General features: G+C 38.1%; 2 protein-coding genes and 2 pseudogenes across 3 annotated transcripts; 3 read left to right on the plus strand and 1 right to left on the minus strand.

Annotated features, from left to right (window-relative positions):
• The first annotated feature begins 9,451 nt into the window (after positions 1-9,451).
• GSK3B (glycogen synthase kinase 3 beta) lies at positions 9,452-215,600 on the plus strand. Of its 2 annotated transcripts, XM_059064749.2 has the most exons (12): positions 9,452-9,607; positions 82,362-82,555; positions 116,129-116,212; positions 138,371-138,481; positions 140,277-140,407; positions 147,588-147,694; positions 150,486-150,583; positions 175,234-175,329; positions 183,983-184,021; positions 186,800-186,986; positions 200,761-200,859; positions 215,424-215,600. In XM_059064749.2, exons 1-12 carry the CDS (start codon positions 9,520-9,522, stop codon positions 215,489-215,491), a joined length of 1,302 nt encoding a protein of 433 aa, XP_058920732.1. In that variant the 5' UTR covers positions 9,452-9,519; the 3' UTR covers positions 215,492-215,600. The 2 variants fall into 2 exon arrangements, with proteins under 2 accessions (XP_058920732.1, XP_058920733.1); XM_059064750.2 differs by lacking the exon at positions 183,983-184,021.
• Positions 30,605-31,245, plus strand: LOC131757369 (nuclear cap-binding protein subunit 2-like; annotated as a pseudogene).
• LOC131757367 (hypoxanthine-guanine phosphoribosyltransferase pseudogene) lies at positions 122,258-122,971 on the plus strand (annotated as a pseudogene).
• Positions 215,601-224,142: 8,542 nt separating the features above from the next.
• On the minus strand, positions 224,143-231,322 carry NR1I2 (nuclear receptor subfamily 1 group I member 2). The gene is given in 9 exon segments (XM_067035354.1): positions 224,143-224,287; positions 225,471-225,576; positions 225,936-226,069; positions 226,259-226,396; positions 228,411-228,421; positions 228,423-228,652; positions 228,655-228,685; positions 229,531-229,718; positions 231,196-231,322. Coding segments are annotated over 9 exon segments (1,110 nt in total).
• Positions 231,323-275,266: the final 43,944 nt, after the last annotated feature.

Consider the following 275,266-nt stretch of genomic DNA (forward strand, 5'->3'; position numbering starts at 1 on the left):
TTAATTTAATACATTTAATGCACATAAAACAAGGCTGAATCACCTAGAATGTTGTAAAGAAGTATACTTAAGTCAAAGTATTCAATCAATACACACTTATTGTTTTCAATTCATGTGAATTCACTTATTCAGTTCAATGTGGAAATATTTACTCTTGTCTAAAGAAGCCCTTTTTTTTTTTTTTTTTTTTTTGCGGTACGCGGGCCTCCCACTGTTGTGGCCTCTCCCGTTGCGGAGCGCAGACTCAGCGGCTATGGCTCATGGGCCCAGCCGCTCCGCGGCATGTGGGATCCTCCCAGACCGGGCCATGAACCTGCGTCCCCTGCATTGGCAGGCCGACTCTCAACCACTGCGCCACCAGGGAAGCCCAAGAAGCCCTTTCTTAAAATTGTGAATAGAAATGGAGTAAAAGAAATAAAATTGAAACAGCTCAAAATAATCTAATCAGTTATAATGTATTAACTGCATGATTATACCCTCTTTGGAGCAAAAATATGACAAGCATAAAAAACTAAAAGGATTCACCGAGTGTTTGCTTTCTTTTTATTTTAGATAGTATACTCCTTTAGATGTTAGAGAGTATTTATATGATCAAAGGCTTGATATGAAACTTTTAATATAACCAGAGTCTACTTCATAGTGGCAATGCAATGTTTCAAACACTGTCCCTCTTCTTTTGGGGTAGTCATCCATTGTTTTCCCATTTGAGCACACCTCGTAGGTTATAAGAAGCATGATCAAATATGCTGTCTTGTTACCCTGGGCACATTTTCAGCAACGGCAAAAACCACACAGTATGTTACCCCAGAGGCTCTACTGCAGTGACAATGTCTTACACCTGCTACCTCCCATAATTCTCCACTGTCTACAAGATTTCTTGGTGTAACATTCAAAGCTTTTTCAAATCGGGCCCCAAACTACCTTTTAAGCTTTATCTTCCATTAGTCTTCTCTATCGGCTTTCTATTCTAGCCAAACTGGTTTTCCTACAGTCAAATGGACAGACTCACACTGTCCTTAATTGCTCTGACAGCTGGATCCACCTAAGTTTACTAAGAAGGGGGTTTGTCTGATGGGTTGGAAATGAAGTGGAAGAAAATAGTTAACTTCTTCTTTCCTTTCTTCATCTCCAAATCCTACTACCCATCCTTTAAGATTCACTTTAGAATGAAGTGTCCTCCATTTACCTATTTTAAATAGGACAGCATGACCAATTCACTTGAGCATGAGTAACAACCATATTAGCAAATTATGTTCTGCCTTACAACTTGTTTATGGATTCAAATATGATCTTAAATAATTACTTATTTAGCTCTTCATGAGGTTGTTTCCCCAGAGGATAAGTTCACCGAGGACACAGAGCCACTCAGGTGGCTCATGTACTTCTTTATATCAGGTGCCTAGCAGATGTCTTGCATGTAACAAATGTTGGCTAGTTTTATTAATACAGTATGTAATTTATATTACAAAGGATTATCAGTAGAAATGTTAGCATTGGAAAGCTTTGCTGAGAATTTGGAGTTTTTGTTAAGAATTCCATGTAATGAGAGACATTCTGAGGAATATGTGAATCACACTGAAGAAAAGAAGGGAGCCAATTCCCTTTTAAAACCCAACAAACATTAATTTATTGTAAAAATATGACATGAAAACAGTTAAAGTGAATATTTTCATCTATAATATGCCAATATATTAACAAAATTATTCTAATTTCTGTCTTCCTTTTCAATCTTGATCCAAATGTTCATATTTTGAAGAATTGGAAATATGGTAATATACAATCAAGTTCTATATTTTATTGAGTTGCTATTAGTCTTTGTATTTATTCTTTTTTCTGTTTACATAATATGGACTTAGTAGAACACAATTTACTTAACTACACCTTTATTATCTGATAGTTTCCTTCTTTTCTCTAGGCCCAGATCTTACATGCTACATAATTTCAACCTCCAGTTCTCTGAATACCCTGTAACATATATTTCAGCCATTGCATAACTTTTTGCCTAGAATGTTCTTCCCTTCCATCATCTAAAAACTAATCTTTGTTTAAAACAGTGGTCTACAAGATGAATGGATAAAGAAGATGTGGCACATATAAAAAATGGAGTATTACTTAGCCATAAAAAGAAGCAAAATAGAGTTATTTGTAGTGAGGTGGATGGACCTAGAGTCTGTCATACAGAGTGAAGTAAGTCAGAAAGAGAAAAACAAATACTGTATGCTAATGCATATATATGGAATCTAAAAAAAAAAATGGTACTGATGAACCTAGTTGCAGGGCAGGAATAAAGAGGTAGACAGAGAATGGACTTGATGACATGGGGTGGGAGGGCGAAGCTGGGGCAAAGTGAGAGTAGCATCAACATACATATACTACTGAATGTAAAATAGTTGGCTGGTGGGAAGCAGCAGCATAGCATAGGGAGATTGGCTCACTGCTTTGCGATGACCTAGAGGGGTGGGGTAGGGAGGATGGGAGGGAGGCTCAAGAGGGAGAGGATATGGGGACATGTGTATGCATATGGCTGATTCACTTTGCTGTACAACAGAAACTAACATGGTATCATGAAGCAATTATACTCCAATAAAGATCTATTAAAAAAAACAAAAAAAACCCCAACAAAAACCTAGTGGTCTACAAATTTTTTTGTTCTTATACTGTACTACTAAAAAATTTTAATATGAACCCCAAAATATTCTACATATTTATAAAACATATATTCTTGAGCTAACCCCCAAATATTCTGCATATTTATAAAACATATACTCTTGAGCTAATATGATATGTATATATAAGACATATACTGGAATAAAAAAGGATAACAGGCAAAATAAACAATATTTTAAAACAACATTTAAGGCCCAATACTTTTTTTAAAAATTAATTAATTAATTTTTGGCTGCGTTGGGTCTTTGTTGCTGCGCGCAGGCTTTCTCTAGTTGTGGTGAGCGGGGGCTACTCTTTGTTGCAGTGCGTGGGCTTCTCATTGCTGTGGCCTCTCGTTGTGGAGCACAGGCTCTAGGTGCGTGGGCTTCAGTAGTTGTGGCACACGGGCTTAGCTGCTCTTTGGCACGTAGGAATCTTCCTGGTCCATGGTTCAAACCCGTGTCCCTTGCATTGGCAGGCGGATTCTTAACCACTGCACCACCAGGGAAGTACCCCCAATACTTTTTTATTCTCACCGCTAACCCCCCACCCCCCAAATTATTAACTGTCCCAGATGCATAGTCTTTAATTGTTTTGATAATTGTGAAGACTTCACACTGGCATTAGCTATATGTCATACTTAACCTTAGGGTAAACTTTGACTAAAAAATAGTGGATGGTTCACATTTCAAAATTTCTTGGGCTTGCCTGGTGGCGCAGTGGTTGAGAATCCGCCTGCGGATGCAGGGGACACGGATTCGTGCCCCGGTCTGGGAAGATCCCACATGCCGTGGAGTGACTGGGCCCGTGAGCCATGGCCGCTGAGCCTGAGCGTCTGGAGCCTGTGCTCCACAAAGGGAGAGGCCACAGCAGTGAGAGGTCCGCGTACCACCAAACAAACAAACAAACAAACAAATTCTTGAGAATTCCAAAAATTTCAGGCCTACTTCTTGTCAAATTTGATTAGCTCATTATTGTTTTTAACCTACTGATGTGACTGATGAAGAGTTCCTACTAAGAGTAGAATGTGAGCTTTGCCATTTTGTTTGTTCTTTTATCTACACTTTATTTGCAGAAATCATTTTCAATCTATGAGGGTCAAGTTAGTTAAAAATCAAATATGACTGCAAATCCATTAATTAAGCACAAGTAAAGTGTCGTATGTTGCTGAAATTTTTAAAAAGCAGGAGGGTACAGTATATTCACAATCCCTTCTAGGCTGTGGATTCATACCCTTCCTTTAGGAAAACTGTATGGTGGACCATGTGACCCCTTCCTTTGACATAGGGACTGAGGAGGGCACCACTGTCTACCAGTAAATTAACCACTGGAAAGGTAATTTCTTACATTTTAAGATAAAAATAAGATTTAGTAGTTCTAGCATTCCAAAGGATCATCCCATACAACCTCTGGGTATATACACGCAACTTTGGAGACGGGTAGTTTAAATACAACTTGGAAAATGATCTCTGGGCCACTTTTCTTCCATAGCTGCCCAGATGACATTGTAGTGTTGTCTGTTTACACGTCTCCACTCTACAAGAGCTCCCCCTATGACTGCAGCAAGACAGTCACCTCTGAATGACTTTTATTCATCTTCGCACTCCTGTATTCCTAAGACTTGGCACAGTGTCCTATAAATCAAATTGATTTAATCAAATTGAGCAATTTCACACTGCTACTTCTTTTCTTTGGTTCTTCTGCAGTCTTACCTTTGTTTTCTCTTTTTAAGTATTTTGTTTCTTATGTAAAGGTGGAAAGTGAAGACAATACTGGAAATCATGAATACGGTAAGTATCATCCAAAATGCCACCAAAATGAATATTTCTAGACTCTTACGTGTGGGTGTGCAAGCACACACACATATGCAATTTTACATAAATGGGATAAACAATATTATTTTTTGATGGAGAGCAGAGTAATCTAGTATAAAGAAGCTGGATCAAATATACTCGTCTGTAGATTCCATCCCAGCTCTGCCATTTTCTAATTGTGTGGCCTTGATCAATGTACTGATTGCTTATCCCCCCTCCCCAATCTATTAACGAAAGAGTTAATAATGGCTGTCTCTTGAGGTTTAGGGAAGGACTGAACAGGTACTCAGTAAATGCAAAATTTTTTCCATCCTCTTAATCTTCACATTGACCTTGTTATTGGAGGGTTTTCCTAGGGTTCATTACTAAAAAACTCTTTTCCATCTTATAGTATCTGACTGCAAATATCTGCAAATATCTTATTAAATTTTGAAGGCCAGCACCCAACAACATTTAGGTGTTTAATATATGTTGGCTAACTAAATGAGGCCCTAGGAAGAGTTTGCTTGTGAACTTCTGTTTGTACTGACTGACCCTGGGTTCATTTAAATAAACAGCATCTTATATTCTATTTGCTATCTTCATTATTAAACCTGCGTATATTTTCTTCTAGTTTCAATTAAAAATGCAGCTAAGTGATTCTGAGCAACTCACTTACTCTACTGTGTAGTTTCCTCATTTGTAAAAACATAATAATAGTTCCCTAACAGTACTTCGTAAACTTCATTAACGTAACAGTACTTCCCAAGTGCAAAGTGCTATACAAATACATGTAATTACTAAAGAAGCCAGTTAATTGTGCATTTTAATTTATAACTGTTACCTTGTGGACAGGCTCACCAACCTCTTTTCTTTTTCCCGTCTGCTACACTACTTACCTGTTCTGTATCACCCAGCTTTCCTATATTCATCTTTTTCTATTCCTCTGGTTGGTTACTGTGGTTCAGAATCACTGATTTTTGCAATGGACCACCTGATAAGCCCTAAAGGAAACCAAACCATTAGAAACCAAACTAGGGGATGTATTCACAACCAGGCACACACAGTTGAAGACATAAGGCTTAGAGTTTAAGATAAAGCAAGACCAGGAGAGGTGGGGACTATGTTTGAGAGAGAAGTACAAGAGATCTGAATCCTGGTTCTGCTTTAGCTCTGTGGACCTTAGGTAAGTCAGTACACCTTTCTGACCTTCAGTTTCCTCATATTTTAAGTGGAGGTGATAAAAGTACTTACATCATACAATGATAATTTGAGATAGCATGTGTGAAGCACTTAAGAACAGTTGTCTGCCACATTATAAACACTCAAGAAGCATTAACTATTAAAATTATTAACAACTGATAAATGGTTGACACCAGGCTGGAAGGTAGAGGAAGAATTTGAAAGGTCAGAGAAACAATCATGGAATATTAATTTCAGTTGTTCTATATTTTCTCCTAAACTTCTCCCTCCTTATGTCCTAATTCTAGATTGAACTACTTTCTTTTTTCTCATAAAATTTTCCTCTTCTTGGTCAGATTTTTTAATTTTAAACAGCATCAGTTCAAAATATTTGCAGGCAGCAACAGTAAAGCTACTAATCATAACCTTAAGGTAGACTATTTTTGTACTTTATTATATACAAAAGAAGAGCCGTGTTTCCAATTTGTATAACCTAAACATTTGTTATTCACTTCCCTGCTGGTATAACTGGGAATAGGGATGGGGAGTAAAGTGGAAGGCAGGATTTCGAGCTTTGCCTCAGTGTTTCAGGGACTAGTGGCAAAGGTCTTTCATAATAGTTTGCAGGGAGAGGCAACAATCATTTGACAAAATTGCCATGCTCTGAGTTTGCTTTTAACAGTTTTTACCCTTCTCCATGACATCCAGTGGCCTCATGTTCTCTCTTCATTGCAAAGAACAAGAGCTGCTACCACTCCTGGGCTATATAAAAAAACCTAAGTCCAGGTTTGAGATTACAAATTGATTGCATGTTGGCCACGTCTACCCTGGGATGTTTTCAATTCGGCCTGTAGGGTTTGGAAATATTGGTGTAAAAATCGAGGGATTTCATACAAAAATCCTGCTTTACGGTTTCTCTTGGGGGAAAAGAACAGAATACCTCAGAACACTGGATCCACATTCTTCAGGGCAACAATCTGCTACAGCCGAACAGCTGCTCCTTTCAGTTACAGCACGGACACTCCAATTTGCCACGTTGCTTATCATTCCCTATTGTTTTACACCAGGCCAGTTTCACTCATTTGCTTTGCTTTTCTGGCCCCTGTAGACATCTGAGTTTGCAAACACTATCTAGACCTTTCCGTTCTCCCATCAAAGCTTACTTTGTTCTGTCCCAAGTTCCTCATCAGTTTTCCAAAGCAACAGCTAGTTAACCTGACCAAGTATGTGTATTTTTATATGTGCTCCCAGAGATAGTATCTTAACAGAAAGGTATGACTCTGCAGGTGGAAATTACAGACACCACGGGATTGATGGCAACTGTCCTTTCTACTTTTTCTGTAGCCATACCTCACTGTCCTTAGGCAAACCACAGGAATCTGACCACTGGCCTACATGCGAAACCAACTTATATAGTACTTTTATAGATCACCCTAGTTGCAAAGAACCAAAAACTACTAAGGGCTATTCTGACTCCCCGCTTCCTCAGAGTCTTCGGGATATCCGACCTGACGGCACTTCCCCTCACCTGCTTTTGGGGCCCGTTCTGCGCTGGGCAGTTGCGCCCGAGGAGCGCGCGCAGCCAGCATGAGCTCATTTCTCAGGGGCGTTTCTGGAAGGCCGGGCTTGGCCTGGCTTGGCCTGGCGCACGAGGCGCAGTCGCCCTCACTCTTATCAATGGCCTCCGCGACTGGGCGGGGCACGGCCGCCGAGGGGCGCTGCGTCTCTGGAAGCTTTGTTCTCAGTTTAGCGCCCGAGAACTCGCACCCAGCCGGGGAGGCGCCCTGGATCCGTCTGGCCCTTCCCGGGAAGACGCCGGTGCTCGGGACGCGCTCTCCTGGGCGGAGGGGAGCCTCGGGCGCGCAGAATTAGCCCCGCCCCGCCGAGAGCCTCCAGTGGGTGGGGAGAGACCCCTCAACCCTCGGTTCGCTCGAGCGCTCCGAGCCCAGCGCCGCCGACCGCAGCAGTTTCACACCGGCTCGCAAAGGGCTCGCGCTCCCTATGAGCGGTTTCCACATAAGTTGCAAGTAGCCGCAGGCGAGCCCGTCTAACCATCCGCCACGACCCCAGTCGCGCTTCTCCCAGCTCCTGGGACCGCCACCGGAGGCCGAAGGCCAATCACACTGCAGCTAGGTCTTGCGATTGGACGGCAGCGAGGGCCGATTGGCTGCCGCTACGGGTTTCGACCTCCCTCCTTTTCCCCTTTGCCCCGACTCCGGCTCCAGAGCTTCAGGCCAATGAGAAGGTGCTTTATAGATGCCCTCCCTTCGCTCTCAACTTCTCCCCACCTCGTCGAGGGAGGAGACGTCCTGACTGGCCAGACTGTCCTCGGAAGCCCCATTCCTTCACCAATCATCGAGGGAGGTGCACTCCCAGCGGAGTTTCGGCCAATTACAAAGCGGCCACGGCGCCCAGCCGTGCGGTTTCACCAGCGACTCCGGGCTTCACCGTCCTTAACTCTTCAAGCATTTTTCTGAGGGCCGGGGACTCTGATTGGTCACTGTTGCCATTGTCGAATTTCTCCTCCAGCCAGCCACAAGACAAGGCGAACCCACCTTCTTCTCGGTCGGCTATCTTCGGCATTTTCCGTCCTTGGGCGTGAATTTCCAGCGACACTTTCTAATTGGCTCCTCAGGTCGATCGGCTTTTTCCGGGAGGATCCGCAAACAAACGACATCCGTGATTGGTTCCGCTCGGGCTTCGGCTCCCCGGACGAAGGGGGAGGACACTCGGCTCGGCCGGCGATTCCCAGACGCCTGTTACGCGGACGCGGGGGCGCTGGGCGGTGTAAGGCTGGGTGGGGGAGGAAGGAGGCGGAGGACGAGTAGGAGGGGGGAGGGGGAGTGGGGAAAAGCTAGGCGGCTGCGCAGACGGCACTCCTCACACAGAGCTGCCCCCGACCCGGGCGAATGCAGGCTTGTGCTGCCGCTGCCGCTGCCGCCGCCGCCGCCGCCGCCCGGGCCGAGTGACAAAGGAAGGAAGGAAGCGAGGAGGAGCCGGCCCCGCAGTCACTGACAGGGCCCGGGCTGGGGGCAAAGCGCGGACACTTCCTGAGCGGGACCGTGCAGAAGCGAGGGGCGGGAGGGCGGTCGCGCTGGTGCCTTGGACGGGGGCGGGGGCCCCGAGGGACGGAAGCGGTTGCTGGGTTCCCATGTCCCCGGCGTATGGGGAGCAGTCGAGGAACCACTGCCTGGGGTCTGAAGGGAGCTGCCTCCGCCACCGCCGCCGCCATGGCCGCTGGATCCAGCCGCCGAGTGCAGCTGCTCCTGGCGCAATGAGGAGAGGAGCCGCCGCCACCGCCACCGCCCGCCTCTGACTGACTCGCGATTCCGCCGCCTGCCAGTTCGCCGGGCCCCTGCCGTCAGGCCGCCGGATCCCGCCGCTGTCGGAGCCGCAGCGTTTCCCGACGCATCTCCGAGCCACCCCCTCCCTCTCCCTCCCTCCTTCCCATCCCCCTTTCTTTTCAAGCGTGAGACTCGTGATCCTTCCGCCGCTTCCCTTCTTCATTGACTCGGAAAAAAAATCCCCGAGGAAAATATAATATTCAGAGTACTTATTTTCAATCAAGTATCTGACCCCGTTTCACGTGATATATATTTTTTAGGACCTCCCAACCATTTCTCCCCTCTAAGGAAAGGGAGGGGAAAGAATTGTATTTTTTTCCCAGCTCCCGATCATCTATATGTTAAATATCCGTACTGATCTGTCTTCAAGGAGAAATACATCGCTTGCTTTTTTAAATAGCTGTACAAACGGAGTGAAAAGCCAAGAGGACGAAGTCTTTTTCTTGTGGGAGAACTTAATGCTGCATTTATCATTAACCTAACACCCCAACATAAAACAAAAGGAAGAAAAGGAGGAAGGAAGGAAAAGAAGGTGATTCGGAAAGAGAGTGATCATGTCAGGGCGGCCCAGAACCACCTCCTTTGCGGAGAGCTGCAAGCCAGTGCAGCAGCCTTCAGCTTTTGGCAGTATGAAAGTTAGCAGTGAGTATTGATTTTATTTTACACCCCTTTCCCACCTCACCCTTTAAATAAGAGACTTTAAAATATCAGGATCTTAAAATATGAGACCTTCTGATATAATAGTCGGAGGTAATGGAAAAGGGCAAAAACCTGTCTTCAGTCAAGGATGAGGCAGCTCCCTCTTTTCTCCTCCCATATCCCCTCCCCCGGTCTTATTAACCTTGAATTGAGGGAATATGATTTTTATTTGGATGATTCGATCTGAAACTTAGTTCTTTTCATATAGTTTTCTTGCAGTTGATAGCTTTATCAAGCGGTTGAGTTTTTCCATCTTAGAATAGCGATGGAAGTGTTTACTTGCTCATCCTTTTGAATAAAGCGAAGGACAAGACTCATAAACCATTATGTGCCTTTGCAGAGTGTGTCTTTTGGAATGAGGGGTAGTTTAGTTAGCTCAGGTCTGAGGGGTTATCATAGTTTTGTATACTTAATAGAGGAGCTAAATGTCACTGTCTCGTAACATTTCTTTCTTGCCTATGTGACTATACAAAGTATGTGTTCATAATCCAGAGATGAACTTGCTCGTAACCACATTCCGGTTTGGAGGCAAGCTTTGATTCTTCCCTTTAGAAGGGACCGGTGGGGCTGGTTGATATGCAGTAGCAGTAGTATCTCAACATGCATTGTTCTAAATTGGATAAGTGGTATAATATGTTATCTCTTAACCTTCCCATTTTGACATGACCAATCTACTACTATAGAATTAACGTTTAATCAAAAGGTAATTTGGAAGTACGTCCAAGTTTTGATTGAGACTTGTATTGTCATGTTGCCAAATGCTAAGTTGAATGTTAATTGTCACTGACTCATTAAAGTTCAGTGTTAGTGTGCCATTGCACTCAGTACTTGCTAAATGATCTGGAGTTCAGGGGTTCCTTCTTAAGACTATTTAAAATACTCTTGCATTTGTTTCCTGTTGAATTTAGATTAAGACCATGGAGTTAGAAGAATATGGATTTAGACCTTTCCATCATAGGTTTTGCAGAAGGCTGTGGTCCTGCATATAATAGGAATACTTGGGCTGTGTTCAAGGTTGTTACTAGACTGTACCGTCTTCCCTGATTTGTGCAGAAAAGTCTATGTTGAGTGTCCAAGTCTATACTAAGTGTCCAGTGTTCTCATGTTCTCTGTATGTGGATATGTTTATGTGGTAGTTAATGACAGTTTATTTAAACAGTGTTACAGAATTTGACAAAAATATCTATATTGTTTCCTTATTCCTCCAGAAAGGGGCATGATGAGGGCAAAGAAAAACTGTTTCGCTGCCTAGAAGGAGAGAATTGAACTGAGAGTTTTAAAAAGTATATGCTGTTATATGAAATTGTTTATATCCTTAAGCAACATAAAATGATCACTCTTATTTGAACTCAGGATTTCTATTCATTTTGGCTTTTGAAACTTGCCTGAAACAGGGTAGTCTAAGGTAATAACTGAATGGGAGATTATTTTTGAGAGTTAAGTTTTTTTTTTTTTTTTTTTGGTGACTAGCTAGTTCAGAATGCAGGGTATGTGAAGAGGGAAGCTGATGATGCATCTTTCAGGGAATGGTCAAGCTTTCTAAGCACTTCATGGGGTCATTTGAGAGGAATATTTAAAAATTCTGGGGTAATTTTCTGCTATGATGAAGCAAATCTTATAATAGCTACTTAAGAGCCTCTTGTGGTACTGGAGTGTTAGGATGTTTTTCATCTTGGTTTAAAAACCACTCGAAATCAATTTTAGGTAATTAATGTATTAGACCTATTTCAGAGAGCAAAATGGGATAGCTTATAATATTAAATTTGGGGACTTTTCATTTAGTTTCCAGGATTCTCTTTGAATCCTGTGTGGATGTTGCCTGAGGATGGAGTAACTCTTGCAAAGTGTGCAGGTTAAAATGTTGACTTTTCTGTTACCATATAGGTCAACCTAACATTTTAAAAGTTGGAGATCAGTGCTAATTATGTGTTTTTGACAACCCTGACTTTAAGGACATTTTGGAAGAAAGAGGAGTAATTAAGCATTTGTTAGAGTGCTAGTGTTCTAAAGGACCCCTGTTCAAATGAGAGATACATAAGAAATTATAGTCCTTGGCCTGAAAAGCTTGTCAGTTGTTGAGACAGGTTATAGGTCAAATGTGAAAACAATATCATGATGGCTGGAAGATTATAAATGCAAACAGAATGCTTCGTTATGAGGGACAAGAAATGAAGGGATGAGGTAGAGGTCCAGAGAGAGAAGACTTCTGTAGAGGTGTGTTTTAAGACAGGTGTTAAAGGAGGCAGTAACTTGAATGGACAGAGAAGCATAGAGGATTCTAGATGGAAGGAATGGACAGACACACAGAGGTAGTGATTTCTGTATTTATAAAGCAGGTTAGTAAATCTGAATGAAAGGGGCCTAAATAGGAAAATAAGAAGAGGTGGAATTTGAGAAACGTGTTAACTGATGGAGGGCAAAGGGGACCTGTAAGAGTTTGGTTGAGATTCAAGAGAGATTGGTATTTACTGTAGGTTGCTGAACGAAATATTTGAAGACGATCTGGGCAGCTGAGTTGATGGGTTAGAAACAAGACATATCAGAGCCATTTTAGGGAGTAGTAGGGTATGTCATGAAGAATGAGGGAATATAAAGTGTGAAAATGAGATGAAAGCACATTTGTGAGACAGTGTGAATGAAGAACTGGCAGGGCTTTGGATTGGATTGAAGGGGAAATATTTGGGAAGGAGTCAGGAGTTAAAAATAAATTCTGATGTTACTGGTCTGGAAGATTTGACCACCAACTTATATTGTTGATTGTAATGGGAAAGTTGAGAAAGTGCTGAGATGAGAGGGTAGTTGAGTTCACTTTTAAAAAATTTAATATACAATAGGTTTTCTTGAAATTCAGAGGCATCAGTTGGTTACTGGCAATGATATTTAACTTTACAGTCTTGAACTGTTTCTAATTTTTCTGAACCCCAGACTGTCAGATTTATTTTCAGGAGTAGTAAACTAAAGGTTTTTATTTATATGCATTCCATTTAAAGTCCTAAAAAAGAAAATAATTTTTTATGTAGATTCAAAAACCTCACACTTGAAACCTAGTTATAATAACCCGATGGTAATTTATTTGAAAACAATGAAAATATTTTTTGGGCTAAACTGTGACATAAAAATTTTAGACATTTTATACAGCCTTTAATTTAATCTTTGGTACATGCTTAAAACTAGTTTTTCATAAATAATGGTTATTCTTAAGTAAACCTTGTGTTTAAAATAATGGTAATATGCAGACTCCAGCAGAAATTAAAAGTTGATTTTATAACAAGTATTTTTTGCCTTTTTTGTTGAGCTAAGTTTAAAACAGTATATTTGAAAAATTTTTTTGTCTTCATTGGGTCTTCGTTGCTGCGCGTGGGCTTTGTCTAGTTGCGGTGCACGGGCTTCTCATTGCGGAGGCTTCTCTTGTTGCAGAGCTCGGGCTCTAGGTGCTCGGGCTTCAGTAATTCTGGCGTGTGGGCTCAGTAGTTGTAGCTCGTGGGCTCTAGAGCACAGGCCCAGTAGTTGTGGCGCACGGGCTTAGTTGCTCCGCAGAATGGGGAATCTTCCCAGACCAGGGCTCGAATCCGTGTCCCCTGCATACGCGGGCCTCGCTGCAGCCTCTCCCGCAGCGGAGCACAGGCTCCCGACGCGCAGGCCCAGCGGCCACGGCCCACGGGCCCAGCCGCCCCGCGGCATGCGGGATCCTCCCGGACCGCGGCACGAACCCGCGTGCCCTGCATGGGCAGGCGGGCTCTCAACCACTGCGCCTCCAGGGAAGCCCCGGCAAGCAGATTCTTAACCACTGTGCCACCAAGGAAGTCCCTGAATTTTTTTTTTTTTTTAACTCGCTATGGTGAACCCATTTTTTTGTCCTCATACATATTCAAGTGTTATTAAATAAATGTAAATAGTTATGAAGTTCTCTGTAGAATCACATGATATTTTACTCAAAATAGAGAAAGTAAGGGACTGTCTATGGTGATTTTTGGTTAAAATATTAGTAATAAATCATTTTGATAAACTATTAGTGAAAATTTAGCTAGTTGTCTAGCTAAGTCAAGGAGAAGTTATTTCCTCATATAAAACTTTTTTAGATCAATTTTTTTTTAGTGAAGTGAATAATTAATAGTAGTTGCATATTACTGTGCAGTATTTAGTTGTATGGCGACTGAAACCAAAGAGCAGGTGGCAACTTAGAGTTTCTCTATTCCCAAGGAAATTTAATCTCTTTGTGACATATAAATAAGGTTATTCGAATTTAACCAATTTCTAGATTATCCATTGTGGAAGAGAGCTCATGTGTGAAACTGAAAACCAGACTTTTATTTTCATTGTTTTCATTCCTTTCCCAACCAGACCTTTCCAGAGTTGTTAAAAAAAAACTAGACCTTCATATAAAAATTGCATGCTCTCTCGTTACATGCACCTCTAGAATGCTAATTGTGAAATGACTTTAAGCCACAGGTACTAAGAAAAAACTTCAAGGGAACCCAGAGGTTCACAGATCAATTTATGACTGATTGGGAATTGCATTTAGAAAATGAGGCGACGTCTTCTCATTTCACTTGCATAGTTCAGCTGAAAATCAGTATATACTTGTATCCTGTGCTGTCTGCCCCTTGTTTTGGACTTAGGTTGCTGGTGTGAGATACTGTTTTGGAGAAACAGCAAGATTGGGGAAGCCAGAGTTTCTTAAGTGTCAGCAGCAGATTCTGAGACCAAGGGAGCTCTGTTTTTGTGTGTGCATTATGTGTAGAGAAGGCTGTGAAACGTGCATGTGCCGCAGTTCCATACATTTAATAACTCTCACGGGATTGTGGGACAGGGATGGGATTGGGCAGGCTGTGGGATTGTGGTGTCTCTTGTGATGCTCCACCCTGCAATAGGAGAATGGAGGGGCAGAGCACGTGGGTGTGATGGGATTATATGCTGGTACTAACAGAACCAACCTGATTTCCCAGATATTGTTCTCCTAAGAACGTAATCACCATGAGTAAATGAATTTATTGGAATGTTTAGCATCATTTTCTAGCCTATTTTTGGGGTGGAGGGTTGGAGGGGATAGTATGGAGGGGGAACCTTGCATGATTGCAAGGATAGAAGCATTTTCATGGTTCACTGGTTTTAAAGTAGAGGTTGCAATCTTTGCTTCTATCTTGGGTTGTACAAATCATCTTTGGTTATATAAATTGTCTTTGACCTTGGTTGAGTGTGATGTAGAAATGTATATTTATATGGAGACCTGTGTGAATAAAATAGCAAGGAAAAACTGACAGAGTTAAAGGAGAACAATTTGTTTTTCCAAGTTTCCTACCATTAAATTGATAAAATAAAGGGATATTTATTCTATTTATTACTGAGTTTTTATTCTAGTTTTTTTAAAAAAATGAGTTAATATGAGTTTAAAAATGAGTTAATTCATCACGTGATGGACATTCAGTAAATTATTTCAGTTTATGTTCATGTCTGTAATATACTTGGTCTGAAACAAGATACAAAGACACACTTTGTAGATTTGGATTCTTAGTTTATGATCTCCTTTCAGACTTTTGCTTATGTTTTGGGGAGAAAAGTGTACTTTCAAAGTGTGTGCAAGTTGAAATTCTGTAAATGGTTGAATCTTATATTTTTGTATTGAATAGTTTTCTTAGAAGCATTTTAGTGTGATCATATTGAGGCAATGATGTTTTGGTTATTTTGAAACTAATTTTGCCAAACCAGGTTTTCCTTTTGTCTTCAGGATACCATGGCCAACTATGGCATGAATATGAACCTTTAATGTGTTCCTTTATTAATATAGTTTGGAGTTGTTAATTTCTTGATTGTCCTTTCAAATCAATTTAATAATTAAAAGTTAACATTCCTGATGAACGAGGCACTATTTTCCTAGAAACTTGTATTTTTAAAATTTTAAACATTTTTTTGGCTGCACCACATGGCTTGTGGTATCTGAGTTCTCGGACCAGGGATTGAACCCGGGCCACAGTAGTGAAAGCCCAGAATCCTAACCATCAGGCCACTAGCAAACTCCCATAGAAACTTGTGTTTTAGATGGTGGTGTAATTTAAATGAACTTACAGTCCTAGGAGTGAATAAGCATGCCCTAACGCCAAAGAGATGGTAGGTAGGCAGGCAAAAATATTGGTTACATTGGTGCAAAGCAGTAACATTAATACTCCATTTTTTCGTTACCATTAATTGTATCATGTTGAATTCCTTGGCTTAGGAAGCCAAAAATAAGTAGGTTGCTTTAATAGAAAGGGGCTGTGAATAATAACGTGATTGACTTGTGATATGTCTATTGAATGTTTATTAAATGCTGATAAGCAATCTGCCAAATTCTTTACATGCAACAGCTCATTTTAATCATTACAACTCTACAAAGTAGCTAATACTATTATCCCCACCTTATAGATAGGTAAATGACATTTAGAGAAGTGAAGCAACTTGTCCAAGATTACCTGACTAGAAGATTACTCTGCTGGAATTCAAATACAGGCATTCTGATTCTAGAGTTCTTGCTCTTTATTGTATATTTTATAGAGAATGGATTGCTGTTGCTTTAACACTTGGATTCCAGAGATAAGCTAAAGTGCCTTTTCTTTTAGGATAGTCTTTCATTGATAATTTAGCAGTGACTGTGTAAGACTTTCATGATTAGTACTGCTTTTGAAATTAGTTTCAGACATGCCTGTTAGCAAATATAGTATTTAATTACTTATAGTTACATGGGAAAAAATTCTCAATTCTTTTAAGATTTCAGGGAAAACTTGTTAAGACAAACGTTGAAAATGAAAATGTTAGGGCTTATGTCAGCACAAAAAGAAAAATAAGTAGTATATGGTTATCTTTTTGTTTAATGTTCAGTTGGAGCACTGGTTTTTATTGAAACGTACTGATTGATCGTAAGTAAATCTGGTGTATTTATATTTCCAGGTAATATTAGAATGTGATTCTCCAAATTAGCCATTATTATGGATTATTTCTATCTCTTCCTATAGGTTGTGAAGTATTTGAAGTGTTCTACTCTTTCTTTTAATATTTGACAACAAACTTCATGAAATTTTATTATATGTACACAACCAATTAGTCAAGTATCTATCCGACACTTGTTATGTCTGGAACTGTGAGCCTTCAGGTTGTTTTTGTACTTGTTGTTAAAGAATAACAGCTATGCATCAATGTGCAGTTGGGTTATTTGGAACATCACCTTTTTGGAATTCGTTGGTATTTGACAATCAGGAAGTGAACCAAAAAGGCTCCTGCATAGCTAAAATCCCCACACAAATGGTGAATGCTCTTTCCTCATAGGTTATTTTTTGGCTTTTATTTAGAGATCTTTTTTTATTCTATAACACATAGTTCTAAGTCATTCACTTGTCTTTTTTTTTTTTTTTTTGACTGCAAGTGAGAAGGGAGTGAATTACACTGATATTAAGCATTACACCTTCTAAAAAGTATAGACAGACAGTTCAGGAAAACAAGCATATTGGGATTACTTAGTGTAGCCTCACACAACCCCAGGGGAAACACTGATAATTGTTCAAAATTTTAGTCTAGAGAAGGTTAAATTATACTAACTTCACTCTCTCAAAAGGACAGGAAGCAGGAAGGTCTCTTCTGGGTAGCTGGGGTTCTCAACTTCTCACTGCATTAAACAGTCTCTAATTTCTTGGTTACCTGAAGTGATGAGGAAGAGAACTGGGTCATCTCTGTCTGGTTGACCAATTCCAGTTGGCTTTCAGTGATACGGATGAAGGTACTAAAGTCTTCAGTATGCTAGCCCAGAGTATCGTTTCCAACTCTTCTTCCATTGCCCATCTATGTATATTACTCAGCAAAAGCACTTTATCTGATTTAAGATTTGTTGTCTTATTTTTTCTTCTGTGGTATATATGGAGTTGCTGTTTGGATTTTGACATGCCCATACCTTTGTGGAATGCTTAGAAGGCACTGCATGGAGACATTTAAGCTTTCTTATGAATTATGATTAGCTGTTAGAGAGTCACTTTACCAAATACACTTACGGCCTCTATAATGAGAATTGAAAAGGTGGGTATCTTAATTGTTGACCTGAAGAAAAAGGACAGTCATAACAAAGTACTTCTTTCTCTTTTGGAGGTCTAAGAAATTTTTAGGGGCTTAATTGACTAATATAAGTGAGAAGATGTTTCAGATTTCTTTCTAAGGAAGGCTAACCTATCTTTTAAAAATGTGACTCCCTCTACTTCCCCTTATTCCATAAAATCAGTTAATTCTTTTTAACTGATTAACTACTTTCTTCATGATCTGTGTGGAAGATATTGAGTTAAGTCGAGTTGCTAATCCTAGACTTTTGAATTCATAAAGGCAGCACCTGGAGAATTGGAGTGCTGGAGTTATGCCTGGCATCAGACTGACGGTATTGTAGGTGCATTTGCTATCTTACTAGAATTTCAGAGCTTTTGCACTTTACACATTATTTAAACTCTGAAGGGAAGAGAGAAGCTTTGAGTTGGTAGGGTTTCAATAATAATAATAAATTATATGTATATATGTGACAATTCCATGTTTGTCTTATTTATATATTTTGCTTTTAAAAATGGAATTTATTCACATGATTCAAAATTTAAAAGTATTCAGTGATGTCTTCCTCCTCCTCCTGCTCTGTAACTACCAGTCCTCTTTCCTGGAGACAGTCAGCATTCCAATTTCTTAAGTATTCTTCCATAGATATTCAGAATCTTTACAGGTTATTTCTGCTATAAAATTACATTTTGTGTATACAGACCTAAATTAACACTGGCTTTAGCATAAGAGTGTTAGAATTAAAACAAAATTTAAATCAGTTATTCTAGAAAATTGCTATTGTTTTTCATCCTAGTAGATTACTAAACCCTTATTTTTTGAATATGAGTTGGATGGGGAGTAAATACAAAGATGAGAGTGCTTCTCTTGGTAATAAGAGGTAAAATGATAATAGGCATAACCAATGAACGCTTAGTGACACATTTAAAATATTTGTCACTCTGTGTATTTGAGAAATGATCTATAAGGTCAAGTAGATATTATGTGTGTTCTTGCTGAAGTAGCTGTTTATTTCATTGTAAAGAAAAAGATAAAAGATAATTGATATTTTCCTTTAACTTTGCATTTTTTGAACATCTTAGATGAGAAAACCTGTTCTCTTGAGAGATCAGAGGCGCAGAGTGCGTCAATGTCAATGAAGCCTGTGCCTTTTACCTCTTTAAGAGCGCATGGTTTCATTCCGCTCCTAAACCAAGCATTCCTTAGTCTTAAAAAATTTAAAAAAAATTTTAATTAAGTAATACACTCTATCATATGATTTAAAGAAATCAAATAGTGCAGAAAGTCTCAATAGAAGCATAACTCCTCTCCCTCATTTCTGTTTCTCAGAGGCAACCTTAACTATGACAGCTATTTCCTGTAGTAGTTTTATCATAATTTTAATTGGTGTACTATTTGTCTATGTCTTAAAATTATTTTTAAATATTATTGTCATCACCATCTCCCTTTTACTATCTTACTAATGTAATTATACCACCATATTTAGTTAAATAATTATTTATTTAAATTATTATTCAGATCATCAGTACTCAATATCTAGACATTAAGGTGAATAGTGTACAGTGATTACATTTCCTTTTAAAAACTGCATTATTGAGATATAGTTCACATACCATAAAATTCATTAATTTAAGGTGTACAGTTCAGTGGTTTCCAGTACTCACAGAGTGTTGCAACCATCACCACAATCTAATTTTAGAACATTTTTAATCATCCCCAAAAGAAACCCTGTATCCATTAGTAGTCATTCCTCATATTTCCCTTCATTCCAGCTCCAGGCAACCACTAATCTACTGTCTGTCTCTATGGATTTGCCTATGCTTGACATTTCATATAAATGGAATCATAAAATATGTGGCCTTTTGTGACTGGCTTCTTTTACTTCATATAATGTCTTCTAGGTTCATCCATGTTGTAGCATTTATCAGTACTTCATTACTTTTTATTGCTGAATAATATTCCATTGTATGGAAATGCCACCATTTGTTTACATGTTCATCAGTCAGTGGACATTTGGATAGTTTCTACTTTTTGGCTGAAGTGACGATCACGTTTCCTTTACTTTCAACTTTTTTTTACACTTTTTTGTTGCCATTTTCTTTTTCTTGCACAGCTTTCAATGGTCACAGTCTTCATTTTTTTCCCCTCAAATTTTATTAAGCATTCTCTAGATTCGGCCCTACCCTCCATTCTTTTCCTGGAGTGCTGTCCTTCTGGGATCTGGCCTGGTTGTTCTCCAGGCCTCTGCTGTATAGCTGTCATTCTCTAACTTCTTTCATTGCTCTTTAGAGTCCACTGTCCTATTTCCTGGATCCCGTCTCTTTGCATCCCTGAGTAGTTCTTATCTAACATAGTCTCATGACATCAGCTAGCAGTGCCTGGAGTATTAACTGTTTGGTAAGTGTATCTGAAAAGTTTTTAGTTGGTTGTTTTTCCACATTTGCTCCAAAAGGGTAGTTAAGAAGCTGACACACTTTTTTGGTAGGTGTCTCACCTTTTCACTATCTAGACACTGAGGCAAGATGTTTGGAAGGTTACTTAGTATCATTGTGATCAAGTGATTACCATGCCAACATGAAGCAACAACATGAAGCAAGTACAGAAATCTGAACAATATAAATGTTAAGTAGTTGTTTAAACCAAACCTATTCAATAGAAATAAATGGAAGCCACAAATGTGAGTCACATATGTAATTTAAAATATTCTAGGAGCCACATTAAAAAGAGTAAAAAGACAGGTGAAATTACTCTTAAGAATATATTTTATTTAAAGCAGTGTATCCAAAATATTATGTCAACATGTAATGAATATAAAATTTACTAATGATAAATTTTGCCACCTTTTTTGAGTACTGAGTCTTCACAACCTAGTGGGTATTTTACTCTTAATAGCACATACTGATTTGTGGTAGCCACATTTTAAGCACTTAATAGCCACATGTTGAGCAGTATAGGTTTAGAATTTTCCAGGAATTACGTTATGTGTAATTGTTGTCAATCTGCCTAATCATATATATATATATATATATATATATATATATTTATTTATTTATTTATTCTAAAGGAACAGATAAGGTATATGTAGTTTAAAAACACTTCATTGATTTGTCTCATTGCTTTGTTTAGTTTTTAGTCATGTCTTCCGTTTATTTTGAAATTTACACCACATTAAAGGAGGTTGAGAGGCTTATGTTCTTCAGAAAGGTCCTTGGTATAGGAGGTAATGATTTTTTTCCCCATATTTTAGCACACTTAAAAAGTATATTAGGGCTTCCCTGGTGGCACAGTGATTGAGAGTCTGCCTGCCGATGCAGGGGACACGGGTTTGGACCCCGGTCCGGGAAGATCCCACATGCCTCGGGCCCGTGAGCCATAGCCGTTGAGCCTGCGCGTCCGGACCGTGTGCTCCGCAGCGGGAGAGGCCACAACAGTGAGAGGCCCGCGTACCAAAAAAAAAAAAAAAAAGTATATTAAAATTCTTATTGGTATACTTGTTAGATGCTGTTATTGCCATGATTGTCCTGGTCCCAGTGAGATCTTATTAGTCTAAATATTCTTTGTCATAAATTCTCTCCCCTTGCTGTTTCAAAGACCCACCCAGCGCTTTCAGAGTCTCATAAGCCACCTCAACTACTTAGTCTTCCTCGCCCTTTACTCCAAGGCATGAAATGCACTTGCATGTAACTCCTATAGCACAGTCACTCTTCTTATGTGCTGCCTTGTATTCTAGTTAACTTGTTTTGTGTCTTTCTAGGTGATTATAAATTCGAATATGTCAAAAACGGTATTTTATTCACCTTTGTATTTCCTGTAGTGTGGAGCACAGTGCTTTCTATAGTGGGTTACTTAATACATATTTGAGTTGAAAGCAATTTATCATGGTAGTTACATGTATACTATCCATGATAGTATTAGAGTTTCCAGGTCATCAAACTGTCACTGATGTTTCTAGAAACATTTAAGTTTTGATACAAGAAATTAATTTATAAAGTTAAACCTGGGTTTTTGTTTAAACACAAAGGAACAGTAGTAGGGAAAGGAAAGAGACACAGAGATACAGACACTTATGTTATACTGTGTGCTTAGCACAGAGGGGTGTGAACTCTGGATGGATAGCTGAATGAAAGAACTCAGGTGCTAGGTTGCACTGGTTGGTAAGCACAATACCTTTGAAACATTGAGCCTGTCCAGCTAGTACAATACCCCCAAGCCTTCCAGGAGTTTATTTGGAGAGGGTGAGGGTAGAAGAGAGATTTAGAATAGTAAAAAGCGATAAATCAGTTTCCTTATTTTTACCAGGTAGCTTATTCTGCAAGAGACAAAGTAAACAGACTATTTAAATATGAACAGGCCCTTTCACCATGGATGTACTTAGACATATAATTGTATTGTGGAGATTTATGAAAACTTTAATTTTTACGGGGCCTCTTTTTGTGTCTCTCAGATAGCGTTTGTCTGATACACTAGTGTATATTAGTATATCAATTGAAGAGCTTTCCCAGAGAAAGTAAGAAATATTAATAAGCAATAAGGGTTCTCTTCACTAAATAATCCAACTTCTTAAATAGCTGTAAAATTAGGCTGCCTGTATTGGGTTTCGAGAAATCATGATGTCAGGATAATAATTTGGTTTTTACTGATCAACATTGTATCTGCTTCTTTGACTAATTGCATACATTGTGAGATGTTTGGCTGACCTAGGGCATGATTCTTAGAAGAGATTTATTTTCTCTGTAAGTAGCAAATGCTTGCTGTGCCATTGAAACGTAAGAGGAGTTACTAAAGAACAAAGCATAATTCTATTTAAATTCAGTTGAACATCAGAGATAACCTTTATTGAGAGAGTTTTGAGACTTTACAGTATATATTTACTTCCTGTCAATTTATAGAAAGTTAAAGAATGGCTGTGCACTTTCAAAGGATAGAGGAAATGTTTTTTATTTTAGTAAAAACATCTAGTATTTTATTTCTGCTATAGTGGAGAATGAGTACTTAGTAAGAAACAAAATATCTGTGTGTCATGACTTCTAAAGTAGGAGCAGGTAGGCCAGTTCCTGGGGTCCTTAGAAAAGAAAGATCCCCAGAGGCAGAAGATTCTCTGACTCCACTGTCTTGTATATGGCATCAATATAAATTGTATAGCTTGTCAACTATCATTATTAATTTAAGAGTAAGATATTGTGTAAAAATGTAGCTTACTTTATGTCCCAATTAACAACAACAACGTATTTTTTTTTCTTATATATACCTGGGAAAGTCTATGTACTTTCTAAAGTTTAGGGAAGAGGTAAGAAATGCTGCTGTTGCCTATAGGAGTGAGGGTTGGGGAAAAAGTTAATTAGAAAAAAGATTGTGGTTATGATGAGTATTGAGTTTCCCTAGATGCTATGATGGTAGCCCATATCTTAGAACTAGATTAATTCAGATGTAGCTACTGTTTGAGTGTTTACTGTGTGCCAAGGACTGATATTTCATATAACTTTCATGATGCTTTGAGGCAATATTCTCATTTAATGGATAATGGAATTAAAAATATTTTAATTTATATATTTAGGATCTCACAACTAGTAGGGAATAGGCCCAGCATGTTGAACTCAGGCCGCCAGACTTTAAATAAAAGACAAAAGGTTTTTCAGTACTTACTATGTCATTGCACTATACTAAGCAATTTATTTCTGTCTTATTTAATCTTTACCACAATCTGGTAAGGCAAATACAATTTACAAATGAGGAAACTGAGGCTTAGAGGGCCTTACACAGCCAGCAAATTTTGTAGCCATACTTTGAATTTGTTCTTTTAACTGCTGCACTATGTGGCCTTTATAATTTGGAAAGAAAATAGGAAGATTCTGGGAAGTTGGTTGAACTAAGGTTTCTTAGGGTAGGGCTTTGGAACTTTTACTTTTTATTAATGTTGCTTACCAAGAAGAAAGTAAATTGTCAGCCATATACAAGTAAAGTTAAATTGTTTTATCCTTTTGAAGTAAAAATTTTAAGAGCAAATACCTTGCTTTAAAATTAATGCAGCCTGTCTATGAAATAGTGGCTATAAGAGATGGGTAACAAATATAGTTGAAATCCATATTGCAAAGTCAGTTATGAGCCAGATCCCATTATCATTGAGGAAATTGAGGCTTAGAGAGGTTAGGTAACTTTTGCCAAGGTTTCAGAACCAGCAGATGGCAGAGCTTGGATTCCAACCAAGGTAATTTAATCTAGAGCTCTTTTCTTAACTACTTTACTGTCCTAAGAGAATGTGAATGATGTGCAAAAATGGTGCCTTGCTGCCTCTGGTAACTTGAAGACACCGATTTTGAGTTTGACACATCATAGCTTGACTCAAGGCAAGTGTTAGACTTCACCCACCTGCTTCCATCCTTATTGTTTCCTGAGGTAACTTGTCTCCATTAAAAAAAAATTAATTAATTAACTTATTTATTTGGCTGCATCAGGTCTTAGTTGTGGCATGTGAACTCTTAGTTGCGGCATGTGGCATCTAGTTCCCTGACCAGGGATTGAACCCAGGCCCCCTGCATTGGGAGGGTGGAGTCTTAGCCACTGGACCACCTAGGAAGTCCCTCAATAATTTTTGTTGTTGCTTTGCATTATTGTTGTACATGAAGATCCTCTTTATCTAGTTGATGCTTAATAAATGTTGAATGTTGAAAAATAAATCAGAAATTTAAAGCAGTGAATCTTGAGCATAGAGACCAAATTTTAATACATCAGTTCATAATCATGTTTTTCTCTCTAAGCAGTATTTTTGTAGCTTTTGAGGTTAGTTAAATATTAATTTAAAAGGTTGATTTGTAGTTTTCATGACTTGGAGTAAATTTTCTGTGCTTCTGAGGAACTTTTCTTAGTTGATAAGTGTTTTAAGTATCAGATTACAATAAAATCCTGTGATGATACAAAATTCAGATGCAGTATAATTGGCTCCCATTCTCTGTACTGCCTTTTTCTCTACAGGTGAGGCCAGATACACATTATGTTTGTAGTAATTTAGTTTATGTCCTACAGTTCTGGTAAATGAAAACTGATATGTGAACTTTTTATTCCCTGTTTCCTCTACTCTGTAACTGGAAGACTAGTGGAAAAATACTGTTTTCTGTTAACATTGCAGTAACAAGCCCTGTTAGATTTTTCAGACCATACTTATAAGAGGACATCTGGGTTTTAATGTATAATAGTTTATAAATGGAGTATTCATATATCCACAAGGCACTTACTTGCCAGCTCAGCTATCCAGAATGCAGGCAGGAACTAGATAGTGGATAAAAATGAACACTGAGAGCCAAAAGAGCTATCATCTGAAGCAAAGTGTCATTTTGTTTTTTAACCTGTGTAAAATCCTTTGGTCAGCATTTCCTACACTAGTTACTTTAAGCAATGTTATGCTGTAATAAATATTCTGTGGCTAAAGAAGTTTAGGAAAATGCTGCTTACAGGATCCCTCTAAGGGTTGGTGTTCGTTGGATCACACTTTGGAGTCCTTGCCTTAGGTATTTGGGTCTTGCTTTTATTTTAGAAGAGAAGGGAGGGGAACCAACATTTAAAGAGCATTACTGTACAGGACCTAGGTGACATCTCCATTTTACAGACAAGGAACCTGAGGCCCTTCTGGAGGATAAAGAACACAAAACTAGCAACAAGGCAAAACTGGGAATGGATCCCTAATCTCTCTGATTCCTAAATCTTTGCTCTTTTGACTGTACTGTGCTACTATATAATTGTAATGAACTGCCCATTTGGGTTTTACACTTTAGAAACAGCAATTTAGCAATAATACTAGGAAAGAGTCTAAGCTGCCCTACTTAGGGAAGAAGGAAAGGATAAATTTACTTACCTGACACATGGCCTGTGTCCTTTGCTTTGCATGGATGAATTACATGCTCCAGAGGGGAAGGTTTCAGAGAATACTGTGTAAATTAAAGTGTTTTTAGAGTGAGATTTGATAGTATGTTTAGTTATGTATAGCTTTATGTCCATTTTTGACATTACAAGGCCAGAGCCCCCTCTTTGATCAGGTATAGTGGGCTTAGACAAGTTACAAACTTTTTATAGCTTCATTTTCCTCATCTGGATGTGGTGATAATAATACCTACTTTTCTGGGTGATTGTGGTGCTTAAAGGAGGTAATTATGCATGTAAGGTGTCTGGCACAGAGTAACCTTAGCTGCTGTTATTAGTAGTAGTAATAAAAGTAATTAAGGCTTAGGTGTAGATTGTTACCTCTCTGTATCCTGTTTTTTTGTTTTTTGTTTGTTTTTTAATGGGCATGTGTAGGGCGGTCATAAGGAAAGCCTCCAAATCTTTTTTTAAACTTACTTGAGGAAAAATCATCACCATTTGCCTTACTAAATTACAGTCATACCTCATTTTACTGTGCTTCACTTTATTGAACTTTGCAGATACCACATTTTTTACAGACTGAAGGTTTGTGGCAACCGTGTGTTGTCAGATGATGGTTAGCATTTTTAGCAATAAAGTATTTTTTAGTTAAGGTGCATACATTGTTTTTTTGTAGATATAATGCTATTGCATACTTAATAGACTACAGTGTAGTGTAAACATAAGTTTTATGTGTGCTGGGAAACAAAAAAACTTGTGTGGCTCACTTTTTTGTGATACTCATTTTATTGCGATGGTCTGGAACCAAACCTGCAGTATCTCCGAGGTATGCCTAGAATATGAAAGTCCTATCTTGGGTATTTTTTATTTATTTATTTATTTTGTTGGGTTTTTTGTTTGTTTGTTTGTTTGTGGTTTTTTTGGTATATTTTAGAGGGCATTAAGAAAGTTAGAGTTGCTGTTAGGCATCTGGCGCTTTTTCAGTGACTATTATTTGTAATCAGCAGATGTTAGCCTAGTGCCCATAAATTTCTTGTTTGTTTTTAATGTGAGATGCGTATTTTGAGTAGATCTAATGTCTGTGTAGTCAGTCTTATTAAAAAATTTTTATTTATTTTTGGCTGCATTGGGTCTTCGCTGCATGCGGGCTTTTCTCTAGTTGTGGTGAGCGGGGGCTACTCTTGGTTGCGGTGTGTGGGCTTCTCATTGTCATGGCTTCTCTTGTTGTGCAGCACAGGCTCTAGGCGCCCAGGCTTCAGTAGTTGTGGCACATGGGCTCAGTAGTTGTGGCTCTTGGACTCTAGAGCACAGGCTCAGTAGCTGTGGCACACGGGCTTAGTTGCTCCGTGGCATGTAGGATTTTCCTGGACCAGGGCTCAAACTCGTGTCCCTTGCATTGGTAGGCAGATTCTTAACCACTGCGCCACCAGGGAAGTCCCTAGTCAGTCTTTTTATACTGCATATTTTTCTCCTGAAAACTGTTTTCAGGCTAGTCTGTATGCAGTGACAGTTTGGTTTGTATTTGACCATTAGTTACTAAATATTTAACTATGGTGGGCAAACCAGATTACTATGGAATGTGAAGATTTTTTTCTCCCAACTTGGATGTCGTAGTCTTGCTCAATAGAGTTAAATAGTCTGAGGTGCCCTCTGAAAATTTGGAAAACTGTTTAGAGCCTTTCCAAACCACTAAGACTATTAACTGTGGATTGAGTTAAGAAGAGTATGGTATTTTTCTTCCTTCAGTTTTTATTCGTCTTCATTCTGAGGAAGTGGGGGAGAGAGCCTCCCCACCCACCCACCCCAATTTTTTTTCTTTTCCTAAATTTTTATTTCCTGCTTTGAAATAGCCAAAATCTTTGGGGGCTCCAAGAACACCAGTTTTCACAGCTTGAGGCAGAGTGATTTTCATGGGAACCTTTTCTTATAAAATAAAATACTCTTTGTCCTTGTCGGGACATTTTTAAAGGAACAGCTAGTAGCAGCACCTCACTACCTTGTCACTAACTAGGGTGAAGGAAGAGAAGAATGAGTCACAGTTTCATTCTTTCTCCTATTCTGCTTCTCTTCTCCCTTTCCCTTTCCCCTTAGCTCTTTATTGGCACTGAAAAAGTTTGCCAACCCTGATCTAGATCACTCTATCTAATGGTGGTGATATTTTTTTATTCCTTCTGTTTTATTTTTTTTTGCGGTACGCGGGCCTGTCACTGCTGTGGCCTCTCCCGTTGCGGAGCACAAGCTCTGGACGCGCAGGCCCACCGGCCACGGCCCACGGGCCCAGCCACTTCGCGGCATGTGGGATCTTCCCGGACCGGGGCACGAACCCGCATCCCCTGTATCGGCAGGCGGACTCCCAACCACTGCGCCACCAGGGAAGCCCCCAGGGAAGCCCCCTTCTGTTTTATTTGCTGGAGCTCTTCTATAAAAAAGAACTTCTTTACTTCAATCAATTGTATGATTATTCTGAGGAACAGTAGAATAAATGACTGATTCTTTTCCTAGTATTTGATAAAGGTGGCCAGTGAGGTTTTTGTTTGTTTGGTTCGTTTTCTTTAGGAATCAATGTGAACCCCAGGTTTTGGATATGTTTGTTATAATCCATTGTAGTTATTCTTTTTAATTCTCAAATTGTCTCATCTTTAACTAGTGGGAGCCCCTTCATGTTAGCTCCTGTATTCCTCGAGAAAACCTAAATAATCTTTGGTAACCCTGTTTTCCAGTATAAAAAGATGTTCCAGGCTCATCTTGTACATCACCTGTCTCGGATCTAGAACCAGTTATCTCTCTAAGGGGTTTTGATTCCTTTTAGTGTGAGATTATATTTAAAGACCATCATCTGAGTCTTTGTTGCTATGGTTGTGTTGTTTGTATGCCCTTTTATTGGACAGAGCTAGGGGATGTGGTTTGTGTATGTGTGTGGGTTTTTTTTGTGGTAAAATAAACAATGTAAAATTGACCATTTCTATTTTAAAGTGTACAATTCAGTGACATTAAGTACTTCACAGTATTGTTTATCGATCACCACTATCTAGTTCCTGAACTTTTTCATACTCCAAAAGGAAACCCTGTATTCATTAAGTGGTCACTCTGCATTCCTACCTCTCCCCAGACCCTGGCACTAATCTGCTTTCTGACTATGGATTTGCTTGTTCTGGACGGTTCATAAGTAGAATCATACAGCATGTGGTTTTTGTGTCTGGCCTCTTTCACTCAGCATAGGTGTTTTCAAGGTTCATCCATGTTGTAGCACGTATCAGTACTTCATTCTTTCTTATGGCTGAATAACATTCCATTGTATGGATATACCACATTTTGTTTATTCAGTTGATGGATGTTTGGGTTGTTTCCAGATTTTGGCTATTGTGAATAGCGCTGTGGTGAATGTGTACAAATTTTTTTTGACCACTTGTCAGTTTTCTTGGGTGTTTACTGAGGAACTGCCAGTTTTCCACAGTTGGTGCCTCATTTTATATTTCCACCAGCAGTGTATGAGGGTTCTAATTTTTCCACATCTTCTCCAACACTTGTTATTTTCCATGTTTTGATATTGGCCATCTCATTGTGATTTTGATTTGCATTTCCCTAATGACTAATGATGTTGAGTATCTTTTGATGGGCTTGTTGGCCATATGTATATCTTCTTTGGAGAAATGTCTATTCAACTCCTTTTCCCATTTTTTATTTTTGTTGTTGGGTTGTAAGGCTTCTTTATATATTCTGGATACTAGACCCTTACCAGATACACGATTTGAAAATACATTCTGCCGTTGTGTGGGTAATATTTTCACTCTCTTGACAGTGTACTTAGATGCACAGAAGTTTTAAACTTTGATGAAGTTGAATGTACCTGCTTCTTTCCTTCTCATGCTTTTGGTCTCATATCTGTAAAAGTATTCCCAAATCCAAAATCATGGAGATTTACCCATGTGTTTTCTTCTAAGGATTTTATATTTTATTTCTTATATTTAGGTCCCTGAACCATTTTTGAGTTAATCTTTATATATGGTGTGAAGTAAGGGTCCAGTTGTCCAAGTTCTATGTGTTGAAGAGCCTGTTGTTTTCCCATTGAAGTGTCTTGGCACCCTTGTTGATTATCAGTTGACTGTATAGGTGCATGGGTTTATTTGTGGGCTCTCAGTTCTGTTCCATTGATCTGTATTTCTGTCTTTATGTCAATACTACACTGTCTTGATTACTCTAGCTTTGTATTAAGTTTTGATACTGGGAAGTTTAGGTAGTCTTAGTTTTTTAAAAAGATTATTTTGGCTATTCAGAATCCTTTTCAATTTCATTTGAATTTTAGAATCTTCTGTAGATTGCTTTGGGTAGTATTGATATTTTAATATTAAGTCTTCTGATCTATGAACATGGCATGTCTTTCTATTTATTTAAGTATTCTTTAATTTCTTTCAGTAACTTTTGTAGTTTTCAAGTCTTGTTACCTCCTTGGTTAAATTTTTTCGTAAGTGGTATTTTATGCTATTAAATTGAAATTTTTAATGCTGTTGTAAACTGAACTGTTTCTTAATATTCTTTTCAGAGTGTTCATTTGCTTAGTGTATAAAAATATGAATGATTTTTGTGTTGATCTTATATTCTGCAACTTTGCTTAGTCTGTTGTATGATTACTTAAATGCGAAAAGACACTAACACAACACTGTAAAGCAGCTATACTCCAATAAAAATTTTAAAAATAAATAAAAAATTTAAAAAGTAAAAAAAAAGAAAAGAAAATACACCATGAGTTCATACTAATATTTCTAAGTCTGATTTTGTTTCCAGTTTAAGGGTTTAGGATTATAAGATTTTCCCTTTAACTTTTTAAAGATTTATATTTATAGCTCTTCTTTTACACTGAAAGTCTTGGAGAGTGATGAATTACTTGCCATGTTACTTATATATACATATGTGTATTAGTATTATTATTTTGAGCTTATTTTAGAAAATGGTTGCTGAAAACATTTGCCAGTTCCACCACCACTGGGGTGGCTTCGTTATTCTCAACAGTGGCGGAGTCCTTGGCCACTTCTCTGCACTATGTCAGGTGGCCTCCTGAAGGCGCTGCGCAGCGACTCCTACGTCGAGCTGAGCCAGTACGGGCCAGCACTTCTGGGTCTCATTACTTTAGAAAGTTTCACATCATAACCATCATGAATTTCAAGCATCCTGCAAGATTCAAACAGTGAACGGATTCAACTTTTGCTGTTGTTTATCTCTGCAGTCTAAAGCCTATAGCTTCATTTAGGTAGTAGTAAGATACTGTCTTATAGAATTTCTACAGTGTTTCCTGAATGGGTGACAATGAAGAACAGGAAAAATTACTGAAGAAAAGCTGTGCATTGTATGTTGGAAATCTTTCCTCTTATACAACTGAAGAACAAATCTATGAACTCTTAAGCAAAAGTGGTGGCATAAAATCATCATGGGTCTGGATAAAAATGAAGAAAACAGGGTTCTGCTTTGTGGAATACTATTCAAGACCAGATGCAGAAAATGCCATGCGGTACATAAATGGAACTTGTCCAGATGACTGGATCATTCGCACAGACTGGGACGCAGGCTTTAAGCAGGGCAGGCAGTACGGCCGTGGGTGTTCTGGGGGCCAGGTACGAGATGAGTATTGTCAGGACTATGATGCTGGGAGAGGAGGCTATGGAAAACTGGCCCCAAACCAGTGAGTGGTGAGAGTCCCATCATGAAAAACTCACTCCTTTGGCCTGTTGAATTTGACTTGCGTTACCCAAGGTCTGCGAACCTGCCCATTTTTACCAAGCTTTAATCAATGTCTCTACTGAGCTGGAAGCCTCCTCATGGTTTTCCACTTAAAAATTATTAAAGGACATAATCCAAAAGAATGCCTTTAATTCTATAGTCTTAGCATCTTGGTCGTGTGTCAGATTACCAGAATGATTTGAGTTACCGGGTCAAAAATTGTGTTCCTTAGCAACAGACGTATAATGTTGATCTATCAGCCAAAACATACTTCTTTTAGGAAGACTGGAAAAAAAATTTTAAGTGTTTACCATATTTGCATCTAAGTAGGTTCATGGTCTACCTTGGGGCCTGGAATTACTATTTTTAAAATTTTAAGTTTGCATGAGATAAAGTTTACTAAGTGGAGTTTTGCTATGTAATGTAGCTTTACTCTAAATTAGGAATAGATGTTTGATAACTGAATTTTTTTCTGTGTTGAATTTTAACCTCTAAAGGCAAACTTAAGAGTGAAGGGAACTTCCTAAATAGTTGGTAAGCCTTAGAGAGTTGCAGGGGACACCACCTCTTATGTGCTTTATATATCAGGAAATTAGCTCAGGACTTGAACGGTATTTTTACTAAACACATTTTTCAAAATATGTGTTTTAGCTAACGCTAAAAAAAATAAAGGGTCTGTATTACAGGGAACCTCAACTTCTGTAAGGGCAAAGGCGGACGCTATCAGTAGGAAATGGGGAGGAAATATCAGGAGATGTGAGTTAAACCAGTGACTTGACATGATGAAGGGTGCTGTGAGAGCCAGCATATCTATTTTTTTCATTTTCAAACTGATCTTGGGAATTGAGTGGGGTTTGTTTTTTTTTTTTTCTTTAAATGAGCTTAAAGATCAAGAGAATGCTTAACAAAAACAAAATCAGAAATGCTTCCCTCAGGAAATGTTTTGGCTCATTCTCATACTGAAGTCTGTCTTGTTTTTTCCCTAACTGTGCTAAGTTTCAGAGCCTGGGTGGTGAGCTGGTGGTCTCTACAGAGAAGGGAGTCTGGAGGATTTATTTTGCATTTGTAAGGCAAGAGAGAATTTCTCTAATATTATGTGAACTATTGCTCATTTTCACCTGGTAGTCTAGTATAATTTTCCCTGACGTAAGTGATATTTTTTCATCTAGCAACAGAGTATCTCCTAATTTCCAGTAGTTTGTGAAGTTGAGGCTGAAGTATCTCAATGTGAACATCTTTCATGTTACAGTAAGTATGCTTTCTCAAATTTAAACTGGCTATTTGAACTTTAAAAGATATCTCTAAATTAGTTATAAGTACTTAGGAAAACATTTGCAAATATCTAATTTAATGAGGACGTACAATTCATTATTAAAATCTTTTACGCTGTAGCTTGAATTAATGTATTTTATATTTTGTAGTAAAACGTAACAGATTTCTATAGGCCTTAAAACCACAGACAGTGGTTCCTATTTGAATTGTCTTCTGTAACAGATTTCAATAAAATTGGACCAACTTTAAAAAAAAAGAATTCTTACAAATTCTACTAGGGATTTATAGTCAAACTACTGTTTTAAAATCATTTGAAATGATTGCTCTCTAAGCCACCCATTTGATATATAGTTTGGTTTATCATTTTGCTGTCAGTTTTTGGGAATAATCTGTTTTCATTTTGACTTACTTTTGATTACTTTTATAATTATGTAAAACATTTTCATGGTTCCAGAACCAAAACTACAATATGTAGTCAGGAAAATCTAGCCTTTATCCTCTCCTTCCCCCATAAGTGACCATTTTTATTAGTTTTTCGTTGTTTACAAAAAGTGTATATATACTTAGTCATATTTCTCTTTCTTTCTTAGATAAAACTTACACTTTATTTAGCACCTTGTATTTTTTTCTACTTAGCAGAAATCCTGGAAATCACTCATAGTATAGGGAGCTCTTCCTTACTGCTTTTTAAACCTGTCCAACACTGATTTTTTAATTCAAGCAGTTCCATATTGATTACATTAATGTATTACATAGAGAAATTTTGATGGGACCAAGCTCCTGGTTCTTTTGGCACTGAAACTTCAAAGTATTTTATTTTTTATTTATATAATAAAGATATTATTTTACCACAAATACTCAAACAGTATAGAAGTGCATACGATAAAATTTGTAAAGTTGTCTCTGATTCCCATATGCTCAGTTTCCCTTTATTCCTATCTCCAGAAATTACTACTAGTAAGTTACTTCAAGATATTTTTCTACGAGTGTATAGTATTTAATATACTACAAATAGTTTTTAAACAAAATGGGGATCGTATCATGAATATTCTGTAACTTGATTTCTTCAATGTAATATTATCAATTGAGCTTTAAATTTGGATAATGAAAAAGATTCGTGAGTATAGCTAAGACTTAAAAAATGATTTTGAGACTCTTTCTTCTCTTTCATTAACACTAGTCAATAATATTTTTTTATGTGTGTGTATATAACTTACTAAATTTTCTGTATTGTAATTTTGGCTCTAAAATCCAGAAAGTAGTGTGTGTAGCTATATCCCTCTTTACTTTCTTCTTAGACTCAAACTTACATTTGGAAAGAAATTGAAAAAAATTTTATTGTATTCTGTTGTGACTTAACACTAAAAGGAAATCTAAATAAAGTCAGTATACCTGTTAACCACCAGTGAGCTCCATAAAAACAGGAAAAAACCTGCCTATCTTGTTTATCACTGGGTCCCTAGCACCTAGGACAGCGACTGGTTCCCTATTCTTCTTACTCTGTATTTGTTTTATTTTCACCATAAATTATAAATGGATCATGTTCTGTATCCTTTTTTCATTTGTTAATATATCATGGAAACTTTCCTTGTCAATACTTAAGTATCTGCTTCATTCTTTTAAATGAATTTATTAATGGAGATACTATATATTACATAATTAGGTGGTTTTAAAGACTTTAATTTGAACCCTCCTCACCACCCCCAGACTTTGGTACTAGTGTTCTGTTTTTAAAATGTTAGTGGAAGATACTAAGTTGAGGATTATATTGGAATGAACTTGTATAACTCCCTTCCTTAAAGTGTATAACATAAGCAAATGTTTATGTAGAATGGCAGTGTGCATTAATGTGCTTTAAACAAATCTAATATATGAGTATTCTGATGATGAATATTAGAGTCATTCACTTTAAAATATTTTGATAAGCAATTCACATAATTAGAAATAAAAATAGTTAACATGTGAAAAAAGTGTTCAATTTAGTATAATTGGTGAAATACAAAAATAGAATGAGGCAAAATTGTACCCCTTCCTCCCCAGTGAAATTGGCAAAGATTAGAAAGATCATATTTAGTTGGTGACAAGAGTTTTGGGAGTTGTGTTGCAGAAGGAAAGTAAATATATGTATTCTTTTTGGAGGGCAGTTTGGAGAGTTTCAGAAGTTCTAATTCTGGGACTTTAAGGAAAAAAATTAAGGCTATGCTCATAAATTTAGTTTTACATGAATGTTTATGAAAAATTTAATCCTGGGATTAATAACAGTAATACTACTTAAATCGTGCTTCATCCATGCCATTTATTTAATCCTTCCTACAATCCTATAGTATTTATACAGTAGGATTAAAAATGATGATGTATAAGAATATTTAACATAGAAATAAGTTCATGATAATAATGAGTGAAAACAGCACATTGCAAAGGAGTATGTGCAGTGTGATTGTATTAACTGCAACAAAATAGAGAAAACTGAGAATATTCTCCAAATATTTATACTTATAACCCTTTATTGTACTTACAATACAGTTACAATCCTGTTGTTCAAATATGTTACTTTTATTCTTTTTATTTTTCTTAAATTCTTCCTTTTTTTTTTTTTTTTTTTTTTTGCGGTACATGGGCCTCTCACTGTTGTGGCCTCTCCCATTGCGGAGCACAGGCTCCGGACGCGCAGGCTCAGCGGCCATGGCTCACGGGCCCAGCCGCCCCGCAGCATGTGGGATCTTCCCGGACTGGGGCACGAACCCGTGTCCCCTGCATCGGCAGGCGGACTCTCAACCACTGCACCACCAGGGAAGCTCTTAAATTATTCTTAATTTTTCTAAGATTTTCTACAGTGAACATGTATTGTCTAACAAGAAACCTGTTTTTTTTAAAAAATGTTCTTTGATTTTGCAAAAGGCTTTGCTTCAGGATTCCTGAACAGTAAATTCTCGAAGTACCTTTAAGGTAGAAATCCATTAGTAACTAACTTTTGGTGAACACATAAAATAGAGATTAAAATGAAGTGTAGTCTTTGATTTCTGTTAATTTGATGGTGTTTTCTAGGGATTAGAAATGGAAAGAGTAGGGCTTCCCTGGTGGCGCAGTGGTTGAGAACCCGCCTGCCGATGCAGGGGACACGGGTTCTTGCCCCGGTCCGGGAAGATCCCACATGCCGCGGAGTGGCTGGGCCCGTGAGCCATTGCCGCTGAGCCTGTGCGCCCGGAGCCTGTGCCCCGCAACGGGAGAGGCCACAACAGTGAGAGGCCCGCGTATCGCAAAAAAAAAAAAGAAATGGAAAGAGTAGAAAGTTAACTGAGGCACATAAAGTTTGAAGCCTGACAATGGCAAAATGACAAAGTCTTTTAGGTGTTAGTTTTGTGGTTGCTGGCAGTGAAGCTTTATCATAAATAACAGAAAGAAAGAAAGAAGGGGGAAGGGGAGAAGGAAGGAAGGAAATAGAAAGGGACTTGATCTATTTTTGCTTGCTATATTTTCATGATATTATAATAAGGTATTTTCTCTTTTCCAGTAGGAATTTAATAATTCTTTTCTATTATTTTATTTTTTTTACCGGTATGCGGGCCTCTCACTGTTGTGGCCTCTCCCGTTGCGGAGCACAGGCTCCGGAAGCGCAGGCTCAGCGGCCATGGTTCACGGGCCTAGCCGCTCCGCGGCATGTGGGATCTTCCTGGATCGGGGCACGAACCCGTGTCCCCTGCATCGGCAGGCGGATTCTCAACCACTGCGCCACCAGGGAAGCCCAATAGTTCTTTTTTAAAAAATTTTATTTCATTATATCTTTCATTTTATTATTTATTTATTTAATTTTGGCTGCATTGGGTCTTTGTTGTTCCACGCAGGCTTTCTCTAGTTGCAGCGGGCAGCGAACGGGGGCTGCTCTTCATTGTGATGCACGGGCTTCTTATAGCAGTGGCTTCTCTTGTTGCGGAGCACTGGCTCTAAGGTTGCAGGCTTCAGTAGTTGTGGCAAGTGGGCTCAGTAGTTGTGGCTTGCGGGCTCTAGAGCGCAGGCTCAGTAGTTGTGGCCCACGGACTTAGTTGCTCCACAGCATGTGGGATCTTCCCGGCCCAGGGCTTGAACCCGTGTCCCCTGCACTGGCAGGCGGATTCTTAACCACTGCGCCACCAGGGAAGTCCAGTAATTCTTATAATTATTTTTTCTCCTCCTTAAGAATTGGTTTCTTTCAAATCTACCGAGTTATAGTTTCAGTCTTGTTCCCACTCTTTTCAGGAATTAAGAAAATAAGTTCACCAGGTTGCTGCTTATGAATCTGATCTATGTAGGACTAGAACTTGTGTTAGTTTTGCTTAGCTTCATCTTTAAGACCTTGTTAAAATGTTTTTCTTAGTCAGGCCTTCTTTACCACTTATTTTAAAAATTGTAGCTGCTCCCTAATTCTGGACTTTCCATTCCCCTCCTCTGCACTATTTAAAAAAACATTTATCACCTTGTTATATATAATTTATTTTGTTTGTGTCTGCTCTTCCCTCCTCCCCTGTTTAAAATGAAAGTTACAGGGAGTGGGCAGATTTTTGTTTCTTTAGTGCCTTGTGTATTTCCAGAGTGCAAAGCAATGCCTGGATAATAGGATTTCAGTAAGTATTTTTTGAACAATGAATAGAGGGTACTCAGTATTTGTGGAATGATTGGATGTTCTATTTAGTTGATGGAGGTGAAATTCTAAGTGTTTACAGTTTAGGATTCCATAGTTGTTTTGTACTGTGGTGTTTCATTGTCAGTCTAGTAATAGAATTAAATTTATTGACAAGTTGAAATTTCTGAATTTATTTCTGAATAATTCCAGAACAGGGATTATTCTTTATTAATTTAACTTTTATGATATTGTTTATTAATTTTTGCTAAGTGAATACTGAAAAGACTAATAAGATGAGTAGGGGAAAAACCTTTTAGCTTGCTGTGAGAGTCTGGCCTTTTCAAAGGTCCTTGTGAGGGAGCTGGACTAAGGTTTAAGAGCTTTCTTGCTCTCTCTGACTTTGAGATTCATCCCAGGTATTTTGTGTTTTTAGTTATATTTCTTTGGAAATAACAATCTGTGAGGAAATGAGTTTGATGAAACTGCTGCATGATTGCTTTTTTGAAATCAAAACTGTTGTTGAATGTTAATTAGCACCACAGCTTTGTGTGAAGGCTTTTAGACTTGAGTGATAATGAATCTCATTATTATAGAGTGTAAGATGTTCCAAGGTCTCCACATTTATTCATCCAACACTTAAGGCCAACTATATGCTAGGCACTCTGCTAGATAAAAGTCAGTGGGAGGGATTCAGTAAAGAGGAGATAGTAAAAATGTTTGTTTCACAGGTGCTTCTCCTAGATGTGAGATTTCCCAAAAGCAGGAGAATTTCTTTTCTTGGGTATTTTTGGTTTTGATTTATTTTAAATTGAAATAGAAAATGAGCCACTAACTAGTATTGAGATGTATGATCACAGCATAATTTTAATATCAATTTGCTATTGAGCTAGAGTTTGTATGAAGGTATATGTCTTTTTGAAGGTATTAACGTTTATTGTCTTATACTTTTTACCTGCTTTATTCTTTTAACGTAGTCCTTATAACAACCCTGAGAGATAGGAGTTATTGTCAGTATTTTACAAATAAGAAAAGTGAGTTTCAGAGAGCTTAAGTCATTTGCTTACGGTTCATAGCTTATAAGTCGTGGATTTTAAACCAGGCCTATTGATGCTGAAGTCCATAAACTTTTTATAACACTTCCCCAGAGGAATCTGGTTTTCTTTTTTTGGCAGGGTTGGTGGCATGTGGGTAATGTTAAATAACAAGATGTACTGAATTTGTAGGCTGTTCTGCAAATTTTGAGCCAGAGTATTTCAAAATAAAAATTCTCTTTTTTTCTTAATAAAAAATAAAATATATTCATTATGGCAAGAAATACAAGATTAGGGAGAAGAGAAAAGAAGAAAGGTAGCTGGGATGGGGAGAGCCATAGTCCTGTTGATCCATTGTTAACCTTTTGGTATACGGGTGATATTTAACGTAATATATTTATAGTTTGGATTCCAGAGTTTCTGAGACCTGGAGTCAAATCTGGGTTCTGCCATCTTAATAGTTTTGTGATTTGAGACTTTCATGGTTTTGGGGCAAATTATTTATTTAAATTTTGCAAAGGAAAGAACTGAGGTTTGGAGAGGGCAGCCTACGTCATAAAGTTTTTTGTTCTTTTTAAAAATAAATTTATTTATTTTTGGCTGTGTTGGGTCTTCATTGCTGCGCACGGGCTTTCTGTAGTTGCAGTGAGCAGGGGCTGCTCTTCATTGCAATGCACGGGCTTCCCATTGCAGTGGCTTCTCTTGTTGCAGAGCACAGGCTCTAGGCACGTAGGCTTCAGTAGTTGTGGTGCATGGGCTCAGTAGCTGTGGCACATGGGCTTAGTTGCTCCGTGGCATGTGGGATCTTCTTGGACCAGGGTTTAAACCCATGTCCCCTGCATTGGCAGGTGGATTCTTAACCACTGCACCACCAGCGAAGTCCCTAACAACATTTTTAATAAAAATAATTATATTTTCCCAAATAAAAATATTGAGAAATTTTACATTTTTGCAGAGAGGATGAGTGGAAGAGGCATTGTTATGTTATGTGAAATATTATTGTTATGAAAATAGTTTTGGCCTTATGGGCCTCCGGAAAGGATCCAGGGATCTAGACTACACTTTGAGAACTGCTGACATAAATATTCAATTATATTTTCTTCTTGTGTTTTTATGACCGAATTTAAATCTGGAATGAATTTGATTACTACCCTCCTACCACTCATTAGCCAGCATCTTTTGAAAGTCCCATTTTCTTGTAAATCATTGACTGACTGCCTAGAATGAAGCTATAAACTTTCCACCTTGCTCAGTTGTTACTGCATGAGCTTAACTGTTGATTGAAAGCCCTAGTCTTAGCAATCTTTGCTTAATGTTGTATCTCTATTTTGGTGTATTTTCTTAGGTTCCTGATGCATTCCCTCAACCCCAACTTTCAGTTTCACATACATTGTCCTAAAACTTAAAGATTTTTTATTTCTGTTGATGATTGTGGCATATTGCTCTGAAAAATAGTTTGCTCACCAATTATGAAAATGATGTATAATCACTGTAGGAAATCTAAAATGTGCATAGAAGCATAAATGAGAAAAGAATATTTTGTCACTATGAATATGCAGAGTGCTGCAGACATGGTATTATTGCTGTCCTTTGATGGAGGTTACTTCAGTATTGAAAAATGCTAGCAAGTTGAACTATACCTAAATTCCTGCTCCACTCTTAATAAATTGTACATCTTTTGATGTGCTGCTTAGCTTCTTGGGATCCCTTGCTCACCAGATGTATGTTTATTACTTTTTGTGTGTTCCTAGGTACTTTGGATAAAAAGAACAAGACTTTGTTTCCCTTGTCACTAATTTTGCAGGTTAATGAAGAAATAATAAACATGTTATGTGATAAGTATTATTATAGCCGTAAGCAATTCTGAATATTATGGGAGAGCCTAAGCAAGCTATTGTTGAAAAATGATGAGGGAATGAAGAGTAGGGAGTGGTCTTGAAAAAATTAAGGTTGTATAATCTTCCTTTAGTATTTGATGATTTGTTTGGTTGTCTGGGTCAAGAGAAGGTAGGAGTCAAGAATGACTCCCAGCTTTTTGGCTTGAAAGACAGGGTGGATAATGAAGTTTACTAAAATAGAGAATATATTCTGCTCCTAACAAAATAAAACCCCCTGCACACCTACACTTTCCAAGGCTCTGTTCTTTTGCTTTCCAAGATGCGTTCAGTTGTGGCCATGTTGAGTTTGATGGGCCTGGAAATATTCAGGTGGAGATGTGTAGGAGGCATTGGAAAGCTGTTAGGAGAGAGTGTGGGCTAGAGAGTTAGCAGTGTGGCGTAAGTGGCTGAATGAAGATTAAGATCATCCTTTGAGAATTCTTTTTTTTTTTTTTTTTTTTTTTTTTGCGGTATGCGGGCCTCTCACTGCCGTGGCCTCCCCCGCCGCGGAGCACAGGCTCCGGACGCGCAGGCTCAGCGGCCATGGCCCACGGGCCCAGCCGCCCCGCGGCACGTGGGATCCTCCCGGACCGGGGCACGAACCCGCGTCCCCTGCATCGGCAGGCGGACCCCCAACCACTGCGCCACCAGGGAAGCCCGAGAATTCTTAACAGGAGAAGAGAAGAAGGATAGGGACCCTCCAACATTTGAGAGACAGGCAGAGGAAAATAAATCCAGCAAAAAGTAGTCAGAAGAGGGGAAGATGGAAGAGTGGTGGTGTAGAATGCAACTGACCAGAATTTGAAGAAGGATGAGGGTAGCGGAGAAAGGGATTTGAAATGTTAAATCCAGCTTAAAAGGACAAATAAGCCTGAAAATCGTTCATTAGATTTAAGAATAAGGAGGCATTGTTGACTAAAGCAAAAACTGCTTAACTGGGGGGCTGGGTACTGAAGTTATAGCAAAGAGGTTAAAGGTGAAGAAGTGGAAGATGGCATTGGCTACTCTTTGAGAAGCTTGCCTATGAAGCTAGGGGAGTGTGAATTAGCAGTGGACAAAAACATAGGGATTTGAGAGTGTTTATGTTCTAAGGAAGAAGAGAGGAGAGAATAAGAGATTGAACTAAGAGTTGGGGAAATACAGTCATCTTGGACTTTCTAGAGAAATGATTTCAAACTTTTTTGCTCTTTTTGTAAAAATTTTTCTAAAATGTATATTTTAGATAATACTGACTGGTTTTTGATACCTTTTTATGATATTTCAGTTGTCACAAACAGGAGTTACTCTACTGTTGTTCTACTGAAGAGCCCCATTCTAAAATGGACTATTTAATATAATCATGTCGCTTTTTGATGGTCAGTTTCATCTTTCCTTGCACATGTGTGTGTCCCTCCAACTCATTAATGTGGTTGATGCTAGCAGTAATACCATCTGTTCCTACAAACGTACTGCCTAAGTAACTGAACTGGGAAATCTGTTAATCAGTTGTTAGACTTGTGCTCTGAATGAGATTACTGATATTAATTAGTAAATTGTAAGGAAGATCTGGGGGATGGCTGCTTCCATAAAGCTTAGTCTGTGATCTATCTATATATGTATCTGTCGGTGGTTTTCTGCTGCTGTTTCACTTAAAGGATGTAGAGCTCATAGTTAGATTGCTTTAGAATGCCAACTCCAACACTTACTAACTCTGAACTTGACAAACTTTCAAAACTTGACTTTCTTTATTTTTAAAATGATGATAATAGTACTTACCTCACAGGACCATTACGGAGGATAAATGATGTAACCCATTAAAAACACAGCTTGGTACAGAGCAGGTAGATTAACAATTGTTAGCTGTTACTGTCTCCAGGGTTTTGATTTTCTAGGCTTGATGTTCCTGGATGTTTTCTTGATGAGAGAAGTGTTACTATATTTGAAAAGGGACTAGATTAAAATAGAGCATAGTGTAGATTTTATGTGTCTGGGAGGGCAGTGAGAATTTGCAGCATATATAAAGAAGGAGATTTATTTCCTGAGATAGGTTGGTTGGTTGTTATACCTGTTGAGGGCAGGTTTTTCTTAGAGGGATTTGAAATGCTGTATACCTCTAAATTGGTTCTGTAATCCCTTTATTTTTGAATCGAATACATAAAGTATTTTAAAATGAGAGGGGGGTAAAAATGACCTAGAATTATGTTATGGGATGGGGTATTTTAGTTGAGAGAGAGAGAGAGAGAGAGAGAGAGAGAGAGAGAGAGTGTGTGTGTGTGTGTGTGTGTGTGTGTGTGTGTGTGTGTGTAGGAGAACAGGGGTTGCTGTAGACTGCTATTTTAGGACAGGAAATTAATGTAACCTGGTGAGGCTCATGAATATTGCAGGCTTAGTATCAAAACCACTGGGTAACCTGTAATTTAATCCAGGGCAGTACTTGGAGGGCAGGAAGTTAAGAGTCTGTACCTTGGTCTGAGAAAGCCTATAGTCACCTTTTTTTATGAGAGACTTGAGCTCTTGAAACAGAGAATGAAATTATCTAGTATTTGATAACCATCCATTTAGTCATTCTTTTCTTCCTTCTATCAAATAAATTGTATTAGTGTTTTAAACAATTTAGAGTTCTGTTGAGAATCTAGACCTTTTTTGGTATAAGTCAAACACTAATGGATGGAAAATCCTGTTTTGTAGCTTTGTGAATGTACAAGTACATATGTAAGCCTCGCCATTGAACTTCTGTAACACCCACAGATCCCCTTTATAAAGGAGAGGTGCATTTAATATGTTTAAAAATAGTAAACTAAATTGTTTCCTTCTGAGAATTTCTCTGGATGTGTTAATGGAGTTGAAAATTTATAAAGCTGCTAAACCCACACGGGAATTTTCACTTGTTTTAAATGCCATAAAAACAGGTTTTACTTTTATTGATAACTGGCTTAGTAAAAAGACTGTGTTAAATTCAGAATGATTTAAGAGAACAGTAAAGGTTTCATTGCTTTTTTTTAAAAAGAAGTACTTCCTGTATGCAAGTCTCTCCGTATCTGCAGTCATACCAAATGAAACACGAGTGCCTTGGTTCTTGCCTTGCTACAAAATCACCCTCTCAGCAGTAGGTAGAACTTGTTGGCACTGGCAGTGTTAGGTCAGTGACCTGACTATTAAAGCAGTGCTAGCTTTTCACTGAAGGGGGGGATGAGATCTCTGTCCTCTGTTGAAATATGTTAGGTGCTTGCCAGTTGAGAAAACTATTGTACCATTTTGTGGGAGGTGTTGGATTAATAAGGTTTTAGTATTTTTGACTAGTCAAAGTAAGATTTAATTGTATTAAAATTGTATTAAAAAGTTGCTCTCGTGATACAGTTCTTCTGGAAAATTTAGAAACTCCTGGAGAATTCCCTTACTTAAGCAAAAGGAAAAAATCCTAAAAACTCCAATTTTAGTTAACCATATAAATACCTCCCCTCTAAGTACAGTCAGTGGCCATTATGTGATAGTTGTTTTTCCAAAGAAATGTCATGTTCTCAAAAATTGCATTTATGTTATTAATGGTTTTAAGTTGCTAAAATTTTAGAAAAAAGGGTGGTGGTGGCTTAGTAGATTGGTTTTCAGATTCCTAATCACAAAGTAATTGTACAAATTTAATAGGTAGGTTTTCTTTTTCTCTTTAAGATATAGTTTGTATATCTACAGAACCTAAACCACACTGAACAAGTGAGTATTTGATGACATAAAGCTAGCTTTTGCACCAGATTAATGGCCTTTACCTGTCATCACTGGTATCATTAGTGTGTGTTAGCTATTGACATATAACAAACCACTGAAAACATGGTTTAAAACAACCACCATTTGTTATTGGCCATGAGTCTTTGGATCAGCTTGGTAGTTCTGCTGATCTGGGCCAGGCTTACGTATCTTACATGGGTTTGCTCATATTTCTCGTGGATTTAGTCAGTAGATTGTCTAAGACTAATGTGTCTAGCATGGTCTCACTCATGATTTTCTGGTTGGCTGCATGTCAGCTGGGGTACCAGGGTGACTGGGCCACAAGTCTTTAGATATCCTGCAGGCTGACTTAGGCTTGTTCCACTGTGGCAGAGCATATTTTCAAGAGAGAGATATAGGGCTTCCCTGGTGGCGCAGTGGTTGAGAATCCGCCTGCCGATGCGGGGGACATGGGTTCGTGCCCCGGTTCGGGAAGATCCCACATGCCGCGGAGCGGCTGGGCCCGTGAGCCATGGCCACTGAGCCTGTGCGTCCGGAGCCTGTGCTCCGCAAGGGGGGAGGATGCGACAGTAAAAGGCCCGCGTACCGCAAACAAAAAAAAAAGAGAGAGATGTGGAAGCGTGCAGGAGTTCTTGAGGCTTAGGCTTAAAACTGGCAAACTGTCATTTTTACTGCCTTCTATTGGCCAAAGCATGTCATCAGTCCAATTCAAATTCAAGAGGTGGGGAAAGACTACAGAGTCACACTGTGAAGCGTGTAAATATAGGGAGACCTGAAAAATTGGGGGAACTTTTACAGTCAGTCTCCCACGTTTAATGGACTATACTCCAAGTAAAAAAAAAAACTCCCACATTTAGTATAGTGATTTTTTTCAATTACCCAATCATATACTTTTAAACCTTTATTAGTGATAAAGCACATACCTACTCCCCTGAGTAGCTGTGCTATACCTACAAACAGCTTTTGTCTTATTTCCTTCACAGATACACTTTCCTACATAATGCACATTGGGTTCCTTAACTAAACAGTTGAATTATGTCCTATTTAGTTAAGAAAACTGGAAGAGATGTTTAAAATTGTCCTCTGTTGCCTATTTTAATCTGATTAATTTTCCTGCCTTTCTTTGAAGTCTTTTTTAATGATCTGCTTTCTCATAGTCTATTCAGTTTTATTTCCCAGAGTTCTGTTCACTGGCTTGCCCAGTGACTTTCTCCCTGTCATTTTTTTTTTTGAGATAAAGTTGACACAACAAAAAAATCAAACACTTTAAAGTGTACATTCACAGTATGTAGCCACCACCTTTATCAAGTTCCAAAACATTTTTATCACCTTGAAAGAAAAATCTGTGTCCATTAACAGTCACCTACTCAAGTCTTCCTATAAACCCCTGGCAACCACCTATATGCTTTCTGTCCCTGTGGATTTACTTATTCTGGGCTGTCATTTGTTTTTATCCTCTGTGCATCCGGTTTTGTTCTTTCTGCCCAGAGTATCCAGAATCCTATTAGACCTCTTCAGTATTTGGCCCACTTATTTCTTCCTCCTCACAGAGATTGTATCCTGTAGTTTAATTTAGCTGCAGTGAACATTAGCACTGCACTTCACTGGAACTGCTTTTTCGTTTCTCAGGTTGTTTCCTCTGAGTCTTTCCTGCAGGGTGCTTCCTTTGCAGGAAAGGAGGGAGAGGGCCCTCCCGCTACTGTTTGTATTTTGACCTCAGACCTTTGTTCTTACTCTTTCCACCTTCCTTCTCCCTGGGTGATCTTAACTACTTCTGTGGCCAAATTGAGATCTCTAACCCAGATATCATCAGAATTCCAGACCTGCTGGAATTACCACCTGGATGTTTCACAGCTACTTTAAATGGAACATGTTAAAATTGAAATCCTTTTCTCTCCTTACCCCCTCTCCTTCCTTAAATGAAATGAAACCTTAGTATCACTCTTCCTTCTATTCTCTCTCTTGGTAAATGGCACCATTATCCATGGAGATCCCTGGGTTTGTTCCCAGGAGTCAGAGTTGTTTCCTGTTTATATGAGTACCTAATTCTCTACCTCTAGTCATTCTTCAAGTCTACTCCACCCCTTAAATATCTCTGGAATCTCTTCCTTTTCATTTCTATAGACCTCACTTTAGTTTAGGACTTTTTGCCTAGAAAGGGGTTCACAAACTGTAGTCCAAAGACCAGTTATGGCCAGCTGTCAGTAGTTTTTGTAGAATCAAGTTTTATGGGAATACAGCTTTGCTCATTAGTTTTAGGTGTTCATCGTCTGTGGCTGGTTTTATGCTGAGTTGTATAGTTGTAACAGAGACCACATGGTCTGCAAAGCCTAAAATATTTACTGTCAGACCCTTTATAGAAAAGATTTGCCTACTCTTGGATTTTCTGTCTTTACCGTGTCTACCACTCCAGGTGAATATTCAGAAGTCTGACCATATATCCCATTGCATGAATTTTTTATTTACTATTCATTCCCTATTGAATAAAGTTTGAGACTCTTACCATGCATAAAGCCCTTGCTTACCTCTCTTGGCTTATTTTCTCATTCAGAAGGCATCTTAGTCTCTCTGGTATGTGCCTGAAATGTTCTCTTTTCTCTTTCTGGTAAATTTATATGTCTTTCAAAATCTAGCACAGATGTTATTTTCCTAAGAAATCTTCTGATATTCTAGATTATTTCCTCTTCCTTGCTTCCTTCATACCTTCTACAACTTTTGTTGTACTTAACATACCCATCATTCAATCTTATCCATTTAATGGTATTCCCCTAGTAGACTTTAAAACCAACCCTGAGCCAGGCCTGGAGCCAGGTATTGAATTACTCCTTCAAGAAGTGTTTGTTGACTGAGTGAATTGATTGCTTTTGTGTTAAACTTTTCCTAACTAGTCTGTCATGGCAGGAATTATATCTTAAACAACTTTTACTTCCTCTGATTGTATCTAGGGAAATGCTATATCCATAGTAGGTACAGTTATTGGTTAAATTCTTGGTTTGAATTGTCATCTAGATAAAGGAAGCAAAAGATTCCTTTTGGGGAGAATGGACGTTTATCAAAGAGAGGCTGTCTGGCTAAGCCCATTAAAAGGGGACTTGATTTGTTTTAATTACTAACTTTCCCCCCTTGTCATATATAGGCACCTTTTATTCTCTTTCGTACTGGGCAATTTAATTGATTTTAATTTAATATTTTGTGCCATTAATTAGGTATCATATGACCTGTTCTGCATAGTGCAGATATAAGGAACAAGATAGATGGAAATGTGCTAAGTTGATGCATTCATACAGGACAAAGTCATTCTAAAAGTACTGAGTTAGTCTTGGTGTAAATGGGAACAGAAATGGAATGTGTTACTATTGCCATTAGCTGTTAGCTATCTATACTTTTTCTTTACTAGATTAATATACCTGTTTGTGGGACCTAGGTGCTGGTCCTCATAAGATTTCCTACCAATAGAAGTAGCAGAAGGAGGAGGAGTAGTCGTCATCGTCATTGTCATTGTTGACACCTGTCTAGTGCTTTTTATGTGCCAGCGACTGTTCTAAGCACAGTAGTACATAAATTAACTCATTTATAACCTATGAGGTAGATTCTGTTATCCTTATTTTACAGATGAGGGGCCTGAGGCACAGGGAAGTGACATAAATAAACTTGGCTAAGATAATACAGCTAATAAATGGTGGAGCCAGAATTTAACCCCAGCTGTCTGGCCCCAGACTAGGTGCTCTTGGTCAGTACAATGGACTTTTCCTTCATGGATCATGGAGTGATTTGAGTGCACAGTTCTTGTGTTCATTGCCTTCCTCTTTAAAACAAAACTCTGGGATTTGGGGCTAATGGGGAAAGAAGGAAGTACTAAATGGTTAAAGATAGTTTTCTTAAAAAAGACATGTATATCCCATTTTATATTTTTTGAGATTAGTGATAGAATTCCTTTTATCTTTTACTGCAAATTGAGGCAAGAGTTTGGTTTTCTTTTGGCTTAACTTGTATGTATACAGTAAGTGCTTACTAAATGGTTGGCTTTAAGCAAAGAACTGTGGGGCAATAGAGGCAAGTGTATTACAGTTGAAAGTTAAATATATATATAATGAAACAAATTCATGTATGTAGCTGTAGAAGGTATAATTTTATTTAGCTGTGAGTATATATAGTCCCTAAACCTGGAAATACATTAATAACTGTGGTAATCAAGAAGAAATCATCATTGGGGCTTCTAGGTGTTGCTTTTAGCCAGCTTAAAAAAACACCTGGGGATACACTGTACAGCTCAGTGAATACACTACCACAGAGATCAAGAGAAGTGTTCAGCATTTTCATCATCATTCCAGAAGGCTCTCTTGTGGCCCCTCCCAGTCAGTAAATGCCCCATCCCTTATCTTGCTTTATTTTCAAAAACTGCAATTATTACAGCTTGGCATATATTAGTTTGTCTTTTCTACTTAAAGTATAAACTTCATGAGGACAGAGACTTGGTTTTGCTCACTGTTCTTTTCCATTGCTCAGCATAGTGTCTGATATATAGTAAATGGTTAACAATTATTTGCTAACTAAAAATACTTAATTATTCCCTATATACATATTACATGGTACACAGGTGCTGCTTAATGTACTAGGTGCTGAGGGTAGATGGTAAATTTTAGTTTTTTAGGGTGAGACTTTTGACATTCAGCATGATACTTAGACCAATTTTTAAACAAGGAAATTGAACTGTACTGGCATTGAGTTTAGTGTGTGCTGGTCTTTGCTCTTGTGAATGTTAGGAAATATGGGAGATTTGCTACCAGTGAAAAATAATAGCAGTCTGTCTATTAGATTGCTTTCTTGAGAGTATCTGATTTCTTAGTTATCTCAGATTCTTAACTTACACTCTAAATGATCTTTTTGAATACCCCAAACAGTTGCAGAAGACTAAATGCTCTTGTTCTTGTGGGAAGAGAACTGTGATAGAAAAAACATTGGTTTATTTGATCAGGTTAGACAGTTTAGGTGTAGTTTATAGGTCTTTTGTATCACTTCAGTTAAAACAATAAAAATTGTCTCTCTTGATTAAAATAAGTAAAGGAGTACGTGGTTTAGAAATCATTCTAGTTCAAACATATTCATGTAGAGAAGGAAATTTTGAGCCCGAAGTGACGCTAGTATTGTGGTTCATGTTCTTGTTTGTCAAGTTTAATCCTCTTATTTTATATTTGAGGAAATAGGGGTGCAAAGAAGTTATGTTACATGCTAGTTCAGTACAAATCAGTAGTCAACTAGTCTGTTTAACTCAAAAGTTCCTGGCTCTTTTGCATCATATTGACAGTAGAATCACTTGGGGAATTTTATAAACTTAAACATGTTAGGGTCCTACTCCCAAAGGCTTTTATTTTTTTTATTAGATTTGGGATGGGGATCAACAGTGGAAGTTCCTATTGCTCTACATCCTCACCAGCCTTTGGTGTTGTCAGTGTTTTGGATTTTAGCCTTCCTAATAGGTTTGCAGTAGTATTTTATTTTAATCTTGCAGTTCCCTAATGACATACAGTGTTGAGCATCTTTTCATACTTTATTTGCCATCTGTATATCTTCTTTGGTGAGACGTCTGTTCAAGTCTTTTGCCTGTTTTTAATTGGGTTGTTTTCTTATTGTTGAGTTTTAAGAACTCTTCATATATTTTGGATACAAGTCCTTTATTAGATATGTGTTTTGCAAATATTTTCTCCCAGCTTGTGGCTTTTCATTCTCTTAACAGTGTCTTTTGCTAAGCAGAAGTGCAACTAATCAGTTTTTCTTTCATGGAATTTGATTTTGGTGTTGTATCTAAAAAGTCATCACCAAACCCCTGGGCAGCTAGATTTTCTCCTGTGTTATCTTTTAGAAGTTTTGTAGTTTTGCATTTTACTTTAGATCTGTGATCCATTTTAAGTTAATATTTGTAAAAGGTGTAAGCTCAGTTTATATTCAAATTTTTTTTTTCAAGTAGATATCTAGTTGATCTACCACAATTTTTTTTGAAAACCTGTCATGCTTTTTTGATGTCCTCTTTCAATGGAGCTGTGCTCAAGTGTGAATTATGATTATTAAAATAAAATAAGGAACTTTAGATTATCATCACTGTTTTGATTTATAGAGTTTAATTTTTTTTTTTTTTGGCTGTGTTGGGTCTTTTTTCTTTTGTGGTATGCGGACCTCTCACTGCTGTGGCCTCTCCCGTTGTGGAGCGCAGGCTCAGCAGCCATGGCTCACGGGCCTAGCTGCTCTGTGGCATGTGGGATCTTCCCAGACTGAGGCACGAACCTGTGTTCCCTGCATCGGCAGGCAGACTCTCAACCACTGCGCCACCAGGAAAGCCTTGTGTTGGGTCTTCATTGCTATGCACAGGCTTCCTCTAGTTGCGGTGAGTGGGGGCTACTGTTCCTTGTGGTGCGTGGGCTTCCCATTGCGGTGGCTTCTCTTGTTGCGGAGCACGGGCTCTAGGTGCATCGGCTTCAGTAGTTGGGGCACGCAGGCTCAGTAGTTGTGGCTCACGGGCTCTAGAGCGCAGGCTCTGTAGTTGTGGCGCTTGGGCTTAGTTGCTCCATGGCATGTGGGATCTTCCTGGACCAGATCTCGAACCTGTGTCCCCTGCATTGGCAGGCGGATTCTTAACCACTGCGCCACCAGGGGAGCCCTGATTTATAGAGTTTAAGAGTAGTTTAGGAGGTAGTAGCATATTGAGTAAGGGCTTGGGCTCTAGGACAAGTCAGTTCTTTTATTCAGATTCTGAATTTGCCATTTACTAACTGTGACCTTGGACAAGTTACTTAACTGTGCCTCAGTCTCCTCGTGTGTAAAAACTATTCTTATGCTAAGTGAAAAATATGTAATATAAAGTGGTACAGTATTTTGCCTATCATATGGCTGATTCTCTTTGTTGTGCAACAGAAACTAACACAGTATTATGAAGCAATTATACTCCAATAAAGATCTGTTAAAAAAAATAAGGAACCCCCAAATGCTTTATATACTTTTAATTTTCTAATCTGTTACTTTATTCCCTACAGTGTGTTCTAGAGAAATAATAATGGTATTAATCTAAACAAGAATAAACATTACACTTGGACTGTTTCTGTTGTTATTGATGTCTTTCTGGCAGAAGCAGATTTACATAAGGAAGTTTAATGACTAACCTAGTATAATCATCATTTAAAGTGAGTAAAGTATAAAAAACTGAGTGCTTACTTCATTCTACAAGCTCATTTTCTAAACTCAAATATCTAATAGCTCAAGAGTAATAGTTATATGTAAAAGGTGATGGTGAAAGAAGAGCTGTAGTGTCTATGAAAACATATTTCACTTCTTTGTGTATGATGAATTACACACTATCTGCTTGCTTATGTATCTAGAATAATTTATTTTAGATTTTGTTTGAGTTAATCTTTCCAAAAAGAATATGAGTTTTTAAGGTAATGTGTCTTCAATTCTTCAGTGTTGCAGAACTTCTGGATAGAGAAGTATGTGTTTCTTAATTGCTATAGATAAGCTAAGATCAGGAGCAAGATAAGAATGTCCACTCCTGCCACTTCTATTCAACATTGTATTGGAAGTCCTAGCTAGGGCATTTTGGCAAGAAAAAGAAATCAAAGGCATCCAAATTGGTGAGGAGGAAGTAAAACTGTCTCTGTGTATAGATCAGATGTGTATATAGAAAGTCCAAGAAATCCACTATTAATCCACTATTACAGCTAATCAGTGAGTTTATTAGCATGACAGAGAATCACTGTATAAAAGTAAGTTGTACTTCAGGAGATTGGGATTGACATATATACACTAATATGTATAAAATGGATAATTAATAAGAACCTGCTGTATAAAAAAATAAATAAAATTCAAAAACAACATATTTCTCTGCAGTAGAAATGAGCAAACTGAAAATGAAATTAAGAAAACAATTCTATTTACAATAACATCAAAAGAAATAGAATACTTATAAATTTAACAAATCTAATAAATTGTTTAATAAAATAACAAAGGAAATACAAAACTTACACTGGAAATTACAAAACATTGTTGAAAGAAATTAAAGAAGACCTAAAGACTTAATATTGTTTAGATAGCAGTACTCCTAATTGATTTACAGATTCAATGCAATCTCTATCAAAACTGCTTTTTTGCAGAAATTGATGAGCTGGTCCTGAAATTCATGTGGAAATACAAGGGATCTTGTATTAGTTTTCTAGGGCCTCCATAACAAAGTACCAAAAGCAAGGTGGCTTAAAACAACAGAAATTTATTGTCTCACTGTTCCAGAAGCTAGAAGTCCAAAATCAAGATGTTGGCTAGGCCATGCTCTCTGATAGCTCTAAGGAAGAATCCTCCCTTGCCTCTTCAGGTTTCTGGTGTTTGCTGATAGTCCTCTGCATTCCTTGGGTTGTAGATGCATCACTCCATTCACCTGGATGTCTTCTCCATGTGTGTCTTCACATTGTCTGCCCTCTATGTGTTTGTGTTTCCAGAATACCCTTTTTTATAAGGACACCAGTCATTGGATTAGGGGCCACCAGAATAACCTCATTTTAATGTGATTACTTCTGTAAAAACCCCATTTCTAAATAAGGTCACATTCTGAGGTACTGAGGGTTAGAATTTGCATATGTCTTTTGGGGGGGACCCAATTCAATCCATAGCAGCCTCTGAATGGCCAAAAATAGCTTGAAAAGAAAAAGAACAAAGTTGGAGGACTCAACAATTTCAAAACTTACTACAAAGCTACAGTAATCAAGACAGTGTGGTACTGGGATAAGGATTGACATATAGATCAATGGAATAGATTTGAGAGTTTAGAAATAAGCCCCTGCATTTATGGTCAGTTGGTTTTGAAAAGAAGTGTCTTTTCCACAAATGATCTGAGACAACTGGTTAACTACACACAAAAAGAATAAAGTTGAATTCCTACCTCACATCATATGTAAAAATTGTCTCAAAATAGGTTAAAGACCTACGTGCAAGAGCTAAAACTGTGGAACTCTTAGGATAATAAAACAGGAATAAGTCTTTGTGACCTTGGATCAATGGCTTCTTGCATATGATATCAAGAGCACAAGTAACAAAAGAAAAGATAAATTGAACATTATTAAAAATAAAAACATTTATGGTTCAGAATACCAAGAAAAAGAAAAGACTGTTTTCTTGGGAGAAAATAATTGCAAATCATATATCTGATAAGGGACTTATATCTAGAATATATAAAGAACTCTTATAACTCAATAATAAGAAAGATAAGTAACCCAGTGGCCCATAAACACATGAAAAGTTGCTCAACATCATTAGCCATCAGGGAAATCTAAAGAAAAACTACAAGAAAATACTACTTTACATCCACTAGGATGGCTAGAATAAAAAAGTCAGATAATGTTAAGTGTTTGTGAAGATGTGGATAAATTGGAACCCTGATACACCGTAGGTGGGAATATAAAATAGTGCAGCCACTTCGGAAAACAATTTGGTAGTTCTTTGAATGTTTACACATAGAGTTACCATATGTTCCAGCAATTCCACTCCTAGATACATACCCATATGTTCATGTACATGAATGTTCATAGCTTCATTATTCATAGTAGCCCAAAAGTAAAAACACCCAAATGTCCATCATCTGATGAATGGACAAACAGAATGGGGAATATCCATACAATGGATTATTATTCAGTAATTTAAAAAAATCATATCAATACATAAAGAAATCAAAGTACCTCAACATGGATGAACCTGGAAAACATTGAAAGTTAAAGAAGCCAGCCACAAAAGACCACATGATTCCATTTGTATGAAGTGTCTAGAACAGGCAAATCTGTAGATAGAAAGTAGATTACTATTTTCCTAGGGCTAGTAGGGATGGAGGGATTGGGGGATGATAGCTAAGGGGTGTAGAGTTTCTCTTTGATGTAATGAAAATGTTCTGAAATTGATTGAGGTGATGGATGCACAAGCCTGTGAATATACTAAAAGTCACTGAACTGTACACTTTAAATGGGTGAATTATATGTTATATAAAGTATAACTTAACAAACCTGTTTTAAAAAGTGCATTTTAAAAAGTACACTTAAAAAGTTCATATTGTCATTTTATAAGACTAGGGACCCTTCATTGTAGGGAAACATCACATGTGAAAATTTAAATAATGTAAGAGATGCTATAAAATAGAAATATGTAAGTTATAGATCAGTGTTCAGTAAAAATGTATTGTAAGGCACATATATAATGAAAAATTCTAAATGCCACTTTAAAAAAAAGAAATGGATGGGATTAATTGTAGTAATATATTTTATTTAACCCAATATATAAAAATATTCACATTTTAACATGTAATACATATAAAAGTTATTGAAATATTTTACATTCTGTTTTTTATACTGAGTCTTCAAAATGTGTTATGTAATAACAGCACGTCTCAATTCAGACTAACCACTTTCAGGTGTTCAGTAGCCTCATGTAGTTGGTGACTGTTGTGTTAGCACAGATAGAGACAGTCAGTGTAACTCAAGAGGAGGAATAATCATTGTAGTTTAGAATGGTTAGGACAGGTCACAGAGGAGATGGAGCTTCAATTTATTTTGCTCTCTCATTCATTTATTGATTCAGTCATTTATTCATCTAAGAAATTTTGAGCTCTTTTATGAAAACTGGTGTAAAATGCAGACCTGTCTTATCTTCTTGTGGACAGTACATTAAAGAGTTAATTATACAATTATTTAATTAGAATTGGTTAAGAAGTAGTTAGTGGAAAGAGTATAGACTTAAAGTTAATTATTCCCTGTGAAACAAAGGATGATAACTGCACTGTGGGGTTGCTGAGAGTAAGTGAAATAGGATATGCCCAACACTGTACTTGTTGCCAAGTATTTAATAAATACTGCTCTTCTCTTTCTTTCTTCCCACTTCATCCTCTGTCCCTTGTTGAATGCATGCATCAGGGCATGGGAAAAAGAAGCTTAGGACGTGGCAGAGTCAAAAAACAAGCAGGCTACCCAGGGACTCAAATGATCTCTTACCTTCTTCTTTTATTGTAAGCCTTCTTTCACTGCACGGTTCTGCTTCCTGGACCCAGAACTCAGGTTTGTACTATTAGTACTAAGGCCTGTTTAATCAGTGATAAATAGGTTTTTATGGACTGGATTAAGGACATAAATTATTGCTTTTTCTGTAAATTTTAATGTTTCATTCCAATCAATTCTATGAGTGAAAATTTGGAGCTCTGCCTGCTAAATTTATTGTCTTGCTTATTCAGATAAGAAAGTGTTTTAGGGGGCTTCCCTGGTGGCGCAGTGGTTGAGAGTTCGCCTGCCGATGCAGGGGACACGGGTTCGTGCCCCGGTCCGGGAAGATCCCACATGCCGCAGAGCGGCTGGGCCCATGAGCCATAGCCGCTGAGCCTGCGCGTCCGGAGCCCATGTTCCGCAACGGGAGAGGCCACAACAGTGAGAGGCCCGCGTAACGCAGGAAAAAAAAAAAAAGTGTTTTAGAAATATTTTGAGAAGTGTTGAAATAAAATTATTTTATTACTTTTTCAAAACTTCAGACTTCCCATTACATTTCTGAGCGCTCTGATCCTTGTAATTTTTACATTCTAAGATCTCAAAACTTTACCATACTTTTTTACAGTATATTATTAAATCTTGTTAAATATTAAAGTTAGTTACATTAAGTTTGAGATGAGGAGTTGTAGTGACATTATTATTGTATGTTGAACACTGGATTTAGGTTGGGCAGATCTTGCTTTCTTGTGTGTTAGCTATATGGTTGTGGTAAGTCCATTCATTCACTGATTTTCGATTCATTTGAAAGATATAGTTTGAATATTTAATGTGGTCAGGACATTATTAGTGTATTATATTTACAGATTGTGATAAATACTTTGAAGGAAAAGAGCTGGTTACAGTGAGAGGATAATAACAGAGGAAAATTACTTTGTTAGGATGGTCATAGAGTAGGCTTCTCTGAGAAGGTGATATTTAAGCTGAGACCTAAAAGATAAAAGGAGTCGGCTAGTGGCCTAGAAAAATACCATTCCAGGCACAGGGAAATATGTAAAAGAGTCCTGTGGAGGCAAAGAGTGTTGTGTATCCAATAAATTGAAAGAAGCCTAGTGTGACCTGGTGATGGTGAGCAAGGGGAAGAATGTCATGAGGTGAGAATCCAACCAGATTTTGTAGAGTCTTGTATAACATGTTGAACCCTTTCAAGTATTTTAATCAGGGACATGATTTAGACAAGTGTAACACTTGAAATGGGAGGTTGAATATAAGGGTCTCTAAAGGTTGAAAGAGAGGTCTGGGCTACAGAAATAAATTTGAGAACCAACAGCTCTCAAATGTGAATAATTTGAATACCATGTAATTAAAGTTCTGGGAATGTGTAAGATAAATTTGGGGAAAGTATAGTGGCAGAAGAGAAAGGAGGTCTAGGACCCAGGCCAGGAGACCTCCAGCATTTAGAGGTTTGTAGAGGAGGTAACAGAATAGACAGGAGTCCATCAAACTATAAGCAAGGTTTTGTGGGGTTTTTTTGTGGGGTGGTGGGGGTTGTTTTGAATAACCAGAGGTTCTGAAATGAAAATAAGGAGCAAGAAGGACATTATTTGAGATGTGTCGAGGAATTGAATCAGCCTTTGTGGGATTTCTGAAAGTAGTGTTCTTGGGGGAAATTATGGTTTCCTTAAAGCTAGCTGATGAGAGTTTGCTGATCAGAGTAAGAATTCAGAGGACATTGTTGAAGGGGAAGTCGAGGAGTTGACTCAGATGAGAAGGATATATAGAGTGGATGGGGGATGAGAGTTAATAGCAAATAAGAGGGGCTTGTATTTCTGGTGAAGACTTAGGTAAACAAGGATATGTGGTGTGATAGAGTTAGTCCTTAAAGTTTCTTGTAGGCTGGAGGGATCTATGGCCTTAGTGGTATAATTTGGACAATTTCAAATAGTTTGTTGGGGGAGGAACAGGTTTTTGGTTATGTAAATTGGCTTTAGTAGGTTCTAGTTGTGGTATGGTGAAGCTCTGGGCTGACCTGTTCAATTCTTTTATTTATTAAATAGTAATAATACCTCATTGATTGTTTTATGATTTAAATGAACAGTCACAGAGTGATTCATAAAAGTTGAATCTGAATACGGATAGCCCTTTAGGAAATCTTTTAAATGTACATCATAATCAGTCATGATTTATCCAACTTATTTTCTTGTCACTGTTTTCTGTATTGAATATAAGAATCAGTGCTTAATTGAAAAATAAACATTGGCTATGAGTCACTCAATCCATCTCTTCATAATACTGATTATACTCTATTTGAGAACTAAGGATAAGACATTCAGAAAGTAGGCATTTACTTTTTTTCCTTAAGCGTACTTGGATATTTTAGAACCCAGTGATGAAATGTTAGATTATAACAGTAATACTTCTATGAAAAGAGTATCGTTTTAGAACTTTAAGCAAATTCATCTTTAAAAAATTTACATGTTCAATTATAGAGAATTTGGAAATTACAAAGAGCTACAAAAAAGAAAATTCATCTGTATTCTCACTATCCAGAGAAAAGCTCCTGTTTACTTTTTGATGTGTTTGTAATATTTTTTTTCAACATTGGGATCACACAGTATATAGCAGTTTGTAACCTTTTTTTTTTCATGTAATCATGAATATTTCCTTGTAAACTTAAGTATTCTTTGAAAGTTAATTTTAATGGTTTAATATTCTGTTTGCTGGAGCATTATCGTATTTACCTAGTTATTCTCTTATTTTGGAGTATCTAGATTGGTTCCAGTTTATTGATATATATATATATTGCTTCAGTGAATATGAGTGTCTACATAAAGTAATCATTCTCTCTCAGTTTATGATTACTTTTTTAAAAAATGTTTATATTCTTTCTTTATTTATTTTTGGCTGCATTGGGTCTTCGTTGCTGTGCACAGACTTCCTCTAGTTGCAGCGAGCGGGGGCTACTCTTCCATGTGGTACGCGGGCTTCTCACTGCGGTGGCTTCTCGTTGCAGAGCACGGGCTCTAGGCGCGTGGGCTCAGTAGTTATGGCACACAGGCCAGGTTGCACGGCATGTGGGATCTTCCTTGATCAGGGATCGAACCCATGTCCCCTGCATTGGCAGGTGGATTTTTAACCACTGTGCCACCAGGGAAGTCCCTCTGATTACTTTTTTCCCCACCATATTCCTAGAAAGGGAAATACTGAGTCAAAGGGTCGGGTTTTGTTGTTGTTTGTCATTGTTGATGCTTTTAAGGAAAAATATACTTAATACAGGATTTCATATTTAAGAATCTATATACATATGTCTATATATTTGTGGGTATGACATTATTTATTGTGCATTTCCAACAATGGTTGGTTTGTTTATGGATTTGGAGACCCCCTTGCAATAACAAATTCTACAGGGTCTCTTTGGCTCAAATGTTAAGACTACTACTGGAGATTATATTATATATAAACCTTCAGTTCTCTCTCACACCTTATCTTTCACTGCTTTTACTCCAGCAGATACTTTCTCATTGCCCCTAATAAATACTCTTCTTCATTAAGTGAACTTTTTTTCTAACATTCTTGCTTGATATTTGGGAACAATTTTAAGACTTTTTAACAGTTTTAAGATATTAATTCTCAAACACTGGGAGTGAAAGTGTAAATTGATAAAACCTCTAGAACTCAGTAAGAGCTATTGTGTTTGAGGATGCCTAGTTTTAGTGTATCCTTGTTAACCTCGAGTGTTTACTTTTAATTTTTTAATATTTGCTAATTTGCTGGGTATAAATGATAGCTATATTTGGGGGTAGGAGGAGTGACTGAAATAGTAACTTCTTTATTTCCCAGCCTGTAACTGAATAAAAATTGGAAGTTGAGAATTAGGTTCTGAAACCTAGTGTTTGAAATGAAATTTATCCTCTTCATCTGGCTGCCATGAAATCATATACTTTAAGACCCGAAAAGGACCTAAAAGCTCATATTTATTCACTCCTTTAAGTTTACAGATAGGGAAAGTGAGGTTTAGAAAGGAGCTTCCTTGACTTTGCCAAAGTCATAAACCAAACAGTGGTACAAAAAAGCTGGCTTGTTTTTTCATAGCTAGTCTGTTGGCTTTTCTGCAAACATCCCCTGGCCCCCCCCCCCTTGTAGGTGACTAATTTTTTTTCTGTTTGGATGCCTGATAGAATCTTTTTTATCCTTTAGTTTAACCAAGATACTTCAACCATTCTGAGTCAGTTCTTTCTGGTATACACCATAACTTTTTGTCCTGCAGATGCAGTTTGCTCAATTTCAAGGAAATTTGTATCTTTGAATACTTTTTCTACTCATGTGTTGGAATCCATTCCTGGAACAATAATTATCATTTTTGTTCTCCACATTTATTATCTTCTCAAGAATTACTTTAATCTCTTCATTGATTCCCTCTGCATTACTATGATTTCCTTTCCCCCTTGCATTAATTTTTCACCAAGTCTCTTCTGTTCTTTGCTGTTTCTAGTTTATTAGATTCTATGGTTGTTTTGCTAAGCTAAGGAACAAATTGAGAACTGTGGTAGGCTGAAAAATGAGCCCCCAAAAGATATCCATGTCAAACTTTAGCAACTTGTGAATGTTACCTTATTTGGAAAAAGGGTTTTTGCAGATTGCAGGTAAATTAAGGATCTTGAAATGAGATCATCCTAGATTATCCTGGTAGTATCTAAGTCCAAACAGATGTCCTTATGAGATAGAGAAGAGAGCAGACACACAGAGGAGGAGGCTGTGTGACCATGGAGGCAGAGATTTGGAATCATGTGTCCACAAGGCCACAATGCGAGTAATGTGGACAGCCACCAGAAGCTAGAAGATGCAAGGAATGGGTTCTCTCCTACAGCCAGCCTATGGAGGGAGCACAGCCATGCTGACAGCTTGATTTCAGACTTCTGGTCTCCAGGACTGTGAGAGAATAATTTCTGTTCTCTTAAGCAACCCAGTTTTTGATAATTTGTTACTGCAGCCACAGGAAACTAATACAAGGACCAAAATAATTTTTCTTTTTAATCTTTGTTGTTTTATGACCTTATCTTTGGACTCTTGTTTTAATTACGTTCTTTTTAAGTTCTTATTATTGGAAGGAATTTTTTTCCTGTTCTTTCAGATAAGTGTTTGATTTGGCTTTTGCATGTTTTTCCTGTAGTGTGTTTGTGTCGGTTTTTTTGAACTTTCTTATGGTTTAATTGGGCAGCTCTATCCAGATCTTTTGTTTTGATACAATGTCTATCAGTGAATTCTTTCTTTTTCACCTTACTTTGGATATCTTTGTTTTCTACTAATGTGGCCATTGTTTTTCAACCACTCTTCTGTAGCCTGAGGGGTATAGTAGGTAAAGAAGCCTATTAGCCAGTGTAATCCTTTCTGAGCATTTTTTCCACCTCTAAGCCATGGGTACATTCCCCTTTTGTGGGCTTCTGTTTTTTCCCTCAATTTAGTATAATCTTGAAGACATTGGCCTTTCAGCCTTTGCTGAGGTTCACAGGTGGTATGTAAGGGGCTTTCGGGGGTAAAAAACATTAGTTGTGGACTTTTCCTGGACCCTTCCTCCCCTACCTTGCCACTCCCAACTCCCGTAGCTGCCTATGGCATTTTCATGTTCTACTTTTTACCATATTGAGGAGTATCATAGAGAGTTTTCAGTACGTTGTCTTTTCACCATTTTCCTTCTGAATTGCTTTTAGAAGTATGAGCAGTGTTAGGAACCATGCCGTAGTGTATTATTTTCACTGATAGTCATCGTTTTTCTAGAGGTAGCCTGCCAAAATGTCTAATTTTATAAATAATCTGCTTAATTAGAAACCATTCATTTCTCAGTGACATCAGTTTCATTTAAAGTATCTTATAGCTAAAGTAGTTAAACTACCTGTTTTTCCTGTAAAGCCAAAGTTGGGGAGATAGTGGATGTATTCTTCAAATAACCATTTCTGAGTTGCAGTGAATATATACTGAGGTATCAGACAAGAAGTCATTTAATTCAATCTAGTGACACTGAAATGGTTTACAAACCTGCATAGTAATACAGCTCCTGGCCTCTTCTCCAATCCCCTGCCTCCATTCTTTTTTGCTCACTTTGCTCTAACCACGCTGCCTTGGGCTTTGGGTGCCCCCACTTTTAGAGAGTATGTATTTTCATACTGTAAAGTTCACTCATTTAAATTGTACAATTCATTTATCTTTAGTGTGTTTACAGGGTTGTGCAGTCATCGCCACAGTCTAATATTAGAACATTTCGCTCATCTCCCAAAGAAATCTCTAACCCATTAGCAGTCACTCCCTATCTTCTCCCCCACGCCCCTCCCCAACCCTAGGCAATCACTAATTTACTTTCTGTCTCTGTAGATTGGCTTATTCTGGACATCTCATATAAACAGGATCATGCAATATATTGTCTTTGTGACTGACTAACCCTTCTTTTATTCCCCTATTTTTCTGAACTCCTTCAATTGTCTTTCTTTTAACATGCCTTTATTATCTTTTCCCATCCTGTTGTCCCTCCTCCCTTCACACTTCAAATTTCAATTAAAATATATCACTCTCTAGGTGACCCAACCCTAATTAGGTTCTAGATCCTCCATTAAGGGCTTCCTTGCATCCTGTAGTTCTCTTTTACATACTCTTACCTTAGTTGTTATATAACTGGAAAATTATTTGTATAAATAATCTTTGCTTTTCTCATTAGGCTCTAGGTCCATGAAAGCAAGGAGTTCGTTGTTTATTGTTGATTTTCCACTGTCTAGGAAGAAATAAGTACTCGGATGAATATATTCAGGTGCTCAACCCAGTGGGAGGGGGGAAGTTTTTAGAAAAGAGAGGGAGGGTATTAATTAAGTGTATTAACTCTCAATGTAACAACACTACTCATAGTTGAAAACGTAAGCTGAAAAATTAGAAAATTAGTGGTAAATTAGGCTTTATGTACATATGTTGGACATAAGCATTGTCTATTACACTCTCCCAGAAATATGATGTGAGAAAATCTGTCGCTAAAGGAAAGCTTAAGGCGTCAGTGCCAGGTTAATTTCTGGAGTCCATTTATGTTGTTGACTAGATTATGTGGAATATTTATCCTACCCAAGAAGTGGAATAGCCCAACTAAAATATTCTCTCTTTTTAAAATTTGGAATCAAACATTTCAGGTTTCCAAGGACATTTGTAAATTATGGGTTCTGTTGTCTACTTGGAACACAGTTTATTGCAGGAACGTGTTGCTTCACTTGCTTTGAAGGATATATTAATGAATTTGTCAAGGTTCAACTGCTGTTATTGGTTTCTGAAGTTCACTATTTCTATTTGTTATAGTACCTGGATTGTTTTGGTACATTTGTTCTTTTCTCCTTTAATGTTTATTTGCTCCTTTTTGGATAATGCAGGGTCCTGGGACAAAGGTGTGTGACTATGGGTTGTGTGTATGGGGATCTCAAAAATAGGGGGAAATAGTATATTTCTCCTTGATGAGATTTAAAGTAACATTTTAAGAGTAATAGTTCACATGGCTTTCTGTTGACTTTGTTGATCTACAAGATAAGTTGCAAGAGACTTTACCAAATCAAATCTCTGAAGCCTTAAACTCTATCTCTACCATTAAGCTCTTCTGTGGGTTCATAGTTTCATTTTTTAAATTTTTAAATTTTTTAACATCTTTATTGGAGTATAATTGCTTTACAATGGTTAGGTTCTGCTTTATAACAAAGTGAATCAGTTATACATATACACATGTTCCTATATCTATTCCCTCTTGCGTTTCCCTCCCTCCCACCCTCCCTATCCCACCCCTATAGGTGGTCGAAAAGCACCAAGCTGATCTCCCTGTGCTATGTGGCTGCTTCCCACTAGCTATCTATTCTACGTTTGGTAGTGTATATATATCCATGCCACTCTCTCACTTTGTCACAGTCAACCCTTCCCCCTCCCCACATCCTCAAGTCCATTCTCTAGCAGGTCTGCATCTCCATTCCCGTTGTACCCCTAGGTTCTTCATGACCTTTTTTTTTCTTAGATTCCATATATATGTGTTAGCATACGGTATTTGTTTATCTCTTTCTGACTTACTTCACTCTGTATAACAGACTGTAGGTCCATCCACCTCACTACAAATAACTCAATTTCATTTCTTTTTATGGCTGAGTAATAATACTCCATTGTATGTATGTGCTACATCTTCTTTATCCATTCATCTGATGATGGACACTTAAGTAGCTTCCATGTCCTGGCTATCGTAAATAGAGCTGCAATGAACATTTTGGTACATGACTCTTTTTGAATTAGGTTTTCTCAGGGTATATGCCCAGTAGTGGGATTTCTGGGTCACATGGTAGTTCTGTTTGTAGTTTTTTAAGGAACCTCCATACTGTTCTCCATAGTGGTTGTATCAATTTACATTCCCACCAGCAGTGCAAGAGTGTTCCCTTTTCTCCACACCCTCTCCAGCTTTTCTCCACACCCTCTCCAGCATTTATTGTTACTAGATTTTTTTTGGGGGGGGGGTTACGTGGGCCTCTCACTGTTGTGGCCTCTCCCGTTGTGGAGCACAGGCTCTGGATGCTTAGGCTCAGTGGCCATGGCTCACAGGCCCAGCCACTCCATGGCATGTGGGATCTTCCCAGACCAGGGCACAAACCCGTGTCCCCTGCATCGGCAGGTGGATTCTCAACCACTGTGCCACCAGGGAAGCCCATTTCTAGATTTTTTGATTATGGCCATTCTGACTGGTGTGAGATGATATCTCATTGTAGTTTTGATTTGCATTTCTCTAATGATTAGTGATGTTGAGCATTCTTTCATGTGTTTGTTGGCAATCTGTCTATCTTCTTTGGAGAAATGTCTTTTTAGGTCTTCTGCCCATTTTTGGATTGGGTTGTTTGGTTTTTTGATATTGAGCTGCATGAGCTGCTTGTAAATTTTGGAGATTAATCCTTTGTCAGTTGCTTCATCTGCAAATATTTTCTCCCATTCTGAGGGTTGTCTTTTCGCCTTGTTTATGGTTTCCTTTGCTGTGCAAAAGCTTTTACGTTTCATTAGGTCCCATTTGTTTATTTGTGTTTTTATTTCCATTTCTCTAGGAGGTGGGTCAAAAAGGATCTTGCTGTGATTTATGTCAGAGTGTTCTGCCTATGTTTTCCTCTAAGAGTTTGATAGTGTCTGGCCTTACATGTAGGTCGTTAATCCATTTTGAGCTTATTTTTGTGTATGGTGTTAGGGAGTGTTCTAATCTCATACTTTGACATGTAGCTGTCCAGTTTTCCCAGCACCACTTATTGAAGAGGCTGTCTTTTCTCCACTGTATATTGCCTCCTTTATCAAAGATAAGGTTACCATTTGTGCGTGGGTTTATCTCTGGGCTTTCTATCCTGTTCCATTGATCTATATTTCTGTTTTTGTGCCAGTACCATACTGTCTTGTAGCTTTGTAGTATAGTCTGAAGTCAGGGAGCCTGATTCCTCCAGCTCCATTTTTCGTTTTCAAGATTGCTTTGGCTATTCGGGGTCTTTTGTACAAATTGTGAAATTTTTTGTTCTGGTTCTGCGAAAAATGCCGGTGGTAGTTTGATAGGGATTGTATTGAATCTGTAGATTCCTTTGGGTAATAGAGTCATTTTCACAATGTTGATTCTTCTAATCCAAGAACATGTTATATCTCTCCATCTATTTGTATCATCTTTAATTTCTTTCATCAGTGTCTTATAATTTTCTGCATACAGATCTTTTGTCTCCTTAGGTCAGTTTATTCCTAGATATTTTATTCTTTTTGTTGCACTGGTAAATGGGAGCATTTTCTTAATTTCACCCAGATTTTTCATCATTAGTGTATAGGAATGCCGGAGATTTCTGTGCATTAATTTTGTATCCTGCTACTTTACCAAATTCATTGATTGGCTCTCGTAGTTTTCTGGTAGCATCTTTAGGATTCTCTATGCATAGTATCATGTCATCTGCAAACAGTGACACCTTTACTACTTCTTTTCCAAATTGGATTCCTTTTATTTCTTTTTCTTCTCTGACTGCTGTGGCTAAAACTTCCAAAACTATGTTGAATAAGAGTGATGAGAGTGGGCAACTTGTCTTGTCCTGATCTTAGTGGAAATGGTTTCAGTTTTTCACCATTGAGGACGATGTTGGCTGTGCATTTGTCATATATAGCCTTTATTATGTTGAGGAAAGTTTCCTCTATGCCTACTTTCTGCAGTGTTTTTTATCATAAATAGGTGTTGAATTTTGTCGAAAGCTATTGAGATGATCATATGGTTTTTCTCCTTAAATTTGTTAAATTGGTGTATCACGTTGATTGATTTGCATATATTGAAGAATACTTGCATTCCTGGAATAAACCCCACTTGATCATGGTGTATGATCCTTTTAATGTGCTGTTGGATTCTGTTTGCTAGTATTTTGTTGAGGATTTTTGCATCTATGTTCATCAGTGATATTGGCCTGCAGTTTTCTTTCTTTGTGACATCTTTGTCTGGTTTTGGTATCAGGGTGATGGTGGCCTCATAGAATGAGTTTGGGAGTGTTCCTCCCTCTGCTATCTTTTGGAAGAGTTTGAAAAGGATAGGTGTTAGCTCTTCTCTAAATGTTTGATAGAATTCTCCTGTGAAGCCATGTGGTCCTGGGCTTTTGTTTGTTGGAAGATTTTAAATCACAGTTTCAATTTCAGCACTTGTGATTGGTCTGTTCATATTTTCTCTTTCTTCCTGATACAGTCTTGGCAGGTTGTGCATTTCTAAGAGTTTGTCCATTTCTTCCAGGTTTTCCATTTTATTGGCGTAGAGTTGCTTGTAGTAATCTCTCATGATCTTTTGTATTTCTGCAGTGTCAGTTGTTACTTCTCCTTTTTCATTTCTAATTCTATTCATATGAGTCTTCTCCTTTTTTTTCTTGATGAGTCTGGTTAATGGTTTATCAATTTTGTTTATCTTCTCAAGGAAACAGCTTTTAGTTTTATTGATCTTTGCTATCGTTTCCTTCATTTCTTTTTCATTTATTTCTGATCTGATCTTTATGATTTCTTTCCTTCTGCTAATTTTGGGGTGTTTTTGTTCTTCTTTCTCTAATTGCTTTAGGTGCAAGGTTAGGTTGTTTATTCGAGGTGTTTCCTGTTTCTCAAGGTAGGATTGTATTGCTATAAACTTCCCTCTTAGAACTGCTTTTGCTGCATCCCATAGGTTTTGGCTCGTCGTGTCTCCATTGTCGTTTGTTTCTAGGTATTTTTTGATTTCCTCTTTGATTTCTTCAGTGATCTCTTGGTTATTTAGTAGTGTATTGTTTAGCCTCCATGTGTTTGTACTTTTTACAGTTTTTTTCCCTGTAATTGATATCTAGTCTCATAGCGTTGTGGTAGGAAAAGATACTTGATACAATTTCAATTTTCTTAAATTAACCAAGGCTTGATTTGTGACCCAAGAGATGATCTCTCCTGGAGAATGTTCCATGAGCACTTGAGAAAAATGTGTATTCTCTTGTTTTTGGATTGAATGTCCTATAAATATCAATTAAGTCCATCTTGTTTAACGTATCATTTAAAGCTTGTGTTTCTTTATTTATTTTCATTTTGGATGATCTTGTTACTGTCGATTTCCCCTTTTATGGCTGTTAGTATTTGCCTTATGTATTGAGGTGCTCCTATGTTGGGTGCATAAATATTTACAATTGTTATATCTTCTTCTTGGATTTACCCCTTGATCATTATGTAGTGTCCTTCTTTGTCTCTTGTAATAGTCTTTATTTTAAAGTCTATTATGTCTGATATGAGAATTGCTACTCCAGCTTTCTTTTGATTTCCATTTGCATGGAATATCTTTTTCCATCCCCTCACTCTCAATCTGTATGTGTCTCTAGGTCTGAAGTGGGTCTCTTGTAGACAGCATATATATGGGTCTTGTTTTTGTATCCATTCAGCCAGTCTGTGTCTTTTGGTGGGAGCATTTAATCCATTTACATTTAAGGTAATTATCAATATGTATGTTCCTATTCCCATTTTCTTAATTGTTTTGGGTTTGTTATTGTAGGTCTTTTCCTTCTCTTGTGTTTCTTGCCTAGAGAAGTTCCTTTAGCATTTGTTGTAAAGCTGGTTTCATGGTGCTGAGCTCTCTCAGCTTTTGCTTGTCTGTAAAGGTTTTAATTTCTCCATCAAATCTGAATGAGATCCTTGCTGGGTAGAGTAATCTTGGTTGTAGCGTTTTCTCCTTAATCACTTTAAATGTGTCCTGCCACTCCCTTCTGGCTTGTAGAGTTTCTGCTGAAAGATCAGCTGTTAACCTTATGGGGATTCCCTTGTGTGTTATTTGTTGTTTTTCCCTTGCCGCTTTTAATGTGTTTTCTTTGTATTTAATTTTTGACAGTTTGATTAATATGTGTCTTGGCCTGTTTCTCCTTGGATTTATCCTGCATGGGACTCTCTGTGCTTCCTGGACTTGATTAATTATTTCCTTTCCCATATTAGGGAAGTTTTCAACTATAATCTCTTCAAATATTTTCTCAGTCCCTTTCTTTTTCTCTTCTTCTTCTGGCACCCCTATAATTCGAATGTTGGTGCGTTTAATGTTGTCCCAGAGGTCTCTGAGACTGTCCTCAGTTCTTTTCATTCTTTTTTCTTTCTTCTGCTCTGCAGTAGTTATTTCCACTATTTTATCTTCCAGTTCACTTATCCGTTCTCCTGCCTCAGTTATTCTGCTATTGATCCCGTCTAGAGTATTTTTAATTTCATTTATTATGTTGTTCATCGTTGCTTATTTCCTCTTTAGTTCTTCTAGGTCCTTGTTAAATGTTTCTTGCATTTTCTCTATTCTATTTCCAAGATTTTGGATCATCTTTACTATCATTATTCTGAATTCTTTTTGAGGTCGACTGCCTATTTCCTCTTCATTTGTTAGGTCAGGTGGGTTTTTATTTTGCTCCTTCACCTGCTGTGTGTTTTTCTGTCTTCTCATTTTGCTTATCTTACTGAACTTTGCAGGCTGCAGGTTCGTAGTTCCCGTTGTTTTTGGTGTCTGTCCCCAGTGGCTAAAGTTGGTTCAGGGGGTTGTGTAGCCTTCCTGGTGGAGGGGACTAGTGCCTGTGTTCTGGTGGATGAGGCTGGATCTTTTCTTTCTAGTGTGCAGGACCGCGTCCAGTGGTGTGTTTTGGTGTGTCTGTGGTCTTATTATGTTTTTAGGCAGCCTGTCTGCTAATGGGTGGGGTTGTGTTCCTGTCTTGCTAGTTGTTTGGCATAGGGTGTCCAGCACTGTAGCTTGCTGGTCGTTGAGTGAAGCTGGGTGTTGGTGTTGAGATGGAGATCTCTGGGAGATTTTCGCCGTTTGATATTACATGGAGCTGGGAGGTGTCTTGTGGACCAGTATCCTGAAGTTGGGTCTCCCACCTCAGAGGTACATTACTGACTCCTGGCTGCAGCACCAAGAGCCTTTCATCCACATAGCTCAGAATAAAAGGGAGGAAAAGTAGAAAGAAAGAAAGAGACAGAGAGGGAGGGAGGGAAGAAAAAAGAATGAAAGAGAAAGGATAAAATAAAATAAAGTAAGATAAAATAAAGTTAGTAAAATAAAAATTATTAAGAATTTTTTTTTTTTTCAGTACGCAGGCCTCTCACTGTTGTGGCCTCTCCTGTTGTGGAGCACAGGCTCCGGATGCGCAGGCTCAGTGGCTATGGCTCACGGCCCCAGCCGCTCTGCGGCATGTGGGATCTTCCCGGACCGGGGCACAAACCTGTGTCCCCTGCATCGGCAGGCGGACTCTCAACCACTGCGCCACCAGGGAAGCCCAAAAAAATTTTTTAAGTAAAAATAAAACAAAAAAAATGGACAGACAGAACCCTAGGACAAATGATGAAAGCAAAGCTATAAGATGAAATCTCACACAGAAGCATACGCATACACAGTCACAAAAAGAGGAAAAGGGGAAAAAAATAATATAATCTTGCTCTCAAAGTCCACGTCCTCAATTTGGGATGATTTGTTGTCTATTCAGGTTTTCCACCGATGCAGGGTACATCAAGTTGATTGTGGAGATTTAATCTGCTGCTCCTGAGGCCGCTAGGAGAAATTTCCCTTTCTCTTCTTTGTTTGTACAGCTCCCAGGGTTCAGCTTTGGATTTGGCCCCACCTCTGTGTATAGGTCATCAGAGGGCATCTGATTTTTGCTCAGACAGGACAGGGTTAAAGGAGAAGCTGATTCGGGGGCTCTGGCTCACTCAGGCTGGGGCAAGGGAGGGGTACGGATGCGTGGAGAGCCTGCGGTGGCAGAGGTCAGCGTCACATTGCAGCAGCCTGACGCACGCTGTGCGTTCTCCCGGGTAAGTTGTCCCTGGATCACAGGGCCCTGGCAGTGGTGGGCTGCACAGGCTCCTGGGCGGGGAGATGTGGAGAGTGACCTGTGCTCGCACACAGGCTTCTTGGTGGCGGCAGCCGTAGCCTTAGTGTCTCATGCCCGTCTCTGGGGTCCGCGCTGATAGCTGCGGCTCACGCCCGTCTCTGGAGCTCCTTTAAGCAGCGCTCTTAATCCCCTCTCCTCACGCACCAGGAAACAAAGAAGGAAGAAAAAGTCTCTTGCCTCTTCAGCAGGTCCAGACTTTTTCCCGGACTCCCTCCCGGCTAGCTTTGGTGCACTAACCTCTTCAGGCTGTGTTCCTGCCACCAGTCCTCTCCCTGTGATCCAGCCGAAGCCAGAGCCTCAGCTCCCAGCCCCTGCCCACCCTTGCAGGTGCGCAGACAAGCCTCTCGGGCTAGTGAGTGCTGGTCAGCGCAGATCCTCTGTGCGGGAATCTCCGCTTTGTCCTCCGCACGCTGTTACTGCGCTCTCCTCCGTGGCTCTGAAGCTTCCCCCCTCTGCCACCCTCAGTCTCCGCCCCGAAGGGGCTTCCTAGTATGTGGAAACCTTTCCTCCTTCACAGCTCCCTCCCACTGGGGCAGGTCCCATCCCTATTCTTTTGTCTTTGTTTATTCTATTTTCTTTTGCCCTACCCAGGTACGTGGGGAGTTTCTTGCCTTGTGGGAGGTCTGAGGTCCTCTCCCAGTGTTCAGTGGGTGTTCTGTAGGAGTTGTTCCATGTGTAGATGTAATTTCTGATATATCTGTGGGGAGGAAGGTGACTTAAGCCATCTTCCCAGCTCTCCCTCATTTTTTTATAATGGAAACTGGTGAGAAAGTATGATGGTTCTTTTTTGTGGTACACGAGCCTCCCACTGCTGTGGCCTCTCACGTTGCGGAGCACAGGCTCTGGACACACAGGCCCAGCGGCCATGGCTCACGGGCCCAGCCGCCCTGCAGCATGTGGGATCTTCCCGGACCGGGGCACGAACCCGTGTCCCCTGCATCCGCAGGCGGATTCTCAACCATTGCGCCACCAGGGAAGCCCAAGTATGATGGTTCTACAGATGATTACTTTATAATTAACTTTTATTACAGTGTATTTCATCTGTGAAGCATGAATGTACACAGAATGGAGGGCTGTATTAGATGGAGTCTTGGTCCTGTTATTTGTATATATTTGCACCAGAGTGTTTTTAAAAAGGTTTTTGCAACTTTGTTTCTTGTTAAAGTTAATTGCATAATCTGGGCAGCCAGTGGTACCTTTTCCTGTTTGGCCTTTTCTTAGAGGCAGATTGATATATTAGTAACAGAGTCATCACTTGGAGTTAGAATAGCTGTTTTAATGTGGCCCCTCTTAATAGCTTGTGATTTCCAATGAGTCTCTTAATTTCCTGGAGTCTCAGTTTCCTCATCTGTGAAGTGGAAGTAATTTCATGAACTTCACAGGATTATTAAGATTAAGTAAGGTATTATGTGAAAATAATTAGTAAGGTACCTGGCTCTATTATGTTATAGGAAATACTGAACCCAGATTTTAAATAAATATTGAATCCAGATTTCATTAATAAATAAATAAATAAATAAATTCTCTTTGAACAGAAAACCCCATGAAGGAAGGGTTCTTGTTTATCTTATTCATTTTTTGGTACCCCAGTTCTTAGCACAATACCTGTTTAGTACACAGAATGCTCATTTAAAAAAAATAAATTTATTTATATTTATTTTTGGCTACGTGGGGTCTTTGTTGCTGCGCACAGCCTTCTCTCTAGTTGCGGCGAGCGGGGGCTACTCTTCGTTGTGGTGCATGGGCTTCTCATTTCAGTGGCCTCTCTTGTTGCAGAGCACAGGCTCTAGATGTGCGGGCTTCAGTAGATGTGGCATGCGGGCTCTAGAATGCAGGCTCAGTAGTTGTGGCACACGGGCTGAGTTGCTTCGTGGCATGTGGGATCTTCCTGGACCAGGGCTCAAACCCATGTCCCCTGCATTGGCAAGTGGATTCTTAACCACTGTGCCACCAGGGAAGCCCCAATAATGCTTATTAAGCATGTGAAGAATTAATCAATAACAATGTATTTGAACCAAGAATTAAACTGCTTTTTCTGTTCTCAAGATTTTTGAAACTTTCTACAGTTAGCCTACTGTGTGCCATTAACATGAGAGAATACTTACAAACTAGAAAGGTTGTATGTAACACAAACACATATGAGAATTAATATTTTATAAAGCCACACACAGATGGTTTATTAAAATACAAGTACTTGAAGTATAGGATTGCATATCTGTCTCTCTTGTTCTCATTTTAAATGGTACTCACTATCCTACTGACTTTAGAGTATGTGGTCCAGTGCTTCTGTAGATTGTGGGGGTATGGTATAAAAAAGGAACTTAGCCAGCAGTCACTGTTAGTATGCTTATGCTGGTCCTGTCCTGGTTTATCATTAGGTCATGTAGGTAACAGTAGGAGATGACAGAGACCATCTGAAAAGGTAAGGTTAGCAAGGTAGGTGTTTCCCAAGGATGGGAGTTCTTTTTCTTTAAGTCCTCTTAGGCTTCTTACATTATAAGTTATGAGTCAGCAGTGTGAAAATTACTCTACCCTGGCATGGGGGTGTCCCAGCATGCTCTTCTGTGACCCACTAGTAACAGGATCAGCCATACTTCTTAGGCAGTGGCAGTTGGAGCCAACTCTTATTATAGTCCCACTGTGAGTGTAAGACTGTGTCATTCTAATGCTCTTTATTTAACAGAGCCCAGTAAGTTTCTCTTGTAGCAGAGCTTTGTGAGGAGAAATGCAGAGTGGACTCTGCTTTGTGAATTGACCCAGTTGATCTGTCATTACTCTTCCTCCATGGAGAGATGGGCCTGGGACTTGTCCTATATGAATGGCATTGCTCTGTTCTCTAAAGTCCATTTTTGTGGGGAGAGTACTGGGGGATGTTGTCAGCTTTTGGAGGAAGGAAGAAAGGGGTAAATATGAAAACGAATATGGATTTGATTCCAAAGGATTAGAATCAGTTGGGACAATGCTATTTAATATATTTTTCTCTTAGGCATATTTCTTATTAACTATAAACGTAGTGTCATTACTCATGTAGTTATAAATGTAAACTAAAAATTAATTAACCACTATTTGAAAGTGTGTGGTGTTCCTTATAGAAATGGAATGGACAGAACTCTTATTACCTGGTTATTTTATTTTTCATAGTTCAAGAGATCCTTGTAAAGTTCTTAGGAGGTACACTATCTCATTTCTACTTTAACAGTTTAACAAGTTAAACTGTAACATTTTATGTTTATTTTCCTCCCAGGTTATACAGAATAGTCTTAGCCTGTAAACAGATTGTGTTTTAAAAGTTCATCACTTGTTTAGTAACTGAGAACATAATTTTGCATTGAAAGTTTTATAAATATGTAAAATAAAAATAATTAGGTTCCCAGGCTATCCTACAAAAGCCTAACTAAGCCATAATTAGCTCAGATATCTACATACCATAGTGAAAAATAATAGAGAATAATAATCTCTATATTATATTATTATTGATAATATAATAATATAATAATAATATATTATAATATCATTTTAGTAAGACTAAAACCCCCCTAAAATTAGTTGTGAAAAATTTTTCCAAATGCTGGTACTACTATATTGATAAAGGGATTTAATCTGAGGGAGATGAGTAGATAGAGACTATGGGAAACTGACATCTCTCGGGGTACTTTCAGGAGCTTAATAGATTGATGGGATTGGCTTTTTAACTCATGGCTTTACTTTTTCCTGATACTGGTGTAAGAGCAGAAGTGCTATCCTTTTGCTTACCAGCTGTGGTTAAGGTTGCTTTTTTAGTTCTTGAGTGGAATGAAGTGATAGGGAAAAGAAAAGGAGAGAAAGTTTCTTTTGGTAACCACAACTTGAAAACAAACAAAAAACAGAAGGTGAAGTAACCTAGGATGTCTGTTGTCTGAGGTGGATTTAATTGACTTAAGAATAGTGCAAGTTTAAGGGAGTTGGGGGAGAGTATAACAATGTGAATGATTCCTGTTCTGGAAGAGAGAAGTTGATAATAAGAAAGTGTGTTGAGTTAGACATCCCTGTGTTGGTCAGTAACTGGTGCTGGGTATCTTTGGAAGCTGTTTAGAACTGGGAATGAGGAACAGTGTGCTAATTTGGTATTTATATTTGCACATATTTCAGAGTTGGTTTTTCATGATGTGGGACAGCATCCACCACCCAAATATTATATAGATTTGGGGGTATTTTTTAAAATAAATTCAATTATTATCATTATTAAGCAAATATGCTGTTATCTTTACATTTATGAAAAGTGAAATATTGTATGTTAATTATGTTAACATGTAATGGGTTTATTTTTGTTATTTCTGTTATTTTTAAATGAATTAATAAATCAATATTTTTAAAACTTAAAATAAAGGGAAATATTGTAATTCAGCCAGATCAACAGGAGATTCCTAAAACTGTAATGTAGAGAGATTTAGTCTTCATATTTCTTTTTTGTTTCTTGATTAGAAAAATCATGCTTCCCTGCTTTTTCTGTCCCCGGTAGGTTTCTTATTTAGAATAAACCACACAAACCCCCCGCCCCCACAGACGAGCCCCCACCCTGCCCCCACCAAAAAAAAAGGCAGGAAATGTTTCGTCTGTTCCTGCAAAAGTAGCAGCTGTCGTTAACCAGTGGATTATTATTTTGTATTATGATGAATCTGTTCAAGTACTTAAATGTTTGCTATCAGGTCACTGATTTGATTTTCCTCAAAGGAATTCTGACTCTCATTTTACTCATTTTGGATAGCTTTATGTATCAGGTAGCCTTATGTCTCAGGCAAAATGAAGCAATTTTTTATTAAAAGTATTTTTGCAGTTTATATTTAAATGTGTGAGGGGGCTTCCCTGGTGGTGCAGTGGTTAAGAATCCGCCTGCCAATGCAGGGGACACGGCTTCAAGCCGGGAAGATCCCACATGTCGCGGAGCAACTAAGCCTGTGTGCCACAACTACTGAGCCCCTGTGCTCTAGAGCCTGCAAGCCACAACTACTGAACCTGCACTCTAGAGCCTCTGTGCCACAACTACTGAGCCTGTGCTCTAGAGCCCGTGCTCGGCAACAGAAGCCACTCGTGAACCGCAACGAAGAGTAGACCCCGCTCGCTGCAACTAGAAAAAGCCTGCGTGCAGCAATGAAGACCCAAACGAAGCCACAAATAAATAAATAAATAAATAAAAATTTTAAAAATGTGTGAGGATGCTTAAAATTTGTGGTACTATTGGCTGAGTTATGTTTATGGATTTATTTTGGAATAAAAATAAATGGCTTGGTTTGCTTCCATTTTAATAGGCATTGGAAAGTGTATTAAACTTGGGAATTGGACGACCTGGGCAATTTTGCTTATCTTTTGAGCTTCAGTTGTACAGTTCATTATTGGTTCTACCTCCCTCATAGGACTGTTGCCTGGATAAAGTGAGGTTATGGGTCTAAACTTGTTCATAAACTATCAAGTGCTCCACAAATATGTTATTGGTGAAGATGATGTGTGGTGATCAGGGTTGGTCCCAGGGAAAATTGTCAAACCAGTGAATTTGTCTTTGCATTTTCTTCTCAGTCTACTGAGTGACCCAGTCCTTTTGAGAGATTACAGAGTCTTGTATCATTTTAGAGGAGGAATTAGAGGTACTTGTTTTAGTGACTTTAAGAATTTTAGCAGATTTCAAAGTGTAGTGGAATCCTATAGGAAGCTGTTCACTTATAAATGAGCAAATATTTTACAGCCTGCTATGTGCATAGGCATAAAATGGGTTACAGCAATAAACATGTGATAAACTTGATTTTTGCCCTCATGGATTGGATATTAGTTGTTAAATTGTAATTGATAAAGCACATGGGACCAACCTAGAGTAACCAGGTCTTCTGGGAGAAAACAGATCCTGTCCTTCCCCTCTTTCCTTTACAGCTGTTTGAAATATAGCATAAAATTTTAGGTTAATAACTTCTTTAAAATGCATATAAAAACGCTTGTAAATTTCTATGCTGTGCTATTGGAAAAGCAGTTTGGATTTAGGGGTGGAGATAACTTTGGTGCGTAGTTCAGGAGAAAGCAAGACTGAGTCAGGGTTTTGGGCTGTCAGAAGGTAATATTGAGCATCGAGGGGGGATGTGTGTCAGGCCAAGAACAGACGTAATCCATTAAAAAGAAATTATAGAGTGCTGATTTTAATATTACGCTCACTAAAGACTAGAATAAAATATATCAGCCTTGTGAGAGCTATTTTTTGGCTTTCTTCTGGATTCACGGCTGTTCAGTATTGAAGTTGCCAGAAGTGTGATCACTGATCAGTGAGTCACTGTGTTTTTTAAAGTAATTATTTGTTTCTTTAAGTGTTTACCATTTAGTCTTCTCACCCATGTATGGTATACCGTTGTTTCTTTGGTAATATGGTAAACTTCCTCATTAAGAAATATTTTAATGTATTTGTCTACTTTATCCTTGCCCCAAATTGGGCAGTTTTTGTAAATCAAGCAGATAAGCATGTTTAAGACTTAAAGATTCTAATGTTAATTCCTAAAAGCCAAAAGCTCTTTAGACACATGCTGCAAGCCTTTTAGACTTTCATGGGAAATAAACCTGTTTCTAAAATATTGATACATCTTGATATTGTTTCAAGTGAAGGCCCAAGACCAAGTAAAATATTTATTAATTTTCGGTTTGGTTTGATTTTATTCCAGTTCACTTGAGTTAGAAAAAAGGAAAAAATATGCTTGATTCCAGTTCATGGTTCATGAGTAAAATGATATTTAAATTCAGGCTGTTGAAAATTAGCATGGTTCATTCTGGTTTTTGGTTTAAAGTAAAATTTGGGTTTTAAGAGAAGATTTAAAAATTGAGTAAATTAAAATTAGTTCAAAAGGAGTATAGATAACTTGAAGTAAGAGTTTTGCATCAGAATCTTCTGTAAAATATTTAAAATTTTCAGTTTTGCTGAAAATAGAAAGTTGATTTTAGGACCTTGACCGCTGTGTGTTATTTTCATGGCATAGTCTTAAGCAAAGTAGTGTAGTAGGGTATAGGTTTTAGAGTAAATGGATAGGTCTGAATCCTTTGGGTACACTTTATTGAAGGGGGGTTACTTTCAGCAAATTACCAATGAACCTTTCAAATACCCTAGTTTCTCCCATTTGTTAAATGATTATCTGAGTACATCACAAAGTTGTACGAATTAAATGGTATTATGGTTCTTTCTCACAATATGGTAGCTAGGGGCTTCCCTGGTGGTGCAGTGGTTAAGAATCCGCCTGCCAATGCAGAGGACACATGTTCAAGCCCTGGTCTGGGAAGATCCCACATGCCGCGGAGCAACTAAGCCCGTGGGCCACAACTACTGAGCCTGTGCTCTAGAGCCCGTGAGCCACAACTATTGAAGCCCGCACGCCTAGAGCCCGTGCTCTGCAACAAGAGAAACCACCGCAATGAGAAGCCCGCGCACCATGTCGAAGAGTAGCCCCCACTCTTCGCAACTAGAGAAAGCCACGCTCAGCAACAAAGAGCAGCAAAGACCCAACTCAGCTAAAAAAAAAAAAAGAATGACAGCTAGAACTGCATTAAGAATCATTGGGGCTTGGGGCGGGGGGCGGGGTGCTTATTAAAAATACAGTTTTCTGAGCCCTACTGCAGATTTACTGAGTCTTTCTAGTGGTGAAATTCTAGAATCTTCATTTTTAGTAAACTCTCCCAGGTGACTCTTTAAGTCCACTGTGAGTGGTGCTTGCAAACTGTAAAATAGTACTCAAGGAATAAACTTATATATGTATCGATGTAAATTGAGCTTCAGACCTCAGAGATGTTCCCCGCCCAGTTCTTATCCATTGCTGCATATTGATGCTCCGAAGAAACCAAAATTATTTGGAAAAGGGCTATGAACAGAGTAATTCTCCTACCTGTAAATAGATACACATGTGGCAAATTGTGTTATTTGTTTTGGCTGCTTGTTGTTGCCATGTTTTCAGTAAACCCTCCATTCTGTTTTGCTATTTGTAAGGCTTCTATATACCTTATCCCTAGGGAGTTGTATCTGATCAATGGCAAGTGTAAGAAGTCAAAACACTGCTAACTGTTTAGCAGGAAGTAGTCAGTTCCCAAATCCTAATAATTCTGCTTGAGTGATTTTTATATAAATTCAAGAGCAGACGTTTGCTGAGCCACCTGCATTGTGCCAAACCCTCTGCTAATAAGTACTAGGGAAATAAATCTAAATGATTTAGGTAATGTCTGGCTTTCCTAAGAGCTCATAGTCAAGTGGGGGGGCTCAGACTCTTAATAATTATAGAACATTGTGGTAAGCACTGTAGTAGGGCATGTACCTGGTGGTAAAAGAGCATAGCAGAAGAATTTTTTTTTTTCAATTCCCACTACCAATAATTGTTCAGAGAAACTATAATTTATTGAGCACTGACTATATGGCATGTACTTAAAAAACAAAACAAAACAAAACTGCTTAACCTGTGTTACTTAATCATTACAACAATCCTACGAAGTAGCAGCTATTTACATTTTATAGATACTAAGTGGTAGAATATGTGATTCAAACCTTGGTCTGACTTCAGAGCCCATATTAACACCATTATGCCTCTCTCTTTTTTTTTTTTTTTTTTTTTTTTTTGTGGTATGCGGGCCTCTCACTGCTGAGGCCTCTCCCGTTGCGGGGCACAGGCTCCGGACGCACAGGCTCAGTGGCCATGGCTCACGGGCCCAGCCGCTCCACGGCACATGGGATCTTCCCGGACCGGGGCACGAACCCGTGTCCCCTGCATCGGCAGGCGGACTCTCAACCACTGCACCACCAGGGAAGCCCCCATTATGCCTCTCTTTAAGCACAGAAACTTGACTGATTTTTTTTCTTAAGATTAATTTTATGGTTCTTCAGATTTGATGCTTGTTAATCCCATTGTCATGGTATCTGCCTGTGATTGAAAATGTGGTATTATTGTGCTCTCAAGGACTTGGGAGTCTTTTCTGTCTCATCTTTATCCTCTATCACCCTATGTTTTCCTTTCATTTCTAGAAGCGATATACAGGAAAACATCTGCAAAAGCCAGCTCATGTATAACATCTGTCCATTTTGTTTTCCCTGCCTCTCCTTGTTTACTCTTCCTATCCCCAAAGGAAATTCAGTAATTTTTTGTTTTTTGTTTCCAGTTCTTTAGATAGAATCATGTGGAGATGAATCATGTCTAAGGGGAAAGGTCCTGCCAGAAAGATATTTATCACAACTTACATAGAAATTGTCCTAAAATTGTTTATCTTGCTGTTGACATAAGGGTTGATTTGACTGATTCAGCTGCTTCGTTTGCATTCCCTTTCTTTCTTCATAGTTTTACTCCAAGGTATGAGAGCAGTTGCACTCTCGCTAGAGCTTTCACGTCATAGAGTAGAGGCCCTATTTCTTGACGATAATAAGTTTATTTTAGAATTTGTCTAACTCTGATTTTCTGTGGACCTCAGTTCCTTGTTTCTTATTTCTTTTGCTTATTAATTTTTATGTTGTTTTCATGTTTCCAAGCTGTTGTGTTTATCTGGGGGAGGACATCTTGCTTTAATAGAAGTTCCTTAGCCATATACTTAGGATAAAGAGTTGTTTGAACTTTAATTTAAAAACCTGAAAATTTGACAGTGGTCAGTGTTTCCCCTTCAGACTATCTTAATCATGCCTGAAAATAAGGTTTTTTGGTTCTCTTAAGTAATTTATGTAATAATATTTTTCAGTAGACTGGTATATTGCTGTTGAACATTCATAAAAATAGCTATCTGTTATATCTCTTCATGAGAAACAGTAGTCAGAGCTAGGTTCCTTACTAATCCTATTGTTAGGTTAAAAAGCTTCATAAAAATACCTTGTATCTTCCTTGTGTCATACTGGGTGTGCTGGTTTCTCTGGGCTTTGTAGACTTTTAATTTTCTGTTATTTCTACACAGGAAACATTCTTCTGGAGGTAAAGGAAGATTTAATATAGATAGTCATTGCTGACTTTATTCAGTTTATTTAGTAGTATGACTTATTAACATCTCTAAAAGCCTCCTAGTTAAAAAGGGTCACAGTTGCTTTTTCTCAGCTCTGAATCATTAAGAAATACTAAAATTAGAATGTCAGTGTCAGATACCTCCTAAATATTTACATATGCCGGAAGTGGCCTTTTGGATTTTGGATGGATCGATTGTTCTGAGGAGTGACTTCAGAAGACAAAAAAATGTAACCACAAGGTGTTGCTGTGTTTGAGAGACTGAGAACAAGGCTGCACACATCATTTTGGGATACATCTAAGGGGCTTTGTAAAATTGTATTCTATATTTAACAGCCTTCAATTGAAAATGTTTGTTTTGTTGCATACCACCTTTCCATTGCTTTATGAGGAGTCTTTTGTGGTGAATATACTTAAGATTTATCCACTGTGCTAAAGAATAGGGGATTTAATTCTATGTTCTAATCAGAATACGAAATTCATACCACCTGAGTGAATTTTAATTGTAATAGAGGATCCCAGGAGTTCTCTGGCCAAAAGAGAGTTCCTGAAACTGAGCTGTTCCCACTGCTTTGCTGTTGTTGCTCCTGAGAGACAGTGGCCTTTTTTAGGGACCAATTTTTTTTTTTTTTTTTTTTTTGCGTTACGCGGGCCTCTCACTGTTGTGGCCTCTCCCGTTGCGGAACATAGGCTCCGGACGCTCAGGCTCAGCGGCCATGGCTCACGGGCCTAGCCGCTCCGCGGCATGCGGGATCCTCCTGGACCGGGGCAGAAAACCGTGTCCCCTGCGTCGGCAGGCGGATTCTAAACCACCGCGCCACCAGGGAAGCCCAGACCAATTTTATTGTAGTTGGTGTGAACCTCATGATACCATGCATTCTAGGAAATTCAATATTGCTCAAAGTGGTGACGTTTTATTTTTATTTTTTAATGAGGCATGTCTGTTATGAATTCTAGCTTTTCATGAGGATTTTGGTTTCTTGGTAGAAGTGTTTAAAATGCTGCTCTGTTGTTAAGATCCAAAGTTATGCAATTTCTAGTAGCAAAAGTTAAATTGTTTGGGCTTCCCTGGTGGCGCAGTGGTTGAGAATCCGCCGGCCAATGCAGGGATCACGGGTTCGTGCCCCGGTCCGGGAAGATCCCACATGCCGCGGAGCGGCTGGGCCCGTGAGCCATGGCCGCTGAGCCTGCGCGTCCAGAGCCTGTGCTCCGCAACGGGAGAGGCCACGACAGTGAGAGGCCCGCGTACCACAAAAAAAAAAAAAAAAAAAAAAAGTTAAATTGTTTGAACATCACAGAATCAATTATTTTACATTTTTGTTTTCCATATGCTTTTGCTTTGGGATAACTTTCAAACTCTAATGTTGCCAAAGTATCTTTGGAAAAAGCTCTTTAGCTAAATGAATAATTGAGGACTGAAAACTACAAAAGATTATTCATGTATTCTCTTACTATTATTCTGGAGCTGACCTTTTTTACATTATATTTTTAGAAACATCTGCTTCTTGGTGGGGGGTGTTGGTAATGGTATATGAAGTTGGTCTTTCAGCTGTAGTAAGAAGGTTGTAAAATATGGCAGAGGCAGCCTGACGTGAGTGAAGAGTTCTGTTACTTAAAGCTTTATGATATTGGACAAGTTAATCTCTCTTACTTTCCTTATCTGCATAGTAAACATGGCCCTCCATTTAAGTATTAGAGTAGATGAAACAATCGGAAAGTTCTTTTGTACAGTGAAATTTTATACAGCTGTTATTTTATTGCTGAGTCAGCAAATTGCAGTGCCAAATGGTGACATGCTTTTCCTTGGCACACTAGCTGCTGACTGTCCCATGCATTACTAATGCTCATACCAAGTCACCCCCGGTGTTGTTACCTTGCCATTCTTTACAGCTCTGCTATTTCAGATCTCTGATGGAGCAGTCTGAAGAGCTTGTTGATTTCTGAACAAAAATTCCAGGATGCTTAGGCAGAAAGAGTCATTGTTCCTTGTATACCCAGGATTTCCTACTAATGGGAGAGTATAGTCTGTAAGAGTTCTCAGCAGTTTCTCTAACTGCTCGAAAGAGAACAGAGTAGACCTTTTAATTTTTACTAAGATAGTGAGCAGGGGTTTTTGTTGTTGTTGTTTTGTTTGATATCTAGGGTTAAATATTACATTATTTTTCTTCTATGAGGTTAGTATGAATTCATTGAGCATCTTAAAAATAAAATTGCTATAATAGAAGAGTAAGAGAGAGAAGAAAAAGAAGTGAAGTTTAGTCAGTGAGCCTAAGGACTTACATTGTACTGAGAATTGGTTTTAGATTTGTCAGGAAAGAGAGAAGAAGCACAAAGTCATAATTGCTACTTCACAAAGATTGTAGTCCCTAGAATCTCTGTGTATTCTGAAATCACTAAAAGAACAATTTAAAGCTTCTTAAAATTAAGTGCTAGGTAGTATAGAATGGTTTAGAATAGTTTAAGAATTCCGAGATATGAACTGTGCTTAGTCAAGAAGGAGGTGGCTCTTGAGCTTGAATTGAAGAGAGTCTTTGGATTGTTACTGGCGGGGAGGGAAGGCAGAAGAGGTAAGGAGACGGTCATGAGTGGGCAGAGACCCCAGAGATGGAGAGCTAGTTATGAATGAGGCTCAGTTCAGAATGGGTTTGATTTTTCTTTTAAGTTTTGCATCTCTTACCCCCAAATTTAACATTCCCCTATTTCTTTTACCCATCAGACCTTTCTTGGAAAGGCATCATTATTTTCTTAAGAAGAAATAAGACACGGAGAAGCAAAAACTCAAAGCCTTACATTCCTAAAGGGAGAGTGGTCTGAATAGAGTCAGCATATTTAGACTTTTTCAATTGCACTTATCTTATTTTCAAGTAAAATAAGAAAGCCCTGAGGAAAGAATTAGGGCTTTTAGAGTTGGACAGATAAGGATTCTTTGGTGGGTCCATCATTCACCTTTTGACTGAACAAATGTAACATTCTTCTCATTATGTTTAATATAGGAACAGTTCTGTCTACTTCATGGGGTTGTTTTCATTAAATGAAGTCATATATATAAACTAAGCATGGTGTTTGGTCTATGGAATGAGTGAATAAATGGTGGTTAAAATAATTACTTATAATTGAAACAAATAGTTGAAGTAATACTATGTGATAAACTAAGATGAGCATTTAAAAATAATTTGTAGTAAAGAATATAGTTTACTTGGTATACTTTGGCAATTCTCTGTTGAATTCTTTACAGTTCTCATTTTTCTATCCCTTATTTCTTTTAGGAGACAAGGATGGCAGCAAGGTGACCACAGTGGTGGCAACTCCTGGTCAGGGTCCAGACAGACCACAAGAAGTCAGCTATACAGACACTAAAGTGATTGGGAATGGGTCATTTGGTGTGGTATATCAAGCCAAACTTTGTGATTCAGGAGAACTGGTTGCCATCAAGAAAGTATTACAGGACAAGAGATTTAAGGTAAGACCTTAAGTATTTCATGTATTTTGTTGCTGTCAATACATGTAAATAATTATTTTTTCAATTGTTTCTCTTTGCTTTAAATTTCATTTATTGAACATTTTTATTCAGCTCAACTCCTGTAGTGACTTTATTTCACATTGTGTATTAGTAGAGATAAAATTTACTGAAGATTGCGATATTTTTTTTGAACTGCTGTGAGTAACATATGTATTTAAAATGCTGTGAAATGTAGATTAAAATTTCTTAATTTCTATTTTAAAATGTGACTTTTCTCTGCCTTGGTTGTCATTGGTGTGGGAGACCAGAGAAACATTACCTATAGCATATGATCATTTGATACAGTTGACTATGCTTCCTCTCTTGACAAATTTCCTTTGAGTCTGTGTTACAACACTATCATATTTTTCCCCCATAACTGACCTTTCTTTGCTATCTTCCTATGTCTCCCTTTCACCTGCCCCTAGAAAGCAGTCCCACGGTTCAGTTTATTTTTATTTCTTACACCGTCTCTTTAGGGTGTCCTGTACATAGAAGGTCAGAGTCATCTGTACGTTATGGTATAGTGGAGAAGCAGTGAGACCTGTGCTCTAATCAAGGCTCTGCCATTAACAAGCCATGCAACTCTGTTCCCTTCCCACCTCTGCAACGTTTTACTGAGAGACTCCTGTGTACTAGGAACTGTGCTAAACATTAAGGGATTAAAAAAAAAATAAGAGGTGATCACTGCTCTGAAATAGCACACAGCCTAGTATCTGTATGCTCCAGAATGTCTTGAACTTTCTAAAGAGATTTTTTTTTTAAATTCTAAAGTTTTTGTCTTCAGTTCTCTCTCTCCCAAGCACTAGTCCCATGTTGCACAGTGCCCACTGGATCTTGATATCTGAAGGTACCGTTATTTCATATTGGCAAGGTTTCTTATCTAACTCTGACTTAAACTTTAAATCTTAAAGGAAATCCTTTCTATTGGTTCCCATTCCTTGTGGCTCTTTCCTTCTGATGGTTTTCTCATTTACCTGTCATTCAGGCTCTTTCATTCTCTCATACCTCATATCCAGTGATTACCAAATTTGGTTGATTTTTTTTTTTTTTTTCCCCTCACTGCCTTGTTGAGCTATACCTTCTTTCCTTTTCTCCTCACTGCTATTCTAGCCAGACGTTTGTCATTATTTGGCTTAACCACTAGTAAGACTCTTGCCTCTGATCTTCTCACTTCCAGTCCTTCTGCATACCAACATTAGAATAATCCCACAGTTCAGTTTGGTCATGTTGTTTTTCCTACACACAAATCTTCTATGGGTTCCTCATAGCCTAGAAAATAAAGCCTGCCCAGTTTTAATTGTACATTCGGGAGCTTCCATAGTCTTGCCTTATCTCCAGATATTCAGCTTTTACATACCTTATGTATCACTGTCTTTGAGATATATTGATTTTTATGGCCTCTCTGCTTTTATTGTTTCCCTTCTGTCACTCACATTCTCCTGCTGTCTAAACCCTGTGCATATATAAAGATCCATGTCAGATTTTTCCTTTATGAAATTTCCCAGATGATTCCAGCCAGCCCTATGGATCTTGCTAGTCTAGATTCCTTGAACACTTGTTCATAAACTAGGAAATTCCAAATTTTTTCATGAAAGGACTCCATTTTTATTATGTGTGTCTCCAGGATATCCACACACTTAATGTGTTTTTGAATTAATAGTTGCTGATAGCAAATACTTATCAAATCCTTAAAATATGCCAGGTGATCTAAGGCTTTTACATGAGTAGTTTTATAGGAGCTTTACCGTTAGTACTGTGATATTGGTACTGTTATTATTCAGATAAGGAAACCTACACACAAAGAGATTATAAATTAACTTGTTCAGGGTCATACAGTTAGCAAGTAGATAGATGGGCAGGTATTTGAATCCAAGCAGTCTGACTCCAGAGTGCTTTATTACATTTTATCATTGCTGTATCAAACCAGTATATTCTGTTCAGAAGATACTTTGGTTAGTTCTTCTTTTTCTTGCTTTTAAAAATAATTTTAATTTTTCCCTTTATCATAGTTAACTTATTCAGCTGAAATACACTTTGGTTCATCTGGTTTTGTATGTATCCCTTTGTGGCACTTTATCCCCATTCTTTTTGACTTTTAAAAAAAATTTATATTTTCGGTTTGTGAAACTCTAATGTGGTTCTAAAAGTCAGAGATACACAAATGTCAATCCCTCTGTCTTGTTTCCACTCACTCCCTCTAGAAAGCCAATCTCATTATGTTCTGATTTATTTTTTTCTGGGTTTCTTTTGCACAAATGAGCAGTAAGTGTACAATCATCCCTTGGTATCCACAGTGGACTGGTTCCGGGACCCCCAGTGGGTACCAAAATCTGCAGATGCTCTAGTCCCGTATATAAAATGGTGTGGTATTTCCATATAACCTAAGCTCATACTCCCATATACTTTAAATCATCTCTAGGTTACTTATAATACCTTGTTGATGCTATGTGAATAGTTGTAAATACAATTTAAATACTATGTAAATAGTTGCTGATGTGGCAAATTGAGGTTTTGATTTTTGGAACTTTCCAGAGCTTTTCCTCCCTGAATATTTTTTTTTTTTTTTTTTTTTTTTTTTTTTTGCGGTATGCGGGCCTCTCACTGTTGTGGCCTCTCTCGTTGCGGAGCACAGGCTCCGGACGCGCAGGCTCAGCGGCAATGGCTCACGGGCCCAGCTGCTCCGCGGCATGTGGGATCCTCCCGGACCAGGGCACGAACCCGTGTCTCCTGCATCGGCAGGCGGATTCTCAACCACTGCGCCACCAGGGAAGCCCCTGTCCCTGAATATTTTTGATCCCAGCTTGGCTGAATCCCTGGTTGCGGAATCCATGAATGCAGAGGGTGACTGTAGTTCTCTTGGTTTCTTTCTTACACAAAGTGTAGTATTAGAGATACTCTTTTGTACTTTCCTTTTCTGTTAATCATAGTTCCTGAAAGTCATTGCTTTATCAGTTAAGAGATTTTTCTCATCCTTTTTAGAGCTTCATAGTATTGCAGAGTTGATTCCAAGCATTCTTCTGTATGGATATTGAATTGCTTTTCAATATTTTGTAATCTCCAAGGGGGCTGTTATGAAAAACTTTGTGCATTGGTATTTTTTATTAGATGTGTATCTTCACAATAAATTAAGAGAATAGGGCTGCTGAATGAAAACATAAACATATATGTAGTTTTGTATGATATTGCTAAATTCCCCTGTATAAGAGCTTGTACAGATTTGCATTCTCTCTAGTAATATATGAATGCTTATTTACCCACAAGCTTTGACAACATGCATTGATTTACTTTTTCAGTTTTTGCCAATCTGATAGGTGAGAAATGGTATCTCATTGTAGTTTTAATTTACAATCTTATGAATGTAGTTTAACATCTTTTCATGTGTTTAATGTCCACTTTTATCATATCTGGATTTTATTTGTGATTAGAAAGCCTCTTCCTTATAAAGTCTTATAGAAAGACTTTTCCTCAGGTTAAAGAGACATTCATCCATATTTTCTAGCAGTTGTAAGTTTTCACTTTTTACAGTTAGATCCCTGATCCATTTGAAGTTTGTTCCTGTGTGTGGAGTTTATTCCTATGTATGGTAGGAGTTATTGATGTAATTTTATTCTTTCTAAATCATTAATCATTTGTCTCATTTATTAAAAAACTGTTTGTTCCAGTGATTTGAGATGCTGTTGTTATTATATGCTGAATTTCCACACATAATTTGGTCTATTTCTGGACTTTCCATTCTGTTCTACTAGGTCATTTGCATATACCTAAGTCAGTACCACCTTGTTTTAATTATAGAGCTCTATAGTATATTTCAGTGTCTGGTAAGGCTAATCTACCTGTGCAACTTTTCTTTTTCATGTTTTCTAGCTATTTTTGGATGTTTATTTTTCCCGATGAACTTTGGTATCAGTTTGACTAACTCCATGAAAAAGCTTGTTGATTTTTTTTTTTTTTTTTGCGGTACACGGGCCTCTCACTGCTGTAGCCTCTCCCGTTGTGGAGCACAGGCTCTGGACGCGCAGGCTCAGCGGCCATGGCTCACGGGCCCAGCCTCTCTGTGGAATGTGGGATCTTCCCAGACCAGGGCATGAACCCGTATCCCCCGCATTGGCAGGCAGACTCTAAACCACTGCGCCACCAGGGAAGCCCTCGTTGATATTTTTAATTGGAATTTCATCAACTTTATAAACTAACTTAGGGAGTTAAATCACCTGTCCATGATGCTGAATTACCTTATCCAGGAATAAGAGATGCCTTTCCATTTGTTCAAGTTTACTTTTGTATCTTTTAGGAGTTTTACTTTATATAGGCTTTGACATTTCTTATTAAGCTTATTCCTAAGTATTTTATTGCTTCTGTTGCTATTAAATAATTTTGTTTTGCTTTTTATTTTTTTCTGCTAAATGCTATAACGTGGCAGGCTGTGTGACACCAGGCTCAGTTCTTTCCAGTGTATCACCTTTTCTTTGTGAAACTTAAGTATTCTTTGTTCTCCTTGCTAAATGTTAGCTGTTTCCAAAAATATAAAATTTGGTGTATTGACCAATTCATTGCTCTTGATTATCATAAAATAGGCATTTTTCTGACAACTTAAAATTCTGTAGTTTCACATTTGTAATTTCTACGTAGCTGCTACCTAGGATTAAATAATCATGTATTTTGCATTAAATAATTATGTATTTTCAGGAAAAGGTGGAATAGGATCTTCTTGCACAATTACATAAACCAACGTATTTAACCTGCTGGTGTCAGTGAGAGGCAGTTTGTTGTGGTTAAAAAACAAGAAGAGAAAGAATGGTCAGAGATAGAAAGAAAACAAGAGTAATTATCCTTGCACTGTAGTCATGAAAACTATATCTAAGATACTGAACCTTTTTTTTTTAAAAGAATTTCTGGTGTAACAAGTTTCATTTCAGTAGCGTTTTACTTACAATTTGAATACTTTTTTCCTTCTGGACACATCATACTGTGGCAAATAACTAAAATTAAGCAACTTCAATTGGCCAGTTAGAAAGTGCTTGTGATAGAAAATGCTATTGTGGTATTAGGGGTAGAGTCCAGCTAGGTACCTAATGTAGGAGACCTTTGATATTAGAGCAGGGAGAAGATTAATCAATCCCAAAGGCTACAGATGGTTGTTGAGGCTGGCTTTTCCAATTTGAAAATCAGTAAGCTACATTTTAATTAATTAGTAATCTTAGCTTCATTAACTATTAATTTCAGTTCTCCTTTGAACTAAGTCATAGGTTTCAGGTGTCCTGCTTAGTTTCATTTGTTCTGTAGTTAGGATGTGGGGGTGAAGTGAAGTGTCACTGTTGTTCTGTTGTGAATAGAGAGTTTGAGCCCTACTTTTAATATATACCATTCTGGAGAGTGAGGAGAATGTCTGGGCTCAGTCCTTAGGGATATGATTATTTTCTGTATGATATTCTGGAGACAACAAAGGAGAAATAAGACCTTGGTCCACTATTAGTTTTGTAAGCTTAAGCATATCCATTAACTTTATGAGCTTCAATTTCATCATGTGTACAATGGGAATGCTGTTACTACAGCAATGCCCTAGTCCAGTGTTTGGTGCATAAAAGAACTCAATAAGTATTGTGCTCCCTTTTTACTCCAACGTTGTGTGAATCAAATGAAACTATGTATTATGAGAACATTTACTAAATTTTAAAACTCCTTATAATTAAGTTCTATTGGTTTTAATTTTAGGCTTCTGAATTACTACAAACTGCTATTTACTTTGGATTTTTTTCAGTGCAAGGTTAAACCATCAGAGGAGTCCAGTGTCTCCTGGGAAAAGAGCTTCATTAAATATGTCTGCCATGCTGAGTCATTGGCAGGGAACAGCTCATGAGAAGCTTGGCTTGGCCCCAAACAAGAGAATAGCTTTGAGAGCTCAGCAGCTGGGACCATTGGTCAATAATGTTTACTGCAGTGGGCTATCTGAGAGGCACATTTTCATAGTTGACATACCAAACTTCGTAAGGATATAGACTATTTTATGCTACTTTGCCAAGTGCCTATGTAGGATGACTGGTAAAATGTTTTTTCAAATTGAGTTGAATTTTCAGAGACTGTACAAAGGTTTATTGGTTAGGATTCTATTGATTTTTCTTTAAAATTATATATAGTTTTATTGCCTCCATTATTCCAGAGAGAAAAAAATGGAGGTGTGATATTGTGGTCCTGAATGTCTTCTTTCTGCCTTTCAGTGGCTTGAATGGCTTGAGAGAAAGAGAAATAAAACTTAATAGGTGGTGGCCAGAGCAATTAGGCAAGAAAAAGGAGTAAAACTCATCCAAATTGGAAAGGAAGAAATAAAACTGTCACTGTTTGCAGATGACATAATATTACGTATGGAAAATCCTAAAGACTCCATTAAAAAAAAAAACTGTTAGAATAAACCAATTCAGTAAAGTTGCAGGATACAGATCAGTGCACACAAATCTCTTGCATTTCTGTATACTAATAACAAACTATCAGAAAGAGAAATAAAGAAAACAATCTCATTAACAGTTGCACTGAAGAGAATAAAATACCTAGGAATATATTTGACCAAGGAAATGAAAGACCTGTATATTGAAAACTCATAAGACATTAATGAAAGAAATTGTTGAAGACACAAATAAATGGAAAGATATTATGTGTTCATGGATTGAATCAATATTGTTTAAATGTCCATACTACCCAAAACAATCTACGGATTCACTGCAGTCCCTATCAAAATTCCAGTGTCATTTTTCAAAGATAGAACAAATAATCCTAAAATTTGTATAGAACCACAAAAACCTCAAATAGTCAAAGCATTCTTGAGAAAGAAGAACAAAGCTGGAGATATAATGCTTCATGATTTCAAACTATATTATACAGTTACAGCAATTAAAGCAATATGGTATTAGCATAAAACCAGACACATAGATCAGTGGGACAGAATAGAGAATCCAGGAATAAACCCACACATGGCCAATTAATTTACAGTGGCGGAGAGAAGAATATACAGCAGGGAAAGGACAGCCTTTTCAATAAATGGTGTTGGGAAAACTGAAGAGCCACATGCAAAAGAATGAAACTTGACAACTGTCTTATACCATACACAAAAATTAACTCAAAATGGATTAAAGACCTGAATGTAAGACCTGAAACCATAAAACTCCTGGAAGAAAACATAAATGGTAAACTCCTTGATGTAGGTCTTGGTGATGATTTTTTGAATCTGACACCAAAACCAGAGGCAACAAAAGCAAAAATAAACAAGTGGGACTACATCAAACTAAAAAGCTTCTGCACAGCCAAGGAAACCATCAACAAAATTAAAAGGCAGCCCACTGAATGGGATAAAATATTTGTAAATCATATGTCTGATAACAGGGTAATATAAAAAAAAAAACCCCAACAATCCAATTAAAAAATGGGCACAGGACCTGAATAGACATTTTTCTGAAGAAGACATACAGATGGCTGACAAGTACATGAAAAGATGCTCAACATCACTAATCATCAGGGAAAGGCAAATCAAAACCACAATGAGATATCACTTCACACCATTTTAGAATGGGTATCATGAAAAAGACAAGAAATAACAAGTGTTGGCAAGGATGCGGAGAAAGGGAACATTTGTGTGCTGTTTGTGGGAATGTAGATTGGTATAGGCACTATGGAAAACAGTATGGAGGTTCCTCAAAATATTAAAAATAGAACTACCATAGGATCCAGCAATTCTACTTTTGGATATTTATCTGAAGAAAATGAAAATACTAACTTGAAAAGATATATGTACCCTATGTTCATTGCAGCATTATTTACAATAGTCAGGATATGGAAGCAACCTAAGTGTCCATCAGTGAATGAATGGATGAAGAAATTGTGGGGTGTGTGTGTGTGTGTGTGTGTGTGTGTTGTGTGTATAATGGAACATTATTCAGCCATAAAGAGAAGGAAATCCTGACGTTGCAACATGGATAAACCTTGAGGGCATTATGCTAAGTGAAATAAGTCAGACAGAAAAACAAAAATGCCATATGCTGTCTCTTATGTATGAAATCTTAAAAAATGAACAGCAGCAACAACAAAAAACAAACTTGTAGATATAGAGAACAGATTGGTGGTTGCCAGAGGCAGGAGGTGGGAGAAATAGGTGAAGGGGGTCAAAAGGTAAAAAGAAAAAAGAAAAAAAAACTTTAATATGAGGCATAGTACACTTCTGAGTTTTCTCACTTTTTTTCTTTTAATTTTATTATTCTTTAGTGTTTATACCTTTTCAAATTCCTGTATGTCTGTGGTAAGTTCCAAAGAAGTATTTAGTATCTGAAGTTAGATCTGTTCTTTTGACCAGTTTCACTAAAGGCTTTGCAATTTTTGTGGATGGACAGTTGCTTGATTCTTTTTTTATTAACAGTTTTATTGAGATATAATTCCTATACCATAAATTTCACCCTTTTAAAGTAAACACTCTTTCACCCTTTTGAAGTATATACATTGGTTTCAATATAGTCACAGAGTTGTGCAACTGTCACTGCTAATTCTAGAATATTTTCATCACCTCAAAAAGGAACTCTTTTCCAATAAAGATGTTAAAAAAAAAAAAAAGAAAAGAAAAAAAAAAAAAAAAAAAAAAAGGAACTCTTTTAATAGTTCCCTATTCAATTCTTATTAATAGTCCCTCCCCATCCTCCTCTTCCCCTAGGCCCTGGCAATCACTTATCTACTTTCTATCTCTGTGGATTTGTCCATTCTGGACATTTCATATAAATGGAATCATAATATATGACCTTTTTGTTTCTGTCTTCTTTCACTTGGAATAATGTATTCAAGGTTCATCCACGTTGTACTGTCTCATCCACGTTGTACTGTGGATGAATAATATTCCATTTTATGGATATGCTGCATTTTGTTTATCCATTCATCAGTTGATGAACATCTGAGTTGTCTTCATTTTTTGGCTATAATGAATGATGCTCCTCTGAACATTTGCATACAAGTTTTTGTGGGGACTTTTTTTTTTTTTTTAACAGTTCTCTTGGGTATATACTTGGAAGTATGGTAGGTCATATGGTGACTCTGTGCTTAACATTATGAGGAAGTGTGAACTTGTTTTCCAAAGCCACTGTACCATTCTACAATACACAAGCACTGGATAAACATTGCAGTTTCTTCACATCATTGCCAGTACTTGTTATTATCTGGTTTTTGATGATATCTGTCTTAGAGTAAACTGATACATCTTGTCTTGATTTGAATTTCCTGATGGCTAATGAGGTTGGGTATCTCTTCATCTTTTATTGGCCATTAGTATGTGTTCTTTGGAGAAATGTCTGTTGAATTTCTTTTTATTTCAATTAATTAACTAATTAATTCATTATTATTTTTGGCTGCATTGGGTCTTTGTTGCTTCGTGTGGGCTTTCTCTAGTTGTGGCGATCGGGGACTACTCTTCGTTGTGGTGTGCGGGCTTCTCATTGTGGTGGCTTCTCTTGTTACGGAGCATGGGCTCTAGGTTCGCGGGCTTCAGTAGTTGTGGCTCTTGGACTCTAGAGAGCAGGCTCAGTAGTTGTGGTGCACAGGCTTAAGTTGCTTCCTGGCATGTGGGATCTTCCTGGACCAGGGATCGAACCTGTGTCCCCTGCATTGGCAGGCAGATTCTTAATCACTGTGACACCAGGGAAGTCCCTGTCGAATTTCTTTACCCACTAGAAATTTTTTTTAATTTAAAATTTTCTCTTTTTAACAGATAACTATTTTTTGAGCAGTTTTAGTTTTACAGAAAAATGAATGGAAAGTACAGTGTTCCTGTATACACTCTTCTCCTCAGTTTCCCCGTTTTCAACCTTTTGCGTTAATGTAGATTTGTTACAATTGTAGCAATATTGATGTATTAGTAGTAATTAAAGTCCATAGTTTGCATTATGGTTCAGTATTTGTGTTGTATAGTCTGTGGACTTTGGCAAATGTATAATGACATGTTTCCATCATTACAGTGTCATGCAGAACAGTTTCACTGCCCTAAAAATTCCCTGAGCTCCACCTATTCATCCCCCCCTTCCTCACCTCAACACTGACAACCATTGATTTTTAAAAAAACTATTTCTGTAGTTTTGCCTCTTCTAGAATGTCATATACTTGGAATCAAACAGTACATACATAGCCTTTTCAGATTGACTTTTTTCACTTAGCAGTATGCATTTAATGTTCCTGCATAGCTTTTCTTGGCATGATAGCTCATTTCTTTTTGTCTCTGAAAAAATACAATTATATGCATATACTACATTTTGGTTTTTTTATTTGCTTATTGAAGGACACCTTGGTTGCTTCCAGGTTTTGGCAATTACGAATAAAGTTGCTCTAAACATTCATGTGCAGGTTTTTGTGTGGATATAAGTTTTCAGGTCATTTGGGTAAATACCAAGTAGCACAGTTGCTAGTTGTATGGTAAAAGTATGGTTCAGTTTTTCAAGAAACTGCCCAATTATCTTCAAAGTGACTGCGCAGAATAATTTTGTATTCCCACCAGCACTGATGAGAGTTCCTGTTGCTCTGCATCGTTACCAGCCTTCGGTGTTATCAGTGTTTGGGGTTTTAGCCATTCTAATAGGAGTGCAGTAGTATCTCACTGTTGTTTAAATTTGCAGTTCCCGATGTTGAGCGTCTTTTCATATGTGTATATGCCATCCGTATATCTTTCTTTGATGAGGTGTCTTTTCAAGTCTTTTGCCTGTTACTAATAATGGTTGAGTGTTTTCTTCTATTGAGTTTTAAGGGTTCTTTGTATATTTTAGTTAACAATTCTTTATCAGATAAGTGTTTTACAGTGCTTTTCTCCCAGTCTGTGACTTGTCTTTACATTAGTGTCTTAGACCAGAAATTTTTAATTTTAGTGAAAAGTCCAATTTGCAACTTTTTTCTTTCATGGATTGTGCTTTTGGAGTTGCATCTAAAAAGTCACTGCCAAACACGAGGACACCTAAATTTTCTCCCATATTATCTTGTAGTGTTTTATAGTTTTGCCTTTTACATTTAGGTATGTGATCCATTTTGAGTTAATTTTTGTGAAAGATGTAAGATCGGTGTAGAGATTCATTTCTTTACTGTTCAGTTGTTACAGCACTATTTGTTGAAAAGACTATCCTTTCTCCTTTGAAATGCCTTTGTTCCTTTGTCAAAGTTCAGTTAATTATACCTGTGGCTATTTCTGCACTCTCTTTTCTGTTCCAGTGATCTATTTGTTTGTTCTTTCTCTAATATCATATCCATTTTTACTCTAGCTTTATAATAAGTCTTGAAGTCAGTTAGTGTCAGTCTTTTGACTCTTCTTCAGTATTGTGTTGACTGTTCCATATCCACAAAATAATTTGCTGGGATTTTGATTGGGATTGCATTAAATCTATAGATCATGTTAGGAAGAACTGACATCTTGACTATTCAGTCCTCCTCTGTATGTACATGAAATATGTTTCCATTTATTTAGATCCTTGATTTCTTTCCTCAGAGCTTTATAGTTTTCCTCATATAAATCTTTTATATAGTTTGTTTGCTTTGTACCTAAGTATTCCTTCTTTTTCTTCTTTTTGTGTACGAATGTAAATTGTATTGTGTTTTTAAATGTCAAATGTAAATTGTTCATTGCTGGTATATAAAAAAGCACTTGACTTTTGTACCTTAATCTTGTATCCAGCAATCTGCTATAGTCCCTTATTAATTCCAGGGTGGTTTTCGTTTTTGATGCCTTGGGATTTTTTACATGGACAATAATGTCATCTGTGAACAAAGATAGTTTTGCCTCTTTCCCAGTCTGTATACCCTTTATTTTCTTGGGGGGTGAGTGTCTTATTGCATATGCAGTGTTGAATAGGAGTGGTGAGAGTCTCAAGTTTTTCTTGGCTTGTTCCTGATCTTAGCAGGAAAACGTAGTTTCTCCTCATTAAGTAAAAAGTTAGCTGTAGAATTTTTTGTAGATGTTCTTTTTTTATTATTATTTTTATTTTTTTTATTTGGTTGCGCGGGTTCTTAGTTGCGGCAGGCAGGCTCCTTAGCTGTGGCATGCGAACTCTTAGTTGCGGCATGCATGTGGGATCTAGTTCCCTGACCAGGGATCGAACCCAGGCCCCCTGCATTGGGAGCACAGTCTTAACCACTGCACTACCAGGGAAGTCCCTGTAGATGTTCTTCATCAAGTTGAAGATGTTCCCCTCTATTCCTAGTTTGCTAAGAGTTGTTTTTTTCTTTTTTTTTTTTAAATCATGAATGGATGTTGAATTTTGTCAAATACATTTTCTACATCTATACATATGATCAGATAATTCTTCTTTAGCCAGTTGATGGACTGGATTATATTAATTAATTTAAAATGTTGAACCAGCTTATCATACCTGGACTAAATCCCACTTGATCTTGGTGTATACTTCTTTTTATACATTGTTGGAATCGGTTTGCTAATATTTAGTTGATGATTTTTGCATTTATGTTCATGTGAGATATTGGTCTGTAGTTTTTGTTTCTTGTAATGTCTTCTGTTTTTGGTATTAGGGTAATACTGGTCTCAAAGAATGAGTTGGGATATATTCCCTTTGTTTTTGTCTTCTGGAAGAGACTGTAGAGAATTGATACAATTTCTTCTTTAAGTGATTTGTGGAATTCACCAGTGAACTCATCTGGGTGTGGTGCTTTCTATTTTGGAAGGTGATTAATTGTATGTCAGATTGTTTAATAGATACAGACCTTTTCAGATTATCTAGTTCTCCTTGTGTGTGTTCTGATAGATTGTGTTTTTCAAGAAATTGGCCCATTTTATCTAAGTTATCAAATTTGTGAGTACAGTTTGTTGTGATATTCCTTTAATCTGTTAATGTCCTTGAGATCTGTGACGATGACATCTTTTTGCTTTTGATATTAGTAATTTATGTCTTCTCTCTTCTTAGCTAACCTGGCTAGATTTTATCAGTTTTATTGATCTTTTCAAAGAACTATCTTTTGATTTTGCTAATTTTTCTCTGTTGATTTCCTGTTTTCAGTCTCATCTCTAATTTATATTTCTTTTCTTCTGCTTACTTTGGATTTAATTTGTTCTTTTTCTACTTTTCTGAGTTGCAAGCTTAGATATTGGTTTTGGATTTTCTTATTTAATATATGCAATCATTGCTATAAATTTCCCTGTAAGCACTGCCTTCATTGCATCCACAAATTTTGATTTAGCTCAAAATATTTTCTTTTCTCTCTTGAGACTTCTTTGATCCATATGGTACTTAGAAGTATGTTGCTTATGCTCCAAGTTTTGTGGGTTTTTTTCTGTTTTTCTGTTACTGATTTCTAGTTTAATTTCATTGTGGTCTGAGAGCATACCTTGTATGATGTCTCTTCTTTTTAATTTGCTGAGGTATGTTTTATGGCCCAGAATTAGGTCTATCTTGACTAATGTTCTATATGAGCTTGAGAAGAATGTGTATTCAACTGTTGGATAAAATTTTCTGTAAATATGTTAATTAGATCCAGTTGATTAATAGTGTCATTCAGTTCAGCTATGTCCTTCATTGATTTTCTGCTTGCTGGATCTATCAATAACTGATAACTGATGAAAAGTTGTTGAAATCTCTAAATATAATAGTGTATTTGTCTGTTCCTCTTTGTGATTCCATTAGTTTTTGCCTCAGATATTTTGACTCTGTTGTTAGGTGCATACACCTTAAGAATTATTATGTCTCTTTGGAGAATTGATCCCTTTTTCATTATGTAATGTCTGTAATGTCTCTTTATATCCCCGATAATTATTCTTGCTGTGTAGTTCTGTTTGTCTGAAATTAATGTAACTACTTCAACTTTCTTTGATCAGTCTTTGTATGGTATATTGTTCTCCATTCCTTTATTTTATAAAAAAAATATGTAACATTAAACTGATTTACTTAGCTATTTTTTCTGTTTTGGGTTTTTTTTTTGCTGAACTCTTTTTCCCCCCAGTTTTTTTAAGTATAATTGACAAAATTGCATATATTTAAAGTGTTCAATGTGATAATCTGTTATATGTATAAATTGTGAAATTATTGCCCTAAGAAGTAATTAACATATTCATCACCTCACATGATTACCTTTTTTGTATGTGCATGGTGAGAACACTTGAGATCTACTCTCTTAGCAAATTTCAAGTATACAGTACAGTACTGTTAACTATAGGTACCATGTTGTACATTAGATCCCCAGAACTATGTCGTCTCATGACTGAAGGCATGTACCCTTTAACCAGCATTTTTCTATTTCACCCACACCCCCAACGCATTGTAACCATAATTCTACTCTATTTTTCTATGAGTTTGACTTTTTTTTTTAAAAAAAGGATTTCACATACAAGTTAGCTTATGCTTTAATTTCCTTTAACACTCAGGAGTTTTAAAGTTTGATGTAGTCCCATTTGTCTCTTTTTGCTGTAGTCACTTGAGCTTTTTGATGTCATCAAAAGAAAAAAATTCTGTCACTTGTCACAACATGGATGAACCTCAAAAACACTATGTTAAGCGAAATAAGCTAGTCACTAAAGGTCAAATATATTGCCAATGCTCATGTCCTGAAGTGTTTCCCCTATATTTTCTTCTAGGATTTTTGTGGTTTTAGATCTTCTGTTTAGGACTTTGATCAATTTTGAGTTATTTTTTGTGTATGATGTAAGGTAAGGGTCACTCTTCTTTTTTTTTTTTTTTTTTTTTTGCCTGTGAATATCCTGTTTTCCCAGCACCATTTGCTTAAGAGTTTATCCTTTCCCAATTGTGTAGTCTTGGCACCCTTGTTGAAAATACACATAAGGGTTTATTTCTAGTTTCTCTGTTCTGTTCCATTAGCCTGTATCTCTGTGTTTATGCTAGTTCCATACTGTCTTGATTTCTGTTGCTTTGTAGCTTGTTTTCAAATCAGGAAGTGTGAAACCTCCAACTTTGTCCTCCTTTTTTCAAGATTGTTTTGGCTCTGGGGTATTTGAGAGTCTGTATAGGATTTTAGGATTTTGTTTTTCTATTATTGCAGAAGATGCCACTGGGATTTTGATAGGGATTGGATTGAATCTGTAGATGACTTTCGGGTGGTACAGACATTTTAATGTTATTAAGTCTTCCAGTCCATGAGCGTGGGGTCTTTCTACTATTTCTATCTTTGATTTCTTTTGACAGTGTTTCATAGTTCTCAGTGTACAAGTCTTTTACCTCCTTGGTTAGGTTTTTTCCTAAGTATTTTGTCCTTTTTGGTGCTATATATAGTAAATGAGATTGCTTTCTTTTTTGATTGGTCATTGTTAGTTTATAGAAATACAATCAATTTTTGTATTCATTTTGTTTTAGTATCCTAAAACTTTGCTGAAATCATTTCTTATTTCTAACAGGGCTTTGTGGGTTTTTTTGTTTTTAATTCTTCATGGTTTTCTACATGTAAGATCATCTCATCTGTAAACAGAAATAATTTTACTTTTTTTTCCAATTTGGGTGTCTTTTATTATTTTTCTTTTGTAATTGTTCTGGCTAGGGTTTCAAATACTGTTTTAATAGTAGTGGCAAGAGAGGGCATCCTGCCTTGTTCCTGATTTTAGAGGGGAAGCTTTAAGTTTTTTTGCCATTGAGTATGATGTTAACTGTGTTGTATGATGTTAACTGTGTTGTATGTTTCACATACAACTTATTATGTTGAGGCAGTTTTCTTCTATTTCTAGTTTGTTGAGCATTCTTATCATGAAAGAATGTTGAATTTTGTTAAATGCTTTTTCTGTATCAATTGAGATGATCATTTGATTTTTGTCCTTCATGTTGCTAATGTGATGTATTACATTGATTGATTTCCATATGTAGAACCACCCTTGCATTCCAGGTGTAAAACTTGGTAATGGTATTTCTCCAGAGATATATCCAGGAGTAGGATTACAGGATCATATGGTAGCTCTATTTTTAGTTTTTTAAGGAACCTCCATACTGTTCTTCATAGTGGCTGTACCAATTTACATTACACTCCTGGGCATATATCTGCAGAAAAACGTGATCCAAAAGGATACATGCACCCCAGTGTTCATTGCAGTACTGTTTACAATAGCCAAGACATGGAAGCAATCTAAATGTCCATCAGCAGAGGAATGGATAAAGAAGATGTGGTGCATATATTCAGCAGAATATTACTAAGCCATTAAAAAGAATGAAATAATGCCATTTGCAGCAACATGGGTGGACCTAGAGATTGTCATACTGAGTGAAGTTAATTAAGTCAGACAGAGAAAGAGTTATGTTGTATGATATCGCTTATATGTGGAATCTAAAAAGAAATGATACAAATGAACTTATCTGCAAAACAGAAACAGAGTCACAGACTTAGAGCAAATTTATGGTTACCAGGGGGAAGCGTGAGGATTAGGGATAGTTAAGGAGTTTGGGATTGACATGTACACACTGCTATATTTAAACTGGAGAGGGTGTGGAGAAAGGGGAACCCTCTTGCACTGTTGGTGGGAATGTAAATTGATAGAGCCATTATGGAGAACAGTTTGGAGGTTCCTTAAAAAACTAAAAATAGAACTACCACATGACCCAGTAATCCCACTACTGGGCATATACTCTGAGAAAACCATAATTCAGAAAGACACATGTACCCCAATGTTCATTGCAGCACCATTTACAATAGCCAGGACATGGAAGCAACCTAAACGTCCATCGACAGATGAATGGATAAAGAAGATGTGGTACATATATACAATGGAATATTACTCAGCCATAAAAAGGAACGAAATTGGGTCATTTGTAGAGATGCAGATGGACTTAGAGTCTGTCATAAAGAGTGAAGTAAGTCAGAATGAGAAAAACAAATATTGTATATTAATGCATATATGTAGAATCTAGAAAAATTGTACAGATGAACCTATTTGCAGGGCAGGAATAGAGACACAGGCATAGAGAACAGATGTGTGGACACAGCAGGAGAAGGGGTGGGTGGGATGAATTGGGAGATTGGGTTTGACATAAATGCACTACCATGTGTAAAATAGCTAGTGGGAAGCTGTGGTATAGCACAGGGAGCTCAGCTTGTTGCTCTGTGATGACTTAGATGAGTGAGATGGGGGGTTGCATGGAGGGAGGTCCAAGAGGGAGGGGATATATGTATACATATAGCTGATTCACTTCATTGTACAGCAGAAACTAACACAACATTGTAAAGCAATTATACTCCAATTTAAAAATAAATAAATGGTTAACCAACAAGGACCCACTGTATAGCACAGGGAACTCTGCTCAATATTATGTAACAACCTAAATGGGAAAAGAATTTGAAAAAGTATAGATACATGTATATGTATAATTGAATCACTTTGCTGTATACCTAAAACTATCACAACATTGTTAATCAACTATAGTTCAATATAAAATAAAAAGTTAAAAAAATTTGGTAATGTTTATAAGGTATATAATCCTTTCAATGAGCTTTTGAGTTCAGTTTGCTAGTATTTTGTTGAGGGTTTTTGCATCAGTATCTATCAGGGATATTGGTCTGTAGTTTTCCTGATGTTTCCATCCCTACTTTTAATGTATCTGTGTCTTTGAATTTTAAATGGATTTCTTTTAGATTATATAGAGTTGGATCTTTTTAAAACTTATTTTTAAAATTATTTTTAAAATTATTTTTATGTTTTTAAATTGTGATATAATTGAGTTATAACATTGTGCAACTTTAATGTTTTTTCATTTTTGTTTTTTTTTTAATCCACTGATAGTCTTTGTATTTCGTGTGGTATATTTAGGCCTTTGATGTTTAAAGAGATTATTGATGTAGTTGAATCATATTTTTACCATATTTGTTACTGTTCCTATTCATTGAACTTGTTCTTTGTTTATTCTTTTGTCTTGCTGTTTTTTTGCTTCCTCTGTTTTTGACTGAGCATTTTATAGGATTCTGTTTTTTCTCCTCTCAACATATCTATTATACTTTTCTTTTTAACTTTTTTTAGTTGTTGTACTTGAGTCTACAATGTACATTTTACTGCTTTTTGAAGTCCATTTTCAATTAACACTATACTACTTCACTGATAGTGAAAGTACCTCAGGGCAGAGTATTCCCAGTTCCTCCCTTTCCATTCCATATGACATTGCTGTCATTAATATCACTAATCTGTAAGATATCATCACTGAATGCATTGTTTCTGTTATTATTTTGAACAAATGGTTATATGTTAGATCAATTAAGAATAAGAAAAATAAAACATATTTTACTTTTATTATTCTTTTTCTAATGGTCTTTCTTTATGCAGACCCGATCTTACCTGTGTCATTTTTCTTCTTTCTGATGAATTTTATATTTTAACATTTCTTGGATAGCAGGTCTACTGTTGACAAAGTCTGTCAATTTTTATTTTTCTGAGAAAAATCTTTATTTCTCCTTTACATTTGAAGAATAATTTTGCTGGATACAGAATTCTAGATTGTTGGGGTTTTTTCCTTTCAACCCTTTAAATATTTTACTTTACTTTTCCCTTGCTTGCATGACTTTTGAGGAGAAGTCCGAGTAATTTTTATCAATAAGTGAGTTTTTATTCTCTTCTCTTGTCAATAAGTGAGTTTTTATTCTCCCCTCCTCTGGCTTCTTTCAAGATTTCCTCTTTGTCTTTGATCTTTTGCATTTTAAATGTGATGTACTTAGGTGTAGATTTTTTGGTATTTGTCCTCTTCCTGTACCTGTGGTTTAGTCTATGATACTAATTTTGAGAAATTCTCAATTACTGCTTCAAATGCTTTTTCTGTTTTTATTTTTTTATTTTTTCTTCTTCTTTTCTCCTTGTGTTATTCCCATTATGCATGTGTTACACCTTTTGTAATTTTCCCACGTTGTTCTTGGATATTGTGTTTTGTCTCTTTCATTCTTTTTTCTCTTTGCATTTCAGTTTTGGAAGTTTCTATGGACATTTCTTCAAGCTCACTGATTCCTTCCTTGGCCATGTCCAGTGTATTGATGAACGCATCAAAGGCATTGTTAATTTCTATTACAGTGTTTTTTATTTCTTTTGAATCTTTCTTAGAGTTTCCATCTCTCTGTATACATTACCCATCTGTTCTTGTGTGTTACCTACTTTTTGATTAGAGTCCTTAGCATAATAATCATAGTTGTATTAAATTCCTACTCTGATAATTCTAACATCTCTGCTATGTTCAGTTCTGATGCCTGCCTCTCTGTGTATTCACACTCTGATTTTTGTCTTTTAGTATTCCTTGTGATGTTATGATGAAAACTGGACACGATATACTGAGTAAAAGTCACTTAAGAAAATATATAGGCCTTTAGTGTGAGGTTTTGTGTTTATCTTGCAGGAGTTAGACTGTGTTTACTATTTACTGTAGCTGTAGGTGCCAGAAGTTAAAATGTCCTCTGGTGGCCTTTTATTTTGTCTTTCCTCTTGTCTTTGGGTTTCCTGAGAAAACTCTTCTTAAATAAAGTCTGAGACATGCAGTTCTTTCCATTATATTTCTCTGCTATTAAAGGGGAGCCCTGTATAAGTGGTGGTAAGGTGTGGAGGGAGGAAAAGTGTTCTATATTCCTAAAATTGTCTCAGTGTCTTAATGAGCCTGTGTTCTGGGCTTGACCTTTATGTATGTTTCTCAACTTTTTGTTCTTCCTACCCCCAATAGGTGAGACAAGAAGGCTAGAGAGGGCTGGAGTTTTATATTTCCCTTCCTTCACGTGGAAGGCTAGATGAGGTTAGAATTGGTTATTTCACTTCCCCCACTTGGAAGTCTACACAAGGCTAGAGTTGGGCATTTCCTTTCCCCCAGTTCAGTTAGCTCTGATAGAATAGTTTTTCTTATGGGAAGTCTTAAGAAGAGAATGCTCTAGGCCTGTTCTTAAATGGCTACTTTTTTCTTTTTCCTGCTTCCAGCAGATTTGTCTTAGATATTCACTGTGAGAACCTGGTAAGGCTCCTGGAGGTAAAACTGAGAAAAGTGTGGTCCACCCTCTGGAGTTTGTAACTCTGAGATTTGTTCACACTTGCACCTCCGTCAGTTACAGTTTAAGTTTTCGTGTACTGGTACTGGTTCTACAGGCAATTTCTGCTCCTGGGCTTCTCCTCCAGTAAGCTGGGATTCTGTGTGTCTGCCTGTTTGTCTGCAGTTTTTAGGGCAGCAGCTTGCCCTGTGACCTCAGTTCTCTGATGGACTTAAGAAGAGGGTTGGTTTTCAGTTTATTCAGCTCTTTTCTTCTCTTTTCTTTTTTTTAAAAGAAGATGTTGGGGATGAGAGTTTATTAATTAATTAATTTATTTTTGCTGTGTTGGGTCTTCATTTCTGTGCGAGGGCTTTCTCTAGTTGTGGCAAGTGGGGGCCACTGTTCATCGCAGTGCGTGGGCCTCTCACTATCGCAACCTCTCTTGTTGCGGAGCACAGGCTCCAGATGTGCAGGCTCAGTAGTTGTGGCTCACGGGCCCAGTTGCTCTGCGGCATGTGGGATCCTCCCAGACCCGGGCTCGAACCCATGTCCCCTGCATTAGCAGGCAGATTCTCAACCACTGTGCCACCAGAGAAGCCCTATTCAGCTCTTTTCTTGTGAAGATGGGAGGGATGACTTCCAAGCTCCTATGCCAGACTGGAGACCAGAAGTCCTTCCTTTGCTCATTTAAAAATAGATTTTAAAGCAATTATACTCCAGTAAAGATGTTTTTTAAAAAATCTCTTTATTCTTGAATAGAGTTCTTAATTCTGGATGCCAACCCCTTACCAGATATATAACTTACAAATGATTTTTCCAGTCTGTAGGTTGTCTTTCCACTTTCTTGATAGTTTCCTTTGAAGTACACGTGTTTTTCATTTTGATGAAACCCAATTTATCTGGTTTTTCTTTGTGTATGTGTGTGTGTGCACGCGCACACGTGTGCGCACTCTGGTGTTATACCTAAGAATCTTTGCCTAACCCAAGGTCACAAAGATTTACTCTTTTGATTTCTTTTTAAGAGTTTTATAATTCTTTTTTGCAGGTGGATATCCAGTTGTCCAGGCTCCATTTGTTGACAGCATTATTCTTTTCCTATTGAATTGTCTTGGCACTCTTTATCAAATAAATGTAGGCATTTCTGGACTCTCAGTTTAATTCCATCGATCTATGTATGTGTCTGTGCCACCACCACACTGACTTGATTACTTTAGCTTTGTAGTACAATATGAAATCTGGAAGTGTGAGTCCTCCAACTTTTTTCTTCTTTAGTATGATTATTTTGGCTCATTTGAGTCCCTTGCATTTCTATATGAATTTTATGGTTATCTTGTCATTATCTTAAAATATGCAGCTGGAATTTTGATAGAATTACATTAAATTTGGGGAGCACTGTTGTCTTAATGTAAAGTCTTCTAATCTATTAGGGAATAGATTATGGAATGTCTTTCTCTTTATGTAGTTCTCTCAATTTTTTTTCTAGTTTTCAGTTACAAATCTTGGTGATTATAATATCTGTGCTTGTTTATGCCTCTTTGCCACCATTACTAGTTTCTCATTTTCCTAATGCTCAAAAAATATTGAATAGAGCCCTTTATTAAATAAATTGGACAAGTTATTTCACTTCTCTGGATTTGTTTTCTGTTGATAAGATATAAGCAGAAATATTTCATGCTTATAAGGGGTTTTTTCCTCAGAATAATATGAAAGAAGTTGTATAAAATACCTTTTTAAAGCTGTGAAGCAGTATCCAAGTATCAGGACCTTCTCTCTTCAAATTAGATTTTACCATCTTTAGCTTGGGATGATCTAGCCAGATTTATCTGAATAAGCTCCCTTACCTTACCCTTCCACTAAAAAACCTTCAGTGACTTTTTGAGTTACATACAGGATCAAGTGTAAACTAAGGCTAGCCAACTCAGTCTGTACATACTATGTGCTAAGGACTAAATTAGATGTTATGTAGGTTACAAGAAGGGATATGATACAATCTGTGCATTCAAGGAGTTTACAATCAAGACAAACATTCGAAATGAGAAGTATTAAGCAGATCATGTATTTCAGTATAAGATATAGGAGTTCATGATTTGTATGACAGAATATCTTGCTGTGGATTCCCCTCAAAGTTGTGGTTACATGGTTTGCATTCACAGACACGGTTTGGGCTAGATAACGACTAAGCTGAAATTTAGGGTTTATTGAGCACAATTTTATCTGGTCACTGCCATGTAGTACTGTTGGTGATACTTCCATATTGAATAGGAAAATCTTGGGGTTTTTTGCAGGGGAGTGGGTGAGTGAGGATAGGGAATTAGGCATGGAGACTTTTCAGTTGAATTGGTAGGTTCTTTCACATCAGTGCATCTTGCAAGGCTTTGTTGAGGTAATTGTATCTTCCTGAGTTTTTTCATTGACATATACTCTAAAAAATATTCTTTCATTGATACATAAGTATAGTCTTTCATTGACATACTTGAGTATATGTCAATAAAAAAATAAGTACATGCTTTTTCATGGCTGAAGTGGTTATTTTCAGGTCTGCATCGTTGCCTTTTGAGTAGAGGGCCCTTGACTAGGTCTTAATCTTGAATGATAAGTTGGAGGATGATTTGAGAGAAGATGGACATCACAGCTTAGTTCTTCTGAATTGGGGAGTAGTCTTTGTGTTGCGAAGGATTGAGGTTCATGATTTGGGAACTTACTTGTCTCTGTAGTTCCTCCTTCATTTTTCTGACTGGCAGTGACATTTCTTACAGTGAAATGCATCATTGTGATGTATCATTTTTGTCAATAGGGGTATTATTTTATGTCATCAATTTAAGTAATTCAACAGTTGATTATTGAGTACTTCCTCTGGCCTGGGTCTTGTTCTAGGTTTGGGGGATAACATAACATGGACAAAACAAAAATCTATGCCATTTTAGAGCTTATATTTTAATGGGGAGAGATGGACAATAATGAATAAATATCTGAAATAGATGTAATATGTTCAGTAATTTGTTGCTCTGGAGAGAAAAAAAGCAAAGAAGAGGGAGGAGAAGGAATGCTAGGAGTGAGTGCCAAGGTGTGACAATGTGACATTTGAGGAAACACATAAAATAGATGAAAAGGGACTAAATATTCAGATATTTAGGAGAAGATGGTTCCAGATGAAGGGAATAGCAAATACAAAAACTCTGCCAGGGGTGTTTTGAAGTATATGAGGAACAGCTGGATGGTAGTATGGTAGGTGAGGAGTGAGAGAGCATCAAGTAGTGAGGTCACTGAGTAAGGACAGTGGGAGTGGTGGTGGGTGGGGTAATAGGTAGAAGCCTTGTTAGCCATAGTAAGGGTTTTTGGCCTTCGCTCTGTTCAAAGTGGGGAACCACTGGAGATTTTAAGTAAAGAAATGACACCGTCTGACTTACATTTTAAAATGTAAGATCACTCTACCTGCTTTGTTGAGCATATGGAAGGTGAACAAGGTAAGCTGAAAGGCCATTTAGGAAGTAACTTGGTGAGAAATGATCTGATCCTGGAGTTACACACACACATGCATATATATATATATACATACACAGACACACATATATATAGTTTTTATATTGAGATAATTGTAGATAACCATGCAGTTAATAGTAAGAAATAATACCGGGAGATCTCACGTACCCTTTCCTCAGTTTTCCTCAATGATAACATCTTGCAAAACTATAGTACAGTATCAACCAGGAGATTGACGTTAGTATGATCCACCAGTCTTTTTCACATTTCTCCATATCTTCTTGTCCTACTTTGTATGTGTGTGTTTGTGTGTATTTATTAATTCTCCCCAATTTTATCATATGTGTAGATTTGTGTATTTACTACTATAGTCAAGATATGGAACAGTTCAAACATCACAAGGACCCTCTTACTGCCCTTTTATAACCATACTCATTTCTCTCCCCACCATCTTTCTACTCCTAACCTCCAGTTTAACCCCTTGTAATAATCAGTAATCTGTTCCCCATTTATGTAATATCGTTATTTGAGGAATGCTATATAAATGAAGTCATATACAGTGTGTTACCTTTTGAGATTGGCTTTATTTGCTCAGCATAATTCTCTGGAGATTCATCAAAGTTGTTGCGTGTATCAATAACTGGTTCTCTTTTCTTATTACTAACTAGCATTCCATAGTATGTATATACCACAATTTGTTTATCCATTCACCCATTGAAAGACATCTGGTAGTTATTCTGAATTCAGCTATGAACATTCAACTGTAGGTTTTTTGTGTAAATATAAATTTCCATTTCTATTAAATTGCTTCACAGTGCAGTTGCTGGGATCTTGGAAATATTTTGAAGGTGGAGCCAACAGTATTTCTTGACAGATTGAAGGTGAGGTCAGAGAGAAAGAGGAATGAAGATTTCAAATTTTTGGCCTGCACGGCTGGAATAGTGGAATTGTCAGTAATTGAGACAGGGAGGCTATGAGTTGAACAGGTTTAAGGAAGATCAGGAATTTTACTCATGATATGTCAGGTTAAGATGTATATTAGAATTGTCAAGTAGGCAGTTGGCTAGAAGATTCTGGAGTATTACATAGGAAAGATCTGGTCTGGCAATATAAAATTGGGAGTCATCAGCCTTTAAAGCCCTGAGACTGGAAGAGATCATTGAGATAGCTGAGAAGAGGTGAGAGACCAAGCCCTGGTTACTCCCTTGTCTAGAAAATAAGGAGATGAGATGAACTAGCAAATGAAGCTATTAATTTGGCTAGGCTTTGAGAATGATATAGAAAGAGACAAAATTCATATTTTGCTCTAAAGACACTTATAGTAAGCTAGTTGGGCAAGGGGTGTGTGTGTGTGTGTGTGTATGTATCTCCAGTGATATATCTGATTTTTATAAGCTACTTTTTGAAGAGCAGTGTTTTATATAACAGCACTGAACTATAGTTGTAAAATAAAACAAAGCCAATAGAGTATATAATAAATTCCAAAATAATTCATAGATGCTACAGGAATTTAGATATTGGAAAAGATTAGTGTGAGTGGGGGCAGCTGGAGATGGCCTTGAAGGAGGTGGGAGTTAAATAGGAAGTTAAAGGATGGGTAGAATATGTGTAGAAGGGAGGGAGGGTAGAGACATTCCAGTGATGCTAAATGTGATCAGTGGCTTAGAACTGGGAATGAAATAATATACTCAAGAAGAGTGTAAAGTGGGATCTAGTTATGATCGCATTGGCCTTGAGTGGAGGGTAAGATTGAGTTGATTAAGAGGGACGAGATTATGAAGTGATTTAGACTTTATCTGGTAGGAAATGGGAATATTTCTATCTCTCTTTAAATTTACTTTGCTAATAACATTGCCACTCCAGATCTCTTTTGTTGCTGTTTTCATGGCATATCTTTTTCCATCATTTTATGCTCAAGTTATTATGTCTTTGAATCTGATTCTAAAGCATGCCTATTGTAGAAAGAATATAGTTGGAGCTTGCTTTCTTCTCCAGTCTGACAATCTTTGCCTTTGACTGTATGCTTAATCACATTTTACATAGTTTTTCATATGACTAGATTTACCCTTGCATGTTGCTCTTTGTTTTCTATATCTCTCGTGTTGTTTTTGTTCCTCCGTTCTCATTTATTGCTTCCCTTTGTGTTGAACAAGTTTTTTAGTGTACATTTTAGGTCCAGTGTTGATTTTTAATATTAAAAAAATTATTTTCTTAGTGGCTGCTTTAGGAATTACAATGTGCATTTCAGTTCATCACAGTCTGCTTCAGTTTACTTACTGACTTAATTCCAGTAAAATATAGCACCTTTTTTCCAAAATACCTTCATTTTCTCCTCTTGCCTTCCTGCTATTATTGTCATATGTATTGTATCTATTTCTGTTATAAGCCTACTAACACACTATTATAATTGCTTTATACAGTTTATGTCTGATGAAATTAAGAAAAAAATGTGTAGTTTTTTCTATTTTCACATTTATATTTACCATTTGTAGTGGTCTTATTTCTCCTTGTGTATTTGAATTACGTTCTGGTGTCATTTCCTTTCAGCCTGAGAGACTTGCTCTAGTATTTTTTAGTTTTTTTTTTTTTTTTTTTTTTTTTTGCGGTATGCGGGCCTCTCACTGTTGTGGCCTCGAGACAGGGCTTCTGCCATAGAATATTCACCATTTAAAAAAAAAATCTGAGGATGTTTTTATTTTTCTTTTCCTGTTTGAAGAATAATTTTTCTGTATATAGCATTCTTGGTTGACAGGGTTTATTTGTGGTTTTTTCTTTCAGCATTTTTTGGGGGGGGGGGCGGGAGGTACACGGGCCTCTCACTGTTGTGGCCTCTCCTGTTGCGGAGCACAGGCTCCAGATGCGCAGGCTCAGCGGCCATGGCTCACGGGCCTAGCCGCTCCGCGGCATGTGGGATCTTCCCGGACCGGGGCATGAACCCATGTCCCCTGCATCGGCAGGCGGACTCTCAACCACTGCGCCACCAGGGAAGCCCCTCTTTCAGCATTTTCAATTTTTAAAAAAAATCGCTTTCTAGCCTCCATTAGTTTGATGATTAGTCAGCTGTTAATTATATTGTTCTCCCTGTGTATATGATGAATCATTTTTCTGTAACTGCTTTCATTATTCTTCTTTTGTGACTTCACTTCAAAAGTGCTGTGCCTCCATGTGAATCTTTTTGTGTTTATCCTGTTGGGGGTTCATTAAGCTTTATGGTTCAGTAGATTAGTGTTTTTCATCAAATTTGGGAAGTTTTCAACAATTACTTCTTAAAATATATTTTTTCTCCTTTTTCTTTTTCCTCTTTTCTGATGTTGCCTTTATCCATATTTTGGTAGGTCTTTTTTCTGATTGCCTTTATACATATTTCTAGTTGTTTGGTAGGTGTGACATTATCTTACAGCAGGTCTCTGAGGCCCTGTTCATTTTTCTGCTGTCTTATTTTTTCTCTTTGGTTTTTCAATTGAATAATTTCTAATTCTCTGTTTTCAAGTTCACAGATTTTTTTTAAAATGTCACCTCAAATCTTATCTTGAGCCCATAGTGAATCTTTCACTTCTGTTGTTATACTTTTCATCTCTAGTGTTTCCAGGTTTTAAATGTTAATATTTCTTTACTGAAGTTTTCTACTTGTGTAGTTGTCATCATATTTTTCTTTAATTTTTAAAATATAATTTCCCTTAATTCTTTGAACATATTATTTAGTATATATTAAAATTTTTTTCAGCTTTATTGAGATACAATTGATGTATAATATTGTATAAGCTTAAGGTACAACATTTTGATTTCTTGCAGTTATATATAGTAAAATGATTACCATCATAGCATCTGATAACATGTCACGGCTTTTAATTACTGTTTCTTTTTTGTAGTTAGAACATTTAAGGTCTACTCTCTCAACAACTTTCAGATATACAATACAGTATTATTAATTATAGTCATCATACTGTATATGAAATTCTCAGAACTTGTTTAGGTTATAATTTGAAGTTTATATTCTTTGACCAGCTCCCCCTTTCCCCCATCTCCAGCCCCCTGGTAGCCACCTTTCTAGTCTGTTTGTATGAGTTGGGCTTTTTTAGATTCCACATGTGTTATCGTACAGTGTTTGTCTTTCTCCATCTGACTTATTTCACTTAGCATAATGCCCTCCCTCTCTGTCTCCCTCTCTCTCTCTTTCTCTCTCTCTCTCTCTCTCTTTCTCTCTCTCTCTCTCTCTCTCTCTCTCTCTCACACACACACGCACACACACACACACACACACACACACACACACATTTTCTTTATCCATTCAACTGCTGATGGACACTTAGATTGTTCATGTCTTGGCTGTTGTAAATAATACTGCAGTGAACATGGCAGTACAGGTATCTCTTTGAGATAGTCGTTTCATTTTCTGTGGATATATACCCAGAAGTGGAATTGCTGGATCCTTTGATAGTTCTTTTTTTTTTTTTTTTCTGCTTTTAACTCTTTATTCATTGCAATGATATACTGAAATAATAGAGGTCAAAATGGTAACATTTCCATAAAAAGCTCCTCAAATAGTTCTATTTTTAATATTTTGAGGAACCTCCATACTATTTTCCATAGTGGCTGCATCAATGTACATTTCCACCAGTAGTACATCCACCAGTGTACTATTATTTTCCATAGTGGCTGCACCAGTGTACATTTCCAAGATTCCCTTTCTCTGCATCCTCACAAACACTGGTTATTTCTTGCCCTTTTGATAATATCCATTCTAATAGGTGTGGTTTTGATTTGCATTCCCTGATGATTAGTGATGTTGAGCATCTTTTCATGTACTTGTTGGCCATATGTATGTCTTCTTTGGAAAAATGCCTATTCAGGTCCGTTGCCCATTTTTAAATCAGATTATTTGCGATTTGTTTTGTTTTGTTCTTTATTTTACTGTTGAGTTGTATGAGTTCTATATATTTTGGATATTAACCCCTTATCTAATATATGATTTGCAAATATTTTATCCCATTCCATAGGTTGTCTTTTCATTTTGTTGATAGTTTGCTGTGCAGAGGTTTTTAATTTGAGGTAGTCCCACTTGTTCATTTTAGTTTTTGTTGCCTTTGCTTTTGGTGTCAAATCTAAAAAATCATTGCCAAGGCCAGTGTCAAGAAGCTTAACATTCTTTGAACATAATAGCTGCTTTGTATTCTTGTCTGCTAAATCCAACAGCTGTGTCTACCCAGAGTCAGTTTTTTTTGGCTCCTTTTCTTTTTTACCTGAGTGTAGGTCAACTTTTCCTGTTGTTTGCAGGTCTCACAATTTTCTTGGACAGTTGGAAATGTTGGATAATATATTGTAGCAACTCTGGATTCTGTGAATTTTTTTTTATTCCCTCTGAAACTTGTTTTGGGGGTTTTCTTTCTTTTTCTTTTTTTGTAACTTACCTGCAACTAATCTATAGAATCTTTCTCCTCCCCAGTTTGAAGCCCCTGAATTCTGTGGTAAATTTTTATTCTAATTTTAATTTTTTCTCCTCATTTCTTAGGAGTTACTCTTTTTCTGCATGGCTTAGTGGTCAGTCAGTTATTGGTTAGAGATTATGTTCAAACATTTTGAGTTTATAAAGCTTCCATCATTTTTTAGATGCTTCTGTACACGGGTTCTGTACATTAAAATTTCAGGCAGTTTTTAAGTCAGCCTCAGCTTTTACTTTCTCCAAGGCCTTCTTGGATCTCCCATGCATATGTGCACAGCCTCTAAATCAGCCCAAGGGTATGTGCAGAGCTTATTTAGCCTCTCCATTTTCAGGATCTCCCTGTTATATTTCTTAGTGTTCTGCCAGTCTGTCATTTTCTCCACCTGGTGTTGCATCCTCAGGGTAGCAGAGCTGTGGGCTGAGCTAGGAGGTGATTGTGGGGGAAGGTAGTATTCCCTAGCAAGAGGGTCACCAGCCCCCACTGTCATAACTCCAATATCTAGCAGTGTTTTTTGAATAAATGCTTTTTGATTTGTTGTTATTGTTGGTTGATTTCCTGAGCCCTGAAATGATTGATTTCTACAATGCAGTTCTTTTTACAGGTGTTTTGGGGGAGTGAATTTGCTGATCTCTTCATTCTGCTAGAGCTGAAAATCTCATTTCTTTTTGAACTTTCTGACTTCTTAGTTCTTTCCCTTGTCTCCCAACCTCAATTTAATTCACTCTAGTCAGACTTTTGTCACCACTGAAATCACTCTTGTAAGAGTCACTAACATCCTGCATTTGCCATATCTAGTTGTCTTCTATTTTCATCTTAATCAGCCTTTCAGCAGCTTTTGATATAAATGGTCAGGGCCTTTTTCTGAAAACTTATTTTACTTGGCTTCTAAGGTAATCTTCTCTCTTGCTTTTCATCCTACTTCACTGATTACTTCACTTGATTTACTCCTTTTTATACCTGTGGACGGACAGACAGATGGACGGATGGATAGGTAGGTAGGTAGGTAGGTAGATAGATAGATAGATAGATATAGATATATGAATATATATATGTATTTTTCTAAACTTCTTCCCTAGGTGATATTATTAGGTCCCCTTGCTTTGAGTCCCCTTTATGCGGATGACTCCCAGACATATATTTCTAGCCCCAACTTTTCTACCTTGAGCCTCAGTATTTTCACTTGGATGTCTAATAAGGATTTCAAACAGAACTCTTGATCCACTTTCTCCCCCAAATTGATTTTTTAGTTTTTGGAATGATCATTAAAAAAAATAAGTCTGATTATGTCATTTTCTTGGCCTCATTGGCTTTCCTTTACATTTACTGTGAAATTCAGTTTCTCACCATTATTAATGAGAGTTTATATGACATACCACCTGCCTCTGTCTGTACTTGTCTCCCGCCTCTTCCTTTACTCAACATGTTGCAATCACATTATTATTCTAGCTATTTTTGAATATGCCAAGCCCACCTCTAGGCATTTATATTTGGAGTTCCCTGTAACTGTAGTGCTCTTCCCCCATATCCTCACATTGGTTCTCATTTTTATATCATTCAGATTTGTGTTCAGATCTTACCTTATTTGTGAGGTCTACTCCGACTTCCATATCTAAAATAATAACCCTTTCTCTCTATCATGATCTGTCCTCTTACTTTACATGAAAATATATTGTTTATTCCTCCCTGTCCTCCATAGACTGAAAGTTTCATGAGGATAAGAACTTTATTAGTCTTGTTCACTGCCATATCCTTAATACTGTAAATGATGCCTGGCACAGAATAGGCGCACTATATTTGTAGAACAACAATTTTTTTTCTGTAGAATTAGTATGTAATTAGTGTACTAATAAAGAATGACTCAGTAAAAATGGTTAGGCTTGGGATAGTTGTGTATTAAATGCATCTCAGACATGAACTTTGTCTAATATTGGCTTGATTAATAATTTAAAATATTGCTGTATGAAATTTATATTTTGGATCTTTTAGGGAAACTTTTTTTTTTTTTTTGGCTGTGTTGCGTCTTTTCGTTGCTGTGCACTGGCTTTCGCTAGTTGTGGTGAGTGGGCTACTCTTCATTGTGGTGTGTGGGCTTCTCATTGCAGTGACTTATCTTGTTGTGGGGCACGGGCTCTAGGTGTGCAGGCTTCAGTAGTTGTGGCACATAGGGTTAGTAGTTGTGGCTCACAGGCTCCAGAGCACAGGCTCAGTAGTTGTGGTGAACGGGCTTAGTTGCTCTGCAGCATGTGGGATCTTCCTGGACCGGGGCTCAAACCTGTGTCCCCTGCATCGGCAGGCAGATTCTTAGCCACTAAGCCATCAGGGAAGTCCTGGGGAATTTTAAAAAGAAAATTTAAGCCTCCTTTCAAAAATAATAGAATATGAACAGGAAGTAAGGGTAGATGAATATTTTTTTCAGTTCATTTGTATCATATTTTAAAAATTTTATTCATTTATTTATTTGTAAATTTATTTATTTATTTCTGGCTGCATTGGGTCTTTGTTGCTGCACACAAGCTTTCTCTAGTTGCGGTGAGCGGGAGCTACTCTTCAGTGCGGTGCGCGGGCTTCTCATTGTGGTGGCTTCTCATTGTGGAGCACAGGCTCTAGGTGCGCAGGCGTCAGTAGTTGTGGCACACGGGCTTAGTTGCTCCCTGGCCTGTGGGATCTTCCCGGACCAGGGATCAAACCCATGTCCCCTGCATTGGCAGGCGGATTCTTAATCACTGTGCCACCAGGGAAGTCCCTAGATGAATATTTAGGTCCTTGTACTTGCTTCACTTATGCATTCTTTTTGACAAAAGATCATATGCATAACCTTAACACAACTTCTGTTATGTGGGAATTTAATATTCTCTGTTACCTTGGTTAATGAGTCCGGAAAAATAGATAGCTTATTTTAACATGACTGTCTGTGTTAAAAACAATCTTAATATCTGAGAGGAGTGAGTCTTAGCTTACTAGCAGTTCTCCCACAAAACTAAATACCTAGTTGTGAATTGGCACAGTATAGCCATACTTCAGAAATAGCTTAATTTGGAAGAAATGGAAAGTTTTGAAATTTGTAAAATTTTCTGTGTCCTTCTCTGTAACAGTCAAAACTCAGAGTCTGATACAAGTTATTATTTTTGTTAAAGCAAGTATTTTGTACTGTCTTAAGTTTCTGTTTATTGCTTCAGCTATAAACATTTTATAACAAGTAATGGAGTGAAAGATGGACATTTTATAAAAGGATTTTAAATATCACTGTGTACATAAGCCCAGCTCTCACAGTCAGTTTAAAGGGACAGAAGGAGAGTCATCTTGAGTTTCCTATTTCCTTTTAGAGGACATGCTAGAACCATCATAGAGTCTATCGGAAGTTTCTAGAGGAGGAGGAACATTTGCTTATTTCTGCTACCATCTTCCAAGAACTGGAGCCCACTCTGCTCTAGGACAGTTCTGCTTATTAGGCTCTTTGTCCGCAGTACACCCCCCACCCCTCTATATTTTGGCCTTGTTTTCTAACCATAACAGCATTTACCTTCCAAATTCCCAGATATGTACTTTATGTTTCTAGCTCTTCTAAATCACCATTTTAATTGAAATTGTATGTTTTCTGTGCGCTTAACAGACATTTTGGTATTCTTTCTCTGTGTTATATAATTTGGACTTTATTAACTGGATTTCTTACAGCTAAGTATAATGGTTGGAATTGTTGTTAATATATTTGTACTCTTCAAATTTATTACTGCAAAATTCATGGTGTTAGAAGTTGTCATATTATTTAATGTTTTATTTTCTTGAAGCATAATTTTATTTTATTTTATTTTATTTTATTTTATTTTGGTGGTACGCGGGCCTCTCACTGTTGTGGCCTCTCCCGTTGCGGAGCACAGGCTCCGGACGCACAGGCTCAGCAGCCATGGCTCACGGGCCCAGCTGCTCTGCGGCATGTGGGATCTTCCCAGACCGGGGCACAAACCTGTGTCCCCTGCATCGGCAGGTGGACTCTCAACCACTGCACCACCAGGGAAGCCCTGAAGCATAATTTTGAAACTCCCCAAAGGGAATATTATTTGTGGGATCTATAAACTTACCAGGACTGTACAATTTCCAACATGTCATATTTTAGCTCTGGCAACTGAGCCCTTCTAATGGGGCTAACTCTCAGATTTTTCACTGTATCTTGGAAAATAATAGGGCTTGTGAGAGTTTTCTTTGCACTCAATTTTATTTGTTTGGTAAGAAGTTTGATTTTTATTATAGTTGCAAAAATTATAGTAATAATAGCTTTTTTTAGATATCTCTTACATACTGTAGACCAGTGCTTCTCAAGCTATTTATAGTGAGGTACTGGTTTTAAAAATTTCCAATTCATTGAAGACTGATATTTTTATAAAATACAATAAAAATGAATTATGAGAAAAGTGAATTTTAAGACAATACAAAATATAGTCCCCACTTTTAATTATAAGATTCATAGATATAAAATTCTTTCAGGTTGCAATAAAAGAGTCTGAACACTTGTTCTCAATTTCTATATTTATCGTATTACAGAACAGTAATAAATAGTTCACAAACTTGTCTATAGATGATATTTTTTAGTAACATATCTATAGCGTGCTCTTTGTAGTGCTTAATGTTATTTCAGAAGCATCTTAGTCAATATGAATAGCAGTTATCCTTTAAAAAATATTTTCATGTGTTTCCTTTTCAGAACCGAGAGCTCCAAATCATGAGAAAGCTAGATCACTGTAACATAGTCCGATTGCGTTATTTCTTCTACTCAAGTGGTGAAAAGGTAAGTCTTGTAGAATGTTGGTACTGAATATTGTGATAGACTTGTTATTCTTCTAGAAATAGTCCATATCCCCCCTTCCCCTTGAAACAGCTTTGCTCATTGAATGGAAGTATTCCAAAACACAGGCCCTAGAGATTCTGACCTCAAGATATGATTATTGAATATCATTAGTTGTATCAGGAAAATGTTAATGAAATGATACAGGGGATTAATTTTTAAGAATTTTCTTAAAACACTTGTCTTCAGTTCTAAAGCAAATTTGTATATATTTTAAAACCTTTTGTGTTCCTTATGTGTTCCTGGAGCCCCATGATAGTTCACCTGTTTATTGCAGGGAGGAAAATGATGTCATATTGTTAAGTGGAAGTGTTGGAGGGGAAGGGGAAGCAGGAGGACTTTGGTAGGACCAGAATGAGACTTAAACATTGGGAAGCAAGTTTAACCTATCCTTGGCTAGGGAAAAAGTTGGAAAAGATATAATATTACAGAACTTCTTAATAAGTGATCACTATTTATGATAACATTTAATTCTGTGAAAGCAAAGGATAATTAAAGAAGATTTCATGCTTTGAATCCCCTTTGCCCCCTACCCTGACCCCCTTGGTCTTTCTCTTTAGAAGATGCAATGGCTAATGTCATTGTACTCACTGGAGCTGGAAGCATAGAAAATCAGTTTCTTCTGTTTTACCATGGTCTTTTTCTTTCTGTCTGTTCACTGTTCCTTCTTCCCAGATTCAGTCTTCCTTCACTGGTTTGGGGTAAGGGGGAGGGCAAGTAATAAACACTTCATCATTTTGGCTAAATAAACATTACTTTGGATGAGTTCATTTGATATTCTTGGACTTCACATACCATGCTTATACTGTCCCAAAGCCCTTAGATCCATAATACCTCTTGATTTCTAGCCCAGTTCTTTCTTTTTTAAAAAAATAATTAATTAATTAATTTATTTATTTATGGCTGTGTTGGGTCTTCGTTTCTGCACGAGGGCTTTCTCTAGTTGAGGCAAGCGGGGGCCCCTCTTCATCGTGGTACGCAGGCCTCTCACTGTCGCGGCCTCTCTTGTTGCAGAGCACAGGCTCCACACGTGGAGGCTCAGTAGTTGTGGCTCATGGGCCTAGTTGCTCCGCGGCATGTGGGACCTTCCCAGACCAGGGCTCGAACCCATGTCCCCTGCATTGGCAGGCGGACTCTCAACCACTGCACCACCAGGGAAGTCCTAGCCCAGTTCTTTTTACTCACATATTTCCCAGTGCACTATTTAATCATTTTCCATTAAATTTTATTGAAATTATTTTCTTAGAAATTCTTTTTTCATGACAGAGCCTGTAATATGGGAAAATACCTATATATTAAGCCAGAATTGATATACATGCCTACAGATATATAGTTGTTGCACATGCGTGCACGCATGTGTGTGTATGATAGCTAATGTTTTAACAACCATAATTAGCAAATTGGCCCTTTAGTGACTCTCATTTCTTAGGTGTTTTTTAAAATTTTTTTTTTTAAGTTTAAATGATGGCCTCTGCTTGTATTAAGGACCATAAACCCTCAAATATTTGAGCTCTTTTGTTCCTAAAGCCCATTATTTGGTTCATGCTCCTTTTTTTTTTTTTTTTTTTTTTTTTTTTAACATAGCAAACTGCCTGTTACATCTTTGATCTTACCTGTTTTGACATGTCTTTACTTTTTCCTATCCCTTCCCAAATAAAATTATGGAGCATCTGTTGTGTTCACAGCACTCTTATAATGGAATTTTGCATCCCTATGGGTTTTGTTATTAGATGCTAGACATTATAATACCCCAGGGAGGAAAGTAAAGGTCAGAGATATTTGTTCCATGAACCACTGAATTTCATGTGGACTCATTTGCAAAGGCCTCCCTACAAAGCCCCTTAAACATCTTCTCTTGATTACTTAATTATATAGCTTTCCCTGGATAAACAACAAGGTCGTATTGTATAGCTCAGGGAACTATATCCAATATCCTGTAATAAACCATAGTGGAAAAGAACAGAAAAAAATATATATATGTGTGTGTGTATGTATGTATGTATATAGCTTTTCCTGTATGCCAGGCACTGTTTTAGTGCTTTACAAATACTAACTCATTTAATTCTTACAAAGATAAAGAGCAGAAAGGGAAGCACAAACCTTTTGAACAAACCTTTTCAAGGCTACCTTTTGTGGTAGCACCTAAAGGCTTACCTGTCTGGTTTGGTTTGGTGGAAGCCCCCATCACAATCTGCTTTTACCCTTACTTAATCCTGCGGAAGGAGTGACAATGGAGTGACTGTTATCTGTATACCCCAGGGGATGATTTCCTCCCTGCTGCTATTCAGAGCTGCTTATTTATCTTAAATGGTCTTATAGATAAAGAGCAATTGAGAAGTCATTAAGGGAAGATAACCAGAAGGACAATGCACTTCTCGCTATTATAAAAAAGAAATACATATACTTCCTAATGTTTCATTTATCTCAGAACTTTCTCTTGAGTGTTGTAAGTATTCCAAAGTGAAAAAAGACCCCTTTTAATTTTGGATAGCTCCATTAAGAGAACAGAAAGAATGGAAGAAAAGTTGTCATGTGTTGCTGAAAATAATAATCCTCCATTGTCAAAAAAGGGAAGGCTTTCTAAAGATATGCAGAAGTATATAGGTTAAGGAACTTCCATCATCTTCCAGCCACCAAAATGATAATTTCTTCTTCCCCTACTCATGATCTTCACTTCCTTGCTTTTGAATTGTTCTGGCAGGACTAACATCACTCAAGAGACCAGGTAGTAAACTAATATTTCTCATATGAGAAGATGGATTCTGCTCTAGGTTTGAGAGTTCTAACTCTCCAAGAGTAGGTTACTGAGAGTGAACTCAGAGCTGCTGTTTAGAAAGGGATCTAAAAGTCTTGTGAAGAGCATTATATATTGCCTATGTATATATATTAGAAGAGTTTAGGGGGAGGAAATAATAAACGAGTAGTTTGAAATGCCTCTGGGATATGCAAATAGAGATGCCCAGTAGACATACATGTAAGACTTCTAGGTGGAGGTGGTGGGACTCTAAGTGGAGAGATGACATTGACAAGGTTGGGTAGATAGGGTGTGTAGTCATGTTGTAGAGCTCTTAGGAGTCAGGAAGGAGGGAGAGGTGATGTTGTTTGAGCAAAGAGCTAGCAGTTTATCAGTATTGCTCTCTTGTCTTAGAATATGTTGAGGGTTGAGAGCAGGCTTCATTTGAGAGAGGTGAAAGGAAACCAGTGCCTTTGGGTTGGATCCAGGTTTTGTCTAGGGCAAGGTAGTGAAAAGAACCCTCTTTGAAGAGACTGGGGTTTGAAGCTCTGTGAAGAGTTTCTTTTGGGGTTTCAGATCGCTTAGGGGAAGCTCTGAGCAGGAGATCTCTGGTAAGAACATGAGCCTAAAGGAGGTGTCAGGAGGCAATTAGAATGAGTTGACGGCATTGTGAGAATGAGAAAGAGAAGATTTCAGTGTTTCATCATTATAGGCATGAAATTCTTGGTAGATTCTGTGGATATGTTTAAATATAAATGGGAATATTTTGTAATCCTCTCATCATCTGCATCATCTCTGATTGTCTTTCTTCTCTATGATTTTCAATCACTCTCTTCTTCTAAGCTTTATATCTCCTTTTCCTTCAGCCTCTGTCCACATTCTGGGTTTCTGGCCCTTTCACTCTGGGCTCTTTGTCTCTTTCTGTCTCTGGGTTTCTATCCCATTCTCTTGGTCTGTGGCACCCCCTCATATTTCCTTTTCCTCTTGAAATCTGGTGTCTATCTGTCCATCTGTTTCTCTGTGTGTAGGCTACTTCTTTTCAACCTCTTTCTCTGGGTTTCTGTACCCCTCATTCATTGGGTTTCTACCCATCCTACTCTCTTTGAATATTTAATACTTTCTACATTTTTGTGTGGATTTCCATCTGTCCTGAGCCTTTCTCATTCACCGTCTTGGCATGTCTTCTCTCTGAGCCTCTGTTACTCCTTTTGGGGAAATTTTTAAAAAAGGAAAAATTTTCACTCACTATCCTGGCTTTTGACTTCAGTACTACATATCTTATTCTATATGTTCATGTTCTACATAGTTGTATGAATAACTATTTTTAACCTTGTTAAGTATTCAAAATCTCATAAAAGCTTTCCCTTTTTGCCTCATAATATGTTTTAGTTATTGCTTATGTAATATTCCACTGGATTTTTGTACTACATAATACTCTTAACTGTTCCCCTATTGTTATTTTTAATTTTAGAATTGTAGCTAAGCTACCCAAAAGTCTCATCATAATTTTTGTCCATAAGCATTTTCCAGCTCTGGGTTCAACTGGGATAGCTGTAATATTTGACAGATATTTCCACTGACTGCAGTTTGACTGAATGGTTATACCTATTTTGGTGACCTTCTCTTTATTGTGCTCCACCCTGCCATTTTAAAGACTTTCTTTAGGAATTATACATAATCAGCTTTCAGCCTATAATTGTGCAAGAGAGTAGCCAACGTAGCTAGAAGAAGGAGGAATTAGGACAGGGACTAGAAATGTGACCAAATTAGTCCTAGTCATTTGTCTTCTGGTTGGAATTATTAGTATTTGCTGTAATAACTGGAGCATCATGTAGTCAATTAGTATACTCCAGGTTAACCAATAGATTTTATTAACTCTGATATAGTTAAGAGTAATTAGTACTCTTTCTCCTTGATCAGAGAGAAATGGAATTTTTTAAAGGTTTTGAACAGTCTGGGCTTATAATAGTTTTGTGAATTCCAAGTATCTTAGAGAATAGTGGTTTTTAGTATTAATATTTAGCAATAGGAACCTTTTCCCCCCTAAATGAAATTTATGAAGAACCCCTGTTCTACAGGTAGAATAGATAAAAAGCAAAGTTGTTCTGGTTGAAACTGGGATATGGGACCAGCTGACTTTACCTTCCCTTGAGTTGCGGCTTACCTTTGTAGAACCCTGGGTCTCTGTAGGAGTATGGAAATCATATTTTGTTTTTACAGGAGCCTTCAATTTTATTTTAATTAATTAATAGTTTTCTGTAAGAAATCTCTAAGTAGCCTTACATGTAAAAATGTTTTACCTGTGGTTCATCATAGATTGATTACTTGAGTAATAAAGGCTATCTTCCTTAAATAAAACTCTCCCTCTATTTGTATGAGAGACAGTTTAAATAGCAAGGTTCGCAAATTGATTTTATTCTTCATACCAACTTTTCTATTGAGAGTAACTGTGTGGAGGGCTGTGTTCAGAAAGTGAAGATTGTACCGGTGTTTCTGGGATCAGGGAGAAAAATGCTGTGCTTGATTATGCCTGTTTGTCACTAGCCCTAGAGAGGAAAGGTTGGGGTGAATCCACTCTGAAAAGTAAAGAGCTCTGGCTTTGTGTCCGGAAATATTTGGGTTTGCATCCTATTTGTGCCACTTGATAGCAGTATGACAGGGCAAGATATTTACCTTTGTAAGCCCTTTTCAACGCTTGTCATCTGTACAGTAGGGATTTTGTAAGGAAAAAATGTAATAATGTTTACTAAGTGCTTATCATAGCACGTGGCATATAATTAACACATTAACTTACTATTTTACAAATTATTGTTTAATAATAGCAAATATATGTTGCACTTGCTGTGTGTCCAGATGCTTAAACCTCACTGCAACCCAGTGAAGAAAGGGTATACTGTTATTATCCCCATTTTATAGAAGAAGAAACTGAGGCAGTCACAGTTAAGTAAGTTACGTAAGAGTCCTACAACTACAGAGTGTCAAAGTTAGGAGTCAACTCCAGAGTCTGTGTTTCCAGAGTCTGTGTAGTATTGCTATACCATTTAGCATAGAATGTAGATTTCTCTAGAAGCAGTGTGTTAGAAATGTAACACTTAAAAATGTCTTAGTAGAGCTGCAGTGGCGGCGGCGGGGAAGAGCGCTCGGGTGGACCACTCTGCTTTCCCACGCGGCACCGCTTCCCGCCGCGTCTCTGCCTCCTGCTCGGCTCCCTCCTCCCCAGAGTGCCCTCAGCCCGCACGCCGGCCGGCTCCCTTATGACTACCCGGAGCCCCAGTGTCATGATTAGTGATGATGTGCCAGGTTATGACCTAGATTTATTCTGTATACCTAATCATTATGCTGAGGATTTGGAAAAGGTGTTTATTCCTCATGGACTAATTATGGACAGGACTGAATGGCTGGCTCGAGATGTGATGAAGGAGATGGGAGGCCATCACATCGTGGCCCTCTGTGTGCTCAAGAGGGTCTATAAATTCTTTGTTGACCTGCTGGATTACATCAAAGCACTGAACAGAAGTAGTGATAGATCTATATCTGTGACTGTAGATTTTATCAGACTGAAGAGCTACCGTAATGACCAGTCAACAGGTGACATAATAGTAATTGGTGGAGATGATCTCTCAACTTTAACTGGAAAGAATGTCTTGATTGTTGAAGATATAATTGACACTGGCAAAACAATGCAAACCTTGCTTTCCTTGGTCAAGCAGCATAATCCAAAGATGGTCAAGGTTGCAAGCTTGCTGGTGAAAAGGACTCCTCGATGTGTTGGATATAGACCAGACTTTGTTGGATTTGAAATTCCAGACAGGTTTGTTGTTGGATATGCCCTTGACTATAATGAATACTTCAGGGATCTGAATCATGTTTGTGTCATTAGCGAAATGGGGAAAGCAAAATACAAAGCCGAAGATGAGAGTTCAAGTTGAGTTTGGAAACATCTGGAGTCCCATTGAAATCACCAGGAAAATTATCAAATGTTCTAGTTCTATGACCATGTGCTTAGTAGATCTTATTGCATGTATCTTCTAAGAATTTTATCCATTTTGTACTTTAGAAAGGTCAGTTGCTGCATTCCTGAACTCTTTATTTGCACTATGAGCCTATAGACTATCAGTTCCCTTTGGGTGGATTGTTGCTTGACTTGTGAATGAAAAGTCTCTTAAACTACACCACTATTGAATGAAAATATTGAAATTGTATCTGTAAGAAACATTGAAAGAGAAAAATATATTAGTTTTTTAATTGGTATTTTAATTTTTATGTATTCAGGAAAGAATAGAAGTGATTGAATATTGTTAATTATACCACTGTGTGTTTAGAAAAGAAGCAGTCAGTTTCATATTGGTGATAGCATTTAGAGGTATCATTATGTCAGATAAACCATATGTCCTGGAGTTATTTTAGTAGGTTTCAGTAGTATTAACTGTATTTTCCCACTTTTTCAGATTATTTCTGGCAAATCTCTGTCAACAGTTCCTTTTAAATACAGGTCAATAAGTTCTAAAAACCTACCACTTTTTGAAGTCTTCAATGTAAAAATCATTAAAATAAAGGCTGTCTCTGTAAAAGAAAAAATAATGTCTTAGTAATGATTAACAAGGGGAGATTGTACAGTGTCTACTTTGTAGAACTTTTTTAGAAGAGAATAAATAGTCTTTTGCTGTATGATAGTAATAGTAGTAATAGTAAATAGTAATACTAATAGTAAATAGTAATAATAGCCCAAACTTAAATGGTGCTTACTATATGACTATAACCTAAACACTTTACTTAATCTTTTTTTTTTTAGTCTTCCATTTTTTTGGAAGAGCTTTTGAGAGGATTGTTGTTAATTCTTCTTTAAATGTTTGTTAGAATTTGCCATTGAAACCAGCTGGCTTTGGACTTTTGGGGAAGTTTTTGATTACTGATTCAATCTCTACTTGTCATACAGGTTTGTTGAGATTTTGTATTTCATTTTAAGTCATTTTAGTGATTGGTGTGTTTCTAGGAATTTATCAGTTTCATCTACATTATCTAATTTGTTGGCACACAGTTGTTTATCGTATTGTTATAGTCCTTATTTCTATAAGGTCAGTAGTAATGTCCTCACTTTCATTTCTGATTTAGTTATTTGTGTCTTCTCTCTGTCAGTCTAGCTAAAGGTTTGTCAACTTTGTTGATCTTTTCAAAGAACCAACTTTTGGTTTTCTTGAATCTATTGTTTTTTTCTGGTCTCTTATTTTATTTCTGGTCTAATCTTTATTATTTTCTTTCTTCTAGTAGTTTAGATTTAGTTTCCTCTTCTTTTTCTAGTTCTTCAGGATGTAAAGTTAGGTTATTGACTTAAGATCTTCTTCTTAATGTAGGTATTTACAGCTGTAGATTTCCCTGAGTACTGCCTTCGCTGCCTCCCATAAGTTTTGGTATATTGTGTTTTTGTTTTCATTTATCTCTTAAGTATTTTCTAATTTTTCTTGTTTTACAGTGTGTTGTTTAAGTTCCTTTGACCTGTTGGTTGTTAACAATGTGTTGTTTAATTTCCACACATTTGTGAATCTTTTGGTTTCCTCTGTTATTGATTTCTAGTTTTATTTCATTGTGGTTGGAGAAGATAACTTTGTATGATTTCAGTCTTTTTAAACTTATTGAGATTTGTCTTGTGACCTAACATATGACATATTCTGGATAACATCCCATTACACTTGAGAAGAATGTGTATTCTTCTGTTTTGGGGTAGAGTATTCTATATATATATATCTGTTAGGTCCAGTTGGTTTACAGTGCTGTTCAAGTCCTCTGTTTTTTTTATTGTTCTTCTGTCTAGATGTCCATTATTGAAAGTGGTGTGTTAAAGTCTCCCCGCTATTGTTGTAGAATTGTTTATTTCTTCTTTCACTTCTATCAATATTTGCATCATGTATTTGGAACTCTGTTGTTTAGTGAATATATTATATAATAGTTATATATTCTTGATGAATTGACCCTTTTATCAAAATATGTCTTGAATGCCTTTTATTTCTTTTTCTTGCAATTGCCCTGGCTAGAACCTCCAGCATGATGTTGAGAAGAGATGAAAGCAGACATCCTTGTCTTGTTTCCAATTTTAGAGAGAAAAAGTATTTAGTCCTTTTTTTTTTTTTTTGCGGTGTTGTGGCCTCTCCCGGACATGGCTCACGGGCCTAGCCACTCCATGGCATGTGGGATCTTCCTGGACCAGGGCACGAACCCGTGTCCCCTGCATCGGCAAGCGGACTCTCAACCACTGCGCCACCAGGGAAGCCCTAGTCCTTCATTTTTAAGTGTGATTTTTAGCTGTGTTTTTTGTAGATGTCATTTATCAGGTTGAGGAGGTTCCTTGCCATTCCTAGTTTGTTGAGCATTTTTATCATGAAAGGTTGTTGGATTTCTTCAAATGGTTTTCCCCCATCTGTTGGAGTTTTTGTCCTTTATTCTATTAATAAAGTATTTTACATTAATTTTTTGAATGATAAACCTACCTTGCATTTCTGGAATTAATAACATTTGGTCATGGTGTATAATTTTTATATGTTTCTGGATAGTATTTTTTAGAGGATTTTTGCATCTGTATTCATAAGGAATATAAATTAGTCATCTTTCTTTCTTTCCCCTTCTTGTGATGACTTTGTTTGGTTTTGGTATCAGGGTAATACTGGTCTCATAGAATGAGTTAAGAAGTTTTTCTTTTTTTTTGAAAATTTTTGTGAAGAATTGGTATTGATTCTTCTTTGAAGGTTTGGTAGGTTTCTCCAGTGAAGCCAGTTACAACAGGTCACTTTTTGTGGTAAATTTTAAATTACTAATTCAGTTACTTTATTTGTAATAGGTGTACTTAGACTTTTTTATTTCTTCTTTTGTCCATTTTGGTGATTTGTTCATTTCATCTACATTATCTTATTTATTGGTATAAAGTTTATACTTTTGTCTTAAAATTCTTTTTGTTTCTTTAAAGTCAATTATGATGTCTCCTCTTTCATTCCTGGTTTCAATAATTTGAGTCTTCTCTTATGTTTCTTGGTCAGTCTAGCTCAAGGCTTGTCGATTTTGTTGATTTTTTTTTTTTTAGTGAACCAACTTTTGATTTCATTAAGTTTTTAAAGTTTCTTTTGTATTCTCCAGTTTATTTCTGTTCTAGTCTTCGTTATTTTCTTCTTGTGGGTTTATTTTGCCTTTTTTTCCCCTAGTTTTTTAAGCTAGAAGTTAAGCTTATTGATTAGAGAGATCTTTCCTCTTTTAAATGTTACTTATTGGTCAGAGGCTATGCTTAAAGTCCCATTAGCCAGTTATATTTTTATCCTTTACCATTGGATGTTTGAGAGTGGCTTGGGTGCTGCTATCATAATTCAGGGAGTTCATATTTATTTGCCACATGTTGAACCAGGGACTAATAGCTTGGACTTTCCCCTCTGATTACTCCTGAGAGGGTACAGCCTTGGGCATTCACAGTCTTTTTGACTGCCAGGATGAATGTGATTTTACTTCCTGGGAGTTGCTGTTGAGTCAGAGTAGTTTATTGTTTAGTCAAATGTTTGGTCAGAGGTTGCTTGTAAGCCCCTTGTTCCAGTGATGCTTCTGCTGTACTGGATGTATCTGTGTGCAACTTGGGGAATGCTTCAGGTTTGTCCTGCATGCTGCTCAGCTAGCACCTGTACACATTCTTATCGACCTCCAGAGATGACTAATCCCAAGTAGGCTCTTCTTGGCTACCTCTGTCCTTGGTTCTTTCTGTTAACCTTCTGGTGCCTTGCCTTGTTTGTGTCATGAACCTACCAGCCACCTCTTAATTGCTCTCCACAAAGATATCCACTGTTTTTAGGCAATGTCTGTAGGCTAGAATTCTTCCTACTGTATTGCAAATAGTCTCTTTCAGCAGAGCACTTAGCCTGCCTTTCCCTCTGTACAGAACCCCTTTTCTACTGCCCTAGAACTGGGGTGAGAACTCACTTTTCCCAGAGTAACATCCCCACTTTATGTAGGGCACTGGAGGAGGCGCAATGCAGTGGCAGCCCCTGGTCTTCACAAGTTGGCCCTCTCCGAGTGGGAGATCTTCCCTGTGAACAAATTGAGGATGAGGCTCTCGGGGCCCTAGCCTACTCTGCCTGGAGTATGCCCTCTCTGACTTAATAGTGGGGACTGAGTGAGGGAAGGGAGACACAGTTCTCTTGGCTGGGATAAGTCTTTTGCAACTTGGGATGCAGCTTTTCCCTCCTGGGGTGAAACCATAGTTCCTGATTGGTTGCTGAGCAGAGAGGGTGCTGTCTGGATTAAGAGTGCCGGGTAGACCTTCCCAAACATGGAGGTAGGATGGCAGGGTAAAGGAGCAGGTCTGTGCTAAAATGTCATAGACTCTTGCAATTCTTATCAAGATTTGTTTCTTCACTTGCTGTGCGCCCTTAAAACAATTTCCAGATACTTTACACGACTGTTTGCTAATCATTTTATCATTTTGCTTTGCTGAGGAGAAATCTAAACTCCTTGCACTGCTATTTCAGAAGTCCTGCTTTCCCTCTTACTATTTTCTACACTTTGTTTGTGGACTGCTTAGTGAAATTGTTATTCTAGGTAGAAAAGATGAATAAAAAGAGGCCTCCAACTATAGTGGGTGCATACTGTAGTGTAGAGGGATAGAGTAAAAAGTAATGACTGAGCATATGCTAATCGTCTGTTTACCTCATTAGCTAAAAAAATTTTAAGTAAACACAAAAAAATTAGTACCTTTTATTAATACTTTATAAAACATATACCAAAATAAATATTTTAAAACATTAAATAAATATAATATATCCTATATATAATTTTTATCACATTCAAATTCTTAGAGATATTCTTTTGGTTAACTGTAGAATTACATAATGTCTTAAATCATGAATAAAAATACAAATTTTTCTTTAAAATTTTATGATTTATAAAGTGCTTTTTTAAATGCATTTTTGTCATTTAAGCATCGTAACAGTACTCTAGATAGATAATAGTACTATTTCGTTAGTTTTATCATTGGGAATATTGGAGTCTTGTGTGATTAAAGAATTTTTCCAATGTTGTATAGTTAGTAACCATGGGAACCATTTTCAAACATAGATTCTTCAACTATAAAGTCTGTGTTCTTTCCTACCTCCTATTCTCTTCACATTGTGAAGTTTACTTCATTTCAATTTACTGGCACTGTGTAGTGTTTTAGGTACAAAGACAAAGTATAAGATCTGTCTAAATGAGTTTGAAGAAGGACAAGAAGATAAATAATACTGCAAAATGATACATGGAAAGACAATTATTTGTACTATGAACAAAAATAGGATGGAGGAAAGTAATAAATTATCCAGAGGAGTCAGCAAAGGAATTACATAGGAGAGGTGATGCTTATTCAGGGTTTTGAAGGCCAAATAAGAGCTACTTTGATAAATAGTGCAGAATAAGTATGTGTTAAGTTAGAAGTCCAGGATGTTTGAAAAGTTTGTTGGCGTTAAACAGCATAGTCTGTGTAAGGAGATACAGGTATTTCGAAATTTCAGATATATAAAGTTAAGGGAGTGTGGGGACAGTAGTGGGAGGTGAAGCTGAGGAAGTAAAAGTGGGTTCATAATTGTTTGGGTCAAGGTCAGCCTCCCTATATGAAAAGGATTTTTTGTTATGTTGTTGTTTTAAATTAAATGAAACCTTGTTATAGAAATGACATACATATAGAAATGGTATACAAAGTTATAGCTAAGTGTATACATGGCCAAGTTTACAAAATAAACCCCTGTCACTTTTTTTCTCTCACCTTTCTTACTGTGTGAAAATTATTGATAGCAAGGAATTTTATTCACTTAAATAAAGAGGTTGCCTAAATAAGGCCAGTTTTGTATCTTCCTTAGAATTTTATGGTGATTTCTACTAAAGTGGTACATTGATAATCTGGATGAAACTTTTACTGATGAAATGCTGACATTTTTATTGGAGTGTGACCTAGAGAATAAATATATAGGTAATGTAAAACGCCTTCAGTGGAAGAATTATCAAGACCTAAATTATAAATGTTACAGCAATAAGATGCTAACTATCATCTGCTTGAAAATGTGAATCTAGGAGTTTCTTTTTAATGTCAATTATTACCTTGTTTTTATGTTATTTGAATATTTTACTAAAACTAAAATATTATTACATTCATATTATTTAAAAATTGAGGTAATACAGAAGGGCAGTAGACAACAGTAAAATCTTCTTTACCCTAATCCCTAACTCCCCAGATCCCTTTCCACAGAGGTAAATTTCCTATGTGCTTATATGAGCACATATATCATAGGTTAATATAACAGCATAATAATATGGCCTTTATGTCTGTGTGCATAGACTCTGCACCCAGTTTCCTCTGCTGTTAACATCTAATGTTAGTATGGCACATTTATTATAATTAATGAACCAGTATTGATAACATTATTATGTATCCATAGTTTATTCAGATTTCCTTAGGTTTTTTTTTTTTTTTTTTTTAATATTTATTTACTTATTCAGCTACACTGGCTCTTAGTTGAGGCATGCGGGATCTAGTTCCCTGACAGGGATCAAACCCAGTGCCCTGCATTGGGAGCATGGAGTGTTAACCACTGGACCACCAGAGAAGTCCCAGATTTCCTTAGTTTTTACCTAATGTCTTTTTTCTCTTCCATGATCCTGTTTAAGCTACCATAGTGCATTTAGTTATTATGTCTCTTAGGCTCCTCTTGGCCCTGGCAATTTCTCAGACTTTCCTTGTTTTTGATGACCTTGACAGTTTTGAGGAATACTAAGTAGAGATTTTGTGGACTGCCTCACTATTGGAATTCATCTGATGTTTATCTCATAATAAACTAGGGCCATAGGTTATTTGGAAAAAGACCACAGAGTGCTATTTTCATCACATCATATCAAGGGTATGTGCTATCAATAAGATTTGCTATTAATCTTGATAACCTGGCTGACCTTGTATTTTTCAGTTTTCTCCACTGTAAAGTTGCTTTTTCCCCCCATTTCCATGCTGTATCCTTTGGAATGAAGTCACTATCCATAGCCCACACCTAAGAAGAGGGGAGTTATTTTCCTTAAGGGCAAAGTTGCTACATAAACTATGTGGATTTTTTTTGCGTGAAAGACTGTCTCTTCTCCCCCATTTATTAATCTATTATTTATTTATATTAGTGTGGACTCATGCATATTTATTTTATACTTTGGGTTATAATCTAATACTACTTTATTTTATTAATCAAATTGTTCCTGCTTTGGTTATTGGGAGCTCTTTGCAGTTAGCATCTATTCTCCTTTGACATACCCCCATTAATGTGGGCCTCAGTTTTGTTTTGGTTTGTGTTTTTGAGCATGTCTACTTTCTGGCATATAGATTATTTTAAATTTCTTTTCACAAATCTTCAATCATCTTTGTGTGTGTGCATGCACATATACATAAGCATACACATACGGAATTGTTTTCATAGACTTAATTCCTAGAAATGGCATTGCTGAGTCAAAGTGGGTGTCTGTTCATCTTCACTTTGGGATGAATATATTAGCCCATTGACTTCCCAAAAGATTGCAAGAGTTGGGACATTCACCAGAAGTGTATAATGGTGCATTTTGGACAGTGACACCGTTCCAATACTTAGTTGTCTCAGATTGAATTTTCCTTTCCAACTTGATATATAAGAAATGGTAGCTGATTGTTATTTTTATTGCATTTCTTTAATTATGAATGAGGTTGAGCATCTTTCTACATTTTTGTTTGCCACTTGTATGGCCATGTATTCGTGCCCCTTTCCATTTTTTTCTATTAGAATGTTAGTCTTTTGTTATTGACTTATAAGAGCCGTTTGCACTTTGTAAATTTTATTTATTTATTTATTTATTTATTTATTTGGGCTGTGTTGGGTCTTCGCTGCCACGTGCGGGCTTTCTGTAGTTGCATTGAGCAGGTGCTACTCTTCACTGTGGTGCACAGGCTTCTCATTGCGGTGGCTTCTCTTGTTGCAGAGCACGGGCTCTAGGTGTGTGGGCTTCAGTAGTTGTGGCTCGTGGGCTCTAGAGCGCAGGCTCACTAGTTGCAGCTCACGGGCTTAGCTGCTCCGCGGCATGTGGGATCTTCCCAGTCCAGGGATCGAACCCATGTCCCTTGTGTTAGCAGGTGGATTATTAACCACTGCGCCACCAGCAAAGTCCCATTTGCATTTTAAACAAAAACAAGTTAGTTCTTTGTCATGTGTAAGCAAAATTCTTTTCCAAATTGTCATATTTTTATTTGGTTTGTTCTGGTTTTTTTGAAAGTAGTATAAATGTTTTACATTTTTATGTAATCAGATTGGCATTATTTTCCTTATTAGCTTATAAATATTTTGCCCTACAGTGTTTGCAGACATCTTTTGTTCTGGTACATTTTTATGTAAATTTGGTATTTATTTTCTTTGAAGGTTTGAGATAAGGTTGAAGCTTGCCATAATCATTGTTGTATGCTAGGTTCTCATCTCTTTCCCCATTCCCTCTCTCAGTCTCCCAAGCAAAAGAATGTTTCTCTTTTTCCTAATCCACACCCACTTTACTGTTAGTATTATTTCCATCTTTAGCCAGCCTGGCACATTCATCAGAGAAAAGGCATCTACTTTGAAGGTTTTTCTGCTAGTGCAAGTTCCCTAAATCCAGTTCTGAGGAGAATCCAGGGCTATCATGATACTTTGTTGGATGTCTTTTTACTGGGTTCTCTTATATGCTGCTTTACATCCCATCAAATTTTTAGAATGCTAGCATGGTTCTACTTAAAACTGCAGCTTCAAGCAATTTTGTTTTCCTGACTTGAAAAATTATTTGGGGGTAAGAGCATCATAGTAAGTAGTGTCTGTCTTCCAATGGATGAAGTTATCACAGCTTTTGCTGTTTTTGTTAGGTGTGATCAAAATTTTGTCATTTAAACTTCTTCACTCAGTGAACAGTTTTAGATTGGAGTTCATAGAGGAGGGATTATCAGCAGTTAAAAAATAGTTTATTAATAAAAATAACTGAACCATTGAGAGAAATATTCCTGAAGTTGTACATCATGTAATTTGGAAGCCTAGTAACTGTTCTCTGAAATTAGTACTTTCTCATTATGTTAATAGACTGTTTTCAGTATCTCCATCTAAATGATACTCTTTATGTTGTATTTTTATACTTGGCTTTACAGTTCACTGCTAATCTGTGAATATTCAGGCATTCTGTTTGATAACTCAAAACAGAGATTACATTAAGGAAACAGCAGGCTTGAGATTTTCCAGAAAATTACAAGTGATAGAAATGCAGAATCCTGATCCTTCTTGAAATAATAGTATCCTCAGTCTCATGAATTATCTTTTACATAAACCTCCAGACAAAAGCTACTTTGGAAACGTGAAAATAGTAGTTTCTCTGCTGTGATGACATTTCCTAGGAATAGGCACTTCCCCCTCAGGGATTACACCTGAGACTGTTTAATTTACAGCAGAAGATCTGTAGGTTTAACAAGAGCATTTAAAGAATATGATGTTGAGCCCATTTATTTCAAATTGGTATTGGTGGTAGTATTACTTGTTAGTTTTCAGTCTTAGAACCATATATATATATATATATATATATATATATATATATATATATTTTTTTTTTTTTTTTTTTTTTTTTTTTTTTTTTGGTGGTACGTGGGCCTCTCACTGTTGTGGCCTCTCCAGTTGCGGAGCACAGGCTCCGGACGCACAGGCTCAGCAGCCATGGCTCACGGGCCCAGCCGCTCTGCGGCATGTGGGATCCTCCCGCACCGGGGCACAAACCCGCATCTCCTGCATTAGCAGGCGGACTCCCAACCACTGCGCCACCAGGGAAGCCCCGTATATATATTATTTTTAAGTGGATTTGATTTGAATACAAGCGCAGAGCCATGAAGTGAAGGGTTGTTCAAAGTGCCTTTGAGTATAGACACCTCCAGTGTCTCAGAAAATGAAGATAGTCAAAATGACAACTTTTAAACGTCAGAGAGACAGTTATACTTACAAAATGGACAGACCTCCTCTATGGTGCTAAAGCAAATTGACAAGTTGTTGATTAGTTAATGGAGTGAATAAATAAAATTTATTTGAGCAAAAAGATAAGCTTATATTAATCTGCAAAGTACTGCTCCAGATATAATTTGAGCCTCCATATTTCTCATAGTATAATAAATGAGAACATTTGACCTATCGCAGACATGGTTTCGATAACCTTCCTTCGATGTGTTTTGTTTTGTTAGTATTATGAATAAAATATACTGCCTAAAAATGGATATCATCAGTACATCAAATGAAGCCTGAACAAAGTAGAGTGGAATTATCTTTGTTGATCTGAGCACAATACTTCTACTGTAAACTAATATTGCGTCAAATTTTTTCATTAGCTGCATCTCGATGTTGATTCCTTTTGAGCTCTGTTCAGTTACACCTATCATTTATTTTCCAGATGAATTACTAAGTCTTAATCTGTCATTCTACATAATAAATTGATACTTTGATTTTAATCATGGGATTTTATATTTATCTTTGTTAAGTTTTATGTTCTGGGTTTGGCTTAGCATTCTAGACTACTAGAGTCCTTTAAATTCATATTTAGTCTTCCATTTTAAGCCATTCTTCCTAGGTTTGTGGCAATATTAGGTGGTTGTGTTAAAGTCAGAAAATTGTAAATTGACTGCCAGATTCATCCTCTGATGTGTTTTATTTTGCAAGCACCTTGTTAATTTTTTTTTTAATTATAATGCTTTTAGTTAAGTCTTGTACTATCTGATTTACCAACCACTGTCTCTTACTGCATTATACATTTTGGCTTCACACATTTACATTTGTTGTTTAGCCATTTGCTCTTGCATCTCCTAATAAAGGAAATCATTTACAATAATTTGATTGGGACAAGGGAAGAACAGAGTTTGTAGCCCTACAACTAGAAATCTCCCTTGAACTTAGTATTCATTTTTTAGTCTTTTTATTCTTCACTTTTGGTATGATTATTTAGCAAATGAATTAAATTACCATACACATCTCCAGGTCATTTATAAATATATGTGATTAACTTTGTCAAGTGATTTATTAAAATCAAGAAACCTTGTAATCAAATAATAGTTAAAAAAGAATAATTTTGGCATCTGTATTAATGACCCTTCCAAAACCCAAGACTTACCATCCTCGGGTTCTACTTACACAGCAACCCCTTCAACACCAGTTCAGCATTTTCTGTTTGTTTACTCTCTTTATCAGACCTCACCTTCACTTGGAACTAATTCTTACCTAAATCTTGATCTTTGAAATTTTCTTCTCTTAGCCCTCAGCATTGCTTTTGCTACCCTCAGTTTTATATGTAACCTATCTCTTATTTTACAAGAAATAGGGTCATCAGACATACATTCATTTTATTTATTCTTTCTAACACCTAATCACTTATTTTAGATGTACAGGGGGAAAAATGTGGTATCGTTTATTTTTAAAGATGATAAAAGTTAAAATTAAGTATTATATGCCAGGTAATATGCTTCAAGAGCTGTGTATGATTATTTCTAATAATCTCATGATAATCTTTTAAAGTAGGTATCATCATTAGCACTATTTTACAGGAAACTGTGGCTTCAAGAGGTTAAGTAACTTGCGTGTAGTTTGTGTGACTCATGCTAACCTTGCCTCTTAATTACTACACGGTATAACTCCTATGTGTTCTTGTTTTCCTGTTCTTGTGATGTTCTAGAACCTTGTTTCATCAGTTGTCCCTTTTCTTTTGTTTCTTAAAACTTTTGTCTTTATCCAGTCAGCATACAACTAAATTTGGGTCTCGTAGCCACTAAAAACTACAAACAAAAAGCACATTTAAAATTTTTCTTTGAGGGGCTTCCCCGGTGGCGCAGTGGTTGAGAGCCCACCTGCCAATGCAGGGGACATGGGTTCGTGCCCCGGTCTGGGAGGATCCCACATGCCGCGGAGCCGCTGGGCCCGTGAGCCATCGCCGCTGGGCCTGCGCGTCCGGAGCCTGTGCTCCGCAACGGGAGAGGCCACAGCAGTGAGAGGCCCGCGTACCGCAAAAAAAAAAAAAAAAAAAAAAAATTTCTTTGACTTTTGTTTCCCCTCAAGTTACCAGCTCCCAGCTCTCTCCTTACTTTCACCACTAGAGATTTTGTAAGAACAAACTAAATTAACTGCCTCCTATTTCTTACCTGCCATCTGCTCACTCATGAACTCAGTACAGGTTGGTTGCCATTGGCACCATGGTCTGAAACTGCTCTTTCCAAGACCGTCACTGAACCATGGTATACCAGATCCAACAGCCTTTTCAATCCCATCCTTCCTGCCATTGAAACACTTTGCTGTTCCACATCTCATCATTATTGAAACTCAACTTTGGATCTTTCGATGCTAGTATTTCCTTGCTCTTTTATGCCTCTTAGTTCTCATTGCTGAGTTGTTTCCTAATGTCTTAAGGGAAGTTTCATTCTTAATTTTCAAGGATCTTATACTCAGTCCTTTCCTCACTCTCTTACTGTATATACTCTTCTTAGGTGAGTGATTCTCGTTCTTACAGTTTCAGCTATTGCCTAAATCTCTAGCTGTGCTCTACTCTTGTTTTCTGAGTATGACTTGACCAACCACCTATGTATTTCCAACGACCTATGGAACAAAGCTACCTAAAATGTTCTGATATTCATTAAATAAAAGTTCAACTTTTTCCCTCACACCTTTTTGCTCTTTTTACGTTCCTTTTCTCATTACCTGCCTAGTTGCCCAGATTTAGAGACTGTTAAATTAATCCAAACTTCTTTGTTTCTCAGGTTCTCTATTACTCTCTTGTTTAGCTAGCCAATATACCTGTCTCCCATCTCCTTTTTTAAAATTCCTTATTACCTATGCTCTAGTCTAGGCCTTGGATTCTTGTAGGAGGTTTCCAGCTACTCACACTGCTTTCATTATTATCTTCCCAACTTCCCCCTCTGCCTGTAAGTCCAGGCTAGTGGATACTAGCCTGGACTTACAGGCAGAGGTCCCAGCATATATATGAATTTGGGAGTCATCAGTGTATAGTAGTATTGAGCCATTAGACTGGATGAGTGGGCTTACACAAAGAACAGAGGTCTGAGGCCTCAGCCTTAGGATCCTCTTTTCCTTAAGAGATAAAGGAGAATAGAAGGAACCAGAAATAGAGAGCCAGAAGAGCTGTCTTTAAGGTAGGATGAAAACCAGAAGAGTATAGTGTTCTAAAACCCAAGTGAAGCAAGTGTTTCAAAGAAGGGAACGTGATCGACTGTCAGATGGTAGTGCGAAGTCAAGTATAAGAGAGGGAAAGATGATGCCTGAAAATTAGCATTGAATACAGCAACAAGGAGATTATTGATCTTGATGAATAATTCTTGTGGAGTAGTGGTGGTGAAATTCTATTGGGGTAAGTTTAAGAGAGAATGAGAAGAGCCAGGTATTGGAGAAAGTCAGTTTAGATATCTCTTGAAGAATTTCGCTGTTAAAGGGGACAGAAAATAGGATGGTGGTGATTAGTGCGATTAGAGATTTTTTTAACGATGGGAGAAATAACAGGTTTATGTGGTGATTGTAATGCTCTCACAGAGAGAGAATAATCGACAGAGAAAACTTACTGAAGCAATGAGTGTGAATAGGAAAAGCAGAGTAGTTTGTTTACATGCAGCAGAGTTTGCCTTAGAAAGGAGCTTGGTAAGCTTATCTCTAGTTAGAGTAGTGAAGGGAAAGCATTTGGGGATAGATGCTGGTAAATGGGTACATGTAGTGATACAAGCAAGGTATCAGCTGAGGGTGAGGATGGGAGAGGAGTTTAAAAACAGGCCTTTGCTATTGTTTACTGACTCCCTTGTTAGAGAGTGAGGGTAATGTTAGACCATGGAATTTAAGCTGGATATGAGGGAAGAGAGGAGAACATGAAAGACTGAGGGAAAGTGAAAAGGTAGTAGCGTCAATGGCATGCTGCCTCACTAAACTGTTTCCTGAGATCTGCTCTGTTCTTTGACCTCGCATCTTTTTTTTTTTTTTTTTAATTTATTTTTGGCTGTATTGTGTCTTCATTGCTGCGTGTGGGCTTTCTCTAGTTGCAGTGAGTGGGGGCTACTCTTTGTTACAGTGTGCGGGCTTTTCATTGTCATGTCTTCCCTTGTTGTGGAGCACGGGCTCTAGGCACGCAGGCTTCAGTAGTTGTGGCACCTGGGCTCAGTAGTTGTGGCTCACGGGCTCTAGAGTGCAGGCTTGGTAGTTGTGGCACATGGACTTAGTTGCTCTGCAGCATGTGGGATCTTCCTGGACCAGGGCTCGAACCCGTGTCCCCTGCATTGGCAGGCAGATTCTTAACCACTGCGCCATCAGGGAAGCCCGACCTCACATCTTGAATACAGTTTTCTCTCTGCCTGAAATGCCCCTTTCATACTCAATTTAGATGACGTGTCTTTTACCTGCACCCTTACTTCCTTACTTCCTCTGCAATGACTACTGACATATAGAAAATGCTCAATATATGCTGAAAATTGAAATTCTTCACTTTAGTTTGGCAGGTAAGATGATTTCAAACTGGGAAGATTGTGAAGTTTTACCTGCAGATTTTCCTACTCAGTAGCCAGTTCTAGACTTGAACACAGTGATTCTCAACTTTGTGTTCTCTACTTCAGTTTGCTTATCTGATATTATTCACATGAACAGGGTGAGGGTATGTGAATGGATGTTTAAACATATGACCTGCAGTAAACTTGTGAGTATGGTAACTCGCTGCCTTATAAGTTATTCTTTTTTTTTTTCAGTTAATTGTAGAAGACAAGTGGTTATTTTACTAATTATAGACTAATTAACTAATATAACTAATCAAATAACCATAGAATCTTTTTTAAGGAGAAATTTTGAAGTCCAACTTTTCATGCTATAGGAAGAAACGGAAGCCTAGAGAGATTAAATGACTTGCATACATCAGTTAGCAGAGCTAGGGCTAGAAATGCACATTTCTTAGCTCCCGGTTCAATACTTATTTTACTACCATGACACCTTTCCTGATAGGATATAAAGGCAATGATTCTCAAACTAGAAAATATGAAGTTTTGTGACAGGTAATATCCTCTAAAATAATATAACCAAAATAACAGTTTAAATGTGACTAGGAATCTTAAAAGTCTTGAAATGGCTGTGTTTTTGCCATGAAATTGTTTGTTAAAAATATGTGGTAGACTTGATTTTACTATTATGGTTATATTCTGAATTAACTTTTTATAATTAAAATTGAACACATGAATCTTTTCTTTAAAAATCTGAATAAGTGAATGTATAGAGAATTTACTCTAATTGGAATATTTAAAGACTAGTTCCTAATCTTGTTTTTTTGGCTTGTTTGTTTTTAATAAACTCTTTCAGAAAGATGAGGTCTATCTTAATCTGGTGCTGGACTATGTTCCGGAAACAGTATACAGAGTTGCCAGACACTATAGTCGAGCCAAACAGACGCTCCCTGTGATCTATGTTAAGGTATGTAAAAATGGAGCAATTTCCCAGTTTAGTTATTATGAACAAGGGAGAGTGCTGGGTGTATTTTAACTATATTATTACTTCTCATTCTGAGGGGGGAAAGCTGCAAAGTAGGTATTGCTAGAGTTTCATTAAATTTTTGTACAGTTTTAAAGCGTGAAGTCTTTTTAAACTCTCATGATGTGGGTATTAAAGATACTTGTCATCTTTCTGACAAATGAACTTTTTCACAGACAATTATGGGTTTTAATTTTGCTACCTATAGCACCTTTTAATTTAATTTCTTTTAACCCTTATTGTGCCACAGGCTGAAATAGGAGCAAGCATATCCTATAAAATTGTAAAAATATGGTTATAAATATTACCAAATACAATGTTTCATTGCCATTTATAGATACAGTGTATCCGTAGCTGAAGTTTAAACTTTTCATAATATTAAATATGCACAGACTCTATTAAGGTGTTATTTAATTTTTGGTACCTGATGTCAGTGTCATCTTTTTTATTTGATATAACTCATATTAGAGTGGCTTGCAATTTATCCAACATAATTATGACTGAAGTTGTGGTAGATGATTAGAAACAGATTATTATTTGTTTAACTATGACATTTTGAAAATTAACTAGGAGTTAAGTTTAAAAGTTCAGCTTTCTAAGTATAATTTTTTGCATTTTACCTTTTATACACATAGCTCTAGAAAATAAAATGGCATTGATTCTGAATATTTTGAGTATTGAAGTTTTTACTTTATAGTTTTAAGCTTTATAGTAATAAAATGAATTTTGCTGATGGGATTACTTTAGTGGTGTTAATATGTTCCTCTGTCCTCAGTATTTCCTGTAAATTGGTGGTTCAGTATATTTTTGTAGGAATCAAGACCACTTCATACATAGATGGTACCTTATGTCAGTGCTTTTCACCAAGATACTGGTATCTTTGATTTGAATCATTTCAAAAGTTATTTTCATGGTATATAACTTTGGGGTAGAGGTCAGAAGGTGAGGAGTCAGAAAAATTTATAAGTGAACCAGAACACTGACCTTGGAACAAATAGAAGGTTTAAGATATACTCACTTTCTTCACAAAGACTGTCTCTTCGGCAGTCAAGAGTCTAATTCTTTCTTCCACAGAGACCCAGTTTCTCAGTGTATGTTGTTTTGTAAATAAAATTAAAATAAATATTCTTTTAAATTGATGTCAGTAGTCACCTAGGATCTGTTTTTAAATGGCATTTTGAAATCTACTTAATTCTACAGGATATTAACAGGAAGGGTGGTGTTGCTATTAATAGATTTACTGATGTCTTGATAGATCGTTGATAACAGATTTTCTCAGTTCACTTGTGAGTTTTCCCAGACCTCTGTATCAATAACCTCTGGCCCTGACAAAGGATGATGAACTTAAAAAACAGAAGACCTGGCTTCTGGTCTAAACATTGTTACTTGTTAGTCACATGATTTGGAATACCCCTCTGAGTTTTAAAATCTGTGTTTAGGGGAAAAAAACAGGTTTGTGGTGAGATGTTAGTAAAATAAAAATTATAAAAGCACATTGTAAATTTTCCTTTTTTAAGTTATTCAAAGATGGTACAAATATAACATTGGTTAACTAAACTATAATTAGCTAATGGATAGAGAAATGACATAAAACTTGTTTAAGAAAGACTGAGTGCAAATAATCCCCAGCTTTTCACTATTCTTTTCTGGAAATCTGTTACTTTGTTTCCTGTGTAAGAACTCTGAATTGTTTGGGGTAGAAAGTAAGTATTCAATTAATTTTTACTCTTTATTCCAGTTGTATATGTATCAGCTGTTCCGAAGTTTAGCCTATATCCATTCCTTTGGAATCTGCCATCGGGATATTAAACCACAGAACCTCTTGTTGGATCCTGATACAGCTGTCTTAAAACTCTGTGACTTTGGAAGGTAAGCTAGCTCTCTTTTCTTCTCCCTTCCTTCCCTCCTCTCCAACCCCACCCTCCCACCCTGTATAGTCTTTTCATTACCTTTTGTTACCCTTACTCAGGGACTATAAACTAGTGCAGTTTCTTGTGAGGGTAGTTTCAGTAACTGCTGTTAGAATTTTAGTTTTTCATCCAGCAATTTAACTCCTAGGAACTGTTCCCTTACAAATACTCACACATTTACAAAATATTGTATATACCAGGATTTTTATCATAGAATTGTATATAAATGTCTGGCAGTAGGAAGATTACTAGATAAATTATGGTACATCATAAATATAAGCTGTTAAAAAAAGAAAGGGGTAGCTCTCTGTGAATGGAAAAGGAATGATCTCTAAGAAGTATTAAATTCAAAAAAGCAAGGTCAAGACTCTATATAGTATGTTCCCTTTTGTATTCTAAAAACACAGAGAGTATAGGCATATGTACACATGTGCATAGCTTATTTTTGGAATGATATAAATTCATAATATTGATTGCTCCTAGGAGCAAGTCCCATTTGTTTTTTGTTTTTTGGTTTTTTGTTTTTTGTTTTTTTGGTTTTATTTCTGTTACTCTAGGAGGTGGGTCAAAAAAGATCTTGCTGTGGTTTATGTCAAAGAGTGTTTTTTCTATGTTTTCCTCTAAGACTTTTATAGTGTCTGGTCTTACCTTTAGGTCTTTAATCCATTTTGAGTTTATTTCTGTGTATGGTGTGAGGGAGTGTTCTAATTTCATTCTTTTACATTTAGCTGTCCAGTTTTCCCAGCACCACTTATTGGAGAGGCTGTCTTTTCTCCATTGTATGTTCTTGCCTTCTTTGTCATAAGTTAGGTGCCCATATGTGTGTGGGTTTATCTCTGGGCATTCTATCCTGTGCCATTGATCTATATTTCTGCATTTGTGCCAGTACTATACTGTCTTGATTACTGTAGCTTTGTGGTGTAGTTTGAAGTCAGGGAATCTGATTCCTTCAACTCCATTTTTCTTTGTCAAGATTGCTTTGGCTATTCGGGGTCTTTTGAGTTTCCATATGAATTGTAAAATTTTTTCTTCTAATTCTGTGAAGAATACCATTGGTAGTTTGATAGGGATTGCATTGAATCTATAGATTGCTTTGGGTATTATAGTCATTTTCACAATATTGATTCTTCCAATATGGTATTCTTCCAACATGGTATTTTTCTCCATCTGTTTATGTCATCTTTGATTTCTTTAATCATTGTTTTATAGTTTTTTGAGTACAAGTCTTTCGCCTCCTTAAGCAGTTTTATTCCTAGGTATTTTATTCTTTTTGTTGCAATGGTAAATGGGAGTGTTTCCTTAATTTCTTGTTCTGATTTTTCGTTGTTGGTGTATAGGAATGCCAGAGATTTCTGTGCATTAATTTTGTATCCTGCTACTTTACCAAATTCACTGGTTAGCTCTATTGGTTTTCTGGTGGCATCTTTAGGATTTTCTACATATAGTGTATGTCATCTGCAAACAGTGACAGTTTTACTTCTTCTTTTCCAATTTGTATTACTTTATTTCTTTTTCTTCTCTAATTGCTGTGGCTAGGACTTCCAAAACTATGCTGAATAAGAGTGGCGAGAGTGGGCATCCTTGTCTTGTCCCTGATCTTAGTGAAAATGCTTTCAGTTTTTCACCATTGAGCAGGATGCTTGCTGTGGATTTGTCATATATAGCCTTTATTATGTTGAGGAACTTTCCCTCTATACCCATTTTCTGGAGAGCTTTTATCATAAATGTGTGTTGATTTTTGTCAAAAGCTTTCTGCATCTATGGAGATGATCATATGGTTTTTATTCCTTAATTTGTTAATGTGGTGCATCACATTGATTGATTTGTATATATTGAAGAATCCTTGCATCCCTGGGATAAGTCCCTTGATCATGGTATATGAGCTGCTTAATGTGCTGTTGGACTCTGTATGCTAGTATTTTGTTCAGGATTTTTGCATCTGTGTTCATCAGTGATATTGGTCTATAATTTTCTTTTTCTGTGATGTCTTTTTCTGGTTTTGGTGACAGTGTGATGGTGGCTTTGTAGAATGAATTTGGGAGTGTTTCTCCCTCTGCAATTTTTTGAAAGAGTTTGAGAAGGATAGGTGTTAGTTCTTCTCTAAACGTTTGATAGAATTCGCCTGTGAAGCCATCTGGTCCTGAACTTTTGTTTGTTGGAAGATTTTTAATTATGGTTTCAATTTCACTGCTTGTTATAGGTCTGTTTATATTTTCTACTTCTTCCTGGTTCAGTCTTGGAAAATTGTACCTTTCTAAGAATTCATCTATTTCTTCATGGTTGTCCATTTTATTGGCATATAGTTGTTTGTAGTAGTCTCTTATAATCCTTTATATTTCTGCAGTGTCAGTTGTGATTTATCCTTTTTCATTTCTATTTTTATTGATTTGTGTCCTCTCCCTTTTTTTTGTGATGAGTCTGGCTAAGGATTTATCAATTTTGTTTATCTTCTCAAAGAACCAGCTTTTAGTTTTATTGATCTTTGCTATAGATTTCTTCATTTCTATTTCATTTATTTCTGCTCTGATCTTTATGATTTCTTTCCTTCTACTGACTTTGGGTTTTCTTTGGTCTTCTTTCTCTAGTTGTTTTAAGTGTAGGGTTAGATTGTTTATTTGAGATTATTTTTGTTTCTTGAGGTGAGGTTGAATTGCTATAAACTTCCCTCTTAGAACTGCTTTTGCTGCGTCCCATAGGTCTTGGGTCATAATGTTTTCATTGTCATTTGTTTCTATGTATTTTTAAATTTCTTCTTTGATTTCTTCAGTGATCTCTTGGTTATTTAGTAGCACACTGTTTAGCCTCTATGTATTTGTGGTTTTTTACAGTTTTTTTCCTGTAATTGATTTCCAGTCTCATAGCGTTGTGGTCAGAAAAGATGCCTGATACGATTTCAATTTTCTTAAATATTCTGAGGCTTGATTTGTGACCCAAGATGTTATCTATACTGGAGACTGTTCCATGTGCAGTTGAGAAGAAAATGTATTCTGCCACTTTTGTCTGCAATGTTCTATAAATATCAGTTAGATCTATCTGGTCTATTGTGTCATTTAAAGCTTGTGTTTCCTTATTTATTTTCTGTTTGGATGATCTGTCCATGGGTGTAAGTGGGGTGTTAAAGTCCCCTACTGTTATTGCGTTACTGTCCGTTTCTCCTTTCATGGTTGTTAGCATTTGCCTTATGTATTGAGGTGCTCCTATGTTGGGTGCATAAACATTTATAATTGTTATATCTTCTTCTTGGATTGATCCTTTGATCACTAAGTAGTGTCCCTCCTTATCTCTTGTAACTGTCTTTATTTTAAAGTCTATTTTATCTGATATGAGTATTGCTACTCCAGCTTTCTTTTGATTTCTATTTGCATGGAATATCTTTTTCCATACCTTCACTTTCAGTCTGTATGTGTCCCTAGGTCTGAAGTGGGTCTCTTGTAGACAGCATATATATGTGTCTGTTTTGTATCCATAGCCAGTCTATGTCTTTTGTTTGGAGCATTTAATCCATTTAAGTTAGTTATCGATATGTATGTTCCCATTACCATATCTTAATTGTTTGGGGTTTGTTTTTGTGGGGTTTTTTCTTCTCTTGTGTCTCCACTTAGAGAAGTTTCTTTAGCATTTGTTGTAAAGCTGGTTTGGTGGTGCTGAATTCTTTTAGCTTTTGCTTGTCTGAAAAGCTTTTGACTTCTCCATCGAATCTGAATGAGATCCCTGCTGGGTAGAGTACTCTTGGTTGTAGGTTCTTCTCTTTCATCACTTTAAGTATATCCTGCCACTCCCTTCTGGCCTGCAGAGTTTCCGCTGAAAAATCAGCTGATCACGTTATGGGGATTCCTTTGTATGTTATTTTCTGTTTTTCTCTTGCTGCTTTTAATATTTTTTCTTTGAATTTAATTTTTGTTAGTTTGATTAATATGTGTCTTGGTGTGTTTTTCCTAGGGTTTATCCTGTATGGGACTCTGTGCTTCCTGCACTTGGGTGACTGTTTCCTTTCCCATGTTAGGGAAGTTTTCAACTATAATCACTTCAAATATTTTCTCAGACCCTTTCTTTTTCTCTTCTTCTTCTGGGACCCCCCATAATTCGAATGTTGGTGCATTTAGTGTTGTCCCAGAGGTCTCTGAGATTGTCTTCAATCTTTTCATTCTTTTTTCTTTATTCTGCTCCTCAGCAATTATTTCCACCATTTTGTCTTCCAGTTCACTTATTCGTTTTTCTGCCTCAGTTATTCTGTTATCGATTCCTTCTAGTGTATTTTTCATTTCAGTTATTGTGTTGTTCATCTCTGTTTGTTTGTTCTTTAGTTCTTCTAGATCTTTGTTAAACATTTCTTGTATATTCTCAATCCATGCCTCCATTCTATTTCTGAGATTCTGGATCATCTTTACTATCATTACTCTGAATTCTTTTTCAGGTAGATTGCCTATTTCCTCTTCATTTATTTGGTCTTTTAGGTTTTTCCCTTGCTCCTTCATCTGTGACATATTTTTTTGCCATGTCATTTTTTTTTTTTTTTTTTTCCCTAATGAGTGGAATTGTGTTTCTGACTTACTGGTTGTTTGACCTGAGGCTTCCAACCCTGGAGTTTGTAGGCTATTGGGTAGAACTGGGTCTTGGTGCTGAGATGAGGAAACTCCGTGAGATCTCACTCCAATGAACATTCCCTGAGGTCTGAGGTTCTTTGTTAGTCCAGTGGTTCAGACTTGGAGCTCCCACCGCAGGAATTCTGGCCCAACCCTGGGTTTGTGAACTAAGGTTCCGCAAGTTGCCTGGGGCAGCAAAAAAAAAAAAAAGACAAAGTAAAAAATAAACAGATATGTTAGGAAAAATATAAAAATAAAAGTATAGATGAATCAACAGCCAGGAGGCACATCAATACCATAATAGTAAAGAAGAGGAGGAGGGAAAAGAAAAAAGAAAAAAAAAGGTGTGGGGGAGGCCTTGGCTGTGGAGGGCAAGGCCTAAGCAAGGGTGTGGTTTAGGTGGTGGGCAGGGCCAATGCTCAGGACTGACAGGGCTGGAAAAGGCCGTGGGGGCTGTGGGGGGTGGGGCTTAGGCTGAAGGAACCGAAGGGACCCAGGTTTGCCCCCGCCAGCCCTGGTCTCAGAGGGCGGGGGACCTCACAGGGGAGCCCAGCAATCTTCCTGGGCTGTAGAGGGTGGGGCAGTTGCCCTGTGCTCCTCTCCCTCTCCTCCGGAGGGGCCCTCCCGCCTGCCTCTCCTGTTCTCCCCTAGGCCTCCTTCCTATGCCCCCAAGGACCCAGGAGACCTGGAGGAGGCTTTGGAGGGCAGGATATCAGTCTGGGAGCTCAGCAGCCTGCCCGGGGCCCCAGTGGGTGGGGCAGTCACCCTCTGCTTCTCTCCTGTCCCTCCTTGGATGGCTCCTCCCGCCTGCCACTCCTCATCTCCCTGGCCTCCTTCTTATGCCCCCAGACCCCACATGTCCTGGCTGGGGCTCTGGAGGCAGGGTACTGGCTTGAGAGCTCAGCAGGCTCCCCAGCCCAAGTGGGCCATGCGATCACCCTCTGCTCCTCTCCTCTTCCCAGAGAGTCCCTCCTGCCTGCCTCTCCTGATCTCCCCGACCTCAGGGGCACAGATCCTATCTGACCTCCACTTCTCCTCCCCCCTCAGTCCCCCTACTTCCTACCAGTTCACTTTGGGGTTCCTAGTAGCTCCTTGGGCATTAGTGTTCCCCACCAGCGGCCGGCAGGCACACCAGTTTTTGGGGAGAAGTTAACTCTGTGTCTTCCCACACCACCATCTTGACTCCGCCTAGTTCACTTTTAATAGCTGTGATAACAAAGCTGCGCTTTTTTGTTTTTAACGGCTAGTTTGAGCAAGTAGAGTTTGGGATACACTTTGAAGGTAGCTCCATCAAGTGGCATTTCTAATATTACCTTCTTTATCAGTGAATTTTCTGACTAAATAATTGGAATCCGTCTTGTTAATTTAGAAAATTCTTTGTAAGGTAGAAAGGTTTTATCAGTTTTGCTGAAAAAGTGTCTTCATGCAGCCTAAAAACAGGGATTAATGTTTATTAATTTATGAAATGGCTGCTGTATGTCAAACCTTGGTAAGAATGTTAAAAAATAAACTGCCTCCCAACTTCAAAACTTGTGATGAAGGAAGACCAGGTTATGATCAGACTTATCATTGACGAGAAATAAATGGAAGAAAAGAAAGCTCAAACTGAAACCTTTGTGACTACTTTCATCTATCTCTACTCTGATTTTCCCTTACCTTTACCTAAAAATTTTTTATACCTTTTCTTGTTACTTACTTTTTTATTGTTTTGATTTTGACATTTGTATTTATTTCCTGTATTTATCTTTCCTATTATTGTATGTCAAAATGGTTAGCTTCTATAGCAGTTTGTTTATTTTAGTGTGTCTTCAAGTTATCTGGAGAGGTACTTTGAAAGAAACTAATTTTAATATTTAAAATACATGCCACAAAGTATTTGGAAAGGAAAGTTGGATTAATAGAATGTGTGATTTAATTTACGACAGCAGAATTAGAATTCATGGACTGTGAATTATCTCTGCCGTACAGGAAAGGGCCTTTTATTAATGGATAATGAATGCTTAGACAGTTAATAAATTGACCAAATGGTGGAAAAACATAAAGTAGATTGGATCTGCAAGCTTTGGGATACTCAGTCTGAGTCAGAAGTCAAATTTTAAGAGAGTGGCCAATTTCTTACCTTTTTAAGAAACATATTGGGTAAGCAGTATTCATTCTTATATTATAATCTATTACTGTGCTTTTTGGTGAGGGGAAGTACCTCTCATTTTTCTGCCCTTTCTTCTTTGTATTTTAAAGGTAGAATTCAGGGAACAAGAGCAGAAGAAATTCAACATTTATCATTTTGTGATTTTTTAAAAATCTTTTTCCTCAGGTGACAGTTAATAAATGGATTCTTTAAAAGTTACTGTTCTTTTTTCAGAGTGATATGTTAAAATTATAAGTTTGTTTTGTCAGAGATAGTTATGGTTTATATTTTCTTTTTCTTATATATTGCATGATTGGAATTATGGGAATCTTAGATAAACATTGTGTTGTGAATGATAGCAGTTTACAATAGCAGTGATACAGTTTAGATTTAATTTAAAGAATTCCTGCTTTTGATTTTTTTATTAGTGCAAAGCAGCTGGTCCGAGGAGAACCCAATGTTTCGTATATCTGTTCTCGGTACTATAGGGCACCAGAGTTGATCTTTGGAGCCACTGATTATACCTCTAGTATAGGTAAGTAATGGACCTGAATATAATGGCTTGTAATTATTTATTACATCTTGTTTTTAGTAATTTAGTATTACTGATCTGTTCTTAAATATAAATATGCCTTGAATTATATTTCTTCTTAAAGATTGATATGCAAAAATATATAGAATTTAAGATATATTTACTATTCTACTTTTACGTTTCTTATAAGCTACTCCTTTGTGATTGTGTGATTTCTTTAGGATTACAGTTATTTTTAACTTAAAATTTTAAATAAATTCTAAGTATACCTTTTCCCTTAAAAATAAATTCCCTGAAATATTCCCTTCTGAGCTTGATCGCCAGTTGGAGAATTTGCATCCATTAAGTTTATTATTAAAGTGGTAGGATAACCATATTACTGACACTCTTGCTGTACTGTCTCAGTTGGTTATTTAAGTCAGCTCAAAAGGAACAATCTGATTTTTTTCATTAGTAGTTTGGATAAACCCACCAATTCTGTATAGTTTGTCACAAAAGATCTTTAATGATAGAAGGAATTGAATAGAGGCAGTTTGCTTCATTCTTCATTGACCTGCTCTTCTACCTCATTTTAGCCCACTAGTAGTAGTGCACATACAGAATATGATCAGTTAGACATGAATAGGAAGCTAAGAAAGGAGCAACCTTAGGGTGGCATGCAGGTGGAGGTCAGCTTTATTTTATTGTTATATATTGCTTCTGAAGAGAATTCCTTAGTCCCAAAGCATACAAATACCAAACAAACAAACAAAAAAATAAATGCGGTTTGCCTCTTTTATTTATTTATTTTTAATTTATTTATTTTATGTTTGGCTGCATTGGGTCTTCATTGCTGCATGTGGGCTTTCTTTAGCTGCAGAGAGTGGGGGCTACTCTTCCTTACAGTGCATGTGCTTCTCATTGCGGTGGCTTCTCTTGTTGTGGAGCATGGGTTTGGTGCGTGGGCTTCAGCAGTTGTGTCACGTGGGCTCAGTAGTTGTGGCTCGCTGGCTCTAGAACGCAGTCTCAGTAGTTGCTCCGCGGCATGTGGGATCTTCCTGGCCCAGGGTTCGAACCCATGTCTCCTGTATTGACAGGCAGTTTCTTAACCATTGCGCCTCCGGGGAAGTCATGGTTTGCTTCTTTTAAAAAAGTCATGTCCAAAAAAAAAAAAAAAAGTCATGTCCATATTATCTGACATATTAAGGCATGTTTAACATAAACCTTTAACCCTCTTAAGAGTATATTACTTCTATAAATGTCCATGTGCCTAGCAGTTCTTTGGGAATACTTCTCACAAAAAAAGGGCCAGTGTAATCTGTTTCCTCTACTAGGATCAATTTTCTGGATATTATGAGTACCTGCTTTCCAGTAGCCTCCTTTGCATGACTAAAACCAGATTCTGACGTTCTAGGTGTAAGACTCACCATAGGCCACTGATTCAGCTGGGACCTTTTGAACCCTAACAAGCCTAGATTTGGCTTTTCCTTTTAGATTTAGGACACTTGCTTCTTAAGACTCTGGAAGATTTATAAATAATCAAAAATAAATATATTTAAAAGTGTTCTAATACAAGTATATTTTGGAAATATATTTAACAATGGTATTAAAAGTGAACGAGTAGCTGGACAAAATCAACTTGAATTTCTTAAATGAATTTTCTGTCATTATTTTTCCAAGCCAGTAGAATGTAGTCATTGGAACAGGGATTTCCAATTCTTCTTTTTTTAAATTTAATTTTTATTTTATATTGGAATATAGTTGACTTACAGTGTTGTGTTAGTTTCCAGTTCCTCTCGTTAGTGCATCTTACCACATCAGACTGATTAAATTATTTGTTGTCCCCATGCCATTCACCATTCTTCTCCTTCCCTACTGGTAGATGGAAAGCCCAGCAATGATTTATGTTCATCTCCCTAAAACACTTGTTTGATGATTCATACAAAACCCAGGAATCCAGAAACTGAAAATTAGCTTTTTCTTGCAAGAAGTCTTAGGTAGTGGGCTCTAAATAGAGTGCCCATATAATTTATCTTTTCATTTGGTAATACTTTTAAGAGAGAAAGGGGATGCTGTTCGTAATTATCCCAGGACAGTCATCTAGACCAGGACTATCGTGGGTAAGCCAGGATGTACGCTTTATTTATTTTTTTAGTAAATTTATTTATAAATTATTAAAATTTATTAAATTATTTTTTAAAGTTTTCTCTCAAGATTGAAGTTTCTGCTTTAACTTAAAAGTGAATTATGTTTTATAATTTGTAAAATAAAATGTATTCTTCTATCTTTACATTTTTAAAATATTCATATATTTAAGTACATTTTTCTGTCATTCATATTACAAGACAAAAGTTAACCATTTAAAGTATTAAAATTTTTTTCTCAGAAATTTCCATTGGCTTAAAACCCTGTAGATAGGAGATTAAACCCTTGCTTTTTGCTACTCTGTATAAGTACCTGCCAATGTGAAGAGATTGTATCACTTTGACTTATTTTTAAGTATAATAAGTAAATAATCATGTGCTATGTTTTCATTCTATAATCCCTATCTTGGTTGTTGAAGACTTGAACATCTGGTATTTGATAATTAAATAGATATTACCCTTTATTAGAATATTCTTATTGTCCTGTTTCCTGTTTAGTAAGTTTAACACAATTTTAAAATGCATTAAGGATAGTTTGATGAGTTTTTTCCCTCTTTTGGATTATACAATCTTTTCCTTGTAATATTTCTCTGACCAAAGTAAATTTAGAAAATGTATACAGTTTAATGCAACTTAAGCTAAGTATTAATAAGCTTTTGTTTTCTTTTCAGATGTATGGTCTGCAGGCTGTGTGTTGGCTGAGCTGTTGCTAGGACAACCAATATTTCCAGGGGACAGTGGTGTGGATCAATTGGTAGAAATAATCAAGGTGAGAAGATTGGATCAGAATTTTTGAACTGGAAAGAATCTTATTGCTGTTCTCTAAGAATCCATATCTCTCACACACTCATGAAAAACTGAGGAAATGGAGAACGTGATCTAAGATCACATAGCAAGTTCAGCTGCGGAAAAAGTATAAGAACCCAGCTTTTGCTTTCTAATTGACTTATTCTTTTGTTACGTGATACTAGAAAAGCTATTTTGGCTATCTGATGCAAGAAAGGGATATATCTGTTATTTAAAGTACTTAAAAGCAATAGATCAGGGCTTCCCTGGTGGCGCAGTGGTTGAGAGTCCACCTGCCGATGCAGGAGACACAGGTTCGTGCCCCTGTCCGGAAAGATCCCACATGCTGTGGAGCGGCTAGGCCCATGAGCCATGGCCGCTGAGCCTGCGCGTCCGGAGCCTGCACTCTGTAACGGGAGAGGCCACAACAGTGAGAGGCCCGCGTACTGCAAAAAAAAAAAAAAATCAATAGATCACTAAAATGTATATAAACTGAATAAAAACCCAAGCTATGTCTATTTTTGCTCACCATGTGCTCTCTGCTCATAATACTCTGCTGAGCACATAGGAGATGCTTGTATTTAGTCAATAATTAAATATTTATAAAATGAAAAAGTGAGTATGTATGACTAGACCACTTGATAGAAGCAGAATTTTTACTTATAATTTAAGGAAATTTTTACTTATAAATTTACTTATAATTTTATTTATTAGGTCTGTCAACACCTTTATTAATAACATCAGATCCAAAGTATTATTATTTTGGAATTCGTACTGTCTCTTAAGAACAGCAGCACTGACATTTTAAAGTTCTTAATATTTGAGATCTTAAATAAGTTCTCACACCCCCCTTTAGTAATATCTAGTGTCTCTGTATTTAGACCACTAGATTGGTTGATTCTAAGGTTATAGTTTGTCCAAAGCAACAACACCTACTGTCTATTAGGCTTTATTCTTGATTTTCCAAATGTTTCACAGAAGTGGAAAATTGAAAATCTCCTTAGAGATTATGTAATCCAATTCTCCATCCAATGAAAGAACCATCTTAGTTACATTACTGACATATGATTTTTCAGTATTTTCTTGAATACTTCCAGCATCAGATCGCTACTTTGGAATGCAGCCTGTTTTGTATCTGGACAGCTTGAATTTAGTTTTTATTGTGCTGAGCCTCAGTAGCTTATTTATTTATTTATTTTAAAAATGTTTGGGCTTCCCTGGTGGCGCAGTGGTTGAGAATCCGCCTGCCGATGCAGGAGACACGGGTTCGTGCCCTGGTCCGGGAAGATCCCACATGCCGCGGAGCGGGTGGGCCCGTGAGCCATGGCCGCTGAGCCTGCGCATCCGGAGCCTGTGCTTCGCAACGGGAGAGGCCACAACAGTGAGAGGCCCGCATATCACAAAAAAAAAAAAAAAAAAAAAATGTTTGTATTTTATATTGGAGTATAGTTGATTAACAATGTTGTATTAGTTTCAGGTATACAGCAACGTGATTCAGTTATACGTATACATTATCTATTTTTCTAAATCTTTTCCCATGTAGATCATTACGGAGTATTGAGCAGTGTTCCCCATGCTATTCAGTAGGTCCTTGTTGGTTCTCAGTAGCTTTTTCTAGTTATACACAGGACAGTGATTAAGTTATTTTAAAATCCTTGTACTTCATTTATAAGAATATGTTACTTTTGATAAATGATTTTGCTAGGTATCAGTGTGTGCAAGTGTGGTTGAAAACATCCATGTGTGATCAAGAGTCTTCCTTACTATCTATATAATTTCTTATGATTTGCACTTGAGATCACTGGTATTTTGCTGTCTTTTTTTAGTAACCATCTTTTAGTTTCAAATTGAAGCTTTAAACTTAGTTCAACAGATCTACTTCCTTCCTGATTCCCACACTACACTCAGATCTAAGTTCAGATAGTTTGATTTCCTTGTTTCCTAAAAGCCTATGTATTCTTCATTATTATTCAAATTAGTATTCTAATACCGGAGTTGGCAAACTTTCTATAAAGGTCTAGCTAAAACATTTTAGGCTTCGTGGGCTAAAATGAAAGTTAGGGATGTCTGAGATATATTGGATTGAGCAAAAAGTTTGTTCAGTTACTGAACACGTTGTTCAGTAAAGTTCTTTGTGAAAATGAAAAATGTGTCTTTTATTTGTACTTAAAACTGAACGAACTTTTTGGCCAACTCAATATAACAAAAAAATTTCCACAAATTTTTCATTGATGAAATTCAAGTCTACTAATTAGAGGAATGGATTTCTTTTGAGGGGGCTGTAACATTTCTCTTAATTGGGGTTCAAAGTCAGTGTTTCGTATCATCAAATTGATTGCAAATGTTTATCTTTAAAATCAATTCTTAGTTCCTGGGCCCTTCCTACATAAACAGAGATTGGGCCATAGTTTGCTGACCCTTAGTCAGTACAACCATTCAGCATTTCTTCTATCCCCAGGCTTTCAGTTGATGTACTTGAGTTTACCATACTACAATTCTCCTGGCGTATTGACATTCTATTTGTCGTATGTTTAGCTTATTAGAACTGCATCATTTCTGCACTGATTATAGTTTAGAACTGTGTGATGGTTTATTCTTTGTCATTAATTTTAATGAATTCATACAGGATACAAATGAAATTGCTTAGGAAGCTAAACTGAATATCTGTGATGAATCCTATATCTCATATCTTATAAACCTTTAAGTCCAGAGCTTATTTCACCACTTTTTGTCAGTCCTTATAATTCAGTTTTCTACTAATATTGGTCTGTGCTTATTTAATTTTAGTAGAAACTGTCAATTTGTTATTGATGGTTTAAGACTTCATTTTTATTTAGGGCTTATTTGTTGCAAGTTTGTCCATGATGAATTTGTTGTAGTAGGCCATCTCTAAAACAAAACACTCTTTTCATTTATATGTTATCTTGTCATCTTGCATTTATACATAGTCATCACCTACTGAAGTTCCAAGATCACTTTCTATAGATGTTTTGAAGATGATATAATGGAGTTAACATCCCAGGGCAGTTTGGGATATCAGGCTTCTCAGTCCCTTTTACACTTTTAAGTAGTACTACCCAGGATAAATGATATATCAGTATTAGTTTACCACTCATTTGATGATCTAAAGTTATACATTACACTAAGGTTAATTAATAGAACATTGTATTGGAGGGGGGTGTATGTGTGTATGGTATAGCTCTAAATCTTATTGCATGGAGGTTAATAAACCTTGTAGGGATTTTGTGTGTTTAAGTTAGCTCTAAGTCTTGTTGATCCTGTCTGTACTTTACATATTGAATATCTGTGATGTTTCAGTGAAATAAGAACTCTTAACTAATTCTGATATAACTGTTCCAGTTTTCCTGATCTAAGTTGTATGTCAGAAAAGAGTTGTATAGGTTAGCTTTTAAAGTTAAATGTATTAAGACATTTTATATTTTAAGCAAATATTGTCATTTCTCCTAATCAGGACTTCAAGAATAGATTTGAGTTTTCCGTGAAAAGTGTGGTCTCACAGTTGCCCAACTCAAGTCTCAGCTTTTTTGAGACGTTAGTCATGCACCCTTAGTCCTTTCGGTAACTAGGGAATCTATGTTACTGTTCCTTTCTGCTCTTTCCATTTTCTCTCTTGAAAGCCTCATGGGTATTCCTCTGGAGTATCTGGAGGTAACTGACGCAGCCCCCCACACTCCTTCCCCCAGTAAAATAGGTACTCTTCTCTCTGATTTTGAGTTTATGCAAAAAGTGAACAATCGTACAGCAAACTTCATAAATTATAAATGGTAGAATTACCTAATTATTTTATAAACTTTCTGAGCAGGGACTTTCTTTTATTGTTGTGTTTTAATATCAAGGACACCGAAATAGTTTTCAGTAAGTATTTAAATTGAATTAATCTACTAGATCATTGTTCATTCATGAATTTGGAATTACCTGGGAATTAATAAGAAAAGTTAGTGTGATTTTTGTTGTATATGTTGTTTATTAAATTTTATTGGCTTGGATGTCCATGCCAATAATTTACAGAATGAGTAACACAGAGTATTATTTAAACTGAGCTAACTTAGCTTAACCTTAACCTCCCTACTTATCCTCAAATAAGACTTTTGAAAAATATTTAGAATAAAATTAAAATACATCTTCAGAGTAAAAGTATAAGGCAGAATGGAATTGAAAGTCATGAGAAATCATTTTTAAGCATGAAAAACACTTAGCTTCCTGAAGTTGATTTCATACATAGGATTATCAGATCAGAATCTCATTATGCCAGTTAATCTCTGAGTATCAAAAAGTGCTTGGATTTTCAAAGCATTTGTAAACAGAGAGATTCTGTTTGGGACGTCTCAGATAATAAGATTTTTTTTCTTAAATTCTTCCTTAACGTACTAGTTAAAATACCCTTAAGAAATACTTGATGTGGTTTCAGATACCTGGATAAAAATAGAACATTTTGGGAGAACATCTGTCAGGAATTTCACAAACCATAGGTCCAGTGATATAGCATTGCCCTTTGGCACCTCTGCCATAAGTCATAGCAGTGGGGTTAAAGAGTCTTTTGAAGACTTGGAAAAGGTAGTATTTTTTAATATGATTACTTTTTTATAATTATATATGTTATAATTTTATATGCTTAATGCAGAAAATATACCCAGACACAAATGCAAAGAAAAGAACAAAAGTAATCACTTTCTGTTCTAGTACATCATGAAAAATAACTTCTGTGAATATTTTTATATACTTTTTTATGGATATATATGTTAAAACAAAAGTGCCATCTGTTTTGTAGACTTTTTTTTACTAAATAATTAAATGTATTTCTCATGTGAAGAAGTGTATGTTGACTAAGTGATTATTTTAATGACTGCATAGATTCTATTGTAGATTCTTTTCTGAATTACATAATTGATTCTGAAAAGACTAATATAAAGATAAAGTGATAAACTATTGCTTTTGAAAAGAAATTCCATATTTAGCTTCTCAGAGATTTGATCATTAACTTCCTTATATAAATGACAGATGTCCCCAAAATTCCCCAGATGTCCCCAAAATTCCCCAGATGGATTGAAGTTGAAGCAGTCTAGGAAATTCTGGACCTCGGAATGCTGTAGGTTTTACTAATAGTTTCTTTTCATCCTCCAAATTTTAAAATGTAAATTTGAAGTAAGGAAAGGCAAACTTCAGTCCAGAGTTGACTTTTTGGATTAAAATATCACAAAACTTAATATTTGAAAGAAACCAACCATTTTGTAGAATTTCAAGCTTTAAATGTATTACTGTTCCTAGAGAGATACTTTTATTTATTTCATAAACATTTACTTACGCTTTGTAATAATTTGACCATTTCTTTCTAATGGAAGAGTTTTAAAGGCAGAAGTAGTTAGAGTCCACCTCTAGATGATAGAATTTCTCTATAGCTTTCATAACTGTAGTAACGAGCCTTTTAAATTTGGATATATCTCTTTTAGAAAAACATGACATTAAACACGTAGATCCTTTTTTTTTTAAATTTTTTATTTTTATAGTTGATTTACAACATTGTGTTAGTTTCTGGTGTACGGCAAAGTGATTCAGGTATACATATATATGCATATTCTTTCATGTTCTTTTCCATTATAGTTTATTACAGGATATTGAATATAGTTCCCTGTGCTATACAGTAGGACCTTGTTTATCTATTTTATATATAGTAGTTCGTATCTGCTAATCCCAGACTCCTAATTTATCCCTTCCCCATTGGTAACCTTACCCCTTTGGTAACCATAAGTTTGTTTTCTGTGTCTGTGAGTCTGTTTCTGTTTGTAAATAAGTTCATTTGTGTGTCATATTTTAGATTTCACAGATAAGTGATATCATATGGTATTTGTCTTTCTCTTTTTGATTTACTTCACTTAGTACGATAATCTCTAGGTCCATCCATGTTGCTGCAAATGGCACTATTTCATTCCTTTTATGGCTGAGTAGTATTCTGTTTTGTGCGTGTGTATATACGTATACCACATCTTCCACATCTTTTTTATCCATTCATCTGTTGATGGATATTTAGGTTGCTTCCATGTCTTGGCTGTTGTATATAGTGCTGGTATGAGCATTGGGGTGCAAAACATACTTAAATAATTTGTTATAAGGCAATTAAAATTACATAATTTCCCTTTAAAAACAACTTTACTAAGCTATTAAGCTTAGTATTAAGCTATTAAGCTATTGTTTAATTTTCTCTTAGCAATAATTATTCAATTTAGATATTTTGTGTAGATGGCTCTTACACAGGTAAGAACTAGTAAAATCTTATCTGTAGCAGAAACTTTAGAAATTTGAAAGTAAAAAACAGATCCAAATAATCTTTTGATTATGTTATTGTAGCTAAGTAAGTGGACTTCATTTCTTATGATGCCTATCAGTAGAAAAAGATTTAGCAGTGGAGAGAGTGGGATTAAGGAGGCAGAGGGGAAAAAAGAGGATTTTAACTTTTTACTGTTCTGTGATGTTGATTTTTTTTTTTTAAACAATCAGCTTTTTGAAATCCCAGAAACTATGAAAAAAATAGATGTTTTCAATTGTTTTGTGCCAGAATCTTTTGTTAGGAAACAAATAAAAATAGTTACATAGAGTTAAGAGAGCTGCATTTTGTTACAAATGTCTGACTAAATCATTGTTTTCCTGGTCTTCCAGTTTGACTGATGGCTCTTTGCAGTATAATTTATAGACAAATATTGATCAGTGATTATCTGGCCCCTCAGAAGTCTACATTTTCAAATATTGGTAAAATACTGCTGATTATAAGAGCTACCACTCAGTGAGAACGTCCTCTGCACCAGGCACTGGGCTAAGCACTTTACATATATTACCACATTTAATCCTTACCTTAATCCTAGAACGATGATAATGACAAAGATGAGTACCACCACTACTGTTATCTGGGAGGGGTTGGGTGGTAGGAAAATCTTGTCTGATTCATCTTTAGCTAAATTGGTGTCCTCTATTCATGGTATTTTGTAGCTCTGGGGAAAACAATATGATACTTAATGTCAACTTGTTGCTAGAACCCACTAATTTAGTATTTTTAAAGTGTGACCACAAAACAAAGGAAACAGCCTCTAAATCTTATTGTAATGAATATACGAAATCAGTTTGTGATGTCTTTGGACTAGGTTTAGTTGTGCTTCATCTAAAGCAGTCAAGATTGTAATAGTGGATTCCTTGCTTTCAAGTACAGCTCAGTGTCATTTTCATCATCTTTGTTTAGCAAATAGTTTAGCTTTCAGTTATCTCTGTATTATGAGTTGTTTAGCACCTGTGTTTGCACTCTCTCCTGGCTTAACATTTTCACCATTAAACAGTCTTTCAGACAGAGGTCTCAGATATTAACTAAATCAGAATTTAATAAGTATAAAATACTTCTTTTCCTAAATTTTTTGACGGATCCATGATGTATCTTTGCTAACATGCATTTGGAGCTTAATCATTTGTTACCTGGTGATATTTCTTGTGCTGTTGTATTATAGAGCTCTTGTGTTGTTAACAGACTGCAGGGACAGCGTATTAAACTTAGTTCTCTCTCCTTTTTCCACTCTCCAGAACAAGTAAGCACACCACATTACACATTGTGGTACAAATTTTTACTTGTATCAATATAGTATGCAATATATTAAAAAAAATTATTGCTTTTTTCATTCTTGTATTATTTGTTTAAATTTTTCTATGTTTATTACTGACTAGAGCAGCAACTTTTAGTAGCTTTTGGATCATGGACCTCTTTGAAAATCTTTTCATAGCGATGGACTCTCCTCCAGAAAAAGGCAGTCATGCCAGAGTTTTGCATATGATATCAGGTGAACTTTGGACTTTCTGAAGCTCATCCACAATCCCTAACTTAAATATCCCTATACTAGTACAAGGAACTATGGTTACAATTTGTAGTAACTGCCTGCAATATAAATATTATGTACATAATGTCAACGTTTTAAAAATAAGTGAATCAGGGCTTTCCCAGGGCTTCCCTGGTGGCGCAGTGGTTGAGAGTCCGCCTGCCGATGCAGGGGACACAGGTTCATGCCCTGGTCTGGGAAGATCCCACATGCCGCAGAGCAGCTAGGCCCGTGAGCCATGGCCGCTGAGACGGCGTGTCCTGAGCCTGCAATGGGAGAGGCCGCAACAGTGAGAGGCCCACGTACCACAAAAAAAAATAATAAAATAAAAATAAGTAAATGAGTATTAGAATAATCATTTTAATGTAAAACTCCTCAACTACATCTTTACATTAATATGTTGTACATAGACCAGAAGAAACATCAAGTTTTAAGTAACTACTATGAAATTTTACTGACTCTACAGTAATACTAATATTTGGTTAAATCTCTGTCCACTTATGTGTAAGTGTGCCCAGGCACAGAGAAGTCATTTCCTGGCAATGTGGTCTAGTTTAGCTTTTGACTTGAGAATAGTGACATCTATTTGAAATCTTTAATTTCCTCAAAACAAGCAGTATAAAATGATTTACTAAGTTGCCAGGATATGTTTTATTTATGCAAAGAAACTTTTTTCACACAGACCTAAGTTTCATGACATTGTGACCTCAAAACTGTTGTACTGATAGTTATATTTTACAACCCGACTCAGAAGACCATGCACAGAATTACTCTTTGTGGGATATAATACACTTCACGTATCAACTGCAGATTCTTCCGCATGGTTGCATTTTGAGTTCTTTGGTGTGTTTGCTTAATTTCAAGGTCCAATATAAACAAACACTGGAATCTTGTAGAGGGGCATTTATTTTGTTAAAAGCATACTGATTGATATTTATAAAACATGATTTTTATTTTATTGATACATATATAATAGAAGGAAAACATGAAGAAAATCTTGGCTTGTGGTGCTATGAAGAACTATAGTGTTAGTGATTCTCAAAGGAAGCAAGAGCTGGGTGATGTGTGTATAAAATGTTTACGTGTCTCAAAGTGGAGTGTGATTTTTAAAAGTTTGGGAAATACAGTGAATTTTTTTTTTTTTAAACCCAAGAGATTCTAATCCCACCCCTAGCCCCTTTTCTGTTTTGTACTCCTACCTTGAGCATACCACTATGGCTGAGATTCACCTAGGAAAAGAAAAAGACCTTTTGACTCCTGTGAATATGTATTAACCAAGAATGACTTTTTAACTTTATGTTGAATAATTTGCATAATCAAAACAGTAATCACCTTTTTCAGGGGGAAGGAGGGTACTTGTTGCCAAATACAAAATTTTATTCAAGAAGAAAAAATGAGAGTCAAAACAATCTTTCAAGAAAAGAGTAAAGTCATACTTACCATTTTTGAAACTTATTATACAGCTGCAGCATTCAAGACAGTGCATATACAGTGGAATATTATTCAGCCACAAGAAAAAAGGAAATCCTGCCATTTGTGACAACATGGATGGACCTTAGGGCATTGTGCTAAATGAAATAAGCCAGAGAGAGAAAGACAACTACTGCATGGTATTCCATGTATGTAGAATCTAAAAAGAAAAGAAAAAAGTCAAGTCATAGAAACAGAAAGTAGAAAAGTGGTTACCAGAGGCTTAGGGAGGTGGAGGAAATGAGGAGAGGTTGGTAAAAGAGGACAGACTTTATAAGATGAATAAGGTCTGAGGATCTGATGTAAAACATGGTGGCTATAGTTGGTAACACCATTAAATGTTCTCACCAAAAGAAGGAAGAAGGGAAGGAAGGGAAGAAAGTGTGAGGTGATGAATATGTTAATTAACTAGATGGTGGAAATCCTTTATATGTATATAAAAGCACCACTGTGTACATTTTGTATGTCTTACAATTTTGTCAGTTGAACCTCAAGGAAGGGTTGGGGAAAGAGTAGTACTGACATGAGTATAGGCATGTAGATCAGTGGAGTAGAATTGAGAGTCTAGAAATAAACCTTTACATTTATGGTCCGTTGACCTTTGACAAGGGCAGTTCAACAGGGAAACAATAGTCTTTTTAACAAATGATATTGGGCAACTGGCTATCCATATGCAAAAGAATGAAGTTGGACACCTACCTCTTACACCATATACAAAAATTAACTCAAAATGGATAGACCTAAACATAAGAGCCAAGACTGTAAAACTCTTAGAAAGAAACATGGGTGTAAACCTTTGTGACCTTCAATTAGGCAGTGACTTTTTAGATACGGCACAAAAAGCACAAGTGACAGTAGAAAAAACAGATACATTGAACTTAATCAAAATTTTAAAATTTGTGTCTCAAAGGACACCATCCAGAAAATTAAAAGACAGCACACAGAATGGGAGAAACTTTTTGCAAATCATATATATGATAAGACTTGTATCCAGAATAAGGAATTCTTACACCTCAATGATAAAAAGACAGCCCAGGGCTTCCCTGGTGGCGCAGTGGTTGAGAGTCCGCCTGCCGATGCAGGGGACACGGGTTCATGCCCTGGTCCAGGAAGATCCCACATGCCGCGGAGCGGCTGGGCCCGTGAGCTGTGGCTGCTGAACCTGCGCGACCGGAGCCTGTGCTCCACAACGTTAGAGGCCACAACAGTGAGAGGCCCGCGTGCCACACACACACACACACACACACACACACACACACACACGCATGCACAAAATCCCATTAGGAACATCAGTGAAGAAAAGAGCATCAAGTTGTCATGTTATTTGGACACAATTAAACAATTTGGCTGAAGTATTTTCTCAGCCTAGAGGGGATAAACTAGTACAGGAGGGTCCCTTTATGTGCCCATGCTGTACTCCGTTTAATCCTACGCCATCTGTCACTTAACTTAATCTGAGTCCTTTGCAAAACTATGGTCAGAGTTTATTGCCTTTCTTAAAATATAGTGGAAACAGCAACACGTCCTGATCAAAAGTTCTGTAGGTAGATGCCGTCAGTCGTCTTCAAAACAAAAATCTTTCAGATATACTTCATATATTATGAAATTCACCCCTTTAAAGTATAGAACTGATTTTTTTTAGTATATCCAGAGGTGTACAGCCATCAACTGCTATCTAATTTTAGAACATGTTCATGACCCCAAAATGAAACCCTGCATCTATGAGCAGTCACTCCCATTTCCACTCTCCCCAATTCCTGGCAACCAATAATCTACTTTCTGTCTCTACAGATCTGCTTATTCTGGACATTTCACATAAATGGAATCACATTAACATGTGGTCTTTTGTGTCTGACATTTTCTTTATCCATTCATCAACTGATGGACATTTGAAACATTTCTACTTTTTGGCTATAAATAATGTTGTTATGAACATTGATGTGCAAGTTTTTGTGTGGATAAATGTTTTCAATTCATTCCTATGAATGGAATTGCCAGGTCATATGGTAACTCTATGTTTAGTATTTTGAGGAAGTGCCAAACGATTTTTTGTTCACACCATTTTACAATCCCTCCAGCAATATATGAAGATTTCAATTTCTCCACATCCTTAACAATGGTAGTTATCGTCTGTCTTTATTTTAGCCATCCCGATGAATGTGATGTAGTATTCATTATGGTATTGATTTGCATTTCTCTAATGACTAACAATGTTGAGCATCTTTTTTGTGTATGTGTGCCTACTGGTCATTTGTATGTCTTCTTTCGAGAAATGTTATTTGGATCCTTTGCCCATTTTTCTATTGGGCTGTCTGGTTTTGTTTGGTTTTTTTTGGGGGGGTGGGTAACGCGGGCCTCTCACTGTTGTGGCCTCTCCCGTTGAGGAGCACAGGCTCCGGACGCACAGGCTCAGCAGCCACGGCTCACGGGCCCAGCCGCTCCGCGGCATGTGGGATCTTCCTGGACCAGGGCATGAACCCGTGTCCCCTGCATCGGCAGGCGGACTCTCAACCACTGCACCACCAGGGAAGCCCTGGGCTGTCTTTTTATCATTGAGGTGTAAGAGTTCCTTATTCTGGATACAAGTCTTTTATCATATATATGATTTGCAAAAAGTTTCTCCCATTCTGTGTGCTGTCTTTTAATTTTCTGGATGGTGTCCTTTGAGACACAAATTTTAAAATTTTGATTAAGTTCAATGTATCTGTTTTTTCTACTGTCACTTGTGCTTTTTGTGCCGTATCTAAAAAGTCACTGCCTAATTGAAGGTCACAAAGATTTACACCCATGTTTCTTTCTAAGAGTTTTACAGTCTTGGCTCTTATGTTTAGGTCTATCCATTTTGAGTTAATTTTTGTATATGGTGTAAGAGGTAGGTGTCCAACTTCATTCTTTTGCATATGGATAGCCAGTTGCCCAAATATCATTTGTTAAAAAGACTATTGTTTCCCTGTTGAATTGCCCTTGTCAAAGGTTAATAGACCATAAATGTAAAGGTTTATTTCTAGACTCTCAATTCTACTCCATTGATCTACATGCCTACACTCATGTCAGTACTACACTTTCCCCAACCCTTCCTTGAGGTTTAACAAGGAAGGGTTTAAAAGACATCGAGTCTTTGCCCTCAAGGAGTTCAGAGACTCACTGAGGGGAGGAAGGGAACAAATGAGCACAATAAAGTACGGCAGGTATGATCCCAGAAGTCTGAGCAGAGTACAAAGGCAGGAGCATCCTGTTTGGAGGTAAGTCCTATCTGGAAGGACTTCATAGAAGAGGTAACTCTTGAGCTGACTATGGAAAGATATTCACCATTTAATCAAAGGACGGGAATGGAGGACATACGTGCTAATTTGGACAAGGATGCTTAGTGAAGTCAGGTCTATTGTGTATTGCTTTATGGTTTGAGCCTAAGGTTCTGAATGTTGGGGATAGAATATGAGTTTACCAGGAGAGAGAAGGCTGGAGCTGTGGGTAGTGGCCAGAACGCATTAGTATGTAAGCAGCTGGAAGCCACTGTAGAATTTTAAGCAGAGGAGTAACAGATTTCTAATAGGATTTCTTTTATTTCACGTTTGCTTTAAAGGCTGCACATACAGCTCTATTGCTAAAGTTTGGCGACCTCTGGTGTCGAGCCATTAAAACGCAAAGCTGTGAAAGAAATGTATTTCAGAGCTTTTGTCAGATGATTCTTAGCTGTGTTTTATTTCTTTGAAGACGTAAATCATAATTCCTGACTTGATATTTATTGGTGTTAGCTAAATTTGCAACTAAATGAATGAAAAAAATGTTAAAACAAGCATGATGGGACCAGGTACAAATGAAATGATTGATTTAATCATAAGAGATGAACAGCATCCCCAAAGAGTTGTGACAGGCTAAAATCTCTGGTACTTGAGTCTTTCCACCACCTACTTCACATGATGTTCTAGGATAATGGACTTAAAAAATGCTTTTTTGCAATAAATGGAAAGATCTTATTCTAATAACAGATAACTCAGTACACACTTCCCAATGGTGTGATAATTTTGAACATCCACCCCTTTTATTGTGTGAGAGATATACTTACAGAAAAGTGCATAAAACATTACGTGTAGTTTTGTTTCCTTTAAGTTATGGGGGACTCAGTTTTTAGGAAATCCAGGAATAATAATTATTTTTTAAGTGTACCCTTAGTCTAAAAGTTTTGGAAAAATATTACTTTTCCACCTCTTAATATTTGGGGGAATCCTAAGACTTGTTTTGTGTCTGAAGTGATGAAGTCCACGTCAAACATGCTTTTTCTTAATCTATAAAATGAAAAAGTTTAAGTATATGATTTCAGAGTTTCCAAATATAAATCAGCTGAAATAAATAAGGTAGAAATACACTCTGAACCTAATAGAAACTTAACATAAAACTTAGATATACTCAGAAGTAGAAATGGGATAGTTGATTTATTTAAATGTTTTATGTTTGTGGTATTGATTGCAGATGGTGATGCATTCAGAATCTTGCTCTTCATAATCTGTCACTTGTTTACCTTTTATCCTTTAATGTTGCCATCCATCCATTTTCTAATCCTTATTTTCTGTTAGCACTCAACTGTTAACAGTTATCCAGATCATGCTGTTCTCCACTTGGTACCTAGAGCGCATAGAATGTGCATCTGACTCGCTTGCTTCCTAGATTCCTTAAGTAAAATTAGCTCTTGCCTCTCCTTTCAGGATCCTTTCCTGAATCTTTTCTTTACTCCAATGCATTGTTAGCACTTTCACCTTACACATTATCTGTGCTTATTTTGTTGTACTGATCTTGGCTATTTGAACTTGATTTATAATGTACAAGTCTCTCTGCCCTAGAGCACCTTGAGCATAGGAACTTTGTTGAGTGAGTGACTTAAGGAGGCTGAAAAAAATTTTTAAATGCCTCTCAATTATGTCTAACCTTTGCATTCTTACATCCCTTTGCATCTTAACTCATACCTTTGCTTTCTTAAAGACTAAACATACTGTTTATAAAATAATTCTGATTTTAGGGTTTGACAGACTGATAACTTTTAATGCTAACCTTAATATAGCAACAGAAGAAGGATAAACATATGGTTGTATTTAGGGTAGTAATGTCATCACAAATTACATAATGGTCTGTTTTTTACTTTTTAAATTAATTTCATAGAGATGTTAATTTACATACAATAAAATATATGTAACTTACAATGTAAGCAACTTTAAGTGTACAGTTTAATGAGTTTTGACAAACATATAACCACTATCCTGGTCAAGGTTTAGAACATTTCCATCACCTCCAAAAATGGGGTGACCAAATGTCCCAATTTGCCCAGGACTGAGGGATTTGTTAAGATAGTCCCAGGTAAACTGGGGCATTTGATCATCCTGTTTGTATACTTTTGCAGTCTCCCATCTTCTGTTTCAGGTTACCAGAGGTCTGCTTTCTGTCACTGATGATTAGTTTTTCCTATTCCAGAATTTCATATGAATGGAATCATGTAGTATATATTTATTTTTGTATCTGGCTTCTTTAGCTCAACATCATATTTTTGAGACTCATCCATCTTTTTATTTGTATTACCTATGTATTCTGTTTTATGCTTAGTTGTATTCTATGCATATACCACAATTTGTTTATCCATTCACTTGTGGATGGGCATTTGACTTGTTTTTTTGTTTTGGCTGTTATGAGTAAAGTTTCTGTGTTTGTTTACAAATATTTTTGCAGACATGTGTTTACATTTCTCTTCAATGAAGAACTAGGACTGAAATTGCTGGTCATATGATAAGTGTATGTAAACTTTGTAAGAACTCATCAAACTGTTTTCCAAAGCTGTTTCACTATTTTTCACTCCCGCCAGCAGTGTATGAGAGTTTCAGCGGTTTACGTTCTTGCTAACATGCAGTATTCATAATAATTTTAAGTTTAGTCTTAAAATTGCTTTTATCATTAGGAAATGTCCCTCTTTGTTTTTGTTTAATTTCCTTGTCCTGAAGTCTACAATTTTCTGATATTAATGTAATAAGCACTCCATCCTTCTTATGATTAGTGTTTGCATGGTATATCTTTTTACATCCTTTTACTTTTAATCTATGTATCTTTATATTTAAAGTTCATTTCTTACAGAGTATATACTTAGGTCTTCTTTTTTTTAATTGTCTGATAATTTCTGCCTTTAATTGGAGCGTTTAGGCCATTTACATTCAATGCAATTATTAGTATGCTTGGGTTTAAGTATTCCACCTTGATATTTGTTTTCTTTTTATTGTTCCTTTCTCTCTCTTCTTCTCTTTTACTGCTACCTTGCGGCTTATAATGAGTGGTTTTCATTTTCCCTATTGACTTTTTTTTTTTTTTTTTTTTTTTTTTTTGCGGTACGCAGGCCTCTCACTGTCACATTCTTTCCCGTTGTGGAGCACAGGCTCAGCGGCCATGGCTCACGGGCCCAGCCGCTCCGCGGCACGTGGGATCTTCCCAGACCAGGGCACGAACCCGTGTCCCCTGCATCGGCAGGCTGACTCCCAACCACTGCGCCACCAGGGAAGCCCCCCTATTGACTTTTTAAGCTATATCACCATGTTGCATTTTTTTTAGAGTTTGTTCTAATATTGAAAATAGGCATCCTACTCTGTCACAGACTACAAATAATAATTTACCACTTCGCATATAAAGTAAGAACCTTGCAACAAAGTATTTCCATTTTCCCTTCCTGTCCTTCGTGCTCTTGTTGTCAGACATTTTTTACTCCTACGATACTTTATTATTTTGCTTTAAACAGTTTTCTTCTAAAGCAATTTAAAAGCAAAGGGGAGGGCTTCCCTGGTGGCACAGTGGTTGAGAATCCGCCTGCCGATGCAGGTGATACGGGTTCATGCCCTGGTCCAGGAAGATCCCACATGCCGCAGAGCTGCTGGGCCCGTGAGCCATGGCCGCTGAGCCTGCGCGTCCGGAGCCTGCGCTCCGCAACGGGAGAGGCCACAACAGTGAGAGGCCCGCGTACCACCAAAAAAAAAAAAGCAAAGGGGAAACATATAGCCCGTATTTACCATTTTTGGTGGTCTTTATTCCTTTGTTTAGAGAATAGATAACTAGTATCAGTTACTTAATAATGACTAGAAGGAGTAGTCCACGGTAATTGGAATCCTTTTCTTTCATCCTGAAGTATTTTCTTTTAGTGAAAATCTCCTGGTGACAAACTCTTTTAGTTTTTGTTTGCCTAATAATGTCTTTTGAAGGATATTTTCACTGGATATAGAATTTCTTGGTTTCCAGTTTCTTTTTTCTTTTTTTAGAAAGGTCTCTATTTTCTTCTGGCTTGCATTGTTTCTGCTAAGTCAGCTGTCATTCTTATTGTTGGCTGTATAAAATGTGTCCCTTTGTTTTGGGAAAGATTTTCCCTTTATTAGTGGCTTTTATTAGTTGATTGTGACTTGTTATTTTCTGTATTTATACTGCCTAGGTTTCACTGAGATTTTCATCAAATTTGGAAAAATGTTGGCCACTGTTTCTTCAAATAGTTTTTCCTACATCTTTCCCCCCATTACCCTCTTCAGACTCCAAACACACGTACATATGTTCTTCTAGCCATTTTACCTCCATGCTTCAGCTTTGGTAGTTTCTATTTTTTGTTTTTCTTTTGTTTTTTAAAGTTCACTGATTGTCTTCTGTGGTGTTAGACCTCCAGGGAAGTTTTCATTTCACGTGTCATACTTTTCAACTGTACAATTACTGTGTGGTTTTTTTGTTTTAATCCTCCATGTGTCTCCTCATTATAATAGCTGTCTTATTGTCCTTATTTGTCAATTCTGTCATCTCTGTCATTTTTGGATCTGTACCTGTTGACCAATTTTTCCCCCCTCTTCTATTTGGATCATATTTACCTTTTTCTTTAAAGAGTATTTTGTCAGTTAGTTTTCTAGTTATTTACTCTAGAGAGCGATTCTAGTATCAGTTACTTAATAATGACTAGAAGGAGTAGTCCATGATAATTTTTTTTTTAATAATGCAAGCCTTTGCATGACATTCCAAATTCATTGAACTACTGATACCAGGTTATGCAGAATTGTACTATGTTATATAACGCTTTTAGTTTACATTAGACCACCTTAAAGTAGTTATGGCTCCCTGCTAGATATGCACAATATTTATACCCAAAGCAATTCCATAACAATGGTTTCTGTAACTTAGGCCTTGAGATTAAAAATTCTAAGCAATAGAATTACTTATAATGTGCACATCCATGGGACTTGCCCATCATTTAATATTCCAATCTAAATTCTACATGTGTGAAACAATCACTAACATACAAGGTGCTAAACTTATATGTTTGGTATTGCAGATATGCTTAAGCACGAGTAAGCATGGGATTTACAGTGAAAATCTACAGCTAAAGGAGCCTGAAAGTGATTTATCAAAATTGCTCAATTATTAAAAGAATTTTTACAAAAATTTATAAAAAAACTTTGAGATTTGTTACACTTTTTGATCTTGTTTAGCCAAATAGATGCCTGTATTTCTTCATATTATTCTTCTGTTGCCTAAGATCTATAATCCATAAATTAACAGTTCAAGATATTCCTTTTATTAAATAGATATAGTTAGATTTTACCATGATATAGGTAGATTTTATTTAAGTCATGTTTTTTTTAAGTTGTCAAGAAAAGTCCAACTTTTTTGTTTAACTTTTAACTATAGCCTTGTGATCTTATAAATTCTAAATATATTCCACATGACTATGAAGAATTCAGGTTTTATTTTATGGTATAACCAATGAAGTTTAAGAAAGTGATTTTCTAAAAATTATTATTACTTCTTAAAGAAATTTATTTATTTTATTTGTTTAATTTTGGCTGTGTTGGGTCTTTGTTGCTGCACATGGGCTTTCCCTAGTTGCGGCGAGCAGGGGCTACTCTTTGTTGTGATGGGAGTGCTTTTCATCGTGGTGGCTTCTCTTGTTGTGGAGCACGGGCTCAAGGCACGTGGACTTCAGTAGTTGTGGCTCACGGGCTCTAGAGCGCAGGCTCAGTAGTTGTGGTACATGGGCTTAGTTGCTCCACGGCATGTGGGATCTTCCCGGACCAGGGATCCAACCCATGTCCCCTGTATTGGCAGGCAGATTCTTAACCACTGTGCCACAAGGAAGTCCCTTTAAATTATTTTTTAGAAACCTTTTCTTGTTCCTGCCCTTAATATTAGGTAGACCATTTTAGGGAGTCAACTACACGTGCATTGAACCCCATATTTACCATTGGCAGACTGTAACTCTGAGAAGTCTGTTTACCTCAGTGAACTTTAGGTTTCTCTTAAGTGTGGAATGGGGTATTAGAGTATCTGTAAAGTTTAAACGAGAAAAGAAAATTAATATACCTAGCACAGGGCTCTTAATACTGGTTACTCAGTAAACATTTCTTCTTTTTGTTCTCCCGTTTCCCTCACTGATGTGCCTTTTAAAAGGAGAACTTATGTATGCTGTCTTTACTTGCTCATTTCAGATTATTATAGTCTGCTTGCTCTTCTCACGACTGACCTCACCAAGGTCAGAAAGGAAGTCTTCATGGCCAGCATCAGTGAACACCTTTTGGGCTTTGTTTTACCTAGGCTCATTGTGTCAGATACCTACCTCTCAGTCCTTTAAATGTTCACTTTCCTTGACCTCCATGGTATCATCGTCTGTAGGACCTGTACCAATCTCTTAGGCTTCTGTCTCAACCTTTTAAAATTTCCCTTTTTCCATATATTTGTGTCTTTTGAGTCCCCATCTTTAGCACTCTTCTTCTTCAGCCTGCTTTGCCTCTTACTCTCAATACCACCTAGCGTCTGTGCATCGGGTAGTATCAAAGCTGTTTACCATCCTCAAGCTCACTTCTAAATGATATACTTAATATCCACCACTTGGTGGAGAACTCCTCCAGGTTCTTCTTGAATATCTTAAATACTGTTTTCTCTTCCAGCTCTATTCCTTCATGCTTAATAGCATCAAGATTTTTCACAACTACCAACATTAAAAGCTTAAATTGTTTGTCCTCCAACCAAGTCAATAAACAGATTTTTTCATACCATCTCCTAAAACTGGTTTGCCACTGATGAGGTTTAAAATTTTTTTTCTTTAAGATTTGTCTTTCTTATGTTTGTTGTTTTTTGGGATTTTTTTTTAAGACATTTATTTATTTGGCTGCACCAGGTCTTAGTTGCAGCACACGGGATCTTTAGTTGTGGCACGAGGGATAGTTCCCTGGCCAGGGATTGAACGCTGCATTGGGAATGTGGAGTCTTAACCGCTGGACCACCAGGGAAGTGCCGAGATTTAAATTATGTTCTAGCTCTGCTTCTGATTAGTTCTGACCTCTGAAAAGTTGTTCTTTCTGGGCCTCGGTTTTTCTCATCTCTAAAAATGTTTAGACTAGATTAGAGGTCAGCAACTAGGGCCCAGAGACCAAATTAAGTCTGCTGCCTATTTATTTATGGCTGCTTTGTGCTACAGTAGTAGAGCTGACTAGTGACAGAGGCTGTATGGCCCACAAAGCCTAAGGTATTTACTCTCTGGCCCTTTAAAAAAAGTTTGCTAATCCCTGGACTAGTGGATCTCCCATCTACATTTCATCTCTGTTAGCCAGCCTGGGGAGAATGTGCTTTCAAGATTTAAAAGTGAGAAGAAAAAGAATAGAAAAATTATTATAGTAGTTGAATATTTGGCAAGAGAAATTAAACATAGAACGGACTGTGACATTGGAATTTCGCTTTCCCCATCTAATGGCCTTAGTGATTCAAGGTCATGTGGCAGTAACAAAGGAGTAAGGAGATCTCTATTGCCACTTTGTGGTAACATGCTAGTTTATTCGCTTAATTGCTTTTAAATAATTGATAGTGAATGTATCAATGATTCCATTTACTAGTTAGTAATTAAGTTTCTTAAAAGTCACAAATATCCACATTTTGAAGGTAAAGAACATAGTTAAAACTGACCACTGATCAGAAGTATAATTAAGAATCTTTTATATCATAACTATTCATCAAAGCAGATTATTTCCCATTGTGATAAAAGATTTTTTTCCACATCCATGCACCTGGTGTATATTGAAGGAGAATTCTAGGTATGTAAAAAATGCTTAGATGAAAATGCCAGAAATATTGAACCTTAGTTAATTATATGTTTGCTGACATGTACTAGTGTCTACAACTGGCTTTCAAATGCATCAAAAAATAAGGTGGATCGATATATGGATTGAGGGGTGGAATTGTGATGAAACAAATATAGTAAAATATTAATCATAGAATCGAGGTGGTATAGGCAAGGGCATTTTCACTATTTAAGAAAAGGTGTAACTTTCTCATGTTTGAAATTTTTCATGTATAAAATTTTGGATAAATGTTTAGATCTAAGTGGCTGTGAGACAGTGAGTTTAGGGAGAATATGAGAGTGACTATACATACGCACACATATAGTATACCTTCTTGCTTTCACATAAAATAAATTATTAAAATTTGTATGTTAAGCAAACCTTTTGTACATGTCATAAGTTTCTCAGCTGTTTTAGTGTATATTTCACAGATTTTCTTCCCCTGGGAATATTCATAGGCTATAATAAAAAACATAAGAATTGAAACTTCAAGGAGCATCCTGCCTTTTAATTATACAGTGTAAATATGGGACAGTCAGCCAAATGTCTGATATGTTCATGTGATCTGTTTTCATACAGTAAAAAAATGTATTTACTAATGGATAGCATACAATGCTCATTTCTTTTGGCATTCTTACCAGCTTGTCGGGAGTTAGGACCGTGCCTTGTGTTAACAAAGTATTGAATAAATACAGGGAGACTGTGTAAAAAATACTCAGTGATTTGAGAGTGGGCATTTCTTAAGTGTCATTTTGTTTATTGTGAAACGTATCATAATGCAAAAATATATTAAAATGTATTAAGTTTAAAGCATAATAATAAAGTGGATATCCATGTAAGTACCACTCATATTAAGAATTAGAATTAGAAGAACTACTTAATGCCCATCCCACTCACAGTCCCTCCTCCTACATCCTTTCTAGTAAGCTAAATAATCTATACTTGATTTTTCTAATGAATAATCCCATGCTTTTGATTTAGTTTTACTGTGTAAACTAAAATATAGTTTAGTGTTACCTGTTTTTAAACTTTATATAAGGCAGTTACACTATATGTATTCATTATTGAGAGAAAACTCACCACTGCATGAGATTCATTCATGTGTAGCTCTAGTTCATTTATTTTCATTGCTAGTTAGTATATCATTGTATGACTATACCACAATTTAATTTATTTTTTCTACTTTTGGATTTTTGTTTTTGCCTGCAATATTATATTATTACAGATTACATATATATATTATAGACTACATATATATTACAGACTATATATATGTGTGTGTGTGTGTATATATATATATATAAAGAGATTCTCTAGGTTAGAGTATATGCCTTAAAATGGAATTAGTGAGGGGCTTTCCTGGTGGCGCAGTGGTTGAGAGTCCGCCTGCCGATGCAGGGGACACGGGTTCATGCCCCAGTCCGGGAAGATCCCACATGCCGCGGAGCAGCTAGGCCCGTGAGCCATGGCTGCTGAGCCTGTGCATTTGGAGCCTGTGCTCCGCAATGGGAGAGGCCACAACAGTGAGAGGCCGGCGTACCGAAAAAAAAAAAAAAAAGGAATTAGTGGGTTGTAAAATCATTGAAGGTATGCATTTCATTTTTTTAAAAAATTATTTATTTATTTGGCTGCATTGGGTCTTAGTTGTGGCACACGGGATCTTCATTGCGGCATGTGGGATCTTTTGTTATGGCACGAGCACTTCCCTCTAGTTGTGGCGTGCGGCTTTTCTCTCTCTAGTTGTGGCACTCGGGCTCTGGAGTACATGAGCTCTGTAGTAGTTTGTGGCATGCAGGCTTAGTTGCCCCGCGGCATGTGGGATCCCAGTTCCCTGACCAGGGATCGAACACCTGTATCCCCTGCATTGGGAGGTGGATTCTTTACCACTGGACCACCAGGGAAGTCCCTGAAGGTATGCATTTTAAATACTCATTTATTTTTCAAGTCATTCTGTTGTTTTTCTTTAGCACTTAAAAAAATTCAGTGGAGTTGCATTTAGGAGGTAGAATTATCAATAAGTTCACTCTCCCTTCTTTTTCACTCTTTTCCCTTTTTCCCAGTACATGTTACATATGTACACCCTTCATCAAGGGTCTAATTTAGAACATAAGTGCTTGCTATATTATTTAAAAATAAAAACTTTTATTTTTCATATTTTAAGTATGGATAGCTCCTGACTTTTAAATATCTGATAGTTACAGCTACAAAGATCAGAGATTTCCCTTCTCAATACACCTTGCTTCTCTCTGTAAAGCTGGAATTCTACTACAAGAAGGAAAGGAAGTTTATAAATATTTATCACCTCTAAAAATGTCCTAGTACTTCTTTGTAATACTTGCCTCCAGCTCCTCATAACCATGGATCTTCTTTCTGTCACTATAGGCAGAAAATGTTCTAGAATTCCATATGAATTAAATTATATACAGTAGGTACTTTTTTCATCTGCTTTTTGCTCAGTATAATTATTCATCCATGTTTTTATTATTATTACTGAGTAGTATTGCATTGTATTAATATACCACTATTTGTTCATTCACTGTGTTGTGGACATTTGAGTTATTTCCACTTTCTGGCAGTGGCAAGAAAGATGCTATGCACATTAGTGTACAAGTCTTTGTATGGACATATGCTTTTAATTCTCTTGGATAACTACCTAGGAGAGGGAATGATGCATATAACTTTTTTACAATTCCACCAGCATTGGATGAGAGTTTCACTTGCTCTGCATTCTCAACAAGACTTTGTATACATAGTCCTTTTAATTTTAGCCGCCTTAGTAGGTAGTATCTTGTAGTTTTAATTAGCATAGTATTTCCCTAATGATCAGTGATATTGAGCATCTTTTTTTGTTTTTTGTTTTTTTTGCGGTACGTGGGCCTCTCACTGTTGTGGCCTCTCCCATCGCGGAGCACAGGCTCCAGACGCGCAGGCTCAGCGGCCATGGCTCATGGGCCTAGCCTGTCCACGGCATGTGGGATCTTCCCAGAACAGGGCACGAACCCGTGTCCCCTGCATCAGCAGGCGGACTCTCAACCACTGCGCCACCAGGGAAGCCCTGAGCATCTTTTAATGTGCTTATTTGCCATCTCTGTGTCTTCTGTGAAGTATCTGGTCATATCTTTTGCCCATTTTTATTGTGTTGTCTTTCTGTTTTTGAATTATAAGAGTCCTTGTATATTCAAGGTACAAGTCCTTTGAATATGTTTTTCAAATGTTTTCTCTCAGTCTAGCTTACCTTTTGTTTTCTTAAGAGTGTCTTTTGAAGAATAAAACTTTTAAAATTTTGATGAAGTTCTGCAAGTTTTAATGAAGTCTACAGAAGTAGAAACAACAACAAAAACCTGAATTTCTTACTTTGCCCTGATTATTCACCACAAATCAAGTACTTATCATTACATTCTACTCCTTCTGCACAACTGTCCTTGAATTGTAAATGGCTTAACATTTTATTTTAACAAACTTGTTTTATATCAGGCCCTAGAGTTATAAAGATGGGTAATAAATGTCATCTTTCTTCAAAGTACTCATTTTAGTATTTAGTGTTTCTTCCCATCATCTGCTTTGTGCACTCAGGTCCATATACTTTCCTTTGTCTGGTGCCTAATACAGCTCTGGAGGCAATGAAGTACTCGATATATTTTCATCTTGTATTATAGTTATACTTTTTTCCACACACAAATAAGTTTATCATAGCAGGAAATCTCTTGTTCTTTGTATCCTTCATATACCATAGTGTAGTTCCTAATACATGGGGACACTCACTTAATATTCAGTGACTGAATGGAATTATTGGTGACCGTGTTTCAATAGTTTATTAATAATAAAACCTTTGGCTTACTTTACTAAATGAATAAAAGATACTCTCATTTCATATGCCATCATTGCAATAGATTGTTTTTCTAGACAGAACGAGGATGCCTGATTTTTACTTGAATATTTTTGAGTGATCTTTCTTTTACAAGCCTGATTTAACATTACTATTATCATAAATGTCTGTATACGGTAGTATAGCATGGGTTCTGTAGTCAGTTAGAAATTAAAGTCTTTTTATGAAGTCTGCTCTGTTTAATGACCTGTGTATTTTATAACTTTGGAATTCTTTTTTCCAATAAAACCAGTACATTAAGACATAAAGACTATATTTATAAGTACATAGAAAAATATGGCGATAACTTGTTTTCTTTATCTAGGTCCTGGGGACACCAACAAGGGAGCAAATTAGAGAAATGAACCCAAACTACACAGAATTCAAATTCCCTCAAATTAAGGCACATCCTTGGACTAAGGTGAGTCAAAAGAGTTTTTTAAAAAGCACATTAACCAGTAGTTAATTAGAAGTTGGATTTCTCTTTGTTCTTAAAGTAAACTATTTCGAGACTAGATGGCTGCCAGAGTACAAAGTACAATAGCACTTCTGCATGTAAAGATAATTAGATAGCTGTACTTCAGTGTTTCATTGACCATGTAGTTTCATCCCCACTGACTTCCTGTAGAAAGTTCCCAGCCTGGGTTTTTATTTGTAGGATGAGGACAGTACATATACATAGAATTCAAATAAAGAATTTCATTAGGAGCAGGATCTTATATATAAATTTTGACTACTTAAAATTCAGAAGTAATTTCTTTACATAGTTAGAAGTGTTTATTATTAGTTGAGTATCATATAGCATATAAAAATATACATTTTATATATTTTTATTTTTTAAACTGTTAATATATGGACCTTATTATAGATGATATTTTATGTTCTTTTGTTTACTTTCCTATTGGTGTTTTGGTAGCAGGAATAAAATGAAGATTTGATCATACTAGTAGTATACATTGAAAGCAATTAATATGTCAACAGCGTGTCACTAGCCATTGGAAAAGCCTAACCACAACATTTAGGCGGAGCCAATTCTAAGAGCCATAAGTGCTAATTTATGAGAAGACTTTATTTTTTGCTTCTAGAGAGATTTTATTACAAAGTTGTTTTCATGTCAGTTTGATTTGTGAGATTGTATGCAGAGGGAAAAGAAAAAAATCTCAATAGGGTTTATAGCTAGAGGGAATCTCTCATTTTATAGATTATGAAACTCTGGCTAAACATGTCAAATGACTTATCCAAGATTCCATAGGTGGCTGTGACAAAGCCAGGATTAAGGCTTCTTCTCGTGTATGTGTGTGCGTGTGTGTGTGTGTGCGTGTGTGTGTGTGTGTGTGTGTTTAATGCCTAGTCTTTTAAACTTCTAGTTATGTGCCATGCATGCATCCCCCTTCCCAATTTACTTATATTTCATTATATATTTTGTGGGTTGGAAATTTTCAGCTTTTTAATATGTATTTCAAGCAGAGATTTTGTGTATTTTAAAATGTATATATATAACATGTTTTGATCATTGACAAGTTTATTTAATTGGTTATAGATCTTTTATAATAAGAGGTGAAGTAATTTAGGGCTAGGTGAAATAATTTACATTTTTAGATTAAAAGTAGGTCTCTTTCTCTAAGTTGTATTATGATTCAAGTTGCTTTCCTTCGCGTTATCATTATCTTCACTTCTCTTACTTCTCTTCACCTCTCTTCACCTCTCTTCACTTCAGAAAATCCTCTTGTTACTAATTATTTATTATTTAGAATCAAAGACCTCAGTAATATTTTAGTGCCAGAACTATAGGTTGTAGCTTTCACTGACTAAGATGTTGCCCTCTCCCCCACCCTATTTTTAAGTTTACAATAAACACTAAATATTCTGAGGTAAATCATTCTTTGGTCTTTGTACTTCAAGTTTATTTTGAATCTGAGTCAGAAGATATTTAGGGTCTGTCACTCATTCTAAACTCAGAGAAGCCTAGGTGGCCTGTTACAGTTTGAATCCAGCAAAGTTACTCCAAGTTAAAGTGTTTATAACAAGTGATTTCAACCATGTTAAAGAGAAACAAAAAGCAAAGAGAATTCTGTGTATTGAATTAATACAGGGAAATATTCAAAAATGTTAATAGTAGTTAGGGTAAGAAGAGTGTAGGTGATTGTATTTTCTTTTTTCTGCATTTCTGTATTTCCATATTTTCTTTAATAAGCATGTTATTTTTATGAAGAAAGAAAAGTAAAATTATTTTTGGTTGAATCTAAGTATTCATCACATGTATAGAGTTTCTGACCAATATAATGCTGAAACAAGGTCATGAGATCTTATTTAGTAGTCCTTGTCCTCAATTTTTTTTTTTTTTTTTTAAATCAAGACTGACACCAGTATTAGTGTGTGTCATATTCTGCATTTTTTCCCCCTGGATTAGCCGGGATGGAATGTGAAGAATGATTTATTATAATTACCATGCAGGCAATAGAAAATTTGTCGTGAATTTGCATGCTTTACATCTTCTTTTGCCTTTGTGGGTTCCTGATGTTTTGTATCTTACACTAATGCTTTTCAAACTTGAATAATCTATACAAAGCCCTTTTACTTGTTTGTTTCATTTAGGCTTCCATTCCTGTACCATGTGTAGAATAATAACTCAATTCTCCCACCTATTTTGTCTCTTCAGACTCTTGTGAACTCTTCATTCATATATGTAACATAATTGGGTTCTCACTTGGTACAAATGCATTTATTATGTAATAGTACACTTATATTAATTTCTTAATAGTGCACACCATTAGGTTGCTGTTACTGTGGATGTAAACACAAAACCAAATTCAGACATAGAAATTCCATGGCACTACTCTGTCATCTAGGTGATCCAGAATATATTGATTTTTAAAAGTAGATTATTATCAAAATAATAATACAAAATTTTAAATTTCTAGAGGGAACTCAGTCCCCTCTCCCCTGCCTTGTGATAGTGAACACCAACTTGAGAAATGCTCTCTTATGCTAGGCAGCCAATGGAGTTATTTTTTTAAAACATAAAAAATGTTCTCTAAAGAGAAGAGCTTTTTGCCTTTGGAGGGCAGGTAAACGGGAGTCTGGAAACAAAACCTGCTTTGCCTTTATTGAGGTCTTCTGTTAAAACCCACTTTAGCCCCATTTCCTGAAGCTGTGAGCCTGTAAACCCTCCTTTCCTATGTGGCAGTGTAGTACAGCTATATCCCCAGATCTGGGAGCTCTTGTTCTCAAAAAATGTAGGGAGACAAAAAGATCAAGGGAGAAAATGTCTACTGTGGAAACATTGAGGTGAGGGTATTAAGATGTGTCGAAAGATAGCAAACAGAAGAATATAACAATGAAATAATCCTAGTGTGATATATAGCAGGAATCTTGAGAATTTGGAAATCCAATAAGATGGCCTTGACTATTACTTAATAGCCATAACAACCTAATTCATTGGGTAAGCATTTGAGGCTTAAGTTGGAAAGGAAATATGTTCTAATGTTTTGAAACAGGGACCAATATTGAGAGTGAGGGTGGGGAGGATAAATACCTCCCCACTGGTGTATGGTGTACACTTAAAAGAATAAAAGCCAGATGGGAAAAGGAAGTGATAATAAAAGTAAATTGAGAATTAAACAGAGATGGAGATTGGTTGGAAGAAGAGAAGAAGCTGAAATATTCTGCATTTGGTACATGGAGATTTGGTCAAATGACAGTTCTGTTAGGTATGAAGTAATGATCTAGTTTAAGCACTTCTCCCATTCTTTGTGCCTCAAATTTTTTTTTGTTTTTGTCTTTTTTGTTTTGTTTTGGTAAGATAGCAATTAGCTGTTGTGTCTTTTCTCCAAATTCTTTTGAAAACAAAGTATGCATATAAAGGGTCATTTCATTTTAGTTCAGAGTAAATGTAAAGATTTTACCTCCAGTGTAGTTCTGTGATTTGTCCTCTCTATCTCCACTGCCCTGACTTTAGTTTAGCCCATCATCATATCATAGAATTGTTAAAACAACCTCCTACATCCTGAGTTCCCTCCTTCATATCTTTCACATCCTCATTGCTGTCAAAGTCAGCTTTCTTAAAAACACATGTGATACTGTCACTCGTATTTAAAATTTTTCTGATTCCTCATTGCCTTTAGGAAAATTTGACATACTATACACATAAAGACAAGAGTGATCATGTGTCCCAATTTATGCTTGTCCAGTGACATTATTAATGCCACGTTCCTTCACTCTTCACTGTCCTAGTTTGGGTGACAGATTATCCAGTCACTGTGCTCCTAATAATTTCTGCTTTTTCTTTCCAGAAAAACAAGAGATTTAGTTCTTTGTCCTGCTCTTTCCTGAGGCATCTAGTCTGTTAAACCCAGTCTTTCCCAAGTGCTCCAGCTCCTTCACCCTTAAATGCATACAGTTAAGCAATGAATTTAAAAGCTTAGTGTTTAGTTAGGGTAGATTAAGGGTTTCTAATAAGGTTACATTGTAATAGTTATATAAATTTCTTCCCAATTTTGAGTAAGGTTTTGTTTAAAGTTAAAACAAGTATTCCCCTTTGTTCCAGTAATAAGTAATCCTGTGAGGTCAGTTAGATAACACAGATGTCTGTATATTCTTTCAGAGTAATGAAATTCATAAATGATATATCTGGTTAGTAGAAGGAAGTAGATTAGAATCCCAAGGGCCTTGGTCTCTTTCTGTTGACCCAGTGCTGTTTAATATGTTAGCTACATATCACAGTGTTGTCCTCACTTTGAAGGGATCATGCAGTCATGCTGAATTTTTTGGTCTAATCGAACTGTTCTCCTAATGGTTCCCCTGAGAAGCCACATTCGTTTCTACCGCTTCCTAGTGAACACTTAGAACATTCTTTTTTTTCTCTGTTTACCAAGTCTTGACCTTCTGTCAAGACCTCAAATCTCACTTCTCTCGTGAAACATTTTCTAATTATTCAAATTCTACATGATTATTCCCACCACATAACTCCTGTAGTACCTATCAATTCATACCATATGTATTGTAGCAGTTTCTAATTTCTATTTTGTAATGGTAGTAATAAAATGAATATCTATTACCTCAAAATGTTTGTTGCTGAGTTTTTGGCATACATGAGTATGTATTGCAAAACTTAAGTATTAAGTTTACTTAATACTTAATTGTCTTTAGGGTATGTGAGGACCTTGGATCATTGGTTAAGTATCCCAGAAAGCCTTATCTACAAAAATCAATCCTTACATACTTGATTTCTTAGAACACAGTCCACATGCTATGAAATGAATGAATACTAGTGTTTCCCGCTAGCTAATAGAGTAAGCAGAAAATTGAGGTCATCTCAGCCATCAAGGACTCAAACCAGATGAACTGCTTATTATATGTATTATTCTCTATGCTTAAAGCTAAACCAAAAAGCCCCACTATAATATTTTTTAAAAGACTTTTCTTCATAATATTGGTTTTTATTCCCTGAGCCTTTGAATACAAGATTTTTCACTTGGTAAACTTACCTGTTCTAACTACAGTTTCACACGTTACCAAAAATGTCTTCGGAGAGTTAGCACAAAACAAAAATTGCTGTCAAACTTTTTTTTTTTTTTGCAAGTGCACGCTACCTTTTCTGGTCTGTCTGCCTTGTTTTGCTCACATGTATTCCAGAAAGCATAAAACTGTGTTGGGGAGTTCTGTTGGTTCCTAAGTCTGCCACTTGTCTGTTTTGTTCTATTGCTTAGGTAATCAATTTCTATATTATTACTCAACCCCATCTGCATGCTGACCTCAACTAGTACATTATCACTTGTCTCATAAATATACTACATTCTTTACTGAATTTTCTACCTACATCATCTATTTTCCTATGTAAATAGACCTCCTCACTTTTCTGTTTATACTGGCTCTACCCCTATTTCTTTGGAAACTATTGCACTTTAAAATCCAGCTACTAGTGTGGCTATTCCATATGTGGGAAGAATAATATAAAAAAGAAAGGATGCTAAGTCATAAGTTTCAAGATCACATGTGGGGAGCAGAGGATAGGGTTGAGGGTGGATTGAAAAAGAAGGCAAAAATCTGTTTCTGACTTAATCATTTGTTCTTTAAAACACTTATCTCCTATGTAATCAGTGCTGTGCTAGCTACCATAAAGGATGCAAAAGAACTAAAATATATAGTTCTCTTTGAAAAACTTAGAGATGATATAACTGACTCAGTTTAAGCAAGTATTGAATAATATATAACCATGTACTTGATTATGTGCTATTGGTATTCAAAGTTGTTTCATATACGATAGGTATTACAGGGAAGATTTCCAGCATGGGTGGTGGAGGGGAAAAGGAAGCCTCCTTTAAGGGTGATAGAAGGACTAGGGGGAATGAGGGTGGGTACTTTTGAAGGAGGATATAGATTTGCTTAGGTGTTGCTAAAGTTAGGAATTGCTGTAGTTTAGGGGACTATCCCTTAAGATAAGGAGGTGTGGATGAAAAGAAAATATTATATTCTTAGGAAGATCAACCTGACTATAGTAACCATTTTATGAACAATGAAAGATTAAATTGGATAAGTGGACATTTGGTAATTCACACTTCTATAGTATAGTACTATTTTGTCAGTAAATGAGATTAGAGGAAGAAATTTCATTTCATAGTTAAATGCTGATATCAACACACATATGATATTCCTTATGTGTATTAGAGCTCAGGAAAGCTCCATAAGCCTTTCAATTAGTGCAGCTGAAATGTATTGAATGCTGGCTCTGCTGTGGCTAAGGAAAGGATGTTTTTGTTTCTTATGAATTATTTACTGCACGTGAGCACTTCAGTAGACTTAAGTTCTTTTCTTAATTAACTTGATTAATTAGCATAATTAGTCAACAAATCCATGGTATTGTCTCACTTTTAGTCCTGTATTTAGGCTTACAGATTGCAAATAATTTTATATATTAGGGTTGCTCTTCAGGAGTGTTCATGGTGTATCAGTTTTTAACATTGGATGCTTGTGTATGACCAGAGAACAGTGTCTGTATTGTACATTTATCACAATGAAAACCTGGGAGGAGTAGCTGTTCGAAACAGGCACAGTACTTGTTCTGCATTCTACTTAGATTAATTATCATTGCCCATAGGCATTCTTACATTGCTCTGGTTGGCTGTTTAATACAGTGGAATTGTTGAAAGCTGATGCTATGAGAATCAACGGTAGGCCTTGATGTGGTATATATGACCATTTATAAATGGTAATTTTAAGGGGCTTATGATTCAGTCATAACAATTAGCTCCAGGTTGAAATTTGATGTTTGATGGCAAAAGTCTATTCTAGGACATGTAAAGGGGAAAATTACCTCTGTCCTTTCTGAGTTATCCAAATACAAATTTATTTTGAATAATTCTTCTGTTAAGGACTCATTTGCATTTGTTCAGTACCACAGAGAATTTATTTTGGAAAAAAATGAATTTTTTCCTCTTAGTTCTTCTATAGACTAGTATTTGTGATGAGAGTTTGTTTCAATTTAAGAAAATAAGTTGCTGCACAGGTGAGGTAGTATTTGAATCACTTAAAAGTTCATGTCAGTGTTTTGGTTCTTTTCAGTTTTTCCTTTCTCTTTTGTTTTCTTTCCTTCTTTTGTTTATTTATTTTTTGCTTTGTTCTGTTTTGTTTTATTTATTTATTTTTGGTTTTAGTTTTTACAGGGGGTGTTTTGGGCTCTTCATGGCCTTGCTGACATTCTTGGCTGGCCATATTTAGTCTGCGCACTAATTGTTAGTTGGCCCAGTTGAGTCTTACTTTGTGCTCTCAGTTTTTTAAGTCTGGTTTTCTATTTTTGTCCACCTGGTTGTGTTTTAAGTTCATGAGAGATTTTTATCCTGATGGGCTGGATTTTAATCCATGTACTAAATTTTAGTCTGCAGACTAAAAATAATCCGCGGATTATTTATTTTTGCAAAATATTTAATTCCCCCACTGGAAACTATCCTAAAAGAATGTTAAATTCTCTTAGAATAGCCAAGGGAATTCACAGCTACTGGTGAGGTCTGCCATTTTTTGTTCTCAATACCTAGACATAATAGACCCTACTACCTCCCTTTTGCATAATTGGCTCCGTTGTGCCTAGGTGTTGGTGTACATTACTATGCATGTCACCTATAACTGTGACTGTCCCTTAGTTGTATTGTTCATTGTATATATTTTTGTTTAGCTTTTGGTGGGTGAATTGGGCATATTTGCAGACGGAACTGTGTTGAATTTGTAGTGCTCAAAGACATAGAATTTTTTTCAGTGAGTTTTTCCAAAAAGAAAGAATGTTCATTATTTTTCCTAAGTAATGGGTGCAAGGGTATCAGGGGGCAAAGCCCACAATAGAAAAAGGAAGTTTATACCCGCACTCCTGAGGTGATATGTCAATTTCTTGAAGAGTCCTCTAAGATAATGAGAATGTCAGTAAACATCTCTTAGCAGGGAAGTCAATCCAAAATGGAGAATAATCCGCGGTGGCCTGATCCTTCTTAGCTCACACAAATTGAAAATATCTGGCTTGAAATCTATAGTAATATAAATTAAATATATTTATTACTTTTCTCTCATCACTAATAATTTAGCAAAAAAATGTTTATACTGTGTACTGAAATTCATTAATAGAGGAATTAGCAAATTGAGAACTCGTATCTTTAAAAGCAGTCTGATATGCCCCCTCCCAAGCCATGTCAATGGACAATGAATCCAGGTCGTAGAAGACCAAACACTTTACTTTGGGAACTTTACTTCTAGATTTCATTTTGATTTAAACTTTTTTTGGTTTTGTATTTTTTTAATAAACGCACTGGCATCGGAACATAATTAACTAAAATTAAAATGTTTCTTTACTGTGCCTCACCATTGCGCAATCAAATTTTTTTTTGCATACACTGTGGTGAAATAATTTTTAAAACTTGGACTTGCTACTGTGGAGACTGATGTTTAAAGTTTATAACTGTATAAACATTTTCTATGTCCCCCCCCCACACCATGGATTTCTTATAACATTGGATATATTTTTCCTTGCTGGACTATTCTCTTTTGGATTGACTTCCCCTGTTTGGATTATTTCACTGCATTCTCATCTTTAGGATTCGTCAGGAACAGGACATTTCACCTCAGGAGTTCGGGTATGTACTTAATTTTTTTTTCCCAAAATTTCAGGGCAGGTCAATAAAACTAGGGGGAAAACTTTTTTTGAAAGGCTAAATAGTTATTCATTCTTGAAATGTAATAGTAAAAACAATGTAGGTAGCTGTGATTTCTGTTTTTACTCACTGTATGGTATAGGTTTTGCTTATCGTATATTTAGATTGTCAGTTTCCTGAGTGATTTATTGACATCTAAGCCGAAGTTTAGGAGTTAAGGGGTTTAAAAATTATTATTTTTACAAGACTAAATATTGACAAAGATCCACAGAACCAAAGATTCCGAGTGTTAGGCAATTTAAATGAGTAAGAAATGAAAAGCAGCAGAAACTAAAAGCCAAGGACTTCCATGGCAGTCCAGTGGTTAAAACTCTGTATTTCCACTGAAGTGGGGACAGGTTCAATCCCTGGTTGGAGAAGTTCCACATGCCGCGCATTGCGGCCAAAAAAAAAAAGCCAAATCTCAATAGTTACTGGTTTCCTTTTCTTTAGACACAAACATAATTCGGAAGAGCTATTTCTAGTTTGGCCTGTAATTTTTGAAAGTTGCATGCTACCACACCCAGTCTTATGGTCAGAAATCTGGACTTTGGGTACACTGGGTTTTGACCCCACATAATTTTCCACTTAACCTTTATCCATAGATTACTGAACCAAGACTTTTCTCATCAAGAATCTCTCAAGGGGTTTAAATTAATAATGGATACATTTTTAAAAGGCAGGTTAAGTCTTAATTTTAGGCTCTTGGAATGAATTATTTTCTTTATTGTTTTTAACTCTTTGATACTGTGAGTTAGGATTCCCTGGCAAGAATAAGCTAATATATCTTAGTACCAACATGGATGGTCACTTGTAGCCAGTAAGAAACCAGAAAGATGTGGATGACTTTTTTTTTAATAATCAGAAATAAGCTTACAATACTGATTTATTAATAGCAATAACACAAAATTTTTTTTCATTTAAACTACACTCACTGTCTAGCTACCCTGCATTTGAATGTTAGAAGATATTTATTTCTGCTTTTGGTGGTGGTACTTTTAATTCTACTTATGTGTTACCATATTGGTGCAGAGACATTTTTATCAGACTAGCTAGCAAAATAAATCCATATGCTGTCAAATGCAAATTGCCCTCAGGGATAAAATATGCCAGTGTTTAATATTTTTATGAAAAATTTTCTAAATATTTCCACTGATTATTTTCTTTCACACTTTGATTATGGTTCTGGCTGGGGAGCAAGAAAGGGGAAAATGACTAAGAACAGTGTAAGATCTAAACATTTCAAATAATACAGTAACTCCTTGACTGAGGCAAGTCAGATTACTCAAAAGAATAAAGATAAAGCAGTTTTTGACCTTAGAGAGAGGGTTTTCTAACAAGCCAAATAAATTAACTAAGGCCTTTAATGTTCAGAAATAAATTTCTAATATCCTACCCAAACCAATCTCTCAATTTCCATGGAAAATATCTTTATTAATAATAAACTTTGTGTAAAAACAAAAGGAATAAAAAAAGATTTTCAGAGTAGAGTACTCTTATAAATACTCTCTTATAATCTAATGAGTTCTGTAGTAGTAACCAGTTCCGCTTTCAGCCTAGGTAAATAGCCAAATGTTACATGAGCCTTTAACATTAGGAAAACTTAAGCTTCCCAGGCTCCTCTGTGCCTTGTCACAATCTACATGTCCTTTCCTCACTTTTAGGTCTATTTCCCTCCATTTTTACACATCTCTTTCTCTTTATGTGTCTGTCCACCTCCACCACTGCCACTACTACACCTTCTATTTGATTCTGTGTTCTTCCTGTCGAGGGACATATGTTTCATTTTTCTTTAGTTTCAAAGGCTTTCTGTTCGTTTATTTGCTTTTCCCCTTCTGCTTTTATTCTTTAACTGTCCATAATTTAGAACACAGTATATTTTTCATAGTTTCATGTATTTATTAGGAGTTTTAAGACATAGATGAGTAGAAAACTTTCTATTCCTTTAAGCAAATTTATTTATTTGCATTTTGCTTCAGTATAGCTTTCAGTTTACTTTTTCTGTGAATTAATAGCTCTTAATGAAAAATACATTTCTCTATTCTTGATTAAAACCCTAGAATATTTATTCAAATGAGGGTAAACTGGCCGTGTTCATGACAACAGCTACCTGAGAAAACAATTTTGGACATTTTGCGAAGTTCTGGATAGTCAAGAATTTCTTCAAATAATAATAGTCTCTGCTTATTGAAGAGTTAATACCAAATCATTAATATTTATAGACCAAGAGTAAAACAGCTTTTCTTTTTTAAAAGATATTAATTGCCAAAATTTGAACAGTGCTGTCCACTATCCATAATCGTTCTGCTAAAAAAATATCACACAAAAGAGGAAACATTTTATCTCTTGCCACAGCAGTCAAAACTTTAAAATTAATTTTGTATTCTTCAAGTTGCGCTTGCCTCCAGAACCCAGGCTTTCTTTTGTGCCTGTCACATTTTGTGTGCATGTTTGATTGTACTGCTTTATGATTAGCATATATAGATGTTTTTCCATTTCCCCTAGTTTTTTCTCTGAGCTTTTCTCATATAGTCTTTAATTAGCAGTTCACATCACTGTGGTAAATCATATGCAGTTAACTCCTTTCATTCTAGAAGGTTCCTTTCACAAATGCAACCATGTTTTTGTACATGGTGGGAATTAACTCAGTACTCAGAGGATAATTTGCTAAGATTCTTACACGGAAACATTAATTGTACGTTCTCTTTTTTTATACCGTAGGTCTTCCGACCTCGAACTCCACCAGAGGCGATTGCACTATGTAGCCGTCTGCTGGAGTATACCCCAACTGCCCGATTGACACCACTGGAAGCTTGTGCACATTCATTTTTTGATGAATTACGGGACCCAAATGTCAAACTACCAAATGGGCGAGACACACCTGCACTCTTCAACTTCACCACTCAAGGTAACTCCTAACACTTAATTATTTTACCATTTCTGGGAAAATTACACATGTGTGTGAAGTGACACTCTGTTAATTAAATCTAAATCTATGTAGGATAAAAATAGGCATATTAAGTACTTATGCAGGTAGGAAGCATCCTATCTAACCACTTGTTAGGCTACCACTTGTATGGTTTTGAACAAAATAATGGCAGGTAAAAAGTTTCAAATAAGCATAGCTTCTCTAATTTTTAGCAGATTATGATAAATCTTGGTATTGGAGAAGTTATATAGAGGTTTCACTGAGTGAGGTTTATCACTAGTAAGACTAATGTATAATTTAACCTTCAGCTTTGTATCTGAAACTTAGAATATTAAAATTTCTTGCTTCCCAAGGATTTATATCAAGTTTTTTTAACCTGGGAATAAATTGGTGGCTGTATTTTTGTAATTTTAGACATTATACAGACAGGGAAAACTAGAGTCCTATAAACCCCTTCTTGGAATTTAATATAACTTTATATATGTTATATTATAAAGTTATATATATAAAGGGATGTAGAAGAGAAATTCTCATCCCTTCTGGGGTTTGGCATCACTGCTGCTGAGAAAACACTGATTGGAAAACTAAGTTTGTGCATTGGTGGTTTCTAAAAGGCCCAGGGATAGTCATTTCTTCACCATTTCTGTGTTCATTTTTCATTCATTCATCAACCACACTGCCTCTGATGATATGATTTTCTTCCTAAATTGAACATTAAATGTGTACAATTCCCTATAGAGAAAACAAGGAATAAATAGATTGCTTGTTTTGATTGATTAGTAAAGCTAAAAATATAGAAGGGGGATTGAGAGCTTTCTGTGATCAGTAAATAGATATATTTCCTTTATTATAAAGCCAATTTTTCCCCCATATTTAAACTTTTCTAAAATTGATTGTGGAAAAATGCGCTGCTTAAACTTTAGATTTGGAACATCTAAGTTGCTAGTAAAATAGACCTGGATGATTCAGTTGACTATAATCTTAAGCTGTCACTATTATGTGATGCTGGCAATGCTGATGTAGTCTACGATCATCTAAGAAAAATGTTCAGGTATCCTGGGACTATTAATTTTAACTAGGGCTGATCAGAAATAATTTGGAATGTTGTTTTAAGTCCTGGCTATGCCTCTCTAAGAACAATGTTAATGAATGCCAGGTAGGGTATACAAAGAAGCAGAATTGGACATAGAGCCTGGAAAAGTGAAGACTTAAGGGACTGCTGAGAAAAATACCTCAAATAAAACCTCAGCCCCTGGCATAAAAGAGACTAAATAAAATTATTGATGAATCAGTAAAGACGTTTTCAGCTGGTAATAGTGGAACAAGCTGTTTTCAGAATATTGATCTGTATATCAGGGAAAAGCTGGATGATGTCAAATATTGTAGATGAGATGATTCCGATTTGGCAGAAGGTTAGACTGGGAGACTCTTGGCCTCTTCCAGAACAGAAATTCATTGATTCCATGTCATACAAGTTTTAGACCTCTTGAGAAAATAAATTTTATTTTTAATTCTTACTGCTTTTGTTTTAATCGAGTAATACATGTAGATGGAAGAAAATGTTGAAAATGCAGAGGAAGTAGAGAAAATTAAAATCACAATCCCGAAGTAATTACTTTTAGCCTTCAAAAAAATCACTTTTAGGGTTTTATGGTATAGCTCTTTTCAATCTTTTTTCTAATGCTAAAGCTGGTAATCCTTGAATATAAAGTGATCCTCTATTTTCCCATTTAGAAGATCCCAAAAGGGTTCTTTTTGTTAACTTGAATATATTTAAAATTGTATATTATATAAAGTTAATATTAGGTTAGGAATTTTTTTTACATCTCAAATTTCATAAAACAATTTTTTTCAAACTATATATGCATCTTTTACATCTGTGTCTTTGTTATCAGTAGAGCTACTTTTTGAACCATCTATATAGTTTTTTAGGTTACATCACCTAAAGTTTTTAATACGAAGCACTTTTTGAATCTGTCTGAGACCGCCATTGGAAATTCTACATGTATTCATTTACATAACACGATACATTTTTTTCCTTTTTGTACTGTAGGTATATGTTTATTGTCTGCATAATATAATTATTTAGTGGATTGCTTTTTAAAGTGGTATCTAAAAGGCTTTTGTATACAATGACATCCAGTGGAACTGTGGAGTCTTGACATCAGAAACTACTAAGTCAGTGTTAAATTTCTTTACCTCTTTTTTTACCATTTCTGTCAGGTAACTTTAAAGTTTCCCAAATTTTGAAGGGAACCTTGATTGAGTTTTTTCCCATGTTAAGTATCTTCTCCAGCAAGCACTTTGTTTCTCAGAATACACAAATCAAGACAGCGCCTTGTCAAGTGAACAACTTGACAATGCATACAAGATGCATACAAATGCATACAAGATGATATTTATGATGGATACATTTTGGAGAATAATTCTCCTTAAATTGAGACATACTTGATACATACTCTGATACATACTCTTCAATGTGTGTGTGCACCTGTATGTGTTGATTGAAAATGAGATGCTGCTTAAACCTTTCTTTGATCAGATTTTAAAATTCAGGATTCAGTTTCACTGTTCCCATGCACCATTTTTGAAGTAATTACATTTGACTCTTTAGTCACTGGCTAATAATTTTCTATTATTACTAAAGAAAATAAAATTTAAAACAACTAAGTTTGTTATTTTATGAATTTCTAAGCTTTTAAAAAAACTGAGATAAAATTCACATAGCATAATATGAACCATTTTAAAGTAAACAATCCAATGGTGTTTAATACATTCACAATGTTGTGCAGCTATCACCTCTGTCAAATTCCAAAACATTTTCATTGCTCCTGAAGAAAACTCCATACCCATTAAGCACTCAGTCTCCATTAATCCCTCCTTCAGCCCTTGGTAGCCACCAGTCTGCTTTCTGTCTCTATAATTTTCTTATTCTGGGTATATCATATGATGGAATCACATAATGTGGGACCTTTTGTGTCTGGCTTCTTTCACTTAGCATGTTTTCAGGGCTCATCCATGTTGTAGCATGTATCAGTATTTCATTCCTTTTTATGGCAGAATAATATTTCATTATATCATGTCTTAATCAGTTCAGGCAACTATAATAAAATACCATAGACTAGGTGAATTAAGCAGCAAACATTTATTTATTTATTTTTAAAACATCTTTATTGGAGTATAATTGCCTTACAATGGTGTGTTAGTTTCTGCTGTATAAAAAAGTGAATCAGCTATACATATACATATATCCCCATATCTCCTCCCTCTTGCATCTTCCTCCCACCCTCCCTATCTCACCCCTCTAGGTGGTGACAAAGCACCGAGCTGATCTCCCTGTGCTATGTGGCTGCTTCCCACTAGCTATCTGTTTTACATTTGGTAGTATATGTAAGTCCATGCCACTTTCTCACTTCGTCCCAGCTTACCTGTCCTCCTCCCCGTGTCCTCAAGTCCATTCTCTACGTCTGCATCTTTATTCCTGTCCTGCCCCTAGGTTCTTCAGAACCATTTTTTTAGATTCCACATGTATGTGTTAGCATACGGTATTTGTTTTTCTCTTTCTGACTTACTTCACTCTGTATGACAGACTCTAGGTCCATCCACCTCACTTACAAATAACTCAATTTCATTTCTTTTTATGGGTGAGTAATATTCCATTGTATATATGTGCCACATCTTTATCCATTCATCTGTCAATGGACACTTAGGTTTAAGCGGCAAACATTTATCTCTCACGGTTCTGGAGGTTGGTAACATCAAGATCAAGATGCTGGCAAATTCAGTGTTCAGCAAGGGCCCACCTCCTAGTTTGCAGATGGCTACTTTCTTGCTCATATGGTGAAGAGAGATCACCTCTCTTGTGTTGCTTCTTATAAGACCACTAATCCCATTCATGAGGGTTCTACCGTCATGACCAAATTTCCTCCCAAAGGCTCCACTTCCAGATACCATCACATTGTGGATTAGGGCTCCAGCATATGAAGTTTAAGGGGACACAAACCTTCAGTCCATAGCATAGGGTTATACCACATTTTGTTTATCCATTCATGTACTGTTGGACATTTGGTTTGTTTCTACCTTCTGCCTGTTGTGAATAGTGCTGCTGTGACCATTGTGTACAAGTATGAATTTGTTTGAATACTTGTTTTCATTTTTTTTGAGTCATATGGTAATTCTATGTTTAATTTCTTGAGGAACCACCAAACCATTTTGCACAATGGCTTGCATATTTTACATTCCTACCAGCAATGTTACAAGGGTCCCCATTTCTTCACATCCTCACAAATACTTGTCTTCCTTTTTTATTTTTAATAGCCGTCTCAGTGGGTGTGAAGTGGTATCTCATTTGATCCTAAGGCTTACTGCAATACAATTATTTAGAACCTGGTAAATGCTATTTACCTGTTCTTTAGTAAATTGTGTTCATAAGACAGATTAACGTGAAAATAAATTGGCTTAGATTTTAGAATATGGTCTCTAAAATATTGGAAGGACTTTTGTGAGTGGGCAGTTTTCATATTGTCAAATAATAGAATCAACTAAAGTAAAGAAAAGGCTCGAGCTTCCCTCGTGTCGTAGTGGTTGAGAGTCCGCCTGCCAATGCAGGGGACACGGGTTCGTGCCCCGGTCTGGGAGGATCCCACATGCTGTGGAGCAGCTGGGCCCGTGAGCCGTGGTTGCTGGGCCTGCAAGTCCGGAGCCTGCGCTCTGCAATGGGAGAGGCTGTGGCAGTGAGAGGCCCGCGTACCGCCAGAAAAAAAAAAAGAAAAAGGAAAAGGCTCATTTTAAAGAGTAAATAATTTAATTCAGACTTTGTTCACAGATATCTAATAGTTACAAGTTTATAAAAAGGAATGAAGAATGTTTTATTTTGATATTTCAACGTTTTATATTTGCCCAGGATATCAAACATAAATATGACTCTGTGTATGTCTGAATGTGCATATGACTTTGAGGAGCTGAAGAATATGTGTATACATGGAAGTGGTGTATGTAGACATGGCATGCAATCTCTGGCTGTCAGACTCTTTATGTGATTCTGTGGATATCAGTGAAAAGGATGTGTATGAATCTTTATACCTCTTCAAATGGACCCTGTGAATATATCCTTGAAATGGTTTTTCATAAAACTCAATTATTAAGTTGAACATGACATCATTTTGTAATATGGCCCTTCTTTATTAAAGTTGTTAAATGCTGCCCTGTCTTAGCAGCCATTCTGAAACTGGGCTATGATCACTTAGTAGTACTTTCTCACTATCCTCCTAGATCACTATTATACTTGAACAGTGTTTCCATATAAGGACACAGCTGTCCAGGAAAGAGGTGCTACTTGATGTCAGCAATTTGTGTTATTTCTGTTTGATCCTCCCTATTCTGATTTTGGAGCAGTCTTTGCAAATAGTCATCTTATTTACTAAGGCAAAGATGTAACTGTTGTGCAGATGCAACTTTAAAGCACATACTAATTAATAGCAATTAATGGATGATCAGAATAAAACTGGCTAATTCAAGAGAACGAAGGAGAACTAACTTTCCAGTTGGTTGTATAGCTAGAGAGAGTGCAGAGATAGGAAACATGGGGGCAGAGGTGGGGGGGATGGAGGGTGTCATTAGTGAGGTTCTGGTGTATGTAGGTAGAATAAAACCCTTCTCCATCCTCACAGCAAATTTTCAGTGAAGTCTGTACTATTTTCCCCAGATAAACTAAAGGTAATCCCTGATCTACATATAGTAGGTGCTCAATGACTGTTTGAGTGATTGATACCTGCCACTTTAAATACACACAGTATTTATTAATTCATGCAACCTGTACTTATTGGGCATTTCTAATGTTCCCTCTAGTTGTTGGTACTGTTGTTTTAATTAGTAAAGTAAACCTACCATATGAACAGAACTATGAAGATTAAACACTTGAGTAGAATATAGTAAAGCTTATAGCTAACTACAGTTTGATGTTTGTTACTGTGCCATGAGTAAATAGCCATAAATGTTAGTTAATATTACTTTCATATAATCAAAACAAGTGTTTCTGTGATGAGCTAGAGGGAGAAGAGAGGTGATCAGCTATGGGACAGAAAACTTCGAGATCCTTCTGACCTTCTGGATCCATAACTATTACACCTCCCTTTTTTTCTGGCACTGGGGCTTCTGTGTTCTAGGATCCCCTGACTGACAGTAATACCTGCATCCAGGCATTGGAAACCAGGACAGACCTTTAGCATACCATACCCTTCTTTCCCTTTCCCTGAGTAATTGGATCTCAAAGGTTGGACATAACAATCAGACCTTAGGAATCAAATAGAATCAGGAAATCCCAACAGAGATCGATTTTCTCTTTGTTTACCAATTCCTTACCTATTCCAAGGCTGGAATATACTGGAAATAAGTAGTTTTATATGTTTAAAGATGAGTCTCCAGTTAATTCCACCACACACATCCCCAGTTCCAATTTTCTAGCCTAATTTTATGAGATTTTACCAAGTAAAATTATTTTAGTAAACATTGTCCCCCTGAGGGCATCTGATAGGATGTGGGTTGGGCAGGTGTAAGTAAAGATTATCAACTATTTACATTGGTGTGACTTAGTTTGAAGAGTCTACTGCTCTACCACTTAGCTGGGTTATCTGAGGGAATGATAGTTTTGTGGGGGAACAAGGAGGAAGAGTGGCTTATTGGTTAGGCCAGAAGAAGGGGGGACTGCTTAAATGAGAGTTAAAACAGGATATTTGGAGAATTCAGAAAACAGCATGCAAACTCAGGCAGACTACGGATGTCTTGGGATACAGGGTAAAGAGTATCTGGACATGAGGAAAACCGTGATGAGACAGCAAAGGGGTTCCAGAAATCAAGTGAAAAAAAATGACAGTAAAAGGAAGAGTAAGAGAAAACCAAAGGGAATGGGGGAAGGATCAGAGAAAGAGATTTTTTTTAATGAGTTTAGAACTGTGTTAAAGAAAAAGAAGTGATGAAAACAGGGGCTGAGGACAAGTTGGGGGTGGGCAACAAAAGCAAGTGTTACAGAAGGCCAGCTTACCAAAGGGTTATACTTCTTTATCTGAAAGCAGTAGACTACTTATTTATAAAATCTGTTGTAACTCATTATTTGTGATAATTAGGAGGCTCCGTATCTTTATAGCAATGATTTTTAAACCAGTTTTTTTGTTATGAAATAGTGATATGCATAAATATGGTCAGCCCACCTGCTTACCTAGCTTTCTATATCCTGGGCATTTTCTTCTAGGCTGTCTTACCATCAGCCACATCTAAAGTGGACATAGTATATCATAACAGTGTTAACCGGCTGTACTCCAATATAAAATTAAAAGTCAAAAAAAAAATAAAGTGGACATAATATTTCAACCACCTGGAGGTAATGAAGTATCTTCTAATATTCTAACCTTGAGTAGGGACTTTTTGGTTTTAGATTTATTGTCATTTACAATAGAAATAATAAATTTACATAAGATAGGAACTCTTGATTTATATGTAGGATGTGAATCAAATCCTAAAGAGGAACTCATAAACTGCTCTCACTTGCAGTGCCCCTCTTTTTTTTTTTTAACTAAACTATAAACCTTTCACATGGCTATCCCTCTTTTTCTACTGTGTTTTTCTGGGTGAAAAATGGCTATAAAAATCTTGATAAATGGACTTGAGGAAATTTGGGTATAAATAAAAGGATTATTCTAGTAAATAAATGAGAGATGGAGCTGTTTATACTTATCAAAGGAATTACTGTCAGAATTATTCTTTAATATTTTATGAATAATTTAGAAGAGTAAAATATCGAGGTAAGCTGTACTCTTCTAGGTATTGAAAGCTAAACCAAAGAAATACACTGCAAGGGAGAGCTTAGGAAATTCATGAGTGCCAGTAAGAGGGGGCAGGTTAGTTTTAGTTCAGGGAACTAGATTACTACTGACATACAGTGTTAACTGTATTCAGAATTTTAGGATCTAAATTATCAATTATTAGGATTATTTTCCCTTTCCCTGAGGTTTGAGTGTCTCTGTTGCCTCAACTGTACTACTGGAGAGAATGTGGAATGTTATAGGAACAAACAATGAAAAACTAATGTCTGGACTTAAAGTTCTGTGTGTAGTTTGGACAGATACACTTCCAGGAAGACCAGAATACTGGTGGTATGTGATGTATAACCAAGGCAATAAGGATATGCAGTATTGCATATGGAGTAAGTCAGACCTAAAGTCTCCTTCCCAGTCTCTCTCTAACTAGGTGTAGATCTTGGCCAAGACACTATCTCTGAGTTTACTAATTTAAAAAGATGAGGTAGTTGGATTAAAGGATATTCAAAGACACATACAGCTCCAAAGTTCTGATTGTAAAAATGAGTTGACTCCAGAAAGACAAAGAAAAAATGATAAATAAAGCTAAAAACATAGAGCATGAAAGGGTAAGATACGTAAAATCATGGTATAAATGGACACAAAAAAACCACAAACTGGTTCCTGCAGAATTCAGCATAAATGCTACACTTATTACATTTCATCAAGAATGGAGTTCTAAGATTTTCAGGTTACTAAAGCTTATTTTTAATCACCAGGACTTTAAAAATACTAACATTTTGCTAGATAACTTGTAAATGTATCATTACTATAAATGTAGTACACAAAATGCATTATGTAGTACACAGTGCATTACTATAAATGTAGTACACACCTTTTTGGGTGACTAGTATAAATTGTGATGCTCCCTCTTGGGCAGTTCCAAGGCAAAGTAGTCATCGGTTTCTACAGGTATCGTGTAGTCTGCGCATGAAACATTGCTAATATTACCAAGCAGCAGGAGCAAGCCTTGTAATTTGTTTTCTATTTGTCTGATCTTCTGATTAGTTTAGTATTTGTTTACTTTCTGAATGAGTATGGAGTATGTAGTCAACGTTAGGAACTTGGTCAGAGATATCCTGTGCACTTTGAAATTGTTAGGAGAGAAACAGTCGTAATGGGGTTACTTGTTCCTCTAAAAAAAAAATATCCAAATAAGCAACATTAGAATTCAGTGTGTAAGATCAAGGTTCACCATCCTAACATTTGAATTACTCCTTAAAAAAAAAGTACCATGCCATTGTTAAGTCATTTTCTGTGAATAGGAAAAAAATAGCAGTTTTAACTATATAGACAACCACTGGCAATTTTCATTTATTCTTAAGAGACCTGATACACACATGAAAACCTCAAACTACTTACAGAAGAAAAAGAAAGTTTGCCTCTTGTAGTGACTCCTTTCTGGGGGTCTGCATGTTGAGCCCTTTCAAAGATAACAAAGAAAGAAGATTCCCTTCTACCTTATGACTAGTATTTTATTATCACTGTAAGAGGTCTAGTTAATAAAGTGTTGATTTCTTCCTTCTGGTTTGTACATTGATTACTATTCTCAAACTTATCCTCAACTTTCACACAACACAGTTTGAACAAACATATATACCTCTTCCCACCCCTACTCCTATCCCCCACCCCCGCAAATTAACAAAAAAACAAAAACCCACCTTTCTTATCAATAAATTTGGAAGAAGAGAAACTTTAAGGGAAACTTCAGGTTTCTCCAAAACAACTAGATTTAGGTTCTGTTCTTGTTTTTAACATTTAAAAAGATTGCTTAACTTACAGTGGTCTTTTCATGGGAATTTTTCTTCTATAGTTTTTAGTGTCAACAGTGCAGCAAAATTTATTTAAATGAGTTTGGTTAACCTTTTGGTTGGTTGATACCTCTCTTGGTTGGCTTATTGATAGCTATTTTAAAATTCATTTTGCTTTTGTTCGAATTGTGCATTATATTTTGATGATGGACCACATAATGATTGATACACCATCAAAACATTCAAAATGTTTCCTCATAAACTACTACGTGATTTTTTTAAACTAGTTTTATGGCATCTTTAATTGGTTGAAGAAATCCTTGTCATGCATGAAGTTTTCTAAAACATTCTGGAACCTGTTGCCATTTTGTTTGAACCATGTCTCTGGAGTAATGTGGTCTCTTATTCTTCCCACCTCTTTTCCATAGCTAGACCCACTTTTATATTATGGGCTTCCTTGTTTCCTTAATAATCTCCCTGCTCTCAAGCCTCACACATATATTTAGTGAATAAATATTAACTTTTCATTTTCAATCTCTTCTACACTCCATATTCTCTGCCTTTAAGAATACATATACTGGGACTTCCCTGGTGGCACAGTGGTTAAGAATCCACCTGCCAATGCAGGGGACATCGGTTCGAGCCCTGGTGCAGGAAGATCCCACATGCTACGGAGCAGCCAAGCCCATGTGCCACAACTACTGAGCCAGTGCTCTAGAGCCTGTATGCAACAACTACTGAAGCCCAAGTGCCTAGAGCCCGTGCTCCACAACAAGAGAAGCCACCGCAATGAGAAGCCCACACACTGCAACAAAGAGTTGCCCCGCTCACTGCAACTAGAGAAAGCCTGTTTGCAGCAATGAAGACCCAACACAGCCAATCAGTCAATAAAATTTAAAGAAAAAAAGAATACATATTCTAAAAATGCCTGTTACTGTGCTCTTTCTGTCCTCCAAAATGCCATCCGTTTTTTTGCTTTCTTTCAGTGCATTTTTTTTTTTTTTTTTTTTTTTTGAGGTACGCGGGCCTCTCACTGTTGTGGCCTCTCCTGTTGTGGAGCACAGGCTCCGGACGCACAGGCTCAGCGGCCATGGCTCACGGGCCCAGCCGCTTCACGGCATGTGGGATCTTCCCGGACCAGGGCACGAACCCGTGTCCCCTGCATCGGCAGGCGGACTCTCAACCACTGTGCCACCAGGGAAGCCCTCTTTCAGTGCATTTTGTATCCATACTCATTGCCTCCATTTCCTTACTATTCAGTGCCGTGGATAGACAGGGAGATTGGGAGTAGGTTGTAATTGTTGCATGCAAAAAGAAAAAAAAATTACAAGCATTTTGGACTACTTGTGACAGCCCACAGAAGTGACAGACTTGTAGTGTAGAAAACAGTGCTGTAATACATGGAGGCTTCCTCATTCACACAAGCAAAAGCTGTGACAGTTAGCAAGCTCACTGAAGTGGAGAAGAGCTAATGGATGGAAAGCAATGGACCTGAAGGAATACATATAATTAAGGAAGAAGAAAAGGACAATGGTGTATAGAAATTGGAGAGATGTAGAGCTATATGTGGCTGTCCAGTTTAGAATTTCTTAAGTTTTTGGATGTGTGACTCAAAAATTTCACAAAAGTTCTCCCCACCCCCAAAGGCTATCCACTGTTCACTCTAGGTTAAGAACTTAGTCTTTTAAGTTGTTTCATGAACCTTACTTACCTCTCCCCTGTGTCTTTAGATGTGGCAAAGCCTCCAGGATCCCATAGCTTCCTTTTTTTTGGTTATCGTCGTCTTTTCTTTGCTGTTCCCTATCTTACACTTTCATTAGTTACCCCTCTACCACCTAGGGAAAAAGAGGATTGTTTTTCTCAAACCCTACAAGTGTGTGTGTGTGTATGTGTGTGTGTGTGTGTGTGTGTGTGTGTGCATGCACATACATACACCTTAACCAGAATAAGACACAAAAACACCATGGCCCTCAATTGGACATGCAGATACACAAGGATAGGTGATCTGGTAAAAGAGATTGAGTGAATGGGAGAAAATGGGCACCATGTGACCACAGACCACTGATACTCAGTTTATTTTCAAGATTATCTCCATTGTAGCTCTGTCAAAATGTCTTATATTAAACTCTTTGGTCATCTTTTCCTTTTTTGGATTTTCTTTTAGATTTTGGGCTCATGGTCATAGAGATCTTTTAATTTAAAAGTGTCCCAGTCTTGAATCGAATGAATGCCTTTCTTGCCAGCTTATTTGTGTAATTGTCCTTTCGTTTTCTATTTCTGTTGAACAAAGACAACTATCTTTTTTCTGTCTATCCTGGGACCTAACACAATCTTTCATGCTCAGTATTGTTAGTTGGATGAGGGTGTGGGTGGGTAGGTGGATGGGTATATTTTAAAGAAGCTTTTCTATTTTAGGAGATTTTAATCTTAATTGGGATGGTAAGTCTGACTTTCTTTTGGATTACTGAAGAGTAGTAACTACCACATCTTACATTAATTTTTATTCTTAGAACCATAAAGTCATCAGCCATGGCAAATTATCAGTGATTCTCTTGTTTTCCTAGGTGTAAGGTTGTGCATTAAAATTGGACTGATTTGAAGTAAAACTACATTGGCTCTTTCTGTACCTCAGTGAGAACTGAAACAGCTACTAAAGCTGATTATGATCAAACCTGATCATTAGGGCAGTAATTTTCCAACTCAGGGAAGGTTATTATTTGATGAGCTGACCTAATAAGTCTTCTCATTTAAGGGGAAAAGATAATGAATAGTCTCCTCTCAGTTTTGAGCTTTTCCTCCCATTCATTTTTCATATATCTTGACATCAGCATGTTGCTTCTTTTTGCCAGAATCTGGTTATCATTTAGTATCTGATTTAGTACAAAATTTAGCTACTAAGGCACCAAGTTGAATAAATCAGTATTGCCAGAGGCTTTGTAAAGTACTGTGTTTAAACGATATTTCCCTTACTAGGGGCTGGTGGGAGGGATGAATGGCGAGTAGTTGCTTAAAGGTTTCCCTCTGGGGTGATGAAAATATTTTGAAACTAGGTAGAGGTGATGGTTGTACAACATTGTGAATGTACTAAATTCCACGAATTATATACTTTAAAATGATTAATTTTATATTATGTGAATTTTACTTTAAAGAAAATACTACTTCCTAACATTTTTTAGTCCGTGCTGTAACTGTGAATTGCTTGTAGCTCAGAGGATAACATCTTCCTTTAGCTAGTATGGTTGTATAATTATTCCTTCAAATTATTGGAATAAGAATTACTAATAGCGACACTTATTAGAGTGGAAATAAGCACTCACTAGTTAAATGCCGGAACTACAAGAATAAACCAGGGTTATCCCAGGCAGACTAGAAGAAGTCATATTATCGGAAGTTAACACCAGATACTTTTATGTACAAACTCACCACCATGTCTCGGTAGTTGTTTACATTATTAAGTCCAATATCATCTTTTTCTCAAGATTCATATACACAACTTAATTCTTTAAAGAAAGCCAGTTTGTATACAGTTGACAGAGAGAAACTTTCCACGTGCAGATAAAAGCCTATTTCAAACTTTTAAAAAGTAATAATCTTACTAATTTAAAAAGCAAAGTAGAATTCAGTAAAGACATTTTTAATAAAAGCAGTGAGAATTTAAACAGATGTTCCTTAAACCCCGTTTCCACTACTGTTTGGATAAATCTTACCTGCCATCGAGTAACTTGGTCTGTGCATGCCGAAGTACAAACTGCAATTATATTCTCTTTTCTGTGACACTGTCGCCCTCAATCCCTGCAGTCAAATACTGTCAGAGTACCAAGGGAAAACCTAGTATATTTAAGTTAATTAAAGATGGAAATATATCTTTTTAATATGCTTACCCTCAAACTTTTGACCAGTACCTTTCTCCAGCCTATCTTTAGTTCTCAGAGATACCCTAGTACCTCTGTTATGTATCACACCATTTCTGTGGACTTTCTCTATATGTTAATTACGAGCTCATGATTTAGTTTCAGATGTAGGTTTATCATGTCTTTTTTTTCTGTTAAACCAATGTTTTAATGCTGTATCTTCTGTTAGTGTTACCAATAAAATAGTTTCACATAAAATTTAAGAGTGGATTCTAACACATGTGTCTTACCTTTTCTCTAGAACTGTCAAGTAATCCACCTCTAGCTACCATCCTTATTCCTCCTCATGCTCGGATTCAAGCAGCTGCTTCAACCCCTTCAAATACCACAGCAGCCTCAGGTGAGAACACATAAGTCTCTTCTATAAAAATGTATTTTGTTTTTGTCTTCATTTTATCTCATTTAATGAATGTGAACATTTAGTGCCTTCCAAGTATCAAAAACGTAGCATAGCCAAATGATTAAATGTGAATAAAATGTTGCTTTAATTTCCATAAAGCACAAAAGGACCCCATAAATACTTTATATATGAGGTATAAATATCTTATTATAATGTTAAGTGATGTCACCATAATTGTTATTTTAAAAATCATGCTTTCTGTAGTTTCTTGATTAATATGTCAAGTGAGATGCTTATAGCAGAAAGCAGTCTACAAATGTAATATTATTGAAGATAATTCACTTTAATTCCATCACCCTGAATGTAAATTATATTAATATACAAGAGAGGCAAATTTTCAAGAAGTGTGAATACAGATTGGTGTAATTTAATCATTTGAAAGGGCTAAAACTGCAATGCCAATACATTTAGCTAAGACTTAGATCAGAATATGACTAAATCTTGTCTATCCAAAAAGAAAAGAATGCCCACACGGTCTCCCAGCTTAGAGCTCAGGTACACTGCTGGTCCTGTAGCTAGCTAATGTTGGGACCTGATTTAGTGAGAATTACTGTCATTACAGATACTCTGAAAATACCCAACCCTTGAGTGAATTGAAGGTCCTCCTAAGGACAGCTAAAATGAAGTTAGAAATAGGTAGCACAGTTGGGCTCACAAAGAATTTGGTGTCTTCCCCTCAACACCCCACTACCACCACCACCACCAAAAAAGCAGATGTCAGGAGCTGACTCCATTTTTATTTAATCATCTGTTTCATTGAATTGAGTTGATCAGACCCATTTTTGCCCAGGGGCGTTTATGCTCCAAGAGATAAAATCTTGCATTACTAGTTCTTAGCATTCAACAGTGAGGTCAAAATCTCTCTCATGTTGTCTGACACAGAGTTGTTTGTTCCTGTCCAATCTTACTCTTTTAGAATGTTGCTAATAAGGATTTAAAACATTTCATTCTAATCTGTGGCCTGTCTTCATTCCAGAAAATGTTTGGAAAGAAAGGTCTCTTTTCTAGTTCCAGTTTCATCAGCACCTGTTAACCTTGAGAAAGTCACTTGAACTTTATTAGTTTTAGTAATGTCTTACTAGTTTTCTCAATCTATAAAATGAGTGGCAGTGCTCTCAGAGTAATATGGTACAAATCAATTATGTACTGAAATGTGCTTTGAATTTTTTAAATGTAAAAATATAGAGGTGGTTTTGGGTTTTGTTTTTAACTATGACCTCTATTTAGAAGGAAGACAGAATTGCTTAGATGAGCTATTAATAAACTTAATAATTCACTGGCCAAGGTTAGATTGCACAGATTGTTCAAAACATTAAATAGGCCCTAACCCTGAACTAGTACATTTACTTGTTGATCTAGTTTCTAGGAATTGTTTTAGACTGTGAATAACAATGGGAATTATGATTGGTAGGTTTCGGGTAATTTTAAATTATTTTCTTAATGTGAAATACTAAACTAGTTAATGATTTCAGCTAAGGTTTTGGGCAAATTGTCTGCCTGGTAGGATCCTAGTATATAACCTGATTTTGATGTTGCTTTGATACATGTTACAGCAGTCCTCAAAAAATATTTTATTGTGGTATATACATTTTTATAGCTGTTGAAATCGAATTTCAACATAAATATGGAAACTGGCATTGGACTTTGATCCTGAGAATTTACTTTAAAGTTGAAATAGATCAGGGTATGAGGAATTTAATAGAGGAATAGTAGGCTAAGGGCAGAGCTAAAATTAAAGGAATGTGTATGCCTTGAGTATCTTAATAGTTACCAGAAAGGATTTCACATATTTCTCTGAGCCTCCTAGTGGCTAAAGTAAATAAAGAAATGATATCTGTTAAAATTTCCGTTGTTCATTAGATTAAAAGCACACTGGTGGCTTCGGAGAAGCAAAGTGTTTCTGACTTTGCTGTTTGAGAAGTATTTCTCCTTTAGGGCTGCAGATTTGGTACTATAAGAGATAAGAGTAAATGAAATTCTCAACAATAAAGTTTCAACAATAAACGTAATGGTGAGTTCCATTTGGATACTTTTTTAAGTGCCCTTCAGTGTAAGCCAAAGGCATACCACCACAATGTATTTAAAGGAAAACTGTTTTTTGGGGGGCCAAAGTTATGAGAGCAAAAGTAAATGTCACCAAACATACCTCAGGAAATGCTCATCTAGATGAAGGGATTGACTGTATGACCTTAACGGCCGCCTGTATTTATGTAAATATATATGTATGTGCATGTACACATATTTTAAATAAGAATTTGGTAGTATAAGTTATATTCTTTAGTAACACCTTAAAATATACATGCTCTTTGTTGTCTCAGCTTCAGTTTCTTTATCCATAAAACAGGAATAGTAAATACCCACTACATATAGTTGTGAGAAGTAAGATATAAAATGTACAAAGTGCTTAATATTTTGCCTGGTCACATGGTAGACCTTCAGTGAAAGGAAACTGCTACACTATTTTTATTATTGTTATTGCCAAGTAAGGACAGATCCAGAAATGTTAAAAACCAACCATGTGAAAGGGAGGTTGACATCCATCCTCTTATGAAAAAGGATCATTCTTATGAAAGAACCTGTGACTCTCCTCACCTGAATAAGTAGACACCCCATCTCTCCACCCAAGCAGTGAGGGAATGAATGCCTGCTGACGTGGCTGAAACTTTCCTCACAAAGCATTTCCAGGTCTGCTCCAAGGTATGAAGAAGTAAACTGTTAAGCTACAAAGCCTCAGACCTTGAAGATCTGAACCTGGAAATTTTTCTAATTTAAAATTATCAAAATTAGAATTTCTAATCACCCACCCTAGGTGCAGCACCACAATAATAGAACCCAATATGTCTTTGGGTGAATTAATTGCAATATGTACCTCTAACTAAACAATTGGCTTACTTAGTTTAAGTCAGTTTAATGGAGAATATACATGAAAATAGAGCCACTTTTAGTTTAGGACAAAACCATATCAGCAAGAAGCAGAATATCTACTTTGACTAGCCTGAGAATGTGCCTCCTAGTCATCTAACATTGGATTTAGATAACTAAGATACAACTTCGGAAGAGAAGCATAGCCCTGAAAATATCTTCTGATCTGTTAAAATACCATTTCTGCTGATGCTCCACACCCCTGAAGTTCAGCATCTGTCAAACATGTTTGTATCTTGAGCAAGATCATCAGAATACAGAGGCTCCTGGATGACTGCCTCAGAAGCTTTTATGTTGTTTACAGCTGACTTAAATAAGAATGGAGTTCTGTGACATTTACGTTGATCTGGGAGCAAAGCTAAATCCTAAAGTAGGTAGGATAAAAGCAGAAGAGGAACAAAGTAGAATGATGAAGATGCCATCAACTGTGATCATACTGACTATATTATCATGAAATAAGCTTTAGATTTTAGTCAATTTCTTTTGGTAGCCAAAGTTATTAAATGGTGTTCAGATGTTAGGTCTTATTACATTTTAAATACATTGTAGGCAGAAATCTCTATTTAGTCTCTATATTGCTACTTCTGGAAGAACAAAGAAAGTAAACCTTTTCTTATCCAGATTGTGGCCTAAAGGTTATTATTCCATGGCCTAAAGGTGAGATTACTCTGGGAATATATATTTGTTATTCTAGTCTCTCCAAAAGAACCTTGATCAGTACAATAGAATATCACAGTAATAACTATTTTTCTCACCTTTCTTAAAAATAGTAAAGATAGCTTCTATCAGTTTAATGACATTGATACTGAGGAAACTTTTTGCAGATGTTTCAACTACTTTTTCCATGTGTTGTATTCAAGGTTCCAGTAGTGACTGCAGATGAATAGATAAAGACCTATTGGAAAGCATTACCATGTACAAGAGCTATCACAGCAGAGTTCATACTTTTTTATTCACTAATCCCACTTTAGGGATCTTAACTTCAGGGTACATCTAATAGAAGAAAAAAAGCTACCATGTACAGAGATATGAATAGGAATAATTATATAATAACAAAAAAAGCCAATATGATCTGAATGGTCAACAGTAGGAAAATGTTTCAGTACATTATGAAATCTCCATTTGTATGTAACCATGAAAGACAATTATTATGAAACTTACATTTGTGGAAATATTCATCTTAATTTATGTGGTGAAAACTTTAAAATCTTATGTACCATGTTGGTAACTGTGCCAAAATGTGTATTTGCGTGTAGATAGGAACTAGATACAAATATTCAGAAATTAAAACAGTTGTGTTAAATTAGTGGTTATGGATGTTGTTAGTGGTGGGGTTTTTTTTCCCTCAAAAACTTTCATTCTTTTAAATTGTTTTTAGAATACCTCAGTGCCTGGGGGCATTATATCTGACTGTGGCTCTGATTGACATGAGAAACTCCTGAAAAGTATACATACCACTCTCAGTCCATAAAGTATAATTTATTATTTTGATATTTATACCTGATTTTTCTCCACACCCCCAACAGATCCTCCCAGTTATTCCATTTGGGAGACCATTCATCTGGTCCATCTAGAGTAATAGATCTTGAGGAATTATAGTTTTGCTAATCAAATATGAACCACTTTAGAGATAATCTGATCAAGTGTCACCTGAGTTAAGTGTGAGATGTGGTTGGGAATTTCAGCTAGAGCAGTTTTCTTTCTGTTTTGTATATTAGTCTTCTGGGTAAGGTTTCTTCCAGTGCAGTGGTTCTGCTATTAAAACAAATTTGAAAACCACTGATTTCATTTCACCTTCCTTATTATCTATTGAGAACTAGTGTCTCATGCTTGTATATATTCAGTAACTGGAATATTCAGTAACACATTCCATCTTTGTATCACTTTATTAGAAGTTTGTCCCCCTATACCTCTTTCATTCAGTGATCCTACACTGGGATTATAAAAAACCAACCCAATTCTTACACGCAGAAGTCCTTCAAATTTTAATGATGGCTAGCATCCCCTCCATACTAATGAGGATTTTAAATCCTAATCCTGAATATGTTCTGAAGTATCAGGATTTTAGGTTTTCTGTACAATTATTTGTCATCTGCACATTTCATAAACACATCAGTTTTTTGCCTCTATCCAAGCAACTAATAGAATATATTAAACAGGACAAGGCAGAGTCTACTAGTTTATTGTTTTGTTTTGTTTTGTCTTTACCGAAGTTACTGATAAAATAAATTAAATGGGACTATGCAACGCTTACTAGGGATTATTCTTCTGATGGTCTCTGAATAACTGATCTCTTAACTACAGACCAACCTTACAATACTTATTTATATAATAATGTTATGAAAACTAAGTAAAATGCTTTGCTGTTGTCAAGAAAACTTTCAGATTTTTTCCATCAAAAAAGAAACTGTCAAAGATGGAAATGAAATCTTTTTTTTTTTTAAGACTTAGGGAAATTTCTAGTGCTTAAATATTTGTAAACTGAATTTCTGTAATCCATTTTAGAATGTGTTTGTTGGACTATAGATTCTGGATTTAAAGACATTTAAAATGTGTAGATTTCCCTCACCTTCCTTGGGCTGCATTTTGTTTATTAGGATTTTTGTTATATCCTTTCCAGGTTGAAAACCCTTCTAACAGAAAAGGGAATCATGATAAGAGTTGGACAAGGTCTGTCTTCTCTGTCTTTTTACCTGGTCAGGGGGCTTAACTTTTCTTGATCTTGCTTTGAAACCCTTTGCTGTTACCTCATTTAAACCAAATCTGGCCTGTTCTGACAAGTGCACAATTTTAATTTTCTGTTCTTCCTGGGATGTGTGCCCTACTTTTAAAATTATGAGCCAGTCAAAGAAAACCCTTTTAGTTGGTTTCTTTGGTTCTTCTCCTTTTACTTTGCATGGAGAGTATGTGCAATTGTTTGGTTGGTCAGAATTTTGATTTTCATAATTTTCTATTTCTTGTCAGTTATTTACCCCTTTTGAAGACTGTAACCACAAAATCATACCTATTTGTTCCCTGAACTTTTTGAAATGCATTTTGCTAAAGTCATGTTTCAGTTTAGCCAGGGCTAGTGATCCCTTTTTCTTACTATTACAGTTATTTTTACCTCAGAATTTCTGTCACCCTGTCAGCTTCTACATCACCAGACAATTTTTTCTAGCTGGGCAGAATTAAACCCAGAATAATTTCTCCCATTATTTGTTTCCACTGATTTTGAAAAATAACATGTTAAATTAAGTCAGTGTATCAAATACTTACTTTCCTAAAATGATGGTTACCATCCCTTCATCCCCTGCCTCCCCCCACAAGTATGATTACCCTTTGCCACTGTGGCACTTGTATAGTGTGCTCTGGGAAAGCAGCACCCATACCCTGTCTAGCTGCAGAACCCACAGTGTTGCCCTCAGGTGTTCATCTTCCGAACTCTTTCCTGTCTATTTTCTCTTTATCTTAACCTAAATGTATGTGGAATTTCATTAAAATATATAACTTTTTAAAAAAACCCAAGGATTTTTCTCTATTAAAAATACAATATATAATTATTTTAGAAAATAAGACTCTCCATATTCTCACTTTCAAAGAAAATCAAAGGTAACAACACTATTTAATATATTTTAGTCTATTTATCAGTGGACAGAGATAACTCTGTCCCATTTTTTTAATGGGCTTATGCTATTTGGGGGAAGGGGAGGGGAGTACGTGACTTTAGTATTCAACCAGTATTCTAAGCCTGTACCACAATTTCTTTAACGAATTCCTTATTCTTGGAAATTTGGGTTGTGTCCCAGTTTTTAGAAGAATTCCTGAGTCAAAAGATTTAAGGAAGCTTTAAGTTTTTAATACATATTGTCAAATTGCCTTCCAGAAAGTTTGTCCCAGTCTACATTGGTAATGCATATATTTTTTCATTTCTCTGTTACTTTAACACTAGCCAGCCCAGAGTGGGGTGGGGGAGGTGCAGAGTGCATATGCACACGTATATTTTTATGCATTACCAACTTAGTAGATGAAAAAGGTGGATGTAGATACAGTGCTATACCCATTTCCTCCTATTGGCTCTGTATTTGAAATACAGGCTTCCATCCATATGTGCCAGTTTGACAGATTCACTGACACCAATGAGACTATATCTACCCTCTGTTAGAATTTCAAGTTCACTTAGTGAGTTTGCATATAGGTACCTAAAGTCAAACCATCTTTGTCATTATTTTCACCAGAGCAGGGCTAAGTATCACTTCTAGGAAATTGCTTCTTTTTATGTAAAACATGTTCTTTCCTATTAAGTCAAAAATTTTACCTGGGTTTTTCCTCCTTCCTCCAAAAGTAATATAATAAAACCTTCTTGATTAAGTTGGTGAGTGTCCTATAAGACATTCTTCTGGGTATTCTTCAGGTGTTCCTCAGTTCCTTACCAGAAGTTACCTGTTTATATTCATATGCCTCTTCTTATTCTTTATTCCTAAACTAAGTCTTTTAACTTAAAAAATGAAAATATATCCTTTGTCCCCATGGCCTTCAGTTTTTTTACCCTGAACAACCAAGCCTCTTAATTAAAATGTGCTCTGCCCCTGAACTCACAGCAGCTAAGACCTCTACTGCTGGCAGATCAAGCATAAACAGTGTTGTTGTTAAGCCCTCCAGGTTTGCTGCTGGATTGATTGGCTCACTAGCACCTGAATTTCAGTTCTATTTTTTAAATAACTGAAGCCACCATGGAGTCTTGTGCCACACCTTTTCCTTGGAATAATATGACATGAGAGGTGATGATGCTTTGCTGAGGAGTGTTTCCCCTCCCAGTCTCCCTCATTATGACACACACAAAAGTAGCAAAATCATAGTAGACAGTATAAAGAGAAAAGTGAACATTGAATCCTTTTCCTTAATACTGATACTACTTTGATTTCATTAGTGTGGATTATGATTTTGGTTTAAATATAACTTGGGGGTATACCTTTAATTCTCTGTGAGTAATGGTTCATGTGTTGTTTGTTCATGTGTCAGTTAATAACATGAATGTCTGAGATATAGTTTTATAGTAGAGGCATTTCCACTTGGAACAGCTTGAATAGAAACATCCTGAGTTAGCTACACAGTACAAACAACGTGGCCCAGGCCTCCAAAACTTTATCTTTTAGAGTTGACCTGTCATGAGACATTTCTAACTTGTTATAAAAACAGGATAGCTGGTGAATAGAAATACATAATATAGGCTTGGGAGAGCATAATAAAGGAAATAAGGAAATGAAAGTATACTTAAAGTTCCCAAGTATATTTGTAACGTACACGTAAAGTACAAAAAGAATTTGATATATCTGAAATACGCTCTTCTACTAATATGCCAATAATTATTTTATAGCTTTTGAGAATCTGAAAATGTGTTTAGGGTAAATAAGGAGCTACATTTTTATTTTTATTTAATTTCAATTAAAGTTAAATAACCATATGTAGCTAGCAGTCATCCTATTAGAGAGTGCAGATAAAACATTTCCATTATTGCTATTGAGCCAGACAATGAACACTTGTATCAATTAGAAGGTTTTAACTTTTATAGACCCATAGTTCTGGAATACTGAGCAGAGCCTTAGGAACCCCAGCTCCTTTGTTTATTCTCTGTCCTTTCCTTCTGACCTGTTCCCTTGTTTTCTGCTTTTCTGTTTAAACCTTTTGGTGACAGTTTGTAAATGTGGGACCTTCCATTCACTCTCCTTCCCCTCCCCATTTACACATTGATCAGACACATTTGGAGGGCGAATGGACAGGACTTGCTGATGCATTGGCGGGGGTGGGGGAGTGAAGAATGGAGGTAAGAACTTTTGGTTTACCACCTGAGCAACTAGATGATGCAGTTTCCTTGGAATTGAGACAGCTGCCCATCAAATCCATGACTCGATTATGTAGCAACTCTTAACAGATCTTTGAGAATCTGAGAATAACACTGTGAATCCTTTCCTGAAAAATATATGTATCCGATATGGAATTTTGTACATAAAAATTTACTCTAGGACAAAAATCGCAGCCTGGTGAACTCTGTTGGGAACCTAATACCTTAGAGCTTCACCTTTAGTTTCACTGTGGGATTGCCCAACTTGTCATTTTTACATCTGAAGTCACACAGAGTAAAATTGGTCTCAATATAGTACATGCACAAATTCCCTTTGCCATATCCAGTACAAAAGTCATAGAACCATAGACTCTTCTCAGTATTAGGGAAAAAACAATTAAACATCTGATGCAATCTTTCTTGCTTGTAGAGTTTATTAGGAGCATACCTAATTTTGTAGAGGGACTTGGTTCATGGGCTTGTGAACACAAACCCTAACGGGCATTTAAGTTATTTGACCTATATGTATGCATTAGTTATCTATTGCTGTGTATCAAGATACCCCAAAATTTAGCAGCTTAAGAGTAAACATTCTGGGCTTCTCTGGTGGCACAGTGGTTAAGAATCCGCCTGCCAATGCAGGGGACACAGATTCAAGCGTGGGCCGGGAAGATCCCACATGCCGCGGAGCAACTAAACCCGTGTGCCACAACTACTGAGCCTGTGCTCTAGAACCCGCGAGCCACAGCTACTGAAGCCCGAGCGCCTAGAGCCCATGCTCTGCAACAAGAGAAGCCACTGCAATGAGAAGCCTGCGCACCGCAACAAAGAGTAGCCCCCGCTCACCACAACTAGAGAAAGCCCGTGTGCAGCTACAAAGACCCAAAGCAGCCAAAAGTAAAAAAATAAATAAATAAAATTTTTTAAATGAATAAAAGACAAAAGAAGATTAAAAAAAAAAGAATAAACATTTAGTATCTCACACAGTTTTCATGGGTCAGAAATTCAGAAGCAGCCTAACTGTATAATTCTGGATCAGGATTTCTCATGAGGTTGTAGCCAAAATGTCAGCCAGGGCATCAAACATCTGAAGGCTGGTTGCCTGGGGCTGGAAGCTCTACTTCTAGGGGGGCTCATTCGTGTGGTTAGTGAATCTGTGCTGGCTATATGCAGAAGGCCCAGTCCCTCACCATGTGGACCTCTCCGTAGTGCTACTTGAGTGTCTCACATTGTGGCAGCTGGCTTCCCCTAGGCCAAGGAATCCAAGGAGGAGAAGGTGGAAGCCGCAGTGTCTTTTATGTCCTAACTTTGTAAGTCACACACCATTATTTCTGCAATATCCTGTTGGTTAAACAGGTCAGCCCTATTTACTGGGGGAGGGGACTGCATGAGAGCGTGGACATCAAGAGGTGCATGACTCATTGAAGTCATCTTCGAGGGTGGCTACCACAATGTAAAAGAATGGTCTTATACCTTCCTCCCCCAAAACTGTTCATTCTCTCCTTTCTCCCTCAAGTCCATCCTTCGTTTGGTTTGTTGGTTGGTTGGTTTATTGTGCAGCAGTATCAGGGTGGTAATGAGCATTGGTTTCTAGAATGTTGGAAGTCAGTGAAATATCAGCTCTATAGTTGTTTCCAAAACACTTGTATCTCTGTATACCCCATACAGACTGTTTGAAAATTAGATAATAAAATAGCCATCCTCTTAATTCTTCATATTATAAATTCACCTGTTTTAATGTAGTAACTCTTTAGTTAATAGAAGTAGGCTTCTGGAAATCACATTGGGTTATGTAGGGGTTAGGTCTGAATGAAAGTCCTCTCTTCTCCTTTTGCTAGGAAATCTTTTCTGCTTGTCTCCTACAGGCATGAAGGTAATCATATTCTTCCTCTGTTCCCTCTGTGCTCAGCTCTCCACTTGTTAGCTCTGTGACCTTGGACACATTATCTCATCTCTTTGTGCATCCATTTTTTTCCCATTTGCAAAATGGGTGCAATAATTGTACCTGTTTCTTGCTTTGTAGGCTAAATGACATGCTTGCAACATACTTAGTATAATGTCTAGCACATTGGTAAGCACCCAGATGTCAGCAACTGCTACCACTGATACTTACTGTGGTGGTGATGGTGGTTATTGCTGTCACACTAAACTATACATCTGTGTATTTCTAGATGTCTCTTTTACCTTTCCATTTATTGGACAATTACTAAGCACTTCTTAGGCCATATTACATAGATGAGTGGTATTATCATCATTTTACAGATGGGGAAATTGAGGGTAGAGAGGTGTGAACTTCCGAAGAGCATCTCAAGACTGAAAACAAGAGACTGTATAGTCAGTCTTTGACTCTTCATAATTGGATCCTTTATAATCAAAAGATCTTAGTTTAAATCATAATGCCAGGTTGCATCACTTTTACCAGTACATATGTAAAGGGAAGGGAATGAAGGAGAAGCAAAATGAGCTTTGCTGCTTTTAAAGAGTTACTCTTTAGACATGGAGAACAGACTTGTGGTTACCAACGGGGAGGGGTGTTGGGGGGGGGATGGACTGGGAGTTTGGGATTAGCAGATGCAAACTATTATATATAGAATGGATAAACAACAAGGTCCTACTGTATAGCACAGGGAAGTGTATTCAATAAACCATAACAGAAAAGAATATTTAAAAAAGAATGTCAAAAAAAAGTTACTGTTTTTTTTTTTTTTTTTTTGCGGTACGCGGGCCTCTCACTGTTGTGGCCTCTCCCATTGTGGAGCACAGGCTCCGGACGCGCAGGCTCAGCGGCCGTGGCTCACGGGCCCAGCCGCTCCGCGGCATGTGGGATCTTCCCGGACCAGGGCACGAACCCGTGTTCCCTGCATCGGCAGGCGGACTCTCAACCACTGCGCCACCAGGGAAGCCCAAAAGTTACTGTTTTAAATGCTTGAGAAGAAGAGTTACAGAAATTGCAGTAAACATCTAAGTCTAGTGACAGTTTATCAGAATTTTAAATTAATGAACATTTTTATTATAGAGGGTCCATATTAATTCGGATTCAACTCTGTAAAATAAATTTACAGACTTGACAGTGAGATCAAAATAGGCATGTACCAAGAAGAACTTTAAAAACATAGTTTTGCTCATTTAGTAAACCAGGCAGTCTGTTGGAGCTACTATTGAGTTTATGGAGATTCACATTTGTTTTGATTTTCTCCTCCCTGTGCGTTTTCTCCCTCTGAAAAGCAGAGAACTCTCCTTTCTCAGGAAAGACATGTATAATTTGATTTTAAGTAGAGTTCATTGCACTGGGCATAGGGTTTTTGTTTCTTTGTTTTTGATGAATGAGTCCAGTGCTGTGACTTTATATTATCCTGTGATATCAAGGATAAGTGTAATCAAAATAATTAGCTGTTAAAATTTTACTCATCAAGTGATTTGGAAATAATTCAAAGAAAAATAAAAGATCATTAAATTACAAACCTGAGGAATATGAATGTTTTTTAAAATTTTATTATTTAGAATGTGATTTTGTATCTGGTTATATGCCCACTTAAAAGGCTTATGCTTTTTATTATGATAATACAAGCAGCCTCTGAATTTATCCAAGGAAGGGAAGACTAGTTTTGGGAATGTCATAAGCTCATAGGTAATAGCCGCTGAAAGGACAATAGCAGATTAGTAGCTAAATAAGATATTGCCAAAGAGTAAATTAATGTAATGGGCTGGCTGGCAATGTAGAGGAGCCTTGGTGAATGTTGGCCAATAGCTAATGGCTGCTATGGCCAGAGCTGCTAACACTGCTGGTATGTGTGCTGATCTCCTAAGTCCTGAGGAAGACCAGAATGTGACAGTTTTACCTGTCATCTTCACGTGTTGAAAATGAGAGATATAAGTGCTGTTTGATGATAATCATGCAGCTTCTGAGTGTCATCCAAAACATGAGAAATGCTGCAATAAGCATAGGTTTGTGAGGAGCATTATAATTCTGAAATATCTCTGTGCCTTCCAGGCTTTCTCAGGGGTGTTGTTTTTAATGTAGCCCGTGCCTAAATTATGAAAATGAACATTTTTCCTGAGAAAGCCTTACAGGAACCTGTGGCCTGGACAGGAATTGATGTTAGGTTATTGATGCACAGAATTTAGTTGATCATTGAGAATAAAACTCCTGCTTAGTACGGCATATCCAAGAAAAACCAAGAGTTATGAATGAAGTATTAGTACAATTACTGACTGATTATTGGGAAAGGCTGTTTACCTGTCTTTGGAGAGCAGGTTATATGCTATATATCATATACCCTCTCTTGCCACCTGTCCATGTGCCATGCAGATAAGTTAACATGATGCCATGCCATGGGCAATATGAAACTAACGCCTGGATCCTGATGTCATAATGTCTGTGCTTATTTTCATGAAAATAGTGCTATAGATGTTTTGAAGGAAATAAAATGAATTAAACACAACCATTCTTATTAAGAGATATAAACATTTTTTCCCCAAAGGCTGAGTTAAATGTATATATGGGTAGATTGTTTTGAGGAGCAATCTGGAATTTAGGAAGGAAATATAGTTTTTAAAGAGTGGCTATCAAAATGATAAACTGAATAGCTAATCCTTAAGAGTTCCTTAAGCTACAGTTGCTGTGTATCCTTGGGGTCTTTTGTTTCTTGCTCAATTAAAAAATTCAAAGTAGAAAGATCCAGGACCAAATGTTGCGTTCAACCATAACATTTACTCTACTCAACATAGGATACAGGAGAGCTACAGTCTCGAGAGAGAGACAAAACTTCTGAGTCTCTTTTTTGGTGTCCCTAGCCTTGATAGCCAAGGGTGGTGGACTTCTAGGGCAATGGCTCTTGGAAGTTGCCCATCTCAGTCAAGCCACCTCCCTCCTTGCTCAGAGCTTAGTGTGAAGTTTTTGAGGGAAAATTTGCCTAGCAGTATATTCCCAGTCACGTGTGTGATGACAGGGATGCAACTTGACAAGCCACTGAAACAGTAGTATCTTGCCTACCCGAGATGGAGAGCCAGTCTGGACACAGTTAAATGTCTGTTTAAATGTTAATGGAGGCTGTGAAATAATAATGGACCTTAAAAAGTGGGGGGGGGGGGGGGGCAGGGGTTCAAGTTAGTTGTAAAGTTATATGTATTTTTAAAGGATTAGGCAAAGTAAGATCAAGTGCTAAGACATTTGACTATAAGATGCTTTATTGAATTGAATAAGGGAATTGGTACTACAATGGCTGAAATTTCTTTTTTGCTGCTTGTGTCTTCCATTTGTATGAATAATGAAGAGGGACTGTACCTAGAAAGCAAGCAGCTGAGTTTGATTTATGCTTGGTGCTTCTCCCATCACCACTGACCCATATTACTTTCATTGCCTCCACTCATTCACCCACTTAAACAGATGGCATATTGTAACACCGTTCAGAATTTTTAGCAAGTTTTCGCAGCTGTACACTGTTCATTTATTTTCAAGTGAGCTACACTCCAACTGAGTATTCATGCGCTGCTAATCCCAGCTGTGGCAAGAGCTTTGAGAGAAATGGTCTCTGGCTCCCTGAGTCTGTAACTTATTCAAAGATACCATCTTCTCTGTACCAAGACCTGGCCAAGGCACATATTTAACTCTAAGCAGAAAGAAATTCACATTTCATAGTATTGGCCATATTCAAAACAATGTTCCAGCTATAGCTCTCAGCCTGCAGTTGAGGCCACGTACTTTTCTCTCTGGGGTGTTACAGCATTGTTCATGCTCTCTCTTGGGGCTTTTGATTTGCAGATGCTAATGCTGGAGACCGTGGACAGACCAATAACGCCGCTTCCGCATCAGCTTCCAACTCCACCTGAACAGTCCCGAGCAGCCAGCTGCACAGGAAAAACCACCAGTTACTTGAGTGTCACTCAGCAACACTGGTCACATTTGGAAAGAAAATTAAAAAGAGAAAAAAAACCTGTTCATTTTAGTGTTCAGTTTTTTTATTATTATTGTTGTTCTTATTTAACCTTGTAAAATATCTATAAATACAAACCAATTTCATTGTATTCTCACTTTGAGCGAGACCCAGGGGTTGGGAGGGGTCGTGGGGAGGGGAAAGCGGAGCACTAGAACACACAGTCTCTCTCCCACGACAATCTTTTTTTTTAACAAAAGTCTGCTGTTGTATACTTTAAAAACAGGACTCCTGCCTCATGCCCCTTCCACAAAAGAAGAAAACTTTGTTCTATGTGGAAGTTTTTTTGAACTTTGTTTTCGTTTGAAGTCAAGTGTAAGAGTTGGGTATAGTGCACAGCTTGAAATTGGTTGGGAGCTTGGCAGGTGTAACTCAATGGGGACTTAAATGTCACTTGTAAAATTAATCCATATCCTCGGGTACTTGAAGACATGCCTTTGGCATGTTGATGGCAGGTGTGGCAGACAAAAAAGGAAATGTGTGTCATTTGTAACCCGGGAGGTCAATAAAGTTTGAATCTATAAGGGGGAAAATTCTTAATTGATTTGTTAAGGTTTTATTTTGCTCTTAATCAGTGCTAGTGGTGAAGAAACTTACGTAGGAAGCTGTCAAAGGAGGAGCATGTGTGCTCTGTGTGTGGATCTTTGTTTGCCTGACCAAAGGTTCTCTATAAATCTTAGTACAGTTTTAATCTAGTGACCTAGGAGGAGACTAAAAAGGGTGCTGAGCTGGCCCCTCTGACTGCAGAGGTCAAAAGCTGACGAACCTGGAGGAAGGGGACAGGCCAGGGGCAGGTCTCACCACTGTGGATGAATTTGTCCAGATATTTTCTAAAGTTGTTTCCCTTGGAAAGATACACTTGAGAGGACATCATAGTTAAATAATGTGAACTACAACAGTCTACTGGTTTATTTTTCATATTTTTAATTGCAAAATGAGCTTGCAGAAAGTGCCACATTCTGCATATAGTTCTGATTTTAAATCCAAATCTAGAATCTGTATTTAATTTCAGCCTTTTTAACCTCATGCTTTTTAAATTTTATTTATTGATGCATGTGAGATAGACCATTATGATTTTAGATGGTAGGAATATTAAAAACTACACATCAAAATGATATAAACAGTCACTTGTACCTGCTGACTTTATAGGAAAGCTGATTATATAAATGTGTGTATATATGTTATATACATAGATTCAATACTGCTTTTTGTTTTGGGTTTTTTGTTTGTTTGTTTGTTTGTTATTGTCCACAGTATCAAAGTTGACTGGTTGAAGCATGAGAAGAATGTTTCCCCCCAAACCCAGTTAAGAATTTTTGTTTCTGTTTTTCTTTGTATAATCAGTGAACAGTGTAAGAATCAGTCTCTGTTTTTGAAGAAAAAGCAATATTCCTTGGAAAGCAAGGAGAATTGAAGGATTATGTTGGCAGTGAGGAAATAGATTTTCACAACTAGTTTGGTTTATATGTTTAAGGTTGACATCTATGCGGGCCTTATATACTCTAAAATGAACCTTAGTCACCTTGGTGCTTATGGGCCATTACTTGACCTAATGAATCTTTAAGGCACAATCAGTTGTACTTTACATTTAAAGATTACTTGAGTGATGGCTGCCTTTCCCGCCTACCTTCCTTCATTCCCCATACACCTTCCAAGGTTAGCTGATAACTGTAGGGCTGCAGAGCTGAGCCCCAGATTGTGTGTAACCTCCCTTCACCCTCCTTGTTGCCACCTTAGGACATGTTAGAGGTCTTGCCCTCCAGGTGATTTGGAAGTGGAGTGTCTTGGCAGCCCTCATGCAGGTCCCGGCACCCTGTCCTGCTTCTTAACAAAGTGTGTGTGACTCTCCAAGAGAGTCGTACTGCCTGCTGACATGAACCAGTACCCAGAAAGACAACGGTGAGCCATCTTAGTTTTCACTCACTGTCTAGCTAAGCTCTTAAGCCACAGAAGCGTTTCTCAAACCTCTGGTTATATCAGAGTTCGTGAGAAAGGAAACACACTCAGTCAAACCAAATCAAATTGAATTTTACTTTGCATAATGAGCTTCCGAGAGCAAATTAAGATTTGAAAGAAGTCTGAATCAAAGTATTTGGCAGCATAATTCCTAAAGGGAATGGCTTTGATAGACCATTTTCAGAAAAGATTTATAAAGAAGCTGGACGGCAGGTCTGTGACACAGGAATGGACCTACTTTCAGACCAAACTGCCCAGCCAAACATTTGGACACAGACACTACTCTGGACTTGGTATACTTGCTAGAGTCCATAAAAATCTGTGCTTGTTTTAAGAAACACTTTCCCCCCACAAATGGGGTAAGAGAAGAAGAGAGAAAAGTCAAATGCTTTTCTCTTATTTTATTGTGTGTGTGTGTGTGTGAGGGCTGAGGTGCATGATTTTTCTTTCTCAAGGATCATGGCGGGATCACAGAACTCTTTTATACAAGTGAGATCCAGGTCTCTGAATATCTTTTTGTAAATAATAATAATAATAATAATAAAAGCTCCTCACCAAATTCAAGCTTGTACATTATATTTTCTTTCAATGTTTTTAAATTTAAGTTTTATTGTTTTGTATGTAAATATGTGGACCCAGGAACTGTTATTAATGAGCAAAAAGTTACTGTTCAGGGCAGTGATTCTGTTTAATAATCAGACAAATTGTAGACGAGCTTTTTAAAGCCATATAGTTTTAACTCTGTACAGTAGGTACCGGCCTGTATTATTGTAACAATAACTCTAGCAATGTATAGTGTATCTATATAGTTTGGAGTGCCTTCGCTTCCATGTGTTTGTTTTTTTTTGTTTTTCATTTTGGAAGTTTTAATTGGTTTCTTTATCCATGTCTCCCTGTCCTGCCCCTTTCCCTTTGAAATAATAGCTCACTCATAACACAGTATCTTTGCCCCTTCCACAGTTAATTTCAGTGATACCATGCTCAGGAGTGGAAAGAGGAAACCATGTTCATAATCTGATTTCATTTAAGCCCTGCCTTTGATTTGGTTCTGAACATCTGTTTCCTCCTCAGTTGCAGTGACCAGTTTCATTTCACTCGGTCCATCCAGGGATTTAGTGTAGTGCCAGGGAGCCCTAGAGCTGGAGGATATTGAATAGATTAGATTTTGCTCGTCTCTGTCCCCAAGCCCTAACCATGGGTCTTACAAACAGCAGATTCCGGGAGACTTCCACCCTCTCTCTCTCTCCTTGTCTACTTCCCTCCCAAATGAGAGAAAGAAATAGAGAGAGAATTAGATTTATAAATCAAAGTTTCTTAATGTATCAGTTTTGATACATGAGTTGTCTAAAATGCTCTGGTGCAATTACTAGTGGCTGCTGCACGATTGCCGCTCGCGTGATGAGGAACTTTCCTCCCCCCCACCACCACCTCTACCCCTGTTTAATGAAATGTCATTTTAATTTATCTTTGAAAAAAATCAGTTTAATTCCTACTGTGTGCACATCATGAAGGCCTTTTTTGAAAGAAAAAAAAAATCAAATTTGTTTTGCCTCCAAGTACTCCATATGTCTTGAGTAGAAGAAAAAAACAAACTTTACCAAACCAAAGGTTGCTATTTTTGAAATATCACGTGTTCATTCCAGCAAGGCAGAAGACTGCACCTTCTTTCCAGCAACATGCTGTGTCCTTTTTTTTTAAGTCCTCTTAATTTTTAGACACGTATTTTTGATTTGTGTTTTAACAAAGCCTGCCTAACCAGTCATCTTGTCTGCACCAATGCAAAGGTTTCTGAGAGGACTATTGTATTCTCTATCCCTGTGGATATAAAGACACTGGCATTTCGTTTCTTTTTCCCTTTCCTTTTTAAGGGATTTAACTTTGGAATCTTCCAAAGGAAGTTTGGCCAATGCCAGATTCCCAGAAGTTTGGGGATTTTTCTTTGTTTTAAACCAAAATTGTATCTGATTCTTCTTGTTCATGTTAGTGATCATCTAATCACAGAGTCGAAAACTTTCTCCCCTATACAGAAAAATAAACTAAGCATGCTTTATAATAAAATCTGTCTTTTCTGATAGAAACCTGAGCCACTGAAAATAAGAGAAACAACTAGAAGCAGAGTAGAGTCCCAGATTAAGTAAGGTCTATGTTTGAGAGGCTTTGAAAGTAATCCCTGGGGTTTGGATTATTTTCACAAGGGTTATGACATTTTATTCAAGTTTGTTGCTCCGTTTTGCACCTCTGCAATAAAAGCAAAATGACAACCAGTACATAAGGGGTTAGCTTGACAAAGTAGACTTCCTTGTGTTAATTTTTTAAGTTTTTTTTCTTACTATATCTGTCTACAGGCAGATACAGATAGATGTATGAAAATGTGCTTGCCTGTAAAATTTGCATTCATAAATGTGTTGCCGATGGATCACTTGGGCCTGTACACATACCAATTAGCGTGACCACTTCCATCTTAAAATCAAATCTAAAAAACAAAATTTATTATATATATATATATATAAAGGACTGTGGGTTGTATACAAACTATTGCAAACACTTGTGCAAATCTGTCTTGATATAAAGAAAAAGCAAAATCTGTATAACATTATTACTACTTGAATGCCTCTGTGACTGATTTTTTTTTCATTTTAAATATAAACTTTTTTGTGAAAAGTATGCTCAATGTTTTTTTTCCCTTTCCCCATTCCCTTGTAAATACATTTCGTTCTATGTGACTTGGTTTGGAAATAGTTAACTGGTACTGTAATTTGCATTAAATAAAAAGTAGGTTAGCCTGGAAATGAAATTAAAATTCACAAGTGTGTGGTCTTTATTTCAGTACCCAACCTTCTTTTCTTCACCCTACCTATTCTGCCACTGCAATATGTAGTCACATCACCACTTTGTTCCTCCAATTAGAGAAACATGAATCTTTCTTATAAAAATCAAGATGTGAACACTAGTTCTTTCAAATGATCTTATTCCATTGTATAGCCCCAACAGGTGCAGCTTCCATCTTGGAAACCTTTGGCTTTGATGTAGAGGAAGCTTTGCAGACACTGCTTTGAAAAGAAAGAATACATCCCTGAAAGGGACAAATTTTTAAAATGTGTATAAGCTGCTGTCTGATTACTGTATTCATGGTTTGGTGTAGCTGTATTTTCTTTTAACTTTCATCCCATTAGTAATGGTCTTTGGGAGTATCTGTGAATTATATGAACACCACAAACAGTGGGGCTGTACCTCCCAGGTAACCAACACATGTTGTGTTTGAGTCTGCTCATTTCCAATACTGGATGATGTATGTAAACATGTTATGTCTCTTAGTGCAAAAAGAAACATCATTTTTTTTTTTTAGGGCTGGCTCACTCTGTCAGGCCTAATCTAAAGGCTAGATATAAAGTCATGTGACTGCTGCTTCAATAAAAACAAATTTATATTGGATAAAGTCTGGTCCTCTTTATTTACTTATTGTGGTGGTGGGCTTAGCTAATATTTGTAAAATAGTTTAACATGTTTACAAGTTGCGGGGGTTTGGGGGGAGGGATGGGGATCAGCGCAAATATGCAAGATGTCACTTGTGGGATGGGTCTCCTGATGGCATTGAAGTGCATTTGTTTGGGATATACTATTATTTCCTGACATATTTGAATTGGGATTGAGCAAGATATCTTTTTAACTTAAAAACTCCTGAAAGACTGCATCGTTAATTTTTAAGGTCTTCCAAAATGTGATGAACCAGTCCTTTGGGATCATGTCTCAGGAGATGCTGGATGCCAGTTGAGAAGGTGCTCTAGAAGTGTAGTTAGGAAAGGGAGCACTCAGGTTGCAGCTCCCCTTCATGGAAAAGTCTGTGAAAGGAAGTGAGCAAAAGTGATGGGGCGGTCACCCCTCTCTCAGGTGCAAAAATATTTCACCCACCCACTGGCACCTTCAGGTCTAGGAGAGCTGCAGTTAAGGGGAAAACTAAAACAGTTGTAGAAGATGGCACGATGAGGCCCACAAGTTGTCAGAAGCTGGGAAGGGATGGTCCATTTAATGTATGTTTCTCTTTACATCCTCTTTTCTCCAGAAAGGAGAGGACACCCTGGGCCTTCCCAAAAGAGTTGTTGATGTCAAGGATTTAACTGGATCCTTAGAGTCCAGGCCACGTAGAGATTGGTGGCAGAGGGCTCTAACAGGGAAGCCAGAAGGTAAGCAGTAACTTATTTAGAAGGGCTTTTCTCCTGAGCTTTGGAGACTGACTCCATCCTCACCTGACTGAAGCAAGACCTAGAAAAAGAATGGGGGCCACAGGGATGCCAAGAAACTGACATTTAATTCAACTGCTCAAGGGCTCAGGGAAGGGAGTATAGGGAGATTCAAATGTTTTGAGAGTAGGAAAGTTGAATCTGCCTCCTAGCCCTGTAAACTGGAGATGCACAAAGCTGCTGAAAGGAAGTATCCAGTGTGAGCTATTCTGTGCATCTAACATTGTATCTTAACTGTGCTTGGACTGCACTTAGTTTTTATAATATATGTAATTCATATGTACATATCAATTCAATGTTTGTGAAACTGCCCAGGTGTTTTTAAAATCAATACTGGGAGATGGGAGTTTACTCTACATCCCACCTTAATCTCACCTTGCTCTCACCTTATCGTAGTCTACATTTAACAACCATTTCAGGCTCTTGAGTGAATAGCACACGCAAAATGTTTCAATGGGGAAGATGAGATGTATATATGAATACAGTTAAATGACATTTATATTTCCAAATGAGTATAATTAGACACAATTACTGGGGGCAAAATCTGCATTCATTGTGTTTGGAAAGAGGAGCTCCTTTCCCCTCAGTTTCTTTTCTAAAATGAGTGCGTTCTATGTCCCCTTGATGCAGAAGAGGCTGGAGGGATGGCAGAGAATATGTTTGTTTGCTTTGATTTATAGTCTCAATGATTGTTCTCCAAGTCTGGCCTTCCTGTAAAATGGTAAAAGCTAAGCCAGTATCTGTTTCTTAAAATTTAGTTAACTTGTAGCTTCATTTGCATCAAAATATTAACCATTTTAAATTAATTACTACATTTCAAATCATTTATTTAAATTTTTTTTTTTTTTTTTTTTTTTTTTTTTTTTTTTTTTTTGCGGTACGCGGGCCTCTTACTGTTGTGGCCTCTCCCGTTGCAGAGCACAGGCTCCGGACGCGCAGGCTCAGCGGCCATGGCTCACGGGACCAGCCGCTCCGAGGCATGTGGGACCCTCCCGGACTGGGGCACGAACCCGCGTCCCCTGCATCGGCAGGCGGACTCCCAACCACTGCGCCACCAGGGAAGCCCTTAAATTTTTATATAGAATAATATGAGCAAACCAAGTTAAATAATGCATTTTTTAAAATAAATATATTTTATTTATTTATTTTTGGTTCTGTTGGGTCTTCGTTGCTGCGCGCGGGCTTTCTCTAGTTGCGGCAAGCGGGGGCTACTCTTTGTTGCGGTGCACGGGCTTCTCATTGCGGGGGCTTCTCTTGTCGCGGAGCACAGGCTCTAGGCGCGCAGGCATCAGTAGTTGCAGCACGGGCTCAGTAATTGTGGCACACAGGCTTAGTCACTCCACGGCATGTGGGATCTTCCAGGACCAGGGCTTGAACCCGTGTCCCCTGCATTGGCAGGCGGATTCTTAACCACTGTGCCATCAGGGAAGCTCAAATAATGCATTTTTATGTTCTCACACCAATAGTCTTCAGATATGTAAAGGGCAATAGTAAAATATTAAAAATTTAGAAATATATACAAATATATAATATCTCTATTTCACCACCCCCACATGTCTTTTTTCCCCCAGAAAGGAAGGGCCTCAGGAGCCACCCAGCCCCAGGTCCGTTGTGAAGCAGACCTGCACCAAGTCACACACATGTATAACCCCTTCAAGGTCAGGCTCCATGTCAGTCAGCATGTATTCCCCACAGCAGGTTGCACATTGTTGGTGCTTAATGATGTGTTTTAATGGATGCAGAGCCACAGAATGAGGTGCCGAGAAGGAGGGAAGAATAAACACAGAGACAGGTAATGACAAGCTTGTAACATTTGGTTCAGGCCTTCTGACCTCTCTCTAAAAAACTCCCTCAGACGCTAATGCACCTGCTGGTGGACACAGGCCTGAAACCCACGGAGCAGCTCAGGACAGGAGGCTGTGGGTTGGGAACGGCTGGCAAGTGGAAGACAGGGGTAGCAGACGTAGCAGTGAAAATACCCAAGAAGCTAATGAACTTGGGTGTGGGCATAGACCCTCAGATGCCCCAGCCCCAGGCACCATATCCCCTATCCCCTCTCCCACCATGATACTAGATCCCCAGACCCAGGGCCTTTTCTAAGGGGAGGGTGCCCTTGCCTCTCGATGGGCCTGACCGAGGGGCCAGCATACTCTTCATGTAAGGCTCTAGGGCTTGGCTCTCCCCAGGATGAGCTGGGGGCTGAGGAATGCTAGCCCGCCATCCTCACGGCTATCTTTGTGAGTTCCCTGGAGAGGCAGGACCTGCCCGGCATTGTCAGTATCTGTCTGTGTAGCCCCAGGAGTGGTGGCTCTGGTTCCCAGGGCTCTGGCTCTGACTGCCGTGGGGCGGCCGCTCAGCCATTTGTGATGCTGAACAACTTCTGCGTGAGTACGGTAGCGAAGGGGTGAATGTCCTGGATGCGCAGCAGCCGCTGGGTGTGCTGGACATTGATGCTGCGGAGCTTGGTGAGCGTAGGAATGATCTTCAGGAACAGGAAACTGCCGGCCAGTCAGGAGAACCATTGGGGGGTGTGGCCCGCCCTGCCCTCCCCCACCGACACTGGGGACCCTCTGAAATTGAACATGTTTGAGGGTTTTCATCTCATCTCACAGGTCAGCCAAGAGACAAGGCTTGGCTGAATCCCTTAAGCTTCCCTTTCAGCCTGCAGAGGAGGGAGCAGGACAGCCTGGGGCCCTGGAGGTGTGGACCCACCCTTCCCACTCGCACCTCCTCCTCTGGGCTTGAGTCCCTGTACACAGGGACGTCTGTGGGAAAACCAGGCATTGCAGGCATCACGTGAATAGGTCATTCCGGGGGGACATCACTGCCGTGGCTAATGGACGGGGGTCAGGATCGGGTGGAGTAGTTGTGGAGGCACGGACCGCAGGCAGCAGTCCCTCCCCGGATCTAGCCTGGGATCTGGTGTCTGAGACACACCTCGTGCCTCAGTTTCCCCATGATGCCTCCTGGCTCCGTACAGGGGAGGGCTGAGCAAAGCAAAACATGGCCACCCCCAGCATCCCAGGAGGCCAAGCTCAAAAGCCAGCTGCAGCAGGCCAAGTAAGGACTTGAGGTTTTATGTTCACACTAGCACACCCAGCGCTGGCCTTCCCCTGTCCAGCCCAGGGCCACGGCACCAGGTCACAGGACTGCTGAGGCCCAGTGAAGGGGTGGCAGCCTCTATCTGGTCAAGACCTGAGCAGCCTTCCTCCTTCGGGTTGTGACCAGAACTAACTAAGGAGTCTCCTACCCCCTTATCTGTTGCTTGTCCTGGGAGGTGGTTAGGTAGTTAGTGCTCAAGGGTGTGGGCTGTAGACTTGGCCCGCAAAGATCCATCTCCAGATACCCCACCTGCCGGGGGTGGGACCCGGCTCAGTCGCCCGGAGCCCCCAGTCCTTTACAGGATATGATGGCACCCACTGCATGGGGCTGTTTTCAAGATGAAAGGTGATATGCATGTAAAACTGGCACCAGAGCTGGCTCTTCTCAATAAACAGTAGCTGTTCTAGGTCGACTGGGCAGGAGGCCTCAGTGGAGGTCACAAAGCAGGGTCCCAAAGCCCTGGTAATTAGAGGCTTCCCCAGGAGCAGCTGTGGTCTGTGCTCCCAGAGAGACCCAGAACAGTCGGGGGCCTGGGGGCAGGGCTCACACCCCCTCACACCCTCCCTGCTTGCTGCTCGCTGGTGGGCGGGCCAGGGCTGGTTGCACTCAATGTAGGCCTTCAGGGTAATGGCGAACTGCTCCTGCAGCTGGTCCAGCAAGCGGCACTGCCCCACACCTGGGCGGTCTGGTGGGGAGGAGAAGGTGGTACGGTCCCCGCAAGGCCATGGGGGCTGAGACAAGCTTGGTCCATCCCAGAGGGGACAAATTGCCAACCACCTTCCAGAGCCAGGAATTCCCAGGCAAGGAAGTGAGGGGGGAGCTAAGAGGGCTTTGCATCACCCCTCTGACCCTAGGAGAAAACAGCCAGAGTCCCTATCCTGGCTGAGCAGTGAGTGGAGGGCAAGGCCATCCGTTGGGATCTTCCCTGGGGAAGGCAAAGGAGGGGCTGCTGCCTCCCTCAGCTGACGCTGATGGGGTGTGAGCAATCCTGGAGAGGTGGGGGAGGGGCACGGGGAAGCCAGATAGGACAGGTGGGGTTATCACCTGGAGAGAAAAGGGAGCTGGCCTGCATCAGCACATACTCCTCCTGATGCAGCTGCGGCTTCTCCAGCATGTTGTGGAATTTCAATACAGGCTCCAGTAGAAGCTGCTGGAAGCCACCTGTGGGTGGGTGCAGGCTGGAGGGGTAAACGTCTCAGGAAGCTGACCCAAGACCCAGACTCCCCTCACCAAGGTCTTTTTCCCCATTTGCCCAATCTTATGCCCTGCAATCCCAGGACGCATGTAACCTGGCGTGGCTCCTCTCCTCCCTCCACGGCTGTTTCCCACCCTCTGCCAGGGCAGACAGGCATCTCTCGGGCACCTGCAGGGTTTCCAAGCAGTAGGACAGCTGACTACACTCCCAGGTCCTGGTCTCTGCATTGAACACCGTGTTGAATCTCAGCTGGCACAGCTCAAAGGTGGCCCCCTTCAGCAGGGAGATCTGGTCCTTGATGAGCAGGTCCCTGGCAGCGAGGATAAGGAGGAGATGCCGCTTCCTAGGAAACTGCCACAGGCCAGCACCCCCTCCCATAATCCAGAATCAGGGTGGGAGGGTGGTGTAGAGGAGAGGGAGGATGGGCTCCTACCCCTGCAGATTATTGCAGTTGCCTTCAAACTGCCTCCCATCTCTCCCTGTCCCAATCCAGCAAGCAGATTCCTCTTCCCTGCCATCTTCCTCTGGTCTCCTGCTACCTTCAGGGACTCTCCACTGCTGATGTACCTTGGTGTCCAGGCCCTTACAGCCTAGCCCCATCTCCTCCAGCTCCCTGCACAGCCACTGACCCCCCCAGCCGATGCCTTGGCTCCTGGTCCCTGGCCTCCTGCTTTCTGCCTCGGTTTCCCCACTTGGAATGAGTACCCCTATAGCTTCACTTAAGTAGACTCTGCTAGTCCTTTGGGCCAAGCTGTCCTTGTGCCTCCTAGAGGTCTTTCCAGACTGCAGTCCTTTTGCAAGTGCCGGTCCTCCAGCATGAGTTCCAGGCAGCAGGGCTATTTGCTTCCTGCCGTCTGTTTTGGATTTGCTGTTTCTTCTGTTTCTCTCCAGGCAGCCTGGATGCCCTGAGCTCCACCCGCAGGCCCAGCCACAGTGGATGCCTCTAGTATTCATGGTTAGACTGACACCCCTCCCAACCTGAGAGGGGCCCCCATCTCCCCACTGATGGAGGCATTCCAACTGAAAACCCAGGAGGGAGCTCTTCAGGAGGACCTTTGCCTGGCTTTGGTCTCCTCGGGAGTTCAGTCCCTTCTTTTAGATCCACAGCGTTGAGCCACAAATGCCGTGAACTTGATCTTTTCCTTCCATGTGTCCTCGCTGCTGCCCTCACCCCCGGCCCCGCCCAGCTCCCCGCCCAGGACCTGGCAGGGGACCGGCTCTGGAGGCTGTACTCTGCTTCCAAAGCTGGCCCCTCTGATTAGCTGTGATCCCGTGCATGTGCCTTAACCTTGGTTTTCTATCTGTGGAATGAAGGTGAGAGCAACTCCTGCCTCCTGGGGTGGTTGTACCCCAAACTGGTTGTCACGAGAAATGAGTGGCCTCCCACTCTGGTGGTAGGGTCTGGGTCATGAGATGTTGGTGGGGATCTGCCAGGTCTATGCGTGGAAGGGGGCCTTTCTCCCTGCTCCCCTGACCTACTCTGCCACAATCTGAACCCCACTCCAGCCTGTGGCCACCGTCACCCCAGTAAACAAGTCCTACGCGTCACCCACAGGGCAACCTGTGGGCTCCTGGAAGAGAACCTGCCCTCTGCCTGCGGATGAAATCAGGGCTCCTCATGTGTGATTCAGCTCCACCTGCCCAGGCCTGGCAAGGCCAGTGGCTGGCCCCAGGGAAGACACGCCCAGTGCCATCTCCAGCCCTGACAGGCTCCATATTATGTGGCTGTGGTTACCACTACACCAGAAGGGTGTGGTTGCCCAGTGGTTGCTGCCCTCACGCCTAGCTCTGGGGCGTCCCGGCCCCTTGTCCTCCTTCTCAGCCTTCTCTAGGCAACAGACTGCCAGTGACCCAGCGTCTGTTCCTGGCCCTTTCCTTCTTCTCCCTCTGGACTTCCTTCCTTTTCCTTCCAACTCTTCCTTTGCTCTTGAACTGTCAACTTGTGATTTCTGCCCCTTTGTGGGGATATGGGGAGGGGGATTACTTTCTGAACGTCCACCATGTATGTGATGAATTCTCTTCCAGATATTTTCTTATTCCACACAACGGCCCTGCAAGGTAGGCATTATTAGCCCCTGTCTAGCAGATGAGGAGGTTGAGACACAGGTTAAAGGGCAGGCCGCAGTCACAAAGCGAATGAGCCATACAGACAGCGAGGGCTCCATTCCCCAGCAGGACCAGGTAGGTGCCCTGGGGGCAGAGGTAAAGGAGGGTCTTTTGGCACCAACGTCCCCCAAATTCAGAGAAATCTACCCCAGACCATTTGAACCTGTTGGCCATTTCCTGCTCCTTTCCACACCATCCACCCAGCCCCTGTGTCCTACCTGAAATAGGAGAATGACGTTGGCAAAGTTGATGATGCCTTTGAACATGTAGGTTGACACGTCAACCACGTGGGGCAATAGGGAAGAGATCTCTTTCCCACTATTGTCGGCTGGGAGCTTGTAGTTCCAGATGCTGCCGTCTTCCCCCTGCAGCAGCAGGGAGACCTTCACTGAACACGGATCTTCCCTGATCTTGCTCCACTTGGCAGCTTCTTCATTTGACTGAGTCTGCAGAGACTCCAAATCGTTTTGGCACTGCTAAGCACCTCTGGCAGCTGGGACGTGAGCCGGAAGGGGGGAGAGAAGAGAGGAGAGACAGCATATATTCTCCCAAACAGGTTCTGACACAGGCCCCAGACAGGCACACACAGCCACAGCTGCACCCTGAGTGGCTGCACAGTGGCTGGAGTGTACACCCCACCTCCACACACGGCACTTGTTCCTTCTTTTTGGTCTTCTCCTATCAGGTGGATCTGTTAATTCATGGTCCTTCACATGCCTGCCTGGTCAGGGGTGTGTCCCAAGCATCCCTGACCTTGCACTCAGGAATCTCAGAGAAAAGGATCTGGGAACTAAATATGGAAAGAAACAGACTTTGGAGGCCACTGGCTACCAGTTGTCTGAGCTGGACGGGTCACCGAGATACCTGTGGGCACAGGTGGAAGAGGGCACTGGGGTCAGACACGGCTACCATTGCTGAGATCACTAGAGTTTCTTGGTTCAGTAAAACCAGTTCACAAATGTCATGCCCCCTGCAGGCCCTGCCCCTGTCCTCATGAAGCCCTGAGCGCCAGCAACCCTGGGGCAACTCAGCTTTCCGTAACTCCATTTATGGCTCAGACTCAATTTCTACCTGCTGCGGAAGGAGAGAGCAGAGTTTCTGACCTGAGCATGAGTCAGAATCACCTGAGGGGTCTTGTCAAGGCACAGACTGCTGGGCCCCAACCTCAAAGTTTCTGACTCAGGAGATAGGGAATGATCTGAGATTTTGCCTTTCTTACAAGTTTCCAGATGCTGCTGCTGCTGCAAGTCCAGGGGCCACTCTTGGAGAACCGCTGGAAATGAGATTGGGGTTCTGAGGAGCTAGCGCAGGAGCTGAGCTGTCTCTAAAGCCTCATACCCGGAAATTCTTGAAATGCGTGAAGATGCTATCAGAGGTTTTCATCTGAGTGGTTATCAACTCCCTGATCATCATCTGCTGCTCTTCAGTCAGGCCCTTGGCTCCAGGGGGCTGAGTCCCGATCTGTTCTCTCTTCTTCCTCCTGATCAAGGCCCGCTTCTGCTCCACAGCCATGTCAGACATGATCACTGCAGGGATAGCCAGGAGCAGCCTCAGGTACCTGCAGGGGCTCGGGCAGCAGTAGGGGATGGGGACATGCTCGTGACAAGAAACCTGCCTTTTTCCAGACTCTCGAGGACTCTGGGCTCCTCTGGAGAAACACCTGGGGAAGGACGTGTGTGCTGCCTGTGACTGTGGGGTTCAAGACAACTTCGTGGAGCGATGGGAATTGCTCAGGCTTCTGGATCTTAAGGCACCGGCTTGCGTGACGGTTTTGCCACTTTCTAGTGGTGACCTTGACAGGCTCCCTAACCTCTCTTGCCTTCAGTTTCCTTCTTGGTAATCTGGAGTAACAGTGCTCACCTCACACTGCTGTTAGGATCAGACACTGCACAGGAAATGCCTAATACAGCTCCTGGTACATAATAGTTGTTCAATAAATGCACCTGATCATTCTTTTCTGGTGGATCAGATACCAACAAGACACTCAGAGTCCCCCAAGATCTCTGGGTCTCCAAGACCCCAGAGAGCTGGGATTACTGCTTAGCAAGAAATATCGACTCCAGCCACTTCCTATGTAGCCGGTAGCCTTAGGGTCTTCCATGGATTTCTGGGGCCCACTTGTGTGTGCAGAGCAAAGCTGTGGGGATCCTGGCAGGGAGGGGACGGCAGGGATTGTTGGTCTGCAGGAAAGCCTCTCTGCCCAAATGCCCAAGGAACTTGGCCCCTGAAAGGCTGCCCAAGGCCTCGGGTCCCTCTGTGATTGATGTAGAGAAATACGCTCTGGAAGCTTCCAGCCTTTTCCCCATGCACTTTATTTATTTATTTATTCATTCATTTATTTATTTTTTTGTGTGTGTGGTATGCGGGCCTCTCACTGCTGTGGCCTCTCCCGTTGCAGAGCACAGGGTCCGGACGCACAGGCTCAGAGGCCATGGCTCACGGGCCCAGCCGCTCCGCGGCATGTAGGATCTCCCCAGACCGGGGCACGAACCCGTGTCCCCTGCATTGGCAGGCGGATTCTCAACCACTGCGCCACCAGGGAAGCCCTCCCCATGTGCTTTAATCTCAGAGTCCCTGGGAGCACAGTTATACCAAAGCTGGACAGGGGAAATGAGAACCCCCCTGTCACTGGCGGCATACAGTTCCTCGGATGACCCCGGGTCTGGGCAGCTGGTGGAAGGCAGGAGGTCATAACACACCACGCGTCTCCAGCTTCCCGTCCCCAATTCACCGCCCCCAATTTGCCTTAAACAACTATGAAGGGAACAAAATGAATCACACAAGCGCAACAGAGGGGAGAAGCGGGCATGACCCTGGCCGGAGAGAACCTGGCCTCCCAGCACAGAGAACGGAGACGTGCTCCACCACTCCACCCCTCCACCGCTCCAGGAGACGCAGCTGGCCTCAGGCCGACGCCCGCCCCTCTGCGCACGCGCTCGCACACATCCCGCGGCCCGAGCCTGCTTGGGCTCACCTGCCTACGCCCGCATGCGCGGTCTGTGCTGTCTTTCCTGCAGCCGCTCTCCAGGAACTTGCGCAGGCGGCAGGCCTGGTACTGCCGCCGGGTCTTCCGGGTGATCTCGTAGGTGCCCTTCTGGAAAGGGCACCAGAGCCGGGCGTTGCGTTTCATGGCTGTGCTGCGAGAGGACAAAGAGCAAGAGGTAGGCCGCGTGGGGCACCCTGGCTCCCTGTACCCTCCCGACACGGACACTAGTCACACCCTCTGTGGGCCCTGCCTTTGCCTCTGAGTTGGGTTGGGGCCACAGGAGGGGTATAGGCTTTTCAGGCTTCTGTCGGTGGGTGCTGGGCTTCCCCAGGGGCCCCGGAGCCGGCTGGAGCAGGGGAGCGGGGGAGGAGACTGTCCTGCAACATTCATGCAGGAGGCAGGCACTGCTTCCAACAGGGCCTGCAACAGAGCTGCTTTCTGGGATGCTTCAGCGCCAGGCCAAGCCTTGGTCTTTCCCGCACCCTGCCCTCTTCCCCCTCAGCCCCAGACACCCCCAGGTTTCTGAGGAGGCGGCCTCTTCCTGGATTTCTCCTTCTTGGAAGAGGAAGCCAGGGGAAACCTGTCCCCAGGAGTATAAGAGACAAAAGAAGCTCCCTGCCTTCCCCAGCCCCCTGCCTTCCCCAGCCCCCATTCTAGACTGGGGGGCCAGGGGCAGCCAGAGGACCGGATAGGCCATGGGAAGCTTTCTACCTCACTGGACAAAGGCTTCCCCCTTGGAAAAGCAGATTCTCCTGATGGACCTAGGGGAACAGAGAGGTTCAGAGACCTGTAATAGTGGAGTGAGGGGGCACTGCACCCACACGTCCCGGCACAGCTGTGCCAGGAGGGAGACAAGGGGGTAGATGCCTTTTAGAGATCTTAACCTTCTTATGGCCTAAACTGTGTCCCAGTCCAGCTGAGTGTCTACCCATGCTGTGTGGGGCAGAACTCCCAGCAGAGCCCCGTCAACACACAGGAGCATGACAGAAGATAAAATGGTGGTTGGTTTAATTAGTTTGGGGGAGGTTTGTTACTTGGCAAGAGATCATGGAAAGAGACGGCCTGGAGCTCTGTTAGATGTCCATCTGGACTGGGGTCGATGGGGTGCCAGCCGACACCCCCAGTCTTGATCCTATTCCACTCTTACATCAGCCCTCCTTACAGAATGATGCCCTGTGGGCAGGAAAATGACAGTGACTAGGTGACTGGTATGTGCCAGCCAGATCTCTCTTTCATGTGAATTTAATAAGACCAGTTAGCTATGCAGTTTCAATTTAGTCCAGCTGTATTTACTCTGAGGTTTGCACCTGTTCCTCACTGCCTGGGAATGTGTGAAATCTAGCCAGCAGAGGGTGGAAATGATCACCTCTTAAATTCCATGAAAGTAAAATACTTCTTCAGTGAGGCCTTTGCAAAAATAATTAATTGTAAAATCCAGTATTTAGGCTGAATACCAAAGATGAGATAAATTCTCAGCAAAGAAGAGCCATCAATAAATGAATGAAAATTAATAAACAGTGTTTATATGTGACTGAGGCTTGCTGCCCTGAGTGCACACATCCTCACCCCCTCTCTGGGCGAGTGATTAGTTGACATTGCTTAGCTAGTAAGAGGTGGAGCCGGAATTTGAACCATGTCAGTCTGACTCCAAAACCTGTGTTCTTTTTTTTAAAAAAGTTAATTTATTTATTATTTGGCTGCATTGGGTCTTTGTTGCTGTGCAGGCTTTCTCTAGTTGGCAGCGAGCAGGGGCTACTCTTCATTGCAGTGCGCAGGCTTCTCATTGTGGTGGCTTCTCGTTGTTGAGTGCGGGCTCTAGGTGTGCGGGCTTTGGTAGTTGTGGCACGAGGGTTCAGCAGTTGTGGCTCGTGGGCTCTAGAGTGCAGGCTCAGTAGTTGTGGTGCACGGGCTTAGTTGCTCCACCGCATGTGGGATCTTCCCGGACCAGGGCTCGAACCCGTGTCCCCTGCATTGGCAGGCAGATTCTTAACTACTGCGCCACCAGGGAAGTCCCAAGACCTGTGTTCTTAATTCAACATTGTGCTGCATCCTTCACAAGATGTGTTTCTGAGTGGGTAAACCATTTATTAAACCTTCGTTTCTGTGCAGACTTGTTCCTAAGCAGTTCATTTCACACAGAGCCCTCCATGTCATGTGAGTCCTTTGAGGTAGCTCTCTGTTCTTGGGCAGAAAGTGATTCCCTGAGGTCCTCAATTCCTGCCATCTCAATGCTGGTTACAGCCAAAGGGACCAAGGAACTTTGCTGTCACTCCAAGCCACATCCAGAGGCATCTGGTCCTGCACCCTCTGGAGAGCTACGGGTCTCCCTCTCACAGTCGGAGGAGCATGTGTCAGTCCACTGGCTCTTGACCAGTTCCAGGGAGGGTCCATCTGTATTCCACATCCTTCACTTTCTAAGCAGAGGCTCGTGTGAGCAGACGGCCATACCACTAAAAGGACCTGCAGTTTTTCGGGGGCTGATGCTGCCTGTTTTCTGCAGATTCAGTGGTTCTTAGCCTTTGTATTTTCCTCATTGTTTATGTTGGAGCTTTTTCTTTTGTTTCTCACCAGCCAGGGCCTTTTACTAAGCCCTTTAAAAAAAAAAAAACGGCTTTGGCAAAGGACCTTTGGAGAGTTTTGGGGTGCTTGCACATTCAGGATGGTTCCACAGTGTGTGCTGCCTAAGAAATCATTGACATTGTTGAAGGCTCAGTCCTGGGTGCATGCAGCAGTGGCCTGACCAGGCTGATTTAAATATATGCAGTAACTTCATTTGCTAAAGTCCCAGGTCTCCTATTAAATTAGGGAGAAGGGAGGTCTTCCATGAATGACATACATGGGGGTACACATGGGAATGACTAATTGTGACCAAACAGGACCCAGCTGTCCTACTGTCACCTGGAGGTCAGAGGACTTTGGATTTTGCTCCCTGGGGCTGGAGATATGGCAGGTACTGTCCTGCTCTCATTGTCAAGAGGGCCTAGCCCCTGCCACTGGCCTTTGACTGTCTCTGCTCACTAACTTCTGTGGTGCTCAGGATCCTCATAAATAAATGGAACCTGCTGGAAGAGGCTGACATGGCCTTCAGCATGAACAGGAAGAGGGGAGTGTGCCTTTCTGGGGATGTTACCAGCTGATCTGTGTCCATCCACAGGCTGATCTGGCAGGGAGAGAAATGGAGGAGGAACTGTAGAGGCACGTGTCCCTCAGAAGTCGGCCCAGAGGGAACCACTGTGGGTGGAGAGCATGCTGTTCAGGGAGAAGATTCCAACCTGGGGAGAAAGAAAGGAAGGAGAGTGGTGCATACCGAGACCAGGGGATAAGGGGGTAAATTCTAAAGAAAATGTGAATTGTTTCTGCAGTAGAAGGAACAAGGATCCCTGGTGGGGGAGAGCGGAGGAGAGAAACGGAGTGGGGAGGGAGGGGAGAAAGGAGAGTAGCACAGGGTGCTACTTTCATTGGTGAAAAGGGAGCAAGGAAAGGACTGCAGAGGCATCCTGGAGGATGGGAACTAGATGGAACCCAGGGGTGAGCTGGGAGCAGCAGAGAAGGATGACAGGTTACAGGAGGCTCACAAAGGGAGCCTGGTGCTGCAAGAGGACTCAGCAATTTCAGGTTCCTAAACTAGGCTGAATGAGACCCTGCTTCAGGACCTGGGATTTCCTGTTGCTCCGGGGATTAGGCTGTGAGATGCAGCACCCTCAGCATGAATGATACGGGATATAGAAAACATCAGAAAAATGTGTGACATGCACGCTCCTCTACCACAGAAGGAACATGTGAAAGGGAAGGAGTAGAAGGAAGGTGCTGGGAAGACTTTGCCTGGGGGTGGAAATAGGAGGATGGGAAGCCATCAACTAGTAACCTTTGGAGTCAGATATTTAGAGACCACTGGAACGGTGCTGTGGCTACATCCAGGCCAACGGGCCAGAAATAGGTATTGACATGGGAATTGGTTGTCTTTAGGTACAAGAAAGAAGATGCCCAGTGAGAGGTCCAAGGTGTTGCCTGTTAGGTTTTGAAATTTAGCAGAGATGTCATTCTGGGCAGCCCTGAGGGCATGTCCATGTGCTGCATTTGCTGGGAAAGTGACTCTCCAGGGCCCAGACAGAAGGAGGGTCACTGTGAGACACCAGTCAGCTCCACTTAGCACTCCCTGGCTCCCCTGCTGACCTGTGAGCCCACGGGTCACCCACCGCGGCCAGTAGCAGACTCTCCCCAGCTGGCGGTGGGATAGATTTCATCAAGTTCTCAGTTGAGTCAGTGGGTGAGTAGAGGTGCCCATGTGTCGGCTTATGTGGGGTCTCAGGCTTATACAATTGGAGGAGTCTTCTTTACAAAGAAGAGTACAAAGTTGCAGATACATAATTAGGTACCAAAGAGAATATGTATTTGTGAGAAAGAATGAGAGAAATCACAATAAATAACAAATACTAAAAAAGACAAGTAGCAAACATCATGAAATCCAGAAAAATAGCCTAATAGTTTAATTAATTAATTTCCTGACGCTCCTCTATGATATCTTGATTGTCTCCTTGTGGGAGACAGAATAATGGCCCCCAAAGACATCCCCATCCTAATCCCCAGAACATGTGAATATGTTTCCTTATATGGCAAAAGGGTCTTTGCAGCTGTGATTGAGGTTACAGACCTTGAGACAGGGAATTAGTTACCCGGAGTTACCCAGGTGGGCTCCATCTAATTACCAGAGTTCTTAAAAGGCTTTCCTGGGTTTATTCAGAGAAAGAGATGTGATGATGGAAAAGAGGTCAGATGCTGTGTTGCTGGCTTTGAAGATGGAAGAAGAGACCAAGAACATGGGTGGCATCTAGAAGCTGGAAAAGGCAGTGGGTTCTCCCCTGAGCCTGCCTGTAGGAACCAGTCTGGGTGACACCTTGATTTTAGCACAGTGGCACTGTTTTGAACTCTGGGCCTCCAGAACTGTAAGATAATCCATTTTGTGTCATTTAAGCCACCAGTTTCTGATATGACTACAACAGCAATAGCAAGTGAATTGTATTCCTTGTAGAACAATGATTTTGTAATGTCATTTTGAGACAGGTCTTTCCTCTAGCACTGCTGATCAAAATTTGCTTTTTACTATGATATTAGAGAAAAGTTTCACCTTCACAACTACGTCAAGGATTGTTGTCAACTTAAGAAAACCTCTATCAAGTTTTTTTCATATAAGTCTTCATATTTGGAAGAATTTTCCATAGACTAAGTAATGGCTACACACATTTCAAACCTCCACCGCCTCCTTTAGCCTGTGCTGGACAGCACAGGATGCGGTGATGTGGTGACACAGCCAGGCCCTGCACGTTCCTGTCAGGACGGTGGACGAGCAGGCAGAGTGGGGCATTCCCAGGACTGCGTCCACGCTGGGTAGCTAGCAGTAACTCAGCTCTGCTTCAGTAACTGCAGCCATGCGCCCACACTGTGGGTATCCTCAGCTCACTTCCCTTAGCCCGATCCCAGACGTGGCCACGGCCATTCCATCCCCGCTTGACTTCAGGTAAAATATGACAGCAGAAATCATCTAAAACAACTGTGGTTAAATATCTTACTTTTGAAAGGGTTACTGAAGCATATGACGTGGGGAGGAGCGCATGTAAGTGAAGGCCCAGAAACCTAAGCTTCATTAGCTTAATTCCACCTCTGCTCTGGTTCTGTTGTACCTGTCAACCTACACATATATTTGTACTTTGTATATATATTTATACAACACCTGTGGAACTACACACGTCTAAAACACACACACACACACACACACACACACACTCTATAAAACTAAGCCACACAGGGGAGCTTACACCTCAGAGAGGCCCCTTCCATGGATCAGGCACCAGGCAGAGTGGGACTGCCTGGCCTGTGGCTGACCCCGCTGGCCTCCTTGCCGTACCGTTAACCCGTCCGTCTTGCTCGAGTGGCGATGATTGAAGCTCACTCTTCCTTCTGGCAACTCCAAAGCCGGAGGAGTGGGTTTTGGCAGCAAGGTGGGACTTAAAGTGAGCTCTGGGATTTTGAAATGCACAAGATCAAGGAAAGCTTTTGATAGAAAAAAGTACAACTCTCCCCTCCCCTCACGTCAAAAGAAGACAGGATGTGTCGGATAAAATGCCGACATTTGTGAGACAGTTACTGGGGGGATAAATGGCGTTACCTTTTCGTGTTCACAGCCTCCATCTCTGTCCTTGTGAAGGAGGCTCATAAACGCGCCCAGCCTGACCCTGCCGGAGGAGGAGGATGCTCAGTAGGCCTCTCCCACCCAGAGCTGCCCTCAGAGTGGCTCCTGAAACAAGGGTCCATAGGCCATGAGAGCCATGGTGTAATGGCTCTCTCCCAGGGACAAGGGATCCACGGACCCGTTCAGATCCTCTCCTAGTGAATCTGAATGTCAGATATACAGACGGGGCCAAATTAAAGGGCCCACTGGCTGGGCTATTGCCATATTCAGAGGACACTAAAACATTGTTGGAATAGATCAGTAACGAGGTAAACCATAAACTGTTTTCTTTCCTACCAAGATAGTCATCACCCTGAGGTCAAGATATAAAACACTCCTTGACAGTGCAGACTAGTCTCTGTGGAGCAATCAGGGGCACTCATATGCCTCTACACAGGGCCACTCCAGCCAACCACCTGGACAACTTCCTGACATTGGCAGACAGAGGCAGAAACAGAATCATGTGTGGTGCAGGGCTGTTTGCAGGGAATGAGTGGACTATTTTATTCTCTATAAACACTTTTGCCTTCCAAGAAGTCATGTGGTTGGAAAATTGCACAGGATAAATCACTTATTTTGACAATGAAATACATGGTAAACATTTTGTATGAAAAGAACATCACTTGCCCACAAGCATATGAAAAGTTGCTCAATATCACTAATCATTAGGGAAATGCAAATCAAAATCACGAGACCTCACTTCACACCCATGAGGATGGCTGCTATCACAAAAACAAAATAACAAGTGACGGCAAGGATGTGGAGAAATTAGAACTCCTTATGTATTGCTAGTGGGGATATAAAATGGTGTGGCCGCTATGGAAAACAGTATGGAGTTTCCTCAAAAATATTAAAAATAGGATTGGCAAAATTCTACTTATGGATTGAAAGCAGGGTCTTGAAGAGACATTTGCACACCCATGTTCACAACAGCATAATTCACAACAGTCAACAGGTAGAAGCAACCAAAATATTCATCAGCAGATAAAGGGATAAACAAAATATGGTATATATATAATGAAATATTTTCAGTCTTGAAAAGGAAGATAATTCTGACACATGCTACAACATGGATGAAACTTAAGAACATTATGCTAAGTGAAATGAGCTAGTCAAAAGGACAAATGCTGTATGACTTCACTTATATGAAGTACCTAGAGTAGGCAAACTCACAGAAACAGAAAGAATGGTGGCAACGTACAGCATGGTGATGACAGCTAATAATACTGTGTTATTTATTTGAAAGTTGTTGAGAGCACATCTTAGCCATTCTTACCACACACATACACACGAGTTAACTTAGTTCCCTTTGTGAGGGAATGGATGTGTTAATTGTTTTGATCTTGGTAGTCATTCTGCAGTGTATATGTATATCAAATCATCATGTTGTACACTTTATATATAATTATATTGCAATTATTTTTTCAGTAAAGTTAAAAATAAGTAGAATGGTGGTTGCCAGGGGCTGTGAGGAATAGCGAGTGTAGAGTTTCAGTTTTACAAGATGAAAAAGGTCTGGAGAGTGACTGCACTATATAAATATACTTAACATTACCGAAATGTATACTTAAATGGTTAAGGTGGTAAATATCATGTTATGTGTTTTGTACACAATTTAAAAAAATCACCTGCCACTAAATAGTTGTTCATCAAATATTTAGAGAATATTAAAAGAGAAGCCAGGGACTTTCCTGGTGGCGCCGTGGTTAGGAATCCACCTGCCAACGCAGGGGACACAGGTTCGAGCCCTTGTCTGGGAAGATCCCACATGCCACAGAGCAGCTAAGCCTGTGCGCCACAACTGTGGAACCTGTGCTCTGGAGCCCATGAGCCACAACTGCTGAGCCCACGTGCCATAACTACTGAAGCCTGCGTGCCTAGAGCTCATGCTTCACAATAGGAGAGGCCACCGCAATGAGAAGACCGCGCACCACAATGAAGACTGGCCCCCACTCGCTGCAACTAGAGAAAGCCAGTGTGCAGCAACGAAGACCCAACACAGCCATTAATTAATTAATTAATTAATTAATTAATTAAAAGAGAAGCCAAAATATTAGACCAGTGTGAGTGCCCACAGGTCTCAGTCCTGCCTTGCATGGGCTCTGACATGCACACACAGAAGGCGGGTCATGAAGCCAGGAAGGGCTGTGAGGAGGCTGAAGCTATGAGGCAGAGAAGCAGCAAAAAGGAAGGTACCAACAATGGTTAAAAGCAGTACAGTGAGGAATAAAAAGATAACCAGGTCAATTTAGCTGCATTTGATCCTGCATGACCTTAGTTCTTGAACTACATTTAAGTTTCTGTGAGGCCGGGGCCTGCGGCATTTAAGATTGTTGTCCCCCGTCCTTCTCTCCATGTCTGCTTCAGAATCTCCATTGCTTAAGGTAACCCCACCACCTGCTCGTAATCTAAGATAGGGATTCTCCAACTTTAACGTGTGTGTGTGTGTGTGTGTGTGGACAGAGGGTAAAGAGGGAAAAAAAGCAGGTAAAGGGAAATTATATAAGAATAGAATTTCTAAGAAGTTAACAGTGAAACTTATGTTGGCTTTGTTCAGTGAAGGGAGAAGTTTGGTAAACTTATTAACTCACATTTCACAGGTTTTGTTGTTTACAGAATGATTTCAAAATCATCATCTCACGTGGAGGTGCTGTGAGGTGGGCAGAGCAGGGCTTATCCCCAGTGGAGCAAGGCAGGGCAGGTTGTATTATCTTTTTAACAAATGAGGAAATTGGGTCTTTGAGGTGTGTCCAAGGTCACAAAGGCAGTAAGTGATAGAGCTTCTTTTCTTTCCCCTTTATTATGATTCTTTCTATAGTGCAAATAGATACACTACACTCCGTTAAATTTTTGTCACAAAACTCATGGGGATAAAATGAGCTCATATATTTACAATTTTTTGGAAATGAATCAAATACTCTGAACAAAAATCTCCCCCTCCTTGGCCCTGGCAGGGGACAGACACCCAGAGGAAACTCAGCAAAAGTCACCTTGTATGAATTTAATTATGAGAGGTCAGCTGCTATCTTCAGGTGGCCATAAGTGAAATTTGACCTTTGTGCTTCCTGGGACACAGTCATCAAAGAGGTTAGAAGGTTCATTCCTAGACAGGGATCAGCCCAAGTCAAAAGTATACCCAGTGCCCTCTTCCAATATTTAACAAGGTGTACTGACCTCTAATTTAACTGCCTGTCTCTTACATGTCTGTGAAGTGCTCTTATTGCCTATGGTTTTATAGTTTGACTCTGTTTGGAATCCGTAGAGATCCAGGAGAATCGTTTCATATATCACACAAGGGATTTAACTGCGTCTCCTTATCTTAATTTTCAGTTGGGTATTCAGTTTGTTATTTCAGTGTTTCACAGAAGTTCAGGAGGTATGGCAGGTAGATGAACAGGTATCGGGTGGCAGAGAATTCTTCCCAATCCCCTTCAGATCACACCAGTTAGAAGGCCCCTGTGTGCAAAAAGAGTCCCACACACACTCCGGTGTTGTTCCCAGGTTGTGACCAGGGCACAAACCCAGCCCCAAAGAATCCTGCAGAGACATCACTGAGAAATATTAGTTCACAGTATGAAATAACAATGAATTAAAATTGGGAACATGACAAGAATACCTAAGACATCTAAGTGTGAATGGTACCCCTAGAATTGTGCAGTGTACAACATACACAACTGTATACATTAGCCCTGCGACTGTCTTCTTTCATGGCTGTAACTTAGCATTATGCTGGAAGGCCAAGAAAAGGCAATAAGACCCCCCCCCCCCAAAAAAAAAGAACTGTGCAAAAATTAGAAAGGAAGGAACAAAACTCTTGTTACATATATTATAATATGTCTACCAAGAAATTCCAGAGGAATCAGCAGATAAACTTTTACAATGATTAAGAGAATTCAGTGAGGTGACCAGATGAAATATCAAAACACAAAATAGATTTTCTATATCAGTAAAAAATAAATAAATTAGAAACAGTAAAGCTATAATGGAAATTGGCTCAGGAATAGGAGATAAATACAAAGTATCCAGGAATAGACATGTAAAATAGAGAACTTAGAACATGATAGAGGTGACATTTCAGATGAATAGGGAAAGGACAGACTGTTCAATAAATGCAATTGGAATAATTAATAGAAATAAGTTCCAGGTAGACTACCAACCCATTATTTAAATGATAAAAGTGTGCCAAAATCTTGGCTGTTGAGAAGGCTTTCTTAAATAAGAACTAAAGAACAAAGTCCATAAAGCAGAAAGTCAATAAATTCAACTACATCCAAATAATAATAGCAAAAACGATATTAGTAAATATTTCTGTTGACTAAAAACACAATGCAAAGTTAAAAACATAAGTGACAGACATTCTTAGAATATTATACGTATATCAAAGGATTAGCATCAAGAATAAATATTAGACTCCTACAATGGGTGGAAAAAGATAATCCAATATAAAATGAGCTAAGGATAAGAATAGGCAATTAAGAGGAAATAGAATGATCAAGAATTATATTTTTAAAATGCCCAATCTCACTGGTTGTTATGGGTTGACTTGTGTCCCCAGGACCTCAGAATGTGATTGTTTTTGGAGAGAGGGCCTTTAAAGAGGTGATTAAATGTGGTCCTTAGGGTGGGCCTTAACCCAGTATGATGGATGTCCTTGTAAGAAGAGGCAATGTGGACACAAACGGAGACACCAGGGATGCACTCCATAGGAAAGGCCATGGGAGGACACAGGGAGGAGGCACCATCAGCTAGCCAAGGAGGGAGGCCTCAGAAGAACTCAAACCTGCCGACACCTTGATCTTGGACTTTTTGCCTTTCTTGTGAGAAAATAATTTTCTATTGTTTAAGCCAGCCAATCTGGCAAACTAATATATTAGTAACCAGGGAAATTTAAGTATTTTTAAAATGGGTTACTATTTTCACTCATCCAGTTGGAAAAGTAATCAAATTTTTAATAAATAGCAAGCATCAGGGTGTGGAGGAGCAGTAACTATTGTTCTCTGCTGGGGGGAGTATAAAATGGTGCAGGCACTGTGGCAGGCCATCTGACAGTATCAAAAATTAAAATGCACATATCCTGTGATGGAGCAATACAACTTCTCAGTGTCTCCTATAGGGAAACACTTCACCTGGGCACAAGAAGACAGAGAGAGAGAGGGTCACTGTAGCGTTGTTGGTAAGAGTGAAAAATTGGAAACAGCTAAAATATTTATTAAAAAGGAAATGGCTATATGAAAGGATTGTACTCTGTGGAATACTATGTAGCAGTTAAAATTAATGAGATAAAGCTATACATAGGTATGGAAAGTCTTCATATGGAATATGCATATGGAAAGTTTGTTGAGTGGAAAAACAAGGAGAATAATAAGACAATACATAGTATATTAGGACATATATGTATGTGTGAATGCAGAGGAGACCGTTGGGCAATAGCACACCCAACTGATTAGAGCAGTTACTTTTGAAGGAGCAGGGGATCGGCCCTGGCAGGATGGCTAAAGGAGAATTTAGTTTCACCTGTACTGCTTTTTCATTTTATAAGTAAGGAGCGTGTAATCATGTATTACATTTGTAATTTTTTTTTTTTTTTTTTTTTTTTTTTTTTTTTTTTTTTTTTTTTTTGCGGTATGCGGGCCTCTCACTGTTGTGGCCTCTCCCGTTGCGGAGCACAGGCTCCGGACGCACAGGCTCAGTGGCCATGGCTCACGGGCTTAGTTGCTCCGCGGCATGTGGGATCCTCCCGGACCAGGGCACGAACCCGTGTCTCCTGCATCGGCAGGCGGATTCTCAACCACTGTGCCACCAGGGAAGCCCCATTTGTAATTTTTAAAAGCTATAATTTACAGTAATTTAGTCAGTTTTGTGGTTGTCTATTATATTTATTCCATAATAACTGAGAGAAAAGTTGATAGCTTGAGACTAGCAGTTGGCAAACTTTTTCTATAAAAGGGCAGATAGTTAATATTGTAGGCTTTGGGAGCTACACCAGAAGTTTTGCAGCTATTCAGTTCTGCTCTTGTAGGGCAAAAGCGGCTATAACTAATACTACATAATGAATGAGCATGCCTGTGTTCCCATAAAACTTTATTTATAAAAACAAATGGCTCGATGACCAGCAGGAAACACTGGTGTGAGAGCAGCCTACCAGGGAGAGAATCCACAGAGACATATATATGGAAGCCACCTGCCATGTGTAAGCTACCTTACGAAAAGATTCAAATGGCAAAGAATTGATTGAGACTTCCAGCCAACAACCAGTGAGGAACTGACCTCTTCAGTTCGCCAGCTTGTGAGGAACTGGCTCCTGCCAACAACAGTGTGAGGCTGACAGGGTATTGGTTCTCCAACTGGGTGTCAGGCCTGAGCCTCTGAGGTGGGAGAGCCAAGTTCAGGACATTGGTCCACCAGAGACCTCCTGGCCCCTCATAATATCAGTCAGTGAGAGCTCTCCCAGAGATCTCTGTCTCAACACTAAGACCCAGCTCCACTCAACAACCAGCAAGCTCCAGTGCTGGACAACCCATGCCAAACAACTAGCAAGACAGGAACACAACGCCACCCATTAGCAGAGAGGCTGCCTAAAATCATACTAAGTACACAGACACACCAAAACACACCACCGGACGCGGTCCTGCACACCAGAAAGAAAAGATCCAGCCTCATCCTCCAGAACACAGGCACCAGTCACCCCTACCAGGAATCCTACAAAACCCACTGAACCAACCTTACCCACTGGGGGCAGACACCAAAAACAATGGGAACTGCGAACCTGCAGCCTGTGAAAAGGAGACCCCAAACACACTAAGTTAAGCAAAATGAGAAGACAGAGAAATAGACAGCAGATGAAGGAGCAAGGTAAAAACCCATCAGACCAAAGAAATGAAGAGGTAATAGGCAGTCTACCTGAAAAAGAATTCAGAGTAATGAGTGTAAAGATGATCCAAAATTTTGGAAAGAGAATGGAGAAAATAAAGAAACATTTAACAAGTAACTAGAAGAACTAAAGAGCAAACAAACAATGATGAGCAGCACAATAAATGAAACTGAAAAATCTCTAGAAGGAATCAGTAGGAGAATAACTGAGGCAGAAGAACGGATAAGTGACCTGGAAGATAAAATAGTGGAAATAACTACCGTAGAGCAGAATAAAGAAAAAAGAATGGGGGCTTCCCTGGTGGCGCAGTGGTTGAGAATCCGCCTGCTGATGCAGGAGACACGGGTTCGTGCCCGGGTCCGGGAAGATCCCACATGCCGCGGAGTGGCTGGGCCCGTGAGCCATGGCCTCTGAGCCTGCGCGTCGGGAGCCTGTGCTCCGCAACGGGAGAGGCCACAACAGTGAGAGGCCCGCGTACCACAAAAAAAAAAAAAAAAAAAAAAAAGAAAAAGAAAAAAGAATGACAAGAATTGAGGACAGTCTCAGAGACCACTGGGACAACATTGAACGCACCAACATTAAACTTACAGGGGTCCCAGAATAAGAAGAAAAAAAGAAAGGGACTGGGAAAATATTTGAAGAGATTACAGTTGAAAACTTCCCTAATATGGGAAAGGAGACAGTCAATCCAGGAAGCACAGAGAGTCCCATACAGGATAAATCCAAGGAGAAACACGCCAAGACACATATTAATCACACTATCAAAAATTAAATACAAAGAAAAAATATTAAAAGCAAGGCAAAAGCAACAAATAACATACAAGGGAATCCACATAAGGTTAACAGCTGATCTTTCAGCAGAAACTCTGCAAGCCAGAAGGGAGTGGCAAGACACATTTCAAGTGATGAAAGGGGAAAACCTACAACCAAGATTACCCAGCAAGGATGTCATTCAGATTCGATGGAGATATTAAAACCTTTACAGACAAGCAAAAGCTAAGAGAATTCAGCACCACCAAACCAGCTTTACAGCAAATGCTAGAGGAACTTCTCTAGGCAGTAAACACAAGAGAAGGAAAAGACCTACAAAAACAAACCCAAAACAATTAAGAAAATGGTAATAGGAACATACATATCGATAATTACCTTAAATGTAAATGGAATAAATGCTCCAACCAAAAGACATACACTGGCTGAATGGATACAAAAACAAGACCCATATATATGCTGTCTACAAGAGACCTACTTCACACCTAGGGACACATACAGACTGAAAGCGAGGGGATGGAAAAAGATAGTCCATGCAAATGGAAGTCAGAAGAAAGCTGGAGTAGCAATTCTCATATCAGACAAAACAGACTTTAAATTAGAGACTATTACAAAAGACAAAGAAGGACACTACATAATGATCAAGAGATCAATCTAAGAAGAAGATATATCAATTGTAAATATTTATGCACCCAACATAGGAGCACCTCAATATGTAAGGCAAATGCTAACAGCCATAAAAGGGGAAATTGACAGTAACACAATCATAGTAGGGGACTTTAACACCCCACTTTCACCAATGGACAGATCATCCAAAATGAAAATAAATAAGGAAACACATGCTTTAAATGACACATTAAACAACATGGAATTAATTGATATTTATAGGACATTCAATCCAAAAACAACAGAATACACTTTCTTCTCCAGTGTTCATGGAACATTCTCTGGGATAGATCATACCTTGGGTCACAAATCAAGCCTTGATAAACTTAAGAAAATTGAAATCGTATCAAGTAACTTTTCCAACCACAACACTATGAGACTAGATATCAGTTACAGGAAAAAATCTGTAAAACATACAACTTGGAGGCTAAAAAATACACTACTAAATAACCAAGAGGTCACTGAAGAAATCAAAGAGGAAATCAAAAAACACCTAGAAACAAATGACAATGAAAACACGGCGACCCAAAACCCATGGTATGCAGCAAAAACAGTTCTAAGAGGGAAGTTAATAGCAATACAGGCCTAACTCAAGAAACAAGAAAAATCTCAAACAAACAACCTAACCTTACACCTAAAGCAATTAGAGAAAGAACAAATAAAACCAAAGTTAGCAGAAGGAAAGAAATCATAAAGATCAGATTAGAAAGAAATGAAGAAAACAATATCAAAGATCAGTAAAACTAAAAGCTGGTTCTTTGAGAAGATAAACAAAATTGATAAGCCATTAGCCAGACTCATCAGAAAAAAAGGGGACTCAAATAAACAGAATTAGAAATGAAAAAGGAGAAGTAACAACTGATACTGCAGAAATACAAAGGATCATGAGAGATTACGAAAAGCAACTCTATGCCAATAAAATGGACAACCTGGAAGAAACGGACAAATTCTTAGAAATGCACAACATACTGAGACTGAACCTGGAAGAAGTAGAAAATATGAACAGAACAGTCACAAGCACTGAAATTGAAACTGTGATTAAAAATCTTCCAACAAACAAAAGCCCAGGACCAGATCGCTTCACAGGCGAATTTTATCGAACATTTAGAGACGAGCTAACATCTATCCTTCTCAAACTCTTCCAAAATATAGCAGAGGGAGGAACACTCCCAAACTCATTCGATGATGCCACCATCACCCTGATACCAAAACCAGAGAAAGATGTCACAAAGAAAGAAAACTACAGGCCAATATCACTGATGAACATAGATGCAAAAGTCCTCAACAAAATACTAGCAAACAGAATCCAACAGCACATTAAAAGGATCATACACCATGATCAAGTGGGGTTTATCCCAGGAATGCAATGATTCTTCAGTATACACAAATCAATCAACATGATAAACCACATTAACAAATTGAAGGATAAAAACCATATGATCATCTCAATAGACGCAATGAAAAGTTCAACACCCATTTATGATAAAACCCTCCAGAAAGTAGGCATAGAGGGAACTTACCTCAACATAATGAAGGCCATACATGACAGACCCACAGCCAACATCGTTCTCAATGGTGAAACACTGAAACCATTTCCACTAAGATCAGGAACGAGACAAGGTTGCCCACTCTCACCACTATTATTCAACATCATTTTGGAAGTTTCAGCCACAGCAGTCAGAGAAGAAAAAGAAATAAAAGCAATACAAATCGGAAAAGAAGAAGTAAAACTGTCACTGGTTGCAGATGACATGTTACTTTACGTAGAGAATCCTAAAGATACTACCAGGAAACTACTAGATTTTGGTAAAGTAGCAGGATATAAAAATAATGCACAGAAATCTCTTGCATTCTTATACACTAATGATGAAAAATCTGAAAGAGAAATTAAGGAAACATTACCATATACCATTGCAATAAAAAGAATAAAATACCTAGGAATAAACCTACCTAAGGAGACAAAAGACCTGTATGCAGAAAATTATAAGACACTGATGAAAGAAATTAAAGATGATACAAACAGATGGAGAGATATACCATGTTCTTGGATTGGAAGAATCAACATTGTGAAAATGACTATACTACCCAAAGCAATCTACAGATTCAGTGCAATCCCTATCAAATTACCACTGGCATTTTTTACAGAACTAGAACAAAAAATTTCACAATTCGTATGGAAACACAAAAGACCCTGAATAGCAAAAGCAATCTTGAGAACGAAAAATGGAGCTGGAGGAATCAGGCTCCCTGACTTCAGACTATACTACAAAGCTACAGTAGTCAAGAAAGTATGGTAGTGGCAGAAAAACAGAAATATAGATCAATGGAACAGGATAGAAAGCCCAGAGATAAACCTCTGCACATATGGTCACTTTATCTTTGATAAAGGAGGCAAGAATATACAGTGGGGAAAAGACAGCCTTTTCAAAAAGTGGTGCTGGGAAAACTGGACAGCTACATGTAAATGAATGAAATTAGAACGTTCCCTAACACCATACACAAAAATAAACTCAAAATGGATTAAAGACCTAAGTGTAAGGCCAGATACTATAAAACTCTTAGAGGAAAACATAGAACACTCTATGATGTAAATCACAGCAAGATCCTTTTTGACCCACCTCCTAGAGAAATGGAAATAAAAACAAAAATAAATAAATGGGACCTAATGAAACAAAAGCTTTTGCACAGCAAAGAAAACCATAAACAAGACAAAAAGAGAACCCTCAGAATGGGAGAAAATATTTGGAAACGAAGCAACTGACAAAGGATTAATCTCCAGAATATACAAGCAGCTCATGCAGCTCAATATCAAAAAAACAACCCAATCCAAAAATGGGCAGAAGACCTAAGTAGACATTTCTCCAAGGAAGATGTACAGATTGCCAACAAACACATGAAAGGATGCTCAACATCACTAATCATTAGAGAAAGGCAAATCAAAACTACAATGAGGTATCACCTCACACCAGTCAGAATGGCCATCATCTAAAAATCTACAAACAATAAATGCTGGAGAGGGTGTGGAGAAAAGAGAACCCTCTTGCACTGTTGGTGGGAATGTAAATTGATACAGTCACTATGGAGAACAGCATGGAGGTTCCTTAAAAAACTAAAAATAGAACTACCATATGACCCAGCAATCCCACTACTGGGCATATACCCTAAGAAAACCATAACTCAAAAAGAGTTATGTACTACAAAGGTACAGCCTGTACCTTTGTAGTACCAAAAGAGTTATGTGCTACAAAGGTACAGCACTATTTACAGTAGCCAGGACATGGAAGCAACCTAAGTGTCCATCAACAGATGAATGGATAAAGAAGATGTGGCACACGTATACAATGGAATATTAGTCAGCCATAAAAAGAAATGAAATTGAGTTATTTGTAGTGAGGTGGATGGACCTAGAGTCTGTCATACAGAGAAAATAAGTCAGAAAGAGTAAAAGAAATACCATATGCTAACACATATATATGAAATCTAAAAAAATAAAAAGGTTCTGAAGAACCTAGGGGCAGCACAGGAACAAAGATGCAGACGCAGAGAATGGACTTGAGGATAGGGGGAGGGGGAAGGGTAAGCTGGGACGAAGTGAGAGAGTGGCATGGACATATATACACTACCAAATGTAAAATAGATAGCTAGTGGGAAGCAGCCGCACAGCACAGCGAGATCAGCTTGGTGCTTTGTGATCACCTAGATGGGTGGGATAGGGAAGGTGGGAGGGAGATGCAAGAGGGAGGGGATATGGGGATATATGTATACATATAGCTGATTCACTGTGTTAAACAGCAGAAACAAACACATCATCGTACAGCCATTATACTCCAATAAAGATAATTTTTAAAAAACTCCAAATGGCTCACATTTGGCTTCTGAGCCATAGTTTGCCAGCCCCTTGTTTAGACTAAATTTTTTTTTTTTTTTTTTTTTTTGGCGGTATGCGGGCCTCTCACTGTTGTGGCCTCTCCCGTTGCGGAGCACAGGCTCCGGACGCGCAGGCCTAGCGGCCATGGCTCACGGGCTTAGTTGCTCCGCAGCATGTGGGATCTTCCCGGACCAGGGCACGAACCCGTGTCTCCTGCATCGGCAGGCGGATTCTCAACCACTGCGCCACCAGGGAAGCCCTAGACTAAATTTTTTATATAACTAAAATGTATTTTAAATAAGTTCTTTTGTTGTATGGAAAAATAATCTTTTGTATTAACCAACTAATTAAATAAGCTGTAGCCTCTGGGGCCTTGCTTAGAATATTTTAGGCTCTGGCCATATCTTTAGAGACCAAACAGCCATCTCAGTGGAGATAATCCATTTACCTTGGGCATCTCAGTGGTGACCATCGGCCTTCCCAGCAGCAGAGTCGCACAGCCATCCATGGGATGGCAGGGATAGTGCCTGCCACACGTGACTCACTGAGTCAAGGTTCAGTGGCCTCAGAGGTGACTCCTGACCATCCCCAGATGTGAAGTTGCCTTAAAGCAAAGTCTCTGGCCATAGGCTCAGCCAAGCTGGGCTGTGAGGTGGGGAGGAGGGCTTGGTGGTGCTGACACCTGTAGGAAAGGCTCGGTTCTATGGGACAAGATGCCTCGCCTGGCAAGTGGAGAAGAAGACTCACTGGGGCAAAGCCAGAGCAGCCCCAGGGCTGTGCAGTGTGTGGCAGGCCTAAGGAGGGACCCCTCACTGAGGACTTGAGGCCCTGTGACTGTCATGCTGCTTTGTCTCAGCCGTGGTCCCAGGGTCTGCCAACGGTAATTCAGCAGGCTGAGCGGAACCAGGGCTGGGATGCTCCCACTGTCTAGCTCCCACAGTCTCCGACTGTGGTATCTTCTGGGTCAGGAGACTCCAGCTGCAACAGAGTGGGCTGAGTGTATGTATGACTCGTGGCGGTTCATTACGGTTGAGGTTTCCACTGTGATTATTTCTCTAGGAGGCAAGTGCAGGTTCAGGAAGCATTATGAATGAGACTCAATATTAAGTGATTTCCTTCATGATTTTTTCCACCCCAGAAATGTGGAGAGCAGCAAGGCCAACACATACACATCCCACTGCGATGTTGACCTCAAACTTAAGATGCATTTGTGTTCCCGTACTTCTTTCACATGGAACTGGGGGCAGGCTGCCCCCAGCAAAAGAAAAAGAAAAACCATACCTGTTAGGTGGTAACTTCTTTGCTCTGACTTCTTCTTTGAGGTCCACTTTGAACAATCAGGAATAAAGGATCAATCAAAACATCAATATCCCTGAAGTAGTTGCCTTGTAAAGACTGGAGCATTAGCTTAATCTTTTGCTTTTCACAGGAGTGAACACTTCACTTGGGCGAGAGGCTGCCTCTCTTGTCAGGGCAGTGCTTCCTCTTCCCTGTGCTGTAGTCATAGGTTATTATTTCCCAGGATCTGAGCCAATCTTGTCTGTCACCCACATTTCAGTCCAGGTCAGAGAGAGGCTGTAAGTGCCCCCCATCTGGCACTACTAAGTCCCAAGTCCAGTACTTGAACTTGCAAGTGACCAGATTACCGTATTTACTCTCATCATGTGCCCCTGACTTTTTCTCTCATATGTCTTCACTGTAAAACACAGGAGAAGGGGAGGAATGTTGCTAGTATCTGCTTTGTCTAATTAGTTCTGAGCAAATTGCATGCGTCTGAGGGCCTCTGCACTTTAGCCCCTGGGGCAGAGTTAATTCGAACTTAGATCTCCAGACACTTCTTTCCTTTGTCTGAGCCACCTTCCTGGATAGGGTTACTTACTTGAAACTGCATGTTTGTGTAAGAGAGTGACAAGCAGCAGGGAGAGGGCAAGAGTCTGAGATGAGGGGTCTGAGCACAGCTCACAAGAGTGTGACCTGTGGCTCTGACCTCAGGACAGCTGGCTGACCAGGAGCAGGGAGCATGGACCATGGGGAGAGGTTCTCAGGGTTCTTTTCTCCACCAGGCCCTGCCAGCAGCCAGCAGCCCCTCATTCCTCAGCCTAATCCTTTGGGTTCCCAGCAGCAGCTGCTGATGGCTGTTCTAGCTCTCAAGGGAAAAGAGACAAACGCTCAAAGTGGTGAGTTTCACAGGGTATATTTCTTCCACTTGCTTTGTTCTTAAGGATGCTTTATGGCAGTATTAGACCTGAACGGTCTCCGAGGGATTCCAGCTCGCCCAAGAACCGCCAAGAGTCGAGAGTCGCCGCAACACTCAAGAGGTTTATTAGGAGCCGGTGCACTGGGGTTCCTTGGTCCTCATGCAGGAGGCCGAAGAGGAACCCCCCCCCCAAGTGGAATCACATACATTTTATAGCTTTCATTTTTCATTATGCAAAGTGTGGATATATCAAGGTTTTTTTTCTCATTGGTTTGTTTGTTCCGGACCGGAGTGGGGACTTGGCTCTAGTTCCTTGATTGGTTGGCTGTCGGATGCCTACTTTACATTTACCGGAGTGGGGTCTTGGCTCTAGTTCCTTGATTGGTTAGCTATCGGATGCCTACTTTACATTTTCGTGTTTTTGTGGTGGGGGGTTGAGTCACATGAGTTATGGTTGGCTGGGGCGACCTTTAAACTCTTTGGCTTAATCATTCTTATCCCCCGCCATACTTGTTTGCTCGCGGTTAGGGCATGTCTCAGACATGTCCTGTTTTCCAGGCCTTTGTTGTTTGCTCGGAATGGTTTCTGCCCAGGGGGGTAGGGGTGTAAGTATAGTTAAGGTCCTACATTAGATGTAGGGAGTGGGCTAGATACATGTTTCAGACAACAGGAAGAGGGTCTTGGCCATGAAGAGGGAGGGGGAGAGGAAGGGGAGAAGAACTGTTGATTAGATGGGGGTTGTGGAGGGGAAGAGAACTAGGGATTCCCCAAAAATTGTGGCAATCTTCGTGTGAAAATTTCGGATTCCTTACACTTATTTCCTGATTTAAATTGTTTTTATTTTGAACTCATGTCTTAATCCAGCCCTCCTGATGAGAAAAGCAAGAATATCTAAGTATGGTTTTTGTTTGTTTGGTTGGTCTTTAGTTAAATTGGTTTTGTCCCTTCTACTCGGTTTGCCCCTCCCAGGGGATAAGGAGGATTTGAGTCTGGGACTTCCTAGGGGTCAACATTTCTCAAGTGCTTGCTTGCTTTGCTCTGCTCCTCCCAGCCAAGTGCAGAGAATAGGGCAGCTCACACAGCCCACTGCAAGAGATCTGCAGCAGCAGTGGTGACTGGGACCCCGGGGCATGGAGCTCTTTTCTTTCAGTCAAGATTCTGACTGTCCACGGGGGATTCTGCTAAGACTGGGAAGCACTGAATTATACATCCCACTGGTTGGGAGGTTTACTTGGGCCTTGGACAGGAAGAACCTAGAATAAGTGAAATACTGGATCCTGGTCCCAATGGAAGCAGCCTCTCTAGTGTGCCCTGGGGGCTGCATGCTAGGCCCCGTGGCACGTCTGGTACCCTGATAGCTATGACCAGAAGGTCATGACACAGCCACATGGGGTTGGAAGGCTGAAAATGGTTAGGAACTATCCCAGGAGACTTTATTTCCACTATTCAAAGTAGGTCTTTCTGGGAGCAAAGGAGATAATTAGGTCAGTGAAAATAGTCTTGTAGGACACTATAATGGTAGATACATGTCATTATACATTTATCCAAACTCATAGAATGTACAACACCAAGAGTGAACTCTGATGTAAACTCTGGACTCTGGGTGATTATGATGTGTCAATGTCGGTTCGTTGATTGTAACAAATGTCCAATTGTTACCGAGTCCAAGCTGGCTCTGCTGGCTGCACAACAGGCCAATAAATCGGAGAGGAGGTGTTGAGGCGAGGAGTAGGGCTTTATTCGGAAAGCCAGCAGACAGAGAAGATGGCAGACTAATGTCTCAAAATAACCATCTTGTTAGGGTCTGGAAGCCAGTTTCTTTTATAGCATAGAGAAGGGGAGGAAATGAGGAAGTAAAGTAAAAAGGCCAAAAGATTTGCAAATATCCCCTGGAGTGGCCAGCCTCAGGGAGGGGATGTGTTAATTTCTTCTTTCTTGCAGCCATCCACCGCCGGACAGGGTCAGGATGCTTCCCTGAACAAAGGCACTTTGGTTTAACATTCAGGCAGAGGGGTAGGGTTCCCTGAGGCAGGCCATTGTGTCTAGACAGTATCATTTTAGTGAACAAAAGCAATGGGAAGCAAAGGTTAAAGTAAAAGAAACAGATCCAACATGTAGTCAGATTTGGCTCTTTGCTGTTACACCATTTTGGTGGGAGCCTGTGCAAGTGGGGGTCAGAGAGTATATGTGGACTCTGTACCTTTCTTTCAGTTTTGCTGTGAAACTAAAACTGCTGTTAAAAAAAAAAAAAAAAAAAAACACGAAACTAAAACTGCTCTAAAAAAACCCAAAGTCTTAAAAAAAGAAGTAGGCCCTTTTGTAAAGTCAGGCATTTCTGTGTCCAGGAGAAAAAGGCAGATCCCAGCTTAGGTAAGGCAGCTTGCCAGAAGTCCTTGGGTCATGGGTAAAATACATAGCTTTCATCTCTCAGTCCTTCCTGGCTCACAAGGGCCTGGCCTTATCTCTCTTATAAAAATAGCAAATTACTTACAGTAGGAACAGGGAACTAAGAACAGGTAATAAAACCACTGAGGCAAAGAAACTATTCTCAGGTTTCTGCAGGGATCTTCTGGATCCCTTTTCCTTTGGGTCTCTTGTGTGGTCAGAAGACAGGAAAAAGGCTGCAGGACTGCCAGGCCTCTTGAATCTATAAGGGCATTTTTAACTTTAGGCACAGCTCTAAGCTAAGAAACACCCAGAAAGTACACTCTTGTTATTAAGAGCAGCACACTGATGTCCCCAAATGAATCAGCCTCAAGCACAGCTGAAAAGTAGAAGAAATTTTGAGTCCCTGACCTATATTCTACTCTTTTGCAGCAACCAGAAATGTGAAGCTCTTAAGCTGCTGGCAACAGAAAAGCATATCTGATAAACCTAGGGAGTTTCCTTAGTGTGAATCCACTTAATGTTTTGCCTCCCTCGGAGGATATTTGTATTTTAAAAAAGAACAGAGAGAGTAAACTAAAGGAGAAATGTGTGGACAGGGAATGTTGCTCACCATCCCAGGTCTACAAGGATCAAGCCATTAGCCACTGTAGCAGTGCCCCCTGAGGGGAACTCAGGATGGAGAAAAATAGGAAACATCCTGTGCCTTGGACACTGGCTCTTGATAGTTAAGATGCATATCTAAGGAATAATTTCAATGAGTCTAGACTCTTGCATCTTCCCATACATAGAAAAGCACTAAAATCATTAACTTGAGATGTCTGTTCTTTGTGATTCAAAGTAATCTTTTGATGTTCAACCACGTGTTTGTTTTGTTTTGTTTTTCTAGTCCCCAAACTCCTAAATATCCTGGCTCCTCACTGACCTCTTCAGAGTAGTTTCTCGGAGCATCTGACAGGCCATCTCCCAGGATATAGTCCTCAGTAAGATCCCTGAATAAAACTTTTTTCACTAATGGTATAAATTCAGGTCGAGCCTGAGGAAAATAGATGTTTATCAACCAGACAGGTATCCTTCTCAAAATCTCTTAAGATTCCCCTGGGGTGTACTCTAGGAGACCCCTGGAAAAGGGGGCAGCCAGGGCAGGACACATGGAGGTGCAGCTCTGACCCATGTGAGGCAATCTTGGAGGAACCCTCTCCCTTTTTGTCCTTGGGTGGAGATAGAAAAGACCCAAAACAAGGAATAGAAACCTTCTCTTTGAATGTGGTCCCATTTTTCGTAAGTGGGAGCAGTGCCAAGAATCTTCCCTTCCTAGAAATGGCAGGTTTCAGCAACTGGGGGAGCTACTAAAATTGAGCTTCAGCTGTTCCAGACCCTATAATTGCTCCAAGGCACCATCAGTCATACTTGTGGTTGTGAAGCTGAATACAGCCTCTGTACCCTGACACCAAATTAAATCTCAGAGACAAGAGTTTGGGGTTAAGTAGAAAAGAACAGCCTTATTGCTTTGCCAGGCAAAGGGGGCCACAGTGGGCTAATGCCCTCAAAACTCTGTGTCCCCACCTGGAGGGGTAGTGAGGAGTTTTATAGTAATGGTTCAAAGAGGGTGTGGTCAGCTCGTGGACATTCTTCTGTTTGGTTGGTGGTGAGGTAAGTGGGGGGCAACATCATCATCCTTCTGGTTCCAACTGGTCTGTGGTCTATGCGCTTGTGGGCAGCATACCATTAACTTCTCCCACCTGGTGGGGCTTCCGTATCTGCACAACAGCTCAAAGATATTATTATGTATATCCCCTGAGGGGGGACCAGGACCCTGCCCCAAGGCTGCACTGTTGTTCCTCTTGACTGCTCCTCCCTTGTCTCTGCATCTCCTCCGTTCCCTAATTAGCATCTGTTTGAACCTGCCTGTTGCAACTCAGGGGAGGTCAAGGAGGCTGAATGAAGCCTATTTCCTGTAATTAAGAAATGGGGGACACAGAAAGGCTTTTGTGCCCAGGAGCCCCACAAGTCCTGCTCAGTATCAGTTGAGCCCCAGTATCTCTCCTCTCAGAGTCTTGGAACACTGGTTTCCCCTCATTGATGAATTATATTGCAGAATGTGATACCTGTGTCTGATTTTGCTACTAGGTTATAATCTCCCCGAGGGCAGAGCCCCTGACCTGTTTTGTATCATCTGTACCACATTCATTTGGTGAATGCTCTGTTCAGTTCAATAATTCTTTTAAAGATGGTCTTTCCTAACACTGCTTTAATAAAGTTCTGTTTTGATTGAAAAGGAGAAAAAAAATCAGGTCACCACCACCTTGAAAGAATCTTCCTTGCAGCTTACAATAGCACTGAATGAAACTCATGCTTACTTTTAATTTATTATTAAATGAATTAATATTTAAATGAGTAAAACATCTTAAATTTTAATTTTTTAAAACTTAACGTACACAATGATGGCAAAAGTCATGATAGAGATAAATTATATTTTGACAGTAAAGAAATACTTGGGTATTAAATATATATGGAATTACCTAAAAACTAAGATATGATTTGGACTTTTAAATTTATTTTTAAATAAATCACTATAATGTATAAGAGGGATAAAGGAATTGAGGAAAGAATGTGAAAATCTGGAATCTGATAATACAACAGTGCCTCTTTCTGGCAATATTAATGACAATAACCTTCTCTCTACAGCTGTAGTTTCCTTTAGTCCTTGTCCTTGGTTTTTTATTCTTTGAGTATATTTAAAACAGTTTTTAAAAAGTTTTTGTCTAGTAAGTTCAATATCTGAGCTTCCTCATGGACAGTTTTATCAATTCTTTTTTTTTTTTCCTTTGAATGGATCATACTTTACTGCTTCTTTGTATGCTCTGTGATTTTTGTTGTTGTTGAAAATTTGACATTCAAATATTATAATGTGTTAACTCTGGAAGCCAGATTCTTCCTGTCCCCCTTGGTTTGCTTTTCTTAATTGTTGAAGGCTTAGCTTATATTCAGTTAGTGTTTGACAGAGATTTCCTTGAAATCCAGGAGCTAAACAAAACAAAACAAACAAACCCCCACCTTTCCTACTCTTTGTGGAGTGGCTTGTCCTAGGGCACTCCTTTTAACACCTAGCCATTTGCAACTCTCCATCAGCCCTCACTTCCTGCTTGCACTGAACTTTGGAGAGCAGCCAACTATAAAAGCTTAGGGTCTTCTCAAGTCTTTTACACTTTTGAATGGTCCTTATTTCCCAAAGAATCTCTCCCTGGCTTTTCCTCCCAGGCCTTAGGCAGTCTGTTTTATGTCTCCACCTAAATCTTTTGTCCCCAGGAAGCTGCGGGTTTTTTGTTTGCCTTACAAAGTTCTTGAGCAGTGCTTGTCTCACACACACACACCCTTACCTGTGTGGGTTACAAGTGAGTCAAAACAGAGACAGCACTTTACACAGTCCTTCATTTGGCCCCCAGACAGGTTAGGACAAACACAATAATTAGTGAATAAAGTCTGCTCTATTCCCTCCAGAACCAGGGACCAGGGGTCCACACTGGGAATACAGGCTGCTGATTTCAAGACTGCTGCTGAGCCAGAGAGGGGATGTAGCAAGAAAAGTAAAACTGCCCACCAGCAGTGCAAGAGTGTTCCCTTTTCTCCACACCCTCTCCAGCATTTATTGTTTCTAGAGTTTTTGATGGTGGCCAGTCTGACTGGTGTGAGATGATATCTCATTGATACAGCCACTATGGAGAACAGTATGGAGGTTCCTTAAAAAACTACAAATAGAACTACCATATGACCCCGCAATCTCACTACTAGGCATATACCCTGAGAAAACCATAATTCAAAAAGAATCATGTACCAAAATGTTTATTGCAGCTCTATTTACGATAGCCAGGACATGGAAGCAACCTAAATGTCCATCAACAGATGAATGGATAAAGAAGATGTGGCACATATATACAATGGAATATTACTCAGCCATAAAAAGAAATGAAACTGAGTTATTTGTAATGAGGTGGATAGACCTGGAGTCTGTCATACAGAGTGAAGTAAGTCAGAAGGAGAAAAACAAATACTGTATACTAACACATATATATGGAATCTAAGAAAAAAAAATGTCATGAGATTAGTGGTAGGATGGGAATAAAACACAGACCTACTAGCATGGACTTGAGGATATGGGGAGGGGGAAGGGTAAGCTGTGATGAAGTGAGAGAGTGGCAGGGACATATACACACTACCAAATGTAAATTAGATAGCTAGTGGGAAGCTGCCGCATAGCACAGGGAGTTCACCTCTGTGCTTTGTGACCACCTAGAGGGGTGGGGTAGGGAGGGTGGGAGGGAGAGTGATGCAAGAGATATGGGAACATATGTATATGTGTAACTGATTCACTTTGTTGTAAAGGAGAAACTAACACACCACTGTAAAACAGTTATACTCAAATAAAGATGTTAAAAAAAAAAAAAGAAAAGTAAAACTGCCACAGAGCTTTCCTACCGTTTTTAAGTGGCCTTTTTCTTAATTCAGCATTTGCATGGTTGGCATAAACTTCTGACTCTTCTCAAGAGTTCTGGCAAAGTTGGTTCTGACAGGTGCTGCTTGTTTGTCAGTGTTTGTGTGGAGGGACAGGAGTTTGGAGCTGCCCATTCTGCCATTTTGCTGACATCAGTGCTCGTGGATGACTCACTTCTTAACTTCTTCGTGTTTGTCTCAATTCCTTTTTCTGTACAGGGGGTGGTACAGGAGCTTGTAGTGAGGCTTTCCTTTTGAGAGAAATGATCACTAAAACAAAAAAAGCCTATTCCAGGAGTCTGTCAACTGAAAAAAAATTCACAACCTAAAAGTTGAGAATTATGATTTATTTGAGGATATTACTGAGGATTATAGTATGTAAACAGCCTCTTAGATAGCTTTGCGGAAATTTTCCAAAGAAGTAAGGGAGGAGCCAGGATATAAAGGAGGTTTTGCTGGGAAAAAAAAAAGAAGTAGTTGAACATGAAGAGATTACTGCAAATCACAAAAAAATCCAGACATTTCAAATTAATGATTTTAGTGCCTTTCTATGTATGGGAAGATGCAAGGGTCTGGGTTCATTGAGATTATTCCTCTGACATGCATCTTAACTATCTAGGGCCAGTAGCCTATTTTTCTCCATCCTGAATGCCCCTCAGGGTGCACCATTGGTGGTAGCTGCAGTGACTGATGGCTTGTGTGGCATTCTTTGTTTACTAAATTGTCAGACAACATTTTTTTTTTTGTCCACAAGCCCAAGACCTTTTTGTGTTGGGCTTTGCGTCCACATTGGCCATAATGGTGAATGACGTCTCCCCAGAAGGAGCTGTAGGCATCCATCAGTTTTTTAGTTTATGATTAGTACCTTTTGGTTCCTGTGCAGGTAAATCATGAAGATATTCTCCTATGTTTTCTTCTAAGAGTTTTATAGTTTAAGCTTTTAACTTAATTCTGAGATCCATCTCAAATTAGTTGTGTTTGGTGTGATGTAAGTGTTAAGATTCATTTTCCTCCCTTTCATTTATTCACTAGTTGCAGCATCATTTGTTGAAAAGACTGTCCTTTCCCCATTACACAGCTCTGGCACATTAGTTAAAACTCATTTAACTATATATGCCTAGGTCTAAGTCTGGACCCCCTAATTCTGTAACATTTATCTAGTTGTCTATCCTTATGCCAATATCACAGTGGTTTTTTGTTGTTGTTGTTTTTAATTTGATAAAAAACATTTATGAATTTCTAAAAGTGACATGCTTAATGGTAAAAACAGAGTAAGAATGAGAATAAGGCAAAAATGTCTGTTCTACTCAATTCTATTCAATATAACACTGGAGGTCCTTGCAAGTATAACAAGAAGGAGAAAACAAAAGAAAACAAAACAGGAGCATACTTGTAACTAAACAGATAGGAAGGGAAGATTTAAAATTGTATTTATTTACAGACCATATGAAGTAAAAGAAAGTACTAGGAAATTTTAGGTAATCTACAAAAAAGTCTTCTTCAATTGATAAGTATCACAGTGTTTTGATGGAAGCTTTACAGCAAGTCTTGAAATCAGGTGGCATGGACCATTCAACTTTGCTTAAAATTGACCTATGTCCATTACATATAAAATTCAAAATCAACTTATCAAAGTTACTAAAATGCTTGTGGTATTTTGATTGTTATCATTAAATCTATAGATCAATTTGGGGAGAATCAACATCATCATAATGTCGAGTGCTCCAGTACGTGAATGTGGTATATCTCTCTATTTATTTAGGTCACTTATTTTTTCAGTGTTTTGTAACTTTCAGTGGAGAGATCTTGCATATCTTTTGTTAAATTTATTATCAAGTATTTAGGTTTTTATACTGTTACTATAAATTAAGATTTTTCATCTTCTAATTGTTGCTAATACACACACACATATTTTTCCTTCCTCTGTATATTGCCCTATGTCCTGTGACTTTGTTAAATAGCTCCAGTAGTTGCTCCTTAGTACTCCTTAGGTTCTTCCATATTAAAAAAAAAAAAACATGCTTTCTGCAAATAATGACAGTTTTACTTGTTCCTTTCCAATCTTTATGCTTTTTTCTTGCCTTATTGAACCATTTAGAACCATTACTACAAAATTGAATAGAAGTGTGGTGGGGTGTATATCCTTGACTTGTTGCCAGTTTTGAGGTGGGGGGCATCCACTATTTCACCATTGCCTGTGATGCTAGCTTTAGATTTTTGATAGATGCTTTTGTCAAATTGAGGAAATTTTTTTCTATTCCTAGTTTTTTTGAGAATTTCTGATCATGAATGAGTGGAATTTTGTTGAATTTTTTCTTCAGTTATGGAGATCATAACGATGTTCTTCTTCTCCTCTATTAATATGGTAAATTGTACTGGTTTTTTGAATGTTGAACCAACCTTGCATTTTTGGAATAAATCCACTTGGTCCTGATGTATTGTCCAGGGTTTTGTTTGTTTTTGTAGTGCTGGATTTGATTTGGTCACATTTTGTTAATGACTTTTGCATCTACATTAATGAGAGATATAGATCTGTAAACTTATGTTCTTATCTTTGTCAGGTTTTGGTATCATGGTTATATTGGCCTTTTAAAACATGATAGTTAAGTGTTTCCTCTTTACTTTCTGAAGGAATTTGTGTAAAATTGGTATTGGTATCTTTAAATATTTGATGAATTCACCATTGAAACCATTTGGTCCTGGAGGTTTCTTTGTGGAAGGTTTTTTGACAACAAATTCATTTTACTTAATAAGTATAGAGCTATTCAGATTTTCTATTTGTTTTCATATCTGTTTTGGCAAATTCTGTATTTCAAGGACATTGTCCATTTCAGCTAAAATATCAAATTTATTGTCATAAGTCCTCAAAATGTTCCCTTATTAATCTTTTAATGCCTGTATGATCTGTAGTGACATTCTCTCCTTCATTGTAGTGATAGCTTCCCCTAGTCTCTTTTTTTTTTCTGGATGGTAACGTTAGGATTTTTTTTACTGAAATATAGTTGATTTACAATATTACATTAGTTTCAGGTATACAATATAGTGATTCAGTATTTTTATGGATTATACTCCATTTAAAGTTATTACAGAATAATGGCTATATTTTCGTGGGCTGTACAATATATCCTTGTTACTTATTTATTTTATAACATAGTAATTTGTGTCTCTTAATCCCATACCCCATCTCGCCCCTCCCCCCATTCCCTCTCTTCACTGGTAACCACTAGTTTCTTCTCTATATCTGTGAGTCTGTTTCTGTCTTGTTATATACATTCATTTGTTTTATTTTTTAGATTTCACTTATAAGTGATAATGTTGAGTATTTGTGTTTTTCTCTCTCTGTTTCACTAAGCATGATATTCTCTAGGTCCATCCATGTTTTTGCAAATGGTAGAATGCAGTTCTTTTGTTTTGGCTGAGTAATATCCCTGTGTGTGTGTGTGTGTGTGTGTGTGTGTATGTATGTATCACACCTTATTTATCCATTCATCTGTTGATGGACACTTAGATTTTTTCCATATCTTGGCTATTGTAAATAGTGCTGCTGTGAATATTGGGGTGCATGTATCTTTTTGAATTAGCGTTTTCATTTTCTCTGAATATATACCCAACAGTGGATTTGCTGGATCATGAGGTAGTGCTTTTTGTTTTTTAAGGAACCTACATATTGTTTTCCTTAGTGGCTATACCAATTTAAAATCTTACCAACAGTATACTAAAGTTCCCTTTTCTGCACATCCTAACCAATGTTTGTTAGTTGTAAACTTTTTGATGATATCCATTTTAGACAGGTGTGAGGTAATACCTCATTCTGTTTTTGATTTGCATTTCTATGATGATTACTGATATTGAGCATTCTTTTCATGTGCCTGTTGGCCATCTGAATATCTTCTTTGGAAAATGTCCATTCAGGTTTTCTGCCCATTTTTTAATTGGGTTCTTGGTTTTTTGATAATTGAGTTTTATGAGATGTTCATAAATTTTGGACATTAACCATTTATCTGTCATATCATATGCAAATATTTTCTTTGCTTGTAGGTTGTCTTTTCATTTTGTCAGTGGTTTCCTTTGCTGTGCAAAAGCTCTTAAGTTTAATTAGTTTCCATTTGTCTATTTTTGCTTTTATTTCTTTTGCCTTAGGAGACTGATCCAAAAAAATATTACTATAATTTATGTCAAAGAGTTTTCCATTAATGTTCTCTTCTAGGAGTTTTATTGTTTCAGATCTTACATTTAGGCCTTTCAGCCATTTTGAGTTTATTTTTGTATATGGTATGAGGTAATGATCTAATTACATTGTTTTACAGGTAGCTGTCCAATTTTCCCAGCCCAACTTATTGAAGAGACTGTCTTTTCTCCATTGTATATTCTTGCCTCCTTTGTTGTAGATTAATTGATCATAGATATGTGGGTTTATTTCTGAGCTTTCTATGATGTTCCATTGGTCTATGTGTCTGTTTTTATGCCAGTACCATGTTGTTTTGATTACTGTAGCTTTGTAGTATAGTCTGAAGTCTGGAAGAGTTATACCTCCAGCTTTGTTCTTTTTTCTCAGGATTACATTGGCAATTTGGGGTCTTTTTTGGTTCCATATACATTTTAGGATTATTATTATTTAATTATTTATTTTGATTTTTGGCTGTGTTGGGTCTTCGCTGCATGCAGGCTTTCTCTAGTTGCGGCAAGCGTGGGTTACTCTTCATTGTGGTGCATGGGCTTCTCATTGCGGTGGCTTCTCTTGTTGTGGAGCATGGGCTCTAGGTGCATGGGCTTCAGTATTTGTGGCATATGGGCTCAGTAGCTGTGGTGCACAGGCTTAGTTGCTCCATGGCATGTGGGATCTTCTTGGACCAGGACCTGAAACTGTGCCCCCTGCATTGGCAGGCGAATTCTTAACCACTCTGCCACCAGGGAAGCCCCAAATTTTAGGTTTATTTGTTCCAGTTGTGTGAAAAATGTCATGAGTGTTTTGATAGTGGTTGTATTAAATCTGTAGATTGCTTGGGTAGTATGGTCTTTTAAACAATATTAATTCTCCTAATCCAAGAACACAGGTTATCTTTCCATTTCTTTATGTCATTTTCAAATTCCTTCATCAATATATTATAGTTTTCAGAATATAGGTGTTTCACCTCTTAGGTGATGTTTATTTCTAGGTATTTTATTCTTTTTGGTGTGATTGTAAATGGAATCACATTTACAATCACACCAAAAAGAATAAAATACCTAGAAATAAACTTCCCTGATTGTTTCCTTAATTTTTCTTTCTGATAGTAATTATTTGAGTATACAGAAGCAACAGATTTCTATATATTAATCTTGTGTCTGGCAAATTTACTGAATTAATTTATTAGTTCTAATAGTTTTTGGTGGAGACTTTAGGGTTTTCTATGTATAGTATCATGTCATGTGCAAATAGAGACGGTTTTACTTCTTCCCTTCCAATTTGGATACTTTTTTCCTTTTTCTTGTCTAATTGCTTTTGTTAGAACTTCCAATATTATGTTAAATATATGTGGCAAGAGTGGGCATCCTTGTCTTGTTCCTGATTGTAAAGGAAAAGTTTTCAGTTTTTCACCGTTAAATATGTTAGCTGTGGGTTTGTCATAGATGGCCTTTATTATGTTGAGATTTGTTCCCTCTATACCCACTTTGATGAGAGTTTTTATCATGAATGGATGTTGAATTTTGTCAAATGCTTTTCTCTGTCTATTGTGATAATCGTGTGATTTTTTTTCCCCTTCCACTTGTTAACGTGGTGTATTACATTGATTGATTTGTGAATATTGAACTGTTCTTGCATCCCTGGAATAAATCCCACTTGATTATGGTTTGTAATCCTTTTTATATACTTTTGGATTCAGTTTGCTAATATATTGTTCAGGATTTTTGCATCTGTATTCATAAAAGATATTGGCCTGTAATTTTCTTTTTTGTGGTATCTTTGGTGTTGGTATCAGGGTAATGGTAGCCTCATAGAATCAATTTGGGAGTGTTCCATCTCTTCAATATTTTGGAATAGTTTGAGAGGTATAGCTATTAGCTCTTCTTTATATGTTTGGTAAAATTCCCCTGTGAAGCTGTCTGGTCTTAGACTTTTGTTTGCTGGGATATTTTTATTACAAATTCCATTTTACTACTAGTGATTGGTGTGTTCAGATTGTCTATTTCTTCCTGATTCAGTCTTGGAAGTTTGTAAGTTTCTCGAAATTTGTCCATTTCTTCTAGGTTGTCAAATATGTTGGTGTTTAACTGTTCGTAGTATTCTCTTATTTTTAAAAACATTTTCTTTATTTTTTTGGCTGTGTCAAGTCTTAGTTGTGGCATGCAGGATCTTCACTGAGGCATGTGGGATCTTTCTTTGTGGTGCGCAGCTTCTTTGTTGTGGCATGTGGGCTTCTCTCTAGTTGTGGTTCATGGGCTTTTCTCTAGTTGTGGCATGAGGGTTTTTTCTCTCTCTGGTCGTGGTGCACAGGCTCCAGAACATGTGCACTCTGTAGTTTGTGGCATGCCTCTCTCTCGTTGAGGCATGCTAGCTCAGTAGTTGTGGCAGATGGACTTAGTTGCTCCATGGCATGTGGGACCTTAGTTCCCCGACCAAGGCTTGAACCTGCATCCCCTGCATTGGAAGGTGGATTCTTTACCACTGGACTACCAGGGAAGTCCCTTCTCTTATGATTTTTTTGTATCTCTGTGATACTGGTTGTTATTTCTTATTTTGATAACTCTTTCATTTCCTGTTTTGTTGATTTGGTCCCTCTCTCTTTTCTTCTTGATGAGACTGGCTAAAGGTTTATCAATTTTGTTTATCTTTTCAAAGAACCAGCTCTTGATTTCATTGATCTTTTCTATTTTTTTCTTTTTTTGGTTTTGGTCTGTATTTTATATATTTTTTCTCTGATCTTTATTGTCCTTCCTTCTGCTGACTTTGGGCTTTGTTCTTTTTCTAATTTCTTTAGATGGAAGGTTAGTTTGTTTATTTGAGATTTTTCTTGTTTCTAGAGGAAGGCTATAATATTGCTATTTCCATTTTCATTTGTCAAGGTATTTTCTAATTTCCTCTGTGATTTCTTTATTGACCCATTGATTGTTTAGTAGTATGTCTCTATGTGTTTGCACTTTTCCCATTTTTCTTTCTGTAATTAGTTTCGAGTTGGCATACCATTGTGGTTAGAAAAAATGCTTGATATAATTTCTGTCTTCTTAAATTTGTTGAAACTTGTGTCCTAGCATGTGATCTGTTCTGGGGAAGGTTCCATGTGCACCTGAAAATAATGTGTATTCTGCTGGTTTTGGATGGAATGTCCTGCACATATCTATTAAGTTCAACTGTTCTGTTGTGTCATTTAAGACCACTTTTGTCTGGATAATATATCCATTGATGTATGTGCTGTGTTAAAGTCCCCTAGTATTATTGTATTGTTGTCAATTTCTCCCATTGTGTCTGTCAATATTTGCTCTATATATTTAGGTGCTCCTGTATTAGATGCATATATGTTAATGAGTATAATATCCTCTTCTTGTATTGATTCCTTTATCACTATATAGTGCACTTCTTTGTCTTTTGTTATAGACTGTTTTACAGTCTATTTTGTGTAAAAAAGTATTGTTACTCCCAACTTCTTGTCATTTCCATTTGCATGAAATATTTTTCCATCCCTTCATTTTCAGTCTGTGTGTCTAGTTCTAAAGTGAGTCTTTTGTAAGCAGAATATAGATGAGTCTTGTGTTTTTATCCAATCAGCCACCCTATATCTTTTGATTGGAGCATTTAGTCCATTTACGTTTAAAGTAATTATTGATGTTTGTACTTACTACCATTTTGTTACTTGTTTTCTGGTTGTTTTTGTAGTTCTCTTTTCTTCCTCATTTAGTTTCCTCCCTTGTAGTTTAATGATTTTTTTTTTTTTAGTGGCATGCTTGTTTGTGTTCCTTTTTTCTATTTTTGTGTATCTATCATACGCTTCTGATTTGTGGTTACCATGGGGTTCATATATGTTGACCTATAACTTGAAACAGGTAGTCCTTTAAGTTCAAGCATTCTAAAAGATGTACCTTTTTTACTCCCTTCCCCCATACTTAGTGTTTTTGATGTCATATTTTACATCCTCATGTTTATCCCTTTATTGATTATTGTAGTTATACTTAATTTTACAATTTTTTTGTCTTTTATTATTCATGCTAGCTTATTTAAGTGGTTGATGATCAGACTTCCCTTTATATTTGCTTTTACTAGTGGGATTTTTCCTTTCCTATAGGTATTTTCTTCTTGTTATAGACTTTTCCTTTCTGCTTAGAGAAGACCCTTTAACATTTCTTCTAGAGTTGGTCTGATATTGATGAACTCTTCTAGCTTTTGCTTGTCTGAAAAGTTATTTATCCCTCCTTCAATTCTAAATGGTAATTTGCTGAATAGAGTATCCTATGTTGCAGATTTTCCCTTTCAGCACTTTAAGTATATCATGCCATTCCCTTCTGGCCTACAACATTTCTGCAGAAAAATTAGTTGATAGCTTTATGAGAGTTCCTTTGTATATGACTCTGTTTTTCTCCTGCTGCCTTTAGAATTCTCTGTTTAACTCTTGCCATTTTAATTATGCTATGTCTTTTAAGTATGGTATGTCTTGGTGTGGATCTGTTTGGGTTCATCTCTTTGGGACCCTCTGTGCTTCCTGTATCTACATATCCATTTCCTCCTTCAGGCTTGGGAATTTTTTAGTCATAATTTCATTGTGTACATTTTCACCCCTTTTTCTCTCTCTTCTCTTTCTGGACCCCTTTATTGAAAATATTGGTACACTTAATGTTATCCAGAAATCCCTTAAACTGGTTTCATTTTTAAAATTTGTTTTTCTTTTTGCCATTCTGATGGGGTGATTTCCATTGTTTTTTCCAGATCACTTATGAGTTCTGTAATATCTAGTCTGCTATTCATTCCTTCTAGTGTGTTTTTCATTTCAGTTATTGTATAATTCAGTTCTGACTGGATCTTTTTTATATTTTCTAATTCCTCATCAATATTCTCACTGTGCTCATCTATTCTTTTCCCTAATTCAGTCAGCATTCTTATTACTAGTGCCTTGAATTCTTTATCTAGATAAACAATTTATCTAGTAAATTGTTTATTTCTGTTTTGTTAGTTGTTTTTTCAGGGGGTTTCTCTTGCTCTTTCAATTGAGATAAATTCCTCTGTCTTCTCATTTTTCTTATGTTTCTTTGTCTCTGAAATTTGTGTAAGTTACCTATTGTGAATTTGAAGGGGTGTCCTTATGTGGGAGCATCCCTGTATAGCCTGTGTGTGCTCAGTGGCTTTTGTGGGAGAGCCAGATTTGATTTGAACACAAGTCATGCCTTTCCTCAGGCTGTGCTGGCAGTTATAACCTTGGTAGGAGGTGGGGCTGGAGAAGGAGGGGCTAGGACAATAACAAGGTGTGAGATGAGACTTCCTCTCTGCTCAGTGACTGTCACTCCCCTATTCAGGGCAGGGTCAGGTCCCAAGATTTTGGAGAAAAAGCCCTGAGGTTCAGGTCTGAGCAGGTTCAGTTTCCTTTAAGTATGTTATGTGCTCTTCCCCCTCCCAGCATCAGCACCCTCAGCCCCATAGGGAACAGTGCTGGAGCAAGAGGGGCCGATATGGGTATTTGACAAGGATCAGCTCACAGGGTGTGGTCATCTGGCCATTGTCAGAGATCTGGTCTGCCTCTGATGCACTGCCTGTACTATTTTTTTTTAAATTGGAGTATAATTGCTTTACAATGGTGTGTTAGTTTCTGCTGTACAGTGAAGTGAATCAGCTATATGTATACATATATCCGTTCCCTCTTGGACCTCCCTACTCCCCCATCCCACCCATCTAGGTCATCACAGAGCACCAAGCTGAGCTCCCTGTGCTATACAGCAGGTTCCCTCTAGCTATTTTACACATGGTAGTGTATTTATGTCAAACGTAATCTCCCAATTCATCCCACCCTCCCCTTCCCCCCATGTCCACACGTCCACTCTCTACATCTGTGTTTCTATTCCTGCCCTGCAAATAGGTTCATCTGTACCATTTTTCTAGATTGCACATATATGCGTTAATATATAATATTTGTTTTTCTGACTTACTTTTCTCTGTATGACAGACTCTAGGTCCATCCACATCTCTACAAATGACCCAATTTCATTTCTTTTTATGGCTGAGTAATATTCCATTATATGTATGTACCACATCTTCTTTATCCATTCATCTCTTGATGAACATTTAGGTTGTTTCCATGTCCTGGCTATTGTAAATAGTGCTGCAATGAACATTGGGATACATGTGTCTTTTTGAATAATGGACGGAAGACCTAAATAGACACTTCACCAAAGAAGACATACAGATGGCCAAGAGGCACATGAAAAGATGCTCGGCATCACTAATTATTAGAGAAATGCAAGTCAAAACTACAATGAGGTATCACCACACACCGGTCAGAATGGCCATCATCAAAAAAATCTACAAACAATAAATGATGGAGAGGGTGCGGAGAAATGGGAGCACTCAATTCCTGTACTATTGCCGGTAATGGCTTCCCCCCTCAGCTCAGATGCTGCTTAGGGTTCAAGCTACTACAGTATCCCATGGTCATGGCAGCCCCTCCCTCCAGTGTGGAGCTGCAATGTGAGGCAAAGGGTGCTGGAGCGTTCACTCAGTTCAGGCTGGGATATGCTCTAGTGCTGTCATGGGAAACCAGTCAGCCAGCCTCATGGTTTCAATCTGCTCTTTCTGCCCTGCTTTGTGAGCAAGCAAGAATTCCCTCACTCCTCATGGGCAGAGTCCAGGTGTTCCACAGCCCTCCTGTTGGTCTCACTGGCCCTCTAGCCAATGGGATTCCTTTTCCCTTTGTCAGACCCCAAGGCTGGAGAACTCAGTATGTGGCTCAACTGCTCACTCCCCTGGGAAGATCTCCCCCATGTAGTCTCCCTTTTCCTCTGAGATCCCTCCCATGGGACAGATCCTGACCTGATCACTTGTCTTCCCTTCCTGATTCTGGATGTATCTTTCTTTCAGCCTTGGTTGTATAAGAGTCTTTCTGCTATCTCCAGTTAGCTTTCAGTGAGAATTTTTCCACATGTAGATGTATTTTTGATGTGTTTGTGGGGGAAGGTGAGTTCTGCGTCCTCTTACTCCGTCTTCTTTATTCAAGTTCCTTCCTCTCATTCTTGACATTGATAATTTGTATTATCTCTTTTTAGAATAAGTATTGCTAGGAGTTTATTCATTTTATTAATCTTTTTACAGAATGAAAATTTGATTTTATTACTTATCTTTATTGTTTCTAGGTTTTCTGTTTCATTGACTTCTGTTCTTATCAAAATATCCCTCTTATGACTTACTTTGGATTTACTTTGCTTTTCTTTTTGTGTCTTCCCTAGGTGGGAAATTAGATAATTGATTTTAAACTTCTTTTCTAATGTGAGTAAATAAAGTTGTACATTTCTCTCTAAGCACTGTTTTAGCTGCAGCCCATAAAATTCAAAGTTGTATTTTCTCAGTCGTTAAGGTCAAAGTATTTTCTCATTTCCAGTGTGAGTTTTTCTTTGAACCAAAGATTATTCATAAATGTATTGTTTAACCTCCACATGTTTGGGGGATTTTTAAATAATTTTTTTTTTTGCTCCTGATTTCTAATTTAATTATTTCTGTGGCCAGAGAACATATTCCATAAGATTTCAGTCTTTGGACATTTATTGAGAATTGTTTTATGGCCCAGGATATGGCCCATATTGGTAAATGTCACATGTATATATATTTGAAAGCATATGGCCTACAGTGGTTGGTGTAGTGTTCTAATTAGAATTAGATCAAGATGGTGGATAGTGTTTTTCAAATCTTTTATAATTTTACTGATTCCTTGTCTAATTGTTCTGTCATCTATTGAGAAGAAGCTGTTAAATCCCCAACCATGATTTTAGATTTGTCTCTTTCTTTAGTTATGTCAGATTTGCTTCATGAATTTTGAAGCTCAGTTATTAGTAGCATAAATAAGATTGTTCAGTTTTCCTGATGAATTGATCCTTTTATCATTATAAAACGTCCTTTTTAATCTCTGGTAATACTCCTTGCCTTGAAGCTTTCTTTGCCAGTTATCATAAAAGAGCCACTCTAGTTTCCTTGTGTTAAATATTTTCCTGGCATACTTCTTCCATCTATTTACTCTGATTATTTCTCTTTGTATTTAAAGGTCTTTTGCAAGTATCATATAGTTGGGTTTTACGTTTAAAAAAAATCCATTTTGACAATCTGTGCCTTTTTTTCGAGTGCTTAATCCACTTGTATTTAATGCATGCTATAGCTGAGTTTAGGTGTACTATTTTGCTATTTGTTTTCTTTCTTTTTTTTAAACTTAAAAATAAAATTATTTATTTATTTATTTTTGGCTGCATTGGGTCTTCACTTCTGCATGTGGGCTTTCTCTAGTTGTGGCGAGTGGGGGCTACTCTTCATTGTGGTGCACAGGCTTTTCACTGTGGTGGCTTCTCTTGTTGCAGAGCATGGGCTCTAGGCGTGTGGGCTTTAGTAGTTGTGGCTCATGGGCTCTAGAGTGCAGGCTCAGTAGTTGTGGCACACTGGCTTAGTTGCTCTGTGGCATGTGGGATCTTCCCGGACCAGGGCTTGAACCCATGTCCCCTGTATTGGCAGGCGGATTCTTAACCACTGTGCCACCAGGGAAGGCCCTGCTGTTTGTTTTCTATTTGCCCCATCTGCATTGTGGTCTTCTGTTTTTCCATTCTTTCCCTCATCTGGGTTAATTTTTTGTATTCCCAGTCAACTAGGAATGCATGGAGAACGTGTCTTAGCCCTTCCAGGATCTCTCCCATTAAATTTCTGGTTGGTCTGCTGCTCATCCCAACTGAGACTACATCTTTGGGCTAACAAAGCTGTGGGTTTCCCAGTTCACTTCTAAGTTCACTAAGTTTGGCATGTAAAGTCACAAGATTTCTCCCCCACTGCCTACCCTAAATCCATTCTTCCCAGTCTGGCAGCAAAGCCGCTGGGTTAGAAGACTACCATTCTTGCTGACTGAGGTAGGTGAGAGGTTGGGGGTGGGTGGGTACTAGACTTCTGTTGTTCTTACTTAAATCTTCAAGTTTTCAATTTGTTGTCCATCTCTGGTAGATTACGACTGCCCTAAAAATGGGTGTTTTGACAGTTTTGTCCAGTTATATACTTTTTTAGTAAGGTGGATTGCTGACCTCTTCTTTCTGTCATAATTGGAAGGTTACTATAATTATGTTTTAATATAATGTCTTTAACCTTTATTTATTATTTTTTAAAATAAATTTATTTATTTATATTTTTTATTTTGGGCTGCATTGGGTCTTCGTTGCTGTGCACAGGCTTTCTCTAGTTGTGGTGAGCAGGGGCTACTCTTCGTTGTGGTGCGTGGACTTCTCATTGTGGTGGCTTCTCTTGTTGAGGAGCATGGGCTCTAGGTGTGAGGGCTTCAGTAGTTGTGACACGTGGGCTCAGTAGCTGTGGCTCGCAGGCTCTAGAGCACAGGCTCAGTAGTTGTGGTGCACGGGCTTAGTTGCTCCGTGGCATGTGGGATCTTCCCGGACCAGGGCTCAAACCCATGTCCCCTGCACTGGCAGGTGGATTCTTAACCACTGTGCCAGCAGGGAAGTCCTTTAACCTTTATTTAAAATAAAAAACAGTGAGGAGAACATTTCTGCATCTTTTCTAAATCCTCCATTGGAGTTTTCTTAAGTTGTTGAATGTTGTTTGTGCAATGATAAATGGGATAAGTCCCTTTCAGGATACATAAGGCCCTTACTCCCTTTATGACTTACTTGGTTCCTTGATAACATTCACTAGTTGAATCATAAAAAGTTAAATATTATTTACTATAAATTTATGTTATAAATTAGAATTATATTCTTAACTCATTTTATAATATAAAATACCAAGACATCATAAATGTTTTCCAAAACCACACAAATAGTTGCTTCTACAAACGTTAGGTATGTAGAACTTCATTGAATCAGTACTTATTGAGAGATTACCATGTGCCAGAGACTGTGCCAGGCACCAGGATATAAACAAATGAACTCACGATATGCAGCTCCTGCCCTCCCCTCAGACCTAAGAGGCCAATTGGTGAAAGAGATGATTCCATAAGCATTTAGGATCAAGTGTGATATGTGCCATGGCAGAGAAAGTTCAGGTGTTATGATTGTGCCCAGTATCAGTATTTGCTCCCACATTTTTTCCTTTGGAATCCTTGAGGGTTTAGAATTAAAATATTAAAACCTGTATTGAAGACATGTCTTCCATGGTAAATCTCTCTGAATGGTAAATGCTTGGGGAGGGACAGTTTTCTCGGGAAAGTCTTCAATTCTAAAACTTGAACACACATTAGATCACTTGGAAAAAATACCCTTGCCTTGCTCCTCTTCTAAAGATCTGTCTTGATTGGTCTAGATAGAGGCTGAAGAGCCACTTTTTTAAAGTATTCAGATGATTTTAACATGCAGCCATGGTTGAGAACCACTGTGGTCCCTGCTTCCAGTTTTCTTAACATTTGACACCTACAATAAAGATACTTCCTTCTTCAATGGGTTTTTAAGTTTTCTGGGAAATTCTTCTTCATGATACTTATAGGGCTTCCTTCTAACTGCTGTGATGTCTGGCAGTGAGGGACCCCTTACTATCAACACTTAGATTCTGCAGAACATGGGGCACTCATTCCTCTCACTTCTTCACTTATGACAGAATATCCATATTCTCTCTCTCTCTTACTTTTCTACAGGTAAGATGGAGAAACTCATCTGATTGGTTAGAGATTGAAACCCACTGGGCTACTTTTCATGTATGCTTGCTGCAAAAAAGTATCCCAAGTCTTCCTGGTAGATGCAACTCTCCTCCCAAGTGTGTCCCATGATCTAGAATTGAGGGGGGGGATGAGAGTCAGTAGTGGGAGCTCCCCCTGAACTAACATATACTCAGACTTTAATTTGTCTGGGAGCTCTGTGCTTCAGGAGTTTGGACTCTCCAACAATTTTATGCCAGCAGTTTCTCATCCCAAAGCGATCCTTTAGTCACACTACAAACTTCTTCCTTGGATTTTACCTTGTCTGTTCTTAAGCTTTTTAAAAAAATTATCTTTATTTGGGTATAACTGTTTTACAATAGTGTGTTAGTTTCTCCTTTACAACAAAGTGAATCAGTTATACATATACATATGTTCCCATATCTCTTCCCTCTTTTGTCACCCTCCCTCCCACCCTCCCTATCCCACCCCTCTAGGTGGTCACAAAGCACAGAGGTGAACTCCCTGTGCTATGCGGCAGCTTCCCACTAGCTATCTAATTTACTTTTGGTAGTGTGTATGTGTCCCTGCCACTCTCCCACATCGTCACAGCTTACCCTTCCCCCTCCCCATATCCTCATACATATGGAATCTAAGAAAAAAAAAATGTCATGAAGAGATTAGTGGTAGGATGGGAATAAAACACAGACCTACTAGAGCATGGACCCGTTCTTAAGCATTTTGAAGAGAGGCAATGCCTTTGTCAAGAAGCACAGGGATTCACTGTGACTAATTATGCATGCATGCAAAAAACTTTTCCCGCCTCAGAAATCAGTTTGTTGTGACTGTGCATTGCTACCGACTGCACTACTGTAGCAACCCCAACCCACGACATGGCCCCAGTTGTCATGATCACGTGGCTTTAAACACAAGTTTTGCTCATCACTCAGGATGTTTTCTTTTCAAGAGCAAAGATATATTAAAGTTGGGGTGTTTCAATTCAAGTCATTATAAGCAGAGGGCTGCCAGTATCAGGAAAAAGTTTTCCTTTCTTGGTAAACTTCAATTAACTAATGAGAATTTTGTAATACCTTATAGTTTTCTTTTTGACTAAACACAAAGCTTAATTTTAGAAGATGATACAAGGATAAAGATTTTTTAGAAAATATTCTATTGTAAGTTTCATTATATGTTCTTTATTAGAAGCTGCTTTAAATCCTTTATTAAAGTAGGTATTGATTTTAACTTTAGTTCACTGCTGTATAGCAGGGGTGGGCAAACTATGGCCCATGGACCAAATCTGGCCTGCTACCAGTTTTTGTACCTGAAGTTTTTTGGAACACAGCCACATTCATTCATTTATGTGTTATCCATTGCTGCTTTCACCCTAAAATGGCAGAGTTGAGTAGTTGCAACAGAGACCATCTTCCCTGCAAAGTCTAAAATGGTTACTATCTGGCTCTTTACAGAAAAAGTCTCCTGTTCCCTGCTGTTCCCTTCCTCCCACCTTCTACCCCATCATCCCTAACTCACGTCTTCTCATTTTGTGTTCCCGATTTTCCATTTCACAAGTGAATAATATAATCTTCACCTAGTTAGGGTTAGCAATTTTAAAGGAACAAAATAAAATTAAATTGCCTCTTACTTGTGCAGTACTTTTCTGTAGATCAGTGAGCCTCAAGGCAAACAAAACAAAAAAACAAAAATGTTGCCCCAGTCCTAGTTTTCCTAGGATAAGGTAAAACCTTTCAAGTTTGTATGATCAGGTAGTTTTTCAGCTCAGGAAATTTTTTATTATAACTTTGATTATTGTTTCTATTTTATTTGTTTTTGTTTCGT

This window comes from Kogia breviceps, chromosome 5 (genome assembly GCF_026419965.1).
Source record: "Kogia breviceps isolate mKogBre1 chromosome 5, mKogBre1 haplotype 1, whole genome shotgun sequence".
Lineage (NCBI taxonomy): Eukaryota > Metazoa > Chordata > Mammalia > Artiodactyla > Physeteridae > Kogia > Kogia breviceps.

What these genes read in the sequence shown, in the direction of transcription:
- GSK3B (XM_059064749.2), top strand. Translation starts at nt 9,520, where the DNA reads ATGTCAGGGCGGCCCAGAACCACCTCCTTTGCGGAGAGCTGCAAGCCA. An exon ending in TGGCAGTATGAAAGTTAGCA is followed by an intron (nt 9,608 to 82,361) that starts GTGAGTATTGAT and finishes TATTTCTTTTAG; the next exon opens with GAGACAAGGATGGCAGCAAG. An exon ending in TACAGGACAAGAGATTTAAG is followed by an intron (nt 82,556 to 116,128) that starts GTAAGACCTTAA and finishes TTTCCTTTTCAG; the next exon opens with AACCGAGAGCTCCAAATCAT.